This window comes from Mesoplodon densirostris, chromosome 4 (genome assembly GCF_025265405.1).
Source record: "Mesoplodon densirostris isolate mMesDen1 chromosome 4, mMesDen1 primary haplotype, whole genome shotgun sequence".
Taxonomy (NCBI): domain Eukaryota; kingdom Metazoa; phylum Chordata; class Mammalia; order Artiodactyla; family Ziphiidae; genus Mesoplodon; species Mesoplodon densirostris.
The window spans coordinates 151,177,564-151,465,921 of NC_082664.1; the positions used below are offsets into that span (position 1 = coordinate 151,177,564).

Genomic DNA, 288,358 nt, shown 5'->3' on the forward strand with positions numbered 1-288,358 from the left:
TCTCTAAATTCAGCTTCTTCCCTGGGCTCAGTCCTGTGTCCTGATACAGCCCAGGGCGGTGGATCATGTCTTCAGTCTTCCCAAGGGCCGTCTTGTGAAAGATGGTTCTGTGAGGTCCCAGAGGTCAAAAGTAGTACCTAATGGGAGGAGCGATAGTAGATTTGAACTCAACCTGGGAAAGGCTTGGCTCATAAGGTTTACTGAGCAGAGCTGGATCCAGCCACCGTGGGAGGCAATGAGCTTGCTGCTTTAGCAGAAATGCTGTGGGTAGTGAGAAAGGTGGTGGGGTCAGATGACCTCTGGATGCTAAGATTATCTGAATCAATTCATGGATTAAGGGGCAGAGTTTGTGGACTTGGACACTGCATGCAGCAGCTCAGAGCACGGTTTCTGAAGTCAGAGCTGTCCCAAGTTCAAATCATGGCTCCGTCACTTACTCGGATTTACTTGGTAAAGATGAGCCTCAGCTCCCACATCTGTAAAATGCGAATATGGTCCTTACTGCATTGGGATGCTGTTAGGGATAAATTACAGCACATGTAGTGTCAACAAGAGGTAGCTGTTGTTGCACATTTTTTACAAGAAATCTTCACTGGTTGTTGATTTTCTTATACATCAGTTGAGTCAAATCTTGGTAGGAAAATTTATCTTTTTGTTTTTCCAAAGCCATTTGAGGGCAGGGAATAGAGGAAATGAAGAAATAAATAAAATAGCTCTCTGGGATTACACATCGGCCTTCACGCAGGAGATGGTGACTGTTCTGTGTCTTCCTGGGATCAGTGACATCAATGTGTCCTTCATCGAGACTGTTGCTTCAAATCAGGTTGTTGAATTTCTCCCCATGACTCCAAAGGGTTGGGCAAAGAGGAGAGATGCTCGTCAGATGCCTGATGGTAATGTTACGGACGATGGCTGGCAGGGATTTGGGAATCAGGGAACATCACGTTAATTTGTTTTTATATATTTCCCAAATGATTTACAAAACCATTAATCAAGAATCCCGTTTGGTTGGAAAACAAATGTTGGTGGTGAGTAATGAATACCAGCTTCCGTCACTTTTGTCCTTTTCTGGGAGTTTCTAAAGCTCTGGACTTGCTGGCTTAACAGTTTACTGCCACCAAGGGAGATTTTTATAAACTGCAGCATCTGTGGGCTGCTTTACCGACTTCAGGGAGCTAAGCCCACCCACATCTTTAAGAGAGCATAGGACAGGGTAGCTTAACTTCTTCTGCTGGGATGAATTCTTTTTTTTTTTTTTTTTTTTTTTTTTGCGATAAGCGGGCCTCTCACTGTTGTGGCCTCTCCCGTTGCGGAGCACAGGCTCCGGACGCGCAGGCTCAGCGGCCATGGCTCACGGGCCCAGCCGCTCTGCGGCATGTGGGATTTTCCCGGATTGGGGCACAAACCCACGTCCCCTGCATCGGCAGGCGGACTCTAACCACTGCGCCACCAGGGAAGTCCCTTGAATTCTTTTTAATCCAGTTCTCCTACTGGGTGCCAAACACTGTATGAGGCTTTGGAGATAACAGAAGTGCGTGGGGCAGTCACTGTCCTTAAGGGAACCGTGCAGCTGTGTCCATGCAAAGCGGCCCCTGCCCCATGTGTGAGCATGGAGCAGGAATGCCTCGTCAGGCTGGGGGGCCAGAGAAGGCTTCCTGAGCTAAGTTTGGAAGGTCACTAGTTAAGGGCAAGGGCATCAGAAGCAAAGTAGCTGCGTAGTCAAAGGCATGAAGGCTGGCGACAGCCTGCAAGAGCAGCAGAGTGAAGTCCAGTGGGTGAGGGAGGCAAGAGTTGGCCATGAAGCTGGAGTCATGGGTGGGCAGGGCCTTACGGGCAGGCCTTGAATGCCACGTGAAAGAGCGTGGACTATCCCGTGGGGGAAGCGTGAAGGGTTTTAGGAAGAGAGGCGTCAATCAGATTTGCCCTTTTAAATAGACATTTTGTGAGCCACAGTGTGGAAGACTAGCTAGAAGGCACGAGCCTGGGCTTGGAGGCTGCTGAGGGGCTGCAGAAGCACCAGGGTAGCAACGACCCCTTCTCCATTCCTTCAGGGCCCTCACCAGCTGCCCAGGTCATGTCCTCATGAGGGGGCGGGGTCACTCAATGTTTGCTGACTTAGCAGGAAGTTGTATCAGCAGACCCAAGTGTCCCGGCGTAAATGTGTGTGTGTGCGTGTGTGTGTGTCTGTGTGTCTGTGTCTGTTTGATGGGAGTTTCCATCGACCTTGAAAATGACAGTGAAACCAGACATGCTTGAATTGTACTGCACATCAGTCAGATGTGAGTCATTTGCATTTGGAACTCAGGAGGCCCTCATTTAAGTCAGCCAGTGGAGGAAACATGGCTTCCATCACGGAGCCTACTTAATCACGATCAAATTCAGCACTGGCAGGTGTCATAGGTATGTGAGCGGAGGACGTGTGAAGCAGCAGGGTTGATGGAGGGGTACATGAATGACATGAAACAGATTTTATGACATAAAGCAGGTGTATGGAGCATTGCCCACAGGCATCACCTCCTTGCCTGCAGAGCAGCCTTGTGTTACCGTCTTTTATACCTGAAAACACCGGAGTACAAGAATGTGGAGTAGAGAACACCCTGGAGGCCCAAGTGTGGCACACCTGACTGTCTGGAGAGCCAGACAGGGAGGATGCCTGTTCCTCCTCCTCGGCCTGTTGCAAAGCTACTCTGAGAACAGAACATACTGTAACATGACTGCTTGTTGATAATCACAGCACTTCTGATTGAATGAGATTGTTATTCCCTTGGGAGGTGTGGTAGACTGAACAATGACCTCCCAAAGAGGTCCTCATCCTAATCCCTGGATCCTGCGAATAGGTCACTTTACATGGTCAAAGAGACTTTACAGATGAGATTAAATGAAGGATCTTGAGATGGGAGATGACCCTGGATTATGTGGGTGGAGCCAGTGGAATCACGAATCCTATACAAGGGAGGCAGGAGGATCAGAATTGGTAGTTGAAGATGTGACAGGGCAAATAAGAGGCTGGAGTTACTGCAGGAAGGGGTCTTGAGCCAAGGAATGCAGGCAGCCCCGTAGAAGCTGAAAAAGGCAAGGAACGGATTCTCCCCAGAACCTCCTGAAGGAACCCTTTGGCGGACACATTGGTTTCAGCCCAGTGAGACTGGATTTGGACTTCTGACCTCCAGGACTCTTAGAGAATAATAAATCACTATGTGTGTGTGGTGATTTGTTACGATTGCCATAGGATACTCATAGTGTTAGAAACATATTGCAGCACAGCATCACTGGCTCATCGTGGGAAAATGTACGCAGGAATGGCTAACGGAAATGATACGCTCATTCTTTTGAATAAATACTCTCAGCAGTAGCATGGCTCCACCTTTTTGATTAAGTTTAGTAAATATTTATTGAGCAACCAATGTCAGGTGCTGTGATGGTTAAAAATGCAATAAAACATGTGCATTCCTCGCAGGTAGCTCACAGTAAAAGGCGGGAACAAATATAAGTCCACAAATTTCAGGAATCGAGACAGAAATTGCATGTCCTTAGAGACTCCCAGTGCAATGGAGGGTAAAAAAGGGAGACATCCCTTGGGTCAGGAGGGTCAGGGAACCGATGGAAATCGGTATGGATTTTGGCAGCTAGAGAGTCGGGATGGGGGTAGAGAGAGCAGAGAGTTGGAGGCCTGGGATGAGCAAAGGCAAGAAAACAGAGGGAATTCCCTGGTTGTCCAGTGGTTAGGACTCTGCGCTTTCACTGCTGAGAGTGTGGGTTTGATCCTTGGTCGGGGAACTAAGATCCCTCAACTGCCAACTCAGCACGAAGCATTTACAGAAGAGGGGTCTGCACCCTCAGCACCCCAAGAGTGAGGAACGGGACAAAAGGCAGAGGAGGGGTTTGTCACCGGCAAAGCCCATGAAAAATTCCTGGGAGATAAAAATAGAATCTGGGCAATAAAATAAAGTCTAACCTTTTTTTCCTTTGTGCTTTGTCTAATTTCACTTGCTCCTAGGTTTCCACATGCAGAGGTCCCACACCAGGCACTTCAGACCCGATTTCCTAGTGCAAGATGGCTGGGCCGACACCTCAGCTCGCGGGGCCCTGTGCAGACTCCGCGACATAGAGCCTGAGCTCCAGCCAACCCGGACCTCGAGAGCTCCGCCCCCTCCCTCCCGCTGATGCTGACGGTATCCCTACACAGCAGCCCCACCCACAGCCCGCGGTGGAGCGCACGCTCTCACCTCTCCATTCTCTGATCAAAATATAAAGGTTCCTTTGCTTCTGAACCAAAAAATAAAAATAAAAATAAATAAAATAAAAAATAAAATAAAATAAAATAAAACGAGGGAAAAAAAAGTCAAGAAAGCAGAAATGCGTTCAGTGTTAGGGACCCAATTGTGTCTCCCAAAATTCATATGTTGAAGCCCTAACTCCCCATGTGACTATATTTGGAGATAGGAACTTAAGGGAGGCAATAGGGTTAGATCAGGTCATAGGCTAGGGCTCTAATCCTATAGGACTGTGTCCTTATAAGAGGAGGAAGAGACACCAGAGATCTCTCTCCCCGAAGGAACACAGAGGGAAGGTCATGTGAGGGCACAGCTAGAAGACAGCCATCTACAGGCCAGGAAGAGAGGTCTCACCAGGAACCAGCCCTGCCAGCACCTTGGCCTTGGCCTTCCACCCTCCGGAACTGTGAGAATAACACATTTCTGTTGTTGAAGCCACGCAGGTGGTGGTATTCTGATACGGCAGGCAGAGCAGAGGAATACAGGTAGTCACAAGCAGTCAGGTGGGACTGGGAAACAGGATGACACAAAGGAGGAGAAACGAGGCTGGACAAATAGGCGGGACCACACTGCACAATGGCTAAAATACGTGACTGGGACTTCGGAGACCTCCAAAGTCCTTCAGAGTTCGGCCTAGTGAAGAATACGAGGGAGGGGTTGAGTGAGAACACTTTGGGTCGGCAGTGAGCGTTTGCCGTTCTGATGGTATGTCTAGTAAAAATGGGCCGAGCTGCTAGTCTAGTGTTTCTGGAACAGGGTGAAAAGAACGTTCCTCTCTTCTCCTTCCAGAAACAGAGCAGTCGGGGTCAGCAAGTTCCAGTTCATTGCTGGGCTGTCTTTAGAAGCAGGGGGGACTTCCCTGGTGGCACAGTGGTTAAGAATCCACCTGCGAATGTAGGGGACACGGGTTCGATCCCTGGTCCAGGAAGATCCCACATGCTGTTGAGCAACTAAACCCGTGCGCCACAACTACTGAGCCCACATACCACAACTACAGAAGCCCGTGAGCCTAGAGCCTGTGCTCCACAACAAGAGAAGCCACCGCAGTGAGAAGCCCGTGTACCGCAAGGAAGAGTAGCCCCCACTCGCCGCAACTAGAGAAAGCTCACGTGCAGCAAAGAAGACCCAACACAGCCAAAAATGAAATAAATAAATAAATAAAGAGAAAAAAAGAAGAGGGGAGGCAGTCTGGAAGACAGGGGAGGGGGCCCTCTGCTTCATAACCTCCAGCCCCCTGACATACACACACACACACACACACAGGCACACACGCATCCCTGGAGGAGGGATACCCCTTTCTGCTGTGCTGTTTGGACTTGGGCCCCCTTCCTCGGCAACCCTCCCCACGCCTGCACTATTAATCTGGTTGTGTTCTTAGAGATGCTGAGACACAGAGGGAGAAGCAGGTGTCTAAGTCCTACAGCTTTGCTTTCCCTGCTTCCCAGATGGGACCTCACACATCCTGGACAAGTCTGCATGGTCTCCAGGGTGACACCTGGCATCGCTTTGGGTTGGTGGTCAAACACCACTACAGATTTTCTCAAAGGCTGGAAATCTGAGGGGGTATCCATTAGTCCGTTCAGTGCTGGGGCCTCTTGAAAGAGAGAGAGCATGATCATAGTCAGTTTAGAACATCCTACCTCTTTTTCCTAGAGACACACCTTGGGCTTAGCATCTTCCATCTAGGAAATCCCAGAAATCTGGTGTTCCTGAATTCCCTATCCACACCTCCCTTGTACTCGCTAGCTAGATGCACACAAAGCCACACGGCACTGCATCCAAAATGAACAGACAGTTTGGAGTTCTTTGCTCACCTCACGGCTATGCCCACATTCAGGCAAGCTGCTCCAGCCTTTTCATGTGGATCGTTTTCGTGGCTGCCAGACAGTTCCTCGTGTTCAAGTTTCCACTGCTGTCACTGCGACACATCAACAAGGTGCAGCCACACCTCTTTTGCGTGTGAATCCAACTTTATTTTTTTGCAACTGGACTTAGCTTAGTTCGGTAGATGGTAGAAAACTCTTGTTCTTTCACTCAACTCTGCTTTAAAAGTTAGTATCTTTTGGATCAAATCTGAAACTCTCCCCATTTCACTCCACTTTTCAGCTCCCTGCAGGTGGTCTAATTTCTAGGGGACCAAGGGGTATCTTGGCAGGGGCTGCTTCCCTTATCTGTGCCATCTTCTGTCCTTACCTCCTTCTGTTGTGTTGGCAAACTTGGAATCAGACACTAGGTGCTGTATTAACCCGGATCAGACACTGGATGCTGGTATTGACTTGGATCAGACACTGGGTGCTGGTATTGACCCAGATCAGACACTGGATGCTGGTATTGACCCGGGATCAGACACTGGGTGCTGGTGTTGATCCAGGATCAGACACTGAGTGCTGGTATTGACCTGGGATCAGACACTGGGTGCTGTATTGACCCGGGATCAGACACTGGGTGCTGGTATTGAGGGTGCTGGTAGTGGCTATTCAGGTCCATGCTCCCCATCTTTGGTACAAAGGCTCCCGTGGTCATCCTTGTTGTGACCCCCCACCTTTCACAGCCGCCAGCTGTCTCAGCATTTCCGCATCCCCCTGGGAACTGGGGGGCTCTTGCTGCTCCCTCAGGACCACCCTGACCATGGCTGACTTCCTGTTTAGGTGGTGAACTGCTTTGTTATAAAGAGGGCACTAGCCCCACTGGGATGCCCACACACGTCTACACCAGGGTTAGTATCCTGTGAGATGACCATGGACCCACCTACATCTACACTCCAGTCTTGCCCATTCTGAATCTCCTCTTCTGCTCTCTGGTCAAACTCTCACTTCATTTTTGGGTGTGTAGAGAAGGAAAAATAATTTTCCCTCTATGCTTCTAGGTCCTTGACTGAGACCCACCCCCTGTAATAAAAGGACAGATTAACAGGAGACAAACAAATTGAATTATGGTTGTATAAACGGGACCCCCGTAAAATATGAGACTCAAGTGACCAGAGCAGGAAGATTTTATTCCTTTCAGATAAAGAAACAATACATTTGTGAAGAATTGACAGAACAAAGAAATTTGGGCCCAGAATAGTAAGATGGTGAAAAAGTAACAAGGTATTTTGATACAGCTTTCTCAGCCCTAAATTCCCTGTCTCTTGTGATGAGGATAATTTCTACCCTCCTGGTACAGGAGGGCAACTTCACATGGGAGATTTATCTTCTGCTTTCAGGGGGCAAAGGAGGGTCAGATTGCCCTTCTTGCACTGGCTGTTTCTCAAGGACCTTTAATTAAAAGTAATCAATATGCCAAAATGGCATGTTTGGGGGTGACATATTCAGAACACTTGCAGGTAAAAAGATCACTATTAGGTCATCATGAGTCTTCGGTACCCAAAGGGAAGTAAAAACTCCCCTCAGCCTTCGAAGCTTGGCTTTGTATTTTTGTAGTCTAGATCCTAGAATGCCTAGAAAATTCCTTCAAACTTTCAGTAAAGGCTGAAACTTCCAAAGTGTCTATATGTAATCTCTCTTTAAAATATATATATATATATATATATATATATTTATTTATTTATTTAGGGTCGCATTGGGTCTTCATTGCAGCACGCGGCTTTCTCCAGTTGCCACCTGCGGGGGCTACTCTTCCTTGCGGTGTGCAGGCTTCTCACTGTGGTGGCCTCTCCCATTGCAGAGCACAGGCTCCAGGCGCGCGGGTCTCAGCAGTTGTGGCACGCAGCCTCAGTAGCTGTGGATCGCCGGCTTTGGAGTTCAGTCTCAGTAGTTGTGGCACTCGGGCCCAGCTGCTGCTCACATGTGGGATCTTCTGGGACCAGCGCTCGAACCCGTGTGTCCCTCATTGGCAGGCAGATTCTTAACCACTGTGCCACCAGGGAAGCCCTGTAATCTCTCTTTTTAAAGGCACTTTCTATTCCCCCCTAGAAGCAGGATACATAGAGGCTCTCCCTGCTCCCTGAGTGGAGAGTGGGTAGGGAAGGATAGGATAAAGAGAATGGAATGTTCACAGTTTAATGTTAAATCATTACTTATTATACAAATGTAACCAAAATGAAGAATTTTAGGGGTTTAACTTTTCCTTCTGTTGAGTAAATTTGATATAATAAATTCCCACGTTCTGAGTGAATGGATCAGAGAGTATACACATGGGTCTGCGTGGCTTATGATCTATTACTGAATGACAGTCAGAAACTTGCAGTGGTCTTTTCTAGGTCTCATGGGACAGAGTCTGTATCCCCGTGATCAATAATGACCACTTAGTGGAGGAAGGACAGCACATGTAAGTCACGTTTTTTATTCTTAAGACAGTTGTATAAAGCCAGTATGTACAAGTGCAGCAGGGGCGAGTACTCGAATTAGAACCCTTATAGGACCTTGAACATGTGCTTGTACTATAAGAAGTGTCCATCAGGGCCTCCCAGCTCCCTGCTCCCTGGCTGTCTGCCCACTGCTGGGACCTCTTGACCTCACCTACTGGCTCTGCCCAGAACCATCAGGTCGACCTGCTGCTCATTCTATTCATTGAGCTTTTCTGAAACCTAGGTGTTGCCTTGTGATCGAGGTCTGGGGACCTCCTTTTTCCTGGTGTCTGCACTCTTAGGGGTTAGTCCTCACAGAAAGGGCACCTGGATTCTGCCTTTGCTATACCACTGGACTTTCTCTTGCCAGGTCCCCAGTGACTCCTAAGTTCAGTGGACACTTTCCAGGCCGGATATTACTCGACAGCTGTGTCATTTGACACTGCTGATGCTACTTCCTTAATACACGTCTGTTAAAAAAAAAATTGTTTCCCTTTGGGTTTCTTGAGCATTGGACACAAGTTCATATCAACATAATTGGAAAAGCATTTTGTAATTTATAAATATACTGTACTAAAGCCTCATTAAAAAAAAAAAAAGCCTTACTTTGAAATAATGATAGATTCACAGGAAGCTGCAAAGAAATGTACATGGAAGTCCCATGCATCCTTTTCCTGTCTCCTCTGCCCCCTTGTTTACACCCTTCACAGCTGTAGATGACATCAAAACCATGAAATTGACATTGGTGCTACCCATAGAGTTTATTCGGTTATTACCAGTTCTACGCTCACTTGTGTGCGTGTGCACATGTGTGTGGCCGTAGCTCTATGCAATATGTGGGTGTGTATAGCCTTGTAGAACCACCACTTCAGTGAAGATACTCACTGTACCATCTCCAGAAGGTTCCCTCATGTTACCTTTTATAGTCACACCCATCCCTCCCTCCTTAAACCCTGGCAACCGCTAATCCACTCTCTGTCTCTAAAATTATCTTATTTCATGACTGTCACATTAATAGAATCAAGTAGCATGTATCCTTTTGAGATTGGCTTTTCTTACTCAGCGTGATTTCCTCCAGGCTCATCCAAGTTGTTCCATGAATCAATAGTTGGTTCTTGGGCTTCCCTGGTGGTGCAGTGGTTGAGAGTCTGCCTGCCGATGCAGGGAACACGGGTTCGTGCCCCGGTCCGGGAAGATCCCCCATGCCACGGAGCAGCTGGGCCCATGAGCCATGGCCGCTGGGCCTGCGCGTCCGGAGCCTGTGCTTTGCAACGGGAGAGGCCACAACAGTGAGTGGCCTGCGTACTGCAAAAAAAAAAAAAAAAAAAAGTTGGTTCTTTTTTACTGCTGAGCAAAATTCCATGGTATGGATGTAACACAGGATTCTTTTTACCCACTCAACCGCTTGTAGAACAGTTTTTAGCTATTATGAATAAAGCTGTTATGAACATTCATTTACAATATTTTAAAAATTTGCAATTTCTTGAGTGAAAAATAAGTCTTTCATTTTCCTATGATAAATCCCCAAGAGTGCCGTTACTGAGTTGTATGGCAAATCCATTTTTTTTGGTTTTGAAAGAAACCGCCAAACTACTTTTCAGAGTGGCTGTACCATTTTGCAACCTCACCACCACCAAGGTCTGAGCGATCCATCTTCTCCGCATCCTTGCCGGCATCTGGTGTTGTCACGATTTTTCATCTAAGCCATTCTGATAGATGGGGAATGATATCTCATTGCAGTTTTTTTTTTTATAAAGTTAATTCTTTTTTTTTTTTTTTTTTTTTTAATAAATTCATTTTATTTATTTATTTGGCTGCGTTGGGTCTTTGTTTCTATGTGAGGGCTTTCTCTGGTTGCGGCGAGCAGGGGCCACTCTTCATCGCGGTGTGCGGGCCTCTCACTGTTGCGGCCTCTCCTGTTGCGGAGCACGGGCTCCTGATGCACAGGCTCAGTAGTTGTGGCTCACGGGCCCAGCTGCTCCGTGGCATGTGGGATCTTCCCAGACCAGGGCTCGAACCCGTGTCCCCTGCATTGGCAGGCAGATTCTCAACCACTGCGCCACCAGGGAAGCCCTCATTGCAGTTTTTTTAAATATATCTTTATTGGAGTATAGTTGCTTTACAATGTTGTGTTAGTTTCTGCTGAACAACAAAGTGAATCAGCTATATGTATACATATATCCCCATATCCCCTCCCTCTTGAGCCTCCCTCCCACTTTCCCTATCCCACCCTTCTAGGTTGTCACAAAGCACCGAGCTGATCTCCCTGTGCTATGCAGCCGCTTCCCACTAGCTATCTATTCTACATTTGGTAGTGTATGTATGTCAGTGCTACTCTCTCACTTCATCCCAGCTTCTCCTTTTCCTCTGTGTCCTCAAGTCCGTTCTCTACATCTGCGTCTTTATTCCTGCTCAGCCACTAGGTTCATCAGTACCGTTTTTTAGATTCCATATATGTGTGTTGGCATACAATATTTGTTTTTCTCTCTCTGACTTACTTCACTCTGACAGATTTTAGGTCCATCCACCTCACTACAAATAACTCAGTTTCATTCCTTTTTTATGGCTGAGTAATATTCCATTGTATATATATGTGCCACATCTTCTTTATCCATTCATCTGTCAATGGACATTTAGGTTGCTTCCATGTCCTGGATATTGTAAATAGTGCTGCAATGAACATTGTGGTATATGTGTCTTTTTTTTGTGTGTGTGTGTGTGTCTTTTTGAATTATGGTTTTCTCAGGGTATATGCCCAGTAGTGGGATTGTTGGGTCATATGGTAGTTCTATTTTTAGTTTTTTAAAAAATTTTATTTATTTATGTATTTATTTTTGGCTGCTTTGGGTCTTTGTTGCTGTGCACAGGCTTTCTCTAGTTGCAGCGAGTGGGAGTTACTCTTCGTTGCGGTGTGTGGGCTTCTCATTGTGGTGGCTTTTCTTGTCGTGGAGCACAGGCTCTAGGAGCGCGGGTTTCAGTAGTTGTGGCACGCGGCCCAGTAGTTGTGGCTTGAGGGCTCTAGAGCGCAGGCTCAGTAGTTGTGGTGCACGGGCTTAGTTACTCTGCAGCATGTGGGATCTTCCTGGAACAGGGCTTGAACCCGTGTCCCCTGCGTTGGCAGGTGGATTCTTAACCACTGTGCCACCAGGGAAGCCCTAGTTTTAGTTTTTTAAGGAACCTCCATACTGTTCTCCATCGTGGCTGTGTCAATTTACTCTCCCACCAGCAGTGTAAGAGGGTTCCCTTTTCTCCACACCCTCTCCAGCAATTATTGTTTCTAGATTTTTTGATGATGGCCATTCCGACCGGTGTGAGGTGATACCTCATTGTGGTTTTGATTTGCATTTCTCTAATGATTACTGATGTTGAGCATCTTTTCATATGTTTGTTGGCAAACTGTATGTCTACTTTGGCAAAATGTCTATTTAGATCTTCCGCCCGTTTTTGGATTGGGTTGTTTGTTTTTTTGATTCATTGCAGTTTCAATTTAGCTAATTCTCTAATGCCTAAAGGCCTCATATTGTTAATAGGAGAGGCTTAGCTTATAACTCTGAAATAATCTGGATCAAATAAATCTGTCTGCTGCAACAACAACAATGCCTATTGTAGAAAGTATTTTTGATATACCTTCTAACGACTTTTCTCTCTTAGTAATTGGATATGTTCCTTCTTCTGTAGGCCTTTCTGTCATTATGAACTCAAGGACAGGGAGGATGTCTAACACCTAGAACAATGCAGTCCATTGTAGGAAGAAGAATAAGAAGTAGAAGATGTTCTTACCAAGTAAGACGAGGAAGCAGAAGTGCTTCTGGCAGATGGGAGAGGGAAATTCAGAAATCATTCATTCATTCATCAAATATCGTGTCTCCACCATGTGCCAGGTAATATTTCCAGCTGTTGGGGAGATAAGTGAACTAAACAGAGACCTCTGATCTCACAGAGCTGAGAGTGCTGCCCTCCTCCAAAATTAGAAAAATTGAAACAAAAACAAAGAGGATATAAACCACTTGAAGCAATACGTATGGAGAGGGAGTATCCAAGAATAGGATAAAGCTTAAAATGATAAAATATCTAGAAGAAAAACATAGAGGTAAGCACAGTGATCTTGGGTTAGAGATTTCTTAGCTAAGAACACCAAAAGCACATCCACAAAAGCAAGATTAATAATTGGAACTTGGGTAAAAATTAAAAATTTTTGCTCTTTGAACGGCTGTTAAGAGAAGGAAGTGGTATATTAATACAAGGGAATGTTATTTGGTAATAAAAGGGATAAAGTTCTGATACATGACACAACGTCGATGAACTTTGAAACCCTTACACTAAATGACAGAAGCCAGACACAAAAGGCCACATTTAGTAGGATTCCATTTATATGAAATGTACCAAACAGGCAAATCCATCCAGACAGAAAGTAGATTACTGGCTGCTGGGGTTGAAGGGAGGAGGGGAATAGGAGGGGTGTGGGGTTTCCTTATGGGGTGATGAAATGTTCTGGAATTAGTCATGATGGTTGCACAACCTTGTTTATAGACTAAAAGCACTGAACTGTACAATTTAACATGGTATGTGAATTTTATCTCCATTCGAAAAATGCAACGTGTGTCATTGGAAGAATTTTGATAAATGTAACTACCATCCTCTTTCCAGAGTAATTCTTCTAAAACACACTCCCTCCTCTGTTTTTGCTTTTCTTTATGAACAGAATATGGCTGGTGCACCTATTCCGAAAAGGCAGCATTCTCTAGCTCCATGCTTCTTGCACAGTTGCTGTTGCCCAACACAGCCTCTGGCCCACACCGGGAATGCCAGCCCTCTCTCTATTGTGGGTCAGCACGGACACTTCCTGTGATGTTCCGGAGTATGTCCATCTTCATCTTGTTTGAGTTGGAAGTACCCTTTTCCACCCTTCGTTCACCCCATTAGAGAAGCACCTTCACAGGACGTCACCGTTGCTGAGAAATGCAAATTTGGCAGCCCATGACTGTGGGTTTCTGACCTGGAGCTGAGCCTCCTCCACATGCACATGGTGCTCTGACCCATGGATGACTTCCTGCTCCCACACCACGCTGATCTCATCTCAGCTCATTGCTGTAGCCGTGATCCAGCTTTCCCCAAACACCCTCTACAATGGATGAATGACAGAGGACTTTATCTCTGAAATCTGAGTGGACGCCCCCTCTTTCTAGGCTCAAGCAGCCTCACTGTCTTACTGTTCCTCCCCAAATGGTAGTCCTCTCTTCTTCTAGCCTTCAGATCCCACACAAATCAGACAGGCCCATATGGAAGCAAAAAAATAAATAAAGAGCACCAACCATCTGTGATTTATAGATCCACACACAGCCTGTGTCTCTGAACAAGACTTCCAAGTCCAGTCCCTGCCTATCCCAGGTGTTCCTGTGTGTGTTCCTTCCTGGAAGAGCCCAGGCTGAGCGTCTCTCCAGACTCAGAGACACTGGGTTAGGCAGCAGGGGCCAAAGGAACTGGAGATGGGATCCTGTCCAATATACAAATGTGAGGTGATCCAGGCCCTCCTTTGGTCTTCTTCCTACTCTAACGTTCGTCATTGATCCATAATCATCTGGTAGTCTCCAGGGTCCACTGGAAATTTCTCTGGGATTTGCTCCACGCTTTTGCATGAATGATACCCCCCAAAAGTAAAAATTGTAATTGGAAACTTAGGTCAACAACCTGTCGTCCCTCTGTTTTTGTGAGACATGTCACCATTATCTCCAGGCCAAGGAGGTGCCTACAGATGGAGAGTATGGTACCCCAGTGGGCAAATCCATCATTGCCCTTGGATAAATTTCCTTATATTCAATCAAGCTAAAAACATGCTTTGATCGCTTTTTTGGATGTTGTGTTAGAAGGTAGAGATACAGGGATGAATTTACCCATACCACATCCTAGGTATCTGTCCATTCTAGGGTATTCCTGGAGCATAATCTTGGCCTCCAAGAAATAGACTCCAGAAAGATAAGAAGGCAATATTTCTAATGCAAAACATAAACAAAACAAAAGAAAAAAGAACAGGGACTTCCCTGGTGGTCCAGTGGTTAAGAATCCGCCTTCCAGTGCAGGGGACATGGGTTTGATCCCTGGTCGGGGAAACTAAAATCCCACATGCAATGGGGCAACTAAGCCCGTGCGCCACAATTAAGATCTGATGCAGCCTAATTAATTAATTAATTAATTAAAAAGAAAAAAGAACAAAATCCCTAACCTTTGTCAGCGAACCTATTAGTCTCAAACCAGGTGGATTCAGATTTTTGAGAACAGCTTTTCTTTGTCTCCGTGTTGCATGATTTTTGTTTTATTTTGTTTTGTTTTTACACCAGCCCTGCTCTCTTCTCTGATGGAGATTGCTGGGCAAGAAGAGGCAGTGCTGGTTTTAGGGACTTGCACCATTTGCTCCTGTCCTGTCAGGGGTCTCCATTGCCCCGTTTGTTTAACCTCACCATAATTCCTGCCGCTGCTCCATCTCCTTCCTTTTCCCCAACAAATTACTAAGCTTTGAGCTGCCTTTCTGGATACTGTCTCCCCGCCCATCTTTCATTTCTCAATGAATCCATTCTATTCCTGAAGAGTAGTGCAACTGGTCCTCAGCATCCTGAACACGTCACTCTCCGCTGGAGGTCCTGCCTCCCCTCCCTCCTCCTTGGGTGAGGTGTCTGTCTCCTGGGGTGTGAGGTCAGCAGTTCCGAGCCTTCTGTAAGCACTGTGTCTTCTAGATCTGTGCAATTGTCATGGTGGCCATGGTGGCAGATGGAAGTACCTGAAAGGAGGGTCTCAGGGAATAGACGTGAACCTCCCACTTGGTTAGTGCTCTCTGGCAGTCTGAATCATACAGTGACCGCCCTCAGGCCTTTCCCCCTCTGGCACTGAGGATGCCCAGCTGTTTGTTGTCACTCTCAGGCCTGCTGTTTCTGCATCCCGTCCACCTGCTCTTCCAGCTCATGCAACTGTTTTCTCTGCTCATCCAAGTGCTTCTTCAGGAACCGACACACATTTTCCTTGGCCTCACACGTCGGTAGCAGTGATGTTTTCTGTTGCTCCAGGCATTTCTGGATATTCTGTTTGGGCCTCCACACTTTTGAGACAGAGTGTCTGGACTCCTGCATGTTTTTGTGGAAGACCAGGCAATTGGAACTCTTCCTACCCGCTTGCCTTGTGGAATGGGTTGATCGTACCTTCCCCCAAATATATCTAAGTCCTAACCTGTGAATGTAACCTGACTTGGAAATAGGGCCTTTGCAGATGTAATCAGGTTAAGGATCATGAGATGAGATCACCCTGGATTATCTGGTGGGCCCTAAATCCAATGACTGGTGTCCTTATAAGAGAAAGGAGGGGGAGATTTGAGACACAGTAATGCAGAAAGGCCACGTAGAGATGGAAGCAGAGATTGGGGGCACAGAGCTATAAGCCAGGGAACACCAAAAACTGCCGGCAGCCACCAGTGGTTTGAAATAGGCACAGAGCTGACCCTCCCTCAGAGCCTCCAGAAGGAACCAACCTTGCCAACATCCTGATTTCAGACTTCTGGTCTCCAGAATCATGAAAGAATTAATTTCTCTTGTTTTAAGCTTTGGTAATTGGTCGCAGCAACCCGAGGAAACTCATATACCGGGCTTGTTCCTAAATGGCCTCTGGCTTGGGAGTCCCGTGGCAGGCCAAGCACTGGGCCACACACTCTGTGGTGGCCACCACTCCAGGGCTTCTGCCCAGGGCCTCTTCCCTTCTCTTCCACAGGGACAAGCGGGGGTTTCAGCCACTCCATCCTCCTCAGGGTCTTCAGAGGGTCCCATGAGATGACAAGAGCTCTTGTGTCGGGTGTCCTCAGGGGAAAAACCATGTGCTCCCTTCAGAAAGTTCAGCCTCAAAAACTCAAGTGTTTTCTTCAGTGAGCCAACCTGCCAGGGCGGGTTTGCATTCAGTTGCTAAGCCCTTTATGATGTGGACTCAGGTAGAACATGCACATTTGACCTGGTCAGCCACCTTTGGGTCAAAGGGGAAGGGTCATTCTCCACACATCTGGGGAGTTGAATGTGATGTAGAAAATTCCCCACAAATGAGATCTTTGTGGGTCTGATTCTTGGCTTTATTCGTCTAGAAGAACCAGGCAGAGAGGAGCTTTCCTTGATGGCCAAAGCTTCTGGGAAACAAGTTCTTCTGAACTTCTGGACCCCTTTTCCTCATCTGTTACCTAAAAATGCTCTGTAATCACCGAAATCCCCACCAGCTCTAAACATCTGTGGTTCCACTATATCCTGTCAGCAGCTTCCTTCCTCTTCTGGGGCTCTGTGTGCCTTGCCAGGAAATGTTGAGGTCCTGGGTAGGTGAACAAATGTCCTGGTTATCTTCGGTTCCAGGACATAGGATTTTCACTGCTAAAATTGGGAAAATCTCAGGTCAGCCAGGATAAATAGCGTTCCCTAGTCCTGGGAAAAATAGGTTTCTTTGAGGACAAGGTCTTTTCCACATCTACAGTATCAAATATTACTAAAATTTAAAATTTATTTTTATTGAAAAGGAAAGGTGAAATTCTTTGTATGCATAGCTTTAAAAGTATCTTTTAAAAATATTTATTTATTTGGTTGTGCTGGGTCTTAGTTGCGGCAGGGGGGCTCCTTAGTTGTGGCATGTGAACTCTTAGTTGCAGCACGCATGTCAGATCTAGTTCCCCGACCAGGGATCAAACCCACGTCCCCTGCATTGGGAGCATGGAGTATTAACCACTGCCCCACCAGGGAAGTCCCTAAAAATATTTTTGAATTTCTTTTTTTCTGATAGAATAATGAAGGGTGAATGTTCCTATTCCTTACTTTGCTGCAGTTTAGTGTTTGTTATAGACGGGCTGTCTGAGACAGGCTTCTTCAGAAGTATATCATCTTAGAAAAATGTGAAATCACTTTCTTTGTGAAAGTGATTTACTTAAGGGGTGTTGTGGCACTTGGACCTACCACCACCTCCATCCCGTAACTGTACAAATCTAGAAGATACAGCACTCACAGGATACTCAGGACAGCTGACCTCAAACACCAGGGAAGGCTCCCAGGGACACCTCACCCCAGGAAGTGGTATTGAAGAGGAAGACTCAGCAAGCTACAGTATCAAGGAAATAAGGTTTCCACAGAGGTAAGTGTATCGCAATCTCACAGGGATGCTCTAGAGAAAATATACTAAGTTACAATGTGGAGATATCCCATCAAGGAGCAAGGGAGCTGGGGTATTGATGCTGCTGCATTCGTTGGTCATTGGTAAAGGGCTGTTCTTGGTGGGATGTAAAAATCTCAGGCATTCCTGGCTCTGTGTGCTTCAGCAAAGTAGAATCCAGTAGCCTGAGGACAGTCCTTCAACAAGGAGACCCAGCTTCCAAGAGTGAAAGCAGAGAGCTGGGGTGTGTGAAAATGGGCAGAGGTCTTTCAGCAGCAGGATAACAGACTCACAGGGACCTCCATGGTCTGCTCAGAAGGGCTGTGTTCCCTCAACCCCGTCACATGTCATGACTTTCTTGTTAACTTCTGATGTCGTGCTGAAGCTCAGTCCCCTTGGACCCCGGGCCTGTGGTTTCTACAGGATCCTTGGGCCCAGGGCACACTGAAGACCAGCACCCCCATCTTGGCCCTTGCCACACAGCCTGCCCTTCTGCTTCTCTCCCATTTCTTATCTTCAGGTTATCTGTCTGGAACATGCCATCTCTCTGTCACTTGGCCCTGGCATCATGGGGCTGTTTTCTCAGATGACAGGAAGTGTCTTTACACATGGGTTCTCAAGTGTTCCCTGTATGTCGCTTTTCAGGAATCCTTGCTGAGCCTGGTTCAGCCCTCTCCCTTGAGCTCAGACAGTTTTCATCATGACCCAATGCTAACCACGTCTCCATCCCAGTTCTCCACTGACTTCCGTCCTCTCCATCTGCTTGAGGCAGACAGGAATGAAAATACAAGTGTGCATGCCCATCCCTGGCACAGACGTGGGGTCTGAGACCTTCCAGAAGCCTCTCAGGCTGCTACCAGTCATTATGAACTCACTGTAAATCTGGACAATTGAGGAATCTGTCTCTGCCTCTTCTGTCAAATTCTTGTGACTTAGAGCAAAATGAATTCCTTATAGTTTTTTTTTTAACTTAAAAAAATACTTATTTATTTTTGTTTATTATTTGTTTATATTTAGTTTGGCTGCTCCGGGTCTTAGTTGTGGCACACGGGATCTTTAGTTGCGGCATGCAAACTCTTAGTTGCGGCAGGTATGCAGGATCCAGTTCCCAAACCAGGGATCGAACCCAGGCCCCCTGCATTGGTAGTGCAGAGTCTTACCCACTTGACCACCAGGGAAGTCCTGAATTCCTTATAGTTTTTTAAAAAAGTTTTTAATTCAATTTTTATTTCATATTGTAGTTGATTTACAATGTTGTGTTAGTTTCAGGTGTACAGCAAAGGAATTCCTTATAATTTAAAGCAGTCACTGAGCACCATGTACTGTTGGATGTACTGGGCAGAGACTGATTAAAAAAAACCCTGAACTAGCCTCCACTGAAAACCTATTCAGCACCACACCAGAGATCCTTTCTCTTTTCTGTCTCACCTTCCTGGGAGCCGGCCCCTCTCCCTGTGTGAGCACCCATGCTTAGACGAGAGTCTCCCTCCCACCCTTACCTGATGACTTGGAAGTGCATTAACACTTTCTTCTGCCAGAGGGAAGTGAACCTAGGAAAACATAACTCCAAGGTCTCTAGCATCTTCTCAGCACTTGGGATCCTGGCTCCTGACTGAGTTGATGCAACTAGGTGACCTTCTGTGTCTTCCACAGGCAGCTCTCAGAACTACGCCTCCCAGAAGAGTAGTCAGGGGTCTAAGGGATCACCCTTGTGTGACATCATCACTGACAGAGCTCAGTTCTGTGGGCCCAGCTTACGCTCAAACATGGCCATGATGAAAAACATGGTAGCCATTTAGGGATGTGGAAGTTCCATGAGAAACATGAGTTGACATGGCTTTTACCATCAAGGACACTTCGGGAAGAGAAATGCTCACACACAGATGAATTGCTGTGATGAAATGTTGTTTTCTTTGCCCCGTTAGTGCCAGGTCACGTTTCTTTGTTTTTGGCATTTTTATTTGACTCTTAAGTGAAATGTGTGGGAAGAATTAGGAGTTGGGCTGCAGGACAAGAGGCAGGCTGCATTCCAGTCATTTTAATCTGGTGTCCTGCTGAGGGGTGGCATACCTAGTTCATGACTTATAAAGGTCTTGGGCTTGGAGATGGGAACCCATTAAGTGCTTTCTGCAAAAGCTGAGCCAACAAGCTGTGAGCCCAGTGGGGAGGCCCCATTGTTGATGGGCCCCATCTGGGACCTGCTGGGTGAAGTCATGCTAATCACAGCCTTCCAAGCTATGCGGCCCTTCTCCAGCTCTCCTTGGCCATCTGTGTTGGCGCAGGATGTGTGCTCTCCTCCTAAACTCTTAGCACACTCTGGAATGTCATATTCTATTTGCTTGTCTCTCTCCCTTAGGGATGGGGCCTCTAGGGGTGGAGATGGGTCTGCGCTGTGTAGCCCCAGCACCATGCCTGGCAAGTGGCAGGTGCCACGCAAGTGTCTACAGAGAGAACAAGCTTGAGAGGGTTTGCGGGAGAAGTAAAAGTTCACAACCGTTAGGCTTCAAAGTGGTCACAGGGGAGACGACCTTATTTTCCTCTCAGTGGAAGATGCGGAGCCATTGGGACCCTGGGGAGGCTGGGAGGTGGCCTTGAAAGTGTAGGGAGTACAGTGAGAACGTAGCTGATGCTCCTGCATCTTTATTCCCCCCTCCAATCCTGAGAAGCCTCGTGCTTCCACACCACTGCTTTTCATCCCTGTTGCCCCTCCCTACTCACTGGGTCGCTTCATCAACAGCATGAATTGGAATCAAATCTTTCATTCTTTTTTTTTTTTTTTTTTTTTTTTTTGCGGTACGTGGGCCTCTCACTGTTGCGGCCTCTCCCGTTGTGGAGCACAGGCTCCGGACGCGCAGGCTCAGCGGCCATGGCCCACGGGCCCAGCCGCTCTGCGGCATGTGGGATCTTCCCAGACTGGGCCACGATCCCGTGTCCCCTGCATCGGTAGGCAGACTCTCAACCACTGCGCCACCAGGGAAGCCCAAATCTTTCATTCTTCATACTTTCCTATACTCTCTACTTTCAAAATAATGAGCGTATATTATTAGTAACATCAGGAAAATAATAACTATTGCTCTGTCTATGACAAGAGTATATTTTCGTTTAGTTGTCTATTTGGGGCATTAAAGAGAGGCTACAGGTGAAGTACCAGCCCAGGTCCTGGCAAGTATTTGGGCTTTATTCACTATTTCTTCTCTCCTGTTCCTGCCTGGCAATTCTTTCACTGTCCAGTCTGTCACAGGTGTGTCCAGCTATGGCTCTTTCTAACCACTGCCTAAGTGCATGCTTCTCTCTCCCACCTCTTGGCATCTAAATTCCTAAGTATGCAGCTAGTCATTAACTTTCTTATTATTATTATTTTTTTTAAATTAGAGTATAGTTGCTTTACAATGTTGTGTTAGTTTCTGTTGTGCAGCAAAGTGAATCAGTTATACGTATACATATATTGCCTCCTTTTAGATTTCCTTCCCATTTAGGTCGCCACAGATCATTGAGTAGTATTTTCTTACTCTAACAGGCAATTTGCTTTTTATTATTTTTCAAGATTTTATAAGTAATATATATTCTTTGTAAAACATATAACATTAAAAATTACAAGGATAAAAGGTAAATTCACCGAGATTCTATCTATTTTGAGATAGGTTACTATCGTTTCATAATCTTTCATGCATATAAACGCACACAGAATTTTATATAAATGCAATGGGACCAGAACACTTTTCCAGTTATATGTATTTATTTTCACTTTTGCTTACTCTCTCCACTTCTGCAATCCCTCTGACCATTCCCTCCCCTTCAAATACAGTCTAATGTGGATATTTTTATACACTTTACATGTACAACACACACACATATATATGCACAATCATGTACTCATAAACGAACCTACAAAATGAGCTTTTGCTAATGTTTGTTTTTATCAAATGGGTTAAAATTATTTATGCTTTGCTGATTATTGCTTTCATTTGCTAATATATTGAGGTAATGCTATATAATATTTAATGATACAGATGTTCTCCAGTTTGTTCATCTGTTAAGGCTTTGCCTTAGTTTCGCTTTTTCCCACTGGAAAGTATTGCTGCAGTAAACGTTCTTATATATCTACCTATACATTTCAAAGCTTTTATTTCATTAGGAAGGCTGTTTAGAAGTGAGATAGCTGAATCAAAATATGTTTGTTTTAAATTTACAGATATTGCCACTTACCCTCAAAATAAGTTGTGAAAACTTACATTTCTACCAAAATTACTTGAGAAAATTCTTTCCCATGTATTCTTACCTGTGGCAGATATAATCACTATTTTGTGCTTTTGCCAATCCATCGGTGAGAAACGCCATCTCATTGTTACTTTAATTTGCATTTCTCTGACTACATAGTGAGATCTCTCTCTTTTTTTTTTTTTTGGCTGCAACCTGTCACACGTAGGATCTTAGTTCCCCGGCCAGGTATCGAACCTGTGCCCCCTTCAGTGGAAGCCCAGTCTTAACCACTGGACCACCAGGGAAGTCCTACATAGTGAGATTAAGTAGCTGTTTTTTTCATTTACTGATTTATGTTTAATTATTAAATATTTCTACTATACAGCAAAGTTGAGAAAAAGTATACCATATTCTTATGTGCTCATCACCAAGATGAAACAGGCGTTTAACATTTTGCCATAACTGCTTCAGATACTTTTCTTTTTCCCTTTCTTTTTTTTTTGCTGTATGCGGGCCTCTCACTGTTGTGGCCTCTCCCATTGCGGAGCACAGGCTCCAGACGCGCAGGCTCAGCGGCCATGGCTCACGGGCCCAGCTGCTCTGCAGCATGTGGGATCCTCCCGGACCGGGGCACGAACCCGTGTCCCCTGCGTCGGCAGGCAGACTCTCAACCACTGCACCACCAGGGAAGCCTTTCCCTTTATTTTCAATCAACGCCTCTCTCTTTTCTCTGTCTTAATCTGCTTTAAGGAATTCAACCACACAGCCACTCCTTCCCCTCTTTCCCTCTCTATCTGATCTCTGGCGGCCTCGGCCTGCAGCAGCTTGAAGCAAGGTTTCAGTTCCTGGCCAGAGATTGAGGTTGGGTCGTGGCAGGGAGAGTGCTGAATCCTAGCCACTAGACCAGTGGCCAGTGACAAGGTCCTGGCCCATACGGCTTTGCAGAAATGAATTCCCACAAAGGCGAAAATAGTGAAACAAAGTGTTTATTAGGAGGAAAAAGAGTAAGTGTGGATAGGCACACGGCAGGACTCGGAGTGAGAGTCATGCCCTCGTGGTAGTTTGAAGCACTTATAGGGGGCATTTCTTCCAGGTTTCCTTTGGCCAATCATCTTGCTTTGCCTGGTTCTGCGTCCATATTTGGTTTATCTCAGGGTCCACCCCTGGGTGTGCGCGCATCTTTTAGCCAAGATGGATTCCATCAAAGAGGCCTGTGGGTAGGTTGGCATCACTCCCTTTTTGACCTCCAAGGAGGCTTTCTGTGCTTGTGTAGTCAGGAAGGTCTCCTTGACTTTGAGAATGAGAAATATGTGGTCTCTGTCTTTTATCTGGGCAGGGCTCAGCCTCTCCTATTATCCTCCTGTTCATCTTAGAGGACAAACTCCAGCTGCTCAGTCTGGGGCTCATCTATGTCCTTCCTCAGCTGTGCCTATCCGTCCATGAGATTCTTCTTTTAAAAAACTTTTACTGCATATCTATTTATGCACAAAAAATATGTAATTGCCTTCAGTTATACAAATATGCAGTCTTTTAAATTCAATAGCATGTTTTCAGGATGTGTGCACGCTGCTACAAGATCGTTTTAAGTGCTGCACACAAATTTTGTGACTAAATCAGTTTATTTATTTCTCTGCTAAAAGGATGATTAGACCGGTTCCCACTTTTTCACTATTACAAGCAGTGCAGTGAATTTCCTTTTACCAGCCCTCTCATGCACACGTGGGAGGTTTCCTAGGACAGACACTTGTGTTCACTCAGTCATAGGGCTCGTACATTTTTGATGTGTTGGGATATTGTGTAACACTCGCCAGAGCATCTGTCCTGTTTCCCACCAGCAAGGGAAGAGTCCCTGTTTCCCCATATCTTCATAACAATTGCCTAGTAAATCTGGGTGACAGATGTTATCTTGCTTTAATTTTGCATTTCCCTTAATTACTAGTGAGGTTCAGTCTTTTCTCATGTATCTAATGCCAAATGAGTTTCTGTGAATTGGCAATTCAAACTCTTTGGCTATTCATCTACTGAGTTGTATTGATATTTTTCTTATTGATTAAAAAAATATATTTATTTATTTATGTGGCTGCACCAAATAAATCTTAGTTGCGGCATGCAGGATCTTTTAGTTGTGGTGCGTGGGCTCTTAGTTGCAGCATGCGGGATCTTAGTTCCCTAACCAGGGATTGAACCCACGCCCCCTGCATTGGGAGCGCAGAGTCTTAAGCACTGGACCACCAGGGAAGTTCCTCTTGTTGATTTTATGAATCCTTATATTCTGAATATTCTCTCTCAACAAAGTGAATACCACTTTGTTGGGTATATAAATTGCAAATATTTCTACCAGTTTATTGGTTGTCTTTTCCATTTCTTTAAGCGGATTATTTTTTAGTGAGCTTAAACATAACAGTTTTTTTCCTGGTTTGTGGTCTCTGTGCCTGGTTTAAAAACTCCTTCCCTGACTTGATTTCATAAATATTTTTTCCTAGATTTTTTTCTAAATATTTTACATATATTGCTTTTTAACACTCAGATGTTTTCATCTGTGTGGAATTTATCTTTTGTGTATTGTGTAAGATAAGCATATAATTACTTCTTTTCCTACATGCTTTTCCCCAGCACCATTTATTGGAAGTCTGTCTGGTCGCTATGATTTGTAATGCTGACTCTTGCGAATAACAGTCTCCGGCTCGCTTCAGTGGCACGTGTACCAAATATTCTCTTTTCTGAATGTGTGTACTTCTAGGTTCTTTGCGGTGTTCTATGGATCTAGTTTTCTATCTCTATGCCAATCCACACTTTTAATTATGACGTTTCCAGGAGCCCCGTAGTTTGAATGTTCCATCTTTCTCCTTCTCTTCTTCTTCCTTGTTCTTTCTCTTCTTTTTTCTAAAATATCATATTAAAATGTATTGGCTATTCTCTTTTTTTTCTTCTTCCATAGGAAATTGGGGATCACTTTGTCAAATTCCACAAAAAACTCTCCTGATTTTTACATCAGGAGATGTAAAAATTTTACATTTTACAGCAATGATTTTTACATCCACTTAATTTAGACATAATTTACGCAAAACATAAAGAACACATCTTAAGTGAACAATGTCATGAGTTTTGTCATTTAAATACACGTTTGTGACCTTTGAATTTTTAAAGTCCAATTTGTCATTTTATCCTTTTACAGGTCATGCGTTTGGTCTAGTATCCAAGAAATCTATGCCTAACTCAAGGACACAAAATTTTCTTCTGTGTACATTTATTTTATTTTATTTAAAAAAATACTTTCTTCTTAAATAACCACAATCACTTGCTGATGGGGTGTATGCACCACTTCTCAAAACTTGGAATCGGATGGACGTCACCTTCATTTCCTGTTCTGCACTGACTTTCCCTGTAGTACTTGCTTTTGTTTTGTTTGGCTGCGCTGTGTTGCTTGCTAGATCTTGGTTCCCTGACCAGGGATTGAACCTATGCCTATGGCAGTGAAAGCACCGAGTCCTAACCACTGGATGGCCAGGGAATTCCCACCTCCCGTGTGCAATTAAATATGTGTAGTTTCTTTTATGTCAGTAGTAGCTCAATAAAGCTGTAAAAAATAACAATGCTAAATGTTTGATGGAAAAGAGTTTCCAAGTGATTTTAGTCTGCTATTTTGCTAGAATCCAAATGGTCCTCTTTCAACAGAGAAGTTTAGATTCTGTAAGCATTTACTAGAAGTTTGAGCATATTAAAATACTAATTTAATTATGGGGGAATTTTAAAAAGAAATAATTACTGTAGAGGTTTGAAGAGGACAGTATACACAGGGTTTTGTAATGAGACCTAAGATCAAATCTTGGTTCTGTCATTTCCTTCCTGTGTGTTCTTAGATAAGTCACTTAACTTCTCTGAGTCCCAGTTTCTTAATCTATAAACCAGGAATAATATCCACAGAGCAGAGGTTTATAATGATAATAAAAATTGCATTTGCAAAGAGCCTTCTAGAGGGCCTTGCCTAACATACAAAGCCAAGAATTATTAGTTTCTTTTTTTAATTTTGCATAGCTAGAACCCCTGACAGAGTCACTCTTTAGCATATGTGTATTCTACACCCTTTCCTGGCTACAACACAACACAGCCCTTAGGAAGCGTAATACGAGATAATCTCCCAAACTCCAAGAGTAGGTTCTACGAATTGTTCAATTACAAAGTTGGCCTGGGCTATTCGGCGTTCAGAGCAAAGCCATTTTTATTGTAATGAAATTTTAAAAGGCAGTTACATTAGTTACACATATACACAACTGACTTAATAACTGTTAGTCATAGAGAACATTCAAGAAATACAAGTGATGATTTATCCACAGCACAGTTCACATTCATAAGAAGAAAGGTTAAAAGAGAAACGATGAAGTGCTTAAATTGTCCACTGAAGCTCATCTGTGAACTCTCTCGCTTTTGAAGGAAAATGAGATTGTTACTGGAAGCAAGCTGCCCTGGTCCTGCGAGACCCCCCTTTTCCCACCTCCACAGTCATTGGCCCATAGGCTCTGGCCCCAAGACCCAGGCACACCTACATGTGAAAATGTGCCTGCATCGTGGTGTGATGCCGCTTCAAGTTGCCCCAGACGCCAGGCAGCTGAGGAAAAGGAGGACAGCCAGTTCCCTTCATATACAAGATGAGGATCTGGCACGGGGGGAAGGGTTGGAACGGACAAGTTGGGTCGTCCTGGCAAGTCAGGACACAGCGACCTCATGACCAAACCCATACTTTCTAGTAGAACAAGGAGCATTTCCATCCTGACTTGTTACTGGCTAGAGCTGTTAGGTGACCGGCTTGGCCTTGCTAAGATGACAGGTCATAACTGTTAGGGGGCAGGTGGGCCCAGGGGGGAGAGGTTCACTGCTCATCTGCTGGCCCAGGTACTGATGTGGGCGGAAGGGAACACACTCATTTCCCCGGGGCCCGACTCGTCTCTCGGCCAAGCCCGGCTGCAGCACTGATAGTGTCCAGGGTGGGTCGTCTGGGGAACGCGGTCTCTTTATTGGCACAGGAGATCCACGCTCCCCGATGTCAGTTCCATCAGCTATCAGAATCCTACTTGTTGCAACAGGTATCCAGGAAACAACAGAAGGGTTGAACTTGATAAACCGGGAAGCAGAGAAGAATGTGGCTGTTTGTGGTACTCTATTGCTTCCTGAAACCAAAACTAAAGACAAAGCTAGTGGGGACCAACACAGAGGCAGGGTGTTCTAGAACCTCCGGAGCCACTGTCGCAGTTCCCTAACCAAGTCCAGGCCAAGCCTCAGCGTGGCTGCGTCTGTGTCCTCACCAATAGTTCAGGCAGCCACCGTCTGGCCCTTTTGGGTGGAAAGCCTTCTGCTTGCTCAGCCTAAGGAAAGCCAGCCGAAGGCCTAGTAGCTGTGAGATGAGATGTGTGTGTGAGGAAGAGAGTCCCAGAGCCAAAGTCCTAGGTGTTGCTCGCCTTCCCAACCCAGCTTTGCCTCTGTCTCCAGTAGGAGAGGGATCAGGGCCAAAGGCCACGCCGATGCAGGGCTGTGGGCATCCTGGCATCCTGACTGGGCGGGACTGGCGAGGGAGGTTCTTCTGCAAACTGGGGTAATTAGACCCTCTAGGGCTTTAATTCTCACTCCAGTTTGTCTTAAAATTCCTTGGGGAGAGAATCCCTCGGATGTGGGATCCTCTCGGTCTTCTCTGTTCCTTAGTGGCCACATGGTGGCTTCTAAGAATCATAACCAAAGAGTGGAATGGGGAATAGAGAAAATAGAGAACTCGAGCTGTGGGTCAGACTGCAGTCAGACTCCCTCGCGGGCTCTGGGGACAAAGCTGGAAGGGGGACGTTGGGCCTATTTAGTCACGATGCTCCCCCTTTATGTCTGGCTTTCAGTCGCCCATGAATCCTCGCCTTCTAGGACCAAGAACTGACTGGTCCTCACCCTAGATGCTGTGTAAGTGGGTGAAGTAGATGAAAGGACCCTGGGGGCAAGGCTGTCCTCCTCTGTCCTTTTGCATCCCCTCGGCACCCAGCACAGCCCAGGTGGGCTGGGCCTAGTCGGCGTGCCGACCAGTGTGTACCCCTCAGAAAATCCCCAAGTGCCCTCTGAAACCAGAAGGAAAGACAAACATACCCCCATGCCCCGTCAAACTTCCAAACCCAGAGACTAAACGCCACAAGAAGTCCATTTCATTTCACTGAGAAACCATTCTTTGATCCAAAAGCTATTCTTGTGCCTTTCTGGGAAATAATTAAGCCCACCGCCTGGGGCAAGCTCAGGGCTGCTGGTAGGGGTGGGCAGAGGTGGCCCCAGGGGCCGGGCACGCCCGGGAGCCCTTTCTGGCTCTGGTACTGACAGGGTGTGTGGAGTTTCAGCCACTTGCCATTTCCCCAGAAGCCAAAAGGCTCCTGAGGGTAAAAGGATATCATGTGCGTCTAAACCCCACGTCCAATCACCACTATATACAAAAGGATTAAGAGCCACTCTAGAAACTGTAAAGTCAGTGTTAATTTAGCCTAGGAACTGGGATCACACAAAGCTACTGGACAAAGGTATTCTCCTGAACAATGGAGGACTATTATAGCTGGAGCTCTCCAGGCAAGACTGGGCACACACCCCCTCTGGATGCCAGCCAGGGCTGGGGTTTTAATGCAGAACTTTCAGAGGCTGAGAGCAAACACTCTCCCCTGGCTCCTTCCTGCAGGCCAGGCTCGCTCCCCCCTCAGGCAGCCTAGAAGCAACTCCATTCTGCCTGGCCCATCAGAATTAAGGAAGGAGGGATACAAGGGTTGTTTCCCAGCCAGGTATGATGATGCAGGACAGGAGGGTGACCATCAGGAAAGGAAGAGAACACGAGAGTTTCTTTCCTTAGCGTCAAGGGCATGCGAGGGGCAGAGGTAAGTAAAACTGGAGGGATGGATTCTTCAACTGATCTCCTCAAATCTGAGGGAAACACAGCAAGCCAGGGACCGGGGGCTCAGAGGTCAGCCAGGTAGAAGCTTCTAGAAGTCAGCTCTTACTCTGTCTTGAGACCACCTGAGGAATTCAAGGCCCTGGCGAGTATGCGGCAGAATCAGAACTGGAACCAAAACCGGAGCCGGAGTCCCGCAATCCCCCCCACCCCCCGCCTCCACCCCGCGAGATGCCACTGTTCCCAGCCGGCTGAAGAGAGGAGGCTCGGGCGGCCTGGCGGTGAACATCTCAGAGCTCCCACTCCGCGCACAGGGTTCACCCCTCAGTCATCTCCAGACCTTGGTCCCAGGAAAGCACCCCTGTGGCACAGAAGGACCGGGAGGCCTGGGTGCCCTGCCCTCCCCCTCACACCCCCATGGGGGGCCAGAGTCTCTGTGAGCTCAAGGGGTGACCCTGCAGCCATCGGGTGGGGACAAAGCCCGGCTCTCACCAACAGGGCAAGGATGAGAAACCCTGGCGGAACCAGGAGAGGCTGCTCTTCAGACACAGAGAGGAAAGGGTGGGCACTCTTGTGGGCTCTGAATCTGCACGCGGGGGGCTTGGACCAAAGAACTGACCCATCAAAGTGGGCAGCTCCCGGCCAGGACTCCTGGTGACGCTGTCAAGTGCCCGTCTGCTCAGTTCAGCCTGTCCGCCTGGCGCCCAGGCCCTGGGCCCTGCCTCCCCCGGCCACAGGGGTCCTGCTCAGCTTGGACGGGGCTGCACATCCGGGATGTCACTCTCGCCACATACCCTGGATTCTAGACCCTCACTGTGGCCGCACACGACAGACACGGGGCACAACACATCCATCAGGACGAGGATTCACATCACACTGCACCAAGTACACACGTCTCACGGCACGACGGACGCACAGACGTGGCTGAGACAGGGCCCAGAGGAGCCGGCGTCCCCCTCCCCGGCGTCCCCAGGCTCCTCCTCTCCAGCTCCGAGAACAGAGCCTGTGCATCCTGCTCACCTCTTTCCCCAACACCCCTTAAGCCCCACCCGGACACAGGAGTTAAAGGCCAGAAGAAACCAGATTACAGCTTCCTGGGCAGGCCTGAGGGTGCGGCTTGGGCTCTCTGAGCTGTAACTGAACTTTTTATAGATGAAAATTGTCTAATATGAGATTATTCACAACCAGATTTTAAGAACCCAATGGGCTCTCCTCCCAAGCACAGACAGGTAAAATACAATAAATACAACCAGCCCCCGACGTCTATTGGGCTCCTGGTCGGTGGCCGAGCAGCTGCAGCTGTGGGTTAGAAGCTGAGCAACACCACGGCAGTGAGGGGAACACAGGGGGCGAGATGTCTTCTGTTGGGGGGTCCCGCGGCAGGGCAAGCAGGGCGCGGGGGGGCCCCGTTCACGTGGGCGTCGATGTCACGGCATGGGGGGCACTGCCCGGTGGAAGCCTCGCTCTGTGCGCAGCTACTCAGAAAACGGCGGGAACATGCCCAGGTCGGCAAAGTCTTCAATGTTATAGTTGCCAGTCCCCTGGGTTGGATCTCCTGGCATGGGCAGCATGTCCTGCAGGAGAGAAGAAAAAAAGGCGCAGGGGAGTCGGCTCATCCTCCTGGGCACCGGCACGTCCCAGGAGCCCAGCCTGTCAGCCACCCTCACGGTCATCTCTCTAAGGGGGCGGCCCAGGAACACGCCACCGGCCACCTGAGGGATGCTCTGAGACGGTCCTCAAATGTCTGAGATCCTGGGAAGCTGTTCTCTCCTGGGAGCTGTCATTCCAGCACACAAACACAACTTCAGGACATGACCTTTCTCTATTTAAAACTGAGCCAGGACACAGGGTGGACAAGAGGCCCACTGGTGGGGAGAACCCAGCTTGGTGCCAAGCAAGGTACATACAACCGATGATCAAAATGCAACAACACTGCAACACGGGGAGGGGCAAAAGGAGGGCTACGTGCGTGAACAGCTGAGTGGCCTGTGTTCACTGTGTATATCTAGGGCAAGGCCAAATCCCTGCAAGGTTAGACTTCACTTTTAACAAGTCCTTCAAGTTCTCTGGGCCTCAGACTACCCATCCAGAAAATCCGAGGAGCCCTCATGGCAAATTTCCCAAAGTGTGTTGTGTCCAACTCTTGGCCCATGAGATACTCTGGGAGGAAAGAATTCTGTGGACAAATGAGTTTGGGAAACAAGGTATACTTTGCCTGCCTCCTAAAAATCCTCAGTCCTCGTTAGTATAATAAAGGCTCTGATAAGTCCTGCAGTCAAGAAACCGAGTAACTCTATTTAATCATGTTTCGCAAACTTATTTGACCAAGAATTCTTTTTAGCATCATGACCATGAAGAACCAGGTCAGGGAATTCTGCCTTACATGGCAGTTGTGAGGCGTAAGAATGGGGCGGGGCTGAGCCTTATGGACGGAGGAAGGAGGGGCTCATCCTTACAGGTCAAGGTACCTCTCTGCATATGTAAAAGGACTCTGCCCCTTTGGGGACCTGGAGTGACATCTGGGTTCTAGACCTTTGTCTCTGAAGATGCTGCTCGACCTGGTGGGAAAGGTGCTTGGGATGAGGGTGGGGTAAAGGGCAAGCTCTCCCTTGAGAAGGGGGATCTTAGTCTGCGGGTCTCAGAGCCCTACCACCAGGTGCTTCCTCCCCCATCCTCGCTCTGCGGGGCAGGCTCTGGGACATGACAGAAGGCACCTGGGGCTCTTGTTAGGAGGTGTTTCTCCCTCATGAAGACCTGGTGGGGTGGATGGAGCATCAGCTGGGTCATGCCCCCCCACAGGAGCCTTTCCCCAGTGAGAACTTTTCTGGCTGAAAAGTGGAGCTCTGAACACCCCAAAGGGGCTGAGTCCTGCGCCGTGGGGCTGCTGGTGGTGTCCACTGCTGCTGCACACTTAGGTCAGGGCTGCCCCAGGCGCGAGGGATGGACCAGAAATGGCTCAAAAAACTCAGAGTGGCAAGGCGCCCAGGCAGCCTCAACCAGCAATACCTGCACGGAATTCACGAGAAGAGCCGAGCCTCCTACTGGACCCCCTCAAGTCAGGGCTACTACCTTCCCTGGGAGGGGCCAGCACGCACAGTCTCTATGGGCAGTCGTGCTGTGGCAGGGAGGCAGAGACCGAGGGGGAGAGGAAGCAGAGAGAGACGCCGGTACCTACGAGAAGGCGGTGCTCGCTGATTTACCTGGAACACTTCAGTCTGACCGGGCTGCTGGTGGGAGTGCTGCTCACCGCTCTGCTGTCCGTGGTGCTGGCTTTGCCACTGTGACCAGACTTCCGAGGGCCGCCCTTGGAACTGCCCGCTACCTTGTCCACTTTCAGCTGAAAGATCCGATGCACAGGACACTTCCTTTAAAAGCCATCCCGTGGCTCTGGGAGACCTAAGAACCACTGCAGCCCAGAGGGTCCCACATTTCTGAAAGGCGCGTTCCATCCAGAGCTGGCTGACTGTGTTCGCTGTCCCCCTCTCTCTCATGCTGGCTGATACATAAGAAGTTGGCTGTGCCCCCAAGAGCTGGATGGGTGAAACAGGAAAGGGGGCTCCCTGGCGAATGGTGCAGGGACCGGCCGGACAGGGTGGCTCTCCCTGTGTGCACCTGCCAGCTGACCAGGGCCGGAAGCCTCAGAGCCCTCGGCCCTTTGTGATCACTGTTGGAGGCTTGCTTCCGTGGGGCCTGTGTGTGGCTGAGAGCAGCCCTCTCCTTGACATGCATTAGAAGGGAGAGGCAGTCCCTGCCACTCTGGATGCCCCTCGGCTCACAGGCTGCTCTTTAAAGGAACCTGGCCCTGACAGAGGAAGAGCCTCACCCTGACCTCCGGCAGCCTCGCTGCCTTTTGGGCAACTTGGCTGAAGCCACATGTGGCGCTCCACAAGGTCCTTCCATGGGGGTCAAGAGCCATGGCCCTTTCTGCCCATCTCTTTAGCTGAGGGTTTCTCAGCGCCACTGGTTTGGGAGGAAAGGCTTTTGGGTGCAGCTTAGACAAGAAGACAGGTCTCTTTTTGGGAATCAGCAAATTATAATTTGTAAGTGACAGCAAGCTTGCTTCTGTCTACACTTTACAAAAAATACCCAATGGAAAAACAGAAACTCAGAAAAATGAGCAGAATTTTGTCTAAAACATTTAAAGATTCAACCCGATGGGGGTAGTTTATCCTAAGGTGTATAAAAAAAAAACCACAGGAACTTTTTCTTGTTCCAAACCATTCAATAACGTTTTGGAGGCAATGGGCTCACTGTCAAGCTCTGGAATGCAGGACAGGCGCCATGGTGGCTCCGCTTGTCCTTCCAACGGTCCTACTGACCACAGGCGACCCTACTCACCACCTGATGAGTGAACACTGGGTTAATCTGGGGGAAGGCTAGACAGTGTGCAGGGGGAAGAATCAATCCCTCTCTCTCTCACACATACATCTCACCTATTGCCTGAGATACAAACGGCTTTAATAAGACATACACTCCCTTGAATGCTTCACCACTGGTGCCTTTCAAGCTTTGCACGATCACAGTTGGTAAAGGGGTTTAGAAAATCAGGGAAGGATACAATTCCCTATTTCAGCACAAGAGAGATTTAAATCTATCGTGTACGTAGGATTCTGTTGTTAAAAAAAATGCGTCTGGCTTTGCTGAAATGCCTTTACCTAAGATTCTCTCATGAGACTCCCTGGGCCAGGAGGAACTCTTTCACAGAATCACGTCCCCTGGGCCAGTTTCGGAATGGGACAATGCAGAACAGGCCTGGTATGGCAAGATTAAATGCACAGCAGCCCCAGCTGGTGCAGTGAGGGAAGCCCCACTGGACAGACACTCGGCCCCCATCCTGGAGGCCCAGGAGGCTAAAGCACAAGCTGGGCCACCTGTTGCTCGGAGGGAGGATGGATGGACACAGCCACCTCTGCTGAAAGCACGGCTGGGGCAGAGCATGAGGACTGTCCTCACATATTCAGAGATGGCTGCCTCTCCGGCGTCCTCCGGCTTCCTCCAGGACCTTCCTGCCTCAGTGATTCCCTGCTGGAGTCCTGCCCATCATGAATTAATTCTCTCCACTCTTCCTCCCTACGTGGCCTGGAGTGTGTCTCCCAAATTCATGTGTGGAAGGTCCAGCCGTCAGTATCTCAGACTGTGACTGTATTCAGAGAAGAGGCCTTTAAAGAGGCAGTCAAGGGGGCTTCCCTGGTGGTCCGGTGGTTAAGAATCCACCTTCCAATGCAGGGAACATGGCTTCGATCCCTAGTTGGGGAACTAAGATCCCACACACCACGGGGCAACTAAGCCTGCATGCCACAACTAGAGAGCCCGTGTGCCACAACGCAACTACTGAGCCCGTGTGCCACAGCTAGAGAGAAGCCCGCATGCTGGAACTAAGATCCTGCATGCCGCAACTAAGACTTGATGCAGGAAAATAAATAAATAAATATTTTTAAAAAAGGGACAATTCAGGTGACATGAACTCATAGGGGTGGACCCTGATCCAATATGACCAGTGCTCTTATAAGAAGAAGAAATCCAGACACAGGCACAGAGGGAAGACCATGTGAAGACCCAGGGAGAAGGTGGCCATCTACAAGACAAAGAGAGAGGCCTCAGAAGAAACCCACCCTGCTGACACCTTGATCTCAGACTTCCAGCCTCCAGACCGGTGAGAAAGTAAGTTTCTGCTGTTTAAGTCACCCAGCCTGCGGTATTTTGTGATGGCGGCCCTAGCAGACGAGTACAGGCTTCTCAAGCCCCATGCCTACCTCTCCTTCCCTTTGCTGGCCATACACACAGCGACTTCTCACCTTTCCCTCCCTCCTCCATGCTCTGCGATCACTCTGCAGCGAAGTCTGTAGAGCCGAGCCCAACCCGACAGAAATTCAAAGTCAATTCCCATTGCTAAGCTCTCTTGGGTATCGACACTTATGACCACCACCTTCTTGGAATTGTTTGGCTGACTTCTCCGACTATGCCTGATCTTGGTTCCACCACCTTCTACGTCACTCCTTGCCAGGTGCCCCCTGGCTCTTACATACGTCTCTGCCCCGTAACATGGGCTGAATGCAGAGGTCTGAGTTAGAACTTCCCTTTGATGAGCAGAGAGGATGGGGGCAACCTCTTCTATCCCCATGAACTAACTGATTCATTGATTCATTGGGCAGATATTTCCCGAGCTCCCACTCTGACCCAGCCTCCAGGCAGGTATTGTACATACACTGGGAAACAAGACAGTTCCTATATCCAAGACAGTTCCTAGGAGCTTACAGCATGGTCGGGGGAGAGGAGGAAGCAGCAATGTCCCTCCAGTTGTAAGCTGCTCTAAGAAGGCTGAGCAGAGCTGGAATAAAAACCTCCTAGGAGGGATACCTAACCTAGTTATGGCAAGTAGAAAATGCTTTTCAGAGGCTTCACTTGCCAGCAGAAGGGGAATAGTTAGTGGTTAACCAGGCGTAAGGCTTGGAGGCGGGGTTAAAAAGCATTCCAGACACAAGGATCAGTGTGTACAAGACCTGGCAGTGAAGAGGGTCCGTTCCACCCAGGGACCCACAGCAGGTTCCGGATGCCAAAGGGCCCGGAGAAGTGTGACCCAGCTGGAGGGCACACCAGGGGTCAGGTCCCACACCATGAGGGTGACGGATTTTGAGGGCAGCAGAGAACTGCTGAAGGCTCTTAAGCTGAGGTGCGTCACACACAGACCTTCACGTTTGGGAAGGTCACTCTGTCAGTGGACGAGGGGACGAGGGGAGGAGGAGGAAGCCCAGGTAGCGGGAGGCTGCGGGAGTAACCCTTGCAGAAGATAACAGTAGCACCAGACGTGAGGTGGAGAGAAGCGGGGGGATCTGAGGTATTCTTGGGAAAGAGGGGCCAGGACTTGTGGACTGATGTTTGGCTGTGCTGAGGGGCGTGAAAGGAGGACCTGGGAGTGGCAGACTCACATCTCACATCTCTGGTGGTGTCTATGGCACAGCTTCTCTTCTAAGCTTCGGGTCCATCTATCCACCTTAGGAGACGTGTCTAAACAGTATGACAGACACCTTGGACCTCTCACGCCTAAAACAATCGTCCCACCTCCTCGGACAGCCCAGATGGGGACACCACGCCTGTCACCTCTTTGCTCTCACCCACCCCTCACGTCCAGTCACTCACTGGGTTCTGCTGCATCCCCAATCCCCTAACACCCCTCCGCCCAGTCTCCTTCGCTCCATCCATTCTCACAGCCACCACCAGTGCTCCGAGCCGGGCCAGCACCCAATCTCCCCCAGACCCACACAGCTACCGGGGTGGTCTTCCTACAATGGCATCCGCTGCTTAGAAACTAACACAGTCTCCCCTCGCCGCACCCCCACCCCCCCACCCCATGGGAGTTCCCTGGCGGCCCAGTGGTCAGGACCTGGTGCTTTCACTGTTGTGGTCCCGGTTTCAATCCCTGGTCGGGAAACTAAGATCCCACAAGCCATGTGGCGCGGCCAACAAAACAAAACAAAACAAGAAAACACAGTCCCCCACCGTCCACGTTCCTCAGAGGGGGCACACTCGAGCCTTCGGCATATGGTTCCTGTTTTTCAAACCCCATCTCCCCCTTCTTTGTGCCCCCAGCCCCTCTCACCCTAGTCACATGCTGTTGTAGACTTACCCCCCACCCCAAACACTGCACACCGCTCCGTCTCTGTGCTGTTGCACCTGTGGTCTCTCTGTCGTGAGCATCCTTCCCCTGCTCTGTGCCTGCAGGAATCTACTCATGCTCAAAGTCCCGACTGAACGTGACCTTGCAGGACTGATTCCCTCAGTCATTCTGTCTTCTTCGCTCGTCTGCAGCACTTGCATTGTTTCTCGGGACGGTGCCCATCGCGCTACACTGACTCATCCCCAGATCGTGAGTAACTTAAGGCCACAGATCTTATCTACGTCTGTCCCAGGGCTTACTGAGTATACTGCCTGGAATAAAGGAGGCTTCAATAAGTATCCGCTGAAGGCAAGAATAAAGGAATGGAAAAAAGAAGGGAAAGGGGAGAAGAAGGCAGAAGCATGAACACTCTGTACACTTTTACTTCTATTCCCCTTTGAGGCTTCCTGGACATCGTTGACTTATAATGAAACAAAAACACATTCTCTCATCGGTCTCCCTCGGTGACAGCCAGAGACAGGGTAGGGTGGAGGGGGCGTGAAGATTAGAGGAAGATTAGCTCCCATTTGTATCTGGGGGTGATTCTATTAATTACAGGGATGAGATTTCAGAATAAAAATTCTTAAACTTCTGGGGAGGGAAGTGCTCTTCTTAAATGTGTGCCACAGGCAAAATCAATTAACTGGATCGCTTTAGAAACAGCACAGACTAGTTAAGGAAGGAGGGAAAGGACTTAGTATTTTTGGAGTACTGACTATGTGCTAGGCATCGTGCTGGGTACTTTCTAGACATCATTTCATTTCATTTCTTCTTCACTCTGACTCTAAGAGATGGGTCCATCTTCCACATTTTTCAGATGAGGAAACCAGGGCTCAAAGAGGTCAAGAAATATGCCCAACTCATTTAGCTTATAAATGTCCGAGGCAGGGTATGAACCTAATCTTTCTGACACTGAAGCCCACGTGCATTCATTTGATAAATACAGCTTTCATACTGAACCCTGACTATGTACCTGACACAGCGTGTTGGGGATACAATGCATTGCAATGGCCCAATGCATTGAGAAAGAAAGACGAGTACTTAGGCAACTGGAATTGTTAAGAGTGCTTAGAAGGGAAGCATGGGCAGTGTGGAGGGACAAAGGAGCTAGACCTAATTCAGTCTGCATCTTCCTGGAGAAAGTTACATCCAAAGACGATCTGCAGGATGAGTTCCCCGGCCATGTGGTGGGAGAGTTAAAGGGGAAAGCCCTCCATTCAGCCTCTGCTACTAAAATTTTTCCTGAGCTGCATTCGTGACCTCTTTGATTAAATAATGAGTCATAACTACGACATGACCTTTCCCGGATGACAGAGCCACGTGGGGTCTTAGCCTAAACCCTGGCCCTGACTGACCTGCCTGCAGACAGATGGTGAACAGGGCATGTTCATGGCCTGCCCTCAAGGTGTACCCACAAGTTTCTTTCTGGAAAAAGCCCCAGTGTTAACCGACATCCTTGTGTTGCCTTATTGCTCCCAAAGCCATGTATATGGCTGCAAACCATGAGCTAGGTTCTAGCCATGCTCTGTTTCTTGTGTTCTGTGGGCTTCCTGAGCAAGGCCTAGGCTGCTACAGTCCTGACTGGGCCACCTGCCAGCCCAGGGGTCCAAATAGAATATATTTTTAGGCTGCTACAACCTGGGCCAACTGGGTGGGCTTTTAAACCAAAAGTGAGAACCTTGAGGAGCTTGTAGATTTCTAGGTTGTAGAGGGAAGGGGATGACAACTTCCTTAAAAGAAAAATTCATTGGCACTCAATGTTATAATGTCACTTTTGCTAAGTAACATTTTCGGTGAGATTCATCTGATTTGGAAATTGCCCTAAGAGTCAAGGTTCACTTGAAGTCCAGCTCAGAGGTCCTAAGTGGTTGGGTTTAGCTCAGTGGCTCTCAAGCAGGGGTGATTTTGCCCCCTCACCCTGGAGGGACAATTGTCAATGTCTAGAGACATTTGCCATTGTCATAAACGGAGGAGCACTAGTAAGCAGAGGCCAGGGAGGCTGCTAAACACCCTCCGTGAACAAACAAAGAATCATCTGGGGCCAAGTGTCCACAGCCCTGCAGCTCAGAAGCCCTGCTGGATAAAGCCAGCAAAGAGCACCAAAGGGGCAGCTTATCCTCTTATGAGCGCCTTCCAGGTAAAGGCCTCCCTGTGGGTCTCAGCCAAGAGCTGCACCTTCGTACGATTTCTGGTTAAGATCTTGTCTTTTCATCACTAACTAGTAAGGGTGGGATGGTCTATAATTCCCTCAAATTATAGAATTTGAAGAATTCCCAGGGCTGAGTTTTGGGGGCAGGAGGTGGGGAGTAAGAGGGACAGGGTGTCTGCAAACATTTCGGGTTATTGAAATCCTCTCTCTCATAGTGCTTTTCCTACCCTGCTTCCCTATCTCTAATGATTCATCCTATTTCTCTCTGAAAGAATCTTCAGACATTTCTGGAATGACATATTCTTTCAATCTTCCTCTCCAAGGTAAATCTGCTAGGCCAGCTGTGACTTGTGTTATGCAGGAATGAGATACTTTAGCCACCTCTTCCTAAACTGAAAGGCATATGGGGAACAAATGAGAAGCAATGGCCACGCTCATGTCTGCCAACTTATTACATCAGGAAGCACGGTGGTAAGACAGTCATGTAAGTTAGCCCCAGCCCTGAAAAGGCATATATGCAGCCCTCGAGCCAAGTCAGGGGATGAAAGCCTGGCCTGCCACAGCACCTCTGAACCACTTTCATCGTGCAACTTGTCTGCCTGGCTCCCTGCAGTTCTCCTAGAAACATGGTGATATCAACAAGCAGACGCCTGAGGGTAGTTGAAACAGAGGGCTAACCAAGTCAGGGATTCGCATCATATAAATCTTTGGCAGTTATCATTTGAATGCCTCCAAACTCTAAATCCGCCCTTCTTTGCCCTGCTTTGTGAAATGGGAACTGGACCCTGTAAACATTTCTTCTTTGCTAGCTGGTGCAATGTTAGGCTTTGTCAAGAGAGGGGGCTGGAGAGACGGGCCGGGCACAGCAGAGGAAGTGGCTCGTCTTCTGGTTCGGGTGGCTGGTTCGGGTGGCTTTTCTGCCCGGCGTGTGTCTACCAGCAGCGTGCAGGAGGCCCAGGGGCACTCACTCTTCAGCACGCATCCTCAATCACCCAGAGGGCTGCAGGCCAGCTCCACCCTGCTGGTGCTCTCCATGAAACCTCAGCCACCTGTTGGGGGTGTCCACTGGCTCTGGTCCAACCTGCACCCTCTAGCCAGTGTCTCTGCCAGCTGCCAGGCTCCTTCTGCAGACCTGCTGCAGCCCACAGCCTCTGGCAAGTTTGTTTACCCCTAGTAGCTTGTGTGTCCTGTGGTGGATACACCTTCAACAAGGTAAGGCTTCATGGGGTGTGGTCTTCTCCAGGCTGCCTTGCTTGTAACCCTCAGGCCCAAGCAACAGGCCCCGTTGTCTCACCCACACCCTCGCGGGGGCCGGGGGAAGCCGCTCAGATCTGCACCTACGGGGCCAGGGTATGTCCATTGCAAATGTAAGCACCACCAGCTGTTTTAATGGTTTCCTATTTATTTAATAATTAATGAAACTGACCTTTTACTGAGATTGCTCTGTTCCCTCCACACTCACCCACTCCCATCTGCTCTTCCCTGCAGCCCTCCGCTCTATGCTCTGGAGCAGCCATCGTCGTTAATAACACACCCCTCAGACCCTTTCCCTAATCACGCCCCCTCTCTTCTCTGACCATAACGGAAGCTTGCTCCCTCTCCTCCACCAGGACTCTGTGACCTTGAAGCCCTCTGGGGCAGGACTTGCTTGTTTTACCCACACCCCACAGATCCCATGGTCCGCGCACTCTGCAGGCCACCTCCACACCATGGTCCTCCACCCTGCTGTGAACTCTGACCCCTCTGCCTGGGCCTCCCCCGCCTGCACTGGGAGCTGTCCTCCAGGAGCCTTGCATCACAGATGACTCTGGTGCCCACCCCGCTGAAGGTCCTCCTCCTCACCTCCAGCCTGAGCCTCCCTCCTCCTCAGCTTCCGGTCCCCACCTCATCACTCCACCTGAGCTGGCTTCCAAACACACGCCAACTGTGTCCTTTCCCACTCGAACTGCTTGTGTGAGGCTAACAGACGAGGTATTGATGGTAAGACCCCAAGAAACTTCTCAGTCCTTATTTTCTCTATTTTACAGTCTCTTCCATGCACTCATTGAAAGGGTTCCAGCCCCTTTCTCATTAGTATAAATCAGGACGCATCCAATTCCCGTGTTAATTCTAAGATACCCTGAACAATGGATTAGAAAGAATGGCCAGGATAGGGTAGTGATGGGAGCACAGACTCAGATGGCACTACCTGGCTCCACAGGCACGATGCTACCACTGACCAGCCGTGAGGCCTTGGGTAAGTTATCTGACCTCACTGTGCCTCCGTTTACTTATCTGTGCAATGGGAATAATCATAGTTTCTCCCTCATAGGGCTGCCATGAGCTTTAAGTGAACTCAAATGTGTAAAGTGCTCGGCATGTAGTAAGCATCTGGTAAGAGTGAGCTACTGTCCTAATTATTATTGTTATCATCCGAGTGTGAGATAGCTGGACGGCAGCTGTAAAAATGGTTGCTGAGCCTGGACCTCGTTTGTGTGATCCTGTTCTTGGTCTTCAGTTTGTACGGTGGCCTCAGCCCCACACTTTGTCCTTTCTGTGTTCCACCTCCATTTGCGCTTCAGGGCCTAGCATTTGCTAAGTGGAGACCAGACAGATTCACAGAGCTAAAGGCCCTAGTCGTTGGGGCAGCGGGTGGCTTCCCCTCCTTTCTTGCTCGAGCCACACTGAGGTGCTTCTAGGCCTTGCAGGGTGAGTGCCAGGTCTCCTCTGAGCCTCTCCTCACCCTCCTGCCTTCAGTAGACCTTGGCCGCTGCACCTCCAGCACTGGCCTGCCGTCTCCCTGTTCCCATCAGTCTCCCCTGCCTCCGTGCCTGCACTGCTGGTCGGAACCGAGTCTCCTTCCCTCTGTTTCCAGGGCTCAGCCCAGGGCCTGGCACTCAGGAGGCCTGGCACTCGGGAGGGCCTGGTGAGTAGTCAGTGCCAGGTGGGCCCTGTGCTTCCAGGAAGGACTAGGTGCCTGCATGCCAAGTGTACCACAGCCGGTGCCTTCAGGACGAGACTGGGGGTGGGGGAGGGTGGGAGGTCTCTCCATATCCTGGTGAGGGAGCTGGATGCAGAGACTGCAGGGAGGCGGGAGTGCTCCTGGGAACCAGAGGCTTCCAACCTCAGGGTGGATCTATGTTGAGGGCCTGGCTGACTTGAAAGCAATTGCCTCAGGGCTTCTCCTTCCTGAAATAGGGCGCTGTGCTTCTAAACTCACCGAATAATCTGGCAAGAATATTTAAAGGCTGAATGTGAGAGCCTGCTACAAGGAAATGGAATTCACACTGAGGGGACAGCTGAGTCCAAGGGGGAGCGACAGATAAGGAGTCGGGAAATGCTGCGCCCTGAGACCTCGAGACCTCGGGCTGAGGGGGCCAGAGGTGCCGCTATTAGTAGTGGGGACAGAAAGGGCATGAGAGCAGCTGCCAACTCCAGGTATGCGCTAGGAACAAGGCAGAGCTCCTTCCTAAGGCTGACACGGCTTAAGGGGAAGCCTGCAACTCAAATGGAAATTCAGATCTTTGGGCTCTGCTTCATGCTCCCTCCCCGAGCACACTGTTGGCTGTCTCTCTCCGGGGACAGCACTGCGGGAAGATGGGCACCAGCTCAGGCTTCTTGCCAGCCCCACGGTCCCTTCTGAGCCCCTGCCATGTGACATGGAACCCTGACCCTGGCAGACATGCTGAGGGGGTCCATTAAATACCTGCAGGGTGAGCAGTGGTAAGGGCTCCTGGGAAGTGCACCACAGGAAGTGGTTACTTAACCCTTTATGGCCTGAGGTTGTGCAAACAAAGCTAGGCGAGATGTTCTTACGTGAGATAGGATTCCTCTTTTAATATTAAAAAGTGAACTTTACAGTGTTTATTACTTACACAATTTATTTACACAGTTGGTCATCCCTATAACCTATACTTCTCTAGTTTTTTGAAATAGGACTAGAGTTTTTGACTTGGGCGACCTGAAAGTCCTTGCCAAGGGCCATAAAGGGTTAAAATAGCATTCAGATGACATCAGTGCAAGGGAGTAGTCCCAGAGCCTTGAAAATGATCAAGTCAATCCACAAAGCCGGGGTCTAGGCAGCCAGGCTCTTAGGGACACGACTGGCCTCCAGAGGGCCAGAGAGAAGAGGCGCTTGCAAATCTCCAGACCTGGTACCCGGATTCTGGGAGCTTGGGCCTCAGACCCCCAAACTCAGAATGTTCAGAAAGCATCTTTGCTGACGCTCCCAGGCATTTTTCCCCTCGTTCCCCACCTACCGAACCCTGGAGTCCTGTTGGCAAGACTGGAGTAGGCGTTCCCGCTGGGCGAGGAGGTGGCTGGACTGGAGAGAGGACTGTAGGAGGAGGGGTCGGCTGGGTAGGTGTGGCTCGTTCCAATCCCAAAGGGAGAAGACTGAGTCTTGCTGGACTGAGAGGGGATTGGCTGCGATCGGGATGAAGCACAGAGATGGAGAGCATCAGCAGCAGGTCTCCCCCGCCCATGGCCTGGGCTGGTCACTGCCACCCGCAGTGGCAGTCCCGCCCTGGGCTGATAGCGGCTCCAAAGGCCCTCCTGGGCCTGCTGGGCACAAAGGCCTGGGATCAGGCCACTGTGTGCCGGCCCAAGAACCACAGCACTCGGGCCCTGGATCTTTGGGGCAGGTCTGGTTGAAATTCATCCCCAGGGCTACAATGATCTAGGTCCTCTGTCTTCTGCTTATGGGACCTTGGCAAGGACTCCCTCAGCCCAGAGGACAGCCGTCCTCACGGCCACCCCACGGAGCCGCGTGTGTCCCAGCGCTGATGTCCTCACGCACTCCTGGGCCAGGGAAATGCAGGTCCAGAGTGGTGAGGGGCTCGCTCCTGATCGAGGGCCTCTGTGCGCCCGCCCCTCCCCCAGGTTCCCCAGGACTTCCCTGAGACTGCTGGGAGAAAAGGCTGCTGAAACCAGACTCGGTACCATTGCTGGGGACCCAGTTCTCAGAGTACCCTTAGGGTGGCCAGTGCTCCTGGGAGCCCGGCTGCGTTTGGGGTGGTCAGCTACAGCTCAGAGTGCCGCCCCTTCTCGGAGCTGGGATGCAAAGTAAGCACAGCCCAGGTGCTCTGCACCCTCTGGGCACCTGGGGGCAGTGCCCTCACCGACACCCATACCTGTCCGGGAAAGGGCGGCCGACTACCCGTCCATGCCACCTGACTCTGGTTTAGCTGCCGGGAGATTTGGGACATGTTCTGGCTCGTCGAGGAGGAGGACTGGATATCATTCACGCCAGGCACATGCACCACCGAGGAACTGCAAGGGAAGAAAATGCATTCGTCCTGGGGAGACACCCCAGCTCCACGCGCCCTGTCCCGGGCCACCTCTCCCGGAGCGCACCGCTCTCTCCCACCGGAGCTGTGCGTCACTGGATCGAAGGCCCTCGGGGGAGCCCCCGGTCTTCCTTCTCTCCCCCAGGGCTCCCTCAACCCACCACGGCTGCCTGTTTTTCCCCACAGGGTCTCCCCCTCACTCTCCTCGATGCAGCCCCAATCCCACCCCTCTGTGTCTCTTGCTTTCAACGGATGATTCCCAGGAAGAGAGCAGCTTCTTGGAATAAAAATCAAGTCTTGGGGCTTCCCTGGTGGCGCAGTGGTTGAGTCCGCCTGCCGATGCAGGGGACACGGGTTCGTGCCCCGGTCCAGGAGGATCCCACATGCTGCGGAGCGGCTGGGCCCGTGAGCCATGGCCGCTGAGCCTGCGCGTCCGGAGCCTGTGCTCCGCAACAGGAGAGGCCACAACAGTGAGAGGCCCGCGTACCGAGAAAAAAAAAAAAAGTCAGTCTTGGTGTTAACTTGCTCTCTGTGCTCTGGTTAATTTGTTCCTTTAGGGCACCTACAAAGCTTAAGGATTCAGGAAATAGGCCACAGGCTTTCAGAGAAAAGAGCCTGCCAGTGGAAGCCTGCTGGGTGGGGCCTGGACCTGCCCGCCCCCATCCCAGTGCAAACTGCTGTTTACCTCTTTTGACCCTTCAGTTAATCTTCAGTTGAATCCAACGAGTCCTTTGTAGACACCCGCTGTGTGTGTCACCCGTGCTCTCCGCCTGTCCTCCAGCAGGCTCAGTCCCTGACCACTGTCTCTGCCCCTAGCTGCACTGCTAGGCACGGCTTCTGTGAGATTTTCCCAGTTCCGCCAATTATACAACAAGCTCATTACAGATAAGGAGACCGCGGAAGATTTGCATTTCATTTCAGGCTCTTCCTCCTGCCTCCCCAGGGCCAGCTCCGCACAGGCAGAGTGCTGGGTGCCCACGAGCGAATCACGCGGGAAGAAGGGGGCTAATCACGGAAGGCCTGGGTGGAGGTGGGTTTTCAGCCAGGGTTTAAAGAATGGAAGGTTATAGACCAGTAAAGAAGACCGGGTACCGTTTCACTAATTGTATTACAATATGTTTTCCATGCTATCCGGTCCCTCTTAAAATAAGGAGAACTCAAAGATGACAAGACATTCCTGCACTAACCATGATCAAGGGGAACTTCATTCCCATCCTCCTGAAAGCACTTCCTCACTTAACACAGGACTCCTTTCCCATTCTCCCTCCTGATGAATGTGTCAGCTCAGAGGGCCTTTTTTGATCACTGTTCTCTGGGGCAGGGTGGCCCTCGGTGCCCTCACAGCACTGATTGGAGGGCTGGCAGTAGCCCTGTGGGTCCTAGGAAAGGTGCCCTGGCTAACGTACGCACAGGGCCCACGGGACCACAGCAGGACTTGGGCTGGGGACATACTTAGGGATGCGCTGCCACAGCTGTGCCCTTCTGCTGGGGGCTCAGGGTCATTCATCCCATAGCCCTTCCCACTCAAACCAGCTCAGGCCCTGCAGATTTACAGGAAACTGCCCATCCCACAGGCGTAAAGCCTCACGCGTTCTTTAATTATTATTTTTTATAAATTTATTTGATTTATTTTTTATTTTTGGTTGCGCTGGGTCTTCGTTGCTGCATGCAGGCTTCTCATTGTGGTGGCTTCTCTTGTTGCAGAGCAAGGGCTCTAGATCGTGGGCTCAGTAGTTGTGACGCACAGGCTCAGTTGCTCCGTGGCATGTGGGATCTTCCCAGCCCAGGGCTTGAACTCATGTCGCCTGCATTGGCAGGCAGATTCCTAACCACTGCGCCACCAGGGAAGCCCTCTTTAATTAATCCATCCATTCATTCTATAGACCAGTATCTAGTGAGCGCCTCCTCAGTGCCAGGCTCCACCCGGAGGCTGGTGTCCCCCGGACTCCTTCCTTACACAGCCGTCCAGACACCAGTCTGCCTTCCCTCTGGTAACCGCCCTCCACCCTGTCCCGCTCTTCTGTTTCTGTGACGACAGTCCACACAGGCACAGCACCTCCAGCTGGACCGCCTCACTCCTCCACTGCGCCCCCCGCACCCCTGCCACCCTGAACTTTCTCCAGGACTCTGCTTCCTCAGGTCCCTCTTCTCCCACAAGTCATCAGTGATGGAGTCCAAACTCCCGGGCGTGGTATTCAAGGCCTCCGAGGTCTCATTCCGTTTCTCCCAGACTCGAGGCCTCCCCATCTCTCCTGCTTCCTGGGCTCTGCTCACCACACCCCCGATGGCTGAGTGCCCGCCCTGGCAGCAGGTGGCCACCTGACTTTTGCTTCTGGGCCACCTTCCCGCCCCCTGCCACGCTGCCTCGGGCTGTCCCTCCTCACCTCTGGCCTCTGCTCCGTCCCTGCTGCCCTCTGTCCAGACGGCAGGGGGGTAGGGGGGGAACAGCAAGTGTTATGAGGACTCGGTGAACACGGGCCTGGGCTGGCGCACAGCCTGGCACGGAACTACAATTGGTCACCATGTGCTGAGTGCATGAGCAACACAGCAGCAGGGCAGAGGTCTGGAGCCTCGGCCAGCGCTCAGCAGAGCGGGGTGACCGGCAGTGATGTTGGCTCAGGAGCAGCTCACTGGGGGCTGTCGTCTCGTCCTCCTGTCCCCAGACCAGAGAGTCGCTGCCTGTGGCCAGGGTTCCCCAGAGACTCAGAACAGGTGGCAATCCAGCGAGGCCCAGCTGCACGGCTGGTCAGAGCCACTCCGAGATTTTAGAGGCTGCTGTTCCAGGGCACAACTGCTGAGTTACCTGCTGCTTCCCCAGGAGGTCTGTCCATGGACCAGTGTGGAAGCATGGGCCTCATCCCCTTAGAGAGGGCAGTCCCAGCCCGGACCTCTCCCTGGGGTGGCTGGTCCCACCTGCCCAGTCTTGGCCCCGCCTGCCCAGTCTTGGCCCCTGCCTGCATCTTATCTGGAAACTCAGCTCTGGCCAAGTCAGCCAGAGGCTGGGCTGTATGAGGAGCCCCATCCTCCTGGGCACGCATCTGAGATGCTTCTCCTACTGAGTCTGTGGGCATCTGATGCTCACTTGAGTACCCACACACCCTCCCTGAATGCTGCGGGTCTCTCCTCTAGCCATCCTCCCCAGCCTGTGCTCCTGTCTCCCTGGCAGGCAGTGGAGCCAGGCCTTGCCTCTGGCGGTACTGTCATGGTTTTGTTGTAACAGCTTCCTCTGTGACCCGTAAGAGGTCCCTGATGCTAAGAACCAAGCTGTGGGAAGGCCAGACATCCTGCTTGTACCTCCCATGAGTGGCCCTCTAGGCTGAGACCCCAGGCGTGATGGGCCAAGTTGTCCTCTCCCCCTTGGAGTTGGCCATGGCCTCAGAACCAGGGAACAGGGCACTTTCTGCTGCCTTGTCAGGTGTCCCCAGCTCTGCCCTATCTGGGTCCTGGCTAGAGGCCACCTCACTCCCTTCTCCCGGCAGGCAGCGCTACACAACGCAGTGGCTGGCACCTTTCACATCTGATATAGAGTAACTGACTCCATGCACTTACGGTGACTCACCTAGGGCTCACAGGGCAGAACCTGAGCCACCGGATTCCTCAGCCTGGCCCGGGCATGTGGATGTGTAAGCACCAAGTGAGGTGTGTAGTATTTGTTGCACACAGAGCCACGCTCTGAGACCCAGGGCTTCACTGGGTAGGGGGGCCTCTTCCTGCCCTCTTGCCCCGCTGCCCGCCCCCACCAGGTACCTGAAGGCCTTTCCCGAGTGTCCTGGGGGAAACGGGCTTCCTTGGGAGTAGATCTGCTGAGTTCCTGCTGCAGAGGCTGAGCTCATCATCTTCTTCTCCGCTGGGAAAAACAGAGCAAGGGTCACATTGGAGGAGTTCCTGCCCTGAAGACCCCAGGGCAGGGAGACCCGAGCACAGATGCAGGGGTGGCGTGCAAAGGCCCTGCCTGGGCAGCCATCCCATCCCCATGCAGCCTGCCCCGCCCTGATCTCTGCAGCTGCTCGAGGGCCCCCGGCTGTTCCCTGAAGCCTCAGCTGGGCCACAAGCTGTAAGGCAGGCTCTTTTCAAGAGAGTCGGGAAGATGAAAAGATCTAAAGAGTGTTCTTCCTCAGACAGTATTTTACGGAGTTCTTCTCACCTGGGGTGGGTATGATGCCCCTCATTTTTTTTTTTTTTTTAAGATTTTTTGATGTGGACCATTTTCTTAAAAAAGTCTTTATTGAATTTGTTACACTATTGCTTCTGTGTTATGTTTTGGTTTCTTGGCCGCAAGGCATGTGGGATCTTTTTATTATTATTATATGTTTGTGCTTTTTTTTGGGGGGTGCTGCACTGGGTCTTCGTTGCTGTGCACGGGCTTTCTCTAGTTGCGGCGAGCGGGGGCTACTCTTCGTTGCGGTGCACGGGCTTCTCATTGCGGTGGCTTCTCGGTGCAGAGCACGGGCTCTAGAGCGCAGGCTCAGTTGTTCCACAGCATGTGGGATCTTCCCAGACCAGGGATCGAACCCGTGTCCCCTGAACTGGCAGGCGGATTCTTAACCACTGGACCACAAGGGAAGTCTCCATGTGGGATCTTAGCTCCCTGATCAGGGATCGAACCTGCATCCCCTGCACTGGAAGGCGAAGACCTACCCACTGGACCGCTAAGGAATCCCCGATCCCTCTCATTTTATGCGTGAGAAGGTGCGGAGCCATGGTTACGAGGATGGGCTCTAACGTCCAGCTCTGCCCTACTTATCTGGGGTGTGGCCTTGGACATGTTATTTAACCTCCACCTGTCTCCATTTCCCCGAGTGAAAGATGGTGATAATAACAGTAGCTTCCTCATAGGGCTGTGGTGGGAATTCAATGAGTTAGCATAAGTTAGGTGCAACAGCATTTAAATGTTTGCTATCACTTGCTAGTGTGGAAACTGAGGCTCAGTTTGTCCAAGCTCTCGAGCCAGTGAAGGAGGACTCAGGGCTTGAATTCAAGTCCAGCACTCCTCCCACTGGCCCAGAACCCTGCCTGACCCTGCTGCCCTAACCCAGCAGGTGCTCCAGCTAACCTGGAGCAGCCCTGACCTGTGTTCCTTACCCTTCCACGAGGGTTTCTTTTTTTTTTCTTTTTTTTTTTTTTGTGGTACGCGGGCCTCTCACTGTTGTGGCCTCTCCTGTTGCGGAGCACAGGCTCCAGACGTGCAGGCTCAGCGGCCATGGCTCACAGGCCCAGCCGCTCCGCGGCATGTGGGATCTTCCCGGACCAGGGCACGAACCCGTGTCCCCTGCATCGGCAGGCGGACTCTCAACCACTGCGCCACCAGGGAAGCCCCCCACGAGGGTTTGAGAGGCCAAGCTCCTCATACAAGTAAAAACACTCAGGCCCAGCCAAGATGCGTAACAGTGGATGCTTTTCTGCCACCACGGAGTGCTAAGTAGAAAACTCAGCTCAGCAGTCTCTCCCACAGAGAGAGGCTGAAGAAATGGGCTCAAATCCCAGCTGGACTGTTAGATCTTAACACGAGGAAGAGGGTGGTAGTTTGAGAAACAGGAGTGGGAACAGGAACCTTCTCACTCCCTCTGGTAATTGAGGGGTCCAGGGCTCTCAGAAGCACCCTCCCAATTTCCCTAGAATCTCAAAAGCCCTATGTATCTTATTCCCATAGACCCTAACATCCGTGCTTGCAACAAGATCTTGGAATAAAGGATATAAAGGTGAGTTACATGGCAATTATTTTGTGCCTGGACAGACCCCACGTCTGCACCTGTCTCTGGCTTGCTGGTGGGGGGATGGGCGGAGCGGGTGGATCCTCCATTGAGTGGGCATGAGAAGTGATGGACGCTCAGGCTCACGGGCTTGGGGCCCCGAGAGCTGGCTTCAGGGGCCATGTGACAAATTGCCCACACGTGTCAACAAACCTCTGTGACGTTTTGAGAAACCGGAGGCACTGAGCAGTTTTCCTGGTCCATTTTCTTTTGCTGCAGTGACGGGGTGCTCATTGGGAAATCCTTACAGGATGGAAAGAGATCAGACTCTTGGGCGTGTATTGCTAACCCAATCATAAGGCCTTGGATCTTGGAGAGAAAGAGATGAGGCTAAAAGTTGCATGAGTTAGGACGACTTCTGGACTTCTCTTGACTATACACAAGCCACTTTTTCTCATGTATTTAAGGTTTTTCGGTGGTTGGTTAAATAAGAAACATTTTTTTTTCTAAATGCTCCAGGACATCTGTGGGGTACAAAATTACATCTATCTATCTACCTATCTATAACTTAATATATATATACATAAAATTATTCAATATTCTATACCTTTATTATTTTGATCTACATGATTTGCTAGAGATGAAGAAAAGCATATTGAAATCTTCTGCTGTAATCTGGCTTTGTCAGGATCTCTTGTGTTTCAAACTATTTTTGGACTTCAGATTTCATTGTTCATGACATTTATATCTTCATTTTAGGTTCCATCTTTTACCTGTACATGATAAGCTTCTTTCTCTGCTCTCCTCCTTGGTTTTGGAGAGCATCATCACCACCTGCTCTTTCTGGTTACATAGTTTCATTTCATCTTGTTTTGGTTATATCATATTTTGGCACCATAGTATTCAAGAATTATCAATCAGAAGCCCTTGAGCATCAACTTATTTCATTACTCGTGCTATTGATAGTTTCTTGCTCTCTCTCTTTATTATTCTCCTGAGTGTTTTGCAAGTTGCTAAAAACTTCCTTGTCTTTTCTTGGAAGTGGTTTGGAGGCGAGACCTCTTTCCTTCCACCTTTTTTTTTTTTTCCGTCCATTAGTGGTTATGTTTAAACGTACTTGAAGTTATATGTCAGAGATAAAATAGTATAGACTGATGAGAAATTTCTGTTTCTAGTCCCCTGATCCAAAGTATGTATCTTTGCTGAATTGACACTGGTTTTTATTTTTAAATATCTTTTTTATCTCCTAACAGTGTTATATTAATTCCAGGTGTCACTAGTTTCACTTTTTCATCGCTACTTCTTTTCCAACCTATCACTTCCATTCTTGTGTCCCATATTTTGATTCATTTCACAAAAAGCACAGTCTTCTGCAAGTAATTTTTTTCCAGGAAGTATAAGTAGATGGTGCATGTCCGAGAAGGTCTTTCTGTTGCTTTTTCATATAGGAAAGCAGCTTGGTTGGTGGAAATACTCTTGGATTACATATTTTCCTTCCCTTCTTTTTCCTTTTCTGTTAATTTTGTTTTCTACTTTGTCATCTTTATGGGAAAAGGTCTATGTTTGTATAATATTAAAATTTCAAATGGGTTTCCCAGAAATGCTGTGGGTATCTGACCAAATAGTTCAGGCTTATCTGAGAGGAAGAGGAACTTTTGCTATTGTTTCCTCTCGCTGGATGAAATTACGATTCTCTATAAAAGTCGAGGAAATACCGCTGTGGGCGGGTGGCACATCTGGATGGCCGGTGGGAACCACCAGAGGGGAGCCTCCCCGTCACGCTAACAGGTCTGTTCTCTGTTGCTGCTCTCAGTTCAGGCAGCTCCAGCGCGCTCCCTACTTTCCTAGCATCTGGTTCACAGCCACGTGGGCACGAGGGCTGGGGTCTTCCACTACAGGTGCTGGCAGCAGGAGGCCTGAGATCTGCTCTCTCCCAGCCGCCTGGGGCCTCTCTGTCCTCTCTGTGGCCCGTGCTGACCCCAGTTCCTTAGTCCTAGGAGGATGCTAATGGGGGTCCCTTCCCATTACTGCGTTCCCCATGCTTCCATGGCGTGAGTCGGCCGGTTTCTCCCTTCAGCTGATCCCGATTACACTGTATCTCACGGATCAAATGAAAATGGAATCTTTTCCCTGAATTTTGGAACTGACAAAGACACTTCCAAGTTTTATATGTTGCTGATCTTGGCGGCAGTCTGAGTGGGCGAGTGAGGCAGATGCACATGTGGGTTCCACGTGACACCTGAACTTTGAATGGCACCATTTTCTTAATATTTCTTATACCATTTTATTTTTTATTATTTATTGATTTTTGGCCGCCCCTCGCAGCATGTGGGATCTTAGCTCTCTGACCAGGGATTGAACCCGAGTCCCCTGCAGTGGAGGCACAGAGTCTTAACCACTGGACCGCCAGCGAAGTCCCAAGAATGGCGCCATTTTCTCTAACTGCAGTGCTAACACAGGTGAGCACCCCAGTGACCACCATGAAGGATGAGCCATGGAACACCCATACAGTGGAACACTATGCAGGCGGTAAATACGATTTAGACCATTTAATAATCTAGAAAGATGTTCATAATGAATTGTCATGTGAAAAAGTAAGCTACCAAACAGCAGAAGCTCGATTTTGTATATAAAAAGATTTCATATGTATAGAAAAAGACAAAAAGGACTTTTAAAAAGTTAAAAAAGATTAAATCTGGGTGGTAGGATACTGGAAAATTTTTATTTTCCTTTTTACTGCATATTTTTGTTTTAAAATGCAGTCCTCTCTGCATTAGAGATTAATTTGAGATTCTTTTTTTTTTTTTTTTTGCGGTATGTGGGCCTCTCACTGTTGTGGCCTCCCCCGTTGCAGAGCACAGGCTCTGGACACGCAGGCTCCGGACGCGCAGGCTCAGCGGCCATGGCTCACGGGCCCAGCCGCTCCGCGGCATATGGGATCCTCCCAGACCGGGGCACGAACCCGTATCCCCTGCATCGGCAGGCGGACTCTCAACCACTTGCGCCACCAGGGAGGCCCGAGATTCTTTTTTTAAAATAAATTTATTTATTTTTGGTTGTGTTGGGTCTTCGTTGCTGCACGCGGGCTTTCTCTAGTTGTGGGGGCTACTCTTGGTTGCAGTGCACGGGCTTCTCATTGCGGTGGTTTCTTTTGTTGTGGAGCACGGGCTCTAGGTGCGCGAACTTCAGTAGTTGTGGCCCGTGGGCTCAGTAGTTGTGGCTCATGGGCTCTAGAGTGCAGGCTCAGTAGTTGTGGTGCACGGGCTTAGTTGCTCCGTGGCATGTGGGATCTTCCCGGACCAGGGCTCGAACCCGTGCCCCCGCATTGGCAGGCAAATTCTTAACTACTGCACCACCAGGGAAGTCCCAAGAGATTTTTTTTTAATAGGGACATGTCTTTGTCTTGATAAAACTAAATTCTACCATGATTAATAGAGCTCATTTATTCCAATTCCTCAAATTTTGAAGATGAGATGTCACAGGCCCCAGGTTGGTTGCCCCAGGTAACGGGTAAATGAGAGGCGAGGCCAGGAGTAGAGAGGATCCACTGGGACCCCTGTATTTGGTGCTACTTTTCTACCCTACAGAAGTCGCTGTAAATTCACCCTCAAGGGTGGCTGCCTCCAAATGGCTGGACGGCTACTATAAACCCCACAATCTCACCTCAGCATCCTTTGGAAACTTACATGCACTGATTCCTGCAAACATCTCGGCAAACCGCGGATCTCTTTCCTGGGAAAAGATTGAGTCTGCCTTTTCCACAGACTTCGTGGCCTCGTGAACCCCGGCTGGTAGGTTGGAGACAGGAACCTGTTTGCACATGAAAACACAAGAACATCCTGCGTGTAAGGTGCAGAGCAAACGCTCCCAGCGGTCACCTGTTTGCCTCCACCAGGTCCCCCTCCCTCAGAATTGCTGGCATCTCAGCCTTCGGTGTTGTGTAGGGCAGGAGCTTTTCTGTACAGGAAAGCCAAGAACAGACGGGCGGGGGTGTGAACAAGAGGTCACAGAAAGGTCCCTGGAGTCCCACTGATCACTTGGAGAGAGATAAATAAAAATAATCAACCTAGTCTAAATATCGGGAAAAGTGAACATAAAGTTTAATTGGAGAGAGAGGCCAAATACCAACACAAGCTGCGGTTTCTCCCACAGGGGGGGCCTGGGGAGATGGAGAAGGAAAGGGGACAGGGTAGTGAAGTGGGAGACACAGGCTGTGACTGGACAAGTGTGTTGAGAACAGAGGGTCTCAGACTAAAGGCGGGAGAAGCAGCGAGAAGGCTGCAGGGCTGACACAGTTCAAAGCCGTGCTGGCTTAGGGTTAGGGTTAGGCTTAGGCTTAGGCTTAGGGTTAGGGTTAGTTCCCACACAGCCTCTGCATCTCAGTACCAGTAAGTCCCCTACATACGAACGAGTTCCGTTCCGAGAGCATGTTCGTAAGTCCAACAAAGTTAGCCTAGGTCCCCAACTAACACAGTCGGCTCTCTAGTACTGTACTGTAATAGGTTTATCATACTTTTCACACAAATACTACATAAAAAACAAACAAAACATAAAGACCTTTTTAATCTTACAGTACAGTACCTTGAAAAGTACAGTAGTACCAGCTACATCACCGCTGCTTTTACGCTTGCTTCCTGGCATCGTGGGCTTGAAATAAAGATACAGTGCTACTGTACTCTCTACAGTACTGTAAAGTACACAAAAGCACAGTCACTTGTAGAGGACGCACGCACGTGACAATGTACGCCAGACACGTGAGCTAACTTCCGTGACTGGACGTGTGAACGCACGTTCGCATCTTTGAAAGCTCGCAGCTTGAAGGTTCGTATGTAGGGCACTTACTGTGCTGGCTGACCGCGTCTCCTAGCGCTTCCTGTTTTACACTCTTCACGGCTCGGCTCGGCTCTGCATGGAAGAGTCACAGCCGACCCCCCGCCCCACTCCGGGGACCAAAATGCTTTCTGCAGGGTGGGCAGAGGGAGAGACAGCACCTCTTGAGCCGAGGGGCTCAAGCTAAGGATAGGATTTAGTCCGCAGTCCTTTGGTTGGAGACAGTTCCAACTGGGAAAGTGCTTTCCAGAAATTCACCTGCGGTAAGTCGTAGGATGACAACCCGTCTCTCTGGTGCACCTCCAGTTCCGCCTGCTGCTGCTGAAGCTGCCTGGGAAACAAGGAGTCAGCAGTCACGAAGAAGAGAAGTGGTGCCGACGGGGGGAGCCACAACTGTCCCCACTCCCCAAGGGCGCAGACGGCAATGCCCGACGGATCTCTAAACTGTTCTCAGTTATGACTGATTTCATTATTTTTATGTCCCAAATCAAGACCCCAAGCCTTGTCTTTCAAGTGTAGGCTGCCACTACTTAGGAAATAAGTTTTGATTTATGATTTCATTTTATGCAGGGTAAAAGACACCAACGCTAAAAGAGAAAAAAATTGAAGGCAAAATTCAGAAAAGCCCAACGATGCTGTTGGCTTCGGCCAACGCTTGCTTCCCTGTAAGCTGGTAGGAGGTGACATCATCCCATCCAAGTCTCACGCTAAATTTTCACAGTGGTTACTTTACCCCACATTAAAATTAGGAGACAGAAGTCGAAAGAGGCCAAGCGGTTGTCCCAGTTGGCTGACCAGCAAGCGGCTGTGACACGACAAGGCCAGGGTCTGACCTCATGCGTCTGACCCGGCTAGCTCTGCTCTCTGCACAGTACCGGGGTGCTTGACGTGGGAAAGCAAAAGACTACTTAGAGGGAACGGTTGCTTGACATTCTAAAGTATGGAAACTGGGTTACTTTCAAGGCACAGTGAGTCCTGCAGCTCAGAGCCTAAAAAAGGGGCAGGATGACCCTTAAACACCAACAAGGATGTCAGGCAAAAACTTACTGGCAAATTACTGACAAAAATCAGTCCCCCACCCTTGCCCGTGCATCAATTTAAAGGACATGAACAGACCATGCAAGCATAAAGAAATATGTAATATGCAATATGTATACATATAACATGTATACACATATAACAAGCAAGTAATTAGGGAAATATTTTCACTACTAAAATAAACAAAATAAGTGCAAATTAAAATAACCTCGAAGTATAATTTTTCACCTACTAAGTTGGTAAAAACATGCTTAGTGTGGTGGCTTGGCGTTGAAACCACTCGGCTCACACCCTGTAGGAGAAGCGTGTGTGGATACAATCTTCTTGGAAAGCAGTACGGCGGCCACATTAGGGGGTACGGCCAGGGTCACACCTTTCCCTTCCAGGTGGTCCCCCTGCTGCTGGGGTTTCTGCTAAGGAAATGATTCAGGGGCAGGAAACAAGAGCCATCCACACAAAGCTGGCTGTAATAGGGGAGTGGCTTGGTAAACTACGTATATTAATTTGCTGAGGAAATCCTCCATGGTCACCAGCAGTGGCCACTGTGAAGACCGCCTGGAAACACCAGAAGGCGTGATAAGAGCGTGTGGAAAAGTTCCGCACGAAATGTTACGGACGCTATGATTACGGCTACAAACGTTATGTCCTACGTGGGTGAACAAGATTTGGAACATGGACAAAAATATCTTAAGTGCTTGCATTAATTGGACAGATTTTCGTTTTCACTATTTCACTATTTTAAGGCAAGAATGATCCTAGGGGGTCCCTTTGTCCATCTTCAGACATCAAGCTTTTCTCATCCCTGGCCACGCCCTGGACAGGGAGGTAGCAAGACCGCTGGAGGGACGGCTCACAGATTCCCCCCCGCCTTTACTCGGGGTGTGAGGTGCACGGAGAGCTCACTAGACACTCCACGGGGAGGAACGGAGGGGTGGGCTGGCGTGGGTCGGCTCAGTCAGGGGAGCAGGTCCCTGCAGAGGGGCCATGGCGAGCTTGCAGCAGGGTAACTGCAACCTGAATCAGCAACCGAGGATCTGGAGGGCCCCCCTCAGAGGAGCGGTGTAGTTGGGCCAGGGGGAGGGCAAAGACGCCGGCATCCACTGTGCAACCGCCCCAGCCCTATGCTACGGCTCTGCACTCACGCAACTCAACGTTAGCCTCACCGTGAGCTAACCCTCGAGGTAGATATTTTAGAAACTCCCTTTACAAGTGGGGAAACTGAGGCCCAGAGAGGCTACCGGGCTGCAGAGACTGGATGGCGCTCTTGGAAGGGGTGATCAAAGAGGGTGTAGGGAAGGGGTTACTTGGCAGGTGTGGGACAGTGGTAAGGGAGACTCGGCTTGGATACTGAAGAACCCCTGGGCTAGCAGCAGTGGGGGGAAGTCCAACTTCCCCCCGGGCTGAAGGGGCAGTGGGGGCCGGCAGGGATCAGCTGCCTGATGCCCGATGCAGCCTCCGCTCGCCTTGGGAGGTGGCCGGCCTCCTCTCACCCCACTGTCTGCAGCCTGTCCCTCCACTGGCCGGACAACTGGAAACCCTCTCGTTCCTGTCCACAGAGTTCAACGTTGGCCCTTCCCGGGCACATAACAGGGCAGAGGGTGGAAACAAGGTCTCAGAGGGCAAACACGAACGTCAACACAACCACCAGGCTGGTAGGTGGTGAAGACTGAGAAAGAAGAGACTTTCTAACTCCGAGCGCGGAAGCATTCCTTTTCCTGACTATTCTCAGCAACTAGGAACGGAATGAACAGAGGGGTCTGGTCCCCAGCTCCCCAGCTGGATCAGTCCCTAGTATTGATCCATCATCTCAGACGGGACACTGGCCAGTCTCTACCCGACCGCCACCGTCCTGGGGAGCTTGCTACCTTCCAAGGCAGCCTGTTCCATTTGTAGACAGAAACAATATAAAAAGTCCATCCCCAAAACAGCCCAAATCTACCTTCCTACAACTCCCAGTTTGAGTTCCAATTCTGCCCTGGAGAAACACAAAATAACTTGAATTGTGCTTCTCAACTCTTTTTCTCAGCATTCAAAGAGAGGTACGGTCCGAACACTATTCACTCCTCCAGCCGTGCCTTTCACTTGGTGCCCCTGGCGTGTGTGTCCCCTGTAAGGGAAGACATCCTAGAAAAGGACCCCAGTTGGAGGACCCAGTGAATAGTTTATTTGGAACTAAGCCCGGGTGAGCCATGTCTGCAGTGAAGTGTGCTGAAATGTCTACGCCAAGCTCTGTGCCAGGCACTGGAGAGAGGATGATGATTCAGAACCTATGTGGTCTCTGCCCTTGGGAGCTGACAACCTCCAGAGGAAAACAGACAAGTTGGCAAGCAATTGCGGTATGCTGAGTTAAGGCCACGACACGGCAAGAATGAGGTTCTATCTGAGCACACAGTATGTCTTCCCACCTTGGTGTGAGAGCCCAGGGAAAAGGTTAATAATAAAACCAGCATCCTGAGATTGCCCACCAGGCAGTCTAAGCCTATGCTTGTAACACCAGGAAACAGGAGCACTAAAAGTAATTTTCCAAAAAATGGGTATTTCAAAAACATTTTAAAGAATCGATATAATCATCAATAGAAAAATCACAACTTTCTATATTTTCTTATTCGTACTTGACAGTTTTGTTTTCTTTTATTTTGATTTACATCTTGAGGGCACCCTCATCTTTCATTTGCAGGGCCTCTAAAATCCGAGTGTAGTACCCAGAGCCAGTACTTCGCTACTGTTTTCACATCTCTGCAGAAGTCCCATTTTACAGATAAAGAAATTGAGGCACATTGACACAGGTCTGTGTGGTGCACACAGGACTCAAAGCCAAGTCTGTCTGGTTGCAGACCCCGCACTCTGTCCCACAGGTGTAACAGGAACCATCATGTCACGCCTCCCATTCCAGAGCTGTGGGCCCCACAAGACACCACCTTGAGCCACCAGGTGGGAGAGAAAAAAAGACCTGTGCTTTGGGATTTTTGGAGCAGTGAACTCCCCTTCCTGGTGGGAATCCGTGGACCACCCTTTCTTCCTTTCACAAGTTTCCCAGGGCCCAACCTTCAACCCACAAGCATTTTTCTAAGAAATAATGGCGACTCCTACCTTGTGGCTCAGCCTTGGTGTCCAGCCCAAGCACAGAATCTTGGTGAGTGGGCAGTTGTGCTGCTGTGCCTGGCGCCTGGCTGTGGGGTGAACAGGGCAGAAACCCAGACCTCTCCATTCACCCTGCTGTGTACCCTGGGGCTGGTCTGCGATGCAGGGAAGATGGGCTTCTAATTTGCGCAGAAGTGTGGTCAGGGCCTGAGGTGTTACGATGGGAGTTTGTTCTCAGCTCTGTTGCTCTGGGGGCTTTGAGACCACAGAAAGCAACTTTCATCGTAGAAGGAAAATAAAGTCTCAGGCTTGGCTGGCAAATCCCAAGGATCCTAACCTCACTCCCCCTGTGGTCCGGACATCAGATTCTCTGTCCTGGCCTTTGGTTTCCGCTTCCATCGCCGAGTGCATGGGGAAGAAATGCTGACCTGCAGGCCATCCCATCCTGAGAAGAGGCCAAAGGAGCTTTCTCGGACATTTCACGGCAACGGAATAAAAATAAACCTTGGTGTGCTTGCAAATTCCAGAGAGGGAGAGACACGGCAGCTCGGCTGCAAGCTGACTGACAGTGCACGGGAGGGACCTGAGGGAACCGGGCTCCCACTGCCCCCGACCGCTGCCCCCTGCCCCCTGCCCATTAGCTGGGGGACTAGAGCTGATGATTAGAAACCAGACGCAGCAAGCCCAGGCTTCCTGTCAGTGTGGCCTCCCTGCATGGGAAGGCGCAGGATGTTGGGCAGATGCTGTCAATTTATCTCTGACGCTCCCAGAATGGAGGTTTTTTTACTCAGCCTGAGTAAGTGAGCAACCAGCAATCAGGGGGACATTCGGGGGCAGCATGTGATCGCACCCCTGGGTGTAACCAGAAACCAGCTTGGAGCCATCTAGGGGCTGGGCAAGCTCAGCTGACCAGAGCGAGGCTAATAATACCCACCACTGATTGAGCGCCGTCTGCATGCCCATTGTGAAGGACTCTGGGTGCCTGTCAAGGGGTTTGGAACTGTTCTGATCAGGGACAGGGCGCAGTGTGAGTGTGGTTTTAGAGAGATGGCGTCTGGGGCCGGACGGAAGGCAGGAGGAACCGGTCAGGAAGGAGGATGGATGCTCACCCAGGAGATGGCAAAGGCCTGGATGGGGTCATCGGAGAAGGGGCCAAGGAGGAGAAGGAGGGCCAGAGAGGACCCCAGACGGAACCTGTGGGCCGCTTCTCTGCCAGGTTGTCTGTTGCAGGTGGATGAGAGGGCAGGACCCAAGACAAGTCCCAGGATGGGGCTTGGTGACAGGGTGTTTTGGCCCCTTCCCCTTCTCGAGGTTCTGCAGAGACCAGGAATGACACCTTCCCTGTAGGTCTTCTTTGCTTCCTTTTACTCCCTGCTCCCGCATCCTGCCAACTACCTGCCAGGTGGGCTGGGCCCGAGACTGCCGTCCCTGAAGACGTGGGGATGGACGGCGGGCCCTGAGACGCCCACCATGACTATGGGCGTGGTGGAGTTTCAAGGACACACATACACAGGCACAACACGCAGCTGTGGTTATGAAGACCCACAGTGACTTTGTAAGGGGCTGTCACACAAACAGGGCTCAGACCCAGCAGATGCAAAGGGCTGCCTTCGGTCCCCGCTAAGGAAAGCACAGCACCTGGGTCGTGCGAATGACCCCTGCACCAAGACGTCCACGGCTTGTCTACCTGAAACAGTGTCGATCACTAGACACTAAGACGTGGGCACGTTTCAAAGTGGCGCCACCAGTGTGTGAAATGGGAGTCTGTGTTTTCTGGACTTCGTTCCATTTTCCTGCATCGACGTAACAGGAAAATAGGCAAGGGTGACAAAGAGGCCTTCTTTTCAGCAGCTTCAAATGCTAACCATTAACACTCCATTTCCCTGGGAAGTTTCTTTTGGATGCTCTTGACTGAATGCAACTGGGTTTGCAACTCCCCACCACCCCCTGCCCCCCGCCCTGCAAGCACAGAGCATGTAAGGACCTTTCCATAACGAGTCTGCCTACTGCTGGCGACGTTTAGCCACAAATTTGAAGCAGGGAGGACCGTTCTCGTGACAGTTGTCACTGCCCTCTACTGTCCACAGTAAACATTTCCTACCATCTCTACCCACTGAAGACCTTTTGGTCCAGCAGACAGTAGTTCAGGCCTCTGCTGTGAGCCCATGTGCCGAGGGACATCGTCACCCCATCTAACCTCAGTGAGCTGCCAGGAGCAATCGTCCTGAGAAGAGATGTAGGGACAGCCCTGGGGACAGAATGTTCTGTTTTGTCAACGATGTCTGACTTCCAGGAAAATAAATCAAAACCTCTGCCTGTGACTGCTTTTAGGAGGAAGGGCTTCACTTTCCTTCCAGGCTCTGCTGCAGCGCTACCTGCTGGGGATGCTTTCTCGGAGGCCCTGTGTGGAAGCGTGAATTCTGTCTACCCTGTGCCCTCATGATGGCGTTTTTACCTGTCCCCCCCTCCTGCTGCCTACTTCTCACGCTCTCCACGTGATGGGAGCCTTCCGGGGGTGCAGGGTGGTGGTGCTGCAGAGACCAGAACAGAGGTGTCCTGAGTTTACTGGATGCCTGGCACAGTGGTCAGTGACTACCCACTGCGTTGAACTGAGTCGCAACAAGGCACGTGACCATGATGGCTGAAGCTTGTATTCATGTTAGAAGTGAATGAAAGGTGAAAAAGGTAAAACTACCAAAAACCCAAAAAAAGGGAGCTTCAGTCTCTTCTTCTGCCCTAAGTCTAGAGGACTCTGCCTGGTCCCCAGCCTGGGACCATGCTCTTTACTGCAGAGGGAGGCCCGCACTTGAGCAGCTTCAGTGACAGGTGGGCTATTCCCGCCACACCCTCAGAGGTTCTCTTGCAGCAAGCCACAGACATCAGGCACCACACATGCGACAGGCAGGGATGAATGGAAGAGAAAAGGGACAGGATCGTAGCAGGAGGCACCTTGCACTAAGAGCCAGTCAACAGGTTGGCATCAGAGGGTGGGGGCTTCCCTGGTGGCGCAGTGGTTGAGAGTCCGCCTGCCGATGCAGGGGACACGGGTTCGTGCCCCGGTCTGGGAAGATCCCACATGCTGCGGAGCAGCTGGGCCCGTGAGCCATGGCCGCTGAACCTGCGTGTCTGGAGACTGTGCTCCGCAACGGGAGAGGCCACAACAGTGAGAGGCCCACGTACCACAAAAAAAAAAAAAAAAGAGTGAACGTTCTAGGAGAGTGCCCACGGCTCAGAATGCGTGGCCGGCCTGCCCGTTTCCACGGCTTTGGGCACAGGCAGCTGGGGGCGCTGGAGAGGGGCCGGGACAGGCAGGGGGAGCCTGCAGATGAGCTGTGGCTTGAACAGGTGCCGAGCAGGTCTGTTGCTCTCTCGCTCACTTCAGCCTCATCCCCCGGGGCTCCCACTGCCCGTCCCTGGCTCCAGGTCAATGAGCACACCTGTTACCTTCATCCTAGGAGCTCCTGGAGGTCAGGCCTGTGTCTCACCTCCACTTCCCCTGTGTAGAATGAAGAAGGAGCCATGGGATCCTGAGCCCTGCCCGTCTGACTCTTCCTCCTGTTTCTTGAGATTCACCATTTTCCCCAAGGCCAGGGCGGGACAAAGGCCTGGCACTAGCGGGTGCCGCTCGGCTCCCTCTCCTGCCCAGGTCGGGGGAAGTGGGAGAAGCAAAAACCCCTCCATTTGACTGAGTTTACCAAGCAGTGACTAGACAAAGTCAGTTATTAAAAAATAATAACATTATCTTTTTGCATACCTGGATCTACAACTATATTTACTCCTGTTATTCTCACCACCAGCAAAGTTCTGACTAGAACATGGAGGTGTAAGAAGAATCAGAATCAAGTAAGCCAAGGGATAAGATGTAAAGAAAGAGGAGTCGGGACTTCCCTGGTGGCGCAGTGGTTAAGAATCTGCCTGCCAATTCAGGGGAGGTGGGTTTGAGCCCTGGTGTGGGAAGATCCCACATGCCACAGAGCAACGAAGCCCATGCGCCACAACTACTGAGCCTGTGCTCTAGAGCCCGTGAGCCACAACTACTGAGCCCATGCGCCACAACTCCTGAGCCTGCGCTCTAGAGCCCACGAGTGACAACTACTGAGCCCATGCGCCACAACTACTGAGCCTGCGCTCTAGAGCCCGTGAGCCACGACTACTGAGCCCATGCGCCACAACTACTGAGCCTGCGCTCTAGAGCCCGCGAGCCACAACTACTGAAGCCCGTGCGCCTAGAGCCTGCGCTCTGCAGCAAGGAAAGCCATGACAATGAGAAGCCTGTGCACCGCAACAAAGAGCAGCCCCTGCTCGCCGCAACTAGAGAAAGCCCACGCGCAGCAACAAAGACCCAATGCAGCCCAAAATAAATAAATATATAAATTAATTTATATTAAAATAAAAAAAGAGACAAAAAGAGGAGTTGGCCAGACAGTCTGGGAAAAATGACCAGTGAGAACGAGCTATTGATGGGGTCCCTGGTGGCTGCTGTGCAAGCAAGTTAGCAGAGCTGGGTGCCACAGCCAGGCTCTCGGGGGTCAAGAAGAGATGCATGGTGAGGGGGCTCCAGTACAGACAGGTGGCAGGGCCAGCTGGGAGGAAAAGCAAGGAGGATTGGCAAGACAGGGTTTTTCCAAGATCAGGAAGCCATGTGCCTAAGTGAGGGCCTGGGAGGGAGGCTGTGGTGGGACTGGACGAGAACCCAGGGGCCACGGGAGACAGAGGATGCACTGGGAGCTAGAAAGCAAATGGAGGGCTTGGCCCTGGAGGGAGAAGCCAGCAGAGCAGGAGTGGAGGGGATGGAGACAGACCCCCACATGAACAAGGAGAGGTTCACGCGGAGGGCCCTGGCTTCTCTGTTCGCTGGAAGGCCACACGATGTGCGCAGGGTTTGAAGGAAGCATGCACTTAGCGGATCTGGGGCAGCCCGTAGAGAACAAGCCAAGAAATCCGAGCAGCGGTGGCAGGTGGCAGAGGGGTTGCGCCGCCTCCAGAGCATTGGTACCGACTGCTGCAGACCCCACCGCCCAGGGCTGCTACTCCGCCAGGGCTATTCACACACACCGTCTACGCGCAGGATCCGAGGCCGGGGGGGGGTGTTCTGTTATTTTCCCCATTTTACAGATGAGCAACTGAGGCTTCAAAAGAGCAGGTGGCTTGCCCAGGTGGGAGCTGGGATTGAAACCCAGGTCACCTGTCCTCTGAGGGATCTTGTGTGGACCCACCTGTCAAGCTCTGTGCCTTGTGGCCTAGGAGCAGGGCCAAAGCCAAGACACTGAGGGTGCTGCCTGGAAAGGAGGCTGCTTTGTGGGACCCAGATGGGAACCCCCAAACCCAGGGAGCTGGGATATGGCAATGGAGAGCCCTGAGGGAGGCCAGGAGGTCACGGTGAGTGCCCGGAGGCATCAGTGCCCAGGGGGGCTGTTAGCAGATGAGGATGGGGAGGTGGCCAGGGTGGGAACAGACTCCACGGACTCAGTGTTGAACCTGGGAAAGTGGAGGACGGCAGTGCACTGACCGGTACGGGGAGCCACGGTGACAGTTTCACCAGTCAGCTCACCGCGTGCCCCTGAAGCCTGCAATTCCTCCCCCACACCTCAGCATCATTTTGCCTTTGTTTCTGTTGGTTCTCTGGACTTCTATTTCCTCGAGAGGAAGTCCAGAGAGGAGGTGTGACCCGCCTGTATCTAGGAGCCAGACCTCATCCAATCTTCACGGGAGCCTGAGAGGAAGGTGTTATCACCCCTTCCACACGTGAGGAATAAGGGGACACAGCAGTCAAGATCACACGGCTGGGAAGTCGGGGGGGCCGAGACCGGAGCTCGGGTCTGTGTGTTAACATGCGTGGGACACAGCGGTGGTGACGCCAGCAAAGATCTTGGGAGGACTGCGTCAGTAATCAGGCAGAAGAGAAACCACGTGTCCCGGGGGCGCCCACCCCCACGCCGCCTGCCCCGACACCCTAGCGCTGCCAAGAGGCTCAGCCTCACTCCTCTGCCCCCGGCTTCAGCAGGACCACGAAACCAGGTCAGGCGGCAGGCACACGGCGGAGGCACGAGGAAGCCCCCAGCTCTGCCCTGCTGGGCTCTGCAGAGGAAACAGCATGGGAAACCAGAGCACCTCGAACCGACTGTGCTGACGGAGCAGGAGGGCCATGGGGGTCATCGCTCGGCGCTGGGGTCTCACACCTCGGGAGGGAATTGAGAAGGGGGTCCCGGGAGGGGAAGGTACGTACTTGACGTTGGTGTTGGTGCAGATGATGTACTCGATCTCATCAGAATAGGGGTTCTGGAAGGTGAAGCTGCTGGTGCGGATTAACACCCACTCCCGGTTCTTGGTGCGGAATCGATACATGACCGACAGCACTTGGCCTTTCAGCTTCACCACCTGAGCAAACATTTGGAGAAGGAAGTCAGCGGGAGGAAGGATGGTGCCAGACAGAGGAGAGGGAGGCAGCCGGCGGGAGCTCAGGACAGGAGCATCGTAGCCAAAGACAGGCACGGAGGGAGGGTGGGGGTGGGAGAGAGCGGTCACCTGATGGGAGCCCTCTGTCCACTTCCCCCGTGAGGCAGGGCGCTGCATTTAGGTTGTTCTGTCGTCACCGTGTGAGAAACCAACTAGTCAATGCCCACTTGATATCAGAACGTTTCAGCGTTTACAAATCAGATCATGAAAACTCTACACGCTGGAGGGTTTCCCTTTTCGCCTTGGCTGCTAGGGCGCTCTGAGTTTGGTGCCAGTGCTCCCGTGAAGTAAGGCTCTCATACTCAGCTATGTCGTGACATTGTATTCATGGGTTTATTTATTCATACCTCTCATTAAGAAATTCTTAAACTCTGTTTAACATTGTAGATTGGATTAAATATACTCTCTGGGAGAAGATAAAATAAAATAACTAATTTCTATGCATTATCTATTTGTATGCATGTATCTATTATTACCCTTTTTTTTTGGCTGTGCTGTGTGGCATGAAGGATCTTAGTTCCCTGACCAGGGATCGAACCTGTGCTCCCTGCAGTGGAAGCGTGGAGTCTTAATCAGTGGACTGCCAGGGAAGTCCCTCTAGGATCACTTTTATGTTGCAGTATGGTTTCCGGAATACTTCCAAATCTAAACCCTCACAAGAACTAGGTGAGGTGGGCTTTACTATTTACAGAGGATAATGCTGAGTGTCACAGAAATAAAATAAGTTGCCCAAGATCGGACAACTTTGGTGGAAAAGCTGGGACAGGAACCAAGATCTTGCTTCCAAACCACAAGTGTGTTTCAGCGAACACACGGCTGGCTTTCCTGCTTTGTGCAGACACACACGATCTATCACACACAGAAACCCGGAGATGCGGAGGCGGGTGGGCGCAGGTGCAGAAGGCGGCAGTTCTCAGAAGCAGGAACGTGAGGAGAAAGGACACAGATGGCTGGTGCGTCTGGGCCTGGCTGTGCTCATGCACCCAGGACAAAGCAAAGTAAACAGTAGCACCCCCTCCTGGCCTACGGGACGGGAAGGCCCCAGGTGCTGGGCAGCGGGCCGGCCCGACTGCAGACCATAGTGTGACCAGAGATGAGAATGGGGACCTGGTCCTAGGGGTCGGGGAGGCACTTGTGCTTTATTCCAGGTTGGACGTCAGGGACCCCTCGGTCACCGAGTCTCCCCCACCCTCAGCCCAGGGCCCGGCACAGAGCAGGCACCTCAAGCACATTTCCTGAGCCGACCTGATGCATCTTTGGCCCCATGCCCTGGGCTGATGCAGCCGGGGCGGCCATCCTCTTTCTGCACCACCCTTGGGGAGCAGGATGAGATGAAACCTGAGGGTGCTGGGCTCCCTGGTGAGAAATTCCACGTGATAAAGAAACCAGACCAAAAGTGCAAGGAGGGGAGACCCTTCCTGACACCTCACGTGAGGAAGCAAAGTCGTGGGGCGAGGCCAGGCCGGGCGCTCGGGGGTGCCTGCCAGCCGGCCCGCAGCCCCAACAGGAAGCTGGCCAGAGGTCAAGGCCACGTGCCCCTCAGGTCGATATTCTGAGGGGTCCTCCTCTGAGTCTGCACAAAGCACACGGGACACAGGCAGCGCCCCCGTCGTGAGACCACGTCTTCCACACTCTGAAGCTCGCGGACAGAGCCTTTTCATGTTTCCTCTAACCAGGATGCCTGAGATGGCGTGAAATTTTTTAACTCCATGTAACCAACACTCCCAAGGCACGGCCTGTGTGCAAGCTCAGCCCTTGGAGCTGCGGCTGAAGAGCCGAGGGAGGGAGCGCAGCCCTGCACCCGCCTCGTGCAAGCATCTTGTGTATCTCACCTCACGCAGTCCTCACAGCAGTATTTTGTGTAACTGGAAACTGAGCCTCAAAGGAGTTAACTCTCCTCCCAAAGCCTTATGACTAAGGAGGGGCAGAGACAGGATGGGATCCCAGGTCTACCGGACCCTGTGCCCCTTGTCTTTTCTTGAATCGCTACAGCTGAAACAGAACACTTGTCCCCAAAGAGCTTCTCACCTGGCACAGGCAGGGCAGGTGCACGGGTAACTGAACTCAGAGAGCAAATACCGCTACAGAAACATAAGACTGAGGCAGGAGATAGATGGGCCCCAGGCTGAGCAGCTGGAGTTTGCCCTGCTGTGGGCAGACACTCCAAAATAGCAGGAGGGAGAGACAAGTTGGGCCCTGACCAGATGAGAGATAAAAGACCACATATTCCTCATCCTCGAAGTCAAGGAGACCTTCCTGACTACACACGTGCAGAAAGGCTCCTTGGAGGTCAAAAAGGAAAGGGGAGCCACCCCGTAGTAGGTGATGTCAACCTACCCATAGGCCTCTTCACTAGAATCCACCTTGGCTAAGAGATGCACGCACACATGTGGGAAGACCCTGAGATAAATCAAATATGGACTCAGAACCAGGCAAAGCAAGACGACTGGACAAAGGAAACGGGAAGAAATGCCCCCTATAAGTGAGTCTCTGAGCCCACCCGTGTGTCTATCCACACGTACTCTTTTTCCTCCTAATGGACATTTTACTTGTTTCACTACTTTCTGTCCTTGTGGGATACTTTTCTGCAAAGTTGAAGGGCCAGGGCCTTGTCACTGGCCACCGGTCCAGTGGCTAGGATTTGGTGCTCTCACTGCCGAGACCTGACCTCAGTCTCTGGCCGGGAACCGGAAGCCCTGCTTCAAGCTGCTGCAGGCCAAGGCCACCTGAGATCAAGATCAGGGGCCACAGGTTACCAGCAAGTCGAGGAGACAGCCTTTCTCAGGCTCCAGAAAGGGTTCCTGGAGGGAGGTGGGTTTGGGTAAAATGTTGGCAGGTGAACACGCTGCGCCTTCTGGGGAGGGCTCTCCTGGCAGAAGGCGCAGCGTGGGCAGAGGTTTGGGGGCGGGGAGACCTGAGGTGCGATGGGGGATGGGACGAGGCACGTTAAGGCAGTGTGGGTATCACAGTCCAGGCCTGGAGACCAGGCTGGTATGTTCAACTGCGCCTCATTCAGGTGCCACGCTAGCGTCCCAGATCACAAAGGCCACGCGTAAATCCAGCCTAGCCCAGCTCTTCCTGGAAACAGCTTTACTCATCACCACCACCTCTACTGCCACCGTCACCACTGAAGGCATCTGAGCAGAGAGGAGAAGGAACCTGCCTTAAATCTCACTGGGTTCCACCCTTTCATCTGACTTCTAGGTCAGCTGGGATCCCGAGAGGGAATCCAAGAGCAGACACCAGAGCGAACTCAGGATTCCCAGCCAACCTCACAAACCAACCTCAAAATTCCTCACAAACTCGATCCCACTCTAAGGTCTCACGTCGGGGGCCATTCAAATACTCTTGTTTAAATCCAGAGTTCAAGGGCTGACTCCGAACTGACATAGCCTCCTCCGTGCTTTTGCAAAAACAAGGCACTTCCCTTTATCAACATTTGTCCCTCACCCCGACCACTGGTGGCTAGAACCCAAAGAACACAAGCAAAGGGCCCAGGCCTGGCGCTCTCCAGGATGTCCTTGTGGCTGCTGCCTGCTGCCCGCTGAGCCCTGTGACCTGCCCTGGCTGCCGGCTCTAGGGCGTGGCTGCTTTGGCTTTGCCTCCTGCCTGAGGAATGAGGTGGCTGCTCTCAGATCAAGGGTTACTTAAGCCAGATACCAGGGTGGGATCAATGTTAAATTCCTTCTTTTTCTTTTAAAATCTCAGGGGTGCTGTCAGATGGTGAGGCCGGTGTGGGGCTTTGGTGATGGGGATGGATGCTTTGGAAGGAGGCAGGCTCCAGCCCTAGCTCTGTTATTGCCTTGCTGTGTGACTCGGGGCAGGTGACTGAACCTCTCTGAGTCCTGGTTTCCACTGCAAAAACGTGGGGATGATAATATACTGTGAAGGATTGAGGATCATACAGGATAATGTATGACAAAGGGTCTGGCTGGTTACCAACAGTGATGGGGGGGGGGTCCCATCACTGTTAGAGCTTCATTTCCATAAGAAAATGAAGCCAACCCAGTCCAAAGAGGACGATGCTAGACCACACAGTTTATAATAATTTCCACATATTTAGCAAAGATGGCATAAGAGATATACTATAGCAGTGTTTATTGAATGTTTAACCATTCTGATTCCACATTTTTTCCAAATTGAAAGTCACCTGCTGTGGGTGATGATCCATTTAGACTACTTTATTAAGAGCATCCACATGCAAACACCATAGCCAGTGGTGGAGATGATGGTGAAAAGCACAGATGTGGAGCGTGCCCACAGGGAGCTTGTGTTTTAGTAGAAGAGACAGGAAAAAAAAAAAAAGGAAATCAATGGACAAAGAAAACAATTGAAAACTGGGACAGTTGCTGTGGAGGAAAAACGAGGGACTGAGAAGGTTAGGGGACCTTTCTCAGCTAGGGTCGTCACTGACGGGGTCTCTGAGGTGACAGGAGTTAAAACCTAAAAGATAAGAGGTGTCAGTCACGTGAAGAGTGAGGGTCAGAGGAGACACGTGCAAAGGCCCTGAGGTGGGAGAAAGCATAATGTGTTCAAGGAACAAAAAGAAGGCCAGGGTGGCCCATGTGTAGTGAACACATGCGGATGAGACATGCAGGGCGAGGTTCCTGCAGCCGTGGTGAGTAAGGGGCTTGGACCTGCTTCTAGGTGCACGGGAAAGCCGTCGGCACTTTTCAGGTAAAGATGTGGCAAAATCTAATTTACGTTTTCAGAATGGTTTGGCCTGGGACAAGAGTAAGAGCAGGGAGACCAGCCAGGGAGCTGTTGCAAAAGTCAAAATGAGAGATACGGACGGGTGGCCTAGGCAAGGTCAGTAGGAGCGAAGAGAGGGAGAAGGGGGCGGGTTACGGGCGTCTCTTGAGGTGTAACAGGAGCACTCGATGGGCTGGATGTGTGGAGGGAGATGAAGGGAGGAGTGAAGACTGTTTCTTGGTTTCTGGCCTTTGCAACCAGAAAGACAGTGGTGCAAGGGAGATTGTGGGCTGTGAGAAGAGAATCGAGCATTCTATGTTTGAAGGTTAATGGGCATTGAGTGCAAGGGAGGGGTAGGTGCCTATATATCCGCAGGCGATGGTCTGGACTGAAGTCATCCAGTGGATAAAATCGCCTGGGAGAGTCTGTTTCTGTTTTGTAAATAAGTTCATTTATATCATTAAAAAAAATTAGATTCTGCCTATGAGTGATATCATACAGTATTTGTCCTATTTACAAAACAGAAACAGACTCACAGATTTTGAAAACGAACTTATGGTGACTAAAGGGGAAACGTTGCGGGGGAGGGATAAATTAGGAGCTTGGGATTAACATACGCACACTATTGTATGTGAAATAGATAAGCAACAAGAACCTACTATATAGCACAGGGAACTCTCCTCAGTATTCTGTAATAACCTATATAGGAAAAGAATCTGAAAAAGAATGGATACATGTATACTTATAACTGAATCACTTTGCTGCACACCTGAAACTCACACGACATTGTAAATCAACTATACTCCAGTGACATTTTTTTTAATGAAAAAAAAATCGCCTGGGGGATATTAGAGAGAAGGTCACTAACGGAGCCCTAGGGCATCATGGCTTGGAGACGCAGGCAGAAGAGGGACGACAAAGCAGTCTGACAGGTGGAAAGAAAACCAGGAGCTGGTGATGTCTGGGAAGAACAGAGCGGAGCGCGCAGGGCGCAGGAGGGGTTACGCGTGCATGGGAGGCGTGTAATTGGAGCACTAGATCTATTTGTGCAGACATATCCAGGCCTTTAATAGGAGAGCTCAGCTGTCAGAGGCCCTCATTCTGAAACACTTGTAAAGCAGAATGTCAAGGACTTATTCTCTCAGATGAATGACGAACTATTATTCCCTCTTCAAAAGTCACTTAAAGGTCCCTCTGCTGTAACATTACCCGTCCTTTTCTTTGCGGGGGCTGAAGTGAGTCGCTGGAGCCCTTTGAGAAGCTGGCTCTCTCTCTCTCCTCCCAGGTGGACCCGGGCTCAGGAGGTGGCAGGTCCTCAGTGAGAAGCCTGGTTCTGTCACTGACTGCCCACGTGACCCTACGGTGCTCTTCCTGCACTGAGCTTCACTTGACTCACCTGTAGCATGAAGATAATAATGCCCATCTCCTGTGACTGTCGTGAAGATTCAGGAAAGCAGTGTGCGCGAAAGGGATCTCCATAGCGCCTGGCACATAGTAGGTGCTCAATAAACAGTAGCTGACCATAGTGATGCTCGGGATGCAGTCAGTAGTGTGGCCTTCCTCTCAGACCCTCACGGTCATCCTCAATCCTTCTCTCTCCTTCACTGTCTCTATCCAAAGCATCACTAACCCCACAACCGCCTCCTCTGCTGCTCCTACCCCATTTCAGGTCTCACCACCTCTCACCTGGGCAACTGAAGCAGGCTCCCAATTTGTCTTTTGTTCCAGCTATTTCGTACCCTTGTCTCTTCTGCATACCTGGGCTGCCAAAATTGTTTTTCAAAAACACTGCTCCACTTCAAAGCCTCAAGGGAATCCGCACTTAAATGACTCAGGAGAGAATTTAAGCACCTTGCAATGGCACATGAGGCCCTTCAGAATTTGGCCTCACCGGCCTCATCTTTGACCACTGCCCACCTCCTCCCCACAAGCCGGCCAGTGTCACTCCAGCCATGAGGAACTACTCATAACTCTCCCAAAAAGCCATGCTCTTTTGCATCTCAGGGGCTGGCCCCTCAGTCTAGAGTGTCATTTCTTCTCTGCTCATCTTTCAAGACCCATCCCAATTGTTGCCTCCCCTCGGAGACCGTTCCGGCCTCTTCCCCACACTGTCAACCTCTCCCTCCTCCGCTCTTCTCCCATGAACAGAAATTCCTTCCTGATGGTCTGCCATCCCCCTTGGACTGCGAGCCCCTTCACGGCAGGGGCCCTGACTGATGCCTTTGGTGGGACCCTGCTGGCCTGCCTGGCACATCGAAGGACTACATCTGTGTGTAGCCGGCTTCTATGTCAGCTGTAAGTGAGCACTGGTGGTACCTGCTGAAAGCTCTCCCGCAGATGGCTCTGGTCCTCAGAGTGGCAGAATTCCAAAATGTCCTTTCCTAGAAGATCCTAAATAAAGAGACGAGCTTTAATAATCTCCAATCCCACGTTTCATTTTTTTTATATCTCACTGTTAGACGAGAGCGTTCACATACACCCCCTTCAATCCTTTAGCTCACACCATCATTAGGGGAAGAAAAGTGGATGCAAATTTTCTCTTTGAGCAATCATGGAGCTGGCATCTGGTACGCTATCCTTAGTCCTTTCGGCATATTCAACACCGACTTCTAATTTTGCTAAGGCACTTAGAGCAGCAGCTTCAAAATGCAATTTTATTTTTGTTTGCCTTGGAGAGGCAAACTGCACAGGCAAACTGTAAAAACATATTTTAATAAACAAAAAGAACGCAAATGATAGCATGAGGACAGATGTGTTGCCTATGAAAACTGGAATTGTTTAAATGGGGAAACTGCAGCTCTCTCGTGCCTGGAGAAATGCTGTTATCATAAAATAACTGCACTTGCTAAAAGCCTGTTTACTACCTACCTTTGCTCCTCTATGTTTTATTCAAAGGACTCAGCATTAACCCCAAACGAAAGTGTTTTGCAATGAAACCAACTATAAAAAGATAAACCGTCAAAAGGCAAATGCGTTATAAGAAAGTGGTCCAGTTGGAAGGGCCTTAAATGGCAAAGGATTTAAACTAAGTCATCGATCAGAACCCAAATCAGCAAATGGCTTCAGTGGGAGCGGACACTGACAGTGGAAAGGAAATCTTATTTGTGTGCCAAAAAGCATCTAGATGCTCATGGAAGGTGCCAGTGGATTAATGGATCTGGCTGGAAACAGAGGACCATCAGCGGTTATGGTGATTTTGGAAACAGATTAATTTTCCCCATCATTCCAATCCAAAATCTGAACTTTGCATCAACCTAGAGATGTAGAATTATATGAATGGTTCCAATATTTCAATTTGGTCTGTTCTAAAATATATATGTGGGCTTCCTTAGTGGCTGATAAGGAAACTGGGGCTCAGAAATGTAAAGAAAGTGGTCCACTCTTCCTGTTAGTCCAGGGTGTGGCCAAGGCAGTTTGAAACATTTTAGACTCATTGTACTCATGACCTGGAAGGATCTGTGAAATTAACTCTACATGGGGGACCTTCCCTGGTGGCGCAGTGGTTAAGAATCCGCCTGCCAATGCAGGGGACACGGGTTCGAGCCCTGGTCCAGGAAGATCCCACATGCCATGGAGCAACTAAGCCTGTGAGCCATAACTACTGAGCCTGTGTGCCACAACTACTGAATCCCACGTGCCTAGAGCCTGTGCTCTGCAACAAGAGAAGCCACCACGATGAGCCCGCGTACTGCAGCAAAGAGTAGCCCCGGCTTGCCGCAACTAGAGAAAGCCCGCGTGTAGCAACAAAGACCCAGTGCAGCCAAAAATAAAATAAATAAACAAATTTATAAAAATATATATATATAATTAAAATACCCATATCAGCATATCCCAAACTTTGTTCCTTTTTTTTCTTTCTTTTTTTGTTCAAATGCTTTTTATTTTGAAAATTTAAATCTACAGAAAAGTTGAAAGGGTGGTATAATAAACACCTGTGTGTCGTTTAGCTTGATTCATCAATTGTCAATATTTTGCCACATTTGCATTTTTCTCTTTCTTTCATATATATGTAAACATAAATATATAAGTGAAACATAAAATATATAGAAATGAAATATCTTTCATATACACATATATTTTAAAAAGTTTTGTTGAATCATTTGAAAATAATTAGCAGAAATCATGACACTTCTCCCTGAAATATGTATCTCATAAAAATGACAGCATCTCACAAATCCATAATATACCCTATTATGCCTAAAAAAAATCAAGTTATTTGATAAAATCACCCATTATTCCATAGATATTAACATTTCCTCCCAAATGTCCTTTATAAGTCTTCAGGTTGAGGACCCAATTAAGGGTCTTACATTACATATTAATATAAATAATTATTAATTAAAAATTAATTAAATTAAATTAAAAATTTCAATTTAAATTTAAATTAAAAATTAATATAAAATAATATTACATATTATTTTATCTCTTTGGTTTATCTTAATTTGGAACAATCTCTCCTGCCTTTTGGTGTTTCTCATGACTTCTGTGTTTCTCACGGACTTTTTTAAAAAAAAAGGCCTTGAAAATGTACCCCCTGTAAAAAGAGGTTCCAAATACATTTGAGAAATAAGCAGTTAGACAAAATTAATTGAACATCTTTAAGACTTTTCAGCATCTTTCACACTAATATACTTTTAAAGTTTCTAAGGAGATTTTCCGTTTGGTGTTAATAAAACTTAATTGATCAGAGAGCCTCTTTTTCATAGAGCATCTTAACTCTAGTTTGAGAAAAATCATTTAGATTAAACGAAATGGTTAGGACAAAAAATGCAGAGTTAATTTTAAGCAGTGCAGTGGCATACAATGTTCTTTTTTGCTTTGGAAGGACATTACTGTACCCAGGTAGGGAGATGGATTTTTATCCTGTGTTTCCCTATATTGTGATGTACAATATCTTGAACAAATGTAGTAGGTGCATTTTAAGTAAAACTAAATCTCTAGCTGACTGCCATGAGCTCAAAACCACCTACCTGGGGTTGGTAGCCAATCACACTGATGCATCTTGGGTCCACAAATGTGATGATCCCGTCAGAGTTATGCCGGGATAAGAATTCCGTTGGCACTGACATCCCGCTCATGTCCATGCACACAGGAGAGCTGGTCACCTGGATGGAGAAATCCACAGGGAGGTGGTGATGGAGACTGAGTTAGAGAATGGGAACACTCCATGTGGATTTTTTTAAAAATTAATTAATTAATTAATTTGTTTATTTTTGGCTGTGCTGGGTTTTCGTTGCCACGTGCAGGCTCTCTAGTTGCGGTGAGCCGGGGCTACTCTTCATTGTGGTGCGCAGGCTTATTACGGTGGCTTCTCTTGTGGAGCATGGGCTCTAGGCGCACGGGCTTCAGTAGTTGTGGCATGTGGGCTCAACACTTGTGGCTCGCGGGCCCTAGAGCGTAGGTTCAGTAGTTGTGGCACACGGTCTTAGTTGCTCCATGGCATGTGGGATCTTCCCGGACCAGGGTTCGAACCCGTGTCCCCTGCATTGGCAGGCAGATTCTTAACCACTGCACCACCAGGGAAGTCCCCCACGTGGATTTAATTTCACAGATCCTTCCAGGTCATGAGTACAATGAGTCTAAAATGTTTCAAACTGCCTTGGCCACACCCTGGACTAACAGGAAGAGTGGACCACTTTCTTTACTGACCACTTTCTGAGCCCCAGTTTCCTTATCAGTCCCTGGGAATTAGGAAGCTGTAACCTCATAGGGTGGTTGTGAGGTTCAGAGAGACACTGCACGTCAAACCCTGGCACAACACCTGGCACACAGCTGGTGCTCAGAAATGTTAATACCCTTCCCTTCCCCCACCTTCCCGTTACTAAGGATGGGAAATGAGTCTAAGGAACTGGTCAAAATATTTGGAAAGTCTATATTTGTGAACTGAATTTACCCAAGTATTCTTTCTTCCCCATTTGCAAGGAATAACCAATGCTTATCACATGTGAATGGAATAGCTTATTCATCTGTCTGAAAATGGTAAGACCTAGGAAACCAGGGATGTGAAAGGTTAGTGTCCTCTGAACTACATCTGTCATGGCCCCTTCATCAGTACGGAGAAGGCCCTCGATGCCACAAGGAGAAAGACTGAGTGGCTACTGTGTGTGCCAGGCGTGAAGCCAGTGGACTTTATATACATTATTCAGCATATCTAATTCTCAAAAGATTAAAAAGACACATTTTTTGCCCTTGAGGAGCTTGCAAGGAAGGGGACTGCCCTCAACTAACTATACGAAAACAGACAGTGAAGAATCATAACTGACATATAAACCTAACGCCAGGCGTGTAGGGAGGAGGGGAAGATTCATTTTGACTAAGCAGATAAGGAGCCATTTCACTGGATCTTGAAGGATGAGGAAATAGGAAGTAAACAAGAGGAGAAGGAGCTGTAAAAGGAGAAGAAGGGAAACAAGGAAATACCAGGCAGAAGGAACAGCCCGTGGACACCTGCAATGGTGGGGAAGTGCACGGTGGGCTTGTGGAAAGGGCATGCTGTGGTTTGGGAACAGGGCATGAGGGGGGAGGGAGGAGGTGGGGTTGTAAGATGAGTGGGTGCTTTATCCTGCAGACGATGGGGCAACATTCAAGGGGATTAAACAGGGCTGTGAAACAACAAGGTCCTACTGTGTAGCACCGGGAACTATATTCAGTATCTTGTCATAACCTATAATGGAAAAGAATCTGAAAAAGATATATCTGTCTATGCAATGGGTTGGCCAAAACATGCGTTCGGGTTTTTCCGAAAAACGTGAACGAACGTTTTGGCCAACCCAGTATCTATCTATGTGCTTATGTGTCAATCTATGTATCTGTCTATCTATCTCTCTCTCTATTTATCTATCTATATTTCTATTTATCTTTCTCTATATATCTGAATCGCTTTGCTGTACACCTGAAACCAACATGATATTGTAAATCAACTATACTTCAATAAAAAAATTTTTTTAAACCCAGGTGTGATGTGAGCAGAGCTCAACTTCGCAGTAACTGGCGCACATGTGGGGACGGACTGACTCAGGCCCTCAGTGAAGCAAGGACAGCTTGCTTCTGCTGCCCCCAGCTCAGAGTCCCTGCCCCCCTTCTTCTCCCAGATGCAGCCTCATCCTTCTCCCACAGAGTGAGACACAGAACCCAACCATACTGAGAACACAGGAGGTCGAAAAAGGCATCCAAACCTACAGGCTCTTGCTCTTTGCAATAATAAGCTTTCCCTGGAGATCAAAAAAGCTGTGAGCTTTTTCTTACCTGGAGTCTTCCAATTGCCACAAGGCAATATTTACTGCTTTGTCCCACGTCGGCATCTTCTTCAGGTATGGTCATTCCTGAAATGAGAAATGCCAGAGTCATCAATGACATGTCCAAGATGAATCGAAAAGGGGTAAAAGTGTCCATGATTTTATTTACACAATCAAAGATACAGATCCACTGTTGATCCTGCAGGGTCTGGGAAGCTGCCCATGAATTCACCACCCCTCACTCATTTCCTGCTCCTCTTGGCCTGATGTCTTTTTTTTTTTTGCCGTATGCGGGCCTCTCACTGCCGTGGCCTCTCCCGTTGCGGAGCACAGGCTCCGGACGCACAGGCTCAGCGGCCACGGCTCACGCGCCCAGCCGCTCCGCGGCATGTGGGATCTTCCCGGACCGGGGCACGAACCCGTGTCCCCTGCATCGGCAGGCGGACTCTCAACCACTGCGCCATCAGCGAAGCCCTGCTAGATGTCTTTTGATAATTTCATGGTACATTATCATCTGCATCTGTGGATGATGCAGAGAGATTTAAGGAAGATGAAACAAATTATTCATTTATACATTCGCAAAACTTGGCTAAAGCACTTGGTTATAAGAGAAATTTCGATAAGAAGTGTATAGGGGCACTTCAAATTATGTAAATATTTCACTTATCTGTTGCCCCAAATCAAATACCATCAGAGGCAGAATCATAAACAAAAACAAAAAACAAAAACTAAAACTCACCAAAACCAAAATGACTAACTTGCCAGGCAAGAGAACGTAACTAGTGTTCACTCTTCTGTTGTAAAGTCAGGGTTTTCGAGGGATAGAAAGGAGAAACTGGGCTTCCCTGGTGGCGCAGTGGTTGGGGGTCTGCCTGCCGATGCAGGGGACACGGGTTGGTGCCCCGATCCCACATGCCGCGGAACGGCTAGGCCCGTGAGCCATGGCTGATGACCCTGCGCATCCGGAGCCTGTGCTCCGCAATGGGAGAGGCCACAACAGTGAGAGGCCTGCGTACCGCAAAAAAAAAAAAAAAAAAAAAGAAAGGAGAAACTGGTGATGGGAATGATGATTAAGCGCTAAAAACCGGTGCTCTGGATAGGAAGGAATTGGTTAAAACAATCCTCACTGTTGTTGGTTAGAACTGTTGTAGTGAAACAAGCATTCTGCTCTGATATCTCCTAGACAAGAGCTGTTAAGTAGAAAATTCCCTTTTATACTGCATTAACACTTAACATAAGTATTTTCGCACTAGGTCAGACCGAAGGTTCAGGGTAATGGAATCACACAAGCACAGTGACAGCCCATCACTACAGACTGTGAAGGGAGTGTTAACACGACTCTAGCTGTAAGGGCCAGAGAAATGTCACTCCCTCCTCATCCCCACCACCCTCTTCACACTCCTCTCTGCCTCCCCGCCCCCCCTCCCCCGCCGGAGGTAACCAGCTCCTTAGGTTTCTGCTTTATCCTTTGCTGTATTTGTTTTGCACAAATGAGCATCTGTCTCCTCTTCTCCTATGAAGGGCAGTGCACTGTAGATGCTCTTTGGGGCTTTGTTTATTTCACTTCACAGTATGTCCTGAAAGACACTCCATGATTATTCATAGAGCTCTTCCTTATTCTTTTTTCAGAATTGCATATTGCTGCATTATGTAGAGTAACCAACGTTGAATACTACCACTCTCTTATGTACGAACGTTTAGGTGTTTCCAATACTTTGTAACTACAAACAAGGCTGCAAAGAATAATCTTGCGCACACATATTTTCTTAAGAATTGGAGGTGTAGATACACCCAGAAGATACACCTACCCTAGAAGTGGGATTTCTAGGTTACAAGGTAAGTGTATATGTATGTAGTTTTGTTAGGTGTGGCCAAATTCCCCTCCAGAAGGAGTGTACCAATGTGCATTCCCACCAACAAGGTATGAGAGGCCTTTTTCCCCACTCTTGGCCAACAGAATATGCTGTCATATGATTTAATTTTGGTCAGTTGGATAGGTTAGAAATAGTATTTCAGTGCTGTCTTAATTTGCATTTCTCTAATTATGAGTGAGTCTGCACATCATTTCATATGTTTGAGGATCATTTTTGTATCTTATCTTTTAGTGAATTGTCTATTTGTGTATCTTCCCCATTTTTTTTAAAAGGTTTTCTTTTTTTTTTTTTTAATTTATATACTTTATTTTTTGCTGTGTTGGGTCTTCATTGCTGTGCCTGAGCTTTCTCTAGTTGTGGTGAGCAGGGGCTACTCTTCATTGAGGTGTGTAGGTTTCTCATTGTGCTGGCTTCTCTTGGTGCAGAGCACGGGCTCTAGGTCCACATGCTTCAATGTGGCGTGTGGGCTCTGTAGTGGTGGCTCACGGGCTTAGTTGCTCTGCAGCACATGGGATCTTCCTGGACAAGGGCTCGAACCCGGGCCCCCTGCATTGGCAGGTGGATTCTTAAGCACTGCGCCACCAGGGAAGTCCCCTCCCCATTTTTCTATTGGGATTTTGATCCTTTGCCCCTCAATTTTCAGGAGTTCTTCGTATATCAGGCATATTAAGCCTTTGTGGTATATGTTGTGAATATGTTCTCCCGGGTGGTCCTTTGTCTTTTGACTTCCCTTACGATGATTGAAAAAATTTATAATTTTTATGTAGTCAAATTTATCAATCTATTACCCCTAGTATCTGAGTCATAATTAGAAAGCCATTTCCTACACCAAGGTTAAAGAGAAAGTCAGCCATGTTTTCCTCTGATATTTTATGGTTTCCTTTTTTACATTTAGATCCCTAATCCATTTGGAGCTATTCTTGTGTAGGGGTGTGAGATATATTGGATTTAATTTTATCTTTTTCTAAATGGCTATCCAGTTGTCACACTAACATTTATTAAAAGTGCAGTGATTTGAGATGCCACCTTTATCATACTATAAATTCTAATATGTATTTGGGTCTAATACTGGGCTTTCTCTTCTATTCCACAGGCCAATTGTCCATCAAGCATTAGTACCACAGGATTTTAATTACAGAGGATTTATAGTATCTGGCAGGGCTACTCCTCCCTTGTAGTTTTTCTTTTTCATTGTTTTCTTGTCTATTCTTGGACGTTTATTTTTTCACATGAACTTAGTATCAACTTATTTAACTCCATAAATAGCTTGCTGTTATTTTTATTAGGACTGCATTAAATTTATAAATCAACTTCAGGAGAACTGACATCTTTATAAAGTTGAATTGTCCTACTCAAGAACAGGGGATGTTTTCCATTTGTACGCCTGCTTTTGTGTCTTCCAGACTGTATTAAAAATCTCCTCATATATACTTGTACTTTGTATACTTATGAAAATTCCTAAGTATTTAAATTAAAAAAAATTTTAAGTGTAATATGTCATTTATACTTAAATTTAAAAAAAATTTAAGTGTAAATGACATATTAGTTTCAGGTGTACAACACAGTGACTTGATATTTTATAAAATGATCACCACAATAAGTCTAGTTACCATCTGTCACCTTAAAAGTTGTTACATTTCCTATGCTGTACGTTACACCCCTGTTACTTATTTATTTGATAACTGGAAGTTTGTACCTCTTAATTCTCTTTACCTATTTTACTCTCCCCCAACACCCTCCCCTCTGGCATTCGTTCATCCTCTGTATCTATGAGTCTGTTTCTGTTTTATCTTGTTTATTTGTTTGTCTTGTTTTTTGGATTCCACATATAAGTGAAATCATATGGTATTTGTCTTTTTCTGCCTGACTTATTTCACTTAGTATCAATATAATACGCTCTAGGTCCAACCAGGCTGTCACAAATGGCAAGATTTCATTTTTTTTTTATGGCTGAGTAATATTTAGTTGTGTATATATACCACATCTTTTTTATCCAGTCATCTATCAATGGACACTTAGGTTGCTTCCATATCTTGGCCACTGTGAATAATGCTGCAATGAACATAAGGGTGCATATATCTTTCTGAATTAGTATTTTTGTTTTCTTTGGGAAAATGCCCAGAAGTGGAACTGCTGAATCAGATGGTAGTTCTATATTTAATTTGTTGAGGAACCTCCATTTTGTTTCCATAGTGGCTGCACGAATTTACATTACCACTAACAGTGCATGAGGGTTCTCTTCTCCACATCCTTGCCAACACTTATTATTTGTTGTTTTTTTGATAATAGCTATTCTGACAGGTGTGAGGTGATTATCTCCTTGTGGTTTTGATTTGCATTTCCCTGATGATTAGTGAGGTTGAGCACCTTTTCATGTGTCTGCTGGCCATCTGTATGTCTTTAGAAAAATGTCTATTCAGATCCTCTGCCCATTTTTTAATTGGGTTGTTTGCTTTTTTGATGCTGAGTTGTATGAGTTCTTTGTGTATTTTAGATATTAACCCCTTATCAGATATATCATTTGCAAATATCTTCTCCCATTCAGTAGACTGCCTTTTCATTTTAATGCTAGTTTCCTTCTCTGTGCAAAAGCTTTTTAGTTTGATGTAGTCCCATTTGTTTATTTTTGCTTTTGTTTCCCTAGCCTAAGGAGACATATCCAAAAAAAAAATTGCTAAGATGGATGTCAAAGAGCATAGTATATTTAGTTCACAGAGTTTTATGGGTTCAGGTCTTACATTTAAGTCTTCAAGCCATCTTGATTTGTTTTTGGTATGGTGTGAGAAAGTAGTCTAGTTCAATTCTTTTGCATGTGCTGTCCATTTCCCCAACACCATCACATATATGTACGCAAGCCTTGCTGGCCTTCTATGTCAGATGTCTGGGGGCTTGTCTTCCTGATGCAGGACTCTCAGTCCAGGGAGTCCGAGTGGGGCTTGGACCCCTCATTCTATGGGGAGAATTTCTGCAATTGTGATTATCCTCCTGTTCATGGGTCACCTCCCTGGGGATGTGGGTCTTGACTATATGGCATGTTTGCCCCTCCCACCCATATTACTGTGGTTCCTTCTTTATCTCTTTAGTTGTGGAAAATCTTTTCTCCTAGTCTTCAGGTTGTTCTCATTGGTAATTGTTCTGTAAATAGTTGTAATTTTGGTGTGCCCATGGAAGAAGGTGAGCTCAGGGTCTTCCTACTCCCCCCATCCTAAGTATTTAACCTTCCTTCCTGCTATTATAAATGGGGTTTTCTCTACCCTTATGCCTTCTGTGTATTGTTTATGTATACAAAGACTATTGACTTTTGTATATTAACTTTGTATTGTGTTACTTCACTGAATTATTGCTTCAGTTAATTTTATCATTGATTCACTGGGATTTTGTAGGTATATTATCATATAATTTAAAATAGAGATAGTTTTCCTTCTTCTTTACACAGTTTTTGCCTCTGATTTCTCTTGTTTAATTACATGGGCTAATAGCTCTATTACAATGTTGACTAGTAGTAGAGATAGTGGGCGTTCTTGCCTGGTTTCTGATCTTAGTGGAAATGTCTCAAGGGTTTCTCTGCTAAATAAGATACCTAAAAAATTATCTCTGAATTACTGTTTGGCATTTTTGAAAATCTCTTTAATGCCTTGCTTCATAGTAGATAGCTGTATTCTATTATCTGTTGTGCATAAAGTCTATTACAATATGTTGTTTTACTTGAGGAATATGAAGAAAATATAGCCTCACATGGAGGCTAGTTGGAGGGGGGAGAAGTTTTTTAAGGTAATTATTGATATTCTTCTTTGATATTTTCCTAAACCTTGACAAGTGATAGTTTCTTAAAGGTTAATTGAAATGTGATTCACTGACTATATCAATGAATTTTTCATACTCTGTTACATGAAAATAGATTGGTCTAACACTTTGACTGGATCTTTTACCCATACATGATTTTGAACATCATGTATTGGTCATTTGGAAAATACTGGTTTACCAAATTACACAGATCTTCTAAATGTTGACACATTACATTATACAATATAAAAAAAAATCACACTTGTTAATTTCACCATGTATTGCATCAGAAGATATGGTTAGGTATTGGTCATGATTATGGTGGTGGCTACAACTTTTCCAAAATTCAAATTTTCACTAAAAAGTTTGAATTTTATCACTGACATCAAATACTATCAACTGCTTTCCTTGAAGTGACAGGCTCATTTTAACTTTTTAAGAAAACTATCTGCCAAACACACAAGTTTGAATAACCATAGTTTGTTGTCATTCTTTCAAGTAAAAACATGGTGTTTGTGAAAAAAGCAGCTAGGTCAGCTCACAACTCAAACAACTGCACAAGCGCTTTTCCTTGACACAACCAGCATGCTTTGGTATGCAGCAGAAGTCACTTTATACATACTGACAAGTTCAGACTTTAATACAATTAATATTATTAATATTTTTACTTCTTCATCAAGGACATTCTCAAGTGAAACCAGCACTTTTAAATTAAATTTTGAAATTAATTTTTCCTGCAAATGCATGATGATAAACCCCAAGCATGAGAAATGTGAAAATTACACCAGGGCACATCATAAATGTCTCAAAACCAGTGATGAAGAGAAAGCCTTCAGGACTTCCCTCGTGGTGCAGTGGTTAGGAATCCGCCTGCCAATGCAGGGGACACGGGTTTGAGCCCTGGTTGGGGAACATCCCACATGCCATGGAGCAACTAAGCCCATGCGCCACAACTACTGAACCTGTGCTCTAGAGCCGGCAAGCCATAACTACTGAAGTCTGCGCGCCTAGAGCCCGTGCTCCACAAGAGAAGCCACCGCAATGAGAAGCCCACACACCGCAACGAAGAGTAGTCCCTGCTCGCTGCAACTAGAGTAAGCTCACGCGCAGCAACGAAGACCCAACACCGCCAAAAATTAATTAATTAATTAATTAATTAAAAAGAATAAAAAAGAGAAAGTCTTCAAAGAATCCAGAGGGGAAAAAAAGAGACATATTTACATATAAAAGAACAAAGATAAATATGACAGCTGATTTCTTGTCAGAAACAATGTAAGTAAGAAGATAATATTTTAAAGTATTGAAAAAAAAAACCTGTCTACTTAGCATTCTATATCAAGTGAAAATATCTTTCAAAAGTAAAGGTGAAATAAAGACTTCTTCAGACATACAAAAGCTGAAATAGTTCAGCACCGGCACACCATCATTATTAGAATGTTAAAAACATCTTTATGCCACAGGAGAAATAACACCACATGAAAATATGAATCTACACAAAGGAATGAAAACCACTGGAAACGGTAACCATGAGTAAATATGTAAGTTTTTTCTTCTTTTTTTTTTTTCCACACCATGCGGCATGGAGGATCTTAGTTTCCTGACCAGGGATTGAACCCAACCACCAAGGAATTCCCAAGATTATTTTCCTATGAAATAAATCAGTAACGTAAAAGCCAGGAGGGGAAAAAATGGATGCACACTATTGTGAGATTGTTATGCTGTACGTGAAGTGGTATAATATTGCTTGAAGATAGACTCTGATAAGTTAAGATGCATATTATAAGCACTACAGCGACCACTAAGATACCAAAACAATTTCAGATAATAATTCAAAAAAGGAGATACAATGAAATCATAAAAAAATTCCAAAAGAAGGCAGGAAAAGAGGAAAAAGGGAACAAAGGACAAATAGGAACACAGAAAATGATACATAAATGAACCATAACAATAATCACATTAAATATAAATGGTCTAAATGCCCCAATTAAAAGGCCAAGTTTATCAGACTGGATAAAAAAGCAAGACTTAACCATATGCTGCTTAGAAGAAATACTAAAGAACTAAGTTCAAGCTGATTTGTGTCTTAGATGGTTTTTAAACCCTCTTGGGGGTAGTATCCATATTCTACAGTTTCACTTCATGGGAAGTTCTCTAGCATGGTATATGCCACTGACAATATATGACACAGAAGTCAGGGTCCTGGAGCCACACTGGCTAAGCTCCATCTTAGCCTGCATTAAACTGAGGTCTGTGTGACATCTCTACATCCACCTTGGGAGAGGCCTCTACATGCTACAGTGCTCATGAGTGGTACGGCAACTACTGTCATTGACTGCAGTTCCAGAAATTACTTGAGAAGGAAGTTAAAGTGTTAGAAGACTGAATGCACTGATTCACGTCCTCCTTCACTGATTTGTTCATGCCCATCTTGATAAACAGTCTTATAGGGCTGCAGGAGAAACAGTGACTGTAAGCAACCGTCCCATCCACTCTTTTATCCTCACCCTCTCCCCACGCCCAACTCTTCTTCCACTGAATTTGGCGGACAGTGGAAAAAGTCTCGAGGGGCCACTTGACTCACACCACTCCTCAGGTTCTGTGGTCTAAACCAAGTTCAGATCCGAGTTTTCCAAATCCTAGTTTTTCCAGAAAATGGACAAGTGGGTATCTTGGTTTAGGGTCAACCCAAAAGCAGAGGCTGAGACAGGACTTTAGTGCAGATAGTTTACATGGGAGGTGAGTCCAAGAAAGGAGGGGCGAGCCAGTGAGGAGAGTGAAAAAGAAAAGGAAGAAAAACCAAGATCAGGGAAGCGCCTCCACGCTCTGGGCTTTGCCTACAACTGGGCCAACTGTGACCCTTGCAGGGGAGTCCCTGGTGCAGAGGAGAAAGACACCACATCTTTCTTTTTTTTTTAAAATATATATATTTATTTATTTATTTGGTTGCGCCGGGTCTTAGTTGCAGCAGGCGGGCTCCTTGGTTGCAGCAGGCGGGCTCCTTAGTTGTGGCATGCAGGCTCCTTAGTTGTGGCATGCATGTGGGATCTAGTTCCCTGACCAGGGATCAAACCTGGGCTCCCTGCATTGGGAATCTTATCCACTGTGCCACCAGGGAAGTCCCAGACACTACATCTTGACATGGGATGCTGTCAGCCTGAGGTGAGTCTGAGCTCGCCTGCTGCATGCAGCTGAGGCTGAAGTGCCGTAGGGCACCAGTGGTGTCTGTTAGAGCGACCCAGCCTCTTCTACCCTCTGCTTCCTTGTCTGAAATGGGTATGAAATAGCTCACCTCATGCTGTGAGGCTTGAATGAGAGGATGCGTGGAGTCCCCAGCCCAAGGCCCGAATGTCAGCTTCTTTCTCGCTTCCCTGACCTCACTCCCCAATTGCTGGTAGCAGGTACATCTGTGGGCAGTGGGCACAGATGCATCTTTGTCACACTTAGGATGAGGGTGCAATACCATTGGCCAGAACAGGAAGCAGAGAGGACGCATGAAGAAACCATGTTTTTCTGTTCTATCCTTTGGAGGAATCGGGCAGGATGAGGCTCTCATTGGATGATACTTGAGACCATCTGCCTAGAGATATCACAATCCATTTGTTGATTCATTCTTTATTCCACCAGTGTTGACTGAGACTTTTCGCAGATTTTTAAAAAATAGCCACAAATGCTCTTTACGTATCTTCTATCAAGAGTTGAAGTTAGATTCCCTTGTGACTACTTTGACCAATAAAATACAGTGGAAGTGACACTGTTTGACTTTTAGACAAGGGGTCCCCGACACTGAGAAGCAGAGATGGGTCATCCTTACTGCACCCTGTGTCAACCCCTGGCCCACAGAAGCTGCGAGTATAAATAAAATAGTGGTAGTTTTATCAATAAAATAAAATAAGGTGTCTCAGTTAGAAGGTGCATCAGTCTAGAAGTGTAGAGGAAGAGAGTTGATGGGGGCCCAAGCTACAAGTCCTTTAAGTGTATAAACAGGCTCATTTGTAAGAAGGCATTTTAATCCACCAACTATGATTATGCTCAAATAATCCCTTGGCTTTGCACAAATGAGGTGGAAAGTTGTGACTTATTAAATAAATAGTTTTGGCCTTCACGTGGGCAAGTAATCTTTAGTTGTGAATGAGATCCAAGTTTGTGTTTGAGAAATTTCCAGAAAATCTTCAGTAAACCCAAACTTCCTTAAAGAAATTTATTTATGTGCCTGTCTGAAGGTTCTCCTTAAGACATTGGACTCAGTTTTCCCATGAAAGGGTCAGCATCTAACACAGTGGAGACAAACATTTGTAAAGGCGGCTCTGACACAATCCCACGAGCAGCTGTAGGGACCCAACTGCCGAGAAAGCTATGATCATCGTTGCTCAGACTACCAGGGTCTGGAGGTGGCTGCGGATGACCACAGGAAGGCAGGGGCAGGCTCTGGCACTGGCAGGTGGAAAGGATTCGGGATCAAGCCCTCACATGCTTTTCTGATGAAATGCCTCTGACAGGGCAGTGATGTACAATCTCCAGATTATCATCCAGGTATTTGGATTTTCTCTATTTTCCAAGCATTGCTTGGGTAATACTCTCAAGCTACACATGATCTTTTAAAGTGGTTTTGGCTTTCAGTACTCAACAATAAAAAGACAAATATCCCCAATTAACAAAAGGGCAAAGGATCTGAACATTACTCTCAAGAAAGTATATGAATGGCTAGTAAGCATGTGAAAAGATACTCAACATCATTAGTCATCAGGGAAATGCAAATTGAAACCATAATGAGATACCACTTCATACCCTTTAGGATGGTTATAATAAAAAAAAATGCAATAACAAGTGTTGGTGAGGATGTGGAGAAATTGGAACCCTCATATACCGCTGCTGGGAATGTAAAATGGTACAGTCGGTTTGGAAAACAGTCTGTCATTTCCTCATGAGGTTAAACACTGAGCTACCATATGACCCAGAAATTCCATTCCTAGGTATGCACCCAAGAGAAATGAAAACATAACGTCCACACAGTCACATACTCATGAATGTTCACAGCAGCAATATTCACAACAGGCCCAAAGTGGAAACAATCCAAATGCCTGTTAACTGATGAATGGATAAACAGAATGTGGCAAACCAAGGCACTGGAATATTATTTGGCAACAAAAAGGAAATACTGACTCATGCTACAACATGGAGAAACCTTAACAATACCATGCTAAGTGAAAGCAGTCAGTCACAAAAAGTCACATATTACATGAGTCGATTTATATGAAATGTCCAGAACAGGCAAGTCCACAGATACAGACAGTAGATTAGTGGTTGCCTAGAATTGGGGGGAAACAAGGCATAGCGGCTAATGGGTATGGAATTTCTTTCTAGGATAATGAACATATTCTAAAATTATTTCTAATGATAGTTGCAAAACTGCGTGAATATACCCCAAACCATTGAATTGTACACTTCAAATTGTACACTTTATGATATGTGGATTATATCTCAATGAAGCTGGTACATAAACAAGATTTTGAAAAAAAAGGGAGTAGAAATAAGGGGAGTAAAAAAGCCACTCATAAGACCTACCACAAGAATTTCAAAAGTGATGTCTTGGTATATTTCCATCCAGTCTTTTTGGAGCAAATTTAGAAAACTATAGATAAATAAGAGGACAAACATTAAAAATTAACCTTAATTATGTTAATATCCTTATGTCCTTTACTGTGTGTATATGTATATATTAAAATGTCTTTTTTTTTCTTATCTTGTTTTATAATCTACTTTGGAAACTTTCCAGCTTACTGAGAAAATCTTTCACTGTGTTGAAACATTTTTGTGTTTTCATTTTTTCTTTGTATGGATGTGCTGTGATTTGTTTAACCCAATTTCTCTTATACTTAATGCATTTAGTTTTTCCCCAGTTTTTCATACACACAAGAAATACTTGCATCCTTCTAGACAAAATCTTGGAGCATGTCAATGATTTCTTTAGCATAAAAATCCTTGGAGTGAAATTGCCAGCTCAAAGAGTACAAATGGTACTTTATTATTAGTTGTATTTGCTTCTCTCTGATTTTCTTTGAACATGTATTTGTTTTCCATTTGTTCTTTTAGGGACAGCCTGTACGTGATTTTTGCCATATAAAAGTTCTGTTTGTGGGTTTTTTCCTCATTGATTTAAAAATTCTTATTATATATTAAGAATACAGGACTTCCCTGGTGGTGCAGTGGTTAAGAAGCCGCCTGCCAATGCAGGGAACACGGGTTTGAGCCCTGCTGCAGAGCAACCAAGCCCGTGCACCACAACTATTGAGTCTATGCTCTAGAGCCCACGAGCCACAACTACTGAGCCCGTGTGCCGCAACTAGTGAAGTCCGCACGCCTAGAGCCCCTGCTCCGTAATAAAGGAAACCACGGCAATGAAAAGCCCGTGCACCGCAATGAAGAGTAGCCTCTGCTCGCGGCAACTAGAGAAAGCCCACGGGCAGCAAAAAAGACACAACGCAGCCAAAAAAAAAAAAAAGAATATATATGGGTCTCATATAAGTTACTTTCTATATTTTTTTCTTTAAAGTGTTTTCCTTGTTTATTTCTACAGAGAGTATGATTAAAGTATAGATAATCAAAACTGTCAGTTTTTACTCTGTGGTTTTTGCCTTTGGGGGTCATTCTTTGAAAAGCACAACCTTTATCCTAAGATTATGTAAAATATTCACCCATATTTTCATACAGTACTTTTATAGTTTCATATTTACCTTTAATAAATCTAAAACTTATTTTTGATATGCTGTATTTCATGGTTTTCCAAATGATCAGTCAGTTGTCCTCAAAACTATGCACTAATGTTTTCCTTTCTAACTGAAAATGCATCTTTCGTCACACACCACATTTCTAAAGATACGTGGGTCTGTTTTAGGTCTTTTATATTTGTTCAGTAATTGGATTTGTAAAATTCATTGATCACATCTTAATTATTTAGGCTTTAAAAAATATTTTCACATATGGTAAGGCAATTACTCCCCAGTACTCTGTTAATCAAAATTTTATTAGCTACTTTGGGGCTTCCCTGGTGGCACAGTGGTTTAGAGTCCCCCTGCCGATGCAGGGGACACAGGTTTGTGCCCCGGTCCGGGAAGATCCCACATGCTGCAGAGCAGCTGGGCCCGTGAGCCTGCGCATTGGAGCCTGTGCTCCGCAACGGGAGAGGCCACAACAGAGAGAGGCCCGCGTTCCGCAAAAAAAAAAATTTTATTAGCTACTTTTATATTTATTTGACCGTATGAATTTCAGAATTAATTTTCATTTCAAAGAAATCCCATTGGGGCAATTATTAAAACTGTATTAAATTTATAGATTGGTTTAGAAAAAAACTGAAATCTTTGTAATACTTAAACCTTTATATCAAAGAATACACGCGACTCTCCACTTAGTTATATTCATATATAATTCGTATATTAGCTACATTCATATCCTTCAATATTATTTTGTAGTTTAAGTGAAGAAATCTTCTACAATATATTTCATGTTAATGTTATTAGCATGTATTTTAAATTGTTGCTATTTTTATAGATGGGTATTTTTTCATATGCTATTGTCTAATGTGTTACTGACTTTTTTAGTATTTCCTAAATGGCTTTGTATTCAATTTTCTAAAAGATTTTCAGTAGATTGGATTTGGTTTTTCAGGTAATCATATCATTTGTAAGTAATGTTAAGTCTATCATCATTTTCTTTCTTTTCTTCCTTTCAAGTAGTTATGCTTTATTTCCTTTCCTTTTTAAAAATAAATTTATTTATTTATTTTTGGCTGCATTGGGTCTTCATTGCTGTGTGCAGGCTTTCTCCAGTTGTGGCACGCAGGCTCAGTAGTTGTGGCTCGTGGGCCCTAGAGTGCAGGCTCAGTAGTTGTGGTGCATGGGCCAGGTTGCTCCACAGCATGTGGGATCTTCCCGGACCAGGGCTCGAACCCATGTCCCCTGCACTGGCAGGTGGATTCTTAACCACTGTGCCACCAGGGAATTCCCTATTTCCTTTTCTTATTTTACTGTCTGGAGTAAAATTCCAAAACAATGTTGATTAATAGAGGTGATAGTGAGCACTCCTCTCATATTCCTCATTTTAATTAGAACTCTTCTAATATTTCACCATTCTGCAAGATATTTATTTATTTATTTAGGTTGCACCTGGTCTCAGTTGCAGCACGTGGGCTCCTTAGTTGTGGCATTCGAACTCTTAGTTGCGGCAGGCATGTGGGATCTAGTTCCCTGAACAGGGATCAAACCCGGGCCCCCTGCATTGGGAGTGCAGAGTTTATCCACTGTGCCACCAGGGAATCCCTTCTGCAAGATATTGATTGTGGGTTTCAGATATTTGTTTTGTCTGCATTAAGGAAACATCTTTCTATTATTGGTTTACAAAGACTTTTTGTTTGTTTGTTTGTTTTTGTTTTTGAGGTACACGGGCCTCTCACTGTTGTGGCCTCACCCGTTGCAGAGCACAGACTCCGGACACGCAGGCTCAGCGGCCATAGCTCACGGGCCCAGCTGCTCCGCGGCATGTGGCATCCTCCCGGACCGGGGCACGAACCCGTGTCCCCAGCATCGGCAGGCGGACTCTCAACCACTGCGCCACCAGGGAAGCCCTACAAAGATTTTTTATTTTAAAAAATTAATAGGTAAAATTAATTAGCTCTCCTCCTTTGATTAATTATATTAACAGATTTCCTAATGTTAAAGCACTAAGGTAGTCTTGTAATTAATATGTATATTTGTAATTAATATGTATATGTATAACTGTTAATTTGATTTGCTAACATTGCATTTAGCATCTGTATGTTCGTAAATGAAATGGGGTTCATTGTATTCTTTTTTAAAATGCCCTTGTCAGTTTTTGTATCAAAGTTGTGCAAACTTTAAGAAACGAAGCAGTACACTTGCTATCTCTTCCTATGCTTTTTAAGTGTCTAAATAATTTGCTCATAAAACCTCTAGGCCTGGCACCATTGGGGAGAGCAGTTCTTTGTCAGCTTTTGCAATTTCTTGCCAAGTTTTGATCTCCTCTCATTAAAAAAAAACCCAAAAAAACCTTTCTTTGATTCAATTTTCCCAGAAATTAGCTTTCTTCCCAAAGATTTTAGCATGTATCAATCTAAATTATGCACACTATGTTTATAAGTTTTTTTAACTTTCTCTGATAAATCTCTTCACCCTTAACATGTATTTTTTTCTTTCTTTTTTAAAAAAAAATTAGGAATAGACTTGTCAGAGGTTTTCTCTTTTACCAGTCTTGATGAATAACTATTTATCAGTAGGATACAAATTTTGTTTTCTAGTTTAATTTGTCTCATTTCTATTTTTTCATTAATTCTATCCTTTTAGTTTGCTCATGGTATTTTGTTATTCTTTTTCCATGTTTGTAAGTTAAATAAGTTCTATTTCATAAGTTAAATTCCTAATTCATAAGTTAAATACCTAGTTTTCCCACACTTAATAAGAAAAGCATTTCAAGACACAACTTTCCTATAAACACTGTTTTGGCCACATCCACTAAGTCTTGATATGGAATGGGGCCATGGTTGTTAATTACGAAACAGTCTTTAATGAGAGTTTAATTTTGATTTCCATCCTGCACCAAAAGTTAGCCAGGATAGGTTTCTTTGTACAAATACCACAACTGGTTTACCTTTTCATAAAGACACAAGTTGTATGGGATTAGGGGCCCACACTACTCTGGTATGATCTCATTTTAACTTAATTACACCTGCAAGGACTCTATTTCCAAATAAGGTCACATTCTGAAGTACTAGACATTAGGGCTTCAACACATGAATTTTGTAGGGGGACCCATTTCAACCCAAAACACCTCTGTGAATACTCTATTCTTGGCCTTTCTGACAGGTTAGACATGACACAAACCTAGCATATGAACTGGGAGAACCCCTTCCTGTACCCACGACAAGTGTCACTAATTGGTTATGGTATATTTTCCCACTAGCTATTGAAGCAGACCCAAAACAGTTCATCAAAGTGGGCCATAAAATAAAACGTATTTGCCGCTTCTGTTTTCTTAGCTTAGTGTTTTATTATAAAATTGTACAAATTATTTCAATAGTAATGATTAAATAACAAATTAAAATAGTGGTATTAGTAAACCTGGGTTCCTTCTGAGTAGGTATTGCAGGATACATGAGCGGGAGATGAAAAGAGAAATTTAGTCACCAAACACTCACCAGGCCCGCTTTGTGTTCTAAGCCCTGTGCTCAGTAGCTTAAATAATACAGAGATGCATACGATCTGGTCCTTGCCTTCCAGGAGCACTGTTATAAGCAGGGAAGACAGACAGATGCAAAAAAGCTATAATGAAAAGTTCAACATGACACAAATAGCTTGGCTGGGAAGTTGCTGGGAGAATACTGGTGAAGGCTTTATAGAAAAGGATTCATCAGAATTGGGTGTGTCTGTCTGGTGGGATCGGCAGAGACTGGGGAAAGATGTCTCCAGGGATGGCATCAGGGGGAGGAGGGTGAAGTATGGTGTCTTAACGAGTTGGGCACAGTTCCATATAGCGTCAAGGCTCTGAGTCCCATGAAATCAGGGCAGAGGCTCCAAATAAATGTTTCTCATGTAAGAAAAAAGCCTACCAAAGCACCTCATCCATCAACAAATTATATGTTTATCAATCTCAGCAAACCAGAATAAGGTCTCTACGCAGCCCTAACAGACATGTCAAAGGCCGTTCACTACAGCCCGGGCACTTTACTCTCAGGAAAAGCTGTCAGTTCCCAACTCACAACCTATTTTATTCCCTTTGCCCATGATACTGACAAGTTCTGCTGTTTGGTTGTCTAGACCATGAAGGATGAGAACCAGCAATTTGTGATTGGATAGGACAGTATAAAAATAGGCACATGGAAAGTAAGAAGAGTTATCTACCAGGAGGTGAATTTGAGGACAGCGAATCCTCACAGAGCATAAAAAGAAACAAACAACAACCCAAACAACCAACAAAACAACAACAGCCGCAGGGAAGGCAGCAGTGGGCTGAAAAGTCCTGAGGACATCTTTGAATTGTCCTTTCAATTCCCATCCAGCTCTGGACCTTTGTCATGCCAGCTCTGAATCATCTGGGAAAAAGATGAGAGCATGTTCTGGGCCTCTCACTTAAGCAGAAAAAAAAGTTCTGTGCAATGAAAGATACTGCAAACAAAAGTAGAAGATAAACGACAGGCCAGAAGAAAATATTTGCAACATATAGTAGACAAAGGATTAATATTCATAATATTATAAAGACCTCCTACAAGTAAATAAGAAAAGCACAAATCAGTCTGCAGGAAAATGTGCATATACCATGAACAAGCAACTCACAGTAAAATACAAGTAGTTGATATACCCAGGAAAGATGCTCAACTTCACTAATGATTCAATCCAATTTAAAATATGTCATCTGCACCCCCGCCAAAAAAATCTATCAGACTGGCAAAACTTACAAAAGAATGAAAACATTCAGAGCTGGTAGGGGTGTGGAAAAATGGACACGCATCCTGCCTTGTAAGGTAATTTGATGATATCTATTAAAATGTATTTTATTCCACTATTCCACTTCTGAGACTATCCTGCAGAAACACCAGTGCTCATAGGCAAAGAATCATGTGCAAGGATATCCACTGTGGTATCTATTGCAAGAGCCCCAAACTGAAAACGATCTTTTTTAAAAAAAATTTTTTTGGCTGCACCATGCGGTATGCAGGATCTTAGTTCCCCGACCAGGGACTGAACCCGTGCCTCCTGCACTGGGAGTACAAAGTCTTAACCACTGGACCGCAAGGGAAGTCCCTGAAAACAAATCTTAATGTTCTAATTTGGGGAGCAGCTGATGGGATATTACACAGGCATTTAAAAGAATGAAGTAGTGCTATATGTACTAACTTGGAAACATTTATGATATCCATGAAAAGTAAAAAAAACACACACAAAAAAACAGGCTGTGTAATAAAATATACATATATGAGCTCCATTTCTTTAATATAGAGAAAAATGTCTAGAATAAGAAGCACTGGGGTGTTATGAACTGGTTCTTGGGGGTAGAACCAGGGTGGAAAGGGAGACTTACTTTTTACTTCACAACCCCTTAAAATTTTTTAAAAATGGGTTTTCAGGTGAATTTTACTTTATTTTTAAAGATTTTATAGATCTTCTCGAATTCTTTAACAAAGATGGTCTGTTTTATAGTAATAATAATAAAAAGGTGATTAAAAATAAAAGGCTGGGGGCTTCCCTGGTGGTGCAGTGGTTGAGAGTCCGCCTGCCGATGCAGGGGACGCAGGTTCGTGCCCCGGTCCGGGAAGATCCCACATGCCGCGGAGCGGCTGGGCCCGTGAGCCATGGCCGCTGAGCCCGCGCGTCCGGAGCCTGTGCTCCGCAACGGGAGAGGCCACAGCAGTGAGAGGCCCGCGTACCACACACACACAAAAAAAAGCCTGGCACATGATGTTTGGTATTTAAAAAGGTGGGCTTCACATACCTGGGAAATTTTCCCAGTTTGCACCTCATTGTCCAACAAGGTCAGAAACATGAGCATGGCGTACTTAACTTCAGACTTTAGAGCTCTGCCCCGATTACCAAATTGAGGGAAAATGCACGCGATGATGGTGGAAGTTTAATTCTCAAACATTTGGTAGAGATGCAACACTTCTTGCCAAATAAACTGCCATTAAATCATGAAAATTAACGTACATCTTCTTTTGCCTAAAGGGAAAGTTGTAAATGAGTATTTTCTGTATAAACTTGGACTCAGAAGACAGAGCTTCATTTCCAGTAAATTGTAATCTGTGAACAAAGGGCTAAGGGGCTGTAACAATAAAGCTGCACTGAGGTACAGCGGAGACATCAGGAGAAAGGAATTCGGGGGCATGACAGCCACCCCTCTCCCAGCCTTGGTGTCACGATGGGTGCAGAGAGGAGTGGGCCATGAGGTCCCCCAGTCCCCCTGCCCACTTCGAGGCCCCTGAGTCTGTGTTATCTTCCCTGACAGAGGAGGGATTTCGATGGAAAGCAGTGGGCTGTGTTCCAAAGGAAGCCAAAGACATTGAACCTCTCATCCTCTCTGTAGTTTAGCTGTGGCACTTCACTGCTATTTTTAGCTTTCAGTTATAAAAAGTTCAGAGATCAATGACATGCTCCATTGACTGGCTTCTCCCCCATTTCCACCTTTTAGAAGCTGGAAATCCTCACCAGGGCCGACCAGGCATCTAGAAGGTACGGCTGTGTCTAGCAGTCCACCTGCCACCCATCCCCGCTCTGGGGTCACACCATGGCTCCAACTTCTGGTCACCATACTTCTGTCTTGGGCAGGCTGGGGACTGGCTGGCACCAAGAGTTCCTCCATGACTTCAAAGTTTGCTAATTCATCATTCACCACAGCCGGTCCCCCTTGTGGTCCTCACATCCCGATTCTGCTATCCCCTCTCACCACCATCAGTGTCTTGCTACATTCTGCTCCGCAGTCTTCCCCCCATGAAGACCAGCCTCCACCTGGCCTTGCTCACCTTTCTCAAAGCTACCCACCTCCCAAATAAGTTCCTTCTTCTCAGTCCTTGGGAACTGTACTCTTTGCAACTGAAGACGGGCACCCTTGGCCGTCTACCTCTCACAGGCTCTGTGATCTGGCTGCTTCCAGGGCACCTCCCTGATTGTGACCCCCTCCCCAGGAGAAGCTACTTCTTCCTCCAACAGCCCCTGGTCACAGCCCCTGGTCCCCCTCCAGACGCTGCCTACACACAACCCTCCCGTTACCAGGGCTCCAAAGACTCTTCTCCCAACAGGTACTCCTACCACGCTTTCCTCTTCAGCCCCGCCTCTCCCTGACTGTGGTCTACTCTATCACTACTTTCGTCTTGTCAAAGCACAGCCTTGACCGTATTTCAAGCCCCTTCTCCAAAAACCTCAAAGGCTCCCCACCCGTCACCCATTTCAGGGCCTGCGAAATTCATTCCACCTGTGAACTTGATTCTAGCAACTACTCCCTGGAAAACACATCTCAGAATCTGTTCCGGTGCAGCTCACCCAAGTAAGAATCTGGACAGTGAGGAAGTGATAAGTGATACGAAGGGCAAATAGGTTTGACAGAAGAATAATATGACTTTCTGTTACAGGCTGGCTGAGCTCTTCTTCCTGTCTTGCCCTGCAGTGTACTGGCCACCATGAGGGTCTTTTAGAAAGTGGTCTATGGCCTAAGCACATGGAGCAAAGAAGGCACTTACATCCTTAGGAGAGAATTTTTCCAGGCACAGCAGTTGAACACTGTAGGTTACCTCTCAATCCAGGAAGGTAGGCAGTTTCTTTATATTTGAAATGGTGGTGACAAGACTTTCTCTGTATGTCAGGGGCAGAGGTGCCACTATGAAGGCCTCACAATGAGTACATTGAGTGGCAAAACTGGTTCCAGGAAATAATGCTTTAAAGAGAAAATGGTCATCATGCCTGGCATTGACACTGACAGAAGACAAGTCTATGGGACAGGGTGACTTGCTGGTGATTAAGGGCTCCAGCTCTGGAGTGACCAGAGGAGTCTCAAGTCAGGAACCCTGACTCCTCTATGTACTGACTACAAAGCCTTAGGCCTCTGTCAGTTTCAGGAAATGGGAATAATAATAGCTATGATCTGTGAAATAGGGACAATTACAGTTCCTCCTCTATGGGGCTGCCTTGGGCATCAGATGAGAAAGTATACATCAAGCATTCAGCACAGTCCCTGCCACATAGGGCTTAATACATCCAGCTCTCGTCTTTGCTGTGATGCTGGTAATGCCTTCCCTGGCACCGGTCAAAAGACACGGAATCATCTCATTTCTGAGCTAGCCTCTTGGTAGCTGAGCTCTGCCTGGCTGCAGGCTTCCCATGCAGGGTTTGGGCTGTGGTCAAGGGGAGGGGAGAAGTGTTGGGGTCAGCTGAGATGCAAGAGCCTGGAAGGGTTTTAGATTCTTCCTCTATAGAGAGGAGGGGCTGGCTCAGGGTAACGCTGAAGGTTCTCTTTGACTCTGACATTCTCGGTCCGAACACCAGGTCAGAGTTTGGCCATGGGATCAGTCAAGTTTGACATACCTTCTGAGCACCTATCAAGTGCCTGACAGTATGCTACACACTAGGGATTCAGCATGCATGAGACCAGTTCCTACTCTCAAGGAGTTCATGGCTGGAGGGGGAAACAGAGAACCAGATCATCACAATGCATGTGGTTACTGTTATAACAGAGAAAAGAACATGCTGCTTTGAGGAAGGGAGGGCGGCCAAGGCGGGAAGCCAGGGCCGGGAGGAACGCGGGAATGCTTCCTGGCAGGAACTGCAACATTTCTCAAAGTGATTTTTAATAGGAACAGGATAATCCTATGATTTTAACAGATTTCAACGATTTCCTAATTGGTTTCACAAGCCCATTTTGCCTGACGTTAAATTACCTTTTCTTTGGAAACACTTCACTAATGCCAGGTCTAAATAAATCTTGAGTAATAGAAACAACACTCAAGTTTAGTGTAACTGGAAACTGCTGTTTGGGATGAAGCTTAATATCGGCCAGAAAGGCTTCTTCATGTCTTACTATGGGTTGCATTAACTCTGTGCAAACACTCATGGAAAGTTGGGTTGTTTTTCAGTAACACTGGGTGGAGTCTGTCCTGGGATTCACATTTTCGTATGTGAATTAAGATGTATTTTTTCATTCCACCAAATGCAGGGGGAAAAAACAGCCACTTGTTCACAGTATGTTTCCAAAGTATTCTCTGAGGAATACTAATAAGTTTTAGGGGAAAAAAATGATTCTCTAGCCAAATACATTTGGGAAACATAGTTTAAACAAAGATAAAGAGGTTTTATCACTGTAGGCCTTCTCAGGACATATGCAACTTTGGAGTATGATTCTCTAGGAGAGAGAAAGGTACTCAAGTTATTGACCAGGGAATCCTTTCTTCATGGTGTATCGTTGGGGACTGTGATCTCAGAATATACTTTAGGAATTGCTGACCTGCAGGTATGTTGTATTTCAGGGTTCCTGCTGGGAACCCTAAAGAGCTGGATCCCCCCACTTTGAAAAGCAGAGCTTCAAAGTACAACTGGTGCTTTTGGCTCCTAAGAGCAAACTGAGACCACTTGAGTAGCTACCTGTCCCTCCCAAATTACTGTGGAAAGGACCAGAGTCTGAGATAGGAGAAGGATATGTCAGTACCAGAAACCAGGGAGGATTACCTTAAAAGACCAGCAATTGTGAGAAACTGTTGAGGTATTGTTTGGGCAAGATGGGATTGAGGGAAGAACTGAGTAAGCTATGATTCCCTGCACATGAAGCAATAGGGAGTGTGTGGAAGGGCCCCCAGCAGGACTAACCAACAAGCTTAGAGCTGCTTCGGCTTGACAGTGGCACAGAACGGGCCAAGTCTCCAGGGAGAGCCAATCTTGACCTCACGCCTCCCAGGAGACAGCATGGTGGCAGAATGCCAGTGTGTCCCATCAGGGTTGCTTGTGACTTTGGTCACCTCGCCCCACCACTGGCCCTCAGCTACAGAAAACTGAACTCCTTGTCAGGTAACAGTAAAGCTCAACATTCCTCTTCTGCCCTTGTCAGGGCCTGAGAACTCTTACTACAATCCACATGGCCAATGATGGAACCGTGCTCAACACTCGATGATGGACGCCCACACGGCGACCTCTCTAAGGGGAGCCACGTGGAAAAAATCACAAGCATGTGGACAAGAGAAGACTGAGTTAAAGAATCACAGCAACTGTTCCCACTAAAGAAAATACTTTTTTATTTTTTAAAAAAAAGGAGAGCTTGTGCTGTGCTGTGTGGCATGGGGGATCCTAGTTCCCCGACCAGGGATCAAACCCACATGCCCTGTGCTGGAAACGCAGAGTCCTAACCACTGGACCGCCAGGGAGGTCCCTGGAGTCGGTCTCCTTGGGACCGAATCCCAGGCTTGCCACCCACCAGCCATGTGCCCAGCACGGCCCCAGCCTGCGGCCTGCTTTTCCCCATGGGCTCACACTTTCCCCCTGTCCGTACACTCTCCACGTGCCTCTCCATCAGCACAGCCACTGCCTTCATTCAGGCCTCACAATTTCTCCCTGGGTTAGTCCTCTCTGGGCCCCCCTGCCATCAGGTCTATCCCTCCCTTCCTCTCACTTCATTCCAACTTCTAGAATGATCTTTAAAAACCTTCAGTGGCTTTCAGTGACTCTCCATAAAGAGTAGAGAAGGGTCCAAACTCCCAGGCTTAGCACAAAAGGCCTTGCCCACAGGATCTGACTCTACCCATCTGTCCAGCCATCCTCCATACCAGCCACAGTGAATTATACACAGTTCCCAAGACAGCATCTCTCTCCCACATCAGAGTATCAGGAAGGCCTAGAGTCACTACCCACCTCTGCTACTTACTGTGTGAACTGGGCTGATTAAGTTGCTATGCTAATCCTCCAGCATCTCCTCTGCAGAATGGAGATAATAACAATGCCTGGACCTCATTAGGGTTGTCGTGAATGCTGAGGCACAAAGCGCATAAAGTACTTTGCACAGCACCCGCACATAGTGGGGCTCTCACAAATGAAAACTGTGATCATCGGTATACCTCCTCTGCCCTATCCACACCACTCTCTGTTGCCTATAAAGCACTTTTTCAACTAGCAAACTCCTATCTCTCCCTTATGTTTATGTTTCAGCTCAAAGGTTACTCTCTGCCTATTAGGCTTTCAGTGAGGCTTGGCCATAGCATGTAGGAGTGAGAAGCCAACCTTGACATTCCCAGCAGATGGAATCTACCTCCTACATGCTTTCCCCTATGAGTGCCTCTGTTATGACCCTTGATCCAGGGCTTTGCGATGACCTGCAAGCCTACCTGTCTCCTCCACTGCACTGTGAGCTCCTTAAGGGCTTACTATGTCAGACTCACCCTAGGATCCCCAGGACCTAGCAAAGTACCTGGCCCATGGCAGGTGATCAGAAAGTATTCACTGAAGGAAATGGAAGGGTGGCTTGTGCCCTGCCTAAGAACGAGGAGGAGGGGAGATGTGGCCAACCGTTATTCTCCATCTCACAAGCTAAATTCATGGCTCTGATGTCTCACCAGGACATCAGAACGAGATCTTGAGCAGGAGACTGAGTCCTGATGTGCATATGCAACCCGGGCAGGACAGAACTGGCTGAGGGTTGGAGAGAGCAGGGATCCAGCTTTTGTCTCGTGGGTGGATGTCTTCAATACAGACAAGCAGCTTTTGAAGGAAAAAAACAAACACACTATGTTCAACAAGCAAACCGCAAGAAGTGCAGGGCTGCTGTCGATGAGCTCGTGGCCGGGCTGAGGTGTCTGGTAAGTGACAACACAGGCCTGGCCACTGCAGATTCTAGCTAAAACCCCAAAATAACTTCAGGCCTCTGGCATGCTGTGGCCGAGGCTTACTGAAAGTCTAGCAGCACAACGAAGTAGAGCATCAGCCTCACTGATGAAAAAGCACACGAGGCCACCGAGAACCGAGCCTCTTCCTGACCAGGATGGTCCCAAGGGGAGGTAACCAGATCTTGGTCAAGCACTCCCTCCACCCGGGCAGGCCTTGGCTCTCCTGTGCAGACACACTGCCAATTAATCAGAGATTTTCCGTGGATGACTCAGTGGTGAACCAAGCACATCAGATGATGGTTACTGGAAAAGAGGTCTCTGTTACAGAAGTGGCTTCTGGCTCAAAGCTGGACTCCAGTCTTCAAAATGCAAGGTGCCGGGGCAATGACAGTGGGGTGGAGACAATTCACACCTTCAGAATTTCAAAGTTTCCCTTGGACTCTGAACATACCTCACAAAATGTAAAATGCAACCCATTGTGGGTGCTTTCTTCGGCACCTATGGTGATGCCTTCTTTACTATGTTGAACACAGCGTTTGTTCTTGAGACTGGAGGGTTAGACAAAGCAACTGTGGAACTCTGTTTTTTCTTTAGTCATACCCCAAATAGTTTAAATGAAACCTACATAGTATAAGATGCTGTGAGGCCCTGTGAAGGCCATTGTGTAATAGAAAGGGCTTCTGGAATATAGCAGAATTTTTTGCAATGTTTATGCTTACCGTGGAGTCACAGGCACCAGGCAAAACCTCGAGTGCAGGACTCACTGGTTCAGAAATAAGCACACGTGTTGCGAGTGGGTTGTCAAAGAATTACTTATGAGGCCCTTGTTTGCTGCACAAAGCCTACCGCTTCTGCTCACCTTTAGAGATTTCCAAGATGGCCTGTAGATATTGTTCACACCTTGGGTGCTTAGGAATCTTCATACTTCCTAATGAAGTCATTGTTTATAATTAAGGAGCTTAAGCCCGTAACCAAGCAGGGACAGCATTCCTCGTGGACATTTACGAGGCATCATTCAAGCATCAAGTGAGTTGCTGTTCCAATGCTCCAGTTTCATGACGTTATTATAGGGCAAGCATGCCAATGACCTCCTTTCAGTCACCTCATCTAGGCCAGAAGACTGTCTGTACCCTCTCAAAAGATTTCTGGCAAAGTGGATTCTATAAATATCTTTGGAAATTCTGGCAAGAAATTCTTTCAAATACCCATCCCCTTAGGTCAATTATTTCTTTTGTCTAGGCAAGACTCTTTCCTTCCTTCCTTTCATCCATCCATCTATCCATCCATCCAGTCTGTGTGAAATGCATTCTATGTGCTAAGCACTGCTTGAGAAAATGAAGCATGTACTTGGTCTTGAGAGATCTAAATGTAAGAGCAAGATAGTGGGTTATATGTGTAAAGAATGGAGTTATCAATCAAGAAACAGAGTATTAACAGCCATGGAACAAGGTACATCAGCTCAGGACCCTGGAGGCATGACATAATCATCACGTGTGGATACAAGCTTATTTTCTAGAACCTCTATCTTTATAGAAACACAACAACTAAATACAACAACAAAACCAAGCCAAAAAACAAACAAAATGACACAATTTCTGAATTCAGTGCAAACCACTCAATCCAATTGTCTGAAATGCTGTTTAGAAAATTCAGCTTGATTTCCTAAAAATGTCATTTTCTCTGATTATGAAAGTCATGTAAAATTTTGGAAAATGTAAGACTGAATAGAGAAGAAAAAGTAACCAATAATCTACTACACAGAAATAACAATGATTAATATTCTATGTACAATTTTTCAATACATACACTATTCATTTATAATTTAAAAATAAAATTGGGACCATGATGTTTACGTTGCATAACCTGTCTTTCTTTTTAACACTTCTTAGCACTTTGCTTCATTCTTAAATATCTTTTGAAAGCATGCCTGTTTAATGGTTGTCTAGTAGCCTAACATGTAGATGATTCATGCTATTTTAGCCAATTCTTTAAATTTAGATATTTAGAATTTTAGAATTTGAAATTTAGAATAATTCAAGGTTTTCACAATTATAAATAATGTGTAACCATACAACACACATACATCTCTGATCAATTCCCTAAAATAACTTCTTAGAAGTACAATTCCTGTATATTAAGAAATGCACATTTTAAGGCATTTAATATATACTCGCAAGTTATTCTACAGAATGTTTGTACTGATTTACATTCCCATCAGCAGAGCATAAAAGTGTCCATTTTTCTAAACCTTACCAATACTGTGTGTTTTGTCTTTTTAATTTTTTGCTATTTGATAGGTAAGAGGAGATGGTATAAAATTATTTTAATTTGCGGTTCTGATTAACAGGAGGCTGAATTTTTTCCAGATGCTTAGTGTGTGTATGTATTCATATTTGTATATGTATTTAACACCCTGTTCATAGCTTTTGCTCATATCTCCCTATTAAGTTAAAATCTGCCTTGTGCCTTCTGGAACTATCCTAAATAAGCTTAATTCCTCCTTCATATGACAGCCCCTTAAATACTTGAAGACAAAAGTCATGTCTCACTTTCTCCAAGATAAACACTTCTGGTTCCTTCAACCGTTTCTCCTGTGGCAAAGTTTCAGGGGCGGTCGTTGGAGAAAATGCGTAACAAATCCTTCTGCCCCTGTGACCCTGTACCCTCCAGCACCCTCGGGTACAGAACTCCATGCGACTCCAGAAAAGCTTGCCCTGAATCCTCCTGGCAGACTCTCCGGATGCAGTCACCTGCCTATACCTCGGGCATCAGCCTCCTTTCTCCTGCTCATCCACAAGAACACTGTGGGATAGTTTGACCACGATGGTGGCATTTCCTGTGATGTGTAGGCCTGGCGCTCAAATAAAGTGGTAGAAAAAGAGCACTTTGACGCCAGGAACAGGAAGAAGAATGGCCTGGTATAATGAGAATGATGAATTCAAATGAGGAAAGCATCAAGAAGGAGATGGCCTGCTTGTCCCAAGACGCTGCATTTGGCAGGACTGGGGCGGCTATATAATGGGTCTCAGGAGACCAAGAAGCCTCTCCTGACCCCAGGGCACGTTAGGGACTCTTCCTCTGTCCCAGGGCTGACTGCCTGCCCACTGTCTCCTGGAGTCACCTGTGCACGTGCTGGTCCCCCACTAACACATCTTTGCGTTCCCTGAGGGATGGGCTATGTCTGGTGCCCGAGAGCCTTGCTCAGCAGATTGCACATATGAGGTCATCTCATGTGCTTGGTGAACTAAGCCCCTGCTGGAAATCTCTCTCCAGGCTGCCCACATTCCTTTGCTCTTATTTGCTTCTCACTGGACAACCTTCCAGTACAAATCTGTTGTCTCAAGTACTTCCAAACCTCATAGATTCCCTGGACAATGGACATGGGCATCCATGCCAGTGGCGAGGAAACCCCAGGGCATCACAGAATTGCACCTGATTAACATGTCAGCTTCAGAGAACTCTTGCTGAGAACCCTGCATCTGATCGGTTTGACAGCACTGTCTTGACAGTGGATCTACAAAGCTGAGGTCCAGGCTCTGGACACTTGTAAAGGTATCGTTGCCTTCTGAGTCCCTGTCCTCGAGTCCAGCCTTTAGGCAAACAACGGCTTGACAATTTTGTGCATTATGGTCTAAGTAGAAAAACATATAAAAATAAGATATAAGTAAAACTGATATATCTATATCTATCTACCTGTAGATATTTATATACATATATCTCAAACATTAAGCACTGCCAACTCATCACAAGATTAACATAAAACCTCACACTAAAGGCCTAATTACCTCAGTTCCTATTACCTAATGCATCATGTCTAGATATCAACAAAGATTTACAAGGTATGCTAAAAAGCAAAAAAAAAAAAAAAAAAAAAAAAAAAACACAGCCTGAAGAGACAACTAAACATCAGAACCAGACTCAGATATGACATGGATTTTGAAATTACTAGCCTGGGAATTTAAAATAACTATGATTAATATATTCAAAGTGCTAATGGAAGATGCAGACAAAATTAAGAACAGTTGGGTCACGTAAGCAGAGAGATTGAAACTCTAAGAAAGAATCAAAGGGAAATGCTAGGGAAAAAAAAAAAACACTGTAACAGAAATGAATGCCTTTGATAGACTCATCAGTAGACTGGACATAGCCAAGGAAAGAATCAGTAAGCTTGAAGATGTGTCAATTGAAATTTCCAAAACTGAAATGTAAAGAGAAAAAAGAATAAAAAACCCAGAACAGAATACCCCTAAACTGTAGTCCAATTTCAAAACATATACATGTAATTAGAATACCAAAAGGAGAAGAAAGAGAATGGAACAAAGGGATTATTTGAAGATATAATGTCTAATAATTTTCCAAAATTAATGACAGACCCCAAACCACAGGCTCAAGAAGCTCAGAAAATACCAACCAGTACAAATAATGAAAAAAAAAACAAACCACAAACAAACTAAACAATCTACACTGTCATATTCAAACTGCAGAAAACCAAAAACAAAGAGAAAAAATCTTGAAAGAAGTCCGAAAAAAAGTCCCACACCGGGCTTCCCTGGTGGCGCAGTGGTTGAGAGTCTGCCTGCTGATGCAGGGGACACGGGTTTGTGCCCCGGTCCGGGAAGATCCCACATGCCGTGGAGCGGCTGGGCCTGTGAGCCATGGCCGCCAAGCCTGCGTGTCCAGAGCCTGTGCTCCGCAGTGGGAGAGGCCACAACAGTGAGAGGCCCGCGTACCGCAAAAAAACCCAAAAACAAAAAAAATGAGGTTTCTAGGGCTTCCCTGGTGGCACAGTGGTTGAGAATCTGCTTGACGATACAGGGGACATGGGTTTGTGCCCCGGTCCAGGAGGATCCCACATGCCGCGGAGCAGCTGGGCCTGTGAGCCATGGCCACCGAGCCTGCGTGTCCAGAGCCTGCGCTCCGCAGTGGGAGAGGCCACAACAGTGAGAGGCCTGTGTACCGCCAAAAAAAAAAAAAAAAAAAAAAAAAAGAAGGACACTACATAATGGTCAAGGGATCAATCCAACAAGAAGATCTAACAATTGTAAATATTTATGCACCCAACATAGGAGCAGATCAATACATAAGGCAAATGCTAACAGCCATAAAAGGGGAAATCAACAGTAGCACAATCACAGTAGGGGACTTTAACACCCCACTTTCATCCATGGACAGATCATCCAAAATGAAAATAAATAAGGAAACACAAGCTTTAAATGATACATTAAAAAGACGGACTTAATTGATATTTATAGGACATTCCATCCAAAAACAACAGAATACACTTTCTTCTCAAGTGCTCATGGAACATTCTCCAGGATAGACCATATCTTGGGTCACAAATCAAGCCTCGGTAAATTTAAGAAAATTGAAATCGTGTCAAGTATCTTTTCTAACCACAACGCTATGAGACTAGATATCAATTACAGGAAAAAAACTGTAAAAAATACAAACACATGGAGGTTAAACAATACACTACTAAATAACCAAGAGATCACTGAAGAAATCAAAGAGGAAATCAGAAAGTACCTAGAAACAAATGACAACGAAAACACGACGACCCAAAACCTATGGGATGCAGCAAAAGCAGTTCTAAGAGGAAAGTTTATAGCAATACAATTCCACCTCAAGAAACAAGAAAAATCTCAAATAAACAACCTAAACTTACACCTAAAGCAATTAGAGAAAGAACAACAAAAACCCCACAAAGTTAGCAGAAGGAAAGAAATCATAAAAATCAGATCAGAAATAAATGAAAATGAAAGAAACAATAGCAAAGATCAATAAAACTAAAAGCTGGTTCTTTGAGAAGATAAACAAAATTGATAAACCATTAGCCAGACTCATCAAGACAAAAAGGGAGAAGACTCAAATCAACAGAATTAGAAATGAAAAAGGAGAAGTAACAACTGACACTGCAGAAATACAAAGGATCATGAGAAATTACTACAAGCAACTATATGCCAATAAAACGGACAACCTGGAAGAAATGGACAAATTCTTAGAAAAGCACAACCTTCCGAGACTGAACCAGGAAGAAATAGAAAATATAAACAGGCCAATCACAAGCACTGAAATTAAAACTGTGATTAAAAATCTTCCAACAAAGAAAAGCCCAGGACCAGACAGCTTCACAGGTGAATTCTATGAAACATTTAGAGAAGAGCTAACACCTATCCTTCTCAAACTCCTCCAAAATATAGCAGAGGGAGAAACACTCCCAAACTCATTCTACGAGGCCACCATCACCCTGATACCAAAACCAGACAAAGATGTCACAAAAAAAGAAAACTACAGGCCAATATCTCTGATGAACATAAATGCAAAAATCCTCAACAAAATACTAGCAAACAGAATCCAACAGCACATTAAAAGGATCATACACCATGATCAAGTGGGGTTTATCCCAGGAATGCAAGGATTCTTCAATATATGCAAATCAATCAATGTGATACACCATATTAACAAATTAAAGGATAAAAACCATATGATAATCTCTATAGATGCAGAAAAAGCTTATGACAAATTCAACACCCATTTACGATAAAAACTCTCCAGAAAGTAGGAATGGAGGGAACCTACCTTAACATAATAAAGGTCATATATGACAAACCCACAGCCAACATTGTTCTCAATGGTGAAAAACTGACTAAGATCAGGAACAAGACAAGGTTGCCCACTCTCACCACTATTACTCAACATCGTTTTGGAAGTTTTAACCACAGCAGTAAGTGAAGAAAAAGAAATAAAAGGAATCCAAATCGGAAAAGAAGTAAAACTGTCACTGTTTGCAGATGACACGATACTATACATAGAGTATCCTAAAGATGCTACCAGAAAACTACTAGAGCTAATCAATGAATTTGGTAGAGTAGCAGGATACAAAATTAATACACAGAAATCTCTTGCATTCCTATACACTAATGATGAAAAATCTGAAAGAGAAATTAAAGAAACACTCCCATTTACCATTGCAACAAAAAGAATAAAATACCAAGGAATAAACCTACCTAAGGAGACAAAAGACCTATATGCAGAAAACTATAAGACACTGATGAAAGAAATTAAAGATGATACAAGCTGATGGAGAGATATACTATGTTCTTGGATTGGAAGAATCAACATTGTGAAAATGACTATACTACACAAAGCAATCTACAGATTCAGTGCAATCCCTATCAAACTACCAATGGCATTTTTCACAGAACTAGAAAAAATTTCACAATTTGTATGGAAACACAAAAGACCCCGAATAGCCAAAACAATCTTGAGAAAGCAAAACGGAGCTGGAGGAATCAGGCTCCCTGACTTCAGACTATACTACAAAGCTACAGTAATCAAGACAGTATGGTACTGGCATAAAAACAGAAAGATAGATCAATGGAACAGGATAGAAAGCCCAGAGATAAACCCACACACATATGGTCAACTTATCTGTGATAAAGGAGGCAAGAGTATACAATGGAGAAAAGACAGCCTCTTCAATAAATGGTGCTGGGAAAACTGGATAGCTATATGTAAATAAAATTAGAACACTCCCTAACACCATACATAAAAATAAACTCAAAATGGATTAAAGACCTAAACGTAAGGCCAGACACTATAAAACTCTTAGAGGAAAACATAGGCAGAACACTCTATGACATACATCACAGCAAGATCCTTTTGACCCACCTCCTAGAGAAATGGAAATAAAAATAAACAAATGGGACCTAATGAAACTTCAAAACTTTTGCACAGCAAAGGAAACCATAAAAAAGATGAAAAGACAACCCTCAGAATGGGAGAAAATATTTGCAAACGAAGCAACTGACAAAGGATTAATCTCCAAAATATACAAGCAGCTTATGCAACTCAATATCAAAAAAACAAACAACCCAATCCAAAAATGGGCAGAAGACCTAAATAAACATTTCTCCAAAGAAGACATACAGATTGCCAACAAACACATGAAAAGATGCTCAACATTACTAATCATTAGAGAAATGCAAATCAAAACTACAATGAGGTATCACCTCACACTGGTCAGAATGGCCATCATCAAAAATTCTACAAACAATAAATGCTGGAGAGGGTGTGGAGAAAAGGGAACCCTCTTGCACTGTTGGTGGGAATGTAAATTGATACAGCCACTATGGAGAACAGTATGGAGGTTCCTTAAAGAACTAAAAATAGAATTACCATATGACCCAGCAACCCCACTACTGGGCATATACCCAGAGAAAACCATAATTCAAAAAGACGCATGCACCCCAATGTTCATTGCAGCACTATTTACGATCGCCAGGTCATGGAAGCAACCTCAATGCCCATTGACACACGAATGAATAAACAAGATGTGGTACATATATACAATGGAATATTACTCAGCCATAAAAAGAAACAAAATTGGGTCATTTGTAGAGACGTGGATGCATCTAGAGACTGTCATTCAGAGTGAAGTAAGTCAGAAAGAGAAAAAGAAATATCGTATATTAACGCATATATGTGGAACCTAGAAAATGGAACCGATGAACCGGTTTGCAGAGCAGAAATTGAGACACAGAAGTAGAGAAAAAACGTATGGACACCAAGCGCGGAAAGCAGCAGGGGGTGGGGGTGGTGGTGTGATGAATTGGGAGATTGGGATTGACATATATACTCTGATGTGTATAAAATGGATGACTAATAAGAAAATAAATAAATAAATAAATAAACATTTTTTAAAAAAACCAATAAGAGTCATGTAGCACAGTGTTCATTGCAGCACTATTTACAATAGCCAGGACATGGAAACAACGTAAGTGTCCATCAACAGATGAATGGATAAAGAAGATGTGGCACATATATGCAGTGGAATATTACTCAGCCATGAAAAGAAATGAAATTGAGTTATTTGTAGTTAGGTGGATGCACCTAGAGTGTGTCATACAGAGTGAAGTAAGTCAGAAAGAGAAAAACAAATACCATATGCTAACACACATATATGGAATCTAAAAAAAAAATGGTTCTGATGAACCTTGGGGCAGGACGGGAATAAAGACACAGACGTAGAGAATGGATTTGAGGACACAGTGAGGGGAAAGGGTAAGCTGGGACGAAGTGAAAGAGTAGCATTGACATATATACACTACCAAATGTAAAATAGATATCTAGTGAGAAGCAGCTGTGTGGCACAGGGAGATCAGCTCAGTGCTTTGCGACCACCTAGAGGGGTGGGATAGGGAGGGTGGGAGGGAGATGCAAGAGGGAGGAGATGTGGGAATATATGTATGCATATAGCTGATTCACTTTGTTATACAGCAGAAACTAACACAACACTGTAAAGCAATTATACTCCAATAAAGATGTTAAAAAAAAAAAGAATGCATTTCTAACAGGATACCATGGTGAGGTGAAGTAGCATGAGATCCCCTGGGAATGAATATGCAGGTTCTGCTTACCTGCTGGAGGCCAAGCCTTGATGTAGCCTGTGCAGTGGACCACAGCATACTGGGCTTCTCCTTCTTTCACAGGGCCAAGGCCATTCCTAGAGAAAAAACTTCTGTGAGCTTGCTTTCGACATCTGGGGGTGAGGCAAGGATGTCCATGACTCTTTTGGTATCTAAGTTACTGGGTTCTCCTGTTGGCCTTGTGTTTTCAATCTTGACTTCCCACCATCCTGTTTTCCCTCCTCCTATATGGTCTGAATGTGCAAAATAAATCCACCCAACTCCCTTTCTCATCTCAACCACTGCCACCCTGATGTGCGGGTCTCTTGGTGCTCTCCAAGGCTAAGCCCCGTCTTCAACTTCAGCTACTCCTTAGCTTAGTGCATTGAAGCTATCTACCAGCATAGCCCCAAAACATACATCAGAAAGGCTTACTGACCTGAACCTTTTCCTCATGGTGGTTATTCTGTTTAGAGGAAGGTGGTCCAAAGGAGCATTTCCACACCTAAGATTTGATAAATATATTAGAGTGAGTGAAGACCTAGGCAAGTTTATAAAGCGCATAGTGCGGCAGGCAAGTACATGGGCCTTATCTGATGCGAGCACCCTGTAGCCAAGTTCCTTCCAAAGTGCAGAAGCAGGGTTGCATGCCTGTTATCTGTAGTGAGGTGGATGCACCTAGAGTGTGTCATACAGAGTGAAGTAAGACAGAGAGAGAAAAACAAATTTTGATTGAATTTTGATTGCCACTGAAGGCAAGAGGCACGTGAGCCATTCTGCATTGCACACGGAAATTGTCTCAGGGCCCAGCCCAGGAGCCGCAGACATCCAGAAAGACACCAGGAGGATCCTGGCCGTGCTCTGTCCTGCAGATCATTTCAGTGTAACTTGGTGGCTTTCAGGAAACAAGGGAAGGGGGTGATGACAGCAACAGTGTCTCTCCAGGCCCGAGCAGAGGCATCAACTCAAAACAGATGTTGTCAGTTGATGAACAGAAGCATCTTCTCAGGCTTTAGCTTCACAGTATGGAAACTGCCTCCTCCCCTGCAATGTTCTGGCACTAGGAATAAGCAGACAGCTGCAAGCCTGCGGATGGCAAAGGACAGAGTGGGGACAGGGAGGGGTGAGTCTGGAATCAGGGCTTTCTGGGGTCCTTCTCTGGGAGGCAGGGGGCGTGAGGTGTCCCACTGCCCACTCTGGTAGCACCTTTTCTGCCTTCTCCATAACCGTCTCAGCATCCAGGCTCTGCACGTCCAAAGCCTGCACTGTGGCCAACCTCTGACCTGTGCTCTCAGGACGTCCACTCTTTACATGCGCTTCCACTTCCCAACTGCATAGCAGGTAATGCCCTGGATGCCTCAGTATTCAACACGACAAAGATAAGAGTCCAATTATATACTCTGAGGCCTGGGATGGCTGCCAGCACGAGCGTAGTTTCACAGCAGTGTCAATCTAAGACATTGCTGCCTGGGGATGCCCAGTGTCTTCCTGAAACTAAGCTGATTTGGAGGGGAAGGCCATGCTCTCAGCAGATGGCAGTGCTGCTCACCTTACAGGTAAATCCAGGTAGTGTGGGTCTGGCACTGGGAAAAGCTACCTAGAGCATGTCTTGAGAGGCACCAGGGCAGGGAGCGGACCGCCTGAATCTGGTCGATTGGGGAGTGATAATGGCATTGGAGGCTACTCAGGAATGGTGAACTTGATGCTTCCAATAAATTCATTCACAAGGCAACTGCTTAGATGGTGCAATTAAGAATTAACATTGCTGGTGCTAGACTGAATGTCCATCAAGCTAGGATGGGCATTTACCCTATTGGCCGAAGCACTGCGGAAAGCCCTTGCTGTGTTGGACTACATTACCTGATGGCATTCTGTCCCTGGGTGGACACTAATGCATGTGAGTCGAGCCCCCCTGCTTCCCCCTGTAGGCTGAACAGAGGGAAGGCAGTCTGTGCAGACTCAGTGCTAAATCACAAGGAGTTGCTCGTGTATTGTCACTCCAACACGGCCTTATGACCTGAGGCAGGCGGTGAAGGGGATTCCATCCGTGTCTTCTGGAAGCATTCCAAATGCTCAGCCTGGAGAGGAGCCGACTGGGAGGAAAGGACAGCCATACTCAAGTCCTCTGCTGGTTCTCAGGACTCAGCTAGAGGTTAGAGAGGCAGGTCTCCCCTCAACACAGGCAACCTGTGATCTGAGATGGCCTAGCCTGTAGATGAACAGTTTTCATTTAAGAAGTAGAGTTGCTTTAAAAGGTGATTTTGAATTAGTGAAAATATAGACTTATTTTAAACATTGATTGTCTGTAACTTCATAGTTCCCAACAGATGCTCAAGTGGTAAGTCCCCGTCCCAGAAGCAAACCACTGGAGGAAGGTGACGGTAGTGAGCGGCTCCACTGTGCCCGGCCCCGAGATCGGAGCATTGGGAAGCTTGACAGGGGCGGAGAGGAGGTCGGAGAGGGCAGGAGGCGCTGGAGCTGAATCAGGATCGGTGTGGACTTGGGTGGACTTGTCGGGAAAAGTGCACAAGAAGAGCCTGGGAGACCACGTGCCCGAGCCAGCGGAGACTGACTTCTTTCCTGGAGGAGAGGAGGACGCCCGCCTCGCTCACCTGCCTGCAGCTCCAGCTGCCACTGTTTCTCCCCCTGGGGGCCAGTGATGGATCCTCAGTCCCCGTATCTGGGAATCAGCAGCAGATCTGGCTATGGACCATGCCTTCCTCCTGGAAACTTCCTTCTCCCTCTCTCTTTTTTTTTTTTTTGCAGTACGCGGACCTCTGTTGTGGCCTCTCCCGTTGCGGAGCACAGGCTCCGGACGCACAGGCTCAGCGGCCATGGCTCACGGGCCCAGCCGCTCCACGGCATGTGGGATCTTCCCGGACCAGGGCACGAACCCGTGTCCCCTGCATCGGCAGGCGGACTCTCAACCGCTGCGCCTCCAGGGAAGCCCCTTCTCCCTCTCTTGTTCCCTGCCATCTGCCCAGCTGCTCCTTCTCAGGCTCTGCCGGTTCTTCCTCGCCTCCCTGGTGCAGGGGTGGCCTGAGCTCAGAGCTCTGACCTCTTCTCTAGCAACACTCATTTCCCAGGTGATCTCATGTGGTCTCGGGGCTTTAGATACACCTCACTGTCGTCAATCCCTGACTCTATGTCTTCAGCCCCAAACTCTCCCGTGAATTCCTGAATTATATGTCCAACTGTCGACTTATCTTCTCCATTTACAGGTGAGACAGACCAAGAAGGAGGAGGCTTACACGCTGCACTCAGGAGATGACATCACCAGAGTGAAGGTGTGACCTTACAGCCCATCAGGACTCTCAGCGGAGGTGAGAAGGGAGCAACCCCATCAGAGCCCAGCCCACTGTTCCCCCAAACAGACCTCATCCTGCAGATGAAGGACCTCCGGGAGCCCATGCACATCCTCATGGATGACTGCTGTCCTTCTTTCTTGACCGTCCCTGTCTTCAGGTCCAAGATCCGGCCTGAGAGAGAGAGAGAAAAGGACATTTGCATAAGTCTCTGCCTTTGATTGGGGGGTGGGGGGGTGCAAGTGCAGGGAGAGCTCTACAAATGCAAACACACGGGGCAACGCAAATCGCAAATCGTCTGTTTCTTGGAATTCCCAACATTCTTTAAGCAATGAAATCCACACAATTCAAATGCCTTGTTTTCTTCAAGGAGTGGTCCACACTTGCTGTCTCTGCATTGTTCCATTCCATCACCACCAGTCCCTCCAATTCGGCTTTCTCCCCCACTACTTCATGGTAACGGCATTCACCAAGGTCACCAGCAACTTTCTTATTGCTAAATCCAAAACGCGTTCTCTCTTTGACTCATCTGGCTGCTTTGCAGAACTTTACTCAACGGCACAATGATTCTCAAAAAGCCCCCCTCCCCTTGGCTTCTGACAAGCACTCTCCACTCTCCTCGTGTCTGCCCCTTCATCCCCCAGGGGTTCCAACCTCAGCCATCTTCTCCTCTTGTTCTATGCATCCTCTATGCGATTTTATCCACTCCGAGGTTTTCATGATCACCTCTATCCTAATGACCCTACGTCTACACCTCCAGCACCAAGATCTAGACCACCAGCAGGTGACTGTATACCTCGAAGGCAGCATCACCCACTTCTCCCCAGATACCCGCAAAAGCATCTCCATCCAACAGCAATTGAAGCCAGAATTCTAGATGTCATCTTACCCTCCTCTCCCCTGCCTCCCGCACACTCAGTCGGTCCATCTTGCCTGGCTCATCATTCCTCAAGGGAGACTCACTCACTTCCAACCCCCAGCATCCTCTCTCCTCGGTCCACCTTTCACATGGCTGACAGCTGTCTAGACAACACGCATCTGACTGTGCCCGCTTTGGCTTAAAACTGCATTGCTATATGGTAGGTCCCTGTTGATTATCTATTTTATATATAGGAGTGTGTATAGCACAGGGGACTCTATTCAATACTCTTGTAATAACCTATATGGGAAAAGAATCTGAAAAAGAATAGATATATGTATATGTATAACTGAATCACTTTGCTGTACACCTGAAACTAACACAACATTGTAAATCAACTATACTCCAATATAAAATAAAAATTTTAAAAAAACTGCATTGCTTACAGGAGGTCCTTACAGAGTCCTTCATGATTTGGCCCCTGCCCGCCACTCAACCTCATTTCCCCTACATTTCCTAGTACCCTGTCCAAGAGAAACATACTAAGAGCCATCTATGTAATTTTAAATGTTCTAGCAAGAACATTTTTAAAAAGTTAAAAGAAGCAGGTAAAATTACTTTTAATAATATATCCAAAACATTATCCTTTCAACATGTAATCCCTGCAAAAATTACTAATGGGATATTTCACATTTTCTCATACTAAGTCTTTGAAATTGGTGTGTATTTTACATGTAGAGCATATCTCAATTCCGACTGGCCCCGTTTCGGATGCTTAGTAACCATATGTGGTTAGAGGCTTCCCTGCAGTACAGAGAGCAGCTCTGGACCGTGGCCTCATCAAAGCACTCACCAGGCAGGCGTATCTATAAGTGCCTCGTGCCCTCACACATTTGCAGATATGGTCCTTTCTGCCAGAAATTCTCTCTCTGTTCCACGTGAACTGTCATCCTGGTGAACTGCTACTCATCCTTCAGCACCAGTTCACATGTCACAACCTCTGGGAGATCTTTTCTAAGTTCTTCAGGCAGAGCTTCATGTCCTTTTCTTCCTTCTTCTCCCTTCCTCCCTCTCTCCCTCCCTTCCTCCCTCATTCCTTCCTTCAGTATTTATCAAATGCTTTTCATGAGACAGGCATCTTGTGAGGCTCAGGGGATGCAAATATGTGCAAGATCATGTCTACCACCGTGGCTGGTGGAAGAAATAGACATTTATAACACTTTCCACATTGTATTATAATGATTTAATTACATGTGCATTTTCCTTGACCTTGAGCTCTGTACCTTGAAGAAAGGAATCAAGTTTAAAATGTTGTGTCCTAGCAGCACTGATGGTGTCTGATTCAGTGTACAATCAGCCCTCCGTATTTCATGGGTTCTACATTCCCAGATTCAACCAACCATGGATGGGAAATATTTGGGGGAAAAAAATTCCAGAAATTTCCAAAAAGCGAAACTTGAATTAACTATTTACATAGCATTTATATTGCTATTACATATAGGTGTTACAAGTAATCTAGAGATGATTTAAAGTATACAGGAGGGGGACTTCCCTGGCAGTCCAGTGGTTAGGACCCCACGCTTCCAATGCAGGAGATGTGGGTTCGATCCCTGGTCGGGGAACTAAGATCCCACATGCAAATACTACACTGTTTTATATAAGAGACCTGAGCGTCCGTGGACTTTGGCATCTGTGGCGGGTACTGGAACTAATCGCATGGATACTGAGGCTCGACTGTATACGCTTGCTAGTCAAACTGAGTTGTTTTTACCCATCCATAAGAGGACATTTCAACACAATTGGCATTAAGTAACATGCTAGTATAAATGGATTGTTACCTCCTTGTTTCCCTGTCCCTGCGTTAAAACACACACACATCTGCACCCATCACCCGCTGTGCTCTCATCTCAGAGGAAGAAATGCTGAAACTCAGTGCGTCCTCCCCACCCACAATGGGCTTTGTTCCATTAGCCAGAGCCCTCTAACCCAGTTATTTCTAACTTCTCCCCTCCCTACCATCCGCTCCTTCCAGTATTCAAACATCATCAAGTATCTTTCATCATGGGTGTCTCAGGGTGGGGTGGGGAACAAACAAAAAATCCTTCTTGGAAGTTCCCGTCCTGTCCCCCAACTTCTGAAGTTCCCATCCTCCCCCTAACCCCCGCAGTCAGAGCGTCCTGTCCACGTGCACTCTCTCCCGCCCCACTCCTCCTGATGGCTTGGCCCCTGCGCTGTGCCTTCTCTACAGCTCACAAGGCTGCTCCAGCCTAGACCACAGGGTCCCTGTTTGTTGCCACATTCAACACACACTATTCAGTCGCTCTTGCTTTCATCCCTGACCTTGACCCGTCCCTCCTCCTTGGAACATTCTTACCCCAGGACACCACTTTCTCCTGCTTCTCCTTTGCTGGTTCTCAGCCCTTGTGGTGGCTCTTCCTCCTCAGCCCAGCCTGGCACTCCTGGGGTGTGGGGGCGTTGGTCCTTTTCTCTCTCACTCTCCCCAGGACCCTCTAGTAATGTTTTGGCTCCCTTACTCCCTACATGCCGATGACACCCAGACATCATCTCCAGCCAGACCTCTGGGAAGCTCCTCTGTGTCCAACGGTCTCTTGGGCATCTCAGACACCTTATACTCCACAGGTCCAAAACCAAATCCGTCCTCCTGTCCAAAGCATCCAGAGCTGCCTTTTCCATAGTTCCCTACCTTGGTCGTTGGCACTACCGCTACTCAGTTGCTCCATCTAGAAATCGAATAGCTAAGAGCGTGGATCTAGCTTTAAATCCTGCCTCCTTCACTTACTGTGTGACCCTGGGCAAGTTACCTAACATCTCTGTGCTTCAGCTTCTTCATCTGTAAAACGAGGATAATAATAGCACTTTGCTCGGATGGTTGTTGCGAGGATTAAATGGGTTAATACTATAAAGTGAGCATGGCTCATAGAAAGTGCTCTATAACTGCTTATTAAATAGTGAATATGAAAAACTCACTCCAACGTCTGGTCAATTACTAACATTCTGTCAACATTCCCTCCTGTGCCCCTTGGTCTATGCACGTCCATCTGCACTGCTACTACCTAGATCTGCCCTCGCTGTTCCCCTGGATGGAGTGCTGCAACAGCCTTGCCCCCTTCAATCAGGCTTCTGCACAGCTACCGGAAGTCTTTACTTAAAACACTAAAATGACAATGGTTCTATGCCTTGTGTGACCCCCAGCACTTAGCTTCTCTAATCCACAGTTTTTATTCCTGCAAAATGGAGGAGTAGGACCTCACTTTCAGGATCATTGTGATACAACACATACACAAGTGATCTGCACACAGAAGGAAAGCAATAAGTGTGAGTTTCCCAGCAGACTTCAAACAAATGATCCTGTCACACTCCTCCTTGAAAACCCTTCATGCTCCCCGCGATGGATTCCCAATAAAATCCAAGTCCTGTAGCCCAGTATCAAAGGTCCCCCAATGGGACTTCCCTGGCGGTCCAGTGGTTAAGACTCTGCGCTTCCACTGCGGGGGGCGTGGGTTCAGTCTCTGATCGGTACTAAGATCCCGCATGCCGCATGCCGCATGCCGCATGGCATTAAAAAGTCCCCCAAGATCTGGTCTCTGCTCACCTCACTCTACCTGTCACCCCCTCCTGCGGACCAGTCACCCACCACCGCTCAGCTCCCTCCCTCCCTCCCTGGCATACAATGACTCATCATGGGTCCCCAGGGGCTGCTCTCACCTCTCAGCTCTGGGCCTTCCCTGCAGCTGCCTTGGGACCTCCCTTCCCTTTGCCTGACTAACTCCTATTTATTGTCACAATCTACCCAAGGTGTCATCTTGTCATCATTTAATACATATTTATTAAACACCTACAATATGTCGGCACCAATATAAGCACAAAAAGCTAAACAGGCAAAGGCCATTATATTCCAGTGCGTGAACAGACAGCAAAAACCAAAGAACAGAAGGAGGGAAGGGAGGAGAGAGAGTGTGTCGGGAGGAAATAAGCGCTAGGAACAAAATAAAGTCAGAGTAAGAAAGTGGTCAGAGAGCCACACCTTTGCTGAATGGGTTGAATGGGTTTCTATCACTTGAAATCCAAAGGTCCTTGAAGAAGGCACCCTCCCCCCACCCAAGTGACTCCCACTGCTTCCAGCGGAGGGGAGGGAGCAGGGGCGGCACGCAGGGTTTCGGAAGGGGCGTCAACTCTCTTTACCCAGCACCTGCAGCAGCAGCTGGGACACTGCAGCCTTCGCTCCCCAGCTCCCCACGTGGACCAGGGCTCTGTAGGGTGTGGGGTGAGCAGGCCTCCAAACACCAGTAATCACCATCATGCCCACTACAGAGCCACGCATCTTTAAGCAGGAGGTGCACCCCAGAGTTCAAGCCCATCTCCGGGCTCTCTGTCTGCTGGGAGCTCTGGCACCATCCCGCACGGAGGAGGCCCTGGGGCCGTCTGCCTGCGTTTGACACCTGTCTGTCTCACTCATAGACGTCTTCTTTTTAGGGCTGTTTTAGTGGAAATTGTCACTTGCTTCATCATCTACCAAATGGCAAATGATTTCAGCTGTGAAGCAGGCCAGCATGAGAGTCTGTCAAATTCCAGAGTGTGCTGTGAAAATAAATCACAGCTGCGAAGCACATGAGCCCTGGAACATGAGGAAATGAAAAAACACATTTCCATGGTCTGCTGTCCTGACCCTGAGGGGCAACAGCTTCAGCGTTTATTTCTCCGTGTGCTTCTCCAATTACCTCAGGCACAACGAACCCCCTCTCCAGGCTCCTTGGGAATGGAAACCATGCCTACTTTATGCAGTAGGTGTGGTCCTGAAAGGCTTATGGAAATTGGATTTGTGACAAATTTAATAGCAGGGGAGATAGATGTATGAAGGTAGGGGGCCAACCCCCGGGCTCTGGGCAGTGAGTCCCAGTGTAATGGACTGAGAGTCACGCTCCATCCCATGGCAACTGGGTGTCAGTTTACTTACAACGGGGCTCCCCAGAAGAGAAGCAAGCATGGAGACACAGCTGCTGTTTATACTGCTCTTAACCTTCTTTCCCGACCCACAGAAACCTTGGTCTGCTTAGAACCATGGGTCTGGATTTCTAGGACTGGTTCCCAGTGGGTCCCTAGAAACACAATCAACCAGGCCAAAGCTGACCCCTTCCAGAATCTCCCCTGACCCCCAACCTCATCCACTGGGTCAGGAGGACTCGCTGCTTTGTGATCCTGTCACTGGCTGGTCTCACCGTGAATCCCATCCTGCTTTCCTTTGGCTGGTGCCTGAACTCCCGCCACCCTGGTCACCTCTCTCTACTCTCTCCTCTTCAACCACGACGAGCCAAGCCCCCCGTTCCCCTCCTCCCTCATCTCCTCTGGGTGCCGTCTGGAACACGCACTCTGAAATAAACAAACGCCTATATCCTCAGCTCCTTTCAGAAGCTGAAGGCCATTCCCCAGCCCCCCTGACTTAACAGTCCAGCCTGATCTGCTTGCTCCCCTGGCAGCATTTCTTCTGGAGAAGAGACTTGTTCTCTCACGTCCCATATGCTAGGGGGTCAGAGGTGGGTCTGCCATCTTCCTGGGCCCCCAGAGCCCTTCCAAACCAGCACTCCTCTCATCTGACCCCAGGCTCCTTCCAGATTCACCATGTCAGCCTCGTTCACCTGCAAGCCCTCTTTTTTTTTTTTTACAGTAGTTTTTAAAAACTTTTTATTTTATATTGGAGTATAGTTGATTAATAATGTTGTGTTAGTTTCAGGTGTACAGCAAAGGGATTCAGTTATACATATACATGTATCTATTCTTTTTCAAATTCTTTTCCCATTTAGGTTGTTACATAATATTGAGCAGAGTTCCCTGTGCTATACAGTAGGTCGTTGTTGGTTATCCATTTTAAATATAGCAGTGTGTACATGTCAATCCTAAACTCCTTAACTATCCCTTTCCCCCCGTTCTCTGTAGTCTTCAAACCTCCGGGTCACTGCTCCTCTTTCATTTTTATTTTAATTATTTTAATTTTTTTTTTTTTTTTGGTACGCGGGCCTCTCACTGCTGTGGCCTCTCCCGTGGCGGAGCACAGGCTCCGGACGTGCAGGCTCAGTGGCCATGGCTCACAGGCCCAGCCTCTCCGCGGCATGTGGGATCTTCCCGGACCGGGGCACGAACCCGGGTCCCCTGCATCGGCAGGCGGACTCTTAACCACTGCGCCACCAGGGAAGCCCTCCTCTTTCATTTTTAGATGTTAGCGCATCACTCATAGTCCTTCTCTTTACCCCAAGACCTGCTGTCACCACGGATGGATTCAGCATCCATGTGGAGGACTCACCTAACATCCCTGCCTCAGTACTTGACCTCCTCAACTCTGAGTATGTTCCCCCCACTCCATGGCAGACTCCACGCCCACCACCGTATTCTGGAACTCACAGGCATCTACAACTGCTCACTTGGAGATTTTACATTCAAACATCCCCATCTGGACCACACATTTCACACCCGCTAGTCCTTTCACTCTGGCCCTCCCACTTCACCAGTTCTTTGAATTCAGCCAGTCCAGTCCCCAAAGCCTCCCAACCCATCAGCTCTTCCTTCTTTCAGTACAGAAGCCACGAGCTTCTCTCTGAGCACTGGCATCCAGCCGGTCACCAGAGCAGGCAGGTCTCACGTTACACAATGGCCCACTTTTCCGAAGAAGCCCCAGAAATCTTCCAACGCAACCAGCAGCTGTGGAAGCAGATATTTTTTCTGAATTTGATGTACAAAGGAGAACCATCAGCGAGTTAATAACACATCCCAAACCTGAAGTATGCTGTTTCAAAGAGAAAGGCTGGGAAGGACAGGAGACACAGATCCTGCAGGTGCAATTGTGGGAGATGAGCAGGTCACTTCCTTTCTCTCTGTCTCAGTCCCTTTAACTGGAAAGCAGGGTCAGACCTGCCTACTTTGAAGGTTCTGTGGGGATTCGAAGACTTACACATAAGAGCTCAATAACCCCCTTCAAGAATTAGCGTATAAATGACTGGCAGGCTCCAGGCAGCCACTCTGTGAGCCCTAAGATGACTGTCCTGGACTACAGAGCACAGGTCTGAGAGGCTCTCCTAGAGTCAACCCAGCCCCTGCCTCTTGGCTTCTCTAAGGAAGATTCTAGAATAATGCATACTACACTCTCTCAGGCTAAAAGGTTGAAGAACTACTTTTCTCCTTAAAATACTTCTTTAAAATTCTAGAGCTAAAGTGGTCTTTTTAGAAAAATCAAACACACACACACACCCACACACGCAGTAAAAAACTCAGATAATCTTCCTCTCTAGAGAAAAAACTATTAATACTTAAGTGTATTTCCTGTCAATATTTTTCTATGCATGCCTGCTCTTTTCTTTTAATTAAATGAGGTTTCATGGTATATATTTTTCCACTTTATATTATGACATAAACTCATAAGGATTTAACCATAAATATTATTTGAAAGGCTCTGTGATATTATTTTGAGTAGACAATTTACCATGGGACCTTAAGTTGTTCCCAGGTTTTTTATATGGCAAATAATGCTGTGGTAAATAACTACAGAGAAAAAAATAGCCATATCAGCTTAGGACAGATTCCTGAAAATGGAATTACTGCATCAAATGAAAAAAATTTTCTTAAGGCTCTTCATACCAGGTCCTAGTGAACCCTGCAGTTAACACATGGACCAATATTCAGTGTTTCTGCTCCATGAAATAGAAAGAAGAATTATGACACATCCTGGGTTTTAACTATACTTTTTAAAAGACAGTGAAAAAGCATAAGATGCTTCAGAACAGGAGTTGGCAAACTCTGACCTATGACCCAAAGCTGGCTCACTCTCTGGTTTTTAAATATTTATTGGAACACAGCCATGGCCATACACTTATGTACTGCCCATGGCTACCTCCATGCTACGACAGTAGAATGAGTAGTTGTGAAAGAGACTATATGGCTCACAAAGCCAAAAATATTTATTATCTGGCCCTTTACAAAAAACATTTTGCTGACTCCTACTTTAGAAGAAGAATGATTATAAAGAGTCCAACAGCAGAGCACCTTTTTCTATGGGCAGAGGGCCCTTCTATAATTGTTTTCAGTAAGCTGATTTTTTTTTTTTTTTTTTTTTTTTTGCGGTACGCGGGCCTCCCACCGCTGCGGCCTCTCCCGTTGCGGAGCACAGGCTCCGGACACGCAGGCTCAGCGGCCATGGCTCACGGGCCCAGCCGCTCCGCGGCATGTGGGATCTTCCCGGACCGGGGCACGAACCTGTGTCCCCTGCATCGGCAGGCGGACTCTCAACCACTGCGCCACCAGGGAAGCCCCCAGTAAGCTGATTTTTAAGTATTATTTTGGTCAGTAGTAACTTTTTGATAAAAGAAGAATCAGAAGTTTGTCTTGGATAAGATCACAAAAGAAGGCTTTGTGCTCATAAAACAGCTCCCCAGGCTATAAAAGAAATACAAATATAAATTAGAATTATTTCATCAAAAGAATCCTTAAGAAAACTGGAAACATCTTATCTTGGTTTGAAAAGGAGGAAAACAAGAGAAAATGATTAGCAACAAAAGCAAAGCGACAGACAGCTCCATGATGGACAATATTTGATGTCCTTCCAAAAATGTGTGGCCCCTGAAATGGGAGCCCAGGGGCTAGAAGAGACTTTGCTTGCTGTTCCAGTGACATTGTGTTCTCATTCTCAAAAGGCTGAGCCCAGCCATTCCAGCAGCTGTGCACACAGGAACAAATACCCCACAGCAGAGGAACCTAAGCTGAGCGCACGAGGCCTGTTCCAGAACAAACTCCAGAGCATGAGCTACAGCTACTGAGCCTGGGAGAGAATGGGTCTTCTGCTACCGAGGGTGGGTACATTTTCCTCATTTTTCATTATCTCTGGCAGGTGTTTGGACACAACTAAGGGTACAAATATACCAATTCTGAAGTTGTAGCCAAGCTATTTTCTTCTCAAACCAGAAGCAGGGGTCTCTGAATGGGCAGTAGAGTTGCTAAGGACAACTGCTCCTCTATCCACCCAGAACCTCCCCCCATCAAAATGTTCTTGGGTTATTCCTTTTTAAAAAAAATATTTTAATTTTATTGAAGTATAGTTGATTTACAACGTTGTTGTGTTAGTTTCAGGTGTAGAGCAAAGTGATTCAGCTATACATATACATACACTCATTCTTTTTTAGATTCTTTTCTCATGTAGGTTATCACAGAATATTGGGTAGAGTTCCCTGTGCTATACGGTAGGACCTTGTTGGTTACCTTGTGCTAGTCCTTTATTATGGAAGTCAAACAAGAAGCTGCCATCTTATAAGATCCCATCTCCTGGGATGTAGTGATTGGTTGAGTGTTGGGTACCTGACACAAGCTAGGCCAGTCATAGCACCTCGTCCACCCTGTGCCCACAGTGAATGGGTGAAGGCTGGGCAACCTGACACAAGCTGGACCAATCACTGGCCCTCACTCCTCCTCTGTCCATAGTGACTGGCCCCAAGACTAGGACATGGTCCAGCCAGGCCAATCAGAATCCTCCATAGGCAAAATGTGACCATTTCTATCTCTCCCCTTTTTCTTTAGGAATCTGAGCACAGCTTTTTCAGCAGCCATGATTCCAGCTTCATGGAGAATTGGATCTAAGACAATGAAGCTGACTCTAAGAAAGCAGTGAAGACATAAACCAGTGAAAGAGTTCCTTCACAGTGTTCAAATCATTGATGCCAATAAGTTCCCTCTTTAATGCCTAAAGTAGTTCAATTTTAATTTCTGTTACTTGCAACTAAATAGCCCAGACCAATACAACAATCTCTGGCCTCTGACAGAAAAGGAAAGACAAGGGATTCACTTTTAGAGGATTTTATGAAGGGCCAGTTATTATCAAAAAACATTATTAAACATTTTCTATGCATTATTTGTTTGATCTACATCACAACCCCAGGAATGAGGTCAGAGTGGTGTACCGAGGTAGAGTGGGGAGAAGGAAAAAGGGCATTGGGAGTCACCAGCCTCAGAGGGGAGAAATGTTTTATCACTGATATTGCCGAGAACTGCTGGTACAGGGTGATAATAAAAAGCAGATTAACTTTTAGTAGGCTTTGTTATTGTTTTTTAATTCTCTATAAACAACGCAGCCCTTTATTCCTGGGCAGAAACTCACAACAACACCCCCTCCTTGCTAGCCCCTGGGTAGGTTGGATTGTTCCCATGGGGAAACTGAAGCCCAGATATACTGAATAATTCAGCCAAGATGGGTCTAATCACTGGGGAGTGGGGAGTCATGATCTGAACTAGAGTCTGTGCTTGTCACAGCAGCGATTGCTCAGGGGAACTGGAAGGCCATATCCCTCAGCAGATAATAAGACAGCACCCACCAAACGGAAGCAGATGGGCAGTCAGGGGGACAAGAGGTCAGCCATCTGCAGGGGATTGTTGCCAGCCTGTGGCTGCTTCAGGATCAGAAACCTAGACTAGGAAAATGCAAGGTTTTTTTCCTTGTAATTCTTAACTGTGTGTGCGTTTCCTGCTTTTCAGTTTTTCCCTCTGATTTAATAGAGACCTGTAGATTATGCTAGCCTGTCTCAACCATTCCTCGGACATCACTGGAATGGATTTATGTCTATATTTGGATGGAGTTATGGAAGGAGCAGCACCCCTCAGGGCAGGCACGGTTAGAATGACCACATCTGCCCGTCCTGGCTTTTGCCCAATGTCCCAGCATAGTTATTAGTAGGGTCTCTTTTCACTCCCAAAGTGTCCAGGTTCGGATGATAGACTATATACATATGGTCCCTCTTTACAGGTGATCTCAGAGGGAATCAGAGTGAGAGATGGATCTCACCCTAGGAAGATTGAGAAACTCTGCTAGATTCGAGGTCACCTAGCCCTCCTGTCCCTCGCTCGGGCCCCTCTGCCCCTGGACGGGTCTCCATTTTGTCTTTAGAGGTAGGGGGCAGCTCTCCAAGAGCCTCTCAGAAGAACAGGGTGTGAGAGCAATGCAGTCCCTGGTTCAGCGGGACATGTTCACAAAAAGTAAAAGCTCACTCAGGTTTGGGAAGCGGGGGTTAATGCTCGGGCGGAGTGGGAAAGCTCCATTCTAAAGAAACCCTCTGGGGGCCCGAGTGGAGCGGCTGGCTGAACTCATGCTGCTCTGGTCTGAGCTGCACCGGCTTAATGCTACCCCAGGAGCACTGCCTGAGTCACATTCAAGGGTTTGACTTGTTGCAAATGCTTGGAGATGAACATGAAAGTGAAGTCACGAGATAAAATGTATCAGAAAGCGCTTCTCTTTCCCCTGCCCTCTAAAATTCTTGCTCTAGAAAGAAGGCCTTTCTTTTTCACATTTTCCTCATCAAGAACACATTCATAATGATCTCGTCTGCAACACTGCTCTACTATTTCAAATCCACATGCAACCATTTACTGGTGGTGGCAGGATGTGAGCTTCTCAGGGCAGGGATCCTCTCCTATTCCTCTGGGAACCCCCGACAGCCCAGGGAATGCTCTACCCCCTAATACCTGTGTTCCTTTCTATTGCCCTGTAGCAAATTACCCCACACCCAGAGGCTTAAAACAACACCTATTTATTAGCTCACATTCTTTAGGTCCAAGTCTGGGTGGACTTGACTGGGTTTTCTGCTCAGGGTCCCACAAGGCCAAACTGAAGGTGTTGGCTGGGCTGGGCTCTTGTCTCGAGGCTCTTGGGAAGACACCACCTCCAAACTCATTTAAGGTCTTGGCAGGTTCAGTTCCTTGCAGCTGTTGGACGGAAGTGCCCATTTCCATTCTGGCTTTTTTTGTGGGGGGAGTCACTCTCAGGGAGACCTTCACAGACCATTTCTCACGGCCCCCTCCACCTTCAAAGCCAGCAACGGTATTCTTCTCGTGCTTCGGGTCTCTCCAACTTTCCCTTCTGTCACCAGCCAGATAAAATGATTTGCTTTTAAATGGCCTATCTGATCGGGTCAGACCTACCTGGATAATCTTCATTTTTTAAGGTCACCTGACTTGGGACTTTAATCACATCAGTAAAATCCCTTCCCAGTAGAACCTAGATTCATGTTTGAGTGAATAATCGGGGGCGGGGGGCAAGCTTGGGGAACCTTTGAATATACTGCCCACCATTTTCCCTAACATCATAGCTACTAAGTCCCTTACACATGAACCTTCAAGTTGTGAACTTTCAAAGATGTGAACGTGCGTTCCATCAACATCAGGTGTGAGTGACATCGCAGCTTGCCCTCCGTCTCCTGTTGCTGATGATCCTTCAGCTCTACCATCTCCCACCTCCTCTCCCTCCTCCAGACAGTAACTCTTCTTGCCTGTTCACTCGATGCCAGCCCCTGGATGCCAGCTGTTGTACTGTGCTACTGCACTTTTCAAGGTACTGCACTGTAAGATTAAAAATGTTTTATTTTTTGTGTTTGTCTTTTATGTGTTATTTGTGTGAAAAGTATTATAAACCTATTCCAGTGCAGTACTAGAGAGCCAATTGTGTTAGCTGGGGGCCTAGGCTAACTCTGTTGGACTTGTGAACAAACTGGACTTACGAATGCACTCTTGGAATGGAACTCGTTTGTGTGTAGGGGACTTACTGTACTTGGTCAGATGGCTTGGATCTCTTTGTGTCCCCCAGGCCAGGTGTCTCCCACACGTTTGGTGTCCAATAGCTCTGTCCTGAATCGCCACCACCTACCACGGAGGTTAAGCTGTCATGACTGTATGGTGACTGAATTACAATCTTCACGTGCTCCAATCAATGTCCCATGAGTCTTTTTTCCCCCTATTTTCTAAAGGATCCCTGAAGTTTTAGGACTAGGGCTTCTGTCTCAGAGCACCTCCACCCACCTCAAGCCTCACTGCACCTCCCTTTGGCAGTAGGAAACCTGAGCAGCTACTGGAAGCCGAGCTCCTGAGATCTCCTCAACAACACAGGGGCAGTAAACAAGGGCCCTCCCCTAGTAACCTGGGCCCCTGGTTCTGTATGGTTATCCAGGCAGGGAAAGCTGGGTGACATCCAATGAAGGGCAGGCTGTGTGTCACACTAGCCAGTTCACAACTATTTATACAGAGACACTGGCACTTGACTCTGGAAAGGGTTTTGTAAGAAAAGACACACAGTCTCATGGCAGCAACCGAGGGACGCTTCCTTACCCAGCTCGAGTTACACGCTGTGTTAATCTCTCCCCACCTAGACCGTATGCTGGGTAGGGTTCTTCCACATCACATCCGGTGCTCACGGCTCAGGCTGGCAGGAGAGGGTGGTGGCATGCGGTGAATTTGGACAAGAAGGGACTACAAAAGGCAGCCCAATTACCCTGAGATGGAAATAAACCACACAGAGCAGTAGTTTTTTGTCAAAATAATATTGTCGAAAGAGGGCACATGCAAGCTCATGAACATTGAAAGGCTCGCAGGGAGCAAGAATCTAGGAACTGGCTCTATTCCATAGAAACTTCAAAGTGCAAGCTCCAGCAGGCTCACGGTTAGGGGGAGACAAGGCACCGTTCTCTGCCAGCTATTCAACCAACTCAACTGAGGGCTGGAGAAGAAGTCTAGACCAAGTGCAAAGGCAGCACAGAGCAGAAAGAGAGTGCTTCATGTCAGAGAGCACAAAGGGGTATCAAGGGAAGCTTCCTGGAAGAGGCGGCATTAGAAGGAGCCCTGGAGGTCCAGAGAGGTGGAGCTAGAGGGGAGGTGTGTCCCAAGCCAAGGGATCTGAGCAGGGTGCAGGACAGTGGAGGGAGGGGTCTGCAAATGGGGTACAGTCCTGTCCGGATGGAGCTCAGGGGGAGAGAGGCTGGGGCCTAACCCCAGGGCCCAAAAGGCCAGAACGCCATGAACAGAAGCAAACAGAAGAGTCCAGCCTTCAGGGCTGTTCCACTGTCTTTCACACAGAGGCAGGAGAGCCAGAGATTCCAGATGTTTAGGAAATGTGCTTCCGACAGACCTATCCGTCCCCTGATGTCTTTGGCAACAAACGTTGAATGTGCTTTGCGTAGGCCACGTTGTATTGTAAAAGCAAAACTTCTAACTGCCCCAGAACTGTCTGGGGAAATTCGTATGATTTATATAAGAATAACAATAATTTCTATTTCAGAAGCAAAAAACCTGTAAGGCTAGCATTACTATCCAATGTTGCCTACCTCTGACACTCAGGGAAACAGAGACGCCAGGCTTGGGATTCACTGTCCCAAGTATCCAGGGACAGCGTTCATTCAGTCCGCAGCAAAAAAGCTCGCTGGTATGGACAAAAAATTGTTGCCTGCCTTTCCGGTAAACAACAAATGTTGCCTGCCATCAAGCCATCAACCACTGCAGCCACCTTGTGGTGCGCCCTGAGGGGATTCAGGATGGAGAAAAACAGGATACTGGCCCCAGAGAGTTAAGATGCATATCAAAGGAATGATTTCAATGAGCCCAGACTCACTGCATCTTCCCATACACAGGAAGGACTAACATCCCTGAGATGTCTATTTTTTTGTGAGTAACAGTAATTTTTTCATGTTCAACTATCTGGTTTTATTTGTTTGTTTTTGTTTTTAGCAAAAACTCCTGTACAGTAAGTCCCCTACATACGAACGAGTTCCGTTCCAAGAGCGCATTCGTTAAGTCCAACTTGTTTGTAAGTCCAACAGTTAGCCTAGGTACCCAACTAACACAATTGGCTCTACAGTACTGTACTGGAATAGGTTTAGAATACTTTTCACACAAATAATACATAAAAAACAAACAAATACAAAAAATAAAGAAAAGACTTTTAATCTTACAGTACAGTACCTTGAAAAGTACAGTAGTACCAGCTACACCAACGGGCTCTGAGGCTTGCTTCTGGACATCCTGAGGTTGAAATAAAGATACTGCACTCTGTACAGTTCTGTACAGTAAAGTACACAAAAGCACAACCACTTGTAGAGGATGCACACACGTGACAAGGTATGCCAGACACATGAACTAACTTACGTGATTGGACATGCGAACACACGTTCGCATCTTTGAAACCTCGCAACTTGAAGGTTCGTATGTAGGGCAGTTACTGTATATCCTGGCTCTTCCTTTATCTCTTTGGAAGAGTTCCTCAGAGCAGTCTGAGAGACTGATTCCCAGGCTATAGTCCTCAGTAAGGTCTCTAAATAAAACGTAACTGTCAACTTTTCGGTTGTGCTTTTTTTCTAAATCAACGCTGGGAAGAAGTGACCGTTGGCAAGAGCAATCATGATCACTGAGCAGAACCAGGCTCCTGGCTGACCCACAGAGTGAACTGTTTTCGGGGGCAGGGATAGGTTTGAGGGGAAACATCCCTCCTCTGAGCCCTTTTGCTTTTCTAGACCAAGGAAGCTAGCGGCTGGGGTTTGGGTCAGGACTCTCGCCTGTGGCTGTGAAATAACAAAATACGCAAAAGGGCTCACAGGGACCCTTGGCTAGGGCTGGCAAAAAGGACTGAGCACGGTGACTAAGAGGCCCCGCAGACACTCAGAAGGAGCCTCCCAGCCAAGCAGTCTGGTTTTTGTGTCAATCCTTCCATCTCCCCACTCCACCATCTGGGGAAGGTGGTAAGGAGTTGCTCACTGGGCAAGGAGTAGGCAGCAGCTCTGCAAAAGGAGGGCGGTGAAATCAGCACAGAGCATCCAAGGGATAATTGCCTTGTGTGCAGGGAAAGCCCAAGACCAGAACATTTGGGGCAAATCCGTACCAAGGATGGGGCAGACAGCACCAGCAGGCGTGACAGGCCACACCATCTCATCCACCTAAACAACAGCTCTCATACCTCGCTGAAAAGCCCCAGAGCCTAACAGCTTTCTCCAACGCTCACGTTCCAAACATGACGTGGATTCACTGGAGTGCCGCGTGCTGCAGCCCGGGGCTCTGCTATTCATTATAAAATCGTCACCCTGCAGTCCCCCCTGTGGCCAGCCGGCACCTCTTCTGCTATTTAATCTGTAGACAAAGTACAAATTCTTCATCCTGTTTAGAATGTGCTGGAGTGTGATTTAAAGAAATACATTCCTCTTGGGGTATCATGCTACAAAAATGCCAGAAATGCAAGCCTGAGGGTGGATGATTAACCCTACTCTCTGTCCTCTGCTGCAGAGAGGCTGCCTGGTGTATGGAAAGAGCCCGGGTTGACATGTAGTTCAAGAAGGCAATTTCAGGTCGTGCTTCGCCTCCTCTGCAAATTGCTAATGAAATGATTAAAGAAATACAAAAGTAGCAGGGACGATGTGCACCCATGCAGAAAAACAGTGGAAGGGGTCTTGAAACATGGATCAGAAACATGGAGGGATTTCTGCAAGAAACAGTACATCTAAGGATGGGATGAGAATGAATATGAGCTCAACAAATACAATATGGCTCAACAAATACAAAAGAATGGGCTGCCTGGGAAGGAAGTGAAAGGGTCCCCTAAAAGAAGCCTCTAAATCTGCAAGCAGGAAAGAGACTAGGGGGTCAGAAAGCAGAGAAGTGGTCCAGAGTCTGGACCCAGAGAGGCCAGGGGCAGAGCTCTCACATCACCTTGACTTACAGCAGCCAACCTGCTCCACGAAGAGGAGGAAAGGCCGCTTCCAAGGGGCAGAATTCTAGGGAGAGGAGTGGGTGACGCCCTTGCCAACTTGAGGCTGCCACATCCAGAGCACACAGCGGCCTCTGCCTGCACAACCTCATAGCCCCTCCCAGACAACCAGACCCCCAAGCTAGACAAATTAAGTTTCAAAGAAATATACAATGACTTAAATCATCTCAAGTCTTAATAAATGTTAAGAACATAGGACGAATAAAAAGGTGAGGGAGGGGGAAGGGTAGCTTAATAGATGAAAAGATTCAGTACCTAAAAAGGAAGGAAGTGATTTGAAAAGTTAGAATAATACCACTCCACTCCATGAAACACATTCCAAGAAAGAAAACAACATTTCGAAATACCAAATCTCAGCGATATTTGAGATCTTTCATAAATAAAAAGAGAACAACCTGAGACCAGGAAAGATTAGTTTTAGATGAAAAACATGATTTCAGGATTGAAAACTCAAATAGAGGCAGTACAAAGTGATACTGCTGAAAGCTCCATTGCTGAATTAGAAAGATCCATTGAGAAACTGCCCCAGACATCACAGAAAAAGAAAAAGGAGGTGAGTGTGATAAGCAAACATCTAACATTCTGAGGGAACAGTCAGGAGATCCATCACGGGAAATGCAAAACAGAGCTGACAGAGGAGAGACATTCAAAGAAATATAAGGACTTCTGCTTCCAACCAACACAGAGTAACAGAGGCCAGATTTGCCTTCCCTTCTGAAACAGTCAAAACAACTGACAAAATTGCTGAACAGTTGAACATAGAACAGTAGTGCTCAAAACACTGGACATGAGGCAGTGAAGGATAGTGATCTGTGAGAGATAGGAAACAGACAGGTTGAGCCCTACAATCCCCCACCACACTACCTGGAGAACTCCAGGGTGCACCATAGGCAGAGGGCACCCAGGCTGTGCCCAGCTGACTCCCTGAGTTGAGGAAATCAAGCTGAGAGACCAGGAAGACTAAGCAGCTAGAATCCACAGGACAGAGTACCAGGAGGGAGAGAGGTCCACATAGAGAACCCCAGAGATCTGTAGAGGGTCCCCCTTGAATCAGTACCAGGGTACTGATCAGCACATGCATGTGAAGAGACTATCTGAGGACAGGGAAAGCAGCAACTGAAATATTAGAAAGGACAGTAAAAACTTGAACACTGAAAAAAGTGAAATTCTGGATACAAAAACTACAATGTCTAAGATAAAAAATTCACAGGATGGAATTAATAGCAAACTAGGTATCACAGAAGAAAGAGTGGTGAAGTTGGAGACATCGAAAAAAACTATTTAAAGTGAAATACACAGAGATAAAAGGATTTTTAAGAAGAAAAAGAAACAAAGATAATAAAATAAAAAGAGCATCAATGAACTGTGGAACAACTTCAGCCAGTCTAATATGCAGGTAACTGGAGTCCCTGAAACAGGAAAGAAAGATGGAGATAGAAAAAAAATATGAAGAATGAATAGCTGCTATTTTAAATAAATTTGATGAAAACTATAAACCTGAAGACCAAAGAAGCTAAATGAACCCCAAGCATAATAAACATAAGAAAACTGTACTAAGCCAAATCATAATCAAATTGTTCAGTACCAGTGACAAAGAGAAATACCTTAAAACCAGCCAGAGAAGAAAAGAGGAACAAAGATAAAGATGACAGCAGGTTTCTCATAGGGTTCAATGCAAGTGACAAGACAGTGGAGCAAAGATACTACCAGAAAAAAAAACCCCAAAACCAAAAAAGCTGCAGACCAATATTCCTCATGAACATGGACATAAAAATTTTTAAACAAAATGTTAGCAAGTCAAATCCAACAATATGTAAAAAGTATAATACATCACATCCAAGTAGAGTTTACCCCAGGAATGCAAGATTGGCTTTACTTCTGAAAATCAAACAATGTAATTCATTGCATGCACAAACTAAAAAGGAAAAACCATACTATTATCATGATGGATGCCATAGAAGTATTTGACAAAATCCAACATCAATTTGTAATAAAAACACCCTGCAAACTTTGTGTAGAAGATAACTCAAATCTCAAGTCTATGAAAAACTGAAGCTAAGATAATACTTAATGTTGAAAGACTAAATACTTTGTATGATCATAAAAAGAACAAAGATATCCACCCTCACTACTTCTTTTCTACATTATATTTTACATATAAGTTCTAGACAATGCAATCAGGCAAGAAAAAGAATCAATTCTTCTTCTATACTCCATCTATTAGAACTTTAAATGAAAAAAATACCATTTACAAAAGCATAAAAATACAAAATACTTAGAGATCAATCTGACAGACATGCAAGATCTGGACCATGATAATAACAAAATAATGCTGCCAGAAATCAAAGAGCAACTAAATAACTGGAGAGGTATACAGCACTCACGAGTCAGAAGACGCAATATTGTGACGATGTCAGTTCTCCCCAAATTGATCAACAGATGCGATGCAACCTCAATCAAAATCCCATCACACTTGTTTTGTAGGATCAGACAAGCTGATTCTAAAATTCATACGGGACTGCAAAGGACCTAGAAGAACCAAAATTACTCTAGAGAAGAAGAACAAAGTTGGAAGATGAACACTACCTGATTTCATGATAAAGCTGCAGTGACCAAGACACTGTGGAACTGGTGTACGAATAGACAAAGAGATCAACAGACCAGCATAGAGAGTCCGGAAATAGACCGACACACACAGCGATAAGTGAGTTTTGACAAAGATGCAAAGGCAATTAAGTGGAGAAGGGGCAGTCTTTTCAACAAGGTGCTAGAACAATTGGATATCCACATGTAAAAAAACAAAAACAAAAAACGGCTTGTCATGAGCATTACATGAGAAATATTTGTGAAGTTACTTCACAGAGCACCTCAGGTAGTATGTATATATTAGTTCCTTTCATTCTTGGATTCCAAATAAAACCATTTCTTTCCCTGCACCAGAAAATGCATAAAAATGAAAATCGGAGCATGATAACGTGCTTTCAGGGACTGCTTCTTGCACTTTGAGTAAATTCTAATGCGTAATGGTCCTCCGTGGCTGCCACCGTCCTGGCCTTTCCCCCATCACACTCCATGGCCTTATTCACCTCCCCAGACTCAACAGTACCTTCCCTGCCACAGGGCCTTTTCACATGTTGGTCCCATGGCTGGGGAAGTTCTTGACACTCCAGGCCCTACAGATTGCTAATCCCTATTCATATCCTTCAGGTCCCAACTTAGCAATCATTTCCTCAGAGAGGACTTTCCTTGTGCCACTCTCCCCACTACTGCTAACATGGGAGTCGGGGTCCCCTCTTACTGTGTTTAGACTCCTGTTTTTTCCCCTTAGAACACATCACCATTTAAATTCTATATTCGTCTGACCATGTTTGCTATTTTCCCCCAGCCACACCAAGAGCTCCATCATAGATGATGACCATGTTTGTTTCACCCACAGCTGTATTTTCAGTTTCTAACACAGTGACGTGTGCTAAATAAATATCTGTTGGATTAAATAAAGACATGCAATTTGCCTCCCGGGAAGAGGTTTCCCCTTCATCCATGAAGACTTAGTGGTCAAGCCCTGGGAGCTGGCTTCTGTCTTGGGCCTGGCTGTTGCCAGTGCTAGAGAGCTGGGACAGTGGGGAATCCAAAGACTTGCTTTGTCAGGCTGTCTAGGACAAACCTCAGCTGCTTTTGTGGGCAAGCCTGAGGATCATCATCTCCGCCCTCGGGCTTCTTTACTTCGAGGGATGTCGTGGCCACTGCTATTGTCCCAGCCAAATTCCCTGATCTCTTGTACAATCTGACTGGCAGATCCCTCTTCCAGCTGCTGGAGGTGCTTCAGCTAACGGCTCACATGTGCATCTTCTCAGAGGCGTGTCCTTGGAGCCACTTGGAAGCCGCCTGGCCTAAAGGTGCCTGGGAGTTACACGCACCCCTTGAGGTCTGTGACCAATGACAGCCCTCTTCCTTTCCTCCAGGTGGGACAAACTCTGGCGCGAGCTCCCTGAGGCATCAGGCTGAAGCTGATCTCTCCTGAACCCAACCTGGTATGGCGCCTCCTCTGACCCACACTGCCTCTCCCTCACCATTCCTCTTAGGGGGCTCTTTTAGGAGGTGTGTGCACGAACCCCCAACCAGGCGTGGTGTCTGGAGACTCCACCTGAGACCAAGGCTGCCGGCTGCAGGGAGTGGATGCCCACGAGCTTTGAGCACGCAGCACAGGCCAGGCACCGTCTTAGGCAGCAGCCGTACTCCAACCCTGAGGAGGAAACCAAGGCCCAGAGAGAACCCGGCCTCTGTTCAAGGTTGCCTTGCCGGGCGAGAGTGAAACCAGGACCCAGACTCATGGCAGACTCTGTCTCCCAAGTCCATGTCCTTCACTCGCCGCCCCACGTGTGTGCGTTGTGTGTGTGTGTGCAGACTCCCAGTCCTATCAGACAAGTCAGCTGTGCTGGTTAGAACAGGGGCTGGGGTGACCAGACTGACTGAGCACAGGGATATTATCCCAAAGCAGACAGGGCTGTCTGCCGAGGCCGTCAGCTCTGCCCCTGCGGACACTCCAGAAGGAGCCAGGCGCCCACTCCAGAGGCGTGCTCTGGAAGGAGCTGCATGATCCAGAGAAGAGTCAGCCCGTGTGACCTCTGAGGTCCATACAATGCACAGCTCTAGTGACTCTAGGTCCCCAGAATATGAGCCTTCAACTCAAGGTTAAAGAATGACACTGTCAGTCACTCATTGGAGAGTAACTTACATCATCACCAGAGAGGGGAGAACTGAAACCCACCCGTCAGATCACAGCCTGAGAAAACTGGTGGATAAGAAAAGAAGAGCCAGGACATGGAAGTAACCTAAGTGTCCATCGACAGATGAATGGATAAAGAAGATGTGGCACATATATACAATGGAATATTACTCAGCCATAAAAAGGAGCAGAACTGAGTTATTTGTAGTGAGGTGGATGGACCTAGAGTCTGTCATACAGAGTGAAGTAGGTCAGAAAGAGAAAAACAAATACCATATGCTAACACATATGTATGGAATCTAAAAAAGAAAAAAAAAGGTTCTGAAGAACCTAGGGGCAGGACAGGAATAAAGATGCAGATGTAGAAAATGGACTTGAGGACACGGGGAGGGGGAAGGGTAAGCTGGGACGAAGTGAGAGAGTGGCATGGTCATATATATACTACCAAATGTAAAATAGATATCTAGTGTGAAGCAGCCACATAGCACAGGGAGATCAGCTCAGTGGTTTGTGATCACCTAGAGGGGTGGGATAGGGAGGGTGGGAGGGAGATGCAAGAGGGAGGGGATATGGGGATATATGTATATGCACAGCTGATTCATTTTGTTATAGAGCAGCAACTAACACAACAATGTAAAGCAATTATACTCCAATAAAGATGCTAAAAAACAAAAACAAAAACAAAGGGAAAACCGAATGTAGATGTTTTCCTCAATTAGCTTCTACTGAGAAAGCAATAAACAGGAAAGATCAGTGCTATATGTGCATTTTTATTTAACCATTTGGCATGAGTCACAACCTTTCAGAGGAAATATGTCTCTTTTTTTAGTGAAACCAAAGGAAACTATTTGAATTTTCTTGATCACGCTGGGGTTTTTGCAATTAAGTTATTTTTAACCAAAGCATTACACAATGTGACCATCACGTGAGAATATTACTGAAACCGAAATCATACCAGCAGGGAGCAATGACTCCATGTGTCTTTTCAAATGTCCTAAACTAACTCCAAATAATTTCATCTGCCTAAAAACAATGCTACTTATAGATTATTTTTGTTATAGTTTCCTCTTATACATGGAAGAAAAAAAAGGTCTTTATTTCTTGAGCATCAAACTTAGGACAAAAGATACCTCATTAAGAAATCAAGACTCTTGCAAACAGGTTCTAAAAAGCTGAAGCTGCTCATTTTTCAATCGTGTTGCTACATGATTACATTTTTAACATTTTGTTTCTTTGTTATTTTGATCTTGCTGAAATCTCTCTCCTAGTGTAAAACAGATGGGGCTGTATTATTTGATTGGATTGGGTTTTATTTGGCAGGGGATACACCAGGATACAGCAATTCTCAACCTCTGGTTCACACTGGAATCACCAGGGCTGCTCTTACAAATACAGATGCCTGGGCTTAAAATCAGAGAAACGTAGTGAAGCCCTGACATTAGAATTTTTAAAACATTCAATAAAATTCTGATGTGCATCAAGCTTGAGAACCACTGTTTCAGGGGCTGGGAATTTAAAAAACTTATTTACAAAGCAGCTGTGTTTCAAGCGCCTCTTGGATGTTCCTCAGTTCAAGAAAAGCCAGGATACAAAAATGAGCATGTAGAGAACAGATCTTTAGGAGGTGATTTTAGCGTTTCAGAGAAGCGAACCAGTGGTTCTTTGATATGGTTAAATCTGGGCGTGAATTTGAAGCAAGATTTAGAGTTCTCAAGTCTAATTCACATACCTTTATAATGGGATGGAAAATGTGTATGCTGACCTATTTAAGAACTTTAACCTCAGGCTCTCCCTTTCTCAGGACAGACTCACTGCTCTTACTAGTTGGGAAAAGACTACTCTCCCTGGACATGGCAGCCCTGCTCCCCTCTCTTCTCAAGCCTGGCTGCCCGACTGAGCAATGGCACAGCCTGGGCAGAGGCCGAGGTCTCCCTCGATTCACCCAGGGAGGCTCTCACTTGAAGGGGAAGCGGCTGGTTCTCTAACACCAAAGGGGAGAATCCACTTGGCTGTACATAAATACAATGAACACAAGACTCCCAGTGGCGGCTGTTTCACCTGCATCCCTGGATGCCTCCCTGCCTTCCTGGAAGCCCCTCTGTGCAGGAGGCTGTGTGCCTCTCCGTAACTTCTCTTGGCAGAGGTGTGCTCCATGATGAATGGAAAACCCAATCATTCAGTGCCATTCCTAGGCAGGCCTCTTGTAGACTTGTAAAGCTGTGCACACTTAAGTTTTGGACCCTTTCCCAACAAGCTGTTACTCCGGATAACGCAGGACAGGTCCTGAGACAAGGGGAGGCAAGGACAGGAAGAGAAAAGAGTCTGGGTCTGGTGAGGGGATGGGTGCCCTGCCCTAGCTGCAGGGCCTGACTCCAAAGGAAGCCTCAGAAAATGCAGGCACAGTGGCTGCACCAACCATCTAAGTCCTACATCTGGAAACTGATTCTGTACCTTGAAGACGGGCAGAGACAGGCCTGAGCAGGCCAGGTCTGTGTCACAGCAGAATACAGCCCAAGCTGGAGGACAAACTCCACCTCCCCTCTACGATATGCCCTGCTTGTTCCCTGCCCTCGGCCATCCTAGCATCGCCCAGCTCCCTCTCTAGCTTCGGGCCCTGACCTGGACCCCTGCTCTCTCCCTGTCTGAGACTGCCCTCAGCCGTGGCGACCTTCCATTGCTCTCAGCACAACACGGCCTTGGCCCTGGCTCTGGACTGTGGCTGGCTCTGCTCTGTCCATGAAGACAGTGCAAAGTGGCAGGTCTTGCCCAAGACAGGGGGCAGTGGGCGGGACTCAGAACGTCAGGGATTGCTGGCCACCATCAGAAGCTGAGAGAGTCTCCCCCAGAGCCTACAGGAGGACTCCACCCTGCTGACATCTTGATTCTGGACTTCTCACCTCCAGAACTGTGAGAGAGTAAATTCCTGTTGTTTTAAGCTGCCCAGTTTGTGGTAATTTGTGACTGCATCTCAAGGAAACTAAGACACCATCCTAACCCCTGCCTGCATCACCGCCCCAGGATAATTCCCACACCCTCGTTACCTTGACTCCCCCCCACCCAGGCTGGCTCCCACACAGCATGTTCTCTACTCTGTAGCCGGAGTGAGCTTCTCACAAGCACCATGGATCCCGGGACTCCTCTGGTTGAAAACCTGCAGTGGCCTGGGTACTTACTGCTCTGGGACTGAGCATCCACTCCCCTCACCCTCCACCTTCTCCTCGGGTAACATTTAGCTCCCAGATGTCACTAAGCCTCATTCACTCACAAGAGCCCACTCCAATCTGCCCGGATGAGCCAGGTCCTATGTTATTTGTTCTCCATGCCCCCGCTGGACTTTTCCTCCCTAACACTTGTCATGGTGTGTTGTGTGTGTTACACGTGATTATTTCTTTGCTGTCTCTCTTCCCCACTAAACTTTAACCTCCAGGACAGCCAGACTGTGTCAGTTTTGTTCATCACTATATCCCCAACACTCAGCACAAAGTGAGTTAGTACTCAATAAATATGTGCTGGATGAATGAATGAATGAATGAACCAACAGAACAAAGAGAGAAAGAGAGTAAGCACATCTTCAACCCCTCTCCTCCTCCTGAATGTGTGATGGATGATCTCAAGCACAGGATGGGAGGGGGAAGCCATCCTTTCATAACTGGGCAAAACTCAGAAAGGTCAAAGTCTACCCACCTTCCCTTGTCAACAGTGCCAAAATCCTAAGACACGCTTTATGGGGGTAAGAAGAGAAATAAAACAAGCAAGACAGATAGTTTGGAAAACCACTGATCCACATCAGTGTTTAAATATAATTTTCAGTTATTTAAAAGTGAATGAGGGCTTCCCTGGTGGCGCGGTGGTTGAGAGTCCACCTGCCGATGCAGGGGATACGGGTTCGTGCCCCGGTCCCGGAAGATCCCACATGCCGCGGAGCGGCTGGGCCCGTGAGCCATGGCCGCTGGGCCTGCGCGTCCGGAGCCTGTGCTCTGCAGCGGGAGGGGCCACAACAGTGAGAGGCCCGCATACCGCAAAAAAAAAAAAAAAGTGAATGAAATCTCCACAATTCTCAAACACAATCATTAATACTATCCCATATGTCCTGTCGTGCATGCTTCAACGCAGTCCTGTAGGGGGCATATTATTGTCTGCATCTACAGGTGAGGAAACTTAGCCCAGGGAGATTAAGTCATTCACCCAAAATAAAGGGCCATGAACCGAACTGTCACCAGGTCTATCTGACTCCAAGCGCAGGGATGCTTCCACAACCCCCAGCGGTCTCCCCTCGGCCCCCGTGCCCACCCCATCTCACCCCTCAGCCGCCCTGGTGAGCACACATGCAGGCTGGGGTGAGCTCTCTCTGCTCTCCCTGATGGCAGGGAAGCTGGCCATCCAGCCACAATCTGTGACGTGTGTGAAAACAATGCCCAACTCCTTTATCCGCGGTGACACCAGAGTGATAATGAACCCAGCGACCCAAGCTGGAAATCTGTCCAGATTCATGAAATATCTTTCAACGTAAAATATGTGAGAAAAACACAAGCAGTTCAGCAGCAACAACATGCTATGTATGTAGCAAAGCAAAACAAGGCAGGTTGTATAAATATTTAACAATGAGAAAGAACTGAACTGGTGCCAGAGAAACATCTGGGATAACAGATCTAAGTAGGTTGCGGTTTCTAGTGGGAAAGTCACTAGGAAGAAATGAAACTAACCAGCCCGTGATTCTCCGACTGCACTCTCACGTGCATTTACCAAGCACCTCTGGCGACCCAACTCTAAACATTGTTTCTGGTGGCCTAAGTGTTTACTACACAACTGGGCAATTTCTAAGGAGCCTGAATCAAATAAACATGCTTTGCTTGCCACTAAAACACTTTATTTCTATTTCAAACAGCAGAAACCCAATAACAGTGTTCATAGTTGACTCAGATAAAATAAGGATTTTTTGGGGGGGGGCACATTTGTCTACGTTACCTAATATGGCAAGAAAGGGACTGATGAATGCGTTTAGGAGTTCCGAGTCTGGCGTTAGTCCAAAGACTAAGTGTGGCTATTCCAAAGAAAATAAGCTATAGATTTGCAAATATGGTTTTCATGAAGTTACCTTCGTGACTGACATTTGGAAACAGACTATATTTTTCCAGAGCTGATATCACAGGGGTGGACTTCATGGGACCCCTGGGGGAACAATTATTGGCCTGACATTCTTCCCGGAAGGACCCAACTGCGTGGCTGAGTCCAACACAATTTTGTCCTTGCCCTCCTTTGCAAAGTGTTACGAAGGAGGCCCAGCTGCCTTGGGTGGGTGAGGCTGAATGCTGACCACCGTCAGCTCTTTTCCCAGGCGGGCCTGCTGTCCTCCGCGGCGTCACGCGTAACTGGTTTGCTTCTGCTCCAGACCGGGTCCACGAGGGCGCGGTGTGAGCCCGCCCTCAGCTCCTTGCTTTCCTCCTCTTCTGCAGGGGAGGATAACTGCCGACCCTGCAAACCTCCTCCTGACCCTGGTGGACAGTCTGCCATGTGTGGACTGCAGAGCGAGGTCCCAGGGCTGCAGGCTGCTCTGTGCATGCTCATGCCCCTGCCTGGCCAGCCAGTGCCCTGGGCATCAAGCCTCCAAGGGCTGCTCCTCCAAATGCTCTCCCCAAAGGCCTGGCCTCGGGCCCGAGAGCTGGGCAAATCCAAGCTGGGCAGCAGAGGTTGCTGGGGCCAATCCCACCACTTCCTGCCGGTCCCGGCAGTCGAAGGATGTCCCCGACCCCAGCAGCTGCAAGACCCCAACCACAACTTGCTAAATTCTTTAGTTCAGGGCTTCTCAATCTAGAATGTGCATATAAATCCCCTGGGGATCTCATTAAAATGTAGCTCTTGAGTCAGTAGGCCCAGGGGGCCTGTGATTTCTAAGATGCTCTTAGGAGATGCAGGTGCAGCCCTGGTTCATATCCACTAAAGTGGTAAAAACGTGCTATAAGAATGTAAGTTTGTTATAGTTATTAATCGTTCACTGTTAGGGTTGAGTGAGAAGATAAAAGCAAAACGTGCGATGGGTCCCACAGGCATCCCCTCTCGCGGACGAGCAGGGAGACTGCACAGCAGATGCAGCATCTTTAACCTCTCCCAGAAACAGCGTGATGACAGGTCAGCCGACAGAGCTGGCTGAGCACGGCTTCCTGGTGAGCTGCTATCTGTGCCCGGACCACGGCCCGGCCAAATCCTGTGATCCAAGGCTGAAAGTATCTCTGGACTTCAGTGAAGCTCTCGGGGAGATAGGGAAGCTTAATCACAGCTGATTGGGACATGTGAATCATGCACAGGAGCTTTCCGGCCAAAGGCCTCAGGGACCGACCTGGCTGGGGCTCTCCCCAAATTATCACAAATAATTTGGAACAATTAAGAAGTGGGGGTCCACTCATTCAACAACAGCTGGAAACTCCTGTCGGTGATTGGGAAGGAGAGACTGCATCCCAAATGACCTTTCTGTGGCCATGCAAAACAGGTAATTGTTGAATGAATGAATAAATGATTTTTAAAAAGTAGTGACTGGATAAAGAAATGGGGGGAAGAGGAAAGAAGGAAAAGAAAGGAAGGAAGGGAGGGAGGGAGGGAGGAAGGGAGGAAGGGAGGGAGGAAGGAAGGGAGGGAGGAAGGGAGGGAGGGAGGAAGGAAGGAAGGGAGGGAGGGAGGGAGGGAGGGAGGAAGGAAGGGAGGGAGGGAGGGAGGAAGGAAGGAGGGGGGAGGGAGGGAGGTTAATTCAGCCTTGGCTTACACTCTTTGTGCCTTTGGACGGTTCTAACTATTGCAAAGTTCTTCCCTGTACTGAACCAAAAGGCTGACCCAATTCTCTGAATGAAGGAAGAGTCAAGCAGAAACAGAGCCACAGAAGAGCAAAGTGGGGAAATGGGCCAAATAAACCTAGTCTTGACGAGGCCACGGGTTATCCTCTTCCACGTCCGCTTGCCAGCCGGGGCCGCCAGGCACTTCCTGCGCAGCACAGTGTCACTGACAAGGCGTTTCCAGTTTCTGCTTGCCAGCATCAGGGCTTTCCAGAGTTCAGCAGCCACAGTGGTGGTGAGTGGGTGGGGTCTTGGGATAGATCATGGAAGATACAGAGAAGGACTCGCTCTCTCTGCACTCTGCTGGGCAGCTCGCAGCGCTGCTTGCCCTCTGACCCCACCCCTTGGGCACATCCAGTTATAGTCAGAGGCTCTGCTACCACCTAGAAAGCCTGGGCCTCTCCTTCGTTCCTCTCCTTCCATACAGTGAGCTGGGGCTCAGGTCACTCCAAGACCCACAGTAATTATTTCTGCAGCCCCTCCCTCCATCAAACTTTTACCTGATCACTGCCCTCCTTCAGCTCCAGAATCCTGTAACCCCAATATCCCCAGCATTCCCAGTAAGAGGAGAAGGTGCTCCCCGTTCTCCAGGAGAACACCCATCCTTCCCCATGGGCATCACTTCTAACGCCCAGAGCCTGGCTCTCCCAGCCAGGGCCAACTTTTAGTGACTGCCCTAATTTCCTCTGGGAAATCACATCTCCCCAACTCTTGGGTCCAAGTGCCTTGGATGGAGAAGCTGGCCTCACACCCTGGCTCAGAATCCTTAGCCACAGGGATAGGGCAGGGCAGGTGTCCCAAGCTGATCCAAGAGAGCCAATCCTGGGATATTTGCTGGAAGTACTGGGAAGGCTAACAGTTTCTGCTGGTGTTGCAAAGCTAGAAGAACATAAACTTAGAGCTTCTAGTAAACACCTTTTTTGTTATATGAGGAGAGCCTGGGTGAGAATCAACCCTGCCTGGGAGCAGCCCCACTTCTGGCTATAGGGTATATCCAAAAGAACTGCAAGCAGGATCTCCAAGAGCTATCTGCACTCCCACGTTCACTGCAGCATTGTTCACAATAGCCAAGATACAGAAACAATCCAAATGCCCATTGACAGATGAATGGATAAAGAAAATGTGGTATATACATACAATGGAATATTATCCAGCCTTAAAGAAGTTAGTCTTATCATTTGCGACAATAGGTTTGAACCTAGATGACCGTATGCTAAGTGAAATGAGCCAGTCACAGAAAGACAAATACTGCCTGATTCCTCTTTTTTTTTGCGGTATGCGGGCCTCTCACTGTTGTGGCCTCTCCCGTTGCGGAGCACAGGCTCCGGACGCGCAGGCTCAGCACCCACGGCTCACGGGCCCAGCCGCTCCGCGGCATGTGGGATCTTCCTGGACCGGGGCACGAACCCGTGTCCCCTGCATCGGCAGGCGGACTCTCAACCACTGTGCCACCAGGGAAGCCCTGCCTGATTCCTCTTATACGAGGTGCCCAAAGTAGTCAAACTCATCGAGGCAGAGAGGGGAATGGTGGTTACCAGGGGCTGCGGGGAAGGGGAAATGGGGAGTTTGTGCTTAATGGGTATAAAGTTTCAGTTATGCAAGATGAGTACGTTCTAGAGATCTGCTTTCAATACTGTACCTGTAGTTAGTGATGCAGTAACATGCACTTTAAAATGGAGTAAGGAGGGATCTCATGTTCAGTGTTCTTAGAAAAAAAGAAAGAAAGAAAAAGGAGAGAGAGAAAGAGGAAGGAAGGAAGGAAGGAAGGGAGGGAGGGAGGAAGGAAGGAAGAAAGGAAGGAAAGAAGAGAGGAAAGGAAAAAGAAAAAAAGCCACGAAAGAGCACAAGGAACTTTTTGGAGGTGAAGGATGCCAAGACCACCATCCAGTGTCCACTCCAGGGACATTTCTGTCCAAATGTGGTTCACTCTGCCCCTTTAAACATTGCCAGACACATTAAGACTTCCCACAGACAGAAGTGTCCACCCAACTCTGGTGAGCCCGCTAGCTAAACCCTTGACCCGGAGCCTGACCTGCCCTTGACCATCACTTCCCCCACCAACTGCCCCAGCTGGGTCTCCTGACTGGTTTCAAAAAGCCACATCCTGTGTTCAGACACTGAAGTCTGGAAAAAGACAGCTCTTTCCACAGAAGGTGATTTCAGCTGTCAAACCAACACTTCCTGGATGCTTTATTTCCCTTTCACATCCCTCCCAGATATTTACCTTTACAAGGTGTGTTCCCAAGGATTTCTACAGGGAGTTCTCTAATTCACCCCAGGCTGGGGGATGGCAGGGCACGTCTTTCTTTGCGTCTGTTTCAGCGCCGTTGTTTTACAAGTACGGTCACGTGTCACCATTTCAGGAGACACGAGGTAAGCACAATGTAGCCTCTGTCCTCACACCTTAATCCTTTATCTTCTCCCTCCTTTTCGTGTATCGTTGATAACCAACACGGAGAAAATGACTATTATCGTTCAGAAACAGTGGTACTGCCGTCACTTTTGACAACATCTGATTCAGTCTTATCATAGGTGTTATGGACTGGACTGTGTCCCCCCTAAATTGATATCTTGAAATCCTAGCCCCCCAGAACCTCAGAATGTGACTGTATTTGGACACAGGGTCTTTAAGGAGGTGAATAAAGTCATATAAAGTCAAAAGAGTACGGCCCTAATCCAGTAGGTCTGGTGTCCCTATAAGAAGAAAGAGGGAGTGGGACTTCCCTGGTGGAGCAGTGGTTAAGAATCAGCCTGTCAATGCAGGGGACACAGGTTCGAGCCCTGGTCCAGGAAGATCCCACATGCCGTGAAGCAACTAAGCCTGTGTGCCACAACTACTGAGCCTGTGCTCTACAGCCTGCAAGCCACAACTACTGAGCCCATGCGCCTAGACCCCGTGCCCTGCAACAAGAGAAGCCACCGCAATGAGAAGCCTGTGCACCACAACGAAGAGCTGCCCCTGCTTGCCGCAACTAGAGAAAGTCCGCGCGCAGCAACAGAGACCCAATGCAGCCAAAAATAAATAAATAAAGAGGGAGAGACACCAGAGATTTGTGGACACAGAGGAAAGTCCATGTGAGCACAGAGTGAGAAGGCGGCCGTCTACAGGCCTGGGAGAGAGGTCTCACCAGAAACCAAACCTTGATCTTGGACTTTCAGCCTCCAAAACTCTGAGAAAATAAATGTCAGTTGTTTAAGCCACTCAGTCTGTGGTATTTTTTTATGGCAGCCCTAGCAGACTACTACAATGAGCAAAGCACTGCCTCATTTGCTCACCAGGCTTCTGCTGAATGCCTACTGCATGCCAAGCACTGAGTAAGGCTCTGCAGGCAGACACAGAAGTGAATGAGAATCCAGTAGCTCTCAGTGTGGCAGGAAGAACACCACTGCACAAACAGATATATCATAAAGTGGAATGCAAGTAGTATGGTATAAGTCAACTCTACTATAACACTTGTTTTGAAAATGCGAATCTGTTCCAATGCCATTGATACATTGGGGGACAATTTGAGCAGAACGTGAATTTTGTGTTTGCTTATGCATGATTTCATCTGCAAGAAATACTAGATGAACACAGAAAACTGCACCCAGCTGAACTCAGTCACATAGGAATTCACAAAATGCACACACTCAGGCACACAGCAGCCGCCTCAATTTACCGTGTGTGTTATGAGCCATACCTGTCCAACATCTGGTGTTACAGTTTTTGATTTCTGCCTGATTTCACATGACTGTCCTTGCATCATTTCACAGGAACACCCAAGTGGCAGCCCTTCTGAGGCTCACTTCCATAAGTAAACTTCAAGTCAGTTTCAAGCTCAAGTGCCATATTTATGGTAATATTTGTAAATTTCTTAACCACTGAATGTGTCAAGCTGTGCTCCCATTTTTATCAGGTTCCTAGTTTTGTTCTTACCTGTCACTGACAAAGTTTTGAGTGTTGTCTTCCTAGCCCATTTTCTCCCACTAAGCCCTGTGGGTTTTGTTTCATGATTCTGTTTACTGCAGTGATTTTTATGACATGTATTTTGTGTTAGAGCAGAGCTGACTGTATTTAAACGTCTCAAGGAGAAATTTCATTTCTGGTAAGTAAGGTCTGGGAAATCAGTGCCTATAATCAGGTTCACAAATAATCATGCACTTGAGGCATAACCCTCATTTCAGAGCATGTGGTTGTGACTAATGTGTCAACAGTGCTTCCTAGGGGCGACATGCCCTAATTGCAGGTAAAATATAGGGAAAAAATGATGTATTAAAAATGAGATTTTAAAACACTACAGGATGAATGAAGCTATTACACAAGCTAAGTCAAATATATCCCTCACCTGCAGGAAATTTTTTCTGACCTCCAGCTTCCTGATATGTTTAATGAAAGAAATTTTTCTCCAGGGAAAAGTCTTGAGAGAGAGAGAGCTACACTGACCTGTCATTGAGTTTTCTGAGGTGCACAGCTGCTCTCTCAGCTTCTCCACATCGTCAGGATGCACTTGTTCATAGAGGGTGCTCCCAAACCACTCTGACTGGGGCTGGTTCAGCACGGGGGTAACGGAGTCAGACACATAAATCACTCTCCCCGTCTCAGCCGCCACTACAAACAGAAATCCATCAGCTGCTTCAAGGATGAGATGCTTCAGTTCCTGGGAAGAAAAATAATCATGATTAGGACCAAGTATGGACAAACCCAGGCCAATTAAATAGTGTTATTAGCAACCTTCAACTTTTATTCAGAAATTCATTGTGATACACAAACAGTTTTGGGGCTTTTGCTTGTTTGTTTTGGGAAAATGAGCTGTAAAAATGCACGAAGCTTATACTAGCCCTAAGATACAGCTACTCCAAACACTGTTAAACCTGTCTTAACTGGCCCTCTCTTAGGGAGAGAGGAAATTTCTAGCCCAGGGGAATGAGAGAGCAAGAAGTGATCACCAGGAAGTGCTGGGTTGTCAGAGGTGTGAATGGCCTCACCTACATATTCAAACTGCAGTCATGTCATTGGATCAGAAGGGTCCGGTACACACGGGGCTCATGGAAGGGAGGGAGGGACCATGGGAAAGTGGGAGGAGAGAAGGAAAGGCACCAGGTGTCTCCCCAGCCACCACCTGCCACACTCAGAGTGCACTCATTCTTCTTCTCTTCCTTCCTTTCTGAGCTGAATGCTGGCGGTGGATATAAGAGTATCACCTTACACCTGCATGTCTGTCAAACTTCCAGGACTCCTTGACAGCCAACATCTCAACAGACTCTCAGAGTAATCCCAGAGAGTGGCAGGGCACCTAGCATTGTCCATGTCACTTTACGGTGAGAAGAGAGGTTGACCGCACCAGCCCTGGAGTCACACTCACACAGCTCATGACTGTCAGTGAAGGCAGGAAGGAAGCTGCTTGGGATCAATGAATGGGTGGCAGGAAGCCTGGTCATCATCCCGAGAGGGACATAGAGGGGGCAAAGTCAACTCTGTTAAAAAGTCTTCTCTTTGCAGGGCCTGCAGGCAGCTCAGGTGTGGCTACCTACCCTGTCATTCTCCCATCAAGCTCAGGAGCCCTTTCCTGCTGAATGAAAGGGGCTCCGTTCCTGCAGGAGTTGGGGGGCTATGTCTTCCCCATGTGCTGGGGTCCACAGCCGCCTCTCTAACAACCTCACACACTGCTCAGGGCCCGAAGAACAAAGGGATCCTTCCAGTCAGTGGTTGGCAGACACTTTTTGCTGGGAATCCTTTGTTCACGTGTAATCTTAGGTGGAAGCCCCGCTGTAACACAGAGGAAGGGCCATCTGCATGGAGGCAAAAGACGTGGAGTCTAGAGCATCTGACCCCACCCTCAGTGCCCGTCCCGAGGGGGGTCCAAAAGCCCGAAAATTAGAAAATGTGAGTCTGCTGGGGAGCAGAAACTGGGGAGATTTGCCAGTGCCTCTGAGCCCTTGGCTGAGTCACAACTGTAACATCCTCTGTCTGGGGATCTAGGGTGGAAGCAGGCTGTACAAGCATTTTTTTACGGAAAGGTTTATTTTGTCCATTTCTCTTGCTTGGCACTTCTGCTGTTCCATGTCTCTTAGATGCTTACTCATTTCAGAAGATTGGGTCAGCGGTTTTACTTTCAGTATGGAGAAGATCTTCCCAACAGGAAGGACTGGAAAAAATGAAACAGGTTGTCTGGGAAAGTAGAGAATTCTCTGTCTCTGGAGGAGAGGAAGTGGACGCTGATGACTCCATGTAGGTTTTCACAGTTTCAGCCCTTTTGCAAGGACTGTGGGAAGGGCTTATGGAACGGAGCCTCACCCTCATCATGGGCCCCTCTTTCTACACCCTTCTCCCCAGTTTTTGTCTTCTGGGAGCACGTCACTCATTACCAAGGTCCTGTGCCCTGAATCCAGAATGAGCCTTGCTTTTATTCTCCAGTTAAACCAACAGTTAGGTCTAAAGGCACGGATTGTGGCATAAAAGGAGACCATCAACTATGGCCCTTCCACTTCACCGTGCAAGTCTGGGCTCCCTATTGAACATCTTCGGCTTCCGTGTTTTCACACGCTTTTTCAGTGAGATTTTGTGAGGTTCGGTGAGATCTTACATGTGAAGGACTTAGTAAAGGCTTGGCACACAGTAGGCGCTTAACACACGTAGCTGTTGTTGTCATCAACAACCTACCTGGGAACCGAGAGAGAAAGATGGGGAGGACTCATGTAACTTGCATAACTGCCTTCTCTCTTCTCTTCACTTTCTTAATCCTCAGTCACTTACAGGTAAAGAGATTAATGTCAAACATGGACCCTGGCAGGTCCACGTAAGGATTAAAGAAATGCAGAGAGAAAGCTTTTCGCTATCCTAGTGGTCAGGAGGTGCACAATGAACTTCTGCCTGCTCACCTGCCAGCTCTCCATCCTTCATTCCACTGCAGCCCCGTGTTAAACATTCTCCTCTGCTGCCTACCTGACCTGTCTCTACAACCCTACCAGGTGGGGGCCATCACTGCGGTCCTTTTACAGAGGTGGAAAGAGGCTGGGCCCTGTGCCCAGGACCACCGGGCCCCGTGGCCTCCCAGCGAGGGTCACTCTGCTGCCACACCTCCTCACACCTCGAGGTGAGGAACACGTGGGCCCTGGGGTGACCCGAGCCCTTGCTAAAATGCCTGCCACACAGGAATACACGTTAGCTCCTCTCCCCTTGCTCTTTTCCTAAACCTAAGTCCAGTGACATGAACAGATTCTTCCTACTGGCAGAATAAACGATTCTGTCTCTGGACACGCCTTCCTCCCCTGTTCCTCCAAGGCTCTGTGCTCACTGGTCTGCTCGTGTCGAATCCCTTCCTCTCCCCTGTTTCTGTGCATCTTCTGGGGCTCCTTCACAGCCTGCCAGGGCCAGCTCTCTCCCGAGAAGCCCCCGACGAGACCTAACACTTCCTACCTGCATCCCCGACAGCACATCACTTTCCTCTCCCCTGCCTGCACCATACACAAAGTGCTCTCAAGTCCATCATCTCCTTTATCCTGCAGTACCCCTCAGAGTCAGGAAGGAAGAAAGCTCATGTTCATCCACAGATGAGCAAACAGAAGCTGAGAGCATCTGATGATCTGCGCTACTACTGGCCAGCATGGAGAAAAACCATGACCCAGAACACAGGCCTTCCAGCGCAGGGAACGGTCAAGTTACAAAATACTTCCCACTAACCATTTCCTGGGTTTGCTCTTCCCAACTATGCAGCTACTAGTACAGACGTTAAACATATGGCTTTGGGGTCTGACCAACCTGTGTCAACTCCTGGCCCCGCCACGGAGCAGGGGACTGATGCTTTCTAAGCCTCCACTTGCTCATCTCTAAAGCAGGGATGAATTACAGAGGCTTCCTCCTCGGGCTAGAATAAGGATTGAATGAAATCCTGCACAGACAGATCTGACTTTGACCCGGCTCAGGGCAGAGGCCCAAGTGCTGGCTGTTTGGATCCTTGCCACTATGATTGTTGTGACGGCTACCAAAACTTTGATCACCATCATGATCACCACCGCTATTCTACCACAGAAAAACTGTGGTTTTGCTTGGCTTTTTCTTGTATTAGCATGCTAAGCACAATGTCTTTTTTTGAGTGATGCCTTATTAAGGTACATGGGAAATTTAAAAAGCAGAAGACGCAAAATCAGACAAACACCCCTGGAAGAGCATTTCCTAGTGAAGAATGGAAATAAAATCCCCTGGTTTCGTCCCTACCTCAGCCTTTAGCCCTGTTTCCCCAGGTAGCTTATCTCATCTTGGCGATGCTGTCAATCATTCTCTCCCCTTCCAATGATGCCATTACCCGGGGAGAAAAGCACGCAGGCGAGGGGCGAACGGGGTACCTGCTCCGTCAGGAATGAAGGCTTGTAGGCGCCGTCTGTGGACTTGTTCCCGGTGCCCCGCATGGACTTCATGTGCGAGACGGCCATGCGCAGGATGGTGAGCTTGTCCGGCTTCCGGGCCAGCGCGCTGCACGTGGGGACCATGTCAGAGAGCTCGGTGATGTACTGGGTCATCTTGTTCCGCCGCCTCCTTTCAATCTCACTGTGGTTCTCTCTTCCCGAAAGCACGAGATCAGGAGAGGGGGAAAGAGAAGGATCAGACAGGGGGTTACTGTCTGACGGTGTAAAACGGCACGTACATCGTTAATGCCAAGTAACCAAAAGACTAGCTCGTAATGGCTAATTCAGTGGCTTTGAACACATCTTGGGCAGAGCAGCTCCCTGACACATTAGCAAGTTTCTTTCTCGGGGGGTGGGGTGGGGACAGGCTTCTACAGATGCCTCAGACTCACTAAATATGTACTGAAAGCTTTCCACTGCTCCCATGTACCTAAGTACTTTTTAATAAGCATAAATAATGAAGACATTATCCTTTAGGCATCCAAAGTGAACTCAACATGCTTTCCATGTGCACCCAGGGATCTGTACATGCTACGTGCGCGCACACACACACACACACACATGCACACACACTGAATGTAGTTACCATCTGCTCAAATACGTGGTTTACTTTGACCCCCAGTGAGAAACATGTCTAGCCTTGCCATTCTTGGTGTCACTGAACAGACAGCCACGCCACAGACCTACGTCACATCAAGTTGTGAACGAGCCTTCGCACTATGCACAGCACATTTTCTGCAGCTTAGTAACAGAACAGGTGCACCCCGCTCACTAAACAACAGAGAGCCAATTAAAAAACCCAGCACTGCCAGGAATTCTGAAAGCAACCCTCACGGACGTGTTAAGATGCTAAACTAGCAAAAGGGATGATAGAATGTTTCTGTCTCGAGATTATCACCTCTAGGCTTGAAAGGGAGTAACAGCCAACCCAGTTCAATGACACTGAGACAAAGCTGTCACTTCGGATAAAAGAACTGTCTAAAAGTACATCACACGTCCGTTGTAGGATTTAGGGTTTCACAGGTGTTCAAAGTATGAGGGTGACACTAAGAGCAAGAAAAGAACCACCCCAAGCAAGGCTTCCTCACACACTGCATGTATCCATGGGGCTTCACACCCCACCTTCCCAGGCTGGGAGCAGACGCCAGGCAGGCCTGATTACAGGCAGGTGTCACGTGAACATGCAAACAAACCAAGGGGGACAAGCTAAGCTGGGCGGCCTGGTGAGCACCTTCTATACAAAAAGCACTGAGCCAGGCGCACAAGGGGGAGGGGACAAAGGAACCAGGAAATGTCTCGCTCCTATCCTAAAGCAGCTAAGTACCAGTTAGGATGGTAAAACATCACCTTGCATAGTAGAAACGAAGGCAGAATGTGACTAAATGCTCCCAGAGGCACATGGAAAGTAAAGACCCCAGGAGAGAATAAGAGAGGAGAGGGGGAGGTGCTCCTGGAAGGGGTGGGGGAGGAGCTGGGAGGGAGCTGGCCCTGATCAGGCAGCAGGTAAAGGGGGTATATTCTGGGGGGAGGATCAGCAGGATCAAAGAAAGGGCTGGAATTGGGATGAAGCCTCCGTGGGCAGGAGCAGACAGGCCTGGGTGCAGGGGAGGTCCTGGGGCTTGGAGGAGAGGGCCAAGCAACCAGGAGCGTGAGAAGCTGGGCTGGTAACAGGGACTGGGTCTGCCATGCCCCTCAGCTGGCTTCTGGGGAAAGGTTCGGAGGTGGGTGAGTCCTGCGGGGAGGCAGGAGGAGAGGGCAGCTGAGGCCAGCAAGGGGACTCCTGGGGCGAGGTCTTCCCTCCTGCCCATAGTGAGGACCCTTGGGAGTAGACCAGGGAGCATAGGAAACAGCCAGAGGCAGCCCAAGTGCCCCTGCTGCACGGGGCAAGGGAGGATGCCCGCTGTTCAGGAGAAATGGCTCTCGGCTCTCAGGTTCCTGGGCAGGGGCTCGTATGCCGTGGAGAGAGGAAAGACAACCAAGCAGAGGGGGCCCATCACAGAGACGGGGGGAGTGGGGAGAAGGGGGCATTTGGTCAGGGGACTCCTGTGTGCCCCAGTCTTCATCACCATCACCCACTTGTGCCCTCCACACACACCTGTCACAGGTGGCCTGGAGCCGCTGGCCCACTGTGCACTGTGCATCGGGAGGGCCTGGGTGAGCTTGCTCAGGGGCGTGCTCTCCACCCTGCCAGCCCGCACCTCATCGAGGCAGACAGGAGCAGAGATGGTGTGCAGAGAACGCTGCCTGGGACTGCTGAAGGGTGTGTCGGAGAGAAACTCTGGCCATGCAGGAACAGTACATCACGATGCAGGATGCACATCCCTGCCAGGGGGTCCTGGACATGCTGCCCCGTATCTCCTGCTCAGAGACACTCCCGAACCCTAACTTGCTCCTACGGCTTGCCGTCTAAGTTCCACCCCCTCAGCTTGATTTCTAGGACCCCCCCTGCGCCCCAAGTCAGGGCCCACCCACTCTTCCGCCCTGTGTTCCAGCAGGCGCTCAGCTCCTTCACTCGCCTCACAGCACAGGAATGCGCTGTTCCCTCTTCCTCACCTTCAGGGCAGCCCACGGCGAAGTGCTTCTTCCCCTCACACTCAGTCTGCGTCAGATCTTTTCTAAATACCTCCCGGTTCTCTTCTACCTTCTCCTGGCCCACGCCCACCAGCTGGCACCACTTTTCACCCCCTCACCTCGGTGCCACCAGCCTCCTCAGTCTGGTCACCTCTCTCATCTCATCGCCCTCAGTTCAGTCTGCGTGCTGTGACTGGGCGGATATTTCTAAAGACGCAAACCCAGCTCTTCCCTTTCCAGCCCTTCAGTGATGCCCCAAGCCCACAGGGCCAAGTCCAAGCCCCTGGCTAGTTACCACAGCAACCATGCCAAGACTGGACCAGGGCACGCCTGCTTCTGATCCTATTTCCCAAAGAGCCACAGACCATCTCGCTTTGTAAACGTCTGGGGGGAAGAGTCTTTGTGAAGTTCTTAAACGTGGATCTAAAGCAATTTCATCACTGCACTGGATAAACCCAACTCATGAGATCAGGTGCTTGACGGAGACACGAGGGCAACTGTTTAAAACCAACTGTATTGACTGACCAGTGCGGAAAATGCTCCAATCATTTCACAAAATAAGACTGAGTTACCAACAGAAGGTCAAAATGACAAAGAGCTGCCAGTTACCTAGCAACAAGATAAATGAGTGTAGCTACTGAATCTATTAAAATATGTATATGTCTATTCATATACATGTATGTATATATAGTTCCATTTTGAAAGATCACGGAGGCAAGAAGCAGGAAAAACATCTCTTGGGAAAACAGAAGGAAGTGTCCCCAGGACCAAAGCCACCTCCTCCACAGGGTGTGGCCGATGTGGGGTCTGCTTGGAGGAGCTGCAGGGGCAGCCTGTGACCTTGGCATCTAAGTTTCGTGTGCCCCACATGCAGCATCAATAAAGCAATGAGCCCCTCTGTACGTGGGCACAGGGGCAAGGGCTCTGCAGCAGTGACAGCTGAGGACGCAGGCACAGCCGTCGGCTGTAACACCTCTGCTGGCACAAGAGGGCTCCCAGCCTGGCCCAGGAACACGGTTGCAGAAACTAAGGGCAAGAAAGAGGAAGTGCAGCTGCACGCTGCCTTGGGTTTCTCTTCCAGCTTGGCTCCCAAGGGTGACCTCCTAAGACTAATCGAAGCAGTGAGATACACGTCCATCCTGATTAAACACAAAATAGGGGTGCTTTGGAAATCTCAATAAAGATCTTCCTTCAACTCTGCGTACGGCAGCTGAGTCTCCCATCTCTGGTGGGAAGGGAACGACAGACCTGTACAGGCAGACGGACAGGACAGTTCCACACCGGGGCCAGGTCTTCCGGTCACCACAGACCTGAGACTCCTGGGGCACCTCAGGGTCTGAGTGCTGGGGGCGGGCAAGCAGGCACGGCAGACGCTGACAGACCAGCAGAGGCAACAGAGAGTGGGCAGGCAAGGACACAGTCCCTGTGCACAGCGAGTCCCCTACATACAAACCTTCAAGTTTCGAACTTTCAAAGATGCGAACGTGCATCTGATTCCAGCAAGGAATCAGAACCTGTGCCATAAGCGTCAGGTGTGAGTGACATCGCATCTCGCCCTCCGTCTCCTGTCGCTGACGATCCTTCAGCTCTACCATCTCCCACCTCCTCGCCCTCCTCCAGTCAGTAACTCTTCTTGCCTGTTCACTCCATGCCAGCCCCTGGATGCCAGCTCTTGTACTGTACTACTGCACTTCTCAAGCTACTGTACTGTAAGAGTCAAAATGTTTTCTTTATTTTTTGTGTTTGTCTTTTATGTATTATTTGTGTGAAAAGTATTATAAACCTATTCCAGTGCAGTACTAGAGAGCCGATTGTGTTAGTTGGGGACCTAGGGTCACTCTGCTGGACTTACGAACAAACAGGACTTACAACAAAAGCCCCGAGAAATCTCCAGGAACTCGAGGGCCCCAAGACCCTGCATGCCCCTTAGGCAGGCCTGGCTGAGAGGAGTATGTGGTAAACCTAAGTCCTCCAGCTGCCTCTCTTTGCTCTTGTCACCAGCTGTGAGCCCTGGGGGGTGGCACACAGCCTGACACCATCAGGGACACCACCAGCTCCCTCTCGGCCTGGTCACCCACACGGCCAGGTCCCAAACCTGAGAAGTCAGTGCTGACACCCACCCCCCGCCATTGCCAGCTTAGTAGCTCCACAGGTGACAGGACTGTTGGTAGAGCAGCCCTGCTCCAGGTGGGACCAGGGCCACGTTCCTCTATGACACCTCAGCTTCCACCGCCACCTCCTGACACACACGCTGCTCTCCAGGCCACCATGGTCTCAACAACAGACCAGCGTGAAACAAGCAAAACGCATCTTCTGTTCACTTGGATACACATGGCCAAGCAGCAGTAAAGGTCTGATTCGGTAAAGGTCTTCAGCACTTCTCATGCAAAAGAAGCATCCATCCCCTCCAGCCAGGGGGGAGTCAGACTGTGGGAGGAGACCCTTTGCAGAGGTGCAGACCATCTGTTCTTCAGGACTGGGATGGGGAACCATCCTGACCAAGGGGGGAGGATTTGCGGGGGGGTTCCACATGAGTCCTTGCCGGCTGGCAGCAGCCTCAGGCTCAGACTGGCCCTGGTTCCTCCTCCCTGACACCGGGAGGGAGACTGTATCTTGCAAGCTTTCAGGGAACACCCTTCCTGTCCTGGCCAGCCCTTCCTGGGTGGCAGGGCAGGGCACCGTGAGAGCCGTGAAGGCCCAAGGAGGGCATTTTGGGCAGCCCACAGTGACACTGGTCACAGGCCCTGCGGAGGGGACCCACAGAGGCATATCCAGCGAGGCAGTTTCCCTGGGTTCCAAGGCTTCTGCAGAAGGAGCAAAAGATGTTTCCTCCTTGGGATGGAGGCAGGAACCCCGCCCCCAGGAGCCATCCACGGCATGGTTTTCTGCAAAGCAGCTGCAAGGTACCCCGGTGTTTAGGCTGAAGATAAGGCTCACACAAAACACAGGGAGATGGAGTCTGAGAAAGCCCAGGTCCTGCAAAGAGGAGGCCCAGGCCCAGTCTCTGATCACCCCCATTCTGGTGGGACCACTTCCCCCACAGCCTCCCAAGGCCTCTCCCACTGGTCACTGCACTGGTCCTCAGGACCGCCCTCTGTGGAAGAGGACCCTGAGCTCAGAGAGGTACTGACGTCCCAGGACTTGAACTAGGCTCCTCAGTAGAGCGCTGACTGGTCCCAGCGTCAGAGCTGGAACAGCCGGGGAGACTGACAGGCAAAGATACCTAAGGCTCTATGGGGAAGAAAAGGCCTGGCGGCTTCTAGAGAGACACAGCTCAGGACTACTTATGACTCCAGAAACGATTTCCTCCCCTTCTCTACAAAGTCTGGGTTTATCCAGGTACTGTCACTGCACATCTAGGTTCGTCTCTGCAGGAGAAAAGCAGGAGGAGCTGGGGTTGCTGAGCAAGAAAAGAAGGGCATCAAAACTGAAGTCAGTGGCAGGAGAGCCAAACACCTACGAGGGGGTGACTGATCCAGATGGGCCTGAGGGCAGAGGGCTGGCTCCACCTGAAACAGAGCTCATTCCAAAGCGTTCTAACTCCAATCCTAACCCCAACCCACTGAAACGACGAGAAGGTCTCAAGCTAAACCCCTTAGTAATTTGGTTGCTCGTGGGCTACACCATGCCAGGTTCTACCCAACTTCTCTGCCAGACTTTACTGGTTCATAAGAACTAAGGCTGTCGAAGCCACTATGGAGAACAATATGGAGGTTCCTTAAAAAACTAAAAACAGAGCTACCACATAACCCAGCCATCCCACACCTGAGCATATACCCAGAGAAAACCATAATTCGAAAGGATGCATGCACCCCAATGTTCACTGTGGCACTATTAGGACATGGAAACAACCTAAACGTCCATCAACAGAGGAATGGATAAAGAAGATGTGCTACCTATATACAGTGGAATATTACTCAGCCATAAAAAAGAATGACATAATGCCATCTGCAGCAACATGGATAGACTAGAGATTGTCATACTGAGTGAAATAAGTCAGAAAGAGAAAAACAAATATCGTATAATATTGCTTGTAAGTGGAATCTAGAAAAAAGGTACAGATGAACTTATTTGCAAAGCAGAAATAGAGACATAGAAGTAGAGAACAAACTATGGACACCAAGGGGGAAAGCGGGGGTGAGACAAATTGGGAGATTGGGATTGACATATACACACTACTATGTATAAAATAGATAACTAATGAGAACCTGTTGTATAGCACAGGGAACTCTACTCAGTGCTCTGTGATGACCTAAATGGGAAGGAAATCTAAAAAGGAGTGGATATATGTATACATGTGACTGATTCACTTTGCTGTACAGCAGAAACGAATGCAACATTGTAAAGCAACTATACTCCAACTAAAAAAAGAAAAGAAAAGAAAAGAAAATCACACTCCAGAAAAAAAAGAACTAAGGCTGTTGAGGCAAGGAGAACGTTTGGGAAGGTTGGCAGTGCTCACCTTGGGTGTTTACTCGGCAGTGTCAGAAGACTCAGCTGAATCTCTCCCTGCTCTAAACGGAGTCCACATGGCCAATCCAGGGTGTCCCCCACAAGGTTACTGATAAGATGAAGTCCAACAAAAAAGGGCAATCCAGGGTTCCCTGGTGGTGCAGTGGTTAAGAATCCGCCTGCCAATGCGGGGGACACGGGTTCGAGCCCTGGTCCAGGAAGATCCCACATGCCACGGAGAAACTAAGACCCTAAGCCACAACTACTGAGCCTGTGCTCTAGAGCCCACATGCTGCATCTACTGAAGCCCCCGCGCTCTAGAGGCCGTGCCCTGAAACAAGAGAAGCCACCGCAATCAGAGGCCTGTGCACTGCAACAAAGAGTAGCCCCTGCTCGCTGCATCCAGAGAAAGCCCATGCGCAGCAACGAAGACCCAACACAGCCAAAAATAATAAATAAAAATAAAGTAGGAAAAAAAAAAAAAGGCAATCCTTGCTCCTTCCCGGCTGTCCTCTCTGCATCAGAAGTACGTTGAGCATCTTCCCACCTCGAAACAAAATGCTCAGCTCTCTTAGCTAAGATGCACAGACTGAGAATTCTGGGAAATGACAACCTTTTTCTTTTTCTGCCAGGAAAGATCTCTGCAGGACAAGCCCACATTGCATAGTTTTCCCTTATCAACGGGGTTTTGATATCAGAGCTCTAAATAAAACAGGGTCGTAAATTCAGAGGGAAAGATTAAACTAAAACATCATCACAACCCACAGAGGCCAGAAAAAAAATGCCCACAAGCATAAATACTGCACAAAACCAAGAGGAAAATATCAAAATGGGTGTGATGAAAAAGGAAAAGTCAATTCTGTGGAAACTTTCCTAGCGTGGGTAGCTTTACTTTTAGATAATGTTAGAGGTTCACTGGCGAAACCCTACAAAATATAAGGACTCCTTCTGGACTGCTGCAATTGGGTGCCACTGTGTCCCCAGGGAACAGTTGAGAGTCACACAGATGATGAATGGAACCTCGGGAAGGTCAATTAGAACCGGTCCTCGAAGGGTGAAGGGTGAAGGGTAAAGGAAGGGTGGAAGAGAGACTAATAAAACTCATCAACAAGGTCTTTTAATTCCAGGTTTGTAGATGGTCCCATGCACTATAGTAGAATTCATAGTAACAGATGTGAGAACTCCCTGCGAGATCTTCTGGGTCTTCTGAGAAAGGGTGAAGAATGAGTGTGAACATGGCAAAAATCAGGTTGATAGCATGTAGCGACAAAAATTAAAGGTTTGGGAGTGAACACTTGGTTGTTCCTAAGATATAAACCCAACATTTAAAAAGATCTCTACTTTTCATGTTTCCACTCTTCTGTTTTAATGAACATTACACACATACACATATACATGTATGTACATATATGTAAGTCACACAGAGAGCATGGTGTGTAAAGTTGACTCTCTTGATGACAGCTCTGGGATGCCAGCTGTCCTGTGTATGAAACAGTATTAAAGACGCCACTGAGGGACTTCCCTGGCGATCCAGTGGTTAAGACTCCGCACTACCAATGCAGGGGGCACAGGTTCGATCCCTGATCAGGGAACTAAGATCTCGCATGCCGCTCAGCACAGCCAAAATGAGAAAAACAAAGCAACAACAACAAAAAAGAATTAAAAAAAAAAAAAAAAAAGACGCCACTGAGCCCAGCTGTAGGCACAAGAGGAGATGCTGGGACTCCCTAGATTATCCACCAAGTGGGCATTAAAGTAGGAAGAACCCTGAACCGCTCAGCATGATGGAAGAGTTTGGGCCTCTCCTCGAGTGTAGGGATGCAGGATCTGCTGGGCAGGATTTGTGAGCGCCCCCCAGGGAGCCCAGGGCTATCCGCAAGGGGACGGGATCAGGGAGGGGCTCACACTGGCCTCCCCGAAGGCGGGTCCAGCCCGACGCACCCCCGCCCGGGAGGCTCATCTTCGGAGAAACACTTTCTGGTGTATAATCAGTTTTCCCGGAGATGGAGAGCTCACCCCCATCCGAGGACAGGAGGATGACTTGGTAACTGGAATTCCCAGAGGCATGAGGTGGAGCCCAGCCTGGGAAGAAAGGTCGGCTCCGAACGCCCACTCCCCTGACGCTCCCACATACCTGTCTCGACCACCCTGCAGGCTCCTTGTCAGCGTCCCCATCAGCCGCCCACGCGACAGCGGGGACCTGCACCAGCCCGCCCCGGCTCCACCACCTTCCGCGTCCCCCTTCTTCTCCAGCGGCCATCCCCCCACCCCCGAGCCACGGCCAACCTCTCCCAGAGCTGCGACTCCCCACTTCGTGAACACATCCCCTGCTTCTCCAGCTCCCTCAGATTCCCACAAAAGCAGAAGATTCTTTGTTCATCTGCAGTGGACAGAGGCTTACAGGTGCGCCTGAGAGGGAAGTCTGGGATGCCCCGGGTCGAATTCCAACGGGGCTAACGGAGGAAACGGAGGTAAAAACGTTAGACCCCGACTGAAATCGCAGACCACGAACGTGGGGTGTCACGAGCTGTATTCAAGTCTACTCCCCTCCACGTTCTCCCAGGTCATCAACCCTCGCTTCTCTCTGCTCCTGGCCTTTCTTCCCTTTGCAGCTGGACCTGTAGCTTGACCTCTTCAACGGCCCTCTCAACAATATCAACCACCTTGCTGCCCCTGTTGGACCCCCCAGGCCTGAGCGCACAGGCCGTCTGCATTCCCCGGTATCCAACCAGCTGGGCGCTGCTGGGGGAAAACCGCACGCTAACACAGTGTGCTAGGGCGTGGGGTCTACAGTTCGTACATCTCGTCTACCCAGGCATCCCAAACTTCTCTCTCAGGCGCACCATTAAGCCTCTGCCCCTGACAGCACACGGCCTCTGCTTAACCAGAGAGGAGGAACCATCAGAAGGAACCCCTCAACTCTCCGGACACCCAGCAGCATCACACTCAGCTACACTTGCAGCTCCTCCCCTCTGAAGCCAAGGAGGGGTGGTCTTCCTGCTGGGCTTGGATCTATCCCTCCCCTTCCCCACTCCCTTGGCCCATCTCTCCCCAACCCCACTCCAGAACCTTCCAAATCCCCGGTTATACTCACTCTTCCCCCTCCCCGTGGACATGTGCTCATGGTCTTACCACCCTTAAGAGTGGTCTCCCTCCCCAAGCCCCAAATGCCCTCTTCCTTTCTTATCCACTCTAAGCTGCTCAACGAGCTGTCTCCCCCAGGCTTCAATTCTGCATCCCCCAGTACAGTCCTCAGCCGCTGCAGACTGGCTTCTGCCCCCCAGGTTGCCCGTGACTTTGAGTGGGAGGTGGGGAGCATCCAGGGTCAGCAGAGCCCTGTCCTGCGTGTCACAGCTCCCAGAGCGGCATGAACCATGTGTGGGAAGGAGGGCTGAGGCCTGGGGATGGTGCAGCGGGCCTCAGGGCATTTCTGGCCCTGGAACACGTGCGTGTGCGCGTGTGCGCGTGTGCACGTGCATATGTGTGTACCTGTGTGCAGCGGCTGGGTACACGCACGCACACGTGCATGCGTGTGCATGTGTGTGGTTAGGTGGCCGTGGGCAGCTTCATGGCTACTACCTTGTTCTTCCTGAGACCTGCTGTGATCAGGCAGGAACCAAACCCAATTGATTTACCTCCTACGTGACTGTGACCACATTTCCCGTATCAAAAATTGAGACACGACGTCTCACGATAGGTCGGACATTTGAGTTGGGACCGCTCTTAAGAAGACCTGGGAAAGCTGGCTGCACACACAGCAGGGGGACAGAAATCACAGCCTAGCACCCTGGCCGGATTCTGAGACAGCAAATTCTGCTGGTGAGATGCCCGCATCTCAGCCACCCTCTCTTGCAGGGCCTCGCCCAAGGGCTCCCTAAGCTGATTGTAAGCACAGGAGCAGGAAACAGAAGTGGCCCCGAGGCACGCCATGCCCGCCACTGGCAGGAGACAGCCTGGAGCAGTCTCTCCGATCCTCTCCCGGACAGCTGCCAGAACAGCTGGCAAAGCGGAGGGCAGGGTAGCCTCAGTTGCCTCCCCAGCTGGGAGCAGCTCAGATGCCCCCACCGGCTGACAGGTCCATCAACTCTCCTACGGTCACACACTGAAGCGGGTCCAGGCTTCCGCGGGTACCAGTGTATGTTGGAAGCATGTCCCATCTTTCCCTCTTATTTTCCACGTGCAGGGGAAAGGATATGGTTCCCGGAAGCCTAGGTTTGAACCCTGACTATGTACAACCTGACTCACTGGCGGGCTTACAAGACAGTTTCACAGAGTCTAGGGTTTCTGTTTCTTCCTGATGGGACCTCAGACAATGAGCTCTCTGTGTCCCTGCACTGTTATTTCATCACTGACACTGATCTTCCATGTCAAACAAACGTCACTCCTCGTCTCTCTTCCTTCCTCTGTTCTGAGACCCAGGAACCATCATTTCCTGAGGTCAACACGCTATGGAATGTTATCTCAAGGGGAATTCTGATCCAGAGAAATCATAGGTCATCGTTTCCTTGTAAGGGGAGGCTGTGTAAGGCGAGCGCAAACTAGGCTGGGGAGATGTGTGCCCTTATTTCCGAGGCTAGCTCTCTTTTCGGGAACAAAGCACTCCCTGCTATTAAAACTTATCCTAAGAAATGGGTGGCCATCCTAGCTGGGGTTCTGTCTGCACCAAGGGAAAACTAATACACGCTTTTGTTGTTGAAACTCGTGTCTTGATTTGATTAGAAACTCCGGGGTCATTCGAGGTCAAAGCGTGCTCCACCTTCTCTGTCCTTCTCACCCAAGTGGAGCCGGGAGGATGGAAGGCAAAGTTCTCGGGGAGGAAAGCGTCTCAAGTGACAAGACTTTCCATGGACTTGGAGACGCCAGGAAGCCCAGGAACAGGAACGAGATGCATGTTCCTCTCGGATTTGGGGAAGGGGTGCTCAATCCACACCCACAACACGGGTAAAAGGTACCCAACCCAAAGTAACTGCCACGGGGATGAGCAAACTGGGGGAGGCCATGGGTCTGGGGCTCAATACGGACATCATTCTGCTAAAAACTTTTATAAAATAACTGAGGTTGGGGGCTTCCCTGGTGGCGCAGTGGTTGAGAGTCCGCCTGCCGATGCAGGGGATGCGGGTTCGTGCCCCGGTCCGGGAGGATCCCACATGCCGCGGAGCGGCTGGGCCCGTGAGCCATGGCCGCTGGGCCTGCGCATCCGGAGCCTGTGCTCCGCAACGGGAGAGGCCGCAGTGGTGAGAGGCCCGCGTACCATAAAAAAAAAATAAAATAAAATAAAAATAACCGAGGTTGTCAATCCAAACTGTGGACTGTGCATACCGGAGAAAGGTACTTGTAACCTGGGGTACGTTTTCAAATGCATCAACAACCAAGAATTAGGAGTGCTTTGATGGGGCAGCGGGGGAGGAATGTCAAGGCAGGCCCTTCCATAAGTAAACTGAGTACAGATGGGCATTTTGCTAAGACTGTTGGAATGATCTTTGCCCTTTTCTCCATGTTGCCAAACTTCCTCCCATAACTTAAACAAACAAACAAACAAAAAAGAGCCATGGGGCTGGGCCCACCTTGTCCTTCATGTATGTGGTACATCTACCACCACCGACTCCCACGGGCCAGTATCCTTCTGTGAGGCGGTCTGTTCTCAGGACAGCCCCACAGAGCCTAGTTAGAGATGCTGTCATGTGGCCAGTGAGTGATACAGCTCTTAGGAACTTAAGGTCCAGTTTTATATCCTGCATCCAGAACAGGGCCACCCAGGTTTCTTATATTTCTCCTTATTTTCCATGGTAGAAAAAGAGGCTTTATCTTGATTGTTTTTCTAAACTCGAACTCTAGGTCTGTCTTTTATTTTATTTTATTATTTTTTTGTGTGTGTGGTACACGGGCCTCTCACTGCTGTGGCCTCTCCCACTGCGGAGCACAAGCTCCGGACGTGCAGGCTCAGCGGCCATGGCTCACGGGCCCAGCCGCTCCGCGGCATGTGGGGTCCTCCCGGACCGGGGCACGAACCCGTGTCCCCTGCATCGGCAGGCGGACTCTCAACCACTGCTCCACCAGGGAAGCCCTAGGTCTGTCTTTTAAAAAGGAATCCATTAAAACTGGCAGTCAGTATTTAATTTAAAAAGCCAACAGAGTTAATAACTTGTTACTTAACTTTTGATCATCCAGGCTGGGGTTGGCAGGTTTGCTAATAGTTACCTGTCCCTGGGCCAAATGCTGGCGCAGAATGAGGCATGGCTTTCTTTCAATGACAAAAGACATTTAAACCCCTGTTGGTCCCAATGAGGTGATAAATGGTCTTGGCTTCTTTAAATCTAAGGAACATAAAGTAAACTCACCTTGAAAATTTGCTGGGACCTTCTCCATCTTCATCATCAAAGTCCATTCTGAAAAGTCAAGATCACGAGTGAGCATTCATTATACGCAGGACATTTAACTGGACACATGAGCTGGTGGCACACAGGGGGGTTTATTCGGTCAGATTGCTCCCCAACAATCCCAACCCTTGGCAGTGCAAAAAACAGGATCTCCGCACAGTCATCGTACAGGTTCAAGACAAGAAAGGGCAGAACAAAAGGTCTACAGTACCAGTGCCGTTGATTATATGATTGGCGACTTCTGCAAAAGTGCTGGAATATCAACTCGAACCCTTCTAGAACCCTACACACGCTGCCAGTGGGTTGCTCAGGCTGTGCTGGAAAAGTCAACACCCCTTATCTCCCACCACCTTTGGGGATACCTGCTTCCCTCCACATCATTTATTCCACAGGGAGACTTCCTTCTTTAACTTATTTTGTGGTACATTAACAGACTGAGCAAGCTCAAGAGGGTTTCAAAAACAGGACGTTTTAAGGGCAATGAAGGGATTATGAGGAAAACATATACTGCTGGTTGTGCCATGTGAGGACTTGGCTGGTCTGGATGAGTCAACATGGAAAGGGCATTTAAGGCCATCATCCTATAAACTCCAGGTCCAAGTAAATGGGTGTGTGGGAGAAACAGTCGTTTGGGGCCCAAGCGACTCAAAGTGCCCGTCTGCACGTTGAAACTCACCCAATAAATACTCAAGATTCCCACTTTACTGGGCCTCTCCAAATACACATAAAACAAAAAGTTTTGATAGATATTTCTTTAACTGATATCCCAAACTCTCCTTCTCAAAAAACAAACAACAAAAAACAGTCCTCTCTAATGTCAATTAATTTTACTCCTGAAGATGTCAGAGCAGAGCAGGTACTTATTTAAGGTGTACCCAGAGCCTTCGGGAACAAAACAGAAATAGTACAGGTGTGTTCGCTCTCCTGGACATTTGGGGGAAGTGGGATTCCTTCGGGGAAGAACGTCTCAGAGCCACTGCATCCCCCATCTTGTTCTCAGTGGAACTGAGGGACTAAGTGGGACACAGGGTCCGCGGACCCCAAGCAGAAGGGAGGCCAGCCTGCCTGGCGGCCAACAGCTTGCCACCAGAATGGCAGACGTGCTCTAGGACCACAGCTACATATTCCAGGGCTGCTGGCTTCACAGGGAACGTGATTCCCCCCTGAGCTCTCAGGGTGGGGGCCCCAGTGGGTAATGGGTGATGGGGGGAAGGCACAGGGCACCCAGGCCACCAGGAAATGGCCAGTTGCATAGGAAGAGCCACCACTGGACACGCACATGGGAGAGGTCCCTAATGAGATAAATCGTACTCTCTAGGCTTTGGGGTTACTTGGGGGACTTGGGACTGTGATGACATAGGGCAAAGGAACATTGTCTTCTTTAAAATGGTATCACGTGTTTATTTTTGTACTGTTCTATGTGCAGTGTGGCCAGAGTTCTAATCTGAGTTGAACTGATGGGATCCCCTGCCAATTTGGAATCCCTGATTTCCAGGCACCAGGGCTTGCACTGGCTGCTTGGAATAAAAGAACAAAAGGAGTTACATAACTGGGAGAGAGGACAGCAATGTTAACAAAAATACTTCTGCACAAAGAGGAGGGAAGGCGGGGAAGAAAAGTGGTAAGAAAGGGAAAGTAGAGTTAAAACACCACTGGGAGAGACAGACATGCACCCCCTACAATGCAGACTGGGCAGCCGGGCACCAGACAGCAGTTGCAGAGTTGCCTATGTTGTGGGAAAATGGTGGCTGAATGCACGACTTTCTAAATGAAGTACAGTCATCAATATACTGCTTAGCTACTAAGCCATCACCTCACCTTTCCTGAAAAATTACGTCTGGGAGATGGCACCAAAAATCCTGCTCCCAGAGCCTCTGGGCCTTTGCAGAGCTACAGAACCACACTGCCACCCAGTGTTCATCACGGGTAAGAGCGACTTTGCTGCAGACATGAAGGTTACTTAACAACGCCGGGGCTGGCAAAAACAGACTAGTGTTAGGAAAACGAACTCGCACTTTCAAAATTCTAATGGATTGATGCAAGCATTTAGCAAAACCTCAAGTGGGTGTGAGATGTACAGTTATTTTAAAAATGCCTTTCAGGTCAAGTTGATATGAGTGTGATAATCTGGCTCCTGCAAGATACAATTTATCAGTCAGCCTTCCCTCCTCAGGCTGCACGATCTTCGGGGTATTTAGGGAGACCAACTGTCCTGGTTTTCCCAGAATGTGGGGATCTGTGGAGGTACTAGGCTTCAGTGCTAAAACTGGGAAAGTCCTGGGCCAACCAGGATGGTTGGTCACCAGAGTTTTCATTAAGGACAGCTTGGCTCTTTACCTGATCCTCATGCAGCAGACGGATGGGTAAGCAAGCCATACGGTAAACGGTCCCAATCTGGATCAGGTCAGCCCAGTCGAGCAGAGAGTGTAAGAGAGGGACGGCCAGGCTCTGGAGCCAGAGTTTTCTGAAGTCTGCTGAAAACTTAGGAAGCAGGATTTGGCTATGAAAACTTAGGGACCACAAAACTGTGCCTTCCCACCTGTGTCAGTGTGTGATCACACGTGTGCTGCAATCACATCTAGGAATTTTGAAATGCATAATGTGGGCGTGAACTCAGGAGAGAAATCAGGACACAAATGACTGTTCAGATCCTCAGGGTAACTCACTTGACCCCAAAGCGGTCTCACTGCTCATCAGCCACACAGAAAAAAATTCAACTTCTGAGGACAGAAGGATCTTTCGGAGGAGTACTTGCCAAGACGCTGCCTTTGGGTCTTCTGTCACCAATTCAAATGCTCCACTTTAAATATGACTACAATAACTATGTTTACTTCTTCTGCTATAAAAACTCTGAGTAAATCATCCTGTATGTCTTTTATGTGTCTCTATTATACTTAAGCATCTATCTGGATAATAAGGGAGAGAAATCAAAATATGACTTTTAAGTCCTATTGTATTCACTTTAAAGAATTCGGTACAATAAGTGGATGATATGAGTCCTCAAAAGGTGGGCTGAGAATGCATTTTACCTCACTTTCCTGTTGCTGAGCATGAATTCTAACCTCGATAAAAAGTCGTGAAAAGCATTTCTGAGCTTGCAGCTAGTTAAGAGTGAGTGATGCAGATCTGCCTAACAGTGATTGCATAATAATAATAATGCATCATCAAATATGAGTCAGCAAATAATTCACTTATGCTCTTATGAGAGAAGATGAGACGCCGTGCCAATAAGGCTGGTTCTAGAGTGCAGCAGAGGAGCGACCCCAGGCCAGCATGAAGCTGCTGCTGAAAAAAAGACAAGTGACACGGGTGCCAGCCAACACCCTTCCTTCAGGGCCTGGGCCAGCTGACTGGGGCTACAGCAACGCTACTGCAGAAATTCGAACCAAGCAAAACATCTGCTTATGTAATATGTCTTTTACTCAACCACATTCCAGCAGCCGTGGGGTTAGACTGCAGGGGGACGCTGGCCTACTGGCTGCACACAATTTGGAAATCGTTTCCCTCCAATGACGATATTTTAGAAGCCTAACATGTGACTCCAAGGCAGCGGGAAGGGGCTGGTACACCCAGTTCCCTCCAGCCTCACCCTCCCTCCCCAACAAGGGCTGACTCTGGGGATGGGCACAGCCTGTCCAATGACAGCCACTTCCCCTGTCACTTGAAAAGCACCAAGTGTGCCCTGTGGATGCCCCCCCATGCCGTCCCACCCCCTCACTGGGATCAGGGAGTTCTCTACAAAAATGCAATCCAGGTGACTTGCTTCTGGTCACTTCTGCCACACATGTGGAATCACTTTTCAAACAATCTGAAACTTCTGAACCTTCACCTTTGTCCCAACTGCTAGCAGAGCACGCTGCTTGCTAAGATGCTTACTAGGGGAGCCGTCAGGGGACAGGGAAAGAGCATTTATCAGAGGATCCATGGCGCTGGGCCAGGCATGTGGCCGGGGCATCCAAACCCCACGAGGGGTCACTTCTACTTGGCTCTGAAACACCAGGGCTGGGTGGTCATCCTGGGAATCTGGGACATGTCCCTCCACCGGAATCACCAGGTCAGAGTGGGAAGACCTAGGCAGGGAATAGGGGGCGGGAGGCAGGTCCTTACCTCTCCCAACCCCCCACTCCTTTGCTCTCTCCTTCTCCCCCTCCCTGTGTCTCCAGCTGTGCCCCACAGTCTTGGAGAGAAGGAGGAAGAGCACCGTGGCAGTGACGGGGGAGCGTGCGTAAACGCGCCATGGTGCAGGGGTGGGCGCCGCAGTGGGGTGACCTGCTTTTCTTCTTTTTTTTTTTTTTTGTGGTACGCGGGCCTCTCACTGTTGTGGCCTCTCCCGTTGCGGAGCACAGGCTCCGGATGTGCAGGCTCAGTGGCCATGGCCCACGGGCCCAGCCGCTCCGTGGCATGTGGGATCTTCCCAGACTGGGGCACGAACCTGTGTCCCCTGCATCGGCAGGCGGACTCTCAACCACTGCGCCACCAGGGAAGCCCGGGATGACCTGCTTTTTGATGAATGTGACTTCCGTCAGGACTGAGCGCGCAGGCTGTGGTCAGCGGAGCGTTATCGCTGCTGTGGCTGTTCTACAACCGCGGTGGCCTCCATCACAGAATTTCAGCAAAACACGTAAAAATACCAGATGTGAGAGTTACTATGGAAACTGCCCTGTAAAAATGGAGGTTTCCTTGCTGAGACGCAGAGGATACATCCCTCAGTCACAGGGGCTTAGCAGAAGGAAGCGCGGTTTGCCTGCTTTTCCTTCTGACGGAGAAAAGGAGGCAGGCGCACGGGCTCCAAAAATGAGGAGAATAAAGGGCGAGCCCCCCGGAGGAGGTCGGCTCCTTGATCTGCCTTTCGGAGGCGCGGGCCCTCATCCTGCTGGTTGGGTAGCGTGCCAGCAGTTGCTGTTCGTCCCCTTGAATCTCTGGTTTCTTTGCTCGGTGTGGTGCTTCCTTGCTTCTAAGTGGAAGTGACATCTGGGCTCTGTCTCGGTCCACCCAAGGTCCCCCTCCACCTCCAGTGTCACGCCGTGTATCTGTGACCTGGTAGGGAAAGGGCAGCCTGGAGGACCTCTTCAGAAAGGAGACCGAGTCCACTGCCCGGTCATCAGCTCAGGCAGCAAGCAGAAGTCAGGGTCTGGACGCCAGGAACTCGGAGGTCAAGGAGGGTAGTAGCCTCAGCTCTACAGCCCAGCCCTGAACAAAGCGTAGGCCCGGCACACACCCTGCCGGAGGAGTGGCAGAGGCTCAGCGACCACGGAGAGGGCTCCTTGTCCTGCAAATACTGGGCCCCAGCATCTCTGCCTTTCCTTGGCCCTGGCCCAGCCCACCTTCCTGCATCAGAGTCCTGTGCTACAGAGGTAGAGAACAAACGTATGGACACCAAGGCGGGGAAAGTGGCGGAGGCTGGGGGTGGTGGGATGAATTGGGAGATTGGGATCGACATGTATACACTAATATGTATAAAATGGATAATTACTAAGAACCGGCTGTAAAAAAAATAAATAAAATTAAATTTAAAAAATTTTTAATGTTAAATATACAGAAAAAAACACAAAAAAACCAAAAAGAGTCCTGTGCTTCCTCTTCTTAAAAAGGATTGGGCCAGCAATGAGGCTCTGTCCCCAGGGAATGGAAGTTAGCAAGCACAGACATTTAAAATAATTTTTAAAAGGCCTGGCATCTTAAAAAAAAATTCAGTAAGTTTATATGTTGACATCAAGTGCATTCTTTCAACAACCCACACTCCACTGAGCTTAGCACCTAGTTAGCAAGAATAGCTGGTTAAAAGAGGAAGTCTGGGTTTGTAGTAAGCCCTAGGGCAGGCTGCTTCCTACTACAAAGCTGATCTCAGGATTTCTGCCCCAGGCACCACACCGCTCAGGAGAGCTCTGCTGGTCCCGCTGGAAGGAACGCTGACTGCATCAGCACCCTGGAGGGGAGCGAGCTGAATGGAGGGGAGAAAGCTGGGGAACCAGACTCCATTACCCTCTCACTAATCACCAAAACCTTAGCCCTTCTTTTAATGACTACTACACACACAGCAGTCTTTTCAGCATCTCAAATTATAATGCTGAAGGGGCTTTTTCAGCCTACTCCCTTCCATTCCAGATCCTCACAACATACCTGCTCCCCGTCCCCCAGCCCCCTTTAAGAATCACACTGGTTTAAAAGCGACTCTTAGGTTTAAAATGATGGACCATTTTACAAATGAGCCTGGATCCTTGTCTTCCTGGGGAGACCTGGGTTATTGGAAATTGCATTAATAGGACAAATTGATTCTACTTCATGAAAGTATTTGTCTATCAAATATTTGTCTATCAAATATTTCATTGAAAATAAAATTGATTCAATGAAGGAAAGGGGTTGGTTGACATACAGAGTCTGAAAATGTCGGTTATGTTTTTCCTGCAGGGATCTGTGTTGGTTGATCGGTTTCGTAGATCTCTGCACAGCTACAGACACCATACATCATGAGTAGATGTCGTTTTGGGTTCCATCAGTTTAAGAATGATGGTCTTTCTGGTCCCACCAGAACTTAACACGGTTACCGACTTTGCTGGCAGAGCAGGTTACAATGTAAGCTGCCCAGCCTTTAGGTGCTGGGCTAGAGCCAGTTTTTTGGAAAGGAATTCCTGCACACCACCTAGCAAAGACGGGTCGACGGAGCAAAGAACAGAAAGCACCAGAGGGATCTTTGCTGCCCACAGGGGCTGAAGCTCGACCTGCAGGGCTGCCCTCCGGCTGGTGGGCTCAGGCAGAGGGATGGGTAAGCCCCCTCCCTCAGAGAGATGGCCTGAGCAAAGCCCAGCAGGAGCACAGAGCCATTCTCACCACAAGGACAAGCAAACAGAAGTCCCCAGCTGGGTGCTGAGGCCCAAAAACACTTAGAGGCAAATCACATGCATAGTTAGGAATCTTGCAAAATCTAAACAGGATGCAAACTGCTGAGCTTTTATTCTCCAGGAGGGGGAGAGACAATATTTTCCTAACAGGTCAAGAGTGTTGCTCAACATGTATTAAGCCCAATTCCTGGAACCACCGAGGTTGCTTACCCAGAACGCCGCTTTCCTCCGCGGGCGGGCATGGGCCCGGCCATCCTCACCTGTCCAGTGGCCGCCATGGGGGCAACGGGCAATGTCACGGATCCAGGGATGTCCGAAGCCATTTCTGCAATTCAGCAAAGATGAGAGGTTTTGTTAATGCCAGAAAAGTCCAGGAATAAGCAAGAATATTGTCCGGCAGACCAAAAGCACCACCTGGGAGGAGAATCCAGGGACCTGGGTCCTGGGCCCATCATTAGTCACATGACGCAGCTGAGCCCTTCCCCTGTCTGGAAAAGGATATCCCTGGGCAGTATGCCCATACTTAGTTTAGGTGGTAAAAAAAAGAGTTTGCGCAGCTAACTTAGCTTTCATAAAGAGCTCCTGTCTCCTGTCACCTGGAGGCGGGTAAGACGTTCAGGAATCCAGGCATGTGGCCAAAGCTTAAGGGGAAGGACCCCACTGCTGGTCCCAACTACTGGTAGCCCACATGGGGCCAACCCAGAGAACCAAAAGAGCCAATCCCCTGCAGCACCACCCACTGATGCTCAGTCCTCACCCTGGGCATCTGTGTTCAAGCAGAAAGTCTGTTCCCCTCTCTAAATTTGGACTCAGAATCCCTGAATATAGAGCCCTGCCTGGCCCTCCATTCATGATGAGGACAGTGAGGTCCAGGGGCCTTAAAAGCATCCCTTCAGGCTGCACGGTAAGCCACTGACAACGGCTCTCCACAGCCAGGACTTTCTAGGAAGAAATGTTAATTTAAAGAATAAGTAGGTCTTTGTTTTTCTCTTTCTGACTTACTTCACTCTGTATGACAGACTCTAGGTGTGATACCAATGAACCTATTTGCAGGGCAGGAATAGAGACACAAGACATAGAGAACAGACATGTGGACACGGTGCGGGGAAGGGGAGGGTTGGATGAATTGGGAGATTAGGTTTGAGAGAAATACACTACCATGTGTAAAATAGATAGCTAGTGGGAACCTGCAGAATAGCACAGGGAGCTCAGCTCAGTGCTCTGTGATGACCTAGATGGGTGGGATGGTGGGGGTTGGGAGGGAGGTCCAAGAGGGAGGGGATATATGTACACGTATAGCTGATTCACTTCATTGTACAGCAGAAACCAACACAACATTGTAAAGCAACTATACTCCAATTAAAAAAAGAAGAACAGGGCTTCACTGGTGGCGCACTGGTTGAGAGTCACCCTGCCAATGCAGGGGACACGGGTTCGTGCCCCCGTCCGGGAGGATCCCACATGCCGCGGAGCGGCTGGGCCCGTGAGCCATGGCCACTGAGCCTGCGCGTCCGGAGCCTGTGCTCCGCAACGGGAGAGGCCACAACGGTGAGAGGCCCGCGTACCGCAAAAAAAAAAAAAAAAAAAAAAAAAAAAAAGTTCTGTAGAAGAATTTTACAGTACTAATAAACAAAATCTTAATTTAGCTACTCCACTATGTTCACAAAAATTTGAGGGCTGTTTTTTTGTTGTTGTTAACTAATGTACACATTGGAAAGTACTCAAGGAGAAAAAAAACTCCCTTTCTTAAAGTAATCCTCTCCTCTCTAAACAATTCCTATACTGGATTTGTGACAGCTAGGCAGTATGAACAGCAATGACCTCATAACCTTCTATCTGCCTGCTTCTGATAAGAAATCTGTATTTTTTTCTGCAGTGGAGGCTAAAGCACGTTAAGTCCATTAAGCCCCAAAATTAAAAGGCTTAATCACTGCCAGTGCAAACATGGGCGAAAACAAAAGTCACCGCTTCCCAAAGTAAGTCCCACAGAACATCAGGCCCTTCAGATTCTCCAGGAAAAAGCGTTGCGTGGTCAAACAGGTTAGGGAAAAGCCACACACTTATCCCGCTTCTCGAAGATTTCAATGCCCACCAAAAAACACACTGAGAAGTTCTGATATAAGGACGTTTGTTTACCTGTGACTAAGCCAGCGAATCATAAAGGACTCTAATGGTGGAAACTCTTAAAATGTGTTCTCTGAACAACTCATGTTCCACGTGACACTAGTTTAAGTATTTTAAAGTCAACTACCTCATTCCTGCCTTTGAGTTAAGGAAACGTCAGGCTGGAAGAGATCTTTGCCATTGTCTGCAGACCTGGAAAGGCCCACCCTTTCCCTGTGTGGTTACCCTCCAGCTCGGAGGTGGGGAGTGGGGAGGAAGGAGTGGAAAACGGAAGGCAATGTGCAGTTAGGAAACAAGCTGATATTTGTCCCATTTTATTTGGGGAAAACAAAGGTGCAGACGGTGAAGTTCCACAAAAACCCTGGCTATGGGGCAAGGGTTGAGGAATATGGAAAGTCCAATCCTTTCCTCAGACAGATGAGGGAAGCAAGGAAAAAGAGATTAAGTGACTTCCACAGGTGCCCACGGTGGACCAAGGGCTGGGCCAGGGGCAGGCCCAGTCTTGCCGTCACATCAGCATTTATTCTGTTGGACTGTTTCCCATGATTAAGTTTCACTGGCCCAGAAAAAGAGCCAGGCCTGCGAGGACAGGCTCACACCAGCCTGCCTCCATCAGACCCCACTAGGTATATTCTTGTGCCCTCCAGGCTTGGTGCGAGATACCAAGTGCAAGTGGACAGGCAGACACAAGTAGTTTTTACCACAGAGAAAGTGTATGCTTCATGAAGGCCATGTGGCGGATATGCTGAGTTGGCTACAATCTTTACATGTGATATGCATGTGTCATAGAGCCCGTGCACCATGGGATAAGGGGAGGGGAGCAAGGGAGCCTTATATGCAAATACATCGACATAATTTGAAAATGAGAGGCACATACGCGTCTCCAGCAAAGGGGGCTGCACACACAATACAGAAGGATGGCGGCTCACCATCTACAATGTCCAAAACTACTCCCTCCCCCCTCCCGCATTCAAAAAGCATTTCTAAGAAGACCTGACTCATTCTAGGTTTACGTTTTCTCCTGTAAACTGCATCTGTATATCATGTGCCCGTTTCTCTACTGAGACTCAGAGGTTTTTTCTCATCTATTTGTATGATCTCTTTTTATGACAAAGATATTAGAGCTTTGCCACATTTTCTGAAAATCCTTTACAATATTTTTCCAATCTGTTGCTTGCTTTTTTAGGTTGAGAGATTTTTTAATACTAGAGAAAGCTTTACGAGGTAGAGTTTTAAGATGTATTGGTCAGCTTGGGTTGCCATAACAAAATACCACAGACGGGGGGCCTAAACAAAAGAAATGTATTTTCTCACAGTTCAGGGACTGGGAAGTCCAAGATCAGGGTGCCAGCCAATCTGGGTGCCAGGGACAATCCTCTGCCTGGTTTACAGACCACCTGCCCTCCGTGTCGTCACGTTTTCTCTTCTTCTAAGGCCACCAATCCTAGGGCCCTATTCTTATGACCTCATTTAAACTTAATTACCTCCCATAAGCTCTAGCTTCAAATACGGTCAATGGGGGGTTGGGGGGTGGTACAGTTAGGGCTTCAACATATGAATTTTGAGAAGATGATACAATTCAGTCCACAGCATAAGAAAAGATCAATTGTCCTAACCTCATTTATTCGAGTCCTTCCTTTTCCCCATAAGTTTTTTTGATGCTCCCTCTCTCTGTCTTACATTTTATTTGTACATAGAAAATGTGTCTGTTTCTAGAATATCTATTTTCTTTTTTTGTCAATGACCCAGTTATCTATACTTGCTCTAGTATTGCACCATTATAACACACAAGTTTCTCTCACTGCTCTTACCTTTCAGAATTATCTTTGTTCTGGCTTATTCTTCCATTTAAATTTTACAATAATTTGATTAAGATATAAAGTTTAACCTCCTTTGGAAATTAATTGGATTATCTTGAACCTACAAATTAATTTTGGAGAAAAGTGACATTTTTGCAATATTTAGAATTTTCAACAAAGAATTGACATAAGCCTATAATTTACTCAAGACTTCCTTTTTAGCTCAATAAAGTCTTGCATTTTCATCATATAGATCCCCCCACTTTCTCATTCCGTTTATTTCTAGGTACTTTGTGATGCTATTATGATGTGATGTTGTGTTGTGTATTATGATCATTGCTACTAGTGTGAATGAGATCTCCTTTCCCAGATTACTTTCTGATTGGTTACTAGCTATGAAGACAATTGTGCTACAATAACTCTGTCATGCTTGATGTCAACTGATTCGACCAGCAGCTAAGATAGGTGTTGCCCTCCCCTCCCTTGCTGTTCTATGTATGTATTATGCTTTCAAAATTTGCATGCCTGGCTAAAGAGTTTCTAAGGCCATTGCCACATGTCCTGACATTTCACCAAATTTTTTAAATTGTTGTAATAATTCATCATTAATTCTTCTGAATTTTCTAATTTTACAAATCCCTTGGGGTACAAATAATGATACTATTTTCTCACTTTAAATAGTTAAAGGTTTAATTTCTTTTCATGTCTTATTTCACTGGCCAGAACTTCCAGAATATTCAATAATAATGACCAATAACTGGGTAACAGAAAGGCCACAGAGCTTTGCAGTGAAACATACCTGGTTTCAAATCACAACTCAAACAGTTCCTAGCAATAATCTACTTTAAAGGATCATTTTAAAAATTAAGGATAATGTATATGAAGAGCCTAACACAGTGCCTGGGAGGGAAAAAAACTCTCAAGCAGCAGTGATTAAAATTATCATGATTATGGTGATGGTAAGCAAACTTGCTTGGTCCTTGAATTTAATTGTAATGACCTGCTGGTTTAAGACAAATATGCTTTATGACATCAAGGAAATCTGCTCCTATCCCATTTTCTTAGTTTTTTCAAGGAACAGATGTCTCATTTTAGCAAATGCCATTTGGTAACTAAAATAGTGTTTTAGATACGAAACAAACCAAGTGAAAGACGCAACTGATGAGACTAAAATTCACTTTAAAGGTTATACTTTTCTCTAATGTCTTTTAGGAGCCACTCTTAATACATTCAAATAAAAATATAAAAAACATGTCTCTCTCATCTGTAATCTATGTTCATATCTACCAATGTAATCAGCTGTCAGCCTTCTTTGGAAAAATGACTACTGCTCCCCAGATCTGGCAACTTTTTCATATGACTCGAATGTAAGTTACCAAAGCTCCTAGGACACCTACCCAGGAAAGGTGGCCAGAGGAAGGTCACTCACCAGGTCCGAGGTGAGGGTCTCCAAGGCAGAGCCTGGTATTTATTTATTTATTTTTTGGCTGCATTAGGTCTTCATTGCTTTCTCTAGTTGCGGCAAGTGGGGGCTACTCTTCATTGCGGTGAGAGGGCTTCTCATTTGCGTTGGCTTCTCTTGTTGCAGAGCACAGGCTCTAGGCACATGGGCTTCAATAGTTGTGGCCCACGGGCTCAGCAGTTGTGGCTCGTGGGCTCTAGAGTGCAGGCTTAGTTGCTCTGCAGCATGTGGGATCTTCCGGCTTAGGGCTCAAACCCGTGTCCCCTGCATTGGGAGGTGGATTCTTTTTTTTTTTTTTTTGCTGTACGCGGGCCTCTCACTGCTGTGGCCCCTCCCGTTGCGGAGCACAGGCTCCGGACACACAGGCTCCGCGGCCATGGCTCGCGGGCCCAGCCGCTCCGCGGCATGTGGGATCCTCCGGGATCGGGGCACGAACCCGTGTCCCCTGCATCGGCAGGCGGACTCTCAACCACTGCGCCACCAGGGAGGCCCTGGGAGGTGGATTCTTAACCACCAGGGAAGTCCCAGAGCCTGGTATTATACATTTAGATGGAAAGTAGCCCCATAAGCCCATTGTTGATTTGCTCCAGGGCTATTGAATTTCACTCAAAAAGGAAGAAAAGTGGAACCTTGACCGTAGCACTGAGCAGAGAGGAAATCGAGTCGGATACCTACTGGGTGACAATGTGGCCATGGTCATACCTTGCCCCTGGGGTGTACATGAACACAGCCTTTGTGAAGGATGAGTTGGCAGTATGTGTCAAGAGACATTAAGTTACCCATGCCTCACAAGAGGAGGCCACAGCTGTGTGTGTGTGTGTGTGTGTGTGTGCACTTAATATATGCACAGAAAAAGACTGGAAGGCAGATATAAGTACACCAGTGTGTTAAACTTGGCTATTCTTGTTGTGGGAATTATAGGTGGGTTTTATTTTCTCCTAAAAGCTCTTTTTGTTTTTGAATATACAAGGTTTTCTTCTTCAACAATGTGTTAATTTAACATTAATCTAATGATGTGTTAATTTAATGACCACAAATAGAGAAATAAGTATTTTTAAAGGGTTGCATTGTAAGCCACAGTCGAAAGCATATATAGCTGGAGAGCTAGAAGCAGTGAACGAATGAGACAGAGATAAAGGAAGGGAATACCTTTTTAATAACAAGAGTGTCCAACAATGGAGTGGATTGGCTTAATAATAATGATAAACATCCTATACAAAAATATGTAAAATATTTTTGTATAAAGGTAATAAGATTTATGTTGAGTGCTCACTATGTCCCAAGCTCTTCACGTGTGCTTTACATCCAGCCTACAAGAGAGGTATAAAGTCAACTCATTTTACAGATGAGGGAACTTGGGCAGAGAGAGGTCAGGGCCATGCCTCGGTCACATGACTGTGAAGCAGCAGAGCGGGCTCTCGCCATTCAGCCACCCCCTGCAGGGCCCTCGCCCCTCAAGGTGCTCAGGCAGAGGCTGGGCGGCCAGCAGACCCCTTCCCCGGGTGGGGTGGGGGCAACCAGAGATGCTGTAACAGCAAGACTCTAAATCACAGGCCCAGGTGGAAGCTGCGTGACATGCAGGAAATGTCCATGCTTTGGGGTCACGGGCAAGCTATTCATCATCCCTAAGCTCCAGTTTCCTCATCTATAAAAAAAGGAATATTCCCCACAGCACACACAGTTACTGTGGGGATTAAGGATGATCACTCATTTAAGAGGCCTGGCAGTCTACAAACCTCAGAATGCCAAAGACTGTGGGCAACCACCAAAAGCAATGAGATTGGCATGGAAAAGAGTCTTCCTCAGAGCTTTCAGAAAGAACCAAGCCTGCTGACACTTTGATTTCAAACTTCTAGCCTCCAGACTGTGAGACAATAAGTTTCTGTTGTTTAAAAAAAAATAAAGAAGACTGGTAAATAAAAAATAAAAATAACAGATGCCTGGCAGAAGTTATTTCCCCTTTCCCCTTTGACTTTCTCCCAAGAAAAGAATGTCTTTTAAAGCAGACATTGTGTGTGTGGGTGTGTCTGTATTTTTACATAACCCTTGAACAAAACTTAGCTTCTCTGTGCCTCAGTCTTCTATCTATAAAATGGGCATAATAAGAAATAGTAAATCCATGAGGTTGCTATGAGGATTAAAAAAGCTAATACCCATAAAGCACTTAGAATGATGTCTGGCACATAGTAAGCACTTCTAAACGTTTGCTAAGTAAAACACACACACAGACACTAACAAAACTTACAATCATTTTCTTACTGTAAGGAATTAGGTCACTTCTGTGATTTGATTTCTATGGCTCTGTCTTACAGGAGTGCAGGAAGGGTGATAGTGGGCCACAGAAGAGGGGGGTGGCCACAGGACTGACTCCTCTGCAGCCCCACGTGCAAAATGCCCCCCAGGGTGATGCTATTACAAGGGAGACACAGGGGGCTGCCGCACACCCGGGCAGCCTGAGCCACGGTCCTCGTCCTGTGCCGACCTCACCATGCCTCCCTGCTGAGAGCTCTGCCTTTAAATGGCTGGCCCACCCATAGCCCAGGGAGGGGTCAGCAGACAGGCCTCAAGTGTGCCCCCACCCCCTCTCCCAGGTCCCTGCAGGGCTCCACAGATGCACACCCCCTGCCCTGGACTGAGGCGGACACGGCTCCCTCCTCACTACACCGTGCTCTCACCCAGGAGAGCCTCACCTGAGCAGGTGCACATGCCCCCGTCACAGCCCTGGGACCCCACGGTCCCACACTGCCTTCAGAGGGTTCACGCAAGCCAGCAAGGGAGCCCAGAAATCCCGGATGAACCACCCGCGCCCACTTGACTCTGGTTCCCTGTGGGCGACCCAGGCGGGCACTGGCAAGGGATTCCACTGAGAGAAGCGTGGCGGTCATGGTCCGCACCTTGACTTCCCCCGCAGTTGAGGGCTGACCACACATAACAAGGAGAGGCTCTAGTGCCACAGAAACATGAACACATCCTACGGACCAGAACACCACGTCAACATGCAAATCAATCCTAAAAGCAGAGGAGGAATTGTCAACTGTACGAGTAAGAGTTGCCGTGTGTGGGGACTTCCCTGGTGGTCCAGTGGGTAAGACTGCACGCTCCCAATGCAGGGGGCCTGGGTTCGCTCCCTGGTTGGGGAATTAGATCCCACATGTATGCCGCAACTAAGATCCCTCATGCCACAACTAAGGAGCCCACATGCCGCAAGTGAGACCCAGCACAGCCAAATAAATAAATAAATAACACATAAATTTTTTTTAAAAAAAAGTTGCCACATGTGGTAAAGTCACTGCTCCCCTTCAGGTCTCCCCTCGGGGTCTCCTCACCTCCCATTCTCCCTTCAGTCCCCCGCAGTCAGGCCTTTGTCCCTGTCACCCGGCTAGGGAGCTGGCGTCATCACAGGGGTCTCATCTCTGCCCCCGCCCTTTTCTGTGGGATGCAGCTGCCCACTCCCCATCACCAGCACTCTCTCCTGGGTTGCCAGGGGCCGCATCCTCTCCCTCCCACCTCTCAGGCCCGCCTTCTCTCCTTGGCCAGCTCACCCTCCTCCACCAGGCCTCCAGGCGCTTACACCACTCCCTCTTCTCTGCTCTCCCTCCAGGTGAACCCATTCAAGCACCGGCATCAATGCCATTTCTGTGCTGGTGATTCCCAAATCCAGTTCTCAAGTCCTGCCGTCACGTCCTAAAGGTCTCTCCGTCCTCTGGGTTCTCTGCTGGCCTATCGCAGGGCCTCCTCCCTTGGTCCCTCTGCATCTACTCTCCCACTGTTCGCACAGGAGTCTGAGCTGACCAGTCCACCTCTTACTTCTCTCCTCTAGCGGCTTCTCTTTGCTCTCAGCACAAATATGGAGTTCCCTGCAATGATCAGCCAGTTACGGTGTGGTCAGGCTGCTGTCCACCTCTCCTGCCCACCTCTTCAGCTCTGGCCACACAGCCCTATCAATCTTAGGAACACACTGTGTTCCCTCCCACCTCAGGGCCTTTGCACATGCTGTGTCCTGTGGCCAGAAAGCTCTCTTCCACCTCTTCACCAAGTTAACTCCTAACGGTCATTGAGATTCAGCTCAAACATCATTTTTCCAAGGAAGCCTGTCCTTGGCCAATCCCTTCCCCTCCCATTCTAGGTCTGGTCCCTGGTGATTCATTCTTACTGTACCTGTACTTCTCCTGTGAATAAATGAAGGTCACAGCGGTCCAGATGACAGATAACAGGGCCTGAATGATGGAGCCACCCAGAGGGCATTCAGGAGGAAGGAAATGATGTTACTGCCTCAAAATACATGATGTGTCACCGTCAGAGCCCAGAAAGGAAGACTCTAAAAAGCCTTGGTCACCTGATCCTCCTACACTGAGACTGCACGGGGCAAAAAATTTCTGGAGGAGGAAGAAAAATACGGTTGGTTCGGTTGCATATTTACATCTACCACACCATACACTTGATATATGGGGACTCTGCAGCAAAGGAGAGGTGTGATCGCTTACACCTTCCTCTGTCCATTTATTCAGAGGGTTACGCACTAAACAGGCATCTGGTTCTAGTCTGGCTTCATTGCTATGCGACTCAGTTTCCCTATCTATTCTCCAACTAAGAAATGGGGTTAGTCAGGACATCCCTTCCTTCTGCAGAAGCTGCTGTAAGAAAATGTGGCCTGTTTCAATTACACACAGCATTTGCAAAGCTCTGATTTTGAGTCTGGAGCTGTGCTACAAGCTGATCGGTCAGAGATGAAAAGACCCCATCCTGCCGCTGACAGGTTCAGTCTTGAGTGTGATGGAAACCCAGAGCCAGGTAATTTCATACTGAGAGCTGTGTGCTGTGCAAGAGACTGGACACTGGGTGGTGGGAAGAACCAGGAAGATCCAAGAAGGCTTCCTGGAGGAGGCCACACCTGTGCTATCCTGGCAATGGACAGCAAACGCTTCAGGGAGGAATGATGCACGATATAAAAGGTGCCCTTTTCCTAAATGTATTCCTTTGATTGCTCCAGAATTTGTGAATAGACTCATTCATGCCCCTGCTTTGAGGGGCATGCTCTCTTATTCATGTCCAGTCACTGGAGCTTTCTGGCCTTTTACCTCAACTGCAACTCCCAACAGGATCTAGAATTATTCCCCCACCTCAAATGCAACCGTCTTGTATAGCTCCTTGCTCAGGATCCCTGGTCATAACCAATGACAAATGCACAAATAGACAGAAATATCTCCATCTACAGCAGTCCCACGCCAAATGCCAGTATTGCCCCCAACCCAGGAAATGCTGTTTCTGTTATACACAGGGATGGAATGACTGCCTGCCCTTACACAAAGTTGCAGGTTTTCAGCTCATTTCAACTGCAGTACAAGCTGAGGCTTTTGAAAGCTTCACCAGAATACAGAAAACAGATCTAGCTTACAGGGCAGCATCTAGCTAAGGACTATTTCACATTTCAAATGCAGACACAGTGTATAGAATTCCTAAAATACAGTATAGGGAGCAAAAACCTGGGGAAAAATGTGAAACTTGAGAGCATTACAGATGAAAAGAACATGAGGAAATGAAAAAACATTTTGTTCCCTCCCCCACTACTTCATGTGAATTTAAATAAGAAAAATATCCCTTGATCTTCACATTGCAAAAAAATGTTATTGACATGCAAACTCTCACAATACAATGACATAATTTTTTTTTTTCTTCTGCAGTACGCGGGCCTCTCACTGTTGTGGCCTCTCCTGCTGCGGAGCACAGGCTCCGGACGCACAGGCTCAGCGGCCGTGGCTCACGGGCCCAGCCACTCCGCGGCATGCAGGATCCTCCCGGACCGGGGCACGAACCCGTGTCCCCTGCATCGGCAGGCCGACTCCCAACCACTGCGCCACCAGGGAAGCCCTGACATAATATTTTAATAACCATTCAAATAAACAAAAACCAAAAGGGTCTCTCCATGGTTGGGAGGGAGTGAGGGACAGCTAACCAAAGAAAAACACTCTCTTCACTATTCATTTCTCTTAGAACAATTCTTTTTGCAGAAAGCACATCAAATATCACAGCCATACCTTTTCAGAGGGATTAAACAAAGATCTTTCTTCCTTGTGACCAGCACCTTCTTGGGAGAATCTGTTTTCCGTGTAGAAGAAATGTCAGAAACCTCTGGGAGGAAATGAGCTGCATTTGTATTCCGCTCAGAAAATGTCATCACAGATCTGTTTACCTTAACTGTGGACCATGATTCAGCCGTGACAACTGTCTTGCATACTGATCAATTTATTTGCAGCAAAATTTCTAACGTTAACTGCTTAGGTTCTGAAAAATTGGTGACTTGGATTTCTTGTGCAACCACAATGTATGTTGAAATCTCTAGATTGTTATCAAAACATTTCAGGCAGAGATCAAAAAGGATTCCTCCTGTTGTGCAAGGGAGAAAGGGTCCCTTCCACTTCTGGAAGGAAGGCAGGGCACCTGACTCCCAAAGGCCCTCCACAGGGTGGGATTTTTGTAGCACAAGGTACAGAAAAATCATTAGACTGAGAGCCAGGGGACTCTGACCCCAGGTCCTTGCTAGACTTTAACCAGCCGTGTATCCTCTGTAAGGCAGCCCTCATCCAAAGGCGGGCTGGGTAGGGGTCTCTGCAGCAGGGCAGGAGGTGGTAGACATGGGAAGAGATGGCCAGTGGTCCCAGGAAAGGTCCTTCCTCCATCAGCTGGTGTCTCCCTCCTGGACACAGAGCCCTGGCTGTGGGCCTGAGTCACTCCTAGCCAGCAGGCAGGTTTGGCATTAGGGAACTGGAACCAGTCCCAGGGCAGCCTGGGGAGATGCCCTCCCACCTCAGCTAGCAATGCTGGCTTACGCAGAGCCCTGCTCCCTGGCCCGAGTGGGCAGTGCTGTGCCCTTTAGAACACGGACACTGCACCAGAGCCCACTAGGGCGTTAGCACCTGTATTCCCACTAGTGTCCAAGCACACCTTCCTGGCTGAAGGCCCTGCATCCCTGCCTTGAACTTTATAAAAAGGGTAAAACACAGACCCAAGAAGAAGAGGGGCAACCAACAATTCCAGAGGAAGAAAGGTAGGGAGGTTACCGATGAGGTTATGATTCTGGAAGAAGACAGGAAGAGTGAGCTCCACACTCAATCTGGCCGCCTTCTGGGACATGACAAACAAAGGCCCACATATATAACCACAACGGGGCCTCCACCACGAACTGTCCCATGCTTGAGTCAAATAGGACAGCCAGAGACCATCAGAGGGAAGTGGGTCTCATTGGTCAGGCAGAAGACAGGCCAGGTCACCTGGGCTGTAGGCTCGGGGTCTGTCAGTGGACAGGTTGTCCCTGAGAGGGTCTTAGAGGGATCCTCAGTTAAAACCCAGGCTGTGGTTGAAGGAAACTCCTTGAGTCAGGAGGAGACATGAAACTGTCTTCAAATACGTGAGAGACCTTCCTGTATGAAACGGAAGAGGCCAATTCTTGATTATTGCCAAGGCCTTGGCATGGCAGCCAAGGATATGAAGGGTAAGAGAAGAAATGAATGACTCACATGTGTGCTGACTGTCCAAATACAGTTTGAAGTTGAAAAGAAACCAAATGAACTAAAACGTCTGACATAAAGTGAAAAGCTAATAAATTATGGAATACCCACACAGATGAAAATCACTCAGCCATTAAATATCATGATTTCAAAGAATAATGTTACAGGAAAATGCTAAGGGTACATTAATAGAGCAGGATACAAAAGCTTAGAGACAAACATATATCTGTCAGGGATCCATCAAAATTCAGCTTCAGTCACAGTATCTGCCCTGCTTCTGAACGAATGTCTTGACCTTTGAAAGGATGAGCAGTGGAATACCCATTTCAGGATCGTTTCTGGCATCCCTGAACTTGTGGGTAATCAATGACCCTATAATCACATGGGTCACCATCGTTATCTCCATCTATAGTATATCAACAGCAATCCCAAAACAAGGCACGCCACACAAACTTACTGTTCAAGTCTGAATGTTCACTTTCAAACATAAGTAGGCATTCTAGATGAACTAAGATTGAAAAGCTCCTTATATATATGTTTCAATTCTCCCTATCAGATGGTTTATAAATATATTGTTGTAGGAGTATAATGTGTGATAATTCATTGCCATAGGCTGAAAGCTATTAATTTTACGTGCAAAACCAATTATTAAGAATTTTCAAATACTTAAATGGAAGAGAAACTGGGGAAATAATACAAATATTAAGGGAGAATGCATTAGCTTGCTGCCTTTTGGAAGACTATTATATCCTTTTTGAGCTAAAATGTCTATAGAACAATAATAATACAAAGCAGAATAAAAGAGATTATCAGAGTATGCTGTAATTAATATTTTTTTAGAGATTTTGAAAAACTGCTTTTTAAAAATTAATTAATTAATTAATTAATTAATTATTTTTGGCTGCATTGGGTCTTTGTTGCTGCACGTGGGCTTTCTCTAGTTGCAGTGAGCGGGGGCTACTCTTCGTTGTGGTGCATGGGGTTCTCATTGTGGTGGCTTCTCTTGTTGCGGAGCACAGGCTCTAGGCACGCAGGCTTCAGTAGTTGTGGCTCACGGGCTCTAGAGTGCAGGCTCAGTAGTTGTGGCTCACGGGCTTAGTTGCTCCGCAGCATGTGGGATCTTCCCGGACCAGGGCTCAAACCCGTGTCCCCTGCATTGGCAGGCAGATTCTTAACCACTGCGCCACCAGGGAAGCCCTGTAATTAATATCTTTGTGGAGCTGTTTGGTATATGTACTGGCCTTCATAGCAATAAACTATCAAGATTTTAAATTTTTAAAATTTATTTGTTTAGGCCATGTATCTTTCAAGAAAAATTCTTATTTGGAAGTTTTCATATCTGTACAAGTATGAATTAATAGCCAGCTTTGTCAACTTTGCTACCTCAAAACTGCACGAGAGAAAACCTTCAAAATCAAGTACATCAAGCTGATCTAGAGGAAATCATCATCAGTCTAGATGCAATTAAGAAAACAAAGAGTGGTACCGGAAGTCCCTCCAGCCGCGGTGTTGTGCTGTGGGGAAGGGAGACGGATTTGTAAACCCCGGAGCGAGGTACTGCCTACCCGAGGCCGCTGCTGTGCGGAGACCCCGGGGGAGACCACCGTCACCATGTCTGACCAGGAGGCAAAACCTTCAACTGAGGACTTGGGGGATAAGAAGGAAGGAGAATATATTAAACTCAAAGTCATTGGACAGCAGTGAGATTCACTTCAAAGTGAAAATGACAACACATCTCAAGAAACTCAAAGAATCATACTGTCAAAGACAGGGAGTTCCCATGAATTCACTCAGGTTTCTCTTTGAAGGTCAGAGAATTGCTGATAATCACACTCCAAAAGAATTGGGAATGGAGGAAGAAGATGTGATTGAAGTTTATCAGGAACAAACAGGGGGTCGTTCAACAATTTAGATATTTTTATTTTTTTCTTTTCCCTTAATCCTTTTTTATTTTTAAAAATAGTTCTTTTGTAATGTGGTGTTCAAAACAGAATTGAAAACTGGCACCCCATCTCTTTAGAACATCTGGTAATTTGAATTCTAGTGCCCATTATTCATTATTGTTTGTTTTCATTGTGCTGATTTTTGGTGATCAAACCTCAGCCCCATTCATATCGCCCCTCTCCTTTTTAAAAATTACATGTGTGCACAGAGAGGCTGCCTTTTCCAAGACTGTGCATTTACAGGCTTGTGATAAATAAGATTGACTAATGCGAGTGTTCATAATGACTTTCCAATTGGCCCTGAAGTTCTAGCATGGGATTGCTTCACTCCTGGACTATGACTTTCAGTGGGAGATGGAAGTTTTTCAGAGAACTGAACTGTGGAAAAATGACCTTTCCTTAACTTGAAGCTACTTTTAAAATCTGAGGGTCTGGACCAAAAGAAGAGGAATATCAGGTTGGAGTCAAGGTGACAGAGGTGGTGAAAATAATGACTAACTCCAAAGATGGCTTCACTGAAGAGAAAGCATTTTAAGATGAAAGAAAAATCTTGTCAGAAGATCCCAGAAAAGTTCTAATTTTCATTAGCAGTTAAAATTATTCATGCAGAAGTGTATACAGCAGAACGCTGTTCTTTTTGACTTTATTTGTACTTTTTGGCCTGGGATATGGGTTTTAAATGGACGTTGTCTGTACCAGCTTCATTAAAATAAACAAAATATTTGTAAAAACCGTAAAAAAAAAAAAAAAAAAAAAAAAAAAAAAAAAAAAAAAAGAAAACAAAGAGAAAAAAGAGGAAATGTTAGGGAAATATGAAGTCCTCCTGATACCTCTCGTTCCTCTATTTAGTATCACCGACTGCAGCATGATGAACACAGGAGGAATCAGCCATGAACAGTGCCCATATATTATTCTGAGTCAGATGTCAACCTTTTACAATGTAACTACTACTAATAAATAATAATAAAATAGTAATAAAACCTACTTTTGTAAAATGTCTGGCTTTCATTCAACGATGGTGATATTCAGCTCCAGCCTCAAACACAACCAAACGTTGACTTTGATGCTCAGACATTCAGCATTAGGTCCCATGGATTTAATTCAATGCACCTCTGATACACACATACAGTAGAGAAAGATTCTGTGTGTGTGTGTATGTGTGTGTGTGTGTCTTGAGGTCAATACACTAAAAAGGGGACAAAGCTATATTTGAATGGTCAGATTACCTGTGATTTTTATTTCCCACTTACCATTTTCTGTATCTCTACGTTGGTACAATTTAGAATACAGTACTCTTATGATGGGGGTACAATCAATGCAAGTGGTTGATTTGAAAGTGAAGGAGCAGGCGTGGGATGCTGGACCCGTGGGCAGGCTGCTTGGGAACTTAGAGCACAGAGTTGGGAAGTGGAACAGAGGCCGGCAGGTGGGAAGTCGTGCAGCACCTACAGCTGAGCAAGCTCGCCCTGGAGGAAGGGGAAGGGGTGGTGGGCGGGAAGGGGGCGCGGCTCCAAGATGAAGTACCTGCTGAGCCCCACAGCAGGGCTGTGAGAGAAGCATCACCATCCCCATTTCCCAGGTGAGATAGTATTTATTCTTTTCTGATGAGAACAGTAGTAAATATACGTGGTAAACAATCTGAAATATTCAGGAAAGTGGAAAGAATGGGGAGATGAGGCCAGACAAGAGGAGAGGAGAAAAACAGGAGAAGAGAAACAGAGAAGGTGAGACTCCAGCCAAGAAAGACTGGGAAAGTAGTCATTCGAGGTGAGGGACATGCTGCCGCCAGCTCACAAGTGGGGACGAGGGACAGTGGTGGCCAGAGGCCTGGGCATGTTCCTCCTGCCCCTCATCCCCCACCCCCAGTCCATGACTTCTCCACGCCCGTGGGCAGTGGGGAGCGAAGTCCCACTTCCCTGCACACACAGGGGGCCGGTCATTCCAGTCGGTACCCTTCAGAACCAGGACCTGGTCCTGAACTCCTCACAGCTGTGCTGGCCTCTCAAACACACCCCGATGCTTACCTAGCACTTGCCAGGTCCCAGGCACAGTGTAGGCGGTGAATACAGAGAAAGGCAAGAGGGAGCCTGATAAGGTGAGGGAGGAAGGACCAGCAAAGAGCCCAGGACACGTGGCTGTGTGAGAAGTGACACACAGGTAAGTTCACAGAGCCCCGGGGACTGGAGGTGTCAGCACACCCAAACCGCAAGCAGCAACGCATGGGAAGGGTCCAGAGGCTCTGGAGGCAATGAGCTGGTGGACTTGTGGTGAACACTGTTTAACCAGTAAGCGACGGACAAAGCGAGTCAGACTAGAGCCTCAGAGATACCGTGGCCTTATCAATTCTCACCCAAACAAGGACACTTTTGACAGAGAGTGGCACATATATTAAACCAGACTGCACACAGCTGTGTGTGGACGCCAGGTCCTGGACCCCACAGTGAAAGGGGTGGGTAACACCTCTAGAGCCAGGACCCATATACCATGAAGCAAACGCACCCCCACCAGGACACTAGATGGTTAATGATCTGGGGGATGTGGGTCACCTGGGAACACCATTGCCGAGTTTAGACTCTCCGAACCACCCAGCAAGCAAGACTTCCGTACCTTCACTCAAACCCTAAGGAGGCGGCGCTGTGATGGAGACCCTTGGAGGCACGGGGTGGAAGCAAGATCATGCTGTTAAAATATGTCATTTGCTGAGCATGGGTCTCTAGTCCCTCAGGGCAGGGAGCAGTGCCTATTCATTTTTCTTAGGGACTCGACACATCTTTCAACGACTGCCATGCTTTCCTTGTTGCCATGTTTGAGATGAACTGGGTCCCATAGAACAGGGTTCCTGGAAGCCTTGCTGAATGCTCAGATCCCAACTGCTCTTCTGAGTGATTTACCCACCTGTTATAGACTGCTTTGTGTCCCCGCGAAATTCACATGTTGAAACCCTAATCCCAGTGGAATGGCATTTGGAGGTGGGGCCTTTGGGAGGTCATTAGGTCCTAAGGATGGGGCCCTCATGATGGAATTAGTTTCTTTGTAACTAGAGACAGGAGAGAGCTTGCTTCCTCTCCCTGTCTCTGCTCCCAGCCATGAGGACACAGCAAGAGGGAAAGAGGCCAGCGCCTTGATCTTGGCTTCCCAGCCTCCAGAACTGTCAGAAATAAATGTTTGCTGTTTAAGCCGCTGGTCTATGGTATTCTTGTTACAGCAGTTTAAACAGTCTAAAACACCACCTCTAGCCTGAAAGTCAACAAGAAAGAGAGTGCCTGTCTGGTGAGAAGTTGGGACTTCAGCTACAGCTGGCTGACCCAGGCTGGCTGAAGCACCCCGACATGTCCTGGGGTAAAGACAGGAGGGGGAAGCCCTATAATGGTGAGAGCTGGGCAGAGACAGGGAAGGACAAAGGAAGTGGGTGACTTGGGTGAAGACAGTGGAGGTTTCCTGGACACCTGGATGGAGGTCATTTGCTCACTGGTGCAGAACATCATAGATGGGACGCCCAGGCCACTCAATACATGTATTTCACGTGAATGGATGAATGGGTGGAGGAATTCATTTTACTCTGAGTGCTGCTCCAAGGGGCACATAAAAGGTTCTCAATGATTCAGGTGCAAAATCAGTGCCAAGTAACCAATGGCAGTTTTGAAGCCATCTCTGGAGCCCACACACCACCCATGTCTGACCCGGTAACGACCTTGGATAGAGTATCCTTATGACTGCCCGCTCCATGTGGAGGGAGAGAGGGGAGGAAGCAGGCCTGAGACGGAGGAGTGTGATGAGAAAGATGCACAGGAGGCACTGCCGTTTGGATTGGGAGGAAGTGGAACGGATGAGAAGGGGGTGGGGGGGAAGGGAGGACTGGGATCCCAGTCCTTGCACCCAGGACTTAAGAAAAAGTCATGACTTACTTCACTCTGAATGACAGTCTCTAGGTCCATCAGAGTGAAGTATGTCAGAAAGAGAAAAACAAATACCGTATACTAACACATATACATGGAATCTAAAAAAAAAAAAAGGTCATGAAGAACCTAGGGGCAAGACGGGAATAAAGATGCAGACCTACTAGAGAATGGACCTGAGGACACAGGGAGGGGGTAGGGTAAGCTGGGATGAAGTGAGAGAGTGGCATGGACATATATACACTACCAAACGTAAAACAGATAGCTAGTGGGAAGCAGCCACATAGCACAGGGAGATCAACTCGGTGCTTTGTGACCACCTAGAGGGGTGGGATAGGGAGGGTGGGTGGGAGGTAGACGCAAGAGGGAAGAGATATGGGGATATATGTATATGTATAACTGATTCATTTTGTTATAAAGCAGAAACTAACACACCATTGTAAAGCAATTATACTCCAATAAAGGTGTTAAAAAAAAAAAAAGAAAAAGTCATGTAAAATCTCCTTGAGGTACCACTTTTTACCTCTCTAATCTAAGCTCCTGGTTTCCCGCCTGCTTACCTCCACCGTCCTGCTCCTGTACATTTCCTTCCCCTCTCCTCTCCCTCCCCCGTCTCTTCCACTCCCCTTCCCCTGCACTCTTGCTCCATTACTGCCCCCCCTTGAGCCCCTCCCTCTCCACCCCTTGTCAATTTTCTCTTGACCCCTCCCTCTGTCCCTTGCTTGCTGGTCCCACTTCTCAGCCCTTTGACATCTCTGATTCCCACCAACCCTCTCCCCGATACAAAAGCACATGCACACCTCCACCTAAACTCTCTCTTTCTGAGGTCCCTCTGCCCTGGTATTCTCCCTCAGGACTCTATCTCTGGCTTCAAGTTTTCAGGTGCAGTCACATGCGACTGTGTGAGTCCACATAGAGATTAATGTCAATGAGGAAGGCAATATTGTTACACACGCTCAAGTCTATAGACGTCCAGTGTCATGCTGTCGCCTGGGGAAGGACCAGCGTTTCTCATTCAGGAAATCTTGTCAAACAGGAACAAAAAAAATAAGAACGCTTCTCATTCTTTAAATGCAATTCTTCTCATTCTTTACATGCCTTTACTTGAAAAAGAAGAAAAAAAATGAGAACACACCCCACAAAGAGTTGATTAAGGAAATCACTATCTTTCCAGAGATATAAAATCTCCTTTGAAAAGTTTTATGAAACAAAGTGGTTTCCTTGTTGAATCTATTCCTTGATGAATGTAATTCATCCATCATGCGAGAAATACGTTGTGCATTCAGTTTTAAACAGTGAGTGACTCTACAAATACAAAATATGCAAAAGAGTAACAATGTTTACACGCAAGGCATTAAAGTCAGTTTTCTTTTCAAAGTGATTACTGTATTGTTTTTGTGCTCCTTGGTGCCAAAAACCAAATGGATTTGTTCCCCGTGGCCCAATTTCTGCCAGGACCCTGACACTTGAAGGGAGGAGTGGGTGAGCTCCTGGTGAAGGAGCTACTGAGGTTTCCTAGAACCATGGAAAGCTTGGGCTGGAGAGGCCTTCAGTGGTCATGAGACCACACTCTACTTATAGATGAAGACCCCAGGCTCCAAGAGCTCATGGGAACATCACTCTGTGTCTTAGAGGCTCTCGCCCAAGCAGAAAAGTCCCCCTCAATCCAGACCATCTAAGCCAGAGGTCGGCACACTTCTTCCGTGAGGGGTCAGGGAGTAGATATTTCAGGCTTTGCAGGCCACGGTTTCTGTGGCAACTACTCACCTCTGAGGTTATGGTCCCAAAGCAGCCATAGATGGTATGTAAATGAATGGGTTTGGCTGTGTGCCAATTTATCAACTGATATTTGAATTTCATATAATTTTCACATTTTGTAGTATTATTCTTCTGTGGGCTTTTTTCCCCCAACCATTTAAAAATGTAAAAATCATTCTTAGCTTGTGGGCCATAAAAAAATAGGAGGCAGGCCAGATGTTGTCCATCAGCCACTATTTGCAACCTCTGGTCTAAGCAAATGAGCCCAAGTCTCCTGCCAAAGCAGGTCCCAGAGAAGCTGAGGAATCTTCTACCTCTAATGCAGCTGACGGTGGGCAAGGCATTACCCTCCCACTGTGCCCCAGAGATGCAGGCGAACAGCAGCAAGTGTGTGTATTTCATCACGGTCCACACCCAAAAGAGTAGTAGTTAGATGGGAAACAGATGTTGCATTTTTACCTATTGAGAAAACCCCCAATCTCTGAGGCTGAGCTCCCAGGAGGGCTCCACCAAGTCAAACCCTCACAAGATCTGTGGTCAGTTCCATCAGGCCACCTGAGAAGGGGACCGGGGCCACCACACCTGGACTTGACCCCGAGGCAGAAGAGGAGCCCAGGCAGAGATCAAGGGGTGGCTGGTCATTTCACAGAGCTGCTTCTACTGCTTGGCCTCCTGCAAGATGATCCCCACCCAGCAGGCCACCCAAGCATGGCCAGAGAGGGCTTCAGCCTCTGGGGGGTCTTTCAAGGAGGATGAGGGATGCAGAGCCTGCCCTCGGCACCAAGACCAGAGAGCTGGCTGGCCAGCAGGAGCTGCCAACAGAAGTGCAGGCAAGGAGAGAAAGCTGCAGAGACCTGCAGAAGCAGCTGGATGAGCGGGAACAACAGCTCAGGCTGGGGGCTGAGAAACAGCTGACTGGGTTGCAGAACCAGGGTCCTTGCAGTAAGCAATGGGACTGTCCTGGCCACGAGGCCTGAGGGGAAAATGCACACAGAGAGGACAGGACAAGATGAAGCAACAGAAAGAGAGGAATCGGGCCTGGCCTGCAAGAAGCGCCGGCCAAGCTGCTTCCGCCCAACCCCACCCATAGCCCCGACGAGGGACGGTCCTGAAACGGGCGTTCTGGGAGGAGGCTCAGAGCAGGCAGGGCCCCTCCGTGCCACCTTCAGGATCCTGAAGGAAGCCCCGCAGCTACTGGGGAAAGGAAAGGCCAAGGGGCTTTCAGAGGAAAGGCGCTGGCGGGAAGAGGGCCTCGGGAAGACTGCCCTGGAGATGGGGGGCGGGGGGGGCTGGTCCTCTCGTGACCAGGACATGGGCAGGAGCAAGGGCCATAAAGACTCCACGCAACCCATCATAACCCTGCTGTTCCCGGCAACCCACCTGTTGGAACAGCGCCAGGGCCTCTGGAAGGAGACCTTGTGGAGCAGGCAGACGGCCTGCTAATCGCAGGGCCTGGGCTGCTGACTTTGCAGGGACAGTTCGGGGTCTGACTTCTGGTTCTGTTGTTGCCTTTGCAGTAAGTCCCCTACATACAAACAAGTTCCATTCCGAGAGCGCGTTCGTAAGTGCAACAAAGTTAGGTACCCAACTAACACAACCGGCTGTATAGTACTGTACTATAATAGGTTTATAATACTTTCCATACAAATAATAAAAAAGAAACAAAAAAATTAAAAAAAATGTTTAATCTTACAGTACAGTACCTTGAAAAGTACAGTACCAGTTACATCACTGCTGCTTTTACGCTTGCTTCTGGACATCCTGGGTTGGAAATAAAGATACTGTACTACTGTACTCTAAACAGTACTGTATAGTAAAGTACACGAAAGCACAACCACTTGCACAGGATACACACACGTGACAATGTTCGCCAGACACGTGAACTAACTTATGTGACTGGATGTGCGAATGCACATTCGCATCTTTGAAAGTTCGCAACCTGAAGGTACGTGTGTAGGGGACTTACTGCATCTGAGGGATGGGGTGGTGGCGACAGGTGATGGTTGTCTTTCTTCAGAAGAATTCCACTGCATGGTTCCCCTGACTGCTGCCCACTGCCCCATGGCGGGAGGTCAGGGGGGCGGGGGCTGTGATACAATAACCTGGTGAATGACATCAGTGAAGATGAGCAGAGTGTCGGCTGGTGGAAAACTCCCCTAGGACATGGTCTGAGGTTGGAGAACGTGGGATTCATCCCTGTGCACGCACCACCCAGGACAGGGCCCAGCACAGAGCGGGGCAGACTGAGCTCGTGGGTGAGCTGACCAGGGAAAGTTGCACAGGCTTTCCCAGGTACACCGTCCTCCCCCCACCCAAGGTCCGGACAGGCTGCCTAAGTGACTGCTTTCAAGTTTCTGGCGGTGCGGGGGATGGAGGAGGATATTATGACCCTCATTCCCACATTCCCAATCCTGACGATTTCTCTGTGTCACTAAAGCTAAAGAGACCACCTGAGCAGAGCAAAACCCCAGGGTCACAACCAATATCCTTGAAGCATCAGGCAGATCCAGCCCTTCAAAGACATCAGGAGAAGGGTATGGAGAAGCCAGGAAGGAGAGCCTAAACCATTTACACGTCAAATCTGAGACCGGCGGTGGTGGCATCTGGGGTCCTCTGGGCTCGGTCTCCTCTGGGCTTGTTCTTCCTGGCTCCGGGGTATCCCAAGAGGGAATACACCCAGGGAGCTTTTGGAGGGGAAGAACTTTGACTTAGGAGCTCTGCTGTGGGTTTGACTGGTTTGACCATACAAATGACACATAGTTGACCTTTCCATTTTCCCACGCGTCTACCTTAGATCCAGGGTCTGGAAGGAAACTGGCCAGCGTGGCTGGGGGACAGGGGAGAAGAGAGGCTGGTTGGGCCTGGGAAGTGGGGAGACCACCTAGATCTCAGAGCCGGGACCACACACATCGTCATACGACCTGCTGACTCATCTTAGAGGGTGAAAGCCCAGTCACAGATTTGGTACCGATTCAGAAGGCCTAGGAAGCCATGGTGGTACCAGGAACAGAGGCTCTCATCCTGGGGAGGAGACCTGAAGGGCAAGAGAACCCTTCTGAGGGGATGAAAAGATCCTGATGACGGCTGGTGGTCCCTCACCGGCTGCCCTGTTGGCACTTCTCAGAGGGACAGTGATGTCCTGTGGATGTGACTCCAAGGGGGGCAGAGTAGGGAAAAGGACGAGATGCCAGGCAGGGGTGCAGGGGTGCTTCTGTCGCTTCCTAGGACAGAATGGTGGTCGTGACCCTGGCTGGCACGAGAAAGGGCCTGGCTTTCTTGATTGGGCGGAGGCTCTGCTGGGAACTTCGACCCAGCAGTATTAGGCCACAGCATCCCTTTGTTCTGAAAAGCTGTGTCAGTCAAGTTCATTTCCTCTGCTTTCTATCCTAAAAGGAGGCTTGGAACATAGAAAAGGCATTCTGAGAAGAAAGAACCTTCTGGTGACTTACACTGTATCAAGAAAACCCTGCATATTTTCCAGGCCACTTCCTGGCGCAAAGGATGTGTCAAATAAACATTGAGGGTTAAGTTCATTACACGTCACAAAATTATTTTTGTCTATTTCTAGATCCAGGGGCCAGATGTGGATATGAGCAGATGACAGAGAATGAAAGTTGGGAATTGCATGTTAAAGGGACAACGCTCACTTTGAACCGAAAGTGGTTCTCTGCTTCCTCAGAATCCTCTGCATCTCTCTTCCAGAAGAGAATGGAATTCGCCCCTATTAAATTGAAGAATCTGCTCTGTGAAGGCATGTGTCAGGGACGTGGGACACAAAGCTCACGGTCTCAGTTCTGCCAGTTCCTCCTCTGTGTGACCTGGACCCTCCTTCAGTATCACTTCTCACATTTATCAACTGAGGGCACTTCGGCGGACAGTGGTTTCAAGCAGCTGAGATCATCCCTGCGGTACAAGGTTGTACCGCAACACAACCGCAATACAGCTGCGGTATAAGGTTGAACACAATGCTGAGGCTGGAACACAAGAACATCCAGGTCCCTTCTTTGCTCACCTGTGAAGCTGGGTGAGCCACACTCTGACCCACCCCCGCTGCATCTGTAAATGATGCAACCCGTGTACTCATGCCTCATGAGATAATGTCCAAGAAACAGTTAGTAGGTCAATATGGCAATGCACATACGAGCATGGCTCACTGCTCAGCAGTCTCCCTAGCGTCCTCCAAGTCTGTGCACAGACATGGTCAGGGTGAACCATTCCACAGCACTGCCTCTTGCAGGGTTGGAGGAAAGCACCCAGATCTTGGGCCTCTGGCCCACAGTGAGTGTTCCACTCAGTCATTAGATGAGTCCAGTCCTTATTATGCAAACACCAGTGGTGTGTAAGTCCCTGTACTCAGCCCGCAGGTCAATACAATAGACAAGCAGAGACTGTCCTTCACCATCATCAGGACCAGCTGCTGAGGGTGGGTGATCTAACCATGAATGCCAGAGAGACACGGCGAGGCAGAGTGGGGCTGGCTGGGCAGGAGGAAGGGAAGCTGGATGCAGACTGTAAGCCCTCAGGTGACAGGAACGAGGAGGAATTATAGTAGAACTGAAGGGTAGCAGAGAACGTTCCAAGAGCTGGGACGGGACTGTCTAAATGCCTTATAAATGAACACGTCACCCAGCACGCACCAGGCAGGGCCTGGGGTGGGGAGCTGTTGGGCCATGGCTTTATCATAGGGATCCCTGCTGTGACTACAGGGTTAAAATCAATGACCTGTATCTTCCTAAGACGTACGACTACATGATCTTCAACTACTTGGCACTTGGCAATGATGTATGGACTAGAGGTTCCACGGTTCACCTCAATCTTTATATTCTAAAACGGAACTCAGTTTTTCCTTCCCGAACCATCTGGTAAGCTGACTTCCATTCCTTCCATCAGCAGAACCTCACTTGTTTTCAATCTTGAGGCTCAAAACTCCCTGCTTTCCTTCCGTTAAGGTTTTCTAGGCAGCCGTCTTCTATCAGGTGCCATGCCAGGCACTACTGCAAACTCAAAATTGAGCGGGATGGTCCCATACAGACTCAGTTTGAGCTGTGAACAAAGAAGTAATTTTTAAATGTCTTAGGAGAGAGGGGGACAGGGACACAGAGCACACAAGCTCAGGTCTCAGCAGGATGAGCCTCAGCTCTCTACAAGCCAGACAGTGAGCTCCCGTCAGGAACCAAATGGGCCAGCACCTTGATCTTGGACTTCCCAGCCTCCAAACTGTGAGAAAATGAATATCTGTTGTTGAAGCCACCGGGTCTGTGGTATTTCGTTATGGCAGCCCAAGTGAATACAGTTGGTCAACAGCACCTAGTCCAAAAGAATGCCTTTCATTTGTGAAAGGTGTTCTAAACAATTTAACCAGATTAAGAGTAGTGAAAACTTTTTTACTCTTCGTGGACACCGAGGGAAACCAACCCAATGAACGATGACCACACCCCTGTGTTAACCAAGTCTTCCCTCTCCTCGGCCCTGCCCCCTCCTAGGTAGTGGCCTCGGGAGAAAGGGGCCATTAAGAAGTTGGCTTTTGCTCTGATGGAAAGAAGGTCAAGAGGAGCTGAATTCTGATGGCAGCCTGGGGCTCCTATGATTGCTGTTCTAGGTATCCTATTAAGATAATATCCTAAAACCCAACTCTACTTGTCCAGCTATGCTCAAAGTAGAAAATATGGGGACCAGGGGACTTCCCTGGAGGTCCAGTGGTTAAGACTTCACCTTCCAATGCAGGGGGCGTGGGTTTGATCCCTGGTCGGGGAGCTAAGATCCGACATGCCTCAAGGCCAAAAAACCAAAAACATAAAACAGAAGCAATATTATAACAAATTCAATAAAGACTTTTAGAAAAATGGTCCACATCAAAAAATCTTTAAAAAAAATTAACAAAGAAAATATGGGGGCCAGCATGACCCAGGAGCTGTTAGGAGCTACCGATAATCCACATTTATCTTGAGAAGAAGCACGGACCTCAAGAATCTACCTCCCTGGCCACAGAAGGCAATCAATCACATTTCCATCTTTTCTCTTTTATCCATACACCAAATAAATGGTAAATCTCCATTTCTAAAGAGTACTTAATTCAATCGAGCCTCCTGGATAGACTGGGGAACCTGAAATAGGGAGCAAATATGGATCACGACCCTCAGAGGTCACCCTGTAGAGATGCTATTGATATAGCTATCTTCATCGAAGAGAGTGGAAAAGAAACGTGCGTCTTAGGGTTTCAGATTTTAAAACAGCCATTTAGAGAGCCACACTAGCAGAAACAGGAAGTCTGCTCTACATTTAAGAAGTCAAAGATTACACAGCATTTCAGGCTCCCAGGAAGGACATTCTTGTCTTGAGCTATTTAAAGGCATTTGAGTCCCTGTTCATCCTCATCTTGATTACCTCATTTATGTACATCTTGACAGAAACAAGGCTACTCTGAGCAGACCTTCAATATTGTAAAGCAAAAACACCCAGTGTGCCAAGACTTGGTCAAGAGCAGCTGGATATGGACTAATATCCCGTTACTCTGCAAAAACATCTTTGTGGTAAGTGTTTATTTTAACAACTCGCTTGCTGTACGTCTTATGTGATCCTTCAACTTCAGCGCTTTGTGCTGCAAAACAAGATTTATTTTTCACAAGGAATGTTACAAAATTCATGTCAGATTCGTGGAAGCAACCATAGATAGAGACAGCTCCACATTCGCATCTTTGAAGCAAAGATTCTGGGTTTCAGTTGTGTCTGGAAGCCTGAGTTTGTGAGACAAATTAGAAATCCATCCTCTGCCTGTTTGTCTTTTTAGAGCTCTTTGGGAGGAAAACAGTAAAAGCTGTTTTGTCAATAAACCAAAGGAAAATTATGACTCAGACAACTGAAAGGAAAGGTTTTAGGTGACAGTGAAGCAGTAAGGGTACAATCACTTTGGCTTCTACCCGCAGGCAGATTTTACAGCACTATTACAGACAAGAGGGTGCCATAGTAAAACCACGTGGGACACTGACAATGACACTGCCGTGGCTGGCCTGAGAGCATCTCCAGGAGACGTGGCACAGGCTGTCCTGACCAGAGAAGCAGCCCCACTGAGGGAGAGGAGTCCTCAACTTGGACTGACTTTACCACTCTATAGTCCTGCCAAATTGGGAAAGCTTCTGAGCATCTCCCCAATAAATACAGGAGTAAAGTGACATAAAACCAAACTTCATGGGAGTGGTGTGCAAACCAAATGAAGTAACCACAACCTGGGACACACAAAAGCACCTGATCAATTACGGATAATCAATCATCTGTTGAACTGCCTGTCCCGTCCCCTTCTGCACTTTGGTGACAGTGCTGAGAACCACGTTTGAGATATGCCCTCCCACACACACACTCACAGTCCATGTGGCTAAAGTGGGACCCCAAGAGGGCTCCTCGGGTGGGCACATGCCCAGATCTGGTCCGTCAGAGTACTGCATCCCCTGGCAACAGACCCTGGCTCAGTGACATCATCTGACTTCTGCAGGAGTTTCGCTGATGAGATGTAACTGGACCACCACTCGGGGAGAGCCTGCCTGAGATTAAAGCCAGCACAAGAGGAAGGGCTAGAGGACCGAAGGAAAGGCAAGCAGTGCCGTAGGTACAGTGCTAGCACCTCTGGATCTTTATCTGAAGCCAAACGCCCGCCTGGCTATCCTAACTTTAGGAACAATTCCTGCATGGTTTGTTTAAGCTAGTTTGAACTGGGCCGTCTGTCTTCTGAGAGTGAAAGAATCCTGGCAAACATACTGTGATTTTATTTTTCTCTGAGTCTCCCCCTCCTCCTCCTCCTCCCCCTCCTCCCCTCCCCGTCTTCCTCCTCCTCCCCTCCCCCTCCATCTCCTCCCCCTCCCCCTCTTCCCCCTCCTCCCCTCCCCCTTTTCCTCCTCCTCCCCCTCCCACCTCTTCCTCCTCCTCCTCCTCTCCCTCCTCCTCCTCCTCTCCCTCCCCCTCCCCCTTCCTTCTCCTCTTCCTCCTCCTCTCCTTCCCCCTCCCTTTCCCCTTCCCTTCCTTCTTCTTCTTTTTCTTCTCTGTGTCTCTCTCACACACACAATAAATACTTGCAATCTGTATATATGATGAATTATTGGACAAGCACAATGCTTCACTGGTTACACTACAAATTCTGTATTTGCAGAAAAATCTCACTCATTAATATGGACGGAAAAGCCCTAAATAAAATCTTAGCAAATCAAATCCAGCATATCTTACATTAATAATATTAGAAGAACCATGCAGTGTTACCATGTACCTTTTATTCCAGGAAGATGCAGATAATTCACCATTAGGAAATCTATTAATAGCTTAAATAAGAAAAAAAAAAACCTGTGCTTATCTCAATAGACACTGAAAAGGACATGTGACATAACGGATCACGTGACTCATTCCTTTGACAGGTATGTGCTCCTAGTGTTAGGAGTTGCTGTGTGCTTCCACACTGACTGCTCAAAGCTGCCCTTGTTCAGATTACTTGAGAATCATTTCTCAGCTCCATGTGGAAATGGTCCTCATAGCCAGAATGATTCCAGTGATGGGAACAGCTGACATGTACTGGGCTAAACAGACAGACACCATGCTAAACACTTTACATGCAGCGTCACATTTCAACAGCTCAGCTCAACTGCTCCAGAAGGCAGGTATTGTTCTTATTCCATTTCACAGATAAGGAAACCAAAGTTAAGAGGCTAAGTAATCTGCCTAAAGTCACACAGCTAAGTAATGGCTAGAGCTAAAATGCATGCAAACCAACGTACCTTGGATTTAAAAGCTACTGCTTTTAATCACACAATACGAAACATGGCCTCTAAGTTAGGAACACATTCTCTATTTAAAATTTTATTCTATTATAAATTACAAGACCAAAAAAGCTGGAAAATATGCTTACGCAAAAAGAGGTAACTATAGTTAACTTTTTGTTGAATATGAATCCAGACCCCTTTCTGTACATATATAAATACAAATAAATATAGATATATTTAATATGAATAAGATCATATTATTTATAGAATTTACTTTTCTCAACTAATAAATCATGAAGCTTTTTCCTGTCAATAAAAATAGAAGTATATCATCATTGTAATGCCTAAATGATAGGCCATTTAAAATACATACAAATAATTTAACCATTATTTGTCATTGTTGGACATTTAGATTGCTTCCAGTTTATAAACAACACTGCAAAAATCATTTCTGTATGAGCTATTTTCTCACCCTGATTATTTTCTTAAAGTCGATTAACATACTTGAATCAGAGAGTTTACACATTTACTACCACCAGAAATAAACGAACTTCCCGGCCAATGCAAGATTCTATGTGCTTTTTTAACTGTTGCCAAACTGACAAGCAAAATGTATACCTTGTTTTGACTTTTATTAGTTATCAGTGAATCTAAACATAATTGTGATTATTTTTATTTATTTTCTGAATTGCTTAGTTCTTTATTTCAAAAATGGTCTTTGAGGTTTTAGTCTTCCTTTTATTGTTTGTGTATACACACATAGACTCACACACTCACACATACACACATGTGTACAGATATACATACATTGATATTAACTCTTCCTCACATACTTTAAAAATATTTTCTCTATTGATATGTAACTTGGTCTAAGATGATTTTTTTTAAAAATAAATTTATTTATTTATTTAATTTTTGGCTGCGTTGGGTCTTCATTTCTGTGCGAGGGCTTTCTCCAGTTGCGGCGAGCGGGGCCCACTCTTCATGGCCATGCGCAGGCCTCTCACTGTCGCGGCCTCTCCTGTTGCGGAGCACAGGCTCCAGATGCACAGGCTCAGTAGTTGTGGCGCACGGGCTTAGTTGCTCCGCGGCATGTGGGATCTTCCCAGACCAGGGCTCGAACCCGTGTCCCCTGCATTGGCAGGCTGATTCTTAACCACTGCGCCACCAGGGAAGCCCTAAGCTGATTTTTAAATTTTAACTTATGAAAACTGTTAAGATATGCAAAAGGGAATGCAATTTATACAAAAAATTCCCACCTTAAGAAATAAAACATTCCCTATTGAAGCTATAAACTTTTCCAATGGAAAAATTTCACACTTCCTTGTATTACATTTTAAATATGATTCTAGTAAACCACATATGTCTATATATATACATTTTCCAGAATCTAATTTGACAATCTTTGTTTCCTAATCCAGAAACAAAGGTTTATTAATTTATTGGGACTATTTATAAGTACAGACTTATTTCTACTGCTTTTTTTCTTTTTGTCCCACTTTTTCTGTTTCTTTTCCCCTCCTTTGTTGCTGTTTTATTGCAGATGGGGGTTATATACACCATTCTGTTGTTGTTCTGCTAGTTCGAAGGTTATATACTCTATACGCATTAATTACTACTCTAGAAATATGATTACACATACTTGGCAGAGTTCAGTAATCCTGAATGGCATAGCTTTACCTCTGATCACTCCATAAAGTACATGTTAGTATTATTTATTTATATGCAAAGCATACTTCTGTTTATTCTGTGTTCATCACTCTCTTTGCTCAGCATTCCCCCCTGGGCCTGAGAACTTCCATTTGGGGTTACTTACCATCTCTCAGAACTAGATCCTTTACAAGCTTCTTTGATGAAATCTGTAACTCTCTTGATTTATTTATCTTGAAATGTTTTTATTTTCCTCTCATTCTTAAAAGGAAAATTTTGTAAAGTTTAGAATTCTAGGTTTACAATTATTTTCAACTAGCGTATTGAAATTATTATTCTATTGTCTTCCGGCTTGAATTATTGCTGTCAAGAAGTCACTCATCAATCTACAGCTGACCCTTGAACAACTCGGGTTTGAACTGCATGGGTCCACTGATACGTGTATATTTTCAATAGTAAATACTACAGAGCTACGCGGTCTGTGGTGGGTTGCATCCACATATGCAGAGGAACGGGGATACGGAGGGCTGACTACAGGCTGTATGTGGGTTAACCCTCCGAATTGTTCAAGGGTTGGCTGTCACTGCCACTGCTGTGTAGGTGATCTGCCTGTTCTTTGTTACTGCTTTTAGGATTTTTCGGTGTCCTTGGTGTTCTCTATTTTCACTACATTTTGTTTAGGTTGGGATTTCTTGGTATCTTTTCCGGGATTTGTTGTAGCTTCTGAATCTCAGGCTCAACGCCCTTCGTTACTTCTGGGAAATTATCAGCCTCTTGTCATCGAATATTGCCCCACCCCTGTTCTCCCTACTATCTCTGACTGGAATTCTAATTCATGCACATAAGAAGGAGGAAGCCTAATGCAAATCAAAATTACAGTGAGGTGTCACCTCACACGGTCAGAGTGGCCATCACCAAAAAGTCTACAAACAATAAATGCTGGAGAGGGTGTGGAGGAAAGGGAACCCTCCTACACTGCTGGTGGGAATGTAAATTGGTTCAGCTACTATAGAGAACAGTATGGAGGTTCCTTAAAAAATTAAAAATAAATTGGGAGATTGGGATTGACATGTATACACTACTATATATAAAATAAATAACTAATAAGGACCTACTGTATAGCACAGGGAACTCTTCTCAATACTCTGTAATGACCTATAAGGGAAAAGAATCTAAAAAAGAGTGGATATATGTATATGTACAACTGATTCACTTTGCTGTACAGCAGAAACTAACACAGCATTGTAAAGTAACTATACGCCAATAAAAATTAAAAAATAAAATAAAATAAAAAACTAAAAATAGAGCTACCATATGGCCCTGTAATCCTACTCCTGGGCATATATCCAGAGAAAACCATAATTCGAAAATATACAAGCACCCCTATGTTCATAGCAGCACTATTTACAATTGCCAAGACATGGAAACAACCTAAATGTCCAGCAACAGATGAATGGATAAAGGAGATGTGGTACAGGGACTTCCCTGGTGGCTCAGTGGTTAAGAATCTGCCTGCCAATGCAGGGGACATGGATTCAAGCCCTGGTCCGGGAAGATCCCACATGCCGCAGAGCAACTAAGCCCGTGTGCCACAACTACTGAGCCTACGTGCCACAACTACTGAAGCCTGTGCGCCTAGAGCCCATGCTCCACAACAAGAGAAGCCACTGCAATGAGAAGCCCGTGTACCACAACAAAGAGTAGCCCCCGCTCGCCGCAACTAGAGATAGCCTGTGCACAGCAATGAAGACCCAACGCAGCCAAAAATAAATATAAGTAAAGAAATAAATTTAAAAGAAGATGTGGTACATATATAATATAATGGGATACTACTCAGCCATAAAGAAAGAATGAAATAATGCCATTTGCAGCAACACAGATGGACCTAGAGATTATCACACTAAGTGAAGTAAGCCAAAGACAAATATATCGCTTACGTGTGCAATCTAAAAAAAATGATACAAATGAACTTATATACAAAACAGAAATAGAACCACAGACATGGACAACAAACTTATGGTTACCAAAGGGGAAAGTGGCGGGGGGGGAGGGATAAATTGGAGTTTGGCATTAACCTATACACACTACTATATATAAAACAGATAACCAAGAAGAACCTACTGTGTAGCACAGAGAACTATACTCAATATTTTGTAATAACCTATAAGGGAAAAGAATCTGGAAAAGAACAGATATATGTGTATGTATAACTGAATCACTTTGCTGTACACCTGAAACTAACACAACATTGTAAATCAGCTATACTTCAATTAAAAAAAAAAAAGAAGTAGGAAGCCTAGTCTCTTTGTCTCATAGCCACTCTTTGATATGTTCTAACTCTGATCCTTATGCTGACTTCTGTCATTTCTTTCATTCCACTTTCTAATTCATTAATTCCCTATTCATCTGTGTTTAGTAGCTATTTAACTCATCCATCAGTTTCCTAATTTTTGTTTATTTTTCAATGCTATAATTTCCTGACAGCCCACTTGGACTAAATGACAGCTAGCCAGCAGGTTGCCTTCAATCAGACCTAAGGGTCTGGGTAATGAGCATCTCACTGGGAACTACCAAAGACCAGAGGCCTGTTTCCAATTTTCCTGAGTTGTGTAAGGTCCAAAGGTGTCATAAATGACCAAAGGGTGTATCTTCCCCGGAAAAATGAAAATGGATGTTCCAACAGCCAACCTGGCAGAGATGAGGCAGGTTTAATTTGGTGGGTAAAAATAAAGCAATAAGATGGGGTTTCCACGCAAGGTATCATAAGAAATTCATATCAGTTATACAGTGTTGTTGGGTGCCTTAAGGTTCAAAACCAATAAATTATAGGGTAATAATTTCTCTGTACCATTAGATGCTTTGGCAATAATTTCCTTTTTACTGATTTTAAAATTGTGATCACAGCTTTCCTTTTGTCTGCACTGGCCTGACAGACCATGGTCAGTCCTTTTATTTTCAAACCTTTAAATCACTTTTTTCAAGTTGTAAATAGTAGTACATGGTGGTATAGTTTGGCTTCTCTTGTTTTACACAGTTAGAGAATCTTTTTCTTTTAAAAGAAAAGTGAATCTAGATGCTTCTTTTAAAAGCCACCGTTTTCCAGTTAAAGGAGGCCCAGTGACACATGCCTCATCCCCCCTTTCTTCCTGACACACCATTAATGACAGGAAGGAACGTCTAACCCCTAATGCCAACAAGCTGGCATTTCCCCCAAGGAATGAGACTGGAGGTTTGTTTTCTAAAGAAATATAAACCTCCCCAAAGCAATCAAGGAGCTGGGGAAGGACAGAAGAGAGAGATGATCAATCCAGGAGGTCTGTGTCTAACTAACAGAATTTCCAGAAAGAGAGGCTAGAGAGAAAGAATTTACTAAAAAAAAAAAAAAAAAATTTCAGCCCTAAGGCCAGTCTCTTGATTGAAAGGGCCCACTGAATACCCAGCACAATAAATGAAACAAATCCCCACACCAAGGTCCAAACCTTCATTTTGTAGATGAGAAAATAAAAGCTCAAAGAGAAAACGCGGGGTGCCCAAGAACACAAACCAGGCCAATGTCGGATAGAGCCAGGACTGGGCACGAATACAGCCCTCTTCCCACCTCTCCTGCCGCCTGGAATGCTTATCACACTTCTAGTTCACATCTCCCCAGGTCCGCTCAGTCATTCACCTTCCTCCTTCTCTCCCAAACCACCCAGGGAGAGCCAGTGTGACAGTGGAAAGAGGGTGAACTTAGGATCAGAATCGGTGCCAGTCTCAGCTCTGCCTCTTACCAGCTGTCAACTTCCTCATCTGTGAAATGAGGCTATTACGTCCAGCCATCAGAACGATCCATTAAGTTCACAGATCCAGAAGCCTTGAGACAGGTTGAGTTAGCTGGCAGTGGGCACAGTATTGGCTTAGCTGCTTCTGCTTCTGTGGACCTGAAGGGTGGTCCAGAGACCAGCAGCATCACCTGAGAACTTGTCAGAAATACAAATGTCAACCCAACCCCCCTCTGACCCGACCCAGACCTACTGACAGAGCTTCTGGGACAGGGCAGCACTTGGTACTAACAAGCCATCCTCCTGGTGATTCTGAGGCAGGTCGAGTTTCAGTGACTGAGCTACCTGTGTGAGTGCGCCACCTAGTGGTAGACGGGCCTAAGATCCTGCGCGAACATTCAGCCTGAATGACTCAGGGAAGGAGCTGCCCTCTACAAGACTGTAAATGCTTGAAGGCACAGACTGTGCCATTCTTTCTAACCAGTATAATCCCAGCACTTAAGCACCATGATTAATAAAGGGCATACAGTTAATGAATATTTATTGAATGGATGAAGACGAATGAATAAACTTGAACAAAGAAAACACACGTCCTAACTCCTATTCTGTCCACAAAGTATTGTGCAAAACTGAAATGTCTTGGGATGCAGCCTGAGGCCCAGTGGCGCCAGTTCAAGAGGTGGAAGGAGACAGGGGCACCAAGCCACCACCTGCAGAGGCCACTTCCAGGCGCCCAGGCACCGTGTCTGAGGTCACAGCAGCCCTAGGCATTCAACAGGGGACCCCCTTGGGTGGTCAGCCCATCCCAGTCTGTCCAGAGTATGAAAAGGCCAGGAGGGAGACTTGTTCTAGGGCGATGGGACCCTTCCCCCACCCCACTATGCCAGTGAGGACAGGGAGCAGAGAAGTGGGGGACAGGGCATTACATACTGGTCTGCACTTAGGGGCAGGACCAGGGCAGAAAGTCTAGCAAATAGGGAGGGACGGCGAGAAGGACAGTCACAGCACGACAGGAGGGAAAAGCCTGGAGTCCAGCAGGGTGGGGGAGGGACTGTCCCTGTGGCCAATGTACTTCTTCCCAGGGCTGTAAGCAGCACAGGCAGGGCGGGGACTTTCCCAGCATTGAGCCTGGGAGGAGGAATACTGGAACGGGGACAGCTTGTGATCCCCACACGCGCAGAAGAGCCCCGGTAACACCAGACTGCCTGCTTTCACAAGCACATTTGGTTATTTGTTCCCCAAGTTTTCCCTGCCCAGCTGGAAAGATGCCCCTCACCTCTGAACCCTGGGCCCTGTTCCGCGCCCCCGTGAAAAACAATTACCGGGAGCCAAGTCACCGCTGACCCATCCCAAAAGGTGTTCAACAGAACCATCTAATCCACAATGCAACCAAATGAGGTGCACCACTGTACATGTGAGGAAGCGGTGGCAACGAGAGGGTAACCAGCCAGACCACGAGCCACGGTCACCGCGTCCGCCGTGCCTCGAGCCCGGGGGGCAGTGTTCTGCTCACCTCTGAATCCTGAGCACACAGTACAGTCAGTGCCCAGTGAAGAAGCCACTGCATTTTACAGATGGGAAAACTGAGGCCTTTGCCTGTACTGTCCCCCAGTAGATGGTGTTCACATCGTCACCACTCACACACAGTAGAGGAGTCTGGGTTTTTAAATACTGGTAGCAAGATGACCCAGCATGAGCTACTGGGGTCACCCGAACATCTCCAACCTCTCTGGTTCCTTTGGGTCTTTGACGAAAAGGAAGGGGGAGCGGGGAGGGAAAGAAGGACCAAGGGAGAGAGGGAGGAAGGACAAATGGAAGAAAGGAGGAGAAGATGAAGGAGGAGGAGAAAGAGGGAGAAAGAAAGAAGGCAAGAGGGGGTAGAGGGAAGGGGGGAGGACGGGGATTCTCTGATCTTGGGGAGAAACTCAGCAAGTTTCTGCAGGCAAATTATGCACCCAAATATCTGATTTTTAAGTCACTAGGTCTTTCTTTGAAAGTAAAATGAAGTAAAATGCAAACTTGTTTTTAAGTGGACTAGAGAAGAAACAGCAGGGGACTTCCCTGGTGGTCCAGTGGTTAAGACTCCACGCTTCCAATGCAGGGGGCCCGGGTTGGATCCCTGGTCGGGGAGCTAAGATCTCACATGTGGTGCAGCCAAAAAAAAAGCAGCAGCAAATTCACTTCCTAAAGTAAACACAAATACAAATCTAAACCTGGATATGCACCAGCCACAAAGAGCAGGACAAATCATACACTAATTACTGTTTGAAGGAAGATCCGATTGTTAATTGCAGTGTGTTTCAGCCATTCCACATGAGTAACTTACCTGAAAAGCTTTCCAATCCATATGTCAGGAAAGTTGGTAATTAAACACTTCAACTTCCTATTGACTTTATTAGAGATAGGATAACCCTTACACAGTAAGATTACAATTATTTTATTTGTCAAGTGAAGTTGATATTTAGTTAGGAAAGTGTTATCCTTACAGCCTTTAAAAAAAAAAACCCCAAAACCCTGGGACCTGCACTCGACAAGGAGCATCTGAAGCTGCCTACATATGGTGTATAGAACCCAAAGAGGTTTGCCAAGCACGCAGGGAATGGCGCGTGGAACCACTAAGCATATTTCCTTAGCTTTATCCGTACAGGACCTTGACTTCATCGACTCAGAGACTCGCTTTTAAGTAATGCCTGCTAAAAGCAGCCTTGTGATATAACATCACTTGGGGGGGGGGTTCTTGATAAAAATTTTAAAAGCAAAATCCCAACGTAATCGTGAGGCAACATCAAACAAAACCAAATTGAGGGATATTTTATAAAGGGACTGGCCTGTACTCAGCAAAAATGTTACAGCCATGAAAGGGAAAAAAACAAACGAAAAAAGACAGCAATTATTCCAGAATTAAAGGAGACTAAGGGACATCATAACTTGTAATCCTGGTTTAAACCTGGAGCCAAAAAAAAAATGGTTTTGGCTATGAAAAACAACTGGTAAAATACGAATAAGGTCTGCGGCTTAGATGATACTGTTATATTAATGCCAACTTCCTGATTTTTAAACATTTTTAAATTTATTTATTTATTTATTTATTTTGGCTGCGCCGGGTCTTAGTTGCCGCACACGGGATCTTCGCTGCAGCATGCAGGATTCGTTTCGGTTGTGACACGCAGAGTTCTTAGTTGTGGCATGCACGCGGGATCTAGTTCCCCGACCAGGGATCGAACCCAGGCCCCCTGTATTGGGGAGCACTGAATCTTACTCACTGGATCACCAGGGAAGTCCCACTAACTTCCTGATCTTGATCATACATTGTAGCTCTGTAGGAGGACGTGCTTATTCTTAGGAACATACATTGAAGTATTTAGAATTAAAAGGGGCATCGTGTCTACCATGTATTCTCAAATTGTTCAGGAAAATAGAGAGAAAAACTGAAGAAATTGATGAAGCAAAGGTGGTGAACGTTAATACTTGAGGAATCTAGGTGATGGGAATATAGGAGTTCTGTGTACTATTCTTGCAACTTTTCTGTAAGCCTGAAATTACTTCAGCATAAAAAGTTACTAAAAACAGGGCTTCCCTGGTGGCGCAGTGGTTGGGAGTCCGCCTGCCGAGGCAGGGGACACAGGTTCATGCCCTGGTCCGGGAAGATCCCACATGCTGCGGAGCGGCTGGGCCCGTGAGCCATGGCCGCTGAGCCTGCACCTCCGGAGCCTGTGCTCCACAATGGGAGAGGCCACAGCAGTGAGAGGCCCGCGTGCCACAAAAAAAAAAAAGTTACTAAAAACAAAAAAGGAACCTTGTAGTGGTCATGCTGCTTCTCATTGGTTCACAATTTGGGGGACTTGGAGACCAATCCATTCATTCATTCATTCATTCAGTAATATTTATTAAGCACCTGTTATGTGGTAGGCCTCATTCAAGCCACTGGGGATACCGTAGTGAAAAAAGAAAATCCCAACTCTAAAAGGGAAATGAAGCAACTTGACGTTTCTGGCAAATCCCTACTTGGATGCCTTGAGCTCATGATGTCTTCAACTCAACGTGTCCCAAGGCCAAGTCTGTCATCTCCCTGCCACCTCCACCAAAATACCAGGACCTCATCAACGTTCACCGTCTTGGGAAATGGCACCCTACCCTTCCTGTGACTGAATTGGGAACCTAGCCACTGCCGCCTCTATCAGCTCAATCTGATCCATCATCTGGTCCTGATGGCTTTACCTCCTATATATATCACAGGGATCCACCTGCTTCTCTCCATGTCCACTGCCACGTGGAGGAGGCCCCGGTGGTCCCCTCCCTGGATGGGGTGGATGGATGCCCTCACCAGGCTGGCCTGATTCAACAGCCAGAGGGATCTTTTCAAAATCCACCTCCCAGTACGTCACAGCCCTGCTCACAACACTTCAATGGCTTCCTGTTGCATTTGGACACAAAGACACCTTTCTTTTTCCTGATACTTACTTAAATAATACCCTCGTGCATGTGACTGTTTAATAAACGGCCGACTCTCCCCACAGTGAGCTCCACGGGGGCGGGGACCACGCCTGGCTTTGCACACCACTGTGAGCACAGAGTTGGCATTCAATTAATATTTGTTTAATTAGCTGGATAAGCAATTAAAATACTTAATGTCGGGCTTGGACCAGTGAATGGAGTGTGGTGCCATTCACTGCCACAGGACCTGGGGGAGGGGGGCGTGGAGGAGATGCTGGCTTTGCAAAACGTGAGGGAGATGTGGACAAGACGACCGGCAGGCAGCAGGAAACAGAGGCCTGTGGTTTGTGAGGCTGACTTCAGGGAAAGGTACGTACTCTGGTGCTAAATCAAGCTGTGTGCCCCTGAGCCATTCCTGTAATACACTCTCTCTCTGCCCTGCAGGAGGAGCTGGGGGGGGGGGTCACATTCGCCCCTGCCCTCTAACAAGCCACCAGTCATTTGCATAAAACTGTCCTGCCCCTGCCTGCTGTGGACACTGGCTGAACACACGTGTGGCCAACCTACTTTGCTCAGCATCTCTCTACACACCACCCCCAGCACTGGGCGCCTCACCCTTTGTGCAGAGGTGGCAGAGGGGTGCCCGGGGAAGGCTGGCTTTAACAAATCAGAAGTTTCCTGGTGTGAAATGCTTTCAGAGAGAGAGAACACAGCTGTGATCCTTGATCACATTCATTCATTTCATTCTTTCTGGGACTTGGAATCCATCAAGCATATCAAATTATGGCAAATGAGTCCAGACTATGCCTCGTTTTAAACCTGCTGATGTGATAGAAACATCAATGCTGTTCTAAAAATAATAATAAAAAATTCGGGCAGTTCTGTTATTTCACGTTTAAATTAACTTCCATTACGGATATCATAGTTTTCTGAGAAGTACCATCTTGTTTCTAAAGCCACCATGTTTTCGTTCTCTGCAGTGGTGGTCTCGGGGGCCAGCCCCTTCGTTCCTGCCAGCTGTGTACCCCACGGAACTCCTGGCTTCCTTTCCCAGTTGCCACTGCCCAGAGGCTTACGAGAAGTCCTGTCGGCATAGACCGGGGTTTCTCAACCTGGCACTGGTGACATTTGGGGCTGGGTCATTCTTTGTTGTGGGAGCTGCCCTGTGCACTGTAGGATGTTTAGCAGCATCCCTGGCCTCCACCCCCAAGATGCCACCTCCCACCCTACCTCCCCACCCACCCCTGATGTTGTAACAACCAGGAATGTCTCCCAGTCAATAAGCACTGTGTGGACACCTCTCTGCCCCCCCCCCCCGTGCCAGGGTTCTTAGATGCTCCGCCACTTGGCTCAGTCAGAGTCTCCAAGAGAAGAAAGAGAATAGCATTTGATGACAGCTGTGAATGAAATAAATGGGGGCAAAACGAACTTCGCTACTTGCTGTTGCCTCAAAGTCTGGAACCCAGCTCATCTATTGCTGTCTGTAAGGAGCAACCATGTGGCTCTCCTGATAAATAATCAATCATTTATCGATTCCAGTGGATTTTCTTTAACTGCTGTTAGGGCAGCTTGGCAGGCCAGACAGAAACCGGCGGGAAGTTGCATTTCTCAACAGGCAGAGAGCCTCTGATGGCCACAAGTATGCCACTGTAGGGCCCCCAGGAGTGCCCCGTGTACGTAAGACTACCCTCCTCTCCGCTGGTCCCTCACTAGGCTACCAGCAAGGTACTCCACTGACCTGGCTCCCGGAAAGCTCTGAATCCACCCACTGAGCTTGGTTTTGGCTTGGGCCAACCCCCCGGGGTGCTCTTCACTCTGGACACAGCACCCCAGAATCGTCCCAGGCTGCCAACATCCAAGCCTTTCTTTTTGCTACCTGAGCCTGGGTGCAGAGGTGCCCAGTGCCACCTGCAGCTGGTCTCTATTTTTTTAGAGTTGTGGAAGGCAAGCAGGGATCATCAAAACCAAAAGCAAACACATTTACCCTCCGTTATTAAAACCTCCTGAATCTGCATCTGAAGAGGCAGTAACTGCCACAGCTTGTCTAAGGCCACAGAAGGCAGGCAGGAAGGACAACACCCTACCGCGCCCTGTGCTCTCTGAGTCTGGGGGCTGGGCAGCCAGGTGGTCTGGTGGGGGATGGATAGTTCAAACCAAGGAGGATGTGTGGACAACAGACAGGGATCGAAGGTTTCCAGGACAGTTAGAGCACGTGTGTTTGGGAAGGCCATATGAAAAGAGGGAACGGGTAAGGGCAGGGCTGGGGTGCAGACAGAACCCGGGGGCAGAGGGGAGCCTGGCGGGGGCTGCAGGGCCCTGCCCAGAGCAGGAAGCAGAGCATCTGAGCTCATGTCCATGTATGCCCTAGGGACCCCAGGTGAGTCTCTGAACCCCTGTGAGTCTCTGGTTTAACCTCTGTGGAAAGCAATATAAAATAAAAACATACCAACCCACTTGGCTATTTAATTCCACTTCTAGCAGTTACCCGAAGGAAAAAAGTCATGTAATTATATATTTACATACAGGGAGGTACACTACAATGCTGTGTGTAATTCTGACAAATGGAAAAGCACACCAAATATTACATGCCTAAATATGAGACTAAGTCAAAAAATTATGACAAGGCCATAAATCAGAACACTTCAGTATCTCTGGTAAGATACACTGTTCCCATTAATGAAGGTAGAAAAAAATGGTATGTTCTGAACAATTCTGTGTTGATTTATGACGTTTTTTAAAAAGTCTGTAACAACATATGCAAAACTCGTAATAGTGGGTAGTAGAACTATCTTGGCACTTATGTATAGTTTACAAATTTTTCATAATCCACACGTATCTTTCTTGTTGTGTTCAGGAGGAAAAGTGATTATGGGGAAGAAAGAAGCCAACTCCTCAGCGGGGGCTAGAAGACCCCTCCCAAGCTCTGCTTAGCTGCGCTCACAACACAACTGGAGCAGTAAAAGATGCCCCATGTTACTGTACAATGTACAAGAGCAGGAATTACCTACTTGTCAACGTTTTTGCTTTTTTGTGGATTTCCCTGAAAAATGTTCCAGTTGTTACAGTCAGTCTTGAAAGCCACGCAGGCTCTGCTTATCTGCAAAGGGTCTCGCTTCCAATTCCAGGGCCTGTGGCCCCTCAATGCTGCCTTCCTGGGACCCGTGTCAGCTCCTCCGGGGGGGGGCAGTTGGATGGAGAGCCAGCCCGGGGGACCTTATCTGTAACTGCTGGTGATTACACAAGCCACAGCAACAGTTTCGCACACAGAGCAGAAGGCCCAAAAGGGGAGGACCTTTGTGGGGCTTTCACAGGGAATCTGGTGGGGATATGGGTCTTCCACCACTACCAGCTGGTCTCCAGGCTACTACCAGTCTGCCCTGCCCTCCTTCTGGGGAGAAGGATAATATTTGTGTTTCCAAGGCCTTATTATAAAGTCTAGAGGCACTGGTGTGGGGACAGATTATTCTGGTAGGATTTTCAGATCAAAATCAGTTCCCACCAATAAAAATCAGAATCTGGATTAGATAGCACTGGTGTATTTGGTTTCAGAGACCCACAGATACAGTGCACATGCTTTCTTTTCTTCAAGGTGGGCATTTCAAGGCAGCCACATACAAAACTGTGATGCAGTTGTCTGGCGTCCAGACATTCACTCATCAGCAAACCTTCCTGCATATGCCTGCTGTACAGGAGGCAATATGGTGGATGCTGGGGCCACTTCAGTGACAGATACCTTCCCTGCCCTCAGGGGGCTCCCAGACATGCAGGAGACCCAGGCATGGATCAAACATCTAGGTGATTTACTGTTTCATTCCGCATGACAGGAAGAGCTCCAACCCAAGTCCACCCTGCAGGGGCCTGGCGGAATGCATTACAGGCACATTTTATCTGCATAAAGGGGTCAGGGGGGCTTTCTCCAATGGAGTAAGAATTCAAGCTGAGGCCATAAGGAAACAAAAGGAGTCGGATGGGGAAATGGTTAGGTGTGGGGAGGGGGTGGGAGAGAGGAGGAAGGGACAGGTGAGCAGTTTATCATCCCAAGAAGAGGAACACAGCACAGGCAAAAGCCCTCACGTGGGAAAGGGCTTGACTACAAGTGGGAGTCCATTTTTATTCATTGAACAAGAAGTTCTGTGTGTTAAACTAGTGCATGAGCCTGACCTGCACGGCTCCTACCCACTTCTGTGTGAAAGCGCCCTCACCTCCTCACACAGCATATCCCATTCCTGGGCAACTCTGCTGGACGTTCCTTTCCTAAGGACGGCCCAGCACAGAGCTGACACTGTGAGTGGAGTCATGGTTCTGGAAAAGACACAGAAATGATTTCTCCGTGCATCTTGGTGAATCTCAGCACAGGCCGATGATGAAGCAGTAATGGAGGCCCTGCTGGGGAACTGAGGGGATTTGGTCCAAGTGCTCCACTCTCCTTGATCTCACTTTCCCCAAGGAAAGCATTTAGAGAAGCTGCTCTTTACTTATTTCTCCAGCCCAGATCCCTCAGGCGCACACGGCCCTCGGTCTCCCCAGCGACTCCACCTCTGTGTCTCCTGGGCACCTGCACCCAACAGTCTAATGCAGGAGCCTCGAGCACACCCCACGGCCACGTGTACCTCACTATCTGCCCGTCACCACCCGGCTGTCAGGACAGAAAGCTGGGACTCATCCTTGACTCTTCCCTCCCCCTCAGCACCTTCTCCCAACCCCGTACCCTACAGTTATGGTGCTACCCGCAAAAAAGAGGTGCTGCAGGCACCCTGCCCGACCGCAAGGATGGCCGAGGATATAACTGGTGCCCCTGGAGCTGCTCGGCATGGCGTCCTGGCCCCCAAATATATCTCAACTCCATCTCCTTCTCTCCACGCCCACTGCCACCCCCCGTCCACGTCAGCAACATCTAACGGGACCCTTGCTTCTCCGCCGGCCTCTTTCCAGTCTGCTCTCCAGACAGCAGCCACTGCAGGTGGGATCACATGCCTCCACTGCTCAAGACCCCTCTAGCTCTCTGTTGCTTTTAGAATCGAACCTCAACCCCCTACCCCAATCCGTGCCTCTCCGTGAGTGGTCTCCCACACCCCCGTCGCCCCTGCTCACCCACCGTCCTCCGGCCACCCTGGCCTGTTCTGGCTCCTCGAACCAGCCCAGCTCTTCCCAACCTCAAGCTAGCGCAGCTCCCCGTAACTGACACATACTAGTTGCTTAATAAATACTGACTGAGGAATAAATCAATCTCTTTTTTAGATATCACTCCTATCTTTTGACAAGTGCTAAAAGGCTGTTGGTTCATCACTGGGCTCCCTGGCACATGCCTAAAGGGCAAACTCTGTATCGTTTTTTACTGGAAAAAGAAACCATATGTTTTACCTACAGGTGGTGAGGCAGCAAAATTGACTTTTTCTTAATGCACAGTATTTTACTGGTTCTAAATGCAATCTTCTGAAACATCACTGAAATGGAGGAGCATTTTACGATTGATAGTACGTCATCACTGAACTGGCAGCAGTTTTTTCTTGGAAGCACATAAAATAATGATGTATCTTGCAATCAAGAGACTTCTAGAAAGCACGAAATGCAGTGTGTAAAGACGTTGGACGTGTATGTTCAGCTCCTTTGGGTGTTCCACCTCTAGCTGGAAGCAGTGCTGCTGGGCAGCTTGCAATCACAGCAAGCATCTCTCCAAAGCTCTAACTCTACCCCATCATTCTTGGGGGTCCATCTGGGTCCCTGAGAGCACTGAGAAGACAACCACTTGACGGTTCCCCAGACTTTCACAAATCCACCCACCCCCAGCTCTCTGTGACCCTTCCTAAATTCTCTATAGGCCAAACTCTCTCTTTTTGAGAGGCCCAGTTTCAGAAGCTACCTCCCTACACAGCTTCCTCTCATGACACATACACACCTAGTCAAGTTCATTTCATTCCTCCTTTTGTTATAAACGTGGTCTTGACGTCTCCCCTATTAGACTCAGAACTCCGAGGTTGAGGAAGGGATGCTCACATTGCCCTCCGCCCTGCACGGTGTTTGGTAGGTCAAAGGTGTTCAATATGTTTGTTGAACCGACCCAAATATCCCTCCATCTAAGGCAATTTGCACCAAGAATCTTCTGCACTATACAATCGATTCCAAACTAAAATGCCAGAGACCAGAAACCTGGAGGGAAAAAAAATCTAATAGTTGATTTCAGAAAAAAATAGAAATTCTAAATCTCTTAAAACATACCTCTGAAGTTTAAAAATGTGCAAGCTTTATTAACACTCTGCAAATACTCATTTCTGAGTGTGCTCTGATAATGCATCATTCCTAATGATCACTGGTCTGAATTTGAACCTGATTCCCTCATGCTTAAGTTACACAAGATTAAGGTGGAAACAATGGAGTTGGAAAAACAGTCCCCTTCCGAACTGTGCCATTTCAGCTGCACATACCCTTTCAGGCATGAAACGAATTCAAACCTTCATTATTGCATACAAATCAGAAAGGCTTAAATATCACCCAAAGGAAGTGAAACAAATAATACATATATACGGAACAGAAGATTCTAGAGTTCCATTCTCTAGTCTAGAGGACATAAGTTCTTCCTATCTAGAAAGAATAGAGAAAGTCAGCCACTACCATAATATCAGCAACCAAGGTAGGGACTGCAATGACCTAGAAATAGGGAGGGGTCAGAGGGCCCAGGAGATGGGAACCAGACTGTGGCAGATGCCATGAGAAGAATGTCTGGAAGCCAAACCTTTCCTTCTCCAAAGACCACTCCTCCCCCAGAGTAACTGGTAGAATCTGAAAACCCAAACAGGGGACCTAGAAGGGGCAGGTGAGAGGTTTGAACCTGGCTCAGATCACCTGAATACATGAGAGCAGGAAGATTCCAACTTCATCTGTCATTACCTAGACCCCCGAGTGCCCCTGCCGTACATCACAGACAAGCATCGTTGCAAATGGGTCTGCTGGTGTGCAGTGGTCAGCTTCAGAAAAAGGAACAAGTGGGTAGGGGTGGGGAAGTGATGGCCTGTCACCTTTGTACCCTGGACACAGATTAGCAGCAGAAATAAACCTCGGTGCCTCCCAGTGCATTTGCCTGTGTTCACTGAGCTCTGGTTCTTTGCAAAGCAACAACATCTGGGGAGAGGGGGGAGGTGGGAGAAAGAGGAGGAGGCATTCAATGAAGCATCACATGACTCACGCCTCTGAGAGGTGGACTCTGGGTGTCCAGCTTGGGCACCTCGCCTCTCTTGGTTGTAAATTGCCAGAAAAATCTGAAACCTCTCTCTGGGCTCTAACCTTTAGCTGTATTCCTTGAAACTACACCCTTTCCCCAAAGTTCAAGATTCACACGGTGAGAGGACAACCTGCCCCACAGATCTGAGGGTTACCGCAGAGGACCACTCAAAGAAAAGACGGGTGGGTAAGAGAAAAGGCGACCCCCTCAAGGAGTTTTCCCTTGAGAAGGTCTCACCATGCTCAAGATCTCTGGTATCTCTGCGAACAGAGAAAAGACACAAACATCACTGTCCATCAAGCAAGCCAAATTATTTTATTATTTTTCAAATAATAAAAACAATGCCCTGCACTTGCTTGATTCAAGTGTCCCACAGTCCACGGCACAGGCATTTGTGTGCTCAGCACCGCCAAGCCCAGCAGCTGCCCTGTATTTATTCCATTAAGCTCACGGAACGATGTAATGGACAAAATGCCTTAAACAGAGATGTAACGGTATGTACATATATGTGTATATGTGTAAACATATATATACATATATATAAAATGTACATTGCCTCTGATTTTATTCCTATTTCCAATATAAACCTACATTGGACTAAAATATCCTCATTTAACTTCCTTTGCTTTTTCTAATGTCATAACATTTAAATCGATCAAGTTCCTATTGATTTTTAAGCAGCTGAACAGGTTGAAATGGCAGGCTTCGGTCGCAAGCAAACTGGCACAGCTGTTTTCAAACTCAGCGTTCTGGACAGGGAACTCATCTGTTCTTCCAAGACTCCCTACTTTGCTAATGCAACCTCCGTCCTTGGAACGACTGAGGCTCTTCACCTCGGTGTCTCCATGGCCACCCCACCTCAGTGCCTCCTAGGCCACCCCCTTCACCCTTACCCCCAATCTAAGCAGTGCAAGTCTGAGCTCCTCCACCTGCTCAACGGTGCTGTCCTTCCTCTTTCTGTTCCAAGCCAGCGCCGCTAAGTCTCACCTCCCCAGCACCTGCCTCATTTTGACCCCGCCTCCCCGCCTCCAGTCCTGCTCCCGCCTTTCCATGGTACCTCAACTGAGCTGACAAATTAATCTTCCACAAGTACTGTGACCATGTGGCCACCCTATTCAGTACCACAGAGAACTCCCTCATAATGTGTAGGGCGAGAGTCCATACTCCTTAGCCTGTCCTTCAAAGCCCTCTAAAGCCTGGCCACCACCCAACCAGTCTGTGTGATATTCCGCTGCTCCCTCTTATACCTCTAATGCCCCAACCACCCACTGGCATCTACACATGCTCAGAGTAAGTCCACCATAGCTCACGCCGTCCCTTGTACCTGCAAGTCGCTTCAGCACGGGGCTCTGTGTATTCAAACCTTCCAGTTCTTTAAACTCCAGTTTTAAAATGTCCAACCTCCAAAAGCCTTTCCCTTACCACTTTAGATGGAAGGAATCCTTCACCTCTAACTCGGATGACACATTTTTTTTCTTTGCTAGGCATTGTGGGTGTTCACCCTCCCACCCACCCCACGACCTCCCTCTACGGGGAATTCCCTGATGGCTGGCATCTCTCTTACTCTCCCTGCATCCTCCACAGGGATCTAGCACCATGCCATGGCCATAGCAGTCACTGCACAGCACCCAAAACTTTGTAGCAGTCTGTCTAGGTGTCCCCCTTTCCATTCTCGGACACCCTTCAGGCTGTCCTATTCACAAGGTAGGGCATTTTCCCAACTAAAATAGAATCTCCCTGCTACAATTCCAAAGCAGGTCAATATTCCCACCTGATCATGAACTCTTCCCTTTTTTGAAATCTGCCCATTGAGCAGAGTTGTCATAGACGGCACCCCGAGAACAGGTCAGCCTTAGAAAGCAGAGGATGTTGAACCGGCCTGGGCTTCTCCACGCTGCGTTTCTACAGACTGTCTGTGTGTGTCCATTGAAGATCAGGATACATAGTAGCTAGTCGCAAAGGTCTCAAAGGACCAGCGCTGGGGGAGCGGGGCGGGCAGGGGAGCATCCGGGGAGTTCCACCCTGTTGAATCCTGGGCCCAAACTTTTCCCTCGGTCAACGCGGTACCCTCCTACCCGCCAGACCGGCCAACGCCTGATGCCACAGGGGCCGGAACAGGAAGAGAAAAAGGCGTCGGATGAGGAAGGCAAAGCTTGGTATTTTCGGAACTTAAGTGGATCCTGGACTGGCCCTTCTGGTTCCCAGGGATGCGAGGCCAGCGTCCGCCGCCCGCGGGTAGGAGCTGGCGCGTCCTGGAAACCGGGATGGGGCAGAGATTGGGATGAAGATGCCGCTGCTGCTGCTGATGCTGAGGCTGCCGCGCAGAATGACAGCCGCTCCCCCCACCCTGCCCCAGGGGGTGTCGAGCGCCCGGCTCCGTGCTCCCGGGGGCGCTCGGCTCGCCCAGTCCCTCCGGCCCACTCCGGCCCCGGGCAGGGCCTGCGGGCTGCGATGGGGCCCGCGGCCACTACTCACCCGGAGGGTTGACCGCCGCCGGGGTTGCCATCTTGCTCGGAAGGCTCGGCGCGCGCCGGGCGGGGACGAGGAGGGGCGGCGCGGAGCCGGGCGCCCCACCCGGGGCAGGCGAGGCCGGCGCAGGCCCAAGCGCCGCCGCCGCCGCCACCGCCACCGCCACCACTGCCACACAAAGGACAGCGCGGGCGGGCGCTGCCTCCGCGTTCTCCCGCCGCCGCGGCCGCCCGCCGCCCCCGCCTTTATCGCCTCCGCCCCCTCCTCGGCCTCCTCCTCCGGCTTCAGCCTTTGTCACGCGGCGGGGGGCGGCGGGCCGCGGCTCCCCCGGCCAGGCCGCAGCACCGCGAGACTTGGGGCCGCGGGCAGGGGGGTGACCCCCGAGTCTGGGGCCGCCCCCTCGGGCCCGCGCAGGTGCCCAGGCTCGGGCCGGAGGCGCGCCCCCTCCCTTGTCGCTGGGTCCGGGTCTCCCCCACCCCCGGGTGTCCGGGACGCATCACGGAGGGGCGCTGTCCCCAGGCCAGAGGGCCGGGGCAGAGAGGCTGGGGGGGCAGCCTCTTAAGATGCAGAGGGACGCGGGTCTCGGAGACGGAGAGAAACAAAGGCGCCCCAGTGCTGCCCACTTTGCATGCCAGGGCCGTGCCGCTCGGCTCCCGCGGCTAGAGACGCCCAAGGCCACGGCCACGGACAGCTGACGAGCGCACTAGGCAAACACCCAGGCAGAGGCAGCCGGCCCGGGAATTTGTGGATGATTTGGCTTTGAGAAAGGCTCTCAGCTCTGCTTTCCTTCTTGCGCGGTGGCTGTCATTGGTTATCACCTGAAGTTCTTGCAGGAGCCTTATACGACCACCTGAGCATTTAAAAGATCCTCTAAATGCTTTTGTCGGCATATCCTGGTAAAGTTAGGCTGTAGGGATCTTGGAGGGATTGTATCTCTGCCAGACGGTAGGCTGGCTCTTAGGAAGAAGACTGGCACCCTAGTGGGTGCCCTGTGAAGGTTCCATGGAAGAGTGAACACATCCCAGTGAGAGCCACAAAGGGCAAGATGGCCCCTAAATGTAGACGTGTTTGCCAAAACATCGAACTGTCTTAAATCCTTACGAAGAAGCATTTGGAGGGGCGGGTAGAGAAAAAATGCTTGGGATATATTTTCGCACAAGCATTGTCTTCCGGAGAGTATTTGACACTACTGATTTGACTAATACGTGCTTCATATTCATTTGTTTATCGATTTCACGAAATTGAATGTCTGCAGCGTGCCTGGCACAAAGCTAGGTATTAGCCAGACCATGGAAAGAGAGCCACAGGGGCTCTGCCCTCCCTGGACTTCTAAGGTATTTGCACTCAAGAAGCACACAGCTGCCTGGGGCACCTTGTGGTCACTGGTGAATGAATGAGGCCAGGGAGAGGGTGGAGTGATCAAGAAAGCACAAACTAGGCTGTGAAGAAATGAGCAGAATGTGGAGAGGTGGAAAAGAAAGACACTTCAGGTGAAGCCTAAGGCATGTGCGCATCCAGCATCACGATGGGCCAGCTCCAGACACATAATGAGAGGGAGAGAGAGAGCAACTCGGGTACCAGCTGGGACCACCCCATCCTTGTATCAAGTAGCTGCCCCTGATTTCCCCAACATCAGTCAAATGAGAGCTCAGGCTCTCTTCCACATACTCCCAACCAGCAACACCCTCAAATACCCATGTGCACTTAATAAATACACAGTATACTTGACTGAAGATTTGTTAGGGTAAGTGGAAGAGGAGGCTTATTGCACTCCTCAAGCAAGGTAAAAATCCACCTTCAATGTTTCTGCTACCCAGAACGATCCCCTTTTAGGACCCGCTCCCCACTGGCAGTTCTGTCTCTGGTGGCGCATCTTTACATAGCCCCGAGCATCACTGTACCCCTGCTCCCACCAAGCTCTCTGCATTCTCCAACTTTCCACACCCCTCAGAGGTAAGCAAGTCCCTCTCCTTGGTGTTCACGCATCATCCACAACATGTGGCTCATTTTGGTATTATCTCCAAGCAAATACATTTTTAATAGTCTCCCTAAAAAATAAAAGTGTAGTAAACATGACCATTATAGCTGCATGCACACATATATTTAACTGTGTTGCTGCCCTCTGCCCATTTTTCTAAAATGTTGCTCTGCAGATATCTTTAATCCTTCTTGCATTTGTCCATGGCAATAAAAGGTAGAATATGGACAGCTACAAGAGGCTGGGACACTTACCATGGTCTGCTTGGAGTCTGCCGTGCTGTGGTTTTCAGTAAGTAATAAATATGTCTGCGTTTGAACAGAGAAGGAGGCATTTCATCCTCTCCCCCAGTCACTGCACCTTAGAGGTGGAAGGGACCTTTGGCATCACCCAATTCAGCCCCCAGAGTCTGCAGATAAGGAAACTGAAGCTCAGAGGAGGGAAATGACTTTCCCAAGGTCACACAGCTCGGTAGCCAAATAAGACTTGGAATTGAGTCACCCACAATGCTGGGATTTGGGGTGGTGGAGGAGGGGTGGAATGGGCAGGGTGTTGTGAAGGGATAGAAGAGTGGGTGGTTTGGGCCCTCACCATGTCTCTTGTCTCTCGGTGTTAAATAGGTAACTACCCAGAAACATCGATTGTGGATGCGAACCCCCCACTCTTAAGTAAACAGTCTGAAATGGAGCAGTTAGTCATTGGTGAATACTGAATGGCATTTGCACAGTACAGTGGTCTTGTGCTAATTATGAAAGCTAGCAGACTGTGACCGGTTAACAGGCTCAGGAATTCCACTCAACGTTTAAACAACCTAGAACTCTTTTAAATTCCAAAGGAGGCTATTGCTTTTGAAGCTGAGATTTGCATTTTAAAAAAAAATTAACCGCTGAACCGCTGGGCCCATAGCACATGATTCTGGGTACGGTATTCCCAGAAATGACTCGGGGTGTAGGCCACAGTGCTGATAACACTAGGTAGGGGAAAGAAATCCCCTTGCCTCTGCTTCATATCCCTTTGATATGAGAGACACGACTTCCACTGTATAATGTATAATGATCCCAAGAATTGTTATCTTCTTTTACCTTTAAGATAGCAAGAGACCAGGAAGCATGACATGAAAATGTATACAGCACATGCTACTAGAAATTCAAGAAGGAACTGACAAAAAGCACAGTGGCAGTGCAGGCTAAGCTTTTTCTGGTTGTTGATGGAACAACAACAAATGCTAAATGTAAGATACGTTGATGTGAGGTTTGTTGTTTACTCTTGGCAGTAGTGTGGGACCGTAAGACTCTGCTCCGCTAGCCTGAGCACAACTCTTCCTCTTAGCATGGGCCAGAGCCACCCAGCCCCAAGGGGAAAGCATGTGGCTGTGACTGACTGGGTCTGGAGACAATGACTAGACCATAATGGGACAGGCATAGTCTTCCTCCCTGGAGATGTCTGCCTCTTGGGAGTTGCTCTCATGCTCTCATCCTAAGGCCTGAACTTCTTTAGGTACTGGTGAAACATGAGGGAAGGGGGGCAACCATTAAAAGAGCGACATAGCCATAGAACGTGACAAAAACTGGTTAGAACCAACTAAATCCAAGGTGGCGGAAGATTTGACTTCCAGTGGACCTTGAGCCTCATTATACGTTCATTGTAAGGCATTAGCATAAGCTAAGTGACACACCAACCAGCGCCATGATAGTTCCAAGGCTGACCATCAAAGACCAAAAAGTGGGCAGTGGCCCAATTCCTGGAAATCTCTGCCCCTTCCCCAAAATAGTTGGAATAATCCTCCCCCTCATTAGCCTACGAAATTACCCAGCCCTTAAAAACTAACCATGCCATATTTCAAAGAACCATGCGTTTTGGGGGAGTCCTGTGCCCAAGGTTGTGGTTGAGGCCTGAAAGGGCAGCCTGAGCAGAGCTGTTGAATCACAGGTACTGCTCATCCGCGTCGTGAAAATCAATTTCTTTATGAGGAGAAAAAAGGTTGATTCTCTCCATTTAAAAGAAAAATCTGGGGCTTCCCTGGTGGCGCAGTGGTTGAGAGTCCGCCTGCCCATGCAGGCGACACGGGTTCGTGCCCCGGTCCGGGAAGATCCCACATGCCACGGAGCGGCTGGGCCCGTGAGCCATGGCCGCTGAGCCTGCGCGTCCAGAGCCTGTGCTCCGCAACGGGAGAGGCCACAACACTGAGAGGCCCGCGTACCGCAAAAAAAAAAAAAAAAAAAAAAAAAGCACTTATCAGTTACTCCAAGGGCTGAGCCTTTGGAAAAGACCTTCGTGTATCCGCTCCACCTCCCTATCCATTTGACCTCTGACACTCACTCTCCACCCCCCACCAACAACTATGCTCCAGTAAAGTCCAGTACTTGTTATTTCCTACACACACCATAATGCTTCCTTTGCCCCTCCCACATGACCTTCTCACTCATCGGTCACCATTTGTTGATCGGCTTCTCCCTTCCAAGCAGTGACTCCATGACTTCTTTAATGGAGGGGCTCCATATCCCTCCTTTTCCTTTACTTTAGCATATATCTCACTGTACTGGGATTGATTTTTTTATATGTTTTTTGCTTCATTAAGCTGTGAGCTACTGCCTTCATTTTTTTTTTTTCTCCTTTGGTACCTAGCTCATATCCTGACCCATAAGGAGTATTCTAATATTTATGGAGAGAGTGGTTGAGTATCTTATCAGACATGAGTGATCGTATAACCCACCATGCCTCCCCACTGTGACTGCCTTGATAGGATACACAGAACGAAATGTTGCATCTCTCTACAACATCTTACACATTTCCAGCGATAGGGAACCCCAGCAGCTCTATCTTTTAACTCCTCTTGGCTGGGTTTTTATTTTTAATTTCCTGCTATAGTTCTTTTTTTTCCTTTTTTCAAATTAATTTTTATTGAAGTATAGTTGCTTTACAATGTGTTTTTCTGCTGTACAGCAAAGTGAATCATCTATACGTACACATATATCCCCTCTTTTTTGGATTTCCTTCCCATTTAGGTCACCACAGAGCACTGAGTAGAGTTCACTGGGCTATACAGCAGGTTCTCATTAGTTATCTATTTTATACATAGTAGTGTATGTATGTCAGTCCCAATCTCCCAATTCATCCCACCCCCCTTTCCCCCCATTGGTAACCATAGTTCTGATCCATATTAAAAGCTACATCAGTTACCCTTGGAGAACCAGAGGGAAGTGAGTATGAAAAAAGATATTCTACCCAGTGCTCAGCACTGTATGCAGTGTAAGTCTTCCTTTTCTCCAGGTGCATGAGAACGATTTCAGCAAGTCCATTTCCAGTAGGAATTAGAACTCCTCTCTTATGTGCCCCACTCTCTGACTTTCACATCACTCTGACACTACTATTCCACAGGTTCACGCTTTTTTTTTTTTTTTTTTTTTTGCGGTACGCGGGCCTCTCACTGCTGTGGCCTCTCCTGTTGCGGAGCACAGGTTCCAGACGCGCAAGCTCAGCGGCCATGCCTCACGGGCCCAGCCGCTCCGCAGCATGTGGGATCTTCCCGGACCGGGGCACGAACCCGCGTCCCCTGCATTGGCAGGCGGACTCAGCCACTGCGCCACCAGGGAAGCCCCAGGCTCAGGCATTTTTGATTTACTTTATTAGTGAAGAAATACAACCTATGTGAAATTATTCATATTTTGATAGATAACCACTTTCCTGTTTGTATTAATCCATTTTGGAAACCACCTCACAAAGGACAACAATTTTCTTTTTCAGCCTAACAAGATTCTCTGGGTGTTTTAGTAGGTAGTGCTAACTATTTGCATTGGGTCTTTTCCCATGTTATACATTTACAGAGGTAACCTTTGCTTAAAAATACCAAGTGAATTAATGGAGTTAATGATTAATCTCCCTTTCCAAGTGATATTCAACATTCTGTTGGCATCCACACTGGTTACTCTGATACAATACGTCTAGACCAAATTCATTATCCAACCAACTGGTCTGCGACTGTTCAATCACTAGCATGCAAATTACTACAAATAAAAGACAGGTGACAATGACTTCCCTTCCTGTAGGTCACACTGTTAGAGGGAAATCTGTTTCTATTTAAGAACATTTATTTGGCAAACGTTCAGTCTCACTCATTGAGGGGTTACGTTTTGTTCTTCTGAATATCTACCTGTTTTAAACACAGTCATAGACTTTTAGAGGTAAACTTGAAAACCCATCTTGTGTGTAATTTAGACGTAAACCTTTGAAACTTTCCAGTTCTTTCTGCTTATTGTATCTATTAGGCAATTAAAGGTTAGAAACGGCAAGAGACATGTACCATGTGAGCATCTTGGGCAAGGTGGGTGTCTTATGGCTAGAAGGAAGGGGAAGAAATCCCTAGTCCTCCATTATGGTGCCTCAGAGTACGACATAAATACCCACCTTATTAGCAAGAAGTCTAGTCTTTCACCAGGTTTCCCATAGCCAGGCATCTCTGGGGGTCCTCGAAGAATTTGAATTTCCCACGAACCTGTCTTAGTTGCCTCTTGCCACCCCAGGTGGCCACCTCCCTGCAACATCTTAGTTCAGACTTCTCTCCTGGTCAGCACCTGTCTCTTCTAGGAACCCTGCTAGATTTCTGCTCTACTGGGCACTGCTGCCAACACCCTGGCTGCCGTCCTGGCTTGGCTCTAGGGCAGGCTCTGCTCTCGTTTACCAAGGGCAACTCTGTGCCTTCTTCTCACCTGTGAATGCGACCAGACCTCAGAGTATCTCTAACTACAGGCCCATGTGCCGACTGCTCCAGAAACTGGCCCTTCTCTCTGCTGCTAAGTCACCTGCCACTTGCACTGAACACCAACTTGCCATCAACTGAAAACCAAGCCAAACCAAATGAAGCACAAACCAGGGGCATGTTGGTACCACGTACCTGGGCTTACCTCCACGTGCACACCTCTCACCACCCAATGCTCTAGCCTTCTCTGCTCCTTGAAGTCCAGAGTCCCAATGTCTCCCAGCTCCCAGAAACCTGGGAACATCCCTCCCTCAGACAGTTCAGAGCCCACCTCAATTCCTGGTTTAAGATTTCCAGCTTCCCTAGAGAACTGAAAGTGGGAACACGCATTCCCTTCCTGACCTACCAAGATGTGGGTTCCTCCCCGCCGTTCCTGAGGACTGGATAAGACAAGGATGAGGCTGATAATGGTACCCTTCCCTAAGCATGGGTTTCTCAATCTTTAAGTCAGATTCCCTGTTACAGAGACTGTGGGATGATAGCAAGGGTGGGGCCGGGTCTCCTCATCCTCCTGTCACTGTTTAAGCATAGCATCCTGCAGGATGGAGGGAAAATGAGCAAGGAAATGCTTAGGAGAAAGCACAAATCCTCATATGGTCTCCATTTCATCATGTGAGTTTCTAAAATCTTAATTTAAACAGAATATTTGTCCATCAAATTATATTTGTCTTACATGATCCTTGAATGGAAAAGTAATACTGACTATCCCTATATTCATTGTGAGAACCATTCGGCTTTGGCCCCTGGATAGTCCCCTGGCACTTTGTTGACATAACTCAGGAGAATTCGGTCAGAGGGAGAGCCAACCCACAGGACAGTAGCATCCTCACTGTGACAGGTCCCAGACATTGTTAATACAAGGTATCTTTGAAACCCTCACTTTTTTCTCTTTTTCAGGTGCATTCCTAATTGGGAACTTCCCCAGTCACCCTCTCACGGTGCCCAAAGAGAGGAGCTGTTTGCCGAGTTGCCATGGCCATTTCTGAAGTTCTGATCAGAGCAACGGGATCCTGTGCTGAGAATGGGACCCCCACCTCCACCCCCAGCCCAGAGCTCAGGGAGTGGGAAGTCAACGTAAAATGGATAAAGTTGTTTCAAGCAGACATTGACTTAAAAGAAGATCTTTATTTGTTCTAAAGCAGAAAGAACAGGGCTAGAAAATCTAAGCAAGCCCTGCCGAAGATAAATACATATTCAAATAAACAAAGAATAGACTAGTTACAACTAACAATTAAAAAACCAACCAACCAACAAACATACTCAAGAACTCCTTTGGCAGCAAAAAGGAATGGTCTGCGAGGAGCCTTATCAAGCAACACGCAAAAAGCAAAGTGTGTCCAAGATTCCAGTGGGATCTTGGGACCTGTTCATGTGGCTGGTTCCTCCCCTTGGATGTATCAGGCTGTCATGACTCAGTGATACTGGCGTCAAGGCCATCTTTCTAATCTCCTATCACTCAGCATCTGGCCTGTACCCCCCTCCCTCCCCCGCCCCAAAACACACACCACCCTGCCCTCGCAGCCTTCAACCTATGATCTGGTTACCTAAGGAAGTAACAAATTGACCGACCCTTGGGAGCACCATGGTATTTATGTTCCCTATTAAAAATAGATTGGCGGGCTTCCCTGGTGGCGCAGTGGTTGAGAGTCCGCCTGCCGATGCAGGGGACACGGGTTTGTGCCCCGGTCCTGGAAGATCCCACATGCCGTGGAGCGGCTGGGCCCGTGAGCCATGGCCGCTGAGCCTGCGCGTCCGGAGCCTGCACTCCGCAAGGGGAGAGGCCACAGCAGTGAGAGGCCTGCGTACGGCAAAAAAAAAAAAAAAAAAAAAAAAAAAAAGATTGGCATTTGGTCAGTTCAGTCTGTCCCTCAACACCTGATAAGCTCTGCTTAAATTAAAAACAAAAAAAACAATGTTCCAGACCATGGGCAGTGCCCCGAGGTGACGCTCAGCATCTGGTGACCTCCCTGGAGAAGATCCTGGTCTCACCAATGTCTAACTTAAATCAACACAATCTATAGGACAACTCTATGACATTTGTATTCATGTGACTATCCAGGCCTTTATCTACACATATACCTGTAGAAAGAGTGCCTAAAGAGAGAAAAATTATTTCTGTATATATTTCATTTAACCCTTTATGTAAATCTTTGCTTATTATCATTTTACAGATCTGGTGACTGATATTCATAGAGGTTAAGCAACTGTCCCAAGGTCACACAGCTAAATCTTTGAACCCAGGTGGATCAGACTCAAAAATTCTTGCTCACTCAATCTCCAAGTGTTAATGTATGCAAAAAAGAGCCCCTCACTGCTGATAGATATTATAACATACAAACTAGAAATGTAACTTCCCTGGTAAGCCCTCAACGCCCCAGATAAGCTCTGCTCACGCAGATGGTGGGAGCCTGCGGGCTGCCCACTCTGAGACTCGGTTGTTGTGGTTTTGCTGGTCACTAGCTGAACAGACACTGTGATGAGTGCCTTGTCCCTTATCCTGTTGACAATGTCACTACACAGATTCGACCCCAGATTGTTGAACTTTCTGGTGAGATCAGAAGTGAACTGAAATAACTTCTCTAAACAACTTCTCTCAAGTACAGAGTCGGGTTTCCTAAGGTTTATGATTGGACTTTGTGTTTTATACCCTCAACAACTGGGCAAGGAAGCTCTTTGGGTCACAGTAGCAGATGAGCCCCCAAATTGCCCAGGGATGCAGAGGGACACAGCGGATTCGCAAAAAGATGCTGATGGCAGCATTTTATTTAATAGCTCCAAACTGGAAACAGCCCAAATAGCCATGGATAAGAGAATGAACAAACACAATGTGGTGTGTGCTCCAGAGTGGAATAATACACAGCAGTGAAAATGAATGAACAACTGCTACTAACATCAACACGGTTGAATCTTAAAAACAACTTTGAATAAGAAAAAATAAGTTTCAGAAGAATACGTAAGCATGATTTTGGTTACATAAAGTTAAAAACGTGCATGTTTAAGGGATACATACACATGTGGTAAAATTAAAAAGCTAGCAGAGGAATAATAAGCACACAACTCAGAAAAGTAGGGAGAGAGGGAGAGGAAGGAGATCCGGGCTGGGGCACATGGGGCTTAGACATCTGTCACGTGCTATTCCTTGAGCTCGGTGGTGGACACGCAGGTTACACAGGTGAGAACTCCTTTTACGGCTGCTCCTCACACCCTGCTCATGTATGGTAATTACAGTACGTCATGTGCCCCTTGCAAAGGGAAACACGCAGTGAACATATGTGCTCCTCTGCAGCCACAGGTGTACAGTCTGCTCCTCGGCATGAACACGCTCACCCAGGTCTTTCATTCGTTCACGTTGCTGCACACAGACAACTGGACTCATCCCCTTGCCTTGTCTCCAAAAAATATGAAGGGATTTTGTGTGGACAGAAGCTATTCTAGTCAGCTATTCGGTTTTGTTTCTCAAGGATACCTGATGACCTCTAAGTGGTGCTTTGTGAGATGCCCAGGGGCCAGAACTCACAGATTCAGTGAGAAAGTGAGAGCAGGTGCAAGAGCGAGAAGTGTACAGGGAACTGGTTTTTCACAATTACTGATGATGGTATTAGTATTGAGATAAGATGATAGATAGATAGATAATACATACATAGATGATGGATGATGGATGGATAATAGATATAGATGATAGATAGATAATAGCTAGATAGATGGATAGACAGGTAGATAGATAGATGGATAATAGATATAGATGATAGATAAATAGATAATAGCCAGGTAGATGGATAGATAAATAGACAGATGATAGATAGATAATAGATACATAGATGATAGATGACGGATGGATAATAGATATAGATGATGATAGATAATAGCTAGATAGATGGGTAGATAGATAGATGATAGATAATAGATGCATAGATGATAGATGACGGATGGATAATAGATATAGAGGATAGATAGACAGATAGATAATAGCTAGGGGCTTCCCTGGTGGCGCAGTGGTTGAGAGTCCGCCTGCCGATGCAGGGGACACGGGTTCATGCCCCGGTCCGGGAGGATCCCGCATACTGCAGAGCGGCTGGGCCCGTGAGCCATGGCCGCTGAGCCTGTGCATCCGGAGCCTGTGCTCTGCAACGGGAGTGGCTGCAACAGTGAGAGGCCCTCGCACAGCAAAAACAAAACAAAACAAAACAAACAAACAAAGACTTGCAGAATGTCCTGAAGACAATAGTAGGACATTCTTGTAAGAAGTGCTCCAAATGCCACACTGCTGATGGCCCACATGATTATACTGTAAAGAAAAACATGGACACTGACAGCTCTGAGGTGAAAGTGATTCAGAAGAAGAACACTGAATGTGACCAACTTTTAGGAGAAGATTAAATAATAATAAGAGTGATATATGATTTTCTAAAAAGTCTCTGTCTAAATAAATCTAAAAGATCTCTCAATAACATGAAATAAAAATTTAAATGCTAAGAAAGTATCATGTCAGTTTAACTGTCATTGTTTCTTGTGCATGTGTGTTTTTTGTTGTGGTACATCAATCAATAACGTATTTTACAATTGATGGTGTCTATGAAATACAGTACTCTTCCCATTGTTCAGAAGAGGAAAGAGAGGCTGAGGGTGATTAAATAACTCACCAAGCAAGTAAACGACAGAGCCAAGATCTTCACTCGGGTCTGACTGCACATCCCAGCTCTTAGCCAGTCTGCACCCCACTGTTCACAGCTCAGTTTTTGATATTATGGTGTCAACTTCCTTTGCCCTATGAGTCACCTAATACAGAGTACTCACACAGATATTTGGCTCTGTCTTGAGGCAGTGCAGGTTAACCAAATACCTTCAAGCCCATCAGGATAACCTTGGGAGCAGGGAACTGGCATTCCTGAGTTCTTTCTACTCATGGGACCGTATGCAAATTAAAACAATGGATTCTTTCAGTCTCTTTTAAGAAATATTCATTATCTCAGACAAGACCTGGGCCTCAGGTCTTTTTCTGGAATTTCGAAATGAAAATCAGAAGCAATATTAACATGCAAGATAATGAAAATGTCTGTGTAAACTGAGTCAAGAAATAATACAACAAGATATAACTTCAAGGAAAAGATGGCTTTGGGGGAAACATAAGCAGAATATTCTCGGCTTGTGTCCCCATAGTGTTCCCCCCAAAACATTATGACCCACAGAGCTGCACGCTCACTGTTACTGCAGCTTGAATGGTGAAGGCAAGGCACAACACACAGCTTGAATGCTCTTTTTTTATTTGCTTCTTGTACCTCATAAATATGTTCAATTATTCAAATTAAATTGTATCAAAGCCAGCTCAGCCCCAAAGATAACATTTCCTGCCCTCGAAAGGTATTTGCCCTATTTATCCCAGAACAGAGTCAAAGAAAACATACTTTGAGAACTACTCTCTTGTTTTGCTGAAAGCAGAATGCACAACAAAGGACATTGAACTTAATTAGCACATTAACATAATCACATCAAGCATAGACGTAGCACTTGACAATAGGAAATTGGGTAAATCAAAGCAAATGATTTCAGCCCCACACTTTATAATTAGACCAAAAAAAAAAAAAAAAAGGATAGCTTAAATGCTGTCAGATGCATTTACTGTAGTTGTTCCTAATTTATGAGGTTGGAATTGTTGACACCAAAAGAGTGCTTAAATTTCTCTTCATATTTAAATCAGTCAAAAGTTTAAGCACACATACTTTCCTACTTAGAGGCTTCCTTCTGACCTTCTGTGCTAAATGTAGATGCTCTTCTGCTTTCAAAAGCATCCGCCACTGGAGCTATAATGCTATTGTGAGAAGTTTTACAATGAAAACACGTGGTCATGCAGATTTCAAGAACTCTTAACCCAAGAGGCAGAAAGTGGGCAGAAACCTGGTGGGAGTTTTCTAGGCTGAACTTGTATTTTGGGTTTTTTTTGTTGTTGTTTGTTTTTAAATCTTTATTGAATCTGTTACAATATTGCTTCTGTTACATGTTTTGGTTTTTTGGCCGCGAGGCACGTGGTATCTTACCTCCCTGACCAGGGATCGAAACGACACCCCTTGCATTGGAAGGCAAAGTCTTAACCACTGGACCACCAGGGAAGCCCCTTGTCTTGTATTTTGTACCAGACTTTTTCCAGGGATTTGTTTGTATTTACCAGTCTCAGTTGCTTCTTTTCAACCTATTTAGGTGATTTGCAGTTATAGGTCATTTTCTTAGTGGAGGCAGAAAAATGTGATACATCAGATGCTATTTTTGTGACAACTCAGAAGTTAACCGGCAAGAGAGAGAACCCACAGACACTAGAGTGACTACAAAACATAGGTGTTGGCATCACACAGACCTGGATCTGTCACTTAGTCGCTGTGTCACCCTAAGCAACTTGCTTAACCTCTGCATTTAAAGTGGGAATGACACCTAGTTCACTGCACTGTTATGGGAATCTGCTGAGACAGTGTAGGTAACACAGCACCTGGCACATGCCAAACTGCTCACCAGATGTTAACTAGTCAGAACAAGAATGGGAAGGTCACTATGAGGATAAAACGTGAGAGGTTCTTTGAAGATGAATCCAAGGAATGGGCACGGGGTAACTGCAGAGCCAGCTCTTTGAGGATCTCAGCTTTCCTATGCACATCACAAAAGGAAAACTTCAGGACAAGCTCAGTCCCAGTTTCCTTCTGAACCGCTTTGCCTCATCTAATTCCCGGCCCCTCATTAGATACTGTGTTCAGTCTCTCCAGTTGCTGTTTGATTATCCCTTAGACTCCGCTTCACCCTTTGGGTTTGCGGTTCCTTCCAATTCCTACGCTGGTTGAAATATTCCTTCAATGCTCCATTTATTCCCATTTCTTCCCTCTCTTCTCCCTCTGACCTCCCCCAGCACTTTATCTGCACCACTCTTCCAGATCTGGTGATATTTTGCCATTTCCATCGCTGTCTGTGCAACTTGAGTAGTGTCACTCACTGGACCGTAAGCTTCTTGAGGGCAAAGGCTGCATCCCCCATTTATGTCCCAACCTGATGATTTACACTATGGGGATGGTTTACCCAAGGCGTGACTCACTTTCCCTGAGAACTGCCCATTGCGAGCAGAGTGCCCTGCGGTTGCCATGTTGCTATGTGGCTACAGTTGTTTGAATTTAGGGAAGACATACTTAGATGTGTGGGGCAGCCATTTTCCATCCTCTTCCTGGAGAGGCAGAGAAAGAAAAATGGAAGAAAGGCAAGAATGAAACAGACACGCAGGGAGAAAGAGATGGGGAGAGAGAACAGTTTGAGTATCTGAGGGCTTTCTGGCTCTTGGGTACCATGAAGGGTCCTGTGACCTTCAAGCCTTAGGGCTCCCCAAAGCATTCCAGAGACCATCTCTATTTTTAGTCCTGAAGCCACTTGAGTTGCTTCCCTTTACCTGCAACCAAATAAGTTTAATTAAGACAAATCTGCATTCAACAGAACTTCTGACTTTTCCTTGTAAAATGTATGACGTTTTGTCCTAAAATTGGATTTGAGTTATGTTAAGAGTGGCCTCCTTTACCTTTGTGCCATTACAAGGACTGCTCTTCCCTCCTGCATTGCACAAGCTCATATTTTAAACTTGGTGGCATTCTTTCTGCACAGTCACTTGATTCAATGTTTACATGCCTGCAGACCTCACCCACTGAGAGTCCTTGAAGGCAGGACTCTACAACCTGAGTGCCTACGGCGCGTAAGAGTTCATTCCTCTTTCCATCTGTAAATGCCAAATGGGCACTTTTCAGGTCTCCACACTTGAAGGTTTGCAAGCATGTGCCCAAGCTGGTGTTTTGGGAGAGGCTATGGCTGCTATGGGAGAAAATGCTGTTCTAGAAACAGTACTGAAAGATGGGAAGGGGTCTGGTTTCCCACTGTTCTATATTCTTGGACTTGAAGAATTCTCAAGCACTGTCTTCCAGGCAAATACTTTGTTCATGATAACCAAAGAAAAAGAGCAACAGTTTGGTAAGGGTCAATGAATAATTATTGATCGGGCTTCCCTGGTGGCGCAGTGGTTGAGAGTCCGCCTGCCGATGCAGGGGACACGGGTTCGTGCCCCGGTCTGGGAAGATCCCACATGCCGCGGAGCGGCTGGGCCCGTGAGCCATGGCCGCTGAGCCTGCATGTCCGGAGCCTGTGCTCCGCAACGGGAGAGGCCACAGCAGTGAGAGGCCTGCATACCGCAAAAAAAAAAAAAAAAAAAAAAAAAAAAAAAATTATCGATCATTTTAAAATTCTTAATATCACTGATGCACAATAAGAGACCATAAGTGTAAATGAGAAAAACACCATATCAACTTTGTTCCGAATGGGGCATAGCATTCTCTACCCTTTTTCTAGGCCAAATGCTACCTGAAATTTTGTTTTCCAGCACAGTTTAAAACAGGTTCTAAAACAAAAATGCTTGACTTTGAAAACATATATCCACTGCGATTGAACGCATCACACACGTAACTCATTGGGAGAAATTATAATTCTTACCGGGGAGTTTTGGGGGGAATCTTGAAAACAAGAATAACCACTTATGGGGTGTCCCTTCTGCTCCTGGGAGTCTATGTGCATTATTGCTAACACACCTGATGACACGGAGAATGTATTTTATCACTGCCCTTTATATTTGGGGAAATGGAAGATTGCCCAAGGTAATATAGCTGTAGCTTGAGATTGGCTACAGCATATTCATACATAGGTATTGGTAGGTGCCACAAATCTGGGCATCCCCCCCCCCAAACCCTCAGTGGCCAGTTGTTAAACATTTAGCCGCACGTCACTGGCTGCCAAGCCCCTGGGGCTCCAGTGGCTTGAAATCCCAATGATTTGAAAGATCCTACCCAGGAGGTCAGCTAAACAGTCTAGCCTCCCCTTCTTACTACCTTATATTCCTTTTTAAAATATTTATTTAGTTTGGCTGCGTCAGGTCTTAGTGGCATGCGTGCGGGATCTAGTCCCCCGACCAGGGATCGAACCCGGACCCCCTGCATTGGGAACGTGGAGTCTCAACCACTGGACCGCCGGGGAAGTCCCTCTCCCTTATATTCTGACGGGGCTGCTGCCCAAGAGCCTCATGGAGATAACTTCCATTTGGCCCCCACAGCTCCCAGTTCGGGGGATCCCTGTAAAAGAGAAGTGATCACCACCTAGACTAGTAGCTCTCAAAGGGAGGCCCACACACCAGCAACATCAACACCACCCGGACACTTGTTAGAAAATTTCAAATTCTCAAGCTCTTCCCCAGACGTCCCTGATGAGAAACGCCAGGGGTGAGGCCGGGAAATGTGTGTTTTAACAAGCCCCCTAGGTGGTCTTAATGCTTGCTCGACTTTGAGAGCCACGGGGCTAGGTTGTCACGATGAGGGTTGGGTCCGATCCATGAAAGAGACAATACATTTAAAACCAAAGCTCTGCATCAGAGGATTGGAAAGAAGCTGGAGCTGGAGGCAGGATGGCAGAGCAGGTGGCTCAGGGTAAGTCTGGGATTCTGTGAAGGATTGGCTGGCGTTCCGATCCTGGGTTTGGGGAGAAGCTGATTAAATGCTATACTGATCTCCCAGCTCATCCCACCACCCCCTTCCCGCCCTGGTAACCATAAGTTTCTCTTCATCTGTGACTCCTTTGCTGCTTTGCAAGTAAGTTCATCTGTATCATTTTTCTAGATTCCACATATAAGTGATATTGTACAATATTTGTTTTTCTCTCTTTCTGACTTACTTCATTTTGTATGTATATATGCAGCATATATATATATATATACATATATATATGTATAAAATAGATAACTAATGAGAACCTGCTGTATAGCACTACTCACTGCTCTGTGGTGACCTAAATGGGAAGGAAATCCAAAAAAGAGGGGATATATGTATTCTTATACCAGATTCACTTTGCTGTACAGCAGAAACTAACACAACATTGTAAAGCAACTATACTCCAATAAAAATTTTTTTTTAATTAAAAAAATTAAAAATAAAAAAGCAAAGCGTTTCCTACCAGCTCCTTACCTGAGAGGGTCTTTGTGAGGATTTCATCACACACGTGTAAAAGGACACAGTAGCTGCTGTCTTCCTTACCTCTTCCCTCCTCAGGAAGCAGGAGTGGATGCTAACAGGTCAGGGCTCATGTCTCCACACTCCTTTCCTGGTTCCATTTCTCACTTGTGTAATAAAACAGGGAATCAAGCTATCAGCTGTGAGAAGATGAACCCAGGAAGTATTTCTAGGCCAGAACAACTTCGAGGTCCAATAATCCAAGTTGAGGTCAGCTGATGAGCTTGAGACTAAAATGACGGGTTCTTTACCAGCAGGAAGAACAGGTGGTATTAGGCAAGGCCTCCTTGAACCATCAGGCACCCCAAGAGGCGCTGGAGGTTTATATCGTAAGTCAAAGGCACTTCCAATCCAGTTGAAAAGGTTCAGGGCAAAAGACTTTCTCCTTTGAAAGTAGAAAAGGGCCCAGGACCCACAAGTTTAGTGTACTTCACCTGGGGCCAGCTTTGCGAGTTTGGGTCTCTGTCCATGGCTGCCTTCAGAATCAGGACTTTCTAACTGTTCATCTCTCTCCTTCCCAGTGTTTCTGTGGCCTCTGCCAGTCTTAAAGTTGTGGTTTACACAACTGTTTGCCCAACCTCAGAGGTGGCATATTTTCCGGGTGCTAGGCACAAAGCAGAAGTGCCCTTAGGTCTTTTAACAGAAAAGCTGCTAAAAGGGACACAAGGACCAGAATAATCCTGAGACCCCTGATAAGAAGAAATCAGGGTGGAGGGCTGTCTTTGACTATGGGAGGTGCTCAGGGCTCAGGGGCTCAAGGTCACTGGGGACATGCCCATTGCTGGGAAGTCTTAATAGCTCTGCAGCTTGGTGTGTTGAGTGTCAAGTACAGAGGCCCAGGGAGCCCAGGAGGACCTCGGACAAATGCCTGACCCAGCAGTGGGGGAGATCTTCTCTAGGTGACAGTAATATTCCTGGGATCTTTATTCCGAGGATTTTAGTTTGTACACTCTTGAGTGTTAGGAGATAAGAAAGCTGGGACCAGGGAGGTTGCCTAAAGGAAGAGGCTCATTTCCCGCCCTTTGGGATTTTATTCAGGGCCCTTTTTCTTTTTGTTTTGTTTGTTTTAGCAAATAAAACTTTAAGCAGGAGTTGTTGCTACTGTTGAATTTTCTAAGTTCATTTCTTACCCAGAAGTGAGATCTGGAGAGTCTGTTTTAAGCTCATTGAGACAGTTCTTTGGTCTAGGAATAGGACAGTCTGTTCACAGCCAGTGATGACAGTAGAGAAAACTGAAAGACCAGGCAGGCTTTGCTGCAGATTCCTTGTCGTTTAGCGCCATCTCCTTCCCAAGTCTTCCATCTAAACCACACACGACTGTGGAGCTCGTGGGAAATCAGAGGCCAGTCTCACAAGGGACCCTATAAAATGCAAAGCTCCCACTTTATCAGCATTGGAATTACCTGAAGATATTGCAAGAAATGCAGACCCTCAGGCCTCCCACCCCAAGGTCCTGGGCAGCTGTTAGCACATGGACCACTTTCTAGCATCTTCCATGGGATTCCTACAGGCTGGGCATCCAGGGCCTCAGAATCACGTGAAGGTGGGGACAAAGGAGAACTGATGGATTCTCCCAGGGAAATTAAGTGGGGGAGGGGTTGGGAAGTGAGGCAGGGGGCAAGAATAAAAGAAATAGAGCTGAAACAAGATCTAGGAAAGTACATCATTAGAAAGGATCCATAAATTCTAACCGTGGATCATGTGCTGGGCACAGCTGCAGTGGACAGGCCCAGGGCCAAGCGGCAGGGCGGTGCACAGTCATAAACCTGCTCTCCCTGCAGTGTCTGCTCCCAGAAGCCAAAACCCACCAAAAAAGAACCTCAAAAATGCCAGGATGTCCACAGGGGACAACATACAGCCAGACCTGCTGCAAGGGAGGCGGCCAGGCCCAGCCCTACGACTCCTGGCCCTGGGCACGCAGCAATGCTGGGAGGCTTCAGAAGAGCACAGTGTGGTCTCAGGCCCCCCAACTAGGGATGAGTGCCCTGGGAGGACCCTCCAGGGCAGAGCCTCCAACCTGGAAGAGTGTGACTGTCCTGACTGTCCTCCTCCTGGTTTTCGACCCCAGGCCCCTCGCCTGGGTGGAGGCAGGCACATGTGTGACCGTCCCTCCCTCACCCTTCCCGAGTCACAGTCCAGAAGCATGATGGCTGACAACCCTCCGCCATCCACCTGTGGCACAAGCACTGCCAGGGGCGGCTGCTACTTGGATCTCCCGGGGTCTGGGTTCCCGGCTTCGCCCTCCTCAGCCGCCAGCTTCCCCTCCTGTGGTTCGTCCCAGCAAAGCCCGGAGGCCCAGGGATATTGGGCAGGCTGGGCTGGTTGCTGGCGGCACGAGATGCTGGGCTCCCAACCTGCCTTCCGCAGGGTTTGCAACTGAGTGGGTGGTGATGCCGAGCTGCCGCCAGGTGCCCTTGGCTCATGCCCCCTACCCCAGCCCCCAAGGCCCTCCCCAGTGTTCATTCCAGTAATGCGTACCCTTCTGATGGGCAGAGCAAGGTGGGTAGAGTAAGACCCAATTTCCATTAAAAAAAAGAAAATACTAAACTCAAAAAAAAATCTATGTGTGAGCCTGTGACTGTATACAGATATATCCAAGCAAGGAAAATGCAAGGAAGGATACACAAGTATTTTTGAAAATTGGACACATTAAGACAGGAAGTGTAATTTACATATGAGGAGGTGGCTGCAACTATAACTACTTCTTTTTAAAAAATCTGTATTTAAACATGCTATAGAAACGTTAAGACCTTTATAAGTTGAAAAACAATAAATTTTTTAAAAGTTCAACAGACATACGCTTTGAATGTGTCATTTTAAAAAAGAATGACGTTCGGTTAACATCTTAAAGATAGAAATAAACTTATTTTGTCTTAAAGAAAAAAAAACTTAGTTGAATCTATTTAAATATGTTAACAAGTCTTGTAGTTGGATTCAAAGATTTCAATCAAAGAATGAAAGCACACATAGACGATACAAAAGTCAGACCCACCAGAATTCTACCGTGGTATTCAGAGACAATGACCCCTTTCTGTTCTTTATACCTCAGAATGACCAGAGTATTCTGTGAGGGTTAAAACAGCATTCTTCAACATCTACCGAGTGTACATGTCTAGTGGTGAAGAAGAAGGCTGGACACCACATGCAATTCAAAATAACGTGTGAAGGACTTCCCTGGCGGTCCAGTGGTTAAGACTCTGCTCTTCCAATGTAAGGGGTGCAGGTTCAATCCCTGGTCGAGGAACTAAGATCCCACATACAGCATGGCACGGCCAAGAAAATATAAAAATTAAAAAAATTTTTAATTAAAAAAATAATAACGTGAACCACCCAAGATTCTTTACTCTGATAGGCACCAATCCCAACTTCCTGCCCCAAAGGCCCTACTAGAAAATCCACCATGGTGCATTCGAGGCCTTTTTTGGACTGTACATAGAGGAATTTTACTAGGAGTATGCAGTTTGGGGGGAAAATTTTTTTTTCAGCCAAAAGGTTTTTTGGACAGTGGGAAAATTCCAGCCAGCCTCTGCTCATCCTGGAAATGCCAGACCATTCCCAATTGGTACCTCTGAGAATCACAAGCTTTCCTTTTTCATCATCAGAACCATGCAGAATGGATCCTGCTTCAAAGCCCCGGCTTCCCCCCACTACAGACCCTGTCACTCTCAGAATTCCTCTCCATCCCTCTGAGAAGTACAAACAGGACAGCCTATGGATGGATGTGTCAGGCCTGGAGCCCCTGCCCACACATCCTGGGCCCTAAAGGTTCCCTATGTCACTCCTCTCATCTCCCAGGGACATGGACACACCTCTGGCACCCCCAGGGCTTCCCAAGCCCTAAGAATTGATGCTGTGGCTGTGACTTTGGTATTTCTGCCCAAGATGGAATCTGGGCCTGAACATGCCCCTTCCCATCCTCACCTGGATCATCTGGGCCATCGCTATAATTCCAGGGTTGAGGGGCCTCACCCTCTCTTTTGCTGCTTGATTCTCAGCCAGGTGTTTCTTCCAGTTTTCTGATCTCAAGATAGGTCCTACCTTGATACCACAGGACAAAGAAAGAATAAGTGCCACGGATGTGTTCCTCAGCAGAAGGTAAAACCTGCTCTAAAGGGACGAACTAGTTTCTAAGCTGCTTCCATGGCACCTGAGAGGCTCCCTTGCAGAACTGTCCAGAACTGGATCTACTGTTCTGAGAAGAGCACAGCACCCAAGCCCAGCTGCCACCTCTACTCCACCCAAAGAGGCAACAGACATCCCTCCAACCCCAATTCTCCCAGGGAGGCCAGAGGACTTGGATGGTGAGCTGACCCCTTAGAGGCCCTGCCCTCCTCCTGCAGGGCCTCCTTCCTGCCTCTCCCTGGAAGTGACTGGGAAGGGATCCTGCTGTCTTGGTTAAGGGCTTGTTCCCATGGCTCTAGTGCAGGCTGGTTCCTCCACATCCTGGAGTCCTTCTGTGCCCTCCCCCAAGGAATCAGCTACACCCCCTTCACAGCCTCTCCTCTTTAGAGCTGAGGCCCCTCCCAGTCCCCAGAGTCCCCTGAAATCCGCTTTTCTTTCCCGACTTACGCCGTGGCCATCTTCAGGGTCTCCATGGGACTCATCCCCTAGGTGAGGCCTCCAATCTGTCCTGGCGGGCTAGCCTCTGCCCTGACTTGGTATCCGGAGTCGGCTGTCCCAAAGCCCCGGGTCCTTCCAGGCATCCCTCCTGGGCACATGGAGGGCGAGGGCGGACCCCGGAAGCAGCGGGTGCAGGGGCCCCGGAGGCGATGAGGAGCTTGCCCCGAAGGCTGTCGGGACAGACCCAGACCCCCCATACCTGCTCGCCGTCCGGTGTCTGAGCGCAGCCCTTCCAGCGCGCGCACCCGCCTCTGCCGGGCCTCCTCCAGCAGCCGCCTCAGGGCCCGGCTCCGCGCCCGCAGCCTGGCCTCCGGGCGCACCGACAGCTTTCCTCCTGGGCCTGCACCTCCCGGGCCTCGGCCGCCAGCAGGCGCCGCTGGGCGCGCGGTGGCAGCGTCGGGGCCGGCGTGGCGGCATCTGGGCGGCCGGCGCTCCAGTAGCTCCTCGGAGAAGACGCGGCAGTTGGGAAGCCCTCCTGATCCCGCGCTCGGCATGCGCCACCGCGGGCCGGGGCCCCGGGAACATCGACAGCAGGCCTTCCGGCGGAAACCCGTCTCGCCAGCCACTCGCGGGTGGCCGCGCGCCTCCGGGACAGCGGGCTGGGCGGGCTCCAGGCTCCGGAGCGCCGGGCAGGGACTCGGGGTCTGCGGGGCTGGGCAGGGAGCACAGGGCGCCTCCTGTGAAAACGCGGGGAAGCTGTTCCTCGGGGACGCTGGCGTTCTGGGGCTACCAGGCCACGGCCACCCCCTGCACCGTGCGTACTCGGGTGTCATGGGCACAGCGCACCCGCCGCCTCTCAAATCGCGCCCAGTAGCTGGACGAGTGAGAGGTCCACTCCGTGGAAGCCGAGGACCGAGACCTCTGTGCTAGTCATGGGGTCTTCCTGAGCCCGGCGCTCGGGCTTCTTGATTCGGACGTTGCAGGCTTCATGGCCTTGTCCTCCGGGGTTGAGGCTTCTGAGAACGGAGTGTGAGTTACATGAGATCTGGGGCCTGGGGCGTGGTCTCTGTGCTGAGGCTCTGGTTTCAGGGGTCCCTGGGGCCTCTCCATCCCTACCCTCCTCCACCTCTGGAAATCTCATCACATCTTGCAAGGTGCTGGGAACGCTGCTGGGGGAGATGGAGTCTCATGAGCACAGTGGTACCTTATACCAAAAGTCACTGGGGAGACACTATAAGACAGGTTGAGAGCTGATGTTCGTAATTGGAGGATCTTCAAGGTAATTTTTTTTCAAAATCCGTTTAATGCCAATGAATTTTGTCCTTTGGCACGTGGAAATCAGCTATTTCCCCGGAACCTTCATATTATTATGTTATTTCTGTGAGAGATGTTGTCTGAAGTGATTTTCTAGTACATTTAGGGTGTTAGCATACAACAGGTGAAATACCTCTTTCCAACCTCTCTTAAAGAGAGCATTTATAGAAGGATTGTACTTCAAGACATAATAATATGTATACTTTGTTAAGGTTCTTGCATGTACACTTCTTCCCTGTGCCCTTTTTAAACCAAGAATCAGTAGCAGGTGAAAAACCTTCTCCAAACAAGCTCCTTGAAGTTGTCCCCGTGAGATGAACTCCATCAGTATGGAGGCCTCTGGGGGCCCTGATCCCAGCCTCCATGGCCAGTGCGTAAAAACCTCATGTGTCGAGGCTTCCCTGGTGGCGCAGTGGTTGAGAATCCGCCTGCCGATGCAGGGGACACGGGTTCGTGCCCCGATCCGGGAAGATCCCACATGCCGCGGAGCGGCTGGACCCGTGGGCCATGGCTGCTGAGCCTGCACGTCCGGAGCCTGTGCTCCGCAACAGGAGAGGCCACAACAGTGAGAGGCCCGCGTACTGCAAAAAAACAAACAAAAACAAAAAACAAAAAAAACCTCATGGAGTGCATCTGCGTGGGTCAGACGTGCCAGCTTCAGGGTCTGTGCTTCTGTGTTTCTGATAGGAGGGTAGTTTGGAAAGCTCAGGATGCTGAGAGAGGTGGCGTTGCATGTTTCTGCGGGTAGAGAGAAGTGAAAGGTCCAGGGAGAGACAGCAGAGGGCGAGGAGGAGCCTAGGAAGGTGTTGGAGGCCAGGCCAAGAAGGGAAGGGGACTCAGGACTGCGCCAGTGGGGGCAGGACAGGGAAAGGGGAGAGAAGATGGCGGACATGGTCCAGATGGCAAACTGTCTGTGAAAGTGGGATCTGTGGCAGAAGCACCGGTTAAGTGGGAATTGACCTTGGGATTCTGATGTGACCCCATGTGTGCGCTGCTGAGGTCCTCGGAAGAAGTGGGTAGAGGCCATACAGGGAGGTCCGTGGAGCTGTGGGAGGGAGTCTGCCCAGGCCTTTCTTTCTCTCCGCTGGGGACAGCTGCAGGCCCACCGGGGCAGGGACCCCGCGGCAGCATGGGGTACCGTGCTTCCTCATGCCACCCACTCCCATAGCCTCCTGGTCAATTGTATTTCTTAAAGCTGCACATGATATCTTAACTCATTGTCAGCGGAAAACGTGATGACTTGAAGGACAAGACCCCAAACCACTTCCTCCCCAGCCCCACACCCACTGCCCCACTTGCCCACTTGCTCCCTTTCCAAGGACACAGGAAGGTCTCAGGCTTGAAGAGCCGAGTTCCTAGTTTCAGCGCATCCAGGAAAGGCCCTCAGACTCCCAAGAGGAAATTCTTAGGTTCAGTCACTCATTCCTTCATTTCATCATTCACGTTACACACTGAGTGAATTGTCTCCTAAAGGGCGGTTCTTTCTCAGTGAAAGCCTCAGTGAGCCTCACCCCTCAAGCCAAATCCTTCACCTTCACTCTCCTGGCCCCCTGCCCAGGGAAAGCAGACCCCTGGCTGCCAGGCTCCATCATCCATCAGACCATCTTCCCCCCTGCGCTTACCTGGACTCTTAGAGAAAGCATCTTCCTCCCATTGCCGCTCGTTCATCCTGTCGGGGTGAAGGTGACCTAAAACGTGGTCTCTTTTCAGCCTGGCACACGGCAGATGGTGCTAAGGTCAAGACCAGGAAGCTATTCAGTTCACTGAACACAGATGCCATTTGAAACTCAGCCCAGCTTCTTGCAAATAGATATCTTTGATCACTAAAAAGACGGCCCCCACCTCCTCCCATTCCAAGCCCACTCCACACATCCTGGCCAAGTGCATCCTGGCACAACCCTACCCATGCCACCCACATACTCAGGATGATCCGAGGTCTCCCCGCAGACACTTCCCCACTCCTCTGTGACTTGGTGGCCCCCCACCCAACACTGTGCCAGCCACACTGTCCCACTCACTGTTTCTTTTCTTTCTTTTTTTTTGTTTTGCCACGCCACATGACATGTGGGATCTTAGTTCCCCAACCAGGAATCAAACTCATGCCCCCGCAGTGGAAGCACAGAGTCTTACCCACTGGACCGCCAGAGCCAGAGAAGTCCCTCACTGTTTCTCCTTGTACATATAACTTTGAGATGTAATCCACATACCACAACATTCACCCTTTTTAAAGTATACAGTTCAGCGGGTTTCAGTATGTTCAAAGCTGTGCAACCATAGCTACCATTTAATTTCAGTATATTTTCATTATCCCCTAAAGAAACCACATACCCATTAGTAGTCACTCCTGATTTCCCCATTTCCCCAACTCCTGGAAACTACTAATCTAGTTTCTGTCTGTACAGATTTGCCTGTTTTGGACATTTCAGATAAATGGAATCATACACTATGAGGCCATCTGCCACTGGCTTCTTTAACACAGTATAATGTTTTCAATGTTCATCCATGTTGTGGCATGTATCAGTAATTTATTCCTTTTCATGGCTGAATAATATTCCATTGTGTGGATATATCACAGTTGGTCTATCCATTCATCAGTTGATGGACATTTGGGTTGATTACATTTTTCTGACTAGTACTAATGACACTGCTTTGAATATCTTTGTACAGATCTTCTTCAACTTAACAAACCTGAGGTCACATCCTGATAAACCCATTGTAAACTAAAAATATCGTAACTTGAAAATACATTTAATACACCTAACTTATAGAACACCATAACTTAGCCTAGCCTCCCGTAAACATGCTCAGAGCACTTACATTAACCTACAGTTGGGCAAAATCATCAAACATAAAGCCTATTTTATAATAAAGTTTGAATATCTCATGTAATTTGTTGAGTACTGTACTGACAGTAAAAAACAGAATGGTTGCCTGGGTCCAGAATGGTTGTAAATATATCAGTTGTTTACCCTCATCGTTTTGGGGCTGGTTGGGAGCTCTGGCTTGCTGCCTGTACCCAACATCATGAGAGTATCTACTGAATATTGCTAGCCTAGGAAAAAATAAAAATTCTTTTCTTAAAAAATATTTATTTATTTATTTGGCTGTGCTGGGTCTTAGTTGCGGCATGCAGGATTTTAGTTCCCTGACCAGGGATCGAATCCCGGTCCCATGCACTGGGAGTGCAGAGCCTTAACCACTGAGCCACCAGGGCAGTCCCAAAGTTCAAAGTACAGTGTCTACTGAATACATATCACTTTCTCACCATCGTCAATTCAGAAAATTCTAAGTCAAACCATCTTAACTCAGGGACTGTCTGTACAAGTTTTTGCATGGACAAGTTTTCAATTCTCTCTGGTATATACCTGGGAGTGGAATTTCTCAGCACTTGTTAACTCTTATGTTTAACATATTGAGGAACTGCCAAACTGTTTATCAAAGTGAATGTACCATTTTGTATTCCCAGCAACTGTACATGAGAGTTCCTATTTCTCCACATCTTTGCCAAAACTCTTTATTGTTTATCTTGTTTATTTTAGCCATCCTAGTGGGTGTGTAATTGTATCCCATTGTGGTTTTAATTTGGATTTTCCTAATGACTAATGATGTTAAGCATCTTTTCATGTGCTTTTTGTCCATCTTGAATAGATACATGATGATGAAGATTATGATAGATAGATAGATAGTTAGGTATTCTATCTTGTATACATCTTTGCAGGAAAGTCTATTCAGATCATTTCCCATTTTTAATTGGGTTGTTTGTCCTTTTTTTTTTTTTTTTTTTCCTGTGGTACGCGGGCCTCTCACTGTTGTGGCCTCTCCCGTTGTGGAGCACAGGCTCCGGATGTGCAGGCTCAGCGGCCATGGCTCACGGGCCTAGCCGCTCCGCTGCATGTGGGATCTTCCCGAACCGGGGCACGAACCCGTGTCCCCTACATCGGCAGGAGGACTCTCAACCACTGCGCCACCAGGGAAGCCCCTGCAGGAGTTTTTTAATATGTTCTGGATACAAGTTCCTCATCTGGCATAAGATTTGTATCAAATTTCACTATTGAACTTAAGCACGATATGGCAAGATATGTGTATACCTTCTTGGAAAAGATATATTTCACATATTACAGCAAATAGAACAGGCAATGTTTACAAAATCTTTTTGTGTAGAAATCATGCTGGCTTTCTGTTTACTGTCAACCCTGGAACAAAACCCTTCCCACTGAACCACCTCATACAAAGTATGGGAGGTATCATTAAACCTCATCTTGGATAAGCAATCATTTCTGCCTCAGGGGAGATAATAAAGGAGTTAAAACAACTCCTAGCTTTGGGGCAATTTCAGGCAAAACCTTCCAAGAGTGACCATCCCTCCTCAAAGAAAAAGAAGTGTCCAGAGATGCTCAAGATATAAACAAAACTCCCTTCACCCTCAAAAGGTAGAAACCAAGGTGGGTAACATCTGAACGGTGTTTGATCTTGCTTAGGGTGGAGGGTGAAGGGGTGACAGTAAAACACCTTTCTTTAGCCTCGCGTCTTCCCACCTTGAAATTCCCTCCTTATTTCTGTACTATAAATAAATTGAAATCTCCTCTGGGACAAAGAAAGAACTCAGTTTGGATTTCAGTAAGGTCCTAAAATACCTCTATAATAATAGATTTTGCTTTACTCCAATGGCGATTGGAGCCATTTAAAGGTTTTAAGCAAGAGAATGACATGATTTGATTTGAGTTATTAAAGATTGTTTCAACTACATGATGAAGAATGGGAAGGGCCAACCTGAAAATAAGAAAAGTTCGAAAGTTGCTGCAATAATCTGGAAGAGAGATGATGGTGGGTGAGGACAACAGGGGTGGAGAGAAGCGGACAAATACAGGGCCTTGGTTGTTAAGAGTGTGGAGTAGAGTGAGGTCAACTCACGAATGACTCCTGCGTCTCGGATTTGAGAAGTTGGGTGGGCATGGTGCCACTGACAAAGATAAAACACATGAGAAGAGGGCCGGGGTAGGGAAGAAGAAGATCGGTTGGGTCTTAGACACGTGGGGATAAAGCAGCTTTAAGTGCAGCTGATGGTGATTGGAGGTGTGGGCTTGAAGGTCAGGAGGGACAGGGTAGCTTGGTTGGTGGTCTGGGAGCTGTCAGCACAGAGATGGTCATTGGAGACTTGAGAGTGAGCAGGATATCTAAGCGATGGTACACGGACCGAGGCAAGAAGAGGGCCCAGGATAGAGCCCCGGGGAGCTTCGAGCCCTAAGAAGGACATGCCAACTGGGGAGCCTAAGACAGATATCAGAGAGGACAGAGGAAAGCCACAGGAGATGGGCAACATGGAATGAAGGGAAGAAGGAGGATGCTATGAACTGAACGTTTGTGTTCCCCCAAATTCATATGTGGAAGCCCTAACCCCCTATGTGATGGTATTTGGAAGTGAGGCCTTTGGAAAATAATTAGATTTAGATGAGGTCATGAGAGTACAGCCCCCAAGATGGGATTAGTACCCTTACAAGAAGATGAAGAGACACCAGAGCTTCCTCTCTCCACCAAGGAAGGATACAGGAAGAAGGTGGTGTCTGCCAGCCAGGAAGAAGTCTGTCACCAGAAATAGAACTTGCCAGCACCTTGACCTTGGACCCTCCAGTCCCCAGAACTGTGAGAAAGAAATGCATGTTGTTTAAGCCACCCAATCTGTGGCATTTTGTTATAGCAGCCCAAGCAGACTAAGACTGAGGGCATGGAAACTGAGCTCAATGTTGACAGAAGTAAAGAAAGAAAAGGAAGGAAGACGGGAAGGAAAAAAAGTAGGGCTGTTGGATTTAGTCATTTAAAGTCATTGACACACTTGGTGAGATAAGCCAGATCTTAGTAAATTGAGCAGTGAGGGGAAGGTGTAGACAGTAAGTGCAGAAAACACACTCGAGAACAGGAGCAGAGTGATGAGGAGGTGCCTGGAAGACCCAGCTAGAGGGTTGGTAATATAATGCCTTGTGCTCTGTCTTCTTGGTCATCCAGAATTTAATGCTTTGCAGTTGAACTTTACTTGATGATGTGTCTGCGTCTCCAACTGGTCTGTAAACACCTTAATTCCAGAGACAGTCTTATTCCTGTCTCTGGCCCCAGTGGTGCCTAATATATAAGAGCTGCTCAATAAAACGTGGAGGAATTTTTAGTTTATATTTTTCTGTGTGAGAGGTAGTGTCTGGGTTAGAAGACCCTGGGCTCACTCTCCAGGGCAGAATATACGTTGTGTCACTTGTTTCCACAGCATTTGGAAGGAGGCAACTGTGTTCCTCCACTTGAAGGAAAAGCATATTGAGCTGGCTCAGCCACATAGGGAATTCATTGTTCTTTCTACCATATGGCCTGGTGCTGACAACAACCGGGGGTAGTCACTGCCGGCTCCCACGAGCCCCAGGATGTGCAAGAAGTGAGGCAAAGGGAGGGTAATAACACAGCAAGAGCTGGAAGGGGCCTAACATCTTGCTAAGTCCAGACCCTAAAGATCTAATCATGCTACGGTGGCAACAATTGTTTGTACAACATTCTCTCAAGAATGCATTTACCTCCGCGATAGTCAGTGCGATAGGACCCGAGGTCCTGCTCCACTGACCCAGAAGCTCTGCGGAAATGGCACTCAGGTCCCCTTGCAACCATTACCTTCCACCTTCACCACTTGGAGGGCAGCTGGAGACTGGGACACACCACCATGTTATTCTCTTGGGAGGTCTGGTAGAGAGAGGAAAATACATGGTCTGGGAGTGAGACAGACCTGGGTCAACTCCCCAGTCTGAGTTCAAATCACACCCAACTGAATTGTCAATGGAAGATTGGTTCTCAATGGATTCTTTAATTGAGGTTCGTGGAGGGATGCAGGATCCATGGCGTCTGTATTAGTGCCTCACTACCCTTCCTCATTCCCTGTTACAGCCCTGCTGGACTAGAGGCCCAGACACACCCCTTTGTGAAATGCACACTCGCTGGCACTAGATAATGCTGTCAGGACAGTAGAAAGAGGAGTGACCTCTCCTACTTTTGAATCTTGTACCATGTGACTATTTACCTATTTAAAAATACAACTCAGGGACTTCCCTGGCAGTCCAGTGGTTAAGACTTTGCCTACCAATGCAGGGGGTAAAGGTTCAATCCCTGGTCAGGGAGCTAAGATCCCACATGCTTCCCCGCCAAAAAAGCAAAACATAAAACAGAAGAAATATTGTAACAAATTCAATAAAGACTTTAAAAATGGTCCACATCAAAAAATATATATATGAATCAGAAGAAAAGCAAATAAGTTGTGAGGGAAAGAATTCCAGTATACTTCTTGAATTTTTTTAAAAAAAGAAAAAGTAAGACAATTAATATACATTCAATCTGAGTGGCTGGCACCCAGTATCTGTTATAATAAGCTCTGTACTTGCCTATGATTTTTTTAAATATTCTTTTTTTTTTTCTATTTTGGCCGCGCAGCATGCAGAATCTTAGTTCCCTGACCAGGGATTGAACCTGCACCCCCTGCAGTGGAAGTGCAGAGTCTTAACCACTGGACCACCAAAGAGGTCCCTAAAAATATTCTGACATAGTGGAGAAAGAAGCAGATGCAGCAGTAGCAGTGGATGGAGAGAAGGAGGTGGTGATATTAAGAGGCATAAGCCAGGGCTTCCCTGGTGGCGCAGTGGTTGAGAGTCCGCCTGCCGATGCAGGGGACACGGGTTCGTGCCCTGGTCCGGGAAGATCCCACGTGCCGCGGAGTGGCTGGGCCCGTGAGCCGTGGCTGCTGGGCCTGCGCGTCTGGAGTCTGTGCCCTGCAACGGGAGAGGCCACAGCGGTGAGAGGCCCGCATACCGCAAAAAAAAGAAAAAAAAAAAAGGCATAAGCCAATGACCCTCGGTGACTGATTGCGATCAGGAGGTCAGGCAGGCATGACTGCGGCTGACTTTGCAGTGTAGACCTTAGAAACCTGGCTTGGGCAGTCGCACCCAGGATTGAGATGAGGAACTCAGGAGAAGTGATCTGAAAGGAGAGAGTGATGTGTGTAGTTTAAGCATGCCGAGTTTTGTTGCCTGAGGGCCATGGACAGGAATCCGTTCTTTCTTTTTTTATTGAATTATAATTGACTTACAATATTATATTAGTTTCAGGTGTACAACATAGTGATTCAATGTTTTTATATGTTACAAAATGATCACCATGATAAGTCTAGTTACTATCTGTCACCATATAGAGTTATTACAGTACTATTGACTATCTTCCCCATGTTGTACATTACATCCCCGTGACTTATTTATTTTACGGCTGGATGTTTGTACCTCTTAGTCCCCTCCACCTAGTTTGCCTGTCCCCCTCACTCTCCCCACCTCTGGCAACCACCAGTTTGTTCTCTGTATCTCTGAGTCTGTGTCTGTTCTGTTTTGTTTATTCATTTGTTTTGTTTCTTAGATTCCACATATATGTGAAACCATATGGTATTTGTCTTTGTCTGACTTATTTCACTGAGCATAATACCTTCTAGGTCCATAAAACTCCTAGAAGAAAACACAGGCAGTAAGCTCTTGGACATTAGTCTTAGCAATATTTTTTGGATATGTCTCCTCAGGCAAGGGTGACAAAAGCAAAAATAAATGTAACGACATCAAACTACAAAGCTTTTGCACAGCGATGAAATCAAATTTATATTTTAAGGCAGGACAAGAAAATTTAAACATAAAATTCTCTCTCTGCGTCCCTTTGGGTCTCCTCCCTCCCTAATGTGCAGGGTGCACGTGCATTACACATTAACCAGACCTCCTCAAAGACGGGAACGCCTGCTCAACCTTGGAGATCAATTTTTTTCCTCCTTCCTGATGCTAACAATGTAACTTCTTAAAAGAACAGCATTCTTTCCCAGCTCTGCAGGGGGTCATGGTGACTTGCTACTTGCTTTGTACATGCCTACCTGGACCATGTGTCTTTGGTGAACTTTATGTAAATATCAGTATGTCATCCTGATGAACGATCCTTTATCTCGAAAATGTGTATAACTGTGCTTTTGACTTTTTTTTTTTTTTTAAATCTTTGGCTGCGTTGTGTCTTCATTGCTGCACGTGGGCTTTCTCTAGTTGCGGTGAGCGGGGGCTACTCTTCATTGTGTTGTCCAGGCTTCTCACTGCGGTGGCTTCTCTTATTGCAGAACACGGGCTTTAGGCGGGTGAGCTTCAGTAGTTGTGGCTCGCAGGTTTCAGTAGTTGTGGCTCGGGGGCTCTAGAGCGCAGGCTCAGTAGTTGTGGCACACGGGCTTAGTTGCTGCAAGGCATGTGGGATCTTCCCGGACCGGGGCTGGAACTGGTGTCACCTGCATTGGCAGGCGGATTCTTAACCACTGCACCACCAGGGAAGCCTGTGCTTTTGACTTTTAAGAGGCAAAACAGTTCTCAGAGCTTCTGTGAGTCTCTCCTGGCTTATAAACCTCAGGTAGGCCTGAATAAATTTCCCTTTTTTTAATTCTAAACTTGATTGTTAATTGAATTTTTGTTGACAATAGCGAAGGAAGCCATCAACAAAATGAAAAGGCAACCTACTGAATGGGGGCAGATATTTGCAAGCAATATATCTGATGAATTGATATCCAAAATATATAAAGAACTCATAAAAGTCAATATCAAAAAAAATCAACCTATTTTAAAAATGGGCAGAGTATATGAAGAGACATTTTTCCAAAGAAGACATACAGATAGCCAGCAAGTACATGAAAATATGCTCAGCTTCACTCATCCTCAGGGAAATGCAAATGCAAACCACAATGAGATACCACTTCACATCTGTCAGGATGGCTATTATGAAAAAAGCAAAAAATAACAAGTGTTGGTGAGGGTGTGGAGAAAAGGGAACCCTCATGCACTGTTTGTGGGAATGTAAATTGGTGCAGCCACTATGGAAAACAGTATGGAGGTTTCTCAATAAACTAGAAATAGAACTACTATATGATCCAGCAATTCCACTTCTGGGTATTTATCTGAAGAAAACGAAAAGAGTAATTCAAAAAGACATATGCACCCCAATGTTCATTGCAGCACAATTTACAATAGCCAAAATATGGAAGCAACTTAAGTACCCATTGATAGATGAATGGTTAAAGCAGATGTGGTATATATACACAATGGAATATTACCCAGTCATAAAAAAGAATGAAATCTTGCCATGTGTGATGACAGGTCCTTTCATTATCCCCAAACCTTACTGATGAAAAATCTAAAACTCAGTGATACATGTTTCATAATTTCTCCACTCTTTCAAACCTCTGACCTCTCCTCTGCCTTCCTCACTCTTTGAGTATAACCTGGCCTCATTCTTCACAGAGAAGATAGAGGCCACCAGACAGGAACCCCCTTGGCATTAACAGACCTGCCTTTATCTGCACTCAGGTTTCGTCCTCCCACCCTGATGTGATAGAGGAGCCCCATGCCTCCCAGTAGAACTTAGTTCCTCCTTCTGGACCCTGGACCCCACTCCCAGCCTTCTCAGGGTTCTAGAATTACCTGTTACCCTCACTAGCCTCTCCTTGTTTGTTGGATCCATCCTCTCAGCATCCCAATTGCTTAAGTCATTCCCTGCTGAAAACAAAACAAAACAAAAATCCAACAAAGTAAAATAAACAAAAAGAACTTCTCCTGAAGTCCTCAGGCTCCCCCACCTCCTTCACTTCTGGAGAGTCGTCGGACCTTAGTTTCTCCATCTCATGCCCTCCTGCTCACTCCTCTGCCAGTTCCAATCTGTGTTCCCTCCATTCTCTCCACTGCACTTGTTCTAGTGAAGATGGTTTGGAACCCGGACACTGCTGAGCCCCAGGCTTGCTTTTCCGTCCTCATGGACTTGGTTTTCTCAGCTCTCAATGGCATCCACCACCTCCTCCTTGGTGTGGTTGGCCCTTTTCCTGAGATTCCCCTCTGTCACTCCACACCCCTCTCCTTAGCCAGTTCATCCTCCTGCACCCAGGATGGAAACACTGGTGTCCCCATGTTTAGTCCTCCGACCACCCCCCTTGCAGTTTCTGCTCTCTCTGGGCAGTCCGTTCTGGTGCATGACTTCAGTTACCCACACATCCCCCCAGTTGTACCTCTCTTCTGGGCTCCCATCCCGTGTATCTCACTGCATCTGTGAAATTCCAACTTGAACACCCCACAGATATCTCGGACTTGACGTATCAAGCCTGCACTAATGATCTGTTGTCCCCCAGAACTGCTCCTGACCTCAGCAAATGCCTCTTCTTCTGCTCCTGCCCCACCCCTGCCTGATGGCTCAAGTTAAAACCCTGAGCACTGTCCCTGGTAGGCCCCTCTGTTGAAACCCCCCAAACTAGTTCACCACCTAGTCCCCTTAGCTCTACCCTCAAACATATCTGGAAGTCCTCATTCGGTGTCATCCATCCCTGCTAACACCCTGGTACAGGCCCATCATCTGATGCCTCTGGATGGACCCCTGCCACCACCCTGCTGTCCTTTAGTTCTCCCAGGCTACTTTAAGATGCACATCTGGAGACTTCCCTGGCGGTCCAGTGGTTAAGACTCCTCACTTCCACTGGAGGGGGCACAAGTTCGATCCCTGGTTGGGGAAAGAAGATCCCGCATGCTATGCAGTGTGGCCAAGAAATAATATAAATTTTTTTAAAAGATGCAAATATGACTAAGTCCCCCTCTTCTTAGAACCATTCTCAGGCCCCCCATTGTTCTTAGAATGAGGGCAAAATCCTTATGGAGACCTCCAAGGTCGCTCATGGCTGACCCCTGCTCACCGCTCTGGCCTTATTTCCTGACACACTTACCCCTGCCCTAGTCCTCTTTCCATTCCTCCTTTGCTACATGGAACTCATTATTACTTCAGGGCCTTTGCACATACTGCTATCTTGGTCCGCTCTTTCCCCATTCCTTGCCCGTTTAGCTCCTTCTCACTGTAAATGTCAGCATGAATGGCACTGTCTCCAGGAAGCTTCCCCAAGTGCCCAGATCCTATCACATTCTCTCAGGGTGCCCCTGCACTGCTCCATCAGACACAACGGAATTGTAACCAGATATTTTGTACACATTTGTTTACTGTAACTCTAACCCACTTGATTATACATTTTGTGAGAACAGAGACTATGTCTTCTTTTTTTTTTAATTTTTATTTTATTTTATTTATTTATTATTTTTGGCTGCATTGGGTCTTTGTTGCTGTGCACGGGCTTTTCTCTAGTTGCGGCGAGCGGGGGCTACTCTTCGTTGTGGTGTGCGGGCTTCTCATTGCAGTGGCTTCTCTTGTTGCGGAGCACGGGCTCTAGGCACGCGGACTTCAGTAGCTGTGGCTCGCAGGCTCTAGAGTGCAGGCTCAGTAGTTGTGGTGCACGGGCTTAGTTGCTCTGTGACATGTGGGATCTTCCCGGACCAGGGCTGGAATCTGTGTTCCCTGCATTGGCAGGTGAATTCTTAACCACTCTGCCACCAGGGAAGTCCGACTATGTCTTCTTTATTCACTGAATTTACAGTGGGAACCCAGTAGATAGATACTTGTTAAATGAATGAGTGTGTGTGCATGTGTGAGAGAGAGACAGAGAGAGAGACAGAGAGACAGAGAGAAAGGGGGAGAGGAGAGGCATATATGTGTGTGGATAGGGAGGGAGAGAGGGAATGAGAGAAATACTTGTCATCCTTTTGTAGGCTCGTGGGGAATATGAAATTACCAGGCACAGGATAAGAGTATAGCAGACACAAAAAATTGGGGTCCCCTCCTTCTTCCGTAGCTAGAAATGACAGGTTATTGTCCTGTAATCTGAACAACCAGGCTCTCCTGAGGCAGGTCATCCGAGGGTCATCAGTAGTGGCCATGGCCATGGGAATTACTGTAAAGGGTACCCGGGACTCTCACCTCACTACTGCCTGGCTGACCCTTTTCAATGACAAATTCATCAACCTTAGGGAAGAAGACAAGAACTGATCACAGACACAGATTGAGTGGTCTGAGATTTCATTTCAGTCTCTCTCCTTTCCTACCCTAAGCTCAGACCTTTTTAAAAGTCTTATCTCTCAGCTTTTCCTCTCTTGCATCAGCTCTTACCTTCATGGGGGCACGGCTTACTTGAATTAGAAGTGCATCCCATCTGCTAGACAATGCTGAGATTTGGAGTCTGGAGGTAGATAGAGGATATGGGGAGATGCCAGCAGTGCCTGGAGCTGTACCTCATACCCAGCCCTGAAGGGGAGGAGGAGGCACAGGGAGTGAAGAGGAAAATGGTCTTTTAGGAGTGGGGATTCCTTATGGCTCTTCAGGGGACTGTGGGCTTTTGAGCAGGCAATGCTTCCTGGGAAGCATCCATCCAGGCCCACTCACTTGTAGGAGAGTCAGGAACCACAGACCTAGGATCAGGACTGTGATGAGAGCTCTGTGAGTTCCGGAAACTCTGCACTCCGCCCGCCCCCAGCCATTTGCTACTGCCTTCTGCTTGCCTAGAGAAGAAGCCCCTTAAAGCAACAGTGCGTGCCTGTCTCTGGAAGTAAAGCAGGAGGGAAGCTGGGGCTCAGCCCCACTCCAAAAGAAAGCCCAGAGACAAGGGTGGGATGAGGAGGCCAAGTTCTCAGACGACGCGTAACTCTAGACTCCAGCAAGGATGGAAAAGAGGATCCACAGTAAACGGGGACTCTGCAGCACCAGGGCTCCTGAGGGGCCACCAACTCGAGCCTAATCTTCCTGGGAGCAGGTACAAACCTCCACACCACCTCTCAACACACACACACGCACATACACATACACACACATACACACATACATACACACATACACACACACATATATACATATACATACACACACACACATGGTCACCCGTTCTGGGCTGAAGGAGGAGACGAGGGGCCCAAAGATCTCTGTACTGAATGATGCAGATCCCAGAGAGGTCAGACTCTTCTGGGCTGAACTTTCAAACTCGATGGTTCTTGAATCACTTGGGATCACGCTTGAACAAAGATGACTGGGCCCTTCCTCCCAGAGACTCTGATTCAGATCTGCAATAGGGCCCACGAGTTTGAACAGCTAACACAAATGAGAATTCCCAGGTGACGCTGATGCTGGGGTCCTGGGGCCACCCTTTGGGTTCTCAGGGGCTGCTATGGTCAGGCTGCAGGAAGATCAGTTTAGGAGTGTTGACAGACTGGGATGGCCTTGGGAAAGCCTGGAAAAGAGAGGAGGAGTCATGGAAATAGGTGCATGACATCCTGGCAGGTGCCAGGACAAAGGTGTGACAGCAGAAATAAATGGGAAAGGGTCAGATGGAGAACAATTGCTTTTGCCTGGAAAATTCTACAGCCCTTAATCCTCCACCAGTCACAGGATCTTTTATGCTTCCTGTGAACCTGCTGGCATTCCTCCAAAAGTTAAACACAGAAAACTACTATATGAGTCAGCAATTCCCCTCCTGGGAATATACCCAAGAGAACTGAAAACACCTGCCCATACAGAAACTTGTATAGGAATGTTCACAGTGGCATAACAGTCAAACAGTGGGAAACAACACCAAAGTCCATCAACTGGTGACTAGATAAACAAAATGGAATATTATTCAGCCATAAAAAGGAATGCAGGGGCCTCCCTGGTGGCGCAGTGGTTGAGAGTCCGCCTGCCGATGCAGGGGATACGGGTTCGTGCCCCGGTCTGGGAGGATCCCATGTGCCGCGGAGCGGCTGGGCCCGTGAGCCATGGCCGCTGGGCCTGCGCATCCGGAGCCTGTGCTCCGCAACGGGAGGGGCCACAACAGTGAGAGGCCCGCATACCGCAAAAAGAAAAAAAAAAAAAAAAAAAAAAAAAAAAGGAATGCAGTATTGATCCATGCTACAACACGGATGAACCTGAAAACATGCTAAGTGAAAGAAGCCAGTCACAATGGACTCATATTTTGTCATCCCAGTCCTATAAAATGTCTACAATAAGCAACTCTATGGAAACAGAATGCAGATTAGTGGTTACCAGGGTCTAGGGGATGAGGAGAAGAGGTACTATCTATTTTATGGGTGTGGGGTTTCTTTTTGGAGTGATGAAAATGTTCTGGAATTAGACAGTGGGATGGTTGCACAACATTATAAATATGCTAAAACCACTGAATTGTACATTTTGAAACACTTCAGATTGATATGTACACATTGCTATATTTAAAATGGACCTACTGTATAGCACAGGGAACTCTGCTCAATATTAGGTAACAACCTAAATGGGAAAAGAATTTGACAAAGAATAAATACATGTATATGTATAACTGAATCACTTTGCTGTACACCTGAAACTATCACAACATTGTTAATTAACTATACTCTAATGTAAAATAAAAGTTAAAACAAAAACATTTAAAAATAAAATACTTCAAATGGTGGATTTTATGTTATGTGCATTTTACTTCAATGAAAAAAAATTATTTAATAACCTGCTTACATTTTCTTTCTCTCTAGATCCCCTTCAGGAGGGCAAGACTTGAATCCAGGACTTAGAAAGGAGTGTTCACATAGGGAAGGGCAGACTTTGAGGGAAACAGCTCAGAGTGAGTGCCCTGCCTTCATTTACCATGGCTCAGTAACGCCTGTAACTATGGGGCATGTAACCAACAGATCTAGTGGCTGAATGCTATGAAGTCTATTTCTTGCTCAAGTTGTCCATGACCAGTAGGGGTCAGTAGGGAGCTCTGCTCTACGCAGTCCAAGGACCCTGACTGATGGAAATTCTACCACATTGTGGCTGTACTGTTTGGAATCCATGGCTTTCTCCATCACCTGGCAGGAGAAGCAGGTGCTGAGAAGCCTTTACATTGGCAATTAGAGGCTTCATCCTGGAGGGGACACACTCGTGTCCACTCACAATCCATTAACCAGAAAGAGTCAAATATAACCCTCCCATGTGCCCAGAAGGAGAGAATCACTGTGGATGAGCACTAGAAGCCTCCACGATAGTCACCTCCAGGGGAGAGCACACATTTCTTCCTATGGACTTGGTGGACACAAATATCATAACAATATAAGTAGTAAAAAATGCAAAGGAGGATGTTCAGAATCCCATCACCCTAACAAATCAACCATTTTTGGTTTTCTTTTTTTTTCTCTTCCTTTCACTATTCATCTGAATAAATAATTGTACATTGTTTAGTGTTTGTCATCATGTTTTGCTCATTATCATAGGACAAACATTTTCCCACAATCTTCATTAGCATTACTCTCATAACTGGCAACCATTTCAATTGATGTGTCCATCTTTAATGATTTTTAACTATTCTCTCACCCTTGGCGTACTCATTATACACCAGGCTCCGCACTCACGTTTTACCTGTGTAACCTGGTTCAGTCCTCACAACACTCCTAAAATGCAGACACCCGTTTATCCTCCTGTCCAGGGAAGGAACCCGGGACATGAAGATGGTGAGTAAAAAGCCCAAACCCTCTCAGTGAATAAGTAGCAAAGCCAGAATTTGAACCCACATCTGTCTGGCTCCAAAAGTTCACCCGTGGTCACAGCCAGCTCGTCTCTATTGTGGATCTTGCTTCCAGAAACCCTTCGAGTGTCTCATGGCACCAGAGCTTTTGCTGTTGCCCTGCATCCCACAGAACCCCCCCTTCCCTGGCACATTAAGACCTTCCCCAAAACGGGTTTCCAAAGAATTCCAGGTAATGGGATCTTTACTAAGGATTTTCTCCAGGAGACAAGAGAAGGTTACATTGTAAACCATTCAGCAAGACTCTCTGAAATCTTGTTCTAAACGTGTCTTTCTCAGAATGTGTGTGTGTGTGTATATATATATATATATATATATATATATATATATATATATATATATGTATAACTGAATCACTTTGCTATATAGTAGAAATTAACACAACATTGTAAACAACTATACTTCAATAAAATAAATTTTTAAAAAAATCATGTCTTTCTCTCTCCGCACAATATCAGCCCCTCGGGCAGCTGTTTGATACTCCCTCCCTCCACCCCCTTCCTGCCTCTCCCCTGCTGCCTCTCTCCAGAGTCCTCCCCCTTATTCTGCTCGAGCTGCAGCTCCAGAACCTCCCGAAAACTTGTCCTCTGCTTCCCAATCCTCTCCCAGATCGTTTCCTCTGGCTGCATCTCTTTCTGGGCCGGGATCTCGTACCCTCTCCCAGCTCTCCAGTTCTCTCCACCTCCCGCCCCCTTCAGCAAGAGGCGATCCTGGATGCCCATCCAAGATGCAGGCCAGCTACGAGTCCTTCCCCCTTTAAAAGGTGACAGGAGGGTGGTATGCAAGACTAAGGTGGTCAGGGGTCTTCCATGCCATACCCTTCCCCTCATACTTTAGTGTATTTCCTGAGGGCACGTGGGTCCCGCCTGGAAACAGGCTACAGAAGAGCAGCACCTCCATACCTCCTCCTACGGTACGAGGGACCATAGGCTGGGCTGACACCTCCCTCCTGCACCTCGTCCAATGGGGCTTCCCTCCCTTGTCTGCATCTCCAGCCCCGAGGGACACTGAGCATCGACACCCTTGAGTCTTCCCCTTCCAGCTAAATGCCCTGAGCCCTTGGCTTGGCAGAACCTAGGGAGACAATAGACCAGGAGGTCTGGTGTCACTTGGCCACACAGTAACAATTTCAACTTCAAGAGTGAAAACGTGACGATGGCAGGTGAGGCGGTTGGACATGGCAGAAACTGCCTCAGCCAGAGACTCAGGAGACGGGTTCTAGTTCTGGGATTTTGGACTGAAGTCTCAGGGCTTTGGACCAGCTACTTAATCTCTCTGTACTCTCCATTTCCTCATCCTCAAAACAGATATCGTTCCCTGCCCCCTCCGCCCTGCCTGTACAGATGATGTATGAGAAAGGGTCCTGCACACTCTGAGCTGGTCCAGCGGGCGGGCGCCATCTTCTTCCCTGGAGCCTCTTCATTTAGGACTGGGTCATCCATCAGTCCTTTGCAAAATGCAAAGAGGAGGGACGGGCCATCATCACCAAAACCTGCTGCCTGCTGCCCTTCTAGTTCACTGGGAGCATGAGTCCGCCTGAAGTTTCTGGCCCCGAAATGCAGGGTGTTGGGAGAGGGCAGGGGAGCTGACCCCACAGCTCTGGCTTGTCATGAGCAGCGGGAGGGAGCCCAGAGCAGAGGCAGAAATCGTACTACACTGCAAACAACAGCCAACAGCTGCAGATATTCCAAAGCTTTCCCTCAAAAGCCACTTCCTCCGCCCATCCCGGGATGGTATGCCAGAGCTGATGGGAAGCTCAGGGTGCTCTAGTCCAGTGGAGAAAAGGTGACCAGAGAGAGCAAAGGGTTGGTCCAAGGACATGTGCAGAATCCTGCCCAGTGTGCCCTTTCCAAGCTGCCTCCTGAGGTGGCCCCTGAGGTCTTTCCTGAGGGTCTTTGGGTCTCCTCTTCCCAGGTCTCGGAGGCAAGCAGCCCTCCTCTGGGCTAGGACATGGCCAGACAGGGAGAAGCCCACAGCTGAGCTTTCACAGGCAGACCCTGCCCCAGTGCCTGACACCCAGCACGGGAGGCAAGAGCTCTCCCATCCCCACCAGGCAGCAGCCTCGCCTCCCGCACCAGTTACCCAACCTGGGCATCCACGTCCTCAACTCGGGCCCATCGCTAAAAACACAGAACCTAAGAAAACAGTGACCCGCCCTCATGAACATGCACTCCATGACGAGAGACAGACCACACGCAACTATACAAGTAAGTACAGTGGGGATAAATGCTACAAATAAACAAAGCAAGGTAAGGGAGACACAGTGGAAGGGTCAGAGTTTCTATGTGTATAAAATGATCATGGAAGTTATCTGACATTTCAGCACAGGAGAAAGGGAGGGTGCTGCCCTTGTTGGTCTCTGATAGAAGAATGGTCCTGGTAGAAGGAGCAGGAAGTGCAAAGGCTCAAGGGCAGAATGAACTGGGGATGCAGAAGAGCCTGTTGACTCTCATGCTGAAGAGGCATGAGTGCAGGTGGAAGGGGCAGGAGAGGAGGGTGGAGAAAGACCAGGGTGATCTCCTGGATTTTACTCTGAAGTGGAAAACTAGTGGAGATTTCTGCAAAGCAGTGGTAGGTGTGGGGTTTTTTTTTCACTATTATTAGTGAAACATTGCTTTACAATGTTGTGTTAGTTTCTGCTGTGCAGCAAAGTGAATCAGCTATATGTATACATATATCCCCTCCTTTTTGTTTTTCTTTGTTTTGTTTTTTAAATTTATTTATTTTGGCTGTGTTGGGTCTTCGTTGCTGTGTGCAGGCCTTCTCTAGTTGCGGCGAGCGGGGGCTACTCTTGGTTGAGGTGCGCAGGCTTTTCATTGCGGTGGCTTCTCTTGCTGCAGAGCACGGATTCTAGGCATGTGGGCTTCAGTAGTTGCAGCATGCAGGCTCAGTAGTTGTGGCTCACGGGCTCTAGGGCACAGGCTCAGTAGTTGTGGCACATGGGCTTAGTTGCTCCGTGGCATGTGGGATCTTCCCAGACCAGGGATCGAACCTGTGTCCCCTGGATTGGCAGGTGGATTCTCAACCACTGCACCACGAGGGAAGCCCCTATTCCCTCTTTTTTGGATTTCCTTCCCATTTAGGTCACCACAGAGCATTGAGTAGAGTTCCCTGTGCTATATGGCAGGTTCTCATTAGTTATCTGTTTTGTACATAGTAGTGTATATATGTCAGTCCCAATCTCCCAGTTCCTCCCACCCCCCTTCCCGCCTTGGTAACCATAAGTTTTTTCTCTACATCTGTGACTCTATTTCTCCTTTGCATATAAGTTCATCTGTACCATTCTTCTAGATTCCACATATAAGTGACATTATACGATATTTGTTTTTCTCTTTCTGACTCACTTCACTCTGTATGACAGTCTCTAGGTCCTCCGCATCTAAAGCAGTGGGAGATTTTAAAGAGAGTAGCTGTGGCCACTGTTTGGAGGAGTGGTCAAATTCTGAATGTATTCTGTAGATAGGACCAACTTAATTAACTAGTAAGTGTAGAGTAAGAAAACGCATCAAAAATCATGGGAGGAGTTGAGGCTGAGTGGAATCTGCTGCCTGCGTTTCCTTACCCACAGCAGAGCCAGTTTCTCAGGCTATGCCCCCCACCGTGGGCTTCAAGAGAAGACCACAGTTGTCTGGAACCACGAAGCTACCAGCCACAGACAGCAAGCTGCGTCTCCCAGGCCCAGAGCAATCAGAACCTTGGGCTGGGAAGGAGCCTTGGAGACAGACCAGTATGACTCTCCTCCGCCCCAGCCCGTGTCAGAGCTCAAATCCCTCGGCAGCCCTCCAGGCAGTGGCCACCCCCCAGTGCTGTGCTGAAAATGTTACTGGTGATTTCCAGCCACCAAAATGCTGACAAACTGGCTTGAAATTTTCCAAAAATTTAAAACTGGCTCTTGCCAGCTAGTACAGGCTTATACTAGCACCTAGGGCACCACTTCCCTCCGCTCTCTTTTTGAGCATCTCCTCAGACGGAAAACCTACTGCGTTCATAATTCATCCCATGCTGGGTTACAGCCAGAAGCTTTGGAAATATTTTCCCCCAACTGTCTCCTTGCAAATCCCGCCACTGAAGTAAAAGAATCCCAGGGCCGGGCTTGCCTGGTGGCACAGTGGTTGAGAGTCTGCCTGCCAATGCAGGGGACGCGGGTTCGTGTCCCGGTCCGGGAAGATTCCCACATGCCGCGGAGCGGCTGGGCCCGTGCCCCATGGCCACTGAGCCTGCGCGTCCAGAGCCTGTGTTCCGCAACGGGAGAGGCCACAACAGTGAGAGGCCCGCGTGCCGCAAAAAAAAAAAAAAAAAAAAAAAAAAAGAATCCCTGGGCCACCAGCAGGAATTGGGAACCAGGAAGCTATATGCCTGCTTCATGATGAGGTCATAGATGCATGTCACCTGCTGCAGAGAAGGCATTGATACCTATAAATGTACTAGGGGCCCACGGGCACAGATGCTGGGCCTTCAGTGGCATCACTGGGGTGCAAGCTGATGCCAATGATGATTGCCAAGCAGGGAAGAGCAAACAGACTCCACAGGGTAAGGTTGGTGCCCCCCTACCTGTAGTCCCTCCCACAAAGAGGGCAGGCTTCCACATAAGCTGACTTCAGTGCTCAAATATCCACCAAAATCAGGTGCAAATGAGTGACACTTTAATCCTGTTGAAAGCAACCTGTGAATTAAAAACTCATTAGAGGGCTTCCCTGGTGGCGCAGTGGTTGAGAGTCCACCTGCCGATGCAGGAGACACGGGTTTGTGCCCCGGTCCGGGAGGATCCCACATGTCGCGGAGCGGCTGGGCCCGTGAGCCATGGCCGCTGAGCCTGTGCGTCCGGAGCCTGCGCTCCGCAATGGGAGAGGCCACAACAGTGAGAGGCCCGCATACCGGAAAAAAAAAAACAAAAAACAACTCAGTAGACACAGGGCATCCCTTTATGAATGATGCCACTGATTTGTTCCCGGTGGACGTTGTGTAGGAGCAGGTGGGCAAATTTCTCTTTTTAAAGGTCAAAAATAGGGCTGAGTCAACCCAGCGACACTCTGCTAAGTGGTTTACATTTGATGTTGCGTTTGATCTCTGCAACAACCCTGCAGAATTGTTATCTCCATTTAAGGATTGAGAAGATGCCCTGACTTGGCCATGGTTATATGTCTAATGAGCTGCAGAGCTGTCTGACTTCAAGTCCAGCATTCTTTCCAGTGTATCCCCAACTTCCCCCAGGGACCATGGAGCCCATTTCCATCATCACAGTCTCAAGCTAATGACCACTGTAGTCAAGAGTGATATAATTGTCTGCTTAATGTTCCCACCCCCTTTTCTCTGGATGGAGACATGTCAGAACATGGCATCACTGTTCCATTCAATGGTTGTGGTGATTAATGTCATACTCTATTATGGCCCCATCCCCTTGGCCACAGTTTACTGGCTATGGGAGGCTGTATTGTTGCTCTGGGTGACCCTGGCTTCACTGACATTAGGCTTGGCCAAGTGATTTGCTCTGGCAGCAGCTTTAAGACCTGTGTCCACTCTTTCCCTCTGCCATCAGGCCAAAAATATTCCATATAGAAACTTGTTCTTCAGCCTGGGTTCCCAAGTGGGGTTCCCAACATGGTACCAAGCCACAGCCCACCCACAATGGACACGCAGCGTGAGTGAGGGGTAAACTCTACTGTAGTGAGACGCTGAGATTTAGGGTTCGTTTGTGACCATGGCATAACCTCGTCTATCTTAACTGATGCCCCAGCTAGCGGGAATGTGTCCCAAGCTGGGTTAATGAAGCCATGACTTGGAAATTTAAAAACTAAGAACCAAGAAAATTCATCAGTTTGGGTGACTAAAGCTGTTACAAAAAACTCAGGAGACTGCCGTGGTTTCATGGGTTGAGGAGGAATGGAGCCAAGTGTCAGATTAAAGAGAAGAAGCAGACATGGCGAGGAGAGGGAGAAGCCTTGAAACCTGTGCTTCTCCAGCAGCCCTTTAAGCTAATTGGCATCTCGGTCCTTACTCCGCCTTGGTTGTCTTACTCTCCTTGGATTCTCTAATCCTTCCAGGAAGTATGCCTTATTTTTAAGCTAGTTTAAGTTGATTTCTGTCCCTTGCAACCAGAACCCTACCTTACTCATCTCATTTCACAGATGAGGCCCTAAGGATCAGAAAATGGATAGGACTTATCCAAGTTCTCAGTGTCCTCTGTGGCAGTACCAAGACTTCACCCGATTTGGTCCAGTGCACTGTCCTCATTCAGCTAGAGGGCAGGTGGAAGGTGCACAGGGGATGCTTGGGATTAATCTGGGGCTAAGAATTCTCAGCCATGGAACTGAGTTCTCAGAATTAGAAGAGAGAGACGAGATTGGGAAAAGCCTAGAATATCAGGATGCTGAAGGACTGAAGCATAAAGTGGGAACTTTCCCCCAAGATTTTTTTTCTGAATGTTTAAATAATATATGTTCATAATTTTTAAAACCTATGTCATTTAGAAAAGTATAAAAAAGAAAGTAAAAAAATCATCTGAAATTCCATCATTCAGAAAGAAAGCCTGTTGAACTCTTAGTTGATTACTCATCCGATATTTCTCTAAGCCTATATATATAATATATATATAGCCATATATAAATAGATTCAATTTTACATAAATGGGATTATATTATGTATGTGTGTCTTAGTTCGTTCAGGCTGATATAACAAAATACCATAAACTGGGTGTCTTACATGCAGCAGAAATTATTTCTCACAGTTCTGGAGGCCGGAAGTCCAAGATCAAGGCGCAAGCTGATTTAGTGTCTGGTGAGAGCCAGCTTCCTAGTTCACAGACATGTTTCCTTCCTGCTGTGTCTTCTCATGGTGGATGTAAGTAGGGAACTCTCTGGGGTCTCTGTTACAAGGGCATAATCCCACTAAGGAGGGCTCCACACTTATGACCTGGTCACCTCCCAAAGCCCCCACTTCCTATACCCTCACAGGGATTAGGTTTCAAAACATGAATTGTTCAGGGACATATTTAGTCTATAGCAATGTGGTTTTGCAAACTTCCTTTTACACTTAACATTATGTCGTGAACATTTTTTCTGCCAATAAGTACAGAGTCACATTGTTATCATTAATGGCTACAAAATTCTCCACGCTATGGAGGAACTCATCCTGGCACTTCCTCTGTGAGATTCCATTAAGTACACAACATAGCACAAGAGCTGAGACCTGGTGTCCGGAGTTAAACTGCTCAGTTTAAATCCTAGTCCCCCATTTTCCAGCTGTGGGAACTTGGGGAAATTGCTTGACTTCTCCGTCCTGTCTCCCCTTCTGTAAAATGGAGATGCTAACACTATCTTTCTATTCAGCTGGAGTTAGTAGGGGGGTTTGCAGAGATTTGTTTTGTTTTGTTTTGTTTTTGAGAATTAAGCAAGTTAATACACAGGAAGCGCCTAGAACAGTGCCTGCATCACAGTAAAGTCTCAATATATGTCATTATTACTTAATTAATGCGTCCCCTAGCTATAGACATTTAGGTTGTTTACAATTTTTCACTGTTATAAATTCTTTATGCAAAGCAATAAACATCCACTGTATGCATTTGGTTCCCTTGTCAAATTATCTCTTTAGATAAATTCTTGAAAATGGATTTGCTTGGTTTATGGCTATGCACATAAAGTATTCAATTTTTTTCTTAAACTGCTTTCTGGAAATAATATTAATTTACATTCTCAGCAACAGTGAGAAGAGAATGCCTGTTCTTCCAAGCCCCACACCAACACTGAGTTTTGTCAATATTTTAAAATTTGCCAATCAAGAAAGTAAAAAGCACAACATTCCAAACTTCTTATTTGTATTTATTTCATTGCAAAAGAGGATGGCTGTTTTGTCCTATCTACTGAATGTTTTGTCCAATTTACTGGATATTGTGAATTGCCTTCTGGTCTCTTTAATTCTCTGTTCTATTAAGGTGATCATCTTTTCTGGTAATGACTGTAAAAGTTCTTTGTAAATTATGTACATTAAAATGTTACTGTAATATTAGGTCTACTAGATAAAAGACAGGACATCCAGTTAAATTTGACTATCAGATAAACAATTATGGCACATACTCATACTAAAAAATTATATGTTGTCTACCTGAAATTCAAATTTAACTGAGCGTTTGTATTTCTATTAGTCAAATGTAGCAATCTCATATCATATATATACATATATATAGTAAGTATCTTTTCCATTTTGTCATTTACTTTTAAACTTATTTTATGGTGTCTTTTTTATTTTAAATTTATTTATTTATTTATTTATTTATTTATTTTTGGCTGCATTCGGTCTTCATTGCTGCACGCGGGCTTTCTCTAGTTGTGGCGAGCGGTGGCTTCTCTTGTTGCAGAGCACGGGGTCTAGGCGCATGGGCTTCAGTAGGTGTGGCACATGGGCTCAGTAGTTGTGGCTCTGTGGGCTCTAGAGCACAAGCTCAGTAGTTGTGGCACACGGGCTTAGTTGCTCGGTGGCATGTGGGATCTTCCCAGACCAGGGATAGAATCCATGTCCCCTGCATTGGCAGGTGGATTCTTAACCACTGCGCCACCAGGGAAGTCCCTTATGGTGTCTTTTTTAACAAAGAAATTTATTTGGATTTTTAATAAATCATACCTATCAGTCTTTTCCTTCATGGTTTCATGATATACTTAGAATTTTACAATCACATGTTTACAACAAATATTCACCTATATATTCATCTAATTATTTTTTGGCTTCACTTTTTTACCTTCAGTATTGGATGGATTTGGGATTTATTTTGGCCTAGGGAACTATGTAGAAAATAAGCTTCCACTAGTCCAGTATCATTTTTTGAAAAATTCCTCTATTCTATCAACTTGAAGTGCCACATTTTAACACCACAGCTTCTCATGTACTTCTAAATTTGGGCTCTTTGTCCTGCTCCATTGAACAGTCATCTCTGGGGCAGTAACGTGCTGTTTTAATTACTGTGGCTTTGTGATAAAGGTGGTGTAGTGTGAGAGAGGTTTAAGCACAGGTGCAGAGGTTATGGAGGCAGAATGCCTGCTTCACATCCCTAATCCCCCACTCCTAGCTGTGTGATTTGGGCTGTGATATTTATCCTACAGGGCCTGCATTTTCTTATCTGAAAGTGACAGCAATATTAGTATCTGAAGCACAGGTTTGTTGTGAGGATCAAAATGCATTAATACATGTAAAGCACTTCCTTAAATAGTAAGCCCTGCATCACTGTTGCATTTTATTTATTCCTTCATGCATGTATGCATTCTTTCAGTTTAATATCCAACAGGCCTAGTTTCTTTTATACAGAACCAGGCCTAGTTTCTCTTCTTTATCAACATTGTGTTGACTGTTCGCTCTTTATGCTTCCACATGAGATCTACAATCATTATGTCAAGTGAAAAAAAGATTCTACTTGGAATTTGATGAACACTGTATTGAATTTACAGGTAAAGAGGGTGTCACAAGGTTACAATGTTGGCGTATTTTTGTCCCAGAGAAAGGATTGTGTCTTAATAGATTCCAGTCTTCTTTGGTGCCTCAGTAGATAGTAGAAGTTTTTAACAAAGTAGAATATATTCCCTGGTAAACTTATATTCCTAGCTTTTTTGGTTTTGCTAGTAGTAAGAATGATATTTTTTTTCCACTGGCATTTCTAACTGGTTAGTAAATGCACAGGAACGCTGTTAATTTGGGATGTTTATTTTGTAACCTGCCAGTTCCTTGGAAAAGACGACTATTTCACTCAATCTTCAGTTTGGATTTTCCATCTAAACAATTACATCTGCTGCATATAGTCACTGTTTTTCTTCTACTTCCCAATTTTTAAAAAGCGCCCCCCCCCCATTTTTTCTTTGTTTTACAAAGGCACAACTTCAGTGTTTTTACACCTTTTTCCTTTTCTTGTCTAATTGCATTAACCAGACTTTCCAAACCAGCCTCTTGGTCTTGCTCCTAACTTTGATGGAAACGTTTGTCTCGCTATGAAGCATAATGCAGGCGGATCCTCTGAGAGACGTATCTGCTTTCCCATGAAAGAAAAATCTGATGGGAACGCTTGTGAACAGCATATCAGAGAAGCCCAGACTGGTCTGTGCCCCTGCAAGGGGCTCTTGGGCCCCCTCCGCGCTATCCACGCTCTGGTCTGGGGGCTGAAGTTTCTCCCTGCGTTTCCGCTTGAACAGCATCCAGCTGCCTCGCCTTTAAAATGCCAGGGCGGCCGCGGCTCCGCTCAGAGCCCCCCTCTCGGCGGCTGGCCCGCGCTCGCCCGCGCCGCCGGGGCGCTGACTCAGCCGCAGCCCGACCGCTGCCCGCCGAGCCGGGCCTGGACAGCTCCCTCCGCGCCCCGGGCCCCTGGCCGGCACGCGCCGCAGCGAGCGCTCGGGACGGCCTCGCCAGGTAAGCATTGCAGGAGCATCCCGGGACCCGCCGCCGCGGTGCCTGCGGGGCTGGGGCGCAGCGCGGTCGTTGGTGCCGCGGCGTCGCGCGGGTGGGTCCCCGGCAGCGGAGCCAGCCCGCCGGCCACAGGCGGAGGATCTGCTCGCTGGGGTCCCACTGGGCCCCGCCGCCCCCTCCGCGAGGGGACCCGCCTGGCCAGCCGGGACCGGGACGCCCCTCCTGGTGGCACGGCGCCCGGGGCGCGCCTCGGTGGGCACGGGAGGGCTGGCAGGTGGCAGCAGCCTTGGGCCGCCCGGGTGGGAGCCGCGCCGGGCTCCGCTGTTGCAGCAGCCCCAGTTCCGCTTCGGGGCTCGGGTCTCTAAAGCCTGGAAGAGAGGTGTGCTGTGTTCAAGGCGTAGTCACTCTCCTGGGCCATCCCCTCTCCCTTTGGGGGTCCTCGGCCCCTCTCCACTGGGGGTTTAAGGAGTCTGAGTTGAAACTGAATCAAAGTTAGAAATTTCTTCTCGTTAAGTTCAGTGCCTAAAATTCAGTCCCTTCTTGTGGCTGACAGTATACCTGTAACAGATTTTTTTCAGTGTAGCTGATGAAGGTCACATTTGAGGTAACTTCTGGGGAAAGTTCTGTTGGTGGCAGCCTTTCTAAAATGTCCGGCCCCGTTGGATTTTGTCCTGATCTGCAGCGAAAAGCCTCATACAACCTTTCAAATATTTTTTCCCTTGTCAGTGTAGAAGTGGAGGATGACTGGGTGATTTTGGGGGAATGCATTATGGAACTGAATTTTATAATAGTCTCCATTACCCATAAGGAAAGTTCTGGAAAGGAAAACCTGTCAGGAAAGACCAAGGTGATACACCTTCTCACTAGATGCTCAGTAAGGTCACAGTGTGGCTTTGGACCCAGAAATAAAGTCCCAGGCAGGGCCTTTCCTGGGAGAGATTCCATTCTAGTCCACTTCTGCATCAGCTTGAAGGATCTTCTTAATCACTGTGTGGGTTTACCTGAACGTCCCCAGACTCCAACCAGAAAATCAGAGTATCTATGATGCAATCTTACTCCTTTACATAAAATATGTACCCAGTAAATTAGGGGGTTGATGCCTAGGTGCCAGGTAACTTGGGTCTCCTGTACTCTCCCTCTGTCTCTTTAAGCCACCACTTGAGATGAACGGTAATAACCTGATTTGTGGTCTTTGCAAACCTACAAAGTGGGTTTAGGACATCAGAAAGCCAAACATCCAAGGCCTTAGATGTGATTTACGAATTGGATTTGGATTAAGGCTACATTTTCAGGGATGGCTCAGCCTAAGACATGTAGCAGCTTTGAGGAGAAGGAAAACTGTCAAGCAAAAACTTACCCTGGAAAACTGTTCTGGAACCAATGACTTCACATTTATCCAAAAGAGATATTGTGGGTAAGCTGTTAGTTGATTCTGTATGATCTTTAATACAGTCTTATTCCAAACGATTAATTTCCCAGTCACTTTTTTTTTCAGTTGTATTTAATATTTTCTGAACAACGTTCAAGTAATGAATGCCTGAAGTATAATGTGTCTCTGAACTCAAATATGTTTGGAAATTTATAGCAAATTTCCAGCCATTAGATAGTTAAGATGTAAATTTAAAATAGACAAGGTTATGGTATAATAAGGGGCTTTTAAAATAGTAGGAACCTGAATTCGCCTGAAAAGAAATAGTTCTATTAACTGCTTATACGTTGTGATTCAGAGGACTGCATATCTCTCCAGTTTATTTACTTACAGTGTTAATGAAAAAGGTAGCCACTCTGAATATACTGCCCTGCTAGTTAATTTTTCTCCAACAAATATTTACACTGCCAGGCCACACTATCACAGCACAGACTCAAAATCTGCAGTCCTAAGGTGGTTTGTGTGTAGTATCATTCAAATTCGACAACATTTCCAAGATTTAAATGGAAAATGAAATGGTATCAAGGAAAATGTCCTTAAGTTATCCTTCCGGCCACAATAGAAAGAACAGTGTTTCTAAAATTGACAAAGTTCCAAGACTCTGAGGCTAATGATCTAGTAAGTCCTGACGTGTGGGAAGACCATAATGGCTCTGAATTTTGGCATCGAAGGCCCTGGAACTGGTCCATGTCAGTGAATTTTTTAGATAACTGCAGTTTCTCATTAAAACATTAAAAGTGGCAACATTTTCAAATATTTGATTTGTTTGGGAAGGAAATATTCCTCAAGTGCATTCCGTGCTTCCCCACAATGAGAAAGCTGGCTAATGGGAATGTATGCATTTCCTGACGCCTGGGGACCAGCCCTGTGAAAATCAATTATCTTGTGTCCACAGGGGAGAAGGAGCCCTGACATTTGCATCCAACAGATCAGCATTTAGTCCTGGCTCTGCCTGTGGTCAGATGACCTTGACTTAATCTAGATGCCTTTCTGAGCTTCTATTCTCTCATTTGTAAACCCTAGGAGAACCGATACCTAAAAGTCAGTTCCATTTGTTAAGTACTTACTGGATGCTAAACATTTTATACATGCTGTCATTTAATTCCCAGAAAAACAATTATCATTCCCATTTTCCTGATGAGGAAACTTATGATCAGAGAAACAACTTGAATTACCCAAGGTTAAAGGGTAGGAAAGCTGCTCTTCCAGACTGGGATCATCTGATTTTGAAACCTATATTCTCCTGACCTATCATATGAAGTTGCTAAAAGGAAAACATCCCTGATGTAGAGTCAGCACTCGAAACAAACAAACAAACAAAGGTAGCTGCCATTAACTATGATGACCAGTTCCACTCTGTGAGGAAGTTAAATGAGGTCATTCACATTTGAGCCTGGGGAGTGGTCCCTCTGTAACTGGTCTCTGTACAATCAGTTATTACATGGAAGCTCCTAACTCCTTCTGAGACTCGGTTTCCCTGTTTTAAACTTAGGAAACCATTGCCTTCTTTTTTTTTTTTTGTGGTACGCGGGCCTCTCACTGTTGTGGCCTCTCCCGTTGCGGAGCACAGGCTCAGGATGCGCAGGTTCAGCGGCCATGGCTCACGGGCCCAGCCGCTCCGCGGCATGTGGGATCCTCCCGGACCGGGGCACGAACCCGTGTTCCCTGCATCGGCAGGCGGACTCTCAACCACTGCGCCACCAGGGAAGCCCACCATTGCCTTCTTTGCTGGGTGGTTGTGGAAATCATAGTTGGTGATGTATATGAAAGAGCCTAGCACATAGTAACGAAGTCCTTGTGGACCCCCCTTCCGGAGTCTGCCCCTGTCTTTACCATGGACATCCGTGCTCCATAGGTTTCCTCTGTGTGTTCTTGAACACAGGGCCCTATGCTGGCCATTCCTGAAGGTGGTCCCCCCAGGGACAATGATGCTTCAAGCCCTTCAGATGGAGCCCCCTTGGAAAACTTATTTCAAGGGAACTATCGAAGGCCAACATCCTTGATGAGAAGAGGTGAGGTTGGGATCCCTCATGCCAGAATCTCGTAAGAGACCCCTGTAACACAGAGCGGCGTCCATACAAACAAGCATCCTTCAGCATGCCTGTCCCCTTTAGTCATGTCCTGCCCTCTTGCTGATCCAATGACAAAAGAGTGAACATGCCCCTGGGTCTCAGTAAATGACTGGCCTCAAGGCACACATTTCATGTTCAGTATATAGTTTACACTCTGTTCTTATGGGAATTTTAAAAATTTTTTAATTCTTTTGATTTTTTTTTTTTTTTTTTTTTTTGTGGTACGCGGGCCTCTCACTGTTGTGGCCTCCCCCGTTGTGGAGCACAGGCTCCGGAAGCGCAGGCTCAGCGGCCATGGCTCACGGGCCCAGCCGCTCCGCGGCACGTGGGATCTTCCCAGACCGGGGCACGAACCCGTTTCCCCTACATCGGCAGGCGGACTCTCAACCACTGCGCCACCAGGGAAGCCCTCTTTTGATATTTTTTAATGTTTACATTATTTTTAAGTATTTTATTCTACTCCATAATACAACTTTGTGTCAATATAGAGCAAGGCAGCCCACTACCAACACCACTCTGGGAAGAAGTGCCCTTCTATCCTGGGCCACACTCCTGCACCCTCCATGGTATGCATACCCCAGGTAGGGAGGCCAGGCCTTAGAAGGGTTTGGACCCTTCCTCTAAAAGATCTGACTCCTAATGCCTTGGCACATAGAACCCTACAGACTCCAGAATGGCATTTAATCCTTGCCCTTGGGATGGAGTGACAGAAAGGAGCCCTGATTTTCCCCTACAGATTGAGCAGGGTTAGAGAAGCAGCCACTCCTGCAGCCCACGCCCGTGGCAGACATTGGGGTTGAAATATGATGTTGTTTCCATGCACATGAACGTGGACATGAATTTTCACGCACACGTAGCCATAACAAGTTGACCAGAGGTGACATTCTATTTGTCATCCAGCGGTTGGCATTAATAGCCAACAAGTGTCCTGGAAGTGTATGGCCTTCATCATGACATCCAACTCTCTCCGGTGACACTGACTTCTCCTTGGCTCAGATTGAGCTCCCTGTGTTCTAGAAGACTGCAAATGGATTGGACACATCTGTCATGCCTCCTTCACTTGCCCAGAGCAGAGCAGATATCCAAAACAAAGAATTGATCTCCCCTCTTACCACTCCACTCCCCGTCCCCTCAGTGCCTCCACTCCCCCATTCAGAGGAGGGGTTCCCCACCTGTGATTCCAAGGAAGGAACCCTTCAACTGCTCACAAGACAAAAGCTACCATCTTAGAGGCATCTTAGAAGCAGAGGTGGTGGGGGTTATGGGATAATTGAAGGAAAGGGCTTCCTACATGGGAATGTGGCCAGGATGATGGAAGATGGGGAAGAGAGAGATCCAGTAATCAATTCCTTGGCTGGTGAGACTCAAAAATTATGGGACCTTGGAGATATTCTCCCAGGAGGGACACAAGGGACTCTGGGTTGCCAAGTTCCCCAGACCTGGCTCCAAATCTTAACTCCACTGCTTATAGCTTTGTGACCACGGACAAATCACCCCACCACTCTGAGCCATAGTTTTCTCACGCATAAAATGGAGATATGAACGCTGAATTCTGAAGTTCCAGGAGGAGCATACAGAAGAGAACATGTGAAATCAAGTAACACCATGCTTACCATGCAGCAGGCCTGCGGAAGTGTGTGTGGAACCTGACTCTGATTGTACCTGACGTTGCAAGAATGAAACAGAGAAATTCTCGAAGAATCAGGTGGGAGGCTCGTTGTAAGATTCACATTCAGAGGCTCAGCTCTGAACCCATGAATCAGAACTACCCGGCACAGAGCTGGCAATGCACATTTCAACAAGCTCTGAGAGAGATGATTAGCAGGCTAAACTTTGGAACCTAAAGTTTGAGAATCACACCCCTGCTTGGGGAAATTAACACTGTTTGCACCCTTACTTGATTTAAACTGTGGACCCCTCCCGGTCCACAGCTCCTTCTGTCTGGACAGAAACACAAATGCTCTCTCTCCCTCTCAACCTAGAGAGGCACATTCGTTCCCACAACGGGCTTCACTCAAGGGCATTTTGTAATTTCCTGTTTTCCACAAAAGTCACAACACAGCCGGCTGTCAGAACGACCTGTAGCCAAAGCTTTGCTGTCCAGGCTGACTTGGCCTCAATCTCCGTTGCACCAGCCCTGGAAAATCACAGAAGGACAAACAGCAGAGGCTGTATCTGGAAAGAAACCTGTGCTTCTAGGTCTAAGGCAATTGTGTCTTTGACCATTACTTTTTTACCACAAAAGTCCAATTTCAATCTATTGCTCCAATTTCAATCTATATATTCATCTTTGATCTGTCTTGTGGTATTTTTTTCACCTTTATACAGAGTAAACTTTGAAATTATCTCAGTTTGCTTCTTTGGAGGAGAAAGATTTTAATAGCTTAATAGCTGAGTCCTTTGGATTCAGAGCAAGGAAGGTTTACCATTTATTTTTAAAGGTATTTGCTCTGAAAAAATTATTTTCTCATTATTCAAGTGACAGATATACTTTGTAGAAGTTTGGGGAAATACCGAAAAATAAAAAAAGAAGGAAATAACAACTACCTACAATCCCCAGCACATAACTATCATTTTGGTAGTTCCTCCTGTATATACCTTTTTCCCCTGTATACATACCTTTTTGGTGTTATTGCTCATTTGCTTGTTTACATAACTGGAATTTGTGAGCATAAAACCAATGACTTGTGGTCAAGAGCAGAGGATGCTGTAGGGTTCGGGGTGGCCTGGGGCAGGGCTCACTCTTGGAGAGTGAGTTTGATGAGGACTTTGGACGATGGGCAGGATTTGAGCAGCACAGGTAGGCAGGGTGGCATTTCAGGCAGTGAGAGTGGTGGCGGAAAGAAATAGGTGCAGCAGGGACAGAGCCTCAGGGTGGTTTTGAAACATGTCCACAAATTCTTTGATACTCATTCCACCAAGAGGTGGAGCCCGTGCCCCCACCCCCACCCCCGCCTTGAGCCCAGGTGGGCCTTCGTGGCTGCCTCAGTGAATAAAATTGTTAACACAAGTTTGTGTGCCCGAGGCCCAGTGAGGATGCACAGTGAGGCCAAACAAACTGAAACATCAGAGTTTGGAGCAGAGAAAGGTTTATTGCAAGGCGACCGGTGGCTCATGCCCTAAAAAGGCTCGAGCTACCCGAAGGGTTTTGGCAGAGCCTTTTTTTTTTTTTACATCTTTATTGGAGTATAGTTGCTTTACAATGGTGTGTTAGTTTCTGCTTTATAACAAAGTGAATCAGTTATACATATACATATGTTCCCATATCTCTTCCCTCTTGCGTCTCCCTCCCGCCCTCCCTACCCCACCCCTCTAGGTGGTCACAAAGCACTGAGCTGATCTCCCTGTGCTATGCGGCTGCTTCCCACTAGCTATCTATTTTACATTTGATAGTGTATATATGTCCATGCCACTCTCTCACTTCGTCCCAGCCTACCCTTCCCTCTCCCCGTGTCCTCAAGTCCATTCTCTAGTAGGTCTGCGCCTTTTTTTTCTTTTTTTCTTTTTTTTTTGCAGTACGCGGGCCTCTCCCTGTTGTGGCCTCTCCCGTTGCGGAGCACAGGCTCCAGACGCGCAGGCTCAGCGGCCATGGCTCACAGGCCCAGCCGCTCCGCGGCATGTGGGATCCTCCCAGACTGGGGCATGAACCCGTGTCCCCTGCATCGGCAGGCCGACTCTCAACCACTGCGCCACCAGGGAAGCCCGGTCTGTGCCTTTTTAAAAACTGGGTGAGGGAGGGGATCGCAGGGTAGGTAATCAGATCGTGCACAGTTCACTGATGGGCTGATAATGAGGGAACAGGGTGGTGTCACAGGGGTTAACTTTGTCAGTCCTTAGGCTCTGGGAGGCCTGGGGCAATGTGCTCATGGTCATCAACTAGTTAACATCTTCCATTTGATGGGAGGTTTTCACATCTGCAAAACAACTCCGGAAATTTGCATCAAATACTGTTACCTAAGTACTTCAGAGAGGACCTAAAGCAGAGGATATGGGGGAAGGAAGGCCCCATAGGGTCCTGCTCGGTTACAAAATGAGGTGCAACGGATGCTTTGTGGCTTCTGGACTGCGTTAGAAAAGGCCATTCGACTAATGCTGGCCTCTCTTGGGACACTTGCTCTGTGACCCTTGAGCTGCCTGAGGTCGCCACGTGGAGAGACCACGTCACTGAGGGCAATGCCCGAGGAGCCTGGCTGCTCCAGCTCCCGCTATGAGTCTTCCCAGGCTGGACGTGAGACCCGTGAGTGATGGAGCCTTCCAGAGGACCCCAGCCCCACCCAGCACCCGACCTTAACTGAACGTCAGAACTCTGAGCAAGAACTACCTAGCTGAGCCCAGTCAGCCTCCAGCTTCATCAGCAAAACAAATGACTGTTATTTGTTTATGAATAAATAACCAGAATAAGTCTCTTCAGGGACCATGTTTATTTCAGTCTCGAGGCAAACACACAATGGCCAAGGGCAACACGAAGATGGCTGGGGTCAGAGCCTAAAGGCCCTTGATGCCCAAGGCCTGATTTCCACAAACTGCTCAGCTACAAGTCATCACCTGCAGAGGGATAGAATAAGAGCAGCTGGTGTTTGCACCATCATCTCTACATGTGGGCACCATGCTTAGTGCTTTCTGTGACGTTACTCCTCTTATCCTTATCTTGACTCTATAAGGTTGCTGCTGTAACCATCACCCTATTTTACCCGTGAGGAGATTGGGGCACCAAAGATTAAATAATTGACCCAAGGTGCATTGCCAGGAAATGGGATCGGGGCTGAGATTCAAAACCCAGGGACTGGCTCCGGTTCCTAGTCTCAAACTTTATACTCTCTCCCTGTCCAGGGAGGGCTGGAATACAGACGAGATTGTATATCTGAAGGTGTAGGTACTTAACGTATCAGGGGCTGAACTGACCTTCTTTGCGGGAAAGATCTAGTCCAAAGAGCTCCGGGAGGGACTGCAGGAGCAGCGGCATCACCAGGAAACTTATCAGAAACGTAAGTCCTAGTCACTGTGTCACCTTTGCTTTGATTGCAGAGGACAGTGTCTGGGTCTGATTAACCTTTCTTACAACCAGCACTGTGCAAAGCTATCCAATCCTTGCTGACCAGTCCACCAGCATCACCCTTTGCTGTGAGCCCTTCTGTACAGACTCAGAGGAGAGTCTACCCAGTCTTCATCAATGACGGTCCTTTACTTTCCCGAAAAAGAGACCCCTTAATTTTCTGCATGTCCTCCTGGGAGAGGGAGGTCTGGCTTTGCCTCCCGTGTCTTACCTGGGGAGCAGGCAGCTACAAGCCCAGCCTGCCATAGTCAACTGTGTGTCACGCTGCCCCTCCCCACGGTTCGGTTTATCAAGAATAATAAAAGGATGCTTGTAGGGCCTGTTGATTTCAACACATCCTTTACCAGCGTAGCCCCCATCGTCCTGAGCTGAGGGCTTTGCACATACATTCTCAGGCCTCATCTGTTCACTTGAATCTGGCTTGCTGGGCTCAGAGGAAAGAAAGCATTAGCAGACTGTGAGAGGATTGCTCTATGTTCTGCAGAAAACAAGCCAACATTTTCAAGGACTCTAAACAGAGAAGGGTGATGAGAAATAACAGGCTGGACTCATCTTCCCATTTCCCACACCCTTGGTGACTGGGATGTGAAATTCGTCCAGGTGCTGTGTGACGGTCTCTGTGCGGATGGGGAGATCCAGAAGATGGACGCTGCGTTGCGCCGCGCTCCAGCGGAGCCGGACTCCTCTCGCTCTGCAGATGGCCCAGAGCGTCAGACTCCTCCAACACCTGCTGCTTTCCCCCAGGAGCCGCCAACACCATTCTTTCCACTTGTGCAAAATGCTCTCCCATGTTTGTTTTGTTTTTTTAATAAATTTATTTATTTTATTTTATTTATTTTTATTTATTTTGGCTGCATTGGGTCTTCATTGCTGCGTCCGGGCTTTCTCTCTAGTTGTGGCAGGCGGGGGCTACTCTTCCTCGCGGTGCGTGGGCTTCTCACTGCGGCAGCTTCTCTTGTTGCGGAGCACGGGCTCTAGGCATGCAGGCTTCGGTAGTTGCGGCACGCGGGCTCGGTAGTTGTGGCTCACGGGCTCCAGAGCGCAGGCTCAGTAGTTGTGGCGCACGGGCTTAGCTGCTCCACGGCATGTGGGATCTTCCCAGACCAGGGCTCGAACCTGTGTCCCCTGCATTGGCAGGTGAATTCTCAACCACTGCGCCACCAGGGAAGCCCGCTCTCCCATGTTTCCTGCTCCATCGAAGCCGGCAGCCCCGAGAGGTGGGTGTCACTGCCCCATTCTCGTGAGGAAGCACAGCCACCCACCCAGGCCGCCCCACTGGTCACTAGCTCAAACTGAGCCCAGTTTGAGACGGCCACGTCTGGTCTGCATGCCACCTCATCTCACGGGCTCCCAGTTGGGAAGCATTCTTTACCCAAGGTGGCGGAGAGAGATGCTTTTGCATCTGAAAGTTTGGAGGAAAGGTAGGAAAGGAGGTGATGACATGAAAGCGTCTGGATTCTCTTAATGTGTCACTACCTGGCTGGCCCTAGAGAATATCCCTGACCTCTTGTCCAAGGCATTTGCTGCAGCTCTTGGGCACCAACCTGTGAAGACTCTCCCATTTCAGGGTCCTGCCCACCCCACTCCTCATTCACCCACCCAGTGGCCACCCTTCTAGGTCTCCTGGGGCCTGGTTCAGAGAACAAGCCAAGGTGACAGTGGACAAAGGGAATTCTCTGGGTGGTAAAGTGTCTAGTAACCATTGGAGTGGCCACTCCCAATGTGTAACTTTTCCAGCATACCTTGGAGAGACCTAACTTTGCATTTACCAAGCTGGGGGAGCTTAAAAGCCCCCAACAACTAGGCCACATAGGAGACCCTGGAAGCTCCTGAAGCCAGGCCTTGCTGGTTGTGCTCACCCACATCTGTTCTGGGGGACAGGTCAAGGGAAATGCACAGCCTCCTTCCTGAGTGAAGAGGATGTGGTTGAAAGGAATCAGAGGATTGGCAGATGGAGGCTACAGCTCAGCGTGGTCACAGACGAAATCTCTGACAAGTCCAAGGCTCTGGACCTCCCTGGGTAACAAAGATTGCATGTTCTAACGCATGACCTGCTTCTTTAAGCAGCACATGCCTGGGATAGCAAAATCAAATACCTCTAGAAGCCGGGCAGGTGACATAATGACTGAAGGAACTGGGTCTAAGACAATAGGGAGTGGTGGAGACTGTGGAAAATGAGACCCAGGAACAGTCTAAAAGGGACACTGGCAACTTAGCTCCGACTACACGTTGCCGAGCAGATATGTAGACCCAGGATCGCCAGAACCGACAATCTTCCAAAAGCAGAAATTCTGAATCTTATCTAAAATCTCCCAATGGCCAATTCTTTAAAATTAAAACAAAATTAAACTCATAGCCATCCTGCAGCCCAAGCATAACATATCTTTGCCCAAATCTACCAGAGGACACTTTTGTGACCTTGGACGTCCACACTACGCTGGCATTGTCTGCTGGAGTGAAATAGGAGACCCAATTTAGAAAACAGACAATTCAGAGCTGTTCTGGTGAGGAACAGCCAGATGGGACCATATCTTGGCCGCCCTTTGCTGCCCCAGGGGGTGTTGGCCCTGAGACCATCGAAACTGAGGGTTCTTCCCCAGGCTCACAGGAGCCCCCTGGTGGGCCAGGAGAGTTTCTGCAGGTTTCAAACTAGCCGCGAAGTCCCTGAAAGCAGAGAGTGAGGGGCGTGTGGGGTGAAGGAGCTCGTTTCAGGACCCGTCCGTCTCGCCTGCCTCTCAACAGGGTCAGTCACTTGGAGTGACCGTGATGCAGTCAAAATGCAGCCCCTCTGTCTCTTTAGGGTGGTGCCCCCAAATCTTCTCAACCTATGTCACGTATAATAGGCTCAGAGATACCTGCCTGTATAAGGAGGTCTCTCCCAACCTCAGTTTCCCACCTATAACATAGGAACACTAGTCCCGGGTCTGTCTACCTCCCAAGGGCGTTATAGGAATGCAGGTGGGATACGGATGTGAAAGTGTTAGATGTGAATCAAGGCAGAAGATAGGGCTCATTGCCATTTTGCATGTCTGGGTTCTTGGCTAGCAAGAGCAGACGAACTTGACTTTGGTCCTTGTCTCCTCCTTCCCCAGCTGCACTGGGCAGGCATCCAGGAGGTAGGCCCAGCATTATGGGTTTCTGAATATCCTGGTCATCAGGACGCTGTGGTTTTGCCAGTGGCAGTGTGTTTCTGTCATGCTATGGGTAGAACGGGTGGCCCACAAGCAGCTCTGCTTGCTCCTGGGTGGGCTACTGCAGGGGGCCCACACTGCTCTTGAGGGGCACCTGCCTCCTCGACAGCCAAAGAGCCCGTCCAGTCCTCCAGACACTGGGTGATAGCAAAAGGTAGAGTAGGGGCTGCCATCCTCACTGTCCCCAGCCACTGAGCATCCCCTCTGCTCAGAGGGGTGTATGGGGGTCCCTGCCCTCAAACGGAGAGAGGAAAGGAAGATGGGCACATGGCTGCTGAAGCCTTTCTATGTTGGACCAGAGCACACACTTGAAGCCAAGTCATAAGAAACCCGAAAGGAGATCTTCAATTCAGATCAGAAGGGGTGGTTTTGAACTTGGCCTGAAATATTTCTCTGGGGAGTGGGCTTTAGAGGCAGAAGGGTCTGTGTGAACAAAGGCATGGAAGTGGGGAAAGATCATTCTTTTTGGAACCAAGATTTTCCGTTTAAGAGGTAAGAGATATATTCATTTGTTCATTTTAATTGGCATTATTATACATTTATGATTTTTTAAGATTTTTTCCTGATTTGATCCAATGAAAAGACAAAGAAGCAATACACCCTCGTAACAGTGAACATCCCTAGGACCCAGATTTCGGTATCTAAATACAAGTTCCCATTAAAGGGAACCAGTACTCCTTAGGGAGATGACTGCTTCTAGGGAATGTTGCTAACTGATGCCAAAGACATCTTGTTGATCTAAAAAGCAAAGAAGACTTCAGGGACTGAGATGATGTCAAAAGGTTATAAAAACCAGATTAACAGGGCTCCCTCCGGTCAAAACTGGGACAATTTTTGCCTAATTCTACTTGACTTAAATGTATTGACTATGTGAAAATCTACTGAATTGATCAAAATATTGTGTTTGTGAAACACAGTGATTGGAGTATAATATATGAGAAAAGGAGAAGCAGGAGACAGGAAAGGAAGCGGAGGGGAGGGGAGGGAAAGAGAGGAGGAGAGGAGGGGAGAGAGGGAATGGGGGAAGGAGGAAAAGAAGTGAGGGGAGGGGAGCAAAGGCCACCCTCCCGCCTAGAAACCCGCTGCCTTAGGAAATCTGGACTGTTAAAAATAGGAAGGCACATAGCACAGGGAGATCAGCTCGGTGCTTTGTGTCCACCTAGAGGGGTGGGATAGGGAGGGTGGGAGGGAGACGCAAGAGGGAGGGGATAGGAGGATATATGTATAGGTATAGCTGATTCACTTTGTTATACAGCAGAAACTAACACACCATTGTAAAGCAATTATACTCCAATAAAGATGTTAAAAAAAAAAAATAAGAAGGCCTTTCCTGCGAGCTCCCTGCCCGTCCAAACCCTACTTGTTCTGGAGGGGGGAGGCGGGACTCTTGGTGGGAAGGCTTCCCAGGAGACATCCCTGCAGGGCTCCTCCTGCCCTGAGCACCTACACCCTGGCCCTGGGGAGTGGTCTGAGTGAGCGGTCACACCCAGGGGCTCTGCTGCCCATAGATGAGCCTTTGACCGCCTGCCCACTTCTTAGTTGCTATTGGCTGGACCATTGCTAGGTTTCTTTTTTTTTTTTTTTCATATGAATAGAAATTTATTATTTGTAGAGCACAGTTCCAATAAAATTGGGAGACTTTTCAATATCTCTCCCTTAATAAAGAAAAATTTTAGTAAACAAGATGACAAAGTATCCACATTATTTGGAGAAAAATTTTAACATACCTTGTAAAACAATTCTGAAATTGAAGAAGGTAAATGAAAATGATTATTATGGACTAATATGAATGATTTAATGTTTTATAGGTGAATTTCTTAAAAGTCACTAAAGTTTATAGCAGAGGTGTATTTTATATGTGTTAATACCTGTGTGATACCCAGGGAATCTGTTTCTTTATTTATAAAGCAGAGGTACCGTGACTCTCCCCACCCCCAAGGCCTTGGCCAGGGGGCAGTGAATGAGCACTAAGGCTTTCAGGCACAGCAGCTGGTATTGGCTGGATTCCAGCACTTTCACCACCATAGCGCTAGTCTCTCAGCGGCTTCCCCTCAGGGCCTGGCGCGAAGCAGGACCCAAAGGTGAAGGAGGCCAGGTTTCTCCTGGGGACTTCTTTACATCCCAGAATGTCTGGGTGGCTTCAGAATAACGATGCTGGCTGCTGAAAAGAAAATAATGTCCCTCGTCAAGGGCTGCTTGAGTGTTTATTCACTGGTTTTATTTTCACTTCCATGTGACATGTGCCACTGGTTTTTATATCTTGTACAAAGTGCCTCCAATAAACAGATGCTTTTTTTTTTTTTTTCCTGGCTGCTCTGTGCGGCATGTGGGATCTTAGTTCCCAGACCAGGGATCAAACCTGTGCCCCCTGCAGTGGAAGGGCGGAGTCTTAACCACTGCACTGCCAGAGAAGTCCCAAACAGATGTATTTTTAAAGCGCTCTTATCAATGAATCAGTGAGACAAATCAGCTTCTAAAATCCTTTTCCCCTTAACAGATGTCTGGAAAGTTCTCAGGACTTCCAGAAGGGAGTCTCCATGGAGAGACTTCTCACTTTACACGGTGATTAGGAACGGATTCCGCTGCGAAGAGCTTATCATTTGGTGGGAGGCGGGGTGCTGGGGGGAAGTTGAGCCCGCAGTTCAATGTAACAGATCCGCAGGCTGGCGGATCAGTTTAGCGTGGGCTCTAAGCCGTGTCCCCATCGGGATCGCCTGGTGAACAGGCAAATCAAGACAGCCATACAGAGAGGGAGAGCTTGGTCCTCCCTGGGGATGAGGGACACGGGCAGATGCAGATTTTATGAGCCCTAAAATGTATACGGTTCGGGGAGCCCTCCTTCATAAAGCAACACAAAAGTATGAAAAAACATTAAGCACAAAAGAGAATCTTTATTTCAAATGAGGAAATAAATCACAGCCAATTACAAATAATAAAAACATTTCAAAAATGTTTTTTTTTTTTTTTTTTTTTTTGCGGTACGCGGGCCTCTCACTGTTGTGGCCTCTCCCGTTGCAGAGCACAGGCCCCGGACGCACAGGCTCAGCAGCCATGGCTCACGGGCCCAGTTGCTCTGCGGCATGTGGGATCCTCGCGGACCGGTGCACGAACCCGTGTCCCCTGCATCGGCAGGCAGACTCTCAACCACTGCGCCACCAGGGAAGCCCAATGTTTTTGTTTTTAAAAAAAGATAAAAACCCTACAGACATCACAAAATCCATAAAAATTAACATAATTTTAAAAATTCACTGAGCCCTGTGGTGGGCAGCTGGAGTAGGAAGTTGCAGTGTTCTTAATCATTTGAAGTTAATATATCTTGCTTTTGCAAATTTTGCTAAAATACATGACCATGAGAACATACTGTTAGAGCACATGTCTCCCAAGGTCTTAGAAGGGGCCCATGCAAGGGAGGGGCCCTGAAACTTAAGCACCATTAGCCTTATGGGAAAGGCACCTCTGAAGAGGTACACAGAAGATCTGGGAGGGCTTCCTGGAGGAAAGGGCCATTGAGCTAGGTAAGCCTAGGAGACTTTTATTTCCTGTGTAACTGTCAATTTTATTTATTTTTTATTTTTTAATTTAAAAAAATTGCAGTAAAATATACATATCATACAATGTTACCATTTTAACCATTTTTAAGTGTATAGTTTAGTGGCATTGAGTACATTCACATTTTTGTATAGCCATCACCACCATTCATCTCTGGAATTTTTCCATCTTCCTAAACTGAAACTCTTTGCCCATTAAACAATAACTTCTCTCACTCAGGCCTAGGGGACTTTGGCTGGTCAATGAGAGTGAACATTTAAAGTGCAGGGACTAGAGTGAACCAAGGTCCCCGGTGTGTCAGGAGCAAAGGAGAGGGGGCAGGGAGGCTTGGGCAGAGCCAGGCCACAGTGGGCCTTGAAGTCTTGGCTAAAGGGCTGACTTGACCCTAGGGATGATGGAGCTGTAGCACGTTGGTGATTAATGCGGCCCTTTGACATGGCTAGTCCGGCAGTGGGCATCGGACAGGGAGATGGGCCGCAGGGGACCAGGAGGAGGGACCCAGGTCAGAGCACTAGGGCTTATGAAAGAGTGGGAAGGGAAAGTCTGGACAGGGAGGGCTTCAGAAAGCCGAGCCTCCAGAGCTAGGATGTGGCAGAAAGAAACAGGAGGTCCAGGAGAACCCACGCAGCTCTGCTGTCAACCATCGCTCAGAATGTTAACAGGTGTCACTTGAAAGAAAAAGGAAGATGTGGCCAAATAAATCTAGGAAACACTAATTATGAAACAGCTACACTGAAGAATGGATAAAGAAGCTGTGGTACATATATACAATGGAATATTTCTCAGCCATAAAGCGAACGAAATTGGGTCATTTGTAGAGACGTGGATGGACCTAGAGACTGTCATACAGAGTGAAGTAAGTCAGAAAGAGAAAAATAGATACCGTATCTTAACGCATATATGTGGAATCTAGAAAGATGGTAGAGATGATCTTATTTTGCAAAGCAGAAATAGAGACACAGAAGTAGAGGACAAACGTATGGATACCAAGGGGGAAGTGGGGGGTGGGATGAATAGGGAGATTGGGATTGACACATATACACTATTGATACTATGTATAAAATAGATAACTAATGAGGACCTACTGTATAGCACAGGGAACTCTACTCAGTGCTCTATGCTGACCTAAATGGGAAGGAAATCCAAAAAAGAGGGGATACATGTGTACGTATAGCTGATTCACTTTGCTGTACAGCAGAAACTAACACAACAGTATGAAGCACTATACTCCAATAAGAATTAATTAAAAAAGAAAACAGCTACTCTGGATCTCTTGGGACCTCTAACACAGAAATCAACACACTTTTTCAGTAATGGGTTAGACAGTAAATATTTTAGGTTTTGAGGGCCATGTGGTCTGAGGCCACTGCTCCCCTCTGCCACTGCCGTGCAGAAGTAGCCATAAATGTGTAAATGCAGGTGTGGCCATGTTCTAGGAAAACTGCTCTTATGGACACTGAGATCAGAATTACATATCCTTTTCATGTGTCGTGATTTCAGTTTTTTTGTTTCTTCAACTACTTAAAAATGTAGAAACCATTCTGATCTCATGGGCTATGCAAAAACAGAGGAGGGGACCAGATTTGGCCCACGGGCTATAATTAGCTGATGCCACTGTTCCATATCAGGGTGCAGTGGGAACATCCCAGAGGGACCAAGAGATGGGGTGTTTCCCAAATGGACTGAGCAGCACTCAGGGGATCCCTTCCCTGTTCCAACATGTTCCAGAAAATGCCTCATCATCTCCCCTTGACTCCACAAGCAAGAACAGCTGAGGGGCAGGGGAAGAGCTCTGGTTGCAAAGCACAGAGAGGCCACGCAACCTGACCAAGGTCACACAGCCACCAGGAGGCAGAGCCATTACTCAGACTCTGGGGGTGGGGGTCGCCCCTCAGCCTGCTGCTCTCTGCAGCTCACCGTCCCTGCCTCACTGAAGAGGGCCATGACCAAGAAGCAGGCTTGTGTCCAGAACTGACCTAGGGCGTCTGGAACACTGCGGGGTGTTGGGAGGGTGGACCGCCGGTGCAGCAGTTGTGAAGAGGGGGGCATTTTGATAGAGGTGATTTGACACAGCCAAGGTGTGGCGTCCCAGTTTTTACATCTAGTTGTGCATAATAAGCAGCCCATCTCACCCTGTCCCTGCCCCTGCCCCAACCTCTGCCCAGACTCCATCCATCCCTGACCTCCATCACCCTACTAATTTAGCACAGTGCCTGGTTTTTAAAAAAATATTTAGTGATTTGTTTTCCAAGTTTCGTCCAAATGCCCCTGGTCTCAGAGGATCAGCCTCTAAACTGTCAAGTTTCCATAGCCAATCCCTGTCCCCAAACCCTCCCCTCCCCCAAGAGTCTGCAAATGCATTGAAGGAAGAAGGCTGGTGTTCCTTGGTTTCTGGCTTCTGCACAGTGCCCTACAAGCAAGGACGGAATCCGCCAAACCAACCTGCCCGTTTTCCTGGTGAGGACACCAGGCTCGGTGACTTGCTCAAGGTCATTCAGCTTTTCCACAGTAGAGTTGCTCCCATTCTGAAGGACACTCTTCTCCTCTGTTTATGAGGATGGAGGAGGTAGGCAAGGAGCCCTGTGATGGTGACCCCATTCCTGACCAGTGTCGGAACTTGTGGGGAGCCCTGTGGATCCCCGAGGGCCATGGACACCCACAGGGGTGTCGTCTGTCCTCACAAACATCTTTGCATATGCAGATGAGTCTTGCAGCTTGGAGGTGCACAGCCACTGTGGCTGCCTGCCTTGGAGGGACCATTAATTTCAGGGAGATTAATTACCCCCGGGGACAGCCAAGTCAGTCTCCTGCAGTTTGCCTCTGTTGGTCTGGGTCATTGTGGGGGAACAGGCTTGTGTCGCTCTCCTGAGCCCCTTGTACCAGCAAGTACAGCCAGTGGAGTGCAGCCCTCAGCCCTCTGATCCAGCTTTGGGTGGAAGGAATGCTCCTTGGATAATTCAGTCATTGTGGTTGGCCCCTTGTCAGAGGACACCAGGTAATTTGCTGTGTGGTTGGCTGTGTTTTGGGGAAGCCAGCACTGAGAGCCAGGCAGGTGTGCAGGCTGAAGTCTGGGAGCATCTTTACTCCTGCTGTCGTCTTGGGGGACTCACGCCTATGGAGGGACCATCAAAACAAAAATCAAAGCAACAGCAAATATTTTCATCACGTGTTTACTCTCTGTTGGACACTCTGCTTAGCACTTTTGACATACATTTTCCTTTATTCTTTTCAGAGATCCAGTGAGACTCATTGGGATATTACTATCCCCATTTTAAAGATAAGGAGACTGAGACTTGAAGAAGTTACATCACTTGTCCAGTGTCACATGGCTGGTGTGCCAGGTGGCCAGAATCTGAGCCTGGACATCTTGTCTCAGGACCTGAACTTTTAACCACTTCACTCCCCTCCTAAGAAGGGGACTGGTTTCTGTTTTCACATGAGAAAGGGCTTTGAGATGTTAACTATGGTGGTGAGAAATAACAGCAAAAATGGCTCCATGTACCTGAGTCAGCCTGACTGTTTTTGAAAAGACACTCCCTGCTGAGGCTCTCCAGGAGGTGGAGGGTTTTCTTTGGGAGGATGAAGGGCACGAA

The 288,358-nt window shown here is 47.5% G+C and overlaps 1 protein-coding gene, 1 non-coding gene and 1 pseudogene across 6 annotated transcripts; 1 reads left to right on the forward strand and 2 right to left on the reverse strand.

Annotated features, from left to right (window-relative positions):
• Positions 1–18,820: 18,820 nt before the first annotated feature.
• TRNAG-ACC (transfer RNA glycine (anticodon ACC)) lies at positions 18,821–18,893 on the reverse strand. The gene has a single exon. It is a non-coding gene; the product is annotated as a tRNA-Gly (tRNA).
• Positions 18,894–26,116: 7,223 nt separating this feature from the next.
• On the reverse strand, positions 26,117–220,298 carry ARNT2 (aryl hydrocarbon receptor nuclear translocator 2). Of its 5 annotated transcripts, XM_060097492.1 has the most exons (20): positions 219,973–220,034; positions 219,269–219,749; positions 171,422–171,536; positions 164,334–164,381; positions 150,913–151,126; positions 147,014–147,227; positions 113,695–113,797; positions 110,758–110,823; positions 110,331–110,416; positions 76,913–76,989; positions 74,638–74,772; positions 71,984–72,058; positions 64,746–64,897; positions 54,659–54,731; positions 53,257–53,380; positions 47,628–47,727; positions 43,725–43,863; positions 42,852–43,017; positions 32,011–32,147; positions 26,117–30,384 (listed from the first exon to the last, which is right to left on the reverse strand). In XM_060097492.1, exons 3-20 carry the CDS (start codon positions 171,532–171,534, stop codon positions 30,286–30,288), a joined length of 2,121 nt encoding a protein of 706 aa, XP_059953475.1. In that variant the 5' UTR covers positions 171,535–171,536; positions 219,269–219,749; positions 219,973–220,034; the 3' UTR covers positions 26,117–30,285. The 5 variants fall into 5 exon arrangements, with proteins under 5 accessions (XP_059953475.1, XP_059953474.1, XP_059953472.1 ...); XM_060097491.1 differs by lacking the exon at positions 219,269–219,749 and having other exon boundaries at positions 31,986–32,147; positions 219,973–220,298; XM_060097489.1 differs by lacking the exon at positions 219,269–219,749 and having other exon boundaries at positions 219,973–220,102.
• On the forward strand, positions 185,593–186,778 carry LOC132487630 (small ubiquitin-related modifier 1-like; annotated as a pseudogene).
• Positions 220,299–288,358: the final 68,060 nt, after the last annotated feature.

Excerpts from the sequence above, each read along its gene's own strand:
- ARNT2 (XM_060097489.1), bottom strand. The coding sequence starts at position 220,003 with ATGGCAACCCCGGCGGCGGTCAACCCTCCGG. Across the intron at positions 110,417-110,757 it reads ACCATGAGGAAAAGGTTCAG|GAATGGCCTTGGCCCTGTGA; the intron begins GTCAGTAAGCCT and ends TTTTTTCTCTAG. Across the intron at positions 72,059-74,637 it reads TGATTGGCTACCAACCCCAG|GATCTTCTAGGAAAGGACAT; the intron begins GTAGGTGGTTTT and ends CTCTTTATTTAG.